Source organism: Gigantopelta aegis, chromosome 4 (assembly GCF_016097555.1).
Source record: "Gigantopelta aegis isolate Gae_Host chromosome 4, Gae_host_genome, whole genome shotgun sequence".
Lineage (NCBI taxonomy): Eukaryota > Metazoa > Mollusca > Gastropoda > Neomphalida > Peltospiridae > Gigantopelta > Gigantopelta aegis.
Window position 1 is genome coordinate 90,091,298 of NC_054702.1, and position 287,853 is coordinate 90,379,150.

A 287,853-nucleotide genomic window follows, 5' to 3' on the forward strand; every position below is an offset into this window, starting at 1 on the left:
GTACATGTAATGACCGACTGTTCATTATCAAATACGTTTAACGCGATTTTATGATGCATGTAATACATGTACATACTTATTAAACAAAATGTATGAATGGCAAAGAGTCTAATGGAATAGTTGCAATCTAATGAAATATTTATTACGTAACCCAAGAATGAGAGTTATTACTAATATGTGTAAATGTCTATATATGGTTGCAGGAAAACGTCAATCATTGGAATAGCTGTATCCCCAACGGAAATAATTAATATTATTTATTGTATTGCCAACTGATTTTATAGTTTGGTATGGAAGATGAATTACACTTTTTAATAAAATGTCATGGACTTACAAAACGCAGAAACATACTATATAAAAAAAACTACACCAACTAAACCCAACATTTATTCAATTAACAGACACTGAGAAACTATTCTTTCTACTTCTCTGCCCAGCACATATTGACAGTATTGCTATGAGATGTTCGAACAAAGACGTCTTCTACTTTCAGTTGCTAGACCTTCTATCTAATGACATTGTCACTTGTTAAATATTGTTACTAGTATATAACTTATAATTGTGCTAGGATATTGTAACCATTATAACATGTATTGTTTTTTCTTTTCTTGATGTTGATGTACAGAAATAAATGAATTGAACTGAATTGTGTCATGTAAGAAGTTTAAAGTTTAAGTTTCTAAACTATTTACACTATGGGTAATAAATACAATAAACCACTCGATACTCGGAATTACGGATTATCTGTCCCTCGTGAAATGAATGTTGTCAGTCAACATTAATAAAATTATTTTACTCCGGACAGATAATCCGTAATTCCTCGTAACTCGTAAGTTATTGTCTATATAACTTCCTAATTCATCAATTCCCATTTGTTGAAAATGGATTTATAGGTCTACTATTTTTAAGTTTGGTCAGTTATTTCTATTGGACACCCATGACTGTCAAGACTATATAATAAGTAACATACGGTACTGATTGAGCGAACAATTTGTCTGGTACCATCGTCATCTATCGTATCACATTCATCTAACGTTGGGCGCAAAAAAAAACGGTCTAAGAAGCGACTACGTTCGCTCGCCCTCATGAACATGCACCCGATGCAAATAAGCCATAGTTAAAGTTTGTTTTGTTTAACGACACCACTGGAGCATTTTGCGTTATTGTTAACCATTGGTTATTGGATGTCAAACAGTTGATAATTGTGACATATAATCTTAGAGAGGAAACCCGCTACATTTTTCCATTAGTAGCAAGGGAGCTTTTATATGCACCATCCCACAGACTGGCACATGCTACGGTTTTTGATATACCAGTCATGGTGCACTAGCTAGAACGAGAAATAAGCGATAGAGCGCTCGCATAATACGGTACTTGTATTGTATGTTATAAAGGTCGATTGACGGGGTCGACTGGTGGGGGGGGGGGGGGGGGGGGGGGAATCCAGCACGTGTACTAGACCTTTTTTAACCTTTTTGTTTTTACCTTCTTAACCTATTTTCTAGGTCAGCTTTAAAGATAAGAAGGGAAAGGCATGTATTTTAAGGTGGTTGATTATACAAGTGGCTGGTACATTAATTTTGTATTTTAAAAAAACTGAACTTGTTTGTTGGTCTGTTTTCCTCTCCTCGTTATATTCTTGTTTCGAGCCTGTACTGCTATATTGTTTATTCGAGACCGTCAGTTCAACAGTATGTTCTAAACAACTGGTGCTTGAGAAATAGTGATAATAGACTGTCTGAAGCTCGGATATATTCCACAATTGTATTGGTTAGCACGTCTTTCGATATAATTGCTCCTCCCAAATCTGAAGTGTTATGTAGTGTTGATGAAACATTTTCTCTTTCTTCTCGTGCATAATGAAACTGTAAAGAGTTACTAAGCAGTAATACTGATAGTTTCAACTGTTTAATGGAGCATACAGAATGTGAAGTGTCAGGCTTACAATAAGGGTGTTGTTAATGTCAAATAATCTACTATCCACCCGCCCCCCCCCCCCCCCCCCATTAATCATTTAATGTATTTTTTTTATAAATGCAGGTGTAAGACCATTATTCCCTCTTTTCTCTCACTAACCACTAACAACTAACCCGCTGTCCTGGACAGACAGCGCAGATAGCTGAGGTGTGTGCCCAGGACAGCGTGCTTGGATATAAGCACGAAAATAAGTTGAAATGAATCAATGAATGAAAATGATGACTGGGGTAGACAATTTAATATTATATTATTTTAATTGTTATTATTACTATTATATTAGGTTAGGGGAAAAACCCGGAACACGGATGCTATATAAACATGTATAGTTTGGACTCTGCTTTGTGCACAGATATGGGTTTGAATCAGAATGTGTTACTGATTTAATAATTTAGTATTGAAAGGGATTCGGTAAATCCCGGTGTTATTTTGGTTTGAAATAGTTATAGGCCTACCTCATAATGATGATAAACTGTTATTATTTAACAGTTCCTGTTGGATATTCTGTTAACTGTTATTCTTGTACTGACGGTAGACCCCTTCATTTCCAGCCAGTGCTCCACAACTGGTATAACAAAAACTGTACTGTCTGTGGGATGGTGCATACAAAAGATCCCCTGCTGCTATTCGTAAAAAGAGTAACCCGTGGAGTGACGGCAGCGGTTTCCCTTTTTAATTATCTTTGTGATCCTCAACCATAATTGTTGTATTGTATTATACTTTCTCCTCAGCTCCTTACACTGTGGTTTTATATAATTATATAAATACTATTTTCATATACTTACCTTTTGTGACACCCAATAGCCGATGTGTATGTATTCATTCCTTAACCATAATTATGTCTGACGCCATATAACCGTAATAAGACTCAACACCTTTTTATTACCATTATATGGCATCAGTGAGTGTGTTGTTAAATAAAACATGTTTCCTTCTTCCTTCAGTAACACGCACCTGTCACATGATTTCTGGTTGAGACTAATGCCCGGCGCAGATGAGCGTTTTCGCGTCTCGTGTGCGCCTACCTGCGATGCGTTCCTGCGATCCACTGACGATTTCTTTTATTAATTAATATATTTATACTTTACTCTAGGAAAAATAACAAAGATTAAATGTAATTTATTAATACATTTTAAAACATAATAAACTTTATTTAAAACATTATGTACAATATACTATTACGATATAAATCTTTCTTATTTCACAATAATTGTTTGTTTTAATTATTATTATTATTAGGCATAGTACAATGAATGCAATAATTTATATTTTTTAATTTCATTTATTTAGAAATGTCGTTAATTACACATGCCTAGTCTTTGTTTCAAGAGACCGGCCTCGGTGGCGTCGTGGCAGGCCATCGGTCTACAGGCTGGTAGGTACTGGGTTCGGATCCCAGTCGAGGCATGGGATTTTTAATCGAGATACCGACTCCAAACCCTGAGTGAGTGCTCCGCAAGGCTCAATGGGTAGGTGTAAACCACTTGCACCGACCAGTGATCCATAACTGGTTCAACAAAGGCCATGGTTTGTGCTATCCTGCCTGTGGGAAGCGCAAATAAAAGATCCCTTGCTGCCTGTCGTAAAAAGAGTAGCCTATGTGGCGACAGCGGGTTTCCTCTAAAAACAGTGTCAGAATGACCATATGTTTGACGTCCAATAGCCGATGATAAGATAAAAAATCAATGTGCTCTAGCGGCGTCGTTAAATAAAACAAACAAACTTTTTGTTTCAAGATGAGCAGTTGGAAATTATTTGTGTTGAAACATTTACATGTTAGTCATTTTTAAAGGTCGGGTCTGTTTTCACAGTTCTATTCATCACTGAAACCAATAATTGTTAATTGTTAAACTGTCAGTTAGAGAGGCCATTTCGAAAGGCATGTTACTGAATAGACAGATGATTGATCAATATAAAAATATGAACGCAACGCAGACGCAAGTAGGCGCACACGTGCGTTTTTAGACGGATGCGGCAGGAGACGGATGCGTTTGTGCGTCTCAAACATGTTTGATATTTGAAAAATCGACGCAGCGCTAAAAAAACGCAACGCAGAGGGGGTCGCACACGATGCGTTTTTACTGCGTTCGTACGGATGCGTTTTTTAACGCAAGACGCATGCGTTAAAAAATCGCTCGTCTGCGCCGGGCATAAGAACCTACTACTTATACCAAAGTAAACTCGTTTTTTTTTTCTCTCGGTTGTTTACCGCCGGTTAACTTGCAGCTCTGTCTCTAAATATACGAGAGTACGCTAGGGAATAGAGAGAAGAAAATTATATTAGTAGATTTATTATTCTGAGTAGTAAATTATCTCATCACAGTTGTTGACATTTAGATAGAGATTATTTCATTCAAAGTTCAATTAATTATATTTCCATAAGACTTTCGGTAAATTTTCTTTTACTCTTGAGAAACAGTTAATTTAAGCAATATTACAGAGATCCTGGTCACGCACATAGGCTGACTATTAAACGCGTGGATAACGACATTTGGAGCTCGGAGAACACCATCTGTAAAGAACCATTGTAGTGTAATTGTTTTTCTACTTTCTATTACAGTGTGAAACTTCGTGTCAAACGGTATTAACTATTCATTCCATCTAACAATGGTAAGTCTTAAAACTTTGGATGTTTTTGTGTTGGTGGCGGAAGACATTCACACCTTGAAACTGTTTCACACTGTTTTTATTCATAAACACCATTAGTTCCACTTTTCTGACAGCGGCTAAATTACTGCACACCAAAGCAGGGTCGGGGTCCTGGGAATAGCACAACTCTGTGATGTATGGGTTTCTTTGCAGTGTGTGAAGTGAATGACGGTGATAATTTCCAGTTTGGTTTTCTCCAAATGTATTTCGCCTCCCTCATGATGATGTCTATGAATGACGAAACGTTGAGTAGGTGGCTTTAAACAGATTCTTCTTTTTTTTTCTTTTTTTTTTGGATAATGAAAAAGGTAATTTCGCTGTAATATGCTATATTATTTTGGAATCCATGATTTATATAGAATTCCATAACATTCTTACACACACACACATACACACACAGGGCGATCTATTATTCTGTAATTATTCCCTTTATCCTCGACAGCCAAGACCTCCCGAGACAGGCGCGCTTCGCTTGATTGGCATGATTGACAATACATTCGTGTTTAAAATACTATCGGCAACGAAAGTTTGATCAATCCACACGCGTCGAGTGTTAGAAGTGCATTCTCTATTAAAAAATTAGATCGAGAGATCGAATTTATCGAGTTTTCGAAGTTTGAGTTTTCGAAGGTCGTTATAACTAGTTTGTATAGCAACTCGGCTGTGACCGTCGTTTCAGATCGAGAGATCGAAGTTTTCGAGAGACTGAAGGTGGAGTGATCGAAGTTTGTCTGTGTATATATATATATATATATATATATATATATATATATATATATATATATATATATATATATTAGTTTTTTTGTGTGTGGGGCTTGGTTTCTGGCCTTTCCCCCTGATTTATCGGTCGTTGGGAGGTTGTTCAATCCCCTCTCAGATAATCAATCAAGGAGCGTTAACTGGCCACTTGATTGTGAGGTGTTGTTTTCGTGACACTGATCGCATATGCGTATTTTATATGTTTGTTCTTCCGAATGTACAATACATATAGCCTACTTTTACAGTTTTAATACAATAAACCAAATATCTAATTATTCCATTCAATGTTTCTCAAGTTGTCAATTTCACCAAAACCTTGTCTTGATTTCACATACATGTATATACAAACTCAAGTTGTCAATTTCACCAAACCCTTGTCTTGATTTCACATACATGTATATACAAATCAAAGAATGACGGTTATTTTTTAAAAATACAAATTTACTGATCCATTCTAAACGCTTAAATATTAAAAATGTATTCAAGATTGCATGTTACGGTCATAATAAAATTAATGCTAAATTTTCATCCCCCCAAAAATAAATGCTGGAGGAGGTGAAATTGTATTTTATATTTTCAGGACATTGTAAATACCGCATGTATCAAGCATCATATACATATAGATTTGAAGGACAAATTTTGTTTGGCCAGTATCAAACTTGTTGATGGTTCTTTATCTTCGGGGCGGGCGTGGTTGAAAATCTGGGATTTATTTTATTATGGCCTAAGAAAACAACCAATACACCGGCCTCGGTGGCGTCGTGATTAGGCCATCGGTCTACAGGCTGGTAGGTACTGGGTTCGGATCCCAGTCGAGGCATGGGATTTTTAATCCAGATACCGACTCCAAACCCTGAGTGAGTGCTCCGCAAGGCTCAATGGGTAGGTGTAAACCACTTGCACCGACCAGTGATCCATAACTGGTTCAGCAAAGGCCATGGTTTGTGCTATCCTGCCTGTGGGAAGCGCAAATAAAAGATCCCTTGCTGCTAATCGGAAAGAGTAGCCCATGTAGTGGCGACAGCGGGTTTCCTCTCAAAATCTGTGTGGTCCTTAACCATATGTCTGACGACATATAACCGTAAATAAAATGTGTTGAGTGCGTCGTTAAATAAAACATGTCTTTCTTTCTTTCCAACCAATACATATTTAATAATAAACCAAAAAAAAAAAAAAAAACACTCTTTTAATGGCATATTTTCGCAGAACACAGAAATAGAATAGAGGAGGTTTTTACGTTAAGTTTTTATTCGAGCAGTTACATGTGAGCAATGTCATTTAGAGAGCTCTTGTGTCAAACAGATCTATGCGTCTTCTCAAGGTGACACTAATCACTTGGCGTTTGGAATAACGACCTGTTGGAAACGCAGGTTCTGTCGCACAATAGCCAAACGAAGCATGCACAACAACTCTCACTTGGGTAAATTGATAATGCATGCGCAACTGATAGATAGATGGAGATTGGGGGAATTAAAAACAACCAAACACAGACCTCTCTGGCAAAATCAGAGGGTGTGTTCATGACAGGCGAGCTTGAATAGTTCACAAATCTTGGAAGCGTGATAAGACTTTCAATTATCAACACCCACACTTCGGGCAATTTTTAAATTATTTCTTTTTTTAATTTTAAATTTTCTTCTGGGTTGTTTTTGTCGGGGGGGGGGGGGGGCGGGGGTTGGGAGGTTGGGGGGTTGACAAGTAGGCTATCTGGGTTAGGTCCGTCTGACAGTTTGAAATTAATTTCTTAAAGTGGTAGTTTTCAAATCTGGTAGACAGATTTTGTGTTCCCTTGATGATTATAAAAAAAAAGAAGAAGAAAGAAATGTTTTATTTAACGACGCACTCAACACATTTTATTTACGGTTATTTGGCGTCAGACATATGGTTAAGGACCACACAGATTCTAAGAGGAAACCCGCTGTCGCCACTACATGGGCTACTCTTCCGATTGGCAGCAAGGGATCTTTTATTTGCGCTTCCCACAGGCAGGATAGCACAAGCCATGGCCTTTGTTGAACCAGTTATGGATCACTGGTCGGTGCAAGTGGTTTTCACCTACCCATTGAGCCTGCACTCACTCAGGGTTTGGAGTAGGTATCTGGATTACAAATCCCATGCCTCGACTGGGATCCGAACCCAGTACCTACCAGCCTGTAGACCATTGGCCTGCCACGACGCCACCGAGGCCGGTATAAAAAAAAAACAAAAAAAAAAAAAAAAACAATTATGTCGGTTAAAATATAATTTTAGTTTTATTATTATTAAAAAAAAATTAACCCCCCCAAAATCCCCCCCCCCCAACAACAACATATATTACTATAACTGTAACCCTTTGCTCGCCCTGCCCTTACCTGCCCTGTCCTGCCCTGACCTGTTCTGCCCCACACAACCGTATCCACGGTAGGCGAGTCCAATCCGATTCAACGCAACTCGACCCTATCCTATCCTCTTATATCTAATCGGCTCGTAACACCAATATACGAGACTCCAGATTTTAAAAAAGAAAATAGGACAGGAACGTGTATAAATACACAGTATTAACTGCATCCTATATACAAGACAAAAATAAAGTCTAATAAAGCTTTAAATACCAAATAACCACATGCAACTTATTAATAAAACAACATTCAGTGAATTAGATAACAGGATTATTATATCTATATTTAATAACATCTAAGGGCTGAATTTACAAAGCCTGTTTATGACTTAGACGCGTGTAACCACGTACATTTACAATGCTTAAACACCTGCGTTTAAGAATAACAGGCTTCTTAAATTCGGTCCTAAATGTCTAAATATCCCTACGACGTATATAGCCTACCGAAATAACCGTTGTTGCCCGATTTTGGCAAATAATAATTATACTCTAAAGTATCTTTGAACACTGAAGCAGAAGGAATATTGACCGCGGCGTACAAGTAAAACATTTAATTAGACGACTCAGTCATGATATTATGTCTTTTAATTCTAGACTTTATGTAGAGGTCTATTTTACCCGATTTGAGTTACTGTTAATTTCAGTTTAGTCACAGCCAGGCAATGATGGGGGGCGCGAGTATTAACTCCTCTAAAACGGCGAGGTTTGTTTTAAACTTATTTTATTACCAAATTATAATGGACATGGATCGGTCAACAGGCCATGCCTATATTAAGACCTCTCCATAACGTCATAAAGAATATACAGGTGCAACAATCTAGTGATATGATAAAAATAAAGGACCTTATTATTTAATAAGTCAAAAAAGATAAGAGAAACAAAGAGAGAGAGAGAGAGAGAGAGAGAGAGCGAGCGAGGGGGGGGGGGGGGTATTTTTTTTTACATGAGTAGCCTTAATCATAACTTCATTCTCATGTGTTGAGTAATTTGGATTTCCAGAAAGAATTGTAGTGGATCAAGATTTATATATTGAAACATGATCTTGTTCTGAAGTTCAGTGTATACGCTCAGAATCTTCAATATAATGCTCACAGCCACAGGTAGGTTCGTCTGATATAAACGTGAAAACTTATGACCATTTAAATTACTAATACCAAGACGAAGTTGACAATGTAATATTTGCTCTATTCTAGTACCCAGGTAGAGATATTTGGGAACATGTTTGTCCTCATTTTTAATTGTTGTTGTTTTTTAAATTGATAATGACTTGGATTGTTTAGCACTGGTGTCTACAGAATTCCATAATTTAATTCCTTAAGGGGAAAATGAATCAGAGTATAATCTGGTACGTGAATTTTTTTTTTGACTTTGTTCAGTATGCCTCAAATTATAAGGAATTGTTTCAATCAGTTGACGTAGCATTTGGAGGGACAAATACCTGAGTGTTAGGTTGTTTAGGATTTTATACATCATAATAAGTTTGTGGCGTTTACGTTTCCCAGACAGTGGGATAAAACCGGATTCAAGATAGATAGAAGAGGTTTTGGTGGGAAGTGCCTTTCACTGCTCCACATATAGTACGTAAAGCATCTAATTGAGCATTTTCAAGTTGTGATAGCTCCAATGTACAGTTATCCCAAATAACATCTGCATAATCAAATACTTGTATTATAAACGATATATATATCTTTTTCAGGGCAGACCTTGACAGCCTATACTTGAAGGATCGAAGACAATTTATCATTTTGTTACTTTTTTTCAATAATGGCATTAATATTGGTTTTTCACTGTGCAGTGGAGAGATTCGATTCAGATGTATTTATAACGGCTGATACTGAAACCTTATCACCCATTCCAGTGACATAAAGATGGAAATATACGACTGTACCGTATCTAAATTTCGAGAGGGTAAGGGTGGGAACAGTAAAAAAAGGGGGATACATTAAAGAAACCTGGTCATTAGCCACGGCAATCGGCAGTTTTCAATTTCCCGCGGCATTTTTTTTTTTTTTTTTATTTGCCGTGGAACTTTAAATTTTCTATATCACACAGAGAGAGAGAGAGAGAGTGAGAGTGAGTGAGTTATATATACTCTTCAAAAGAAGAAACGCAAAACCACATTGTCGTAACATTTGGAGAATTGATTTAATTATTGAATGGTGAGTCCGATAATTACCAAATGTTGCAGGATTGTTCACAATTCACTCTAGTCCATTGTGAGTAAGTGATAGGACACACCACCAAGGTCAAGGTCATCTGGAGTCAATACCGGGTGTGGCCTCCGCGTGTGTTGACAACTGCCTGGCACCGCCTGCCCATTGAAGCAACCAGAGTACGGATGACGTCCCGGGGGATGGTGGCCCACTCGGCCTGCAAGGCTGCTGCCAGCTCGGGCAGGGTCTGGGGCTGTGGTTGTCGCTGTCGGTCCAACTCGTCCCATAGATGCTCAATTGGGTTCAAATCCGGTGATATCGATGGCCAAGGAAGGACATTAATGTTGTTGTTCTGTAGGAAAGCCGTTGTGAGACGTGCTGTGTGAGGCCTGGCGTTGTCATGTTGGAACACTGCGTTGGCGTTGGCCATAACTGGAACGATGTGTGGCCGGAGGATCTGGTCAATGTAGCCCTGTGCATTCAGGTTGCCCTGCACGTGGACCAGGTCAGTTCTGCCAGTGTGTGAGATGGCTGCGCACACCATGACACTACCCCCGCCGAATCTGTCCACTTCCTGCACGCAGTTTGCCGCATAACGTTCACCACGACGCCTATACACGCGACATCTTCCATCATGACGTCGGAGCAGAAATCGGGACTCGTCACTGAACCACACCTGTCTCCATCGCAGTTGAGGCCATTGTCGATGAATCTGGCACCACTGCAGTCGGAGTCGACGGTGTTGTGGTGTTAAGATGACACCTCGAACTGGACGTCTGGCACGAATTCCTACCTCACGTAGGCGGTTCCGTACGGTCTGGTCGGATATCCTGCGCAAACCTGGTATTGCTGCGGCTGTGGAGGTGGCAGTAGTCAATCGTTCCCGAAGGTGGCGTACTCGGATGTAGCGGTCCTGCCCGGGGGTAGTGACCCGTGGTCGATCGGATCTAGGGAGGTCACGTGTTGATCCATGTTGCTGGTAACGGTCCCACAGTCTGGAGATGGTGCTTGGGGACACATGGAATGCCCTGGCAACGGCCGTTCTGGATTCGCCTGCGTCTAGTCGGCCGATGGCATTGTTTCTCTGCGGTTCACTGAGACGTGGCATGTCCTGGATTGTCAACTGTCGGCCAGATACAGAGGCCAGGCAAGCGAACACCCTGCACTTTTATACTGTCGGTGTTCATGTTGCACGTGCAGACAACGCACGTGCAGTGGTGACATGGTTTGCACGTGGCTGCGTTTTTGCGAATATTCACATTTTGGAACTTTATTGTACAGTAGCTGCGTTTTATCGAATGTAACCGTGGGAATATGTTTGGGACATGCAATGACCTTATATTCACAAAGCATGAACCGGTAGGAAACATAAAATCGGAGTTATAACCCATTTGTACCCTTTTGCGTTTCTTTTTTTGAAGAGTATATAACTGCAAAACTGCTGTGCAAAATGTCATGAATATTATTTTCCACGGCATATTCTTTGCAGTGGCAATTTTCTATTTTTCTTATGGTGGGAAGAGTGGGGGGCAGTCGCCTCCTCCGATTAGATGCGGGCCTTGATGAAACACTAGCAAGGAGCGTGATGACTTGGTATAGACACCAGACTGTTATCTCGACGACCACATCTGTCACTTGCAGAGCGAACGTCTCCCACCGTCTGTCTGTAAATGATAAACCGATATTGGGCGTGAGGAACGTGATCTATCGACGTGATGCCTCAAATTAATGACTTGCTCTCTCTGGACCCGATCGGACACGGGAGTGACATTACGACGATCTCCGTGGTCACATTACCGTGGACATTACCACCAACATCCTGCCTTGTCGCGACGCTCCTGTTGATGCTGCAACACGAGAGGTTAATGTAGTGCTATTCTATTTTAACTCCAATCGTCTTGAACAGCCTCTGTTGCATAAATACTGGTTCCCATACAATATGTAACACTTTGGCGACAGACGCAGACTGACGCAGATCGACGCGGAATGAATGAATGAATGAATGTTTAATGACACCCCAGCAGATCGACACGGAGAAAAAAATGGTGGGGAACACAGGACTGGTTTATCAAAGGTCGTGGTTTGTGCTATCCTGTCTGTTGGATGGTGCATATGAAATGTTACTTACTACTGATGGGAAAATGTAGCGGGTTTTCTCTCTAAGACTGAGGGGCGGGACGTAACCCAGTGGTAAAGTGTTCTTGATGTGCGGTCGTTCTATGATCGATCCCCGTCAGTGGTCCCATTAGGCTATTTCTCGCTCCAACCAGTGCATTACGACTGGTCTATCGAAGACCGTGACATGTGCTATCCTGTCTGTGGGATGGAGAATATAAAGATCCCTTGCTACTGATGGAACAATGAAGCGGGTTTTTTTTTATAATACTGTATTTCAAAATGACCAAATGTTTAACATCCAATAGCCGATAATTAATAAATCAATGTGCTCTAGTCGTTAAACAAAACAAATATTAAACATGCCGACGGATCTGGGAAGTTGAATACTGTTTAAGTTTAACTTTGCAGTTCCGGATGTAGAACGTGGCCGTAGACCAGAGGTTCAACCCAAGTGGCTATGGAAAATGCAAGACATAAAAATTCTACCTGGATTTGTCCTAGGATTTGCTTACTTAAAGCAATGAAGTACTACCACTATGCCTGAAACATGTATGGGCACTTGTAAAACGTATTTACTAAAACTGTTTGGAACTAGGAGTGATTGTAGCAACATTTTGTTATATCAAAAATGAGCAAAGAAGACATTTGTTTTCCATTAATAGTACGGGAGATTTTACATGCACTTTCCAGCAGACAGGACAGAACATGCCACAGCCTTTGATATCTCAGTCATGGTGAACTGGTTGGGACGGCAAGAGCAAAGAAGAATTCCATTTTGTTTTTCAATTTATACTTTGAATGAAGTGTTGTAGTATTAATGATTATGGTTCATGGTTTGGTTCATATACTAGAATTGTATGTAGTAAAATATATTATCGCTACTTGGTGCAACACAAGTTACAAAGTAGACTATTTGCGTTAACGTATGAGCCTGTGGGGGTTGCTAACTATGTTTTGCCATGGCGGATACCTCCCCTCCCCTCCCCCTTTTGTTGTCGTTGTTGTTGGAGTGGGTTTTGGGGGTTTTTCCCTGATGCGCGGTTTGTTTAGGTTCGATCCCCGTCAGTGGGTTCATTGGGCTATTTTTTGTTCCAGGCAGCAGTGCATCACGATAGGTATCAAAGGCTATCAAGTCTGTGGGATATTGCATATAATAGATTCCTTGCTAATAATGGAAAAGTGTAGCTGGTGTCCTCTTTAAGACTATATGTCAGAATATACCAACTGTTTGACATCCAATAGCCGATGATTAATAAATCAGTATGCTCTAAGGGCATCTTAAATAAAACAAACTTTAACCTTTTAACCAACCAATCAATACCTTCAGATGTTATATGTGTTCAAAGATTTAGAAAACCAGGTTGTTTCTATCGATTTGTAATATAAAATATTATTAAACAATATTTCATTTCAGATGTAATATTTGTGCGTGGTACCATTGGTAGGTTTATCTGCATGTAATCATCCAGCCACTAATATTAGTAGATAAAAAAAAGTGTCCGTAATTTTGTTCATCGCCCAAAGACAACAATTCAGTCAACACTATACAGAATTGCCAATATGCAGTTAATAATTTATATTTAACTCGAGAAGTTGGCCATGGACTTTAAAAAAACCTCCACTAATTTGACACAAAAGGAAGAACCATAAAACGATGTCCGTCACCAGACCAGGTGACTACAGAAATGCATTACACTATCGGGTCTAATGAATGCTGGCATGTCGTCGTCCCACTTTAGCTAAAGCAAAAGGTCTTGAAGCAATAACACTTCCATTAGGAAAATTGCTCAAGAGATATTTCAATAATTACTTTTTCCTGCAAAGCTTCCTGTAACGAATCCGCCTGACAAATGTTCATGCTTCCTGTCTTCATCTTCATGAACAATGGCAGCTGTTTTCGGGAAACCTTTCTTCATTATTTTCGTCTTTTTTTTTATCCGCGTCGCGCGCGGTTTGCAAAAATAACATTCAACAAGCACTCGGAGAAATTAAGAAATAAAGGTGATGTACCAATCTTCCGGATCCGGGAAAACGTGGTTACCTATTTGGGTTGGTACTAAATGTACCCAGAGGTTTGCTACACTCAGTTGTAATTACATCCGATGGAATAGTTATTAGTTTAACAATAAATGCACCTCTTCATTCACCACATATTCATTCACAAGAAAATTCAATTAAAGGGACATTCCTGAGTTTGTTGCATTGTAAGATGTTTCTGAAAAATTAAATATTTCTACGATTAAAGTTACATATTAAATATATTTTCTTGTTTAGAATATCAGTGTCTGTATATTCAAGGTGTTTCTGGTCATCATAATATTTGTAAGACGCTCAAATATATTTTAGGAAATAAAATGAAATTTAATCTCGTACAAATATTAGAGCAATCGGAAACACGTTTAATATACAGCCACTAATATTTTATGCAGAAAAATATATTTGATATGTAATTACAATCGTTGAAAAGTCTGTTAGTCGATAACATCTTTAAAATTGCAGCAAACTCAGGAATGTCCCTTTAAGGATGACCTGCATGTTCATAAAAGTAACCTAAATGTATTTGTTGTTGTACATGCCAGTGGTGTAGTGAGGGGGAGCGTGCACGGGGCCATGCCCCCCCACCCCCACCCACCCCTCACCCCACCCCCCACCCCAATCAAAGATGGTTTTAACTATTAAAGGGACACACCCTAGTTACATTTATTTTTGTTAACCATTAGGACGTTGTTTTTTGCTATTAACCCCATTTTTTCACAAATAAAATTGCACTTTACTTACCGTTTATTATTTAGAATATGCATTTCCATTCACCTGAAGTGTTTTTTGGTAATCCTGGTAATCCTGGTTTTTGTAATACCACAAAATGCATTTTTCGTATTTCTTAAGAACGGACGCACGTTTGAGAAAAAACCGTTGAGCAGACAAGGTCTAATCTATATTTAGACGGGATATTTCCATTTCAATGTCACAGACGTTGGTATACCACGTGACCGTTATCATTTTGGTTCGGTTTGTTTTCTCGTGCACGGTTCGCGCAATCAACATCCGATTTGTTGTTGTTCATTTGTGAGATTTTTCTTCACAGTTCGTGAACATTTTCAGTAACAATAAAGTTCAGACAAGTAAGTGTCTCAATACAAAACGTTACAAACCCTTAAAACCAATAATTTTGCTAAGTCTTACTATATCTGGAGAGGGAATACAACCAGGACAGAACAGTTGGAACATGTCCAGGAGAGGTGAAAAGAACGCACCCCAAGTCTGTGCGCACTCTGTGAAATTTGTCGTGACGTAGGCATTGTTGTGCTTCGAGCGACATCTACCGGTGACATCAGAATACTAACTTTCAAAATTATTTCAAGCAATTGGGACATGGGGATTCCCATGGTATTTATCGATATAAAACCTGCTTTTTCACTCCATTTGATAAAAACGTGATCTAAGTGTGTTACAGGTTTGTAGATTAACCAAATCATAATTTATTTTCGCTGGATGGAACTAGATGTGTGCGGCTTTAAATTTTATAAAATCATACATACATACATACATGGAGTACGGACAATTGCTCACCGGACAATTGCTCACCGGACAATACCTCACCGGACAATTGCTCACTGGACAATTGCTCACCAATAAAGTGAGAAATAGGACAATTGCTCACCACAATTGCTGATTTGTTTATCAATACAAATTTAATTTAGGTTATGGTATGTGTGTGTACATGGTTGGGTGGGAGTGGGAATCTCTGATATTATCAGTGGGTATGGTAAACTCAGTTTATTAAACACCTTTAAATAAAATAACAAAATTAATTCTAAATCTGCTGTATTTTAAACAAGTTCAGCACATCATTTCAGCATAGAAATGTCAATTAAACACTTCTAGGAACCTCAAAAACTTGTGTAATTAACACAGCTTTGAAGTTGTGCCTTTAGAAATTCTATGTTTTATGTTCTTTTTTATTAACAAAAGAAAAAATATCAAAGGTGACCACGATTACCTAACTCCATTGCCTTCTAAAAAAATTATTAATTAAAAAAACCTAAAGGTGAGCAATTGTCCTATTTCTCACTTTATTGGTGAGCAATTGTCCAGTGAGCAATTGTCCGCTGAGGTACTGTCCGGTGAGGTATTGTCCGGTGAGCAATTGCCCTACATTCTACGTACATACATATATACTGACACACAATGAAAACGCAAAACAGATATTTTTCAATATTTTGCGGTGGGTATCGATTACGAATACAACTCGATTACTGATGATAACTGGCCATGTTTCCATGTGAATGTATATCATGAATACCAGTCATTAATGTCATATTACATTATCCATCAATTCATTTATATTTGCAATATATATATATATATATATATATATATATATATATATATATATATATATACAGTAGAATCTCATTGGCTCGAACACTGTCGGTGCATTAAAGTCTGTTCGACCCATCGGGTAGTTCGAACCATGCATTCGGCCGTTGTCGGGTGCTTCTGTAACACAAAAATCATTCGGACAACCTCACATGTTTCCCTAAAATCGGCTGGGCGAGATGATCCGATTGACTCATACGTTGATTGGATTTTATTTGCAAGGTTCATTCATCTAACGATTACCGCATTACAATTGTCTGTACCTGAAAGATAATTACCGATAGGTGCTAAATAAACAACACGATAAGCGTGAAAGGGTCGACGAAAATATTATACGTAAATTATTTTTTATATTTCTTCGGATAGACGTAGCCGTTCGAGCTAAATATGTTTAATTCTACAGTTCGGACCAATAAACTGGTTCGAGAGAAAGCTTCTGTTCGACCCTAGGGGTATTCGACCAATCAGCACCAAAATAAAGGGGGTTTAATAGAGAGAAAAATCGGGACTTTGTTCTTGATTCGAGAATACCGGTAGGTTCGACCGTTGGGCATTCGAGCCAATGAGATTCTACTATATATATATATATATATATATATATATATATATATATATATATATATATATATATATATATATATATATATGGGTTATTATCTATTTATATTTGAAGTACTGTGCATAGAATACTGCTCGAAAGGTCTCTTGATATAATAAACATACATTAATCGACTTGAGTGGAACTGAATGGAATATTTAATGTGTTGTATACAATTAAGACTACACTCATTTCTCTCTCATTAACCACTGTCTGGGTAGATATCCCGGAAAGCAGAGGTGTGTGCCAAAGACATCGTGCTTGAATATAGGAAACAACAGGAACATTTGATGACACCTCAGCACATTTTAAATTACTTCACGGCAATTTTGGTGTCTAACATATGATTATGTCAAGACTTGGTCAAGAGATACAAGAGGTATCCGCTGCCTCAAATAGGCTACTCCTACCGAATATGGCGGAACGTAGCCCAGTGGTAGAGCGCTCGCTCCATGTGCGGTCGGTCTGGGTTCGAGCCCCGTCAGTGGGCTCACTGGGCTATTTCTTGTTCCAGCCAGTGCACCACGACTGGTATATCAAAGGATATGTGCTATGCGTAGCCCATGAAGTGGCGACCACGGGTTTCCTTTCTCAATATCTGTGTGATCCTTAACCATATGTCTGACGCCATATAACCGTAAATAAAATGTGCTGAGTGTGTTATACCGGACATACATTTACAAGTGTTTGAAAATGAAATATGTGTATTTCTAAGTTTTTCTCGCTCCAGCCAGTGCACCACGGCTGGTACATCAAAGGCCGTGGTATGTGCTCTCCTGTCTGTGGGATGGTGCATATGGGAGATTCCTTGCTGTTGATCGAAAAAGAGTAGCCTATGAGGTGGCGACAGCGAGTTTCCTCCCTTAATATCTGTGTGGTCTTTAACCATATGTCTGACGCCATATAACCGTAAATAAAATGTGTTGAGTGCGTCGTTAAATAAACCATTTCCTTCTAACTATATTTGTTGTACTATAATAGTAATAAGAATTGTGGTTTAGTCGTAGATTTACATTTACGTGCAAAACCAGGACTCTACCCATAACTAATTCAGCTTGGGTGTCCCTGTCAGCCGCCGAATCTCCTGCTGGTATAGCTTTCTGGGTCACTGACGACAATGCAAGTCCTCTGATCATGTCATGGGATGAGCTTCAAGGGGATAAAAACGAACAATAAAAACATAACTTTAGTACTGGATAGTTTATCAGATAGCACCCACCAGATGATGTGGGAGATGAGAGTCAACAGGAGGAAGACCGTCTTGAAGGAGAGTTTGATGGAGGCGAGGAACAGCTGTAGGTCTACTTCAGTCGAAACCCTTGCCTCTGTTGTTCTTCACCGAGATGCAGACGTGGAAATATTCGCATGTTTTCTTTGTATAAAAATTACCATAATTTTAGTCGGCCGTTTTTAATGTCTGCCGACTTAATATCTGACAGTATTAACGCATCGTATCATCCTAATATCTGACAGTATTAACATATCGTATCAACCTAATATCCGACAGTATTAACCACGTTTGACAGCGATTTATAATTGCAATTTATTGAAATTGTGCTTACTCTAAACAGTATTTTGCATGTTTGTTTTTTTAAATCATTAATAATATTTTATGAAGAAAATTAAATGTCGATTTAATAATTATTTTAGTATTAACGTTTAAAACCGATACAATACAAGAATTTAATAAAAGAAAGCATAATGTTAGGCGAGATACCAGCTATTGGCAGCCATCGTTTTTGTTTCTCGTCTTATCACATGAGACAGTGTCATTCTCCAGTGTCAGAACACAATTCAATGCGATTAAAACAAGCCAGTTCGGTGCATTCGATCATAGCACTGCGGATTACACTCCATTAAAGATACAATCTCACCTTACTTCTAGGGTAGTCTGGAGGCAGACAGACTCATACAAGTTAAAGATACACCATCACTCCCTTCAATTATAGACAGTTATCTTACTAAAACACATTAGAACAATTACAAGGCGCTCGGTGGGGGCGGGACGTAGCCCAGTGGTATAGCGCTCGCTTGATGCGCAGTCGATCTACGATCGGTCGATCCCCGTCGGTGGGCCATTTGGCTATTTCTCGTCCCAGCCAGTGAACCACGACTGGTGTATCAAAGGCCATGGTATGTGTTATCCTGTCTAAGGGATGGTATGTATACTACTCAAAAGAATTTAAGGGTCAAAAATTTATAACCAAATAAGTTTCAGAGTGTATTAGATTGATGATGTAAACTACACCAAATTTTTTTTTTTTGTTCCATATTTACAAAAAAACACAAATAAACGTCACTGTATACAAGAAAGTCACATGACATGCTGTCAAAGTTGAAGGTTGTCAAACATGGATTTTACACATTAGAACATTCGTTTAATAGTGTGTGAATCCACCCCTGGCGCGAATACACTCGACACATCGTTGCCTCATGCTGTTGATCAGACGCCTGAAGAACTCTTGGGGAATGGCCTGCCACTCTGCCATAAGAAGTTGACCCAGATCATGAAGGTTGGCCGGAGGGGCATGGTTATCCCGAACTCTCCTGCCTAATTCGTCCCAGGCGTGCTCTATTTGGGCCAAGTCAGGCGAATATGCTGGCCAATCCATCCTGGCGATACCTTGTTGTCTGAGAAAGTCCGTTACCACCCTGGCGCGGTGGGGTCTGGCATTGTCATCCTGCAGAACTGCCCCGCCGCCAATCTGCTGAAGGCCTGGGAGAACCAACGGCCGGATAATCTCATTCAGATAGCGGATTCCATTCAGATTGCCATCCACCACATTGAGGGGGGTCCTGTGGTGGATAGAGATGCCGCCCCACACCATGAGGCTGCCACCACCGAAACGGTGACGTTGTCTAACGTTAACGTCAGCGAAGCGTTCCCCAGGACGTCTGTAGACACGAACCCGACCGTCGTTGAACTGGAGACTAAACCTGGACTCATCAGTGAACATCACTCGACCCCACTGAACACGTTGCCACCGCAGATGAAGCGTGCACCAGTGACGTCTGGCCGTTCTGTGACGTGGTAGGAGTGGTGGTCGAACAGCCTGGCGACGGCAGCGTAGATTATTGGCTCTCAGACGATTGCGTATGGTTTGATCAGACACTCGAGTTCCAGTCGCAGTCCGCAGATTGTCACGTAATCGGCGTGCAGTGGTTGTGCGTTGACGTAGAGCCATATTGGTGATGTAGCGGTCCTCTCTATTTGTAGTGCTTCGGGGTCTTCCCGAACGTGGACGATTTCGAACAGAATTCGTTGCTTGGTACCGTTGCCACAGTCGGCCAACGACACTCTGACTGACCCCAAGTCTCAGAGCAACATTTCTTTGCGTATTGCCATCCTGAAGCCAAGCAATAGCCCTTCCTCGATCTTCGATAGTCAGTTGAAGTCGTACCATTGTCGAATTTGGAGTGTGCACCGTACACGAACGCAAGCTCCAATTATACGGAAATTCAGCATTGGGAACATGGAATACACGTGCAAAGCGTGCAAATGAAGCGCTTTGTGAAAAAGCAAGTTATGGGCACTTAGCAGACCTTTCGCTTTCGCCCTAATTTACGTGCAAATGTAAGCATGTTTTCGCCATTAGAACTAGTCGACAGTGTCAATGACAGTGGATTTTAATTCATTTATGGGTTGCTTAGACCCACTTTCGTCAAAATGGAACAATACCATGCGTCACATTATGGTCTAGCTAATATAATTGACATTCAGAAAATAATGTCGAAAATATCGTCTGACCCTTAAATTCTTTTGAGTAGTATATAAAAGATCCCATGCTACTAATGGAAAAATGTTGCGGATTTCCTCTCTAAAGTATTGTGTCAGAATTACCCAATGTTTGACATCCAATAGCTGATGATTAATAAATCAATGTGCTCGAGTGGTGTGTTAAAAAAACAAAGCGCTCGGATTCTTAAAAATAAGCAGACAGGAAAAACAAGTCCACACCCTGGACCTCTCATATCCGCGATGTCGTTGTACAAACATTCATTTCCTTTCGGTCAATGTATTGTGGCTTCCGGCGGCCATTAACAAGCAGCTATGTCGGTATCAAATAAAAACAAGAACATTATCACTATTTAACATGAAAGAGACCCCACAACCATTCCAAATCAAGTTCGTTCCATTATACAGATTCGTACGCCTTTGCTTCCTGTTTTCATGCCATGTTCATTTGATACGTTCACCCACGCGTGCATTAACATTTATGATGAGGAAATATTATCAAGTGAAATGACTAACGAGTATTGTAGTAATATTATATAGCATACTGAGTCAAATTAAAAACTTCACAACCGTTAATTAGCAAATATGACAGAAAAACGTGTTAAATAAGGTATTTTTATTGTATGACGTTCAAAGAAAGAATAGGAATAAATGTTGAGTCAAAAATCTGTTCGATGCGCCCACAGGGATACGGCGCCATTGTTCCACTAATGAGGCACCAAATTCCTGCAAACTTTGTGGATGGTTCCCGAGAGTGCGCGGGCGTCTTCCCAGCACATCCCAGACGTTCTCGATGGGATTCAGGTTGGGCGACCTTGAAGACCAATTCATGACATTGATGCCCGCGTTCCTCGGGTAATCCCTTGTCAAGATGGCCGTGTGGGGTCTGGCGTTGTTATGCTGAAAGATAAGGCCTGGACCATGAGCTGCCATGATTTCGGATCGTTTGCGCGGACACCCGACGTCTGAAAAGTTCATTACTGGTTGCTGTAGCTGTCATGAAACGGTTGCGGAGGTGACGTAACACAATATGACGGTCATCTGCCTATGACATCACACGTGGTCTACCCGGTCGGGGGCGATTAGCTGTGATGCCCGTTTGTTATACTCGTGTCCGCAAATCATAAACTGCCCATCGACTGCAACTCAACGCCCTTGCAACGTCAGCTACTGTCGACGGCACGTTCACACTGCACATTTGTAAGGCGTAGCATCGAAACAGGTCGTAACAAATATCGTTTTAATGTGTTTTTTCGTTGTCAGACTACTGTGAGCAAATAACATGAAAACACGACGTGTGCTATTGTAGTCACGTGACCAGTGGCACGTGTAAAACCACTTTTGCCTCAATGGTGCTGTGCACGTGCTATGGATCGGGTCATGTGGGCTGTGGTGGGTTTCAAATGGAGTGTAGACATTGTCATTACAATATTTAGTCCTGAAAAATACCTGCTTTCAAAACTCATTGACTTTATTCAAATTTTAGATTGTGAAGTTTTTAATTTGACTCAGTATATCACGAAGTTTACATGGATCTTTTAATCTTTTAATTTGCAAACGAAATTAAAGAGTCTAAATTAAAATTACTTTATCACGTAATAACCCAACCTGACCACCTTATTTCCATCCATATTTTAATTGTCTAGTCGACTTGACGATCGGAAAATGAACACATTTTAAAATACTTTTTATGAAATAGTTTGTTGTTTGACCTAGATGCACTCATTTATAAATAAACGCCGATGAAAAACAACTTCTAGGGGGTTACATTGGAAAGGATTTTGTTAGCCAATTTTGATATCTAGATCATTTGTTTGAACATTTTTAAAAAGGCTAATTTAAACATTGTGTTAGCCAAATACTAAATATTGTAGCCACTTTGTATAAATATTTGCGTTTGGCAATGGGCAGGGTTCAAGCCCTGTATCCCTCGCAGGTCTTCGGACGTAGATAATAGATGTACGGTATATATCGGGTGATCACCCCATCCCCCTACCCCCTCCCCCCCAAAAAAAAACCTTACCAATAACTCTTATTCAATATGGAATTGGCCAATAAGTATGGGGCTTGTAATACATGTATTAATATTTCAAACTCATTACTATATGGATATTTGCCATATTCAGTGAACATTGTTGGCCCATAGGTTAAATATTTTTAAAATAGCAACACATTGAAGATTTAAGTTAAAAAAAAATGCCACCCCAAAAGCTAAGTGAAATTGTATCTAAGTACGCATATTTTTAACTTACAATTTTGAATCTGTTGCTATTTGATCTATATGGGCCTAAATGTTTCCCTGAGGGTGGAAAATATCCATATAATAACGGGTGTGGAATATCAGTTATAGTCAACATACTTTTTAAATAATTCTATATTCATTAGGGTATCGGGGGGGGGGGGGGGGGGTGTCTTTTTTGGGGGGGTTGGGGGGGGGGGGGACCCGCTATGACGTTTATAGTGGTTTAGTTAGGCATATTCCCCAAAGCATCCCATTGTAAGGTCTCTGAACGATTATTTTTGTGTATGGTGCGTCTGTAGAGAATACAACATTACTAATACCCCCATATGTTTTCACTTTAGGCTATTTATTTTCCTGAGGATAGAAGAAGCCCTATCACCAGCCAACTGTGTAACTTGGTTGCCGCAAACGTTTATATTGATCATAATCACCACGCGCGCACGCACGCACACAGGCTAAAACGTTAAGTGCGACAATTTTGTTCTGATTCCACCATAACCCATAAAAGATAAATAATAAATCAATAATTTACAAAGAATGGTGATATAGAAATCCCAATTACCCCATTAATTCGGCGATTCGATTAACTTACATTTGTTCTCTTCCGACAATTGTCGCCACCGCAGAACAGATGCAAACGGCTTTCCTCGGGATAAATGGAACAAACAACTGTCTTGGAATAAGGCTGATTTTAAGGAAGAAGGGTTATGGTTGGGGAAATTATTGGCGGAAAATAACCACCTCGTTCAGTCGCGGATCCTAGGAATGCACACCCCCTTTTGAAAACTGAAAAGCCACACGACCTTAGATTTTAACGAGTTAATATTTGTGCATTTATGTCCTTTAGAGAGGAACATTTAATATCTTGGCTGTCCGAGTGTTACTAGGAAGAATTGTCATACAGGCGTAGGTCCAAATATAATATAGTGTACTATGGAATACTGTATTTGCCTTCTACTTAAATTGCAGCCCCCATAAGCGGACTACCCCACACGCCCCCCCCCCCCCCCCACCCCACCCCACCCCCAGTGCTGGAGCACAACTTTAAATTCAGGCAAATATGATACAGATATTCCGGCAAAATGTGCTAACCTGAGACCTTTTAACCATATATTTCCACAATCCTACCCTCAAAATTAGTTGTAATCGATGTAAAAATGCATGATTTGTTTGCAACACCATATAGCTGTTTTTAAGTAATGCTAATACGAATAAATGTTGTGATTCAGATTAAGGCATTTTCGTTTAATTCGGGCAAAAGCCAGCCTGCTCCCCGCACCCCACCCCCTACAAAAAAGGGCAGCCCATCCTTAGTAAATCCTGAAACTGTTTCTTTTATTACACTGCCATACTATGCCTATGTTACAAAACCCCAAAACATTAAAAACACAAAATCTATGGATTTCTTGTAACATCTCCTTCATAAACTACAGCATAGAAATACAAGGTAAGTATTTAGTGTTTTGATCAATTGACATGGATTATAAAAATGTGTGGCAGTGATAAAAAACAGAAAAGTAATTCAATACATTGTTTTGTATTGATATAGCAGTGACCTATAATTTGACGCTTTGCATCATATTCAGTTCAATAGTAATCAGGTTTAATGTGTAATTTTACTACCACCTATCGAGGAATCATAAAACATTAAACATCTGTATGCCATCAAGTAGATGTTGAAGAGTATTTTTTGCTCACTGGCATCAGTTATGTAGCAACTGATTTGTGCAAGGATACCCTAATGCAACATTTTAAGCACTTAAAAAAAAAAAAAAAAAAAAAAAAATTCAATTAGGTTCGTTTTTGGGGTCTATTTTTTAGGGTTTTTTTTTTTTCGTTTTTTGCATGATTTATGTATTGATTGCATCCTAACTGGTAAAATCCAAGATCTATTTCATATGAATGGCAGGCACATCACCTGAAGGTGGGTGATATGAGGGAATGAAACCACTTTTGCTGATTATTCTAGTTTTTTGCTGTTCTTCAACTTTAAAAAACCATATATTAGCCATAATATGCACTAGTGATTATGAAAACAAATCCCTTTAGAAAATTCCTGGTGATGCTCATTGGATTCTGGTGTATAGTAGTTACAAAAGTAACATAAAACATTTTGGCCAATTCTTCCACAGCACATATATATTAACTTAACAGTTCATAAAACTGAAATGCTTATTAATTTAATAAATGTTTACCGTTCTTTCAAAACCTTGCAAGTGAAACATATCAAATTTTACAAAATAGAGAAAAAAAATTAGATCTCTGGAAAAAAATCAATAGCAATATTTTGTTCTAAACAAATTCCAATGACTAAGTTACGTTTATCATTTACAGGCTTACATTTATTTGGGTTGGACATTGTGAGATAATGTCTGTACTGTTGACATTCAAGGTTTCAAATGATGAACTGGACTATAATATACACTTTTAAAATTCTGGAAATATGCTACTTGGTACTTGCTGATTGACTACATGCAACAGTGACCACACTGAACAAATTATCTGCATAATGTCCATCAGTGGCGTAGCGTGGGTTGCCAGCGCCTGGGGCAAGGCAAGTATTGCGCCCCCATACCAGTGGACCGTTAGTACTCCCCGAGTCCCTTCCACCAGTCCAGAATTTTGTGCCAGGGCAACCGCCTTGGTGGCCCCGCCCAAGCTACGCCACTGATGTCCATAAGTTCTGATCAACCATGCATGAAAGTAAACAACATAATAAATAAATATATATATACTCTTCAAAAAAAGAAACGCAAAAGGGTACAAATGGGTTATAACTCCGATTTTATGTTTCCTACCAGTTCATGCTTTGTGAATATAAGGTCATTGCATGTCCCAAACACATTCCCACGGTTACATTCGATAAAACGCAGCTACTGTACAATAAAGTTCCAAAATGTGAATATTCGCAAAAACGCAGCCACGTGCAAACCATGTCACCATTGCACGTGCGTTGTCTGCACGTGCAACATGAACACCGACAGTATAAAAGTGCAGGGTGTTCATTTGCCTGGCCTCTGTATCTGGCCGACAGTTGACAATCCAGAACATGCCACGTCTCAGTGAACCGCAGAGAAACAATGCCATCGGCTGACTAGACGCAGGCGAATCCAGAACGGCCGTTGCCAGGGCATTCCATGTGTCCCCAAGCACCATCTCCAGACTGTGGGACTGTTACCAGCAACATGGATCAACACGTGACCTCCCTAGATCCGGTCGACCACGGGTCACTACCCCCGGGCAGGACCGCTACATCCGGGTACGCCACCTTCGGGAACGATTGACTACTGCCACCTCCACAGCCGCAGCAATACCAGGTTTGCGCAGGATATCCGACCAGACCGTATGGAACCGCCTACGTGAGGTAGGAATTCGTGCCAGACGTCCAGTTCGAGGTGTCATCTTAACACCACAACACCGTCGACTCCGACTGCAGTGGTGCCAGATTCATCGACAATGGCCTCAACTGCGATGGAGACAGGTGTGGTTCAGTGACGAGTCCCGATTTCTGCTCCGACGTCATGATGGAAGATGTCGCGTGTATAGGCGTCGTGGTGAACGTTATGCGGCAAACTGCGTGCAGGAAGTGAACAGATTCGGCGGGGGTAGTGTCATGGTGTGGGCAGCCATCTCACACACTGGCAGAACTGACCTGGTCCACGTGCAGGGCAACCTGAATGCACAGGGCTACATTGACCAGATCCTCCGGCCACACATCGTTCCAGTTATGGCCAACGCCAACGCAGTGTTCCAACATGACAACGCCAGGCCTCACACAGCACGTCTCACAACGGCTTTCCTACAGAACAACAACATTAATGTCCTTCCTTGGCCATCGATATCCCCGGATTTGAACCCAATTGAGCATCTATGGGACGAGTTGGACCGACGCCTCCGACAGCGACAACCACAGCCCCAGACCCTGCCCGAGCTGGCAGCAGCCTTGCAGGCCGAGTGGGCCACCATCCCCCGGGACGTCATCCGTACTCTGGTTGCTTCAATGGGCAGGCGGGTGCCAGGCAGTTGTCAACACACGCGGAGGCCACACCCGGTATCGACTCCAGATGACCGTGACCTTGGTGGTGTGTCCTATCACTTACTCACAATGGACTAGAGTGAATTGTGAACAATCCTGCAACATTTGGTAATTATCGGACTCACCATTCAATAATTAAATCAATTCTCCAAATGTTACGACAATGTGGTTTTGCGTTTCTTCTTTTGAAGAGTATATAAATATAAATGTTTTACTGCAATTCATGTTCAGTAAAGGAAATTTTTTATGTGGGTAGACACTATCCTTTTTGTTTCAATGATCGAGGACATTAGCCTTGTGATGGCAATAAGCTTATAAACATCAGGGAACTCTGAAATGTGACTTTTATCTCCAGCTATGTATTGTCCTGATTATATAGTGTTTTCCCTAGCTTGTTTTAGCATGGTACAGCACCATGCCTCAATCTTGTCTTATTCAGCACCATGCTGCCCCGAGATTAAACAAGCCTTTTTCATTCATTAATTCTAAAATTGCCTTTATAAAACACCCAAAAAGGTATTATTAATTAATAAAATATGCCTTTTATATTTTTTGCCATTCATTTATTAAAGCAAGCACATAAATTACATTAATGTTTATTTCAATTAATTTTTGTGTATTTTTAATGAAAAACAAGTGCCCTGAAAATGGTGAAAATGCCCCAAACGTGTTTGGTCTACCATGCCTTGCCAAATTTCTAGGGAAATCACTATTATATATATTATATTATATATATCATGAACACACTAAAAAAAACCCACCCAAAACATCATGACAGCTATTGTTTTTACGAGTGAGAATATTGTTTCCAGCAGAAAACTTGTTGAATCAGTGATCTCCTAGATCATCTATCAACTATGACATAAACCTTTTATAAGTATACATCAAAAACAATTTTAATTTACTTTATTATGTGCCAACATGTTTTGACCCTCCTGGATAAATTCCTGCAAATGCCCCTGAAAACATTATAAAAGACTTTTGGACTTTTGCTTAGTACAACTTTTCTTCAAATAAATGTGATCTTCACACCATATTAACTAGCAAAGTGTTAAACAATGAACACCTCCCCCCCCCCCCCCACCAATAATTGACCCTAGTTACACAATGACATACACTTCAGCCATAACAAATGTAACGATTCAAAATGACGAAGAATGTTCCAAATTAATTTGCTTAATATATAGCAGCAAATATGTTTATTCCATACCTAAGGACTTCCCATAAGTTAAAATAAAATCATTAAGTATATGTATACTTGATGCACATATTGTTTTATTTCTTTTTCTGTTTCTGTTTTTGTTTTTGTTTTTGTGGTTTTGGTTTAAATCCTTTGTGTTTGAAATTCATCTTTCCTTTCTGTGATCTTTTCTTTGACTTCCAGTCTTGTCCCTTAATCCAGCGGTCACGATCAGCTTCCCATCTTAACTGTTTGATGCCTATAAATAAAACATTCATTAGCTAATTACTAAATAAAGCAAAAATATGTTATGCTGAAATGATTGTATTTCTTGGTAAAATACAGATACATTTCCTATCAACAATGATGCTGTTGTCTTGTTTAGTCGCACAAATAGCCTGGTCATAAAACATTAAAGACTTGTTCATACAAATTACATGTAGTTAAAGTTTGTTTTAGTAGGTATTAAGGCCAGTATTTTTCAATTTTTAGGTTTATGAACAAGAACCTTTGTGCACAAAGGTAGGAGGAAGGAAAACAAACACCCCAAAAAACCTGTTTGGGGTGTATCAGTAGGGGTGATTTTTTTTTTAATATGGCTACTTTGATAGATGTGGATTCTTTGTAACAAAATAAGATTGACAAGGCACCTCTAAGCTCCCACATTTCCTGTGGGAAAATAGACACTACTGATGCTTTTAATGTGAGAGAAGCATTGTTACCTTATGAAATGTGCCACAATAGACTAGAATGGTAACTTTTTTTTCTTTAGAGCTATTTGTGGAAGTCTGCGGCAATTTAAAAAAAATAAAAGTGTCTTTTTTTTATTTGAGCAAAATTTACATCGGTGGGTTCGTAAACCGAATAATAAAAAAATACTGGCCTAATGTGCTTACTGTATATCCCAAGTGTCAAAAATTTCTTACTGTGGGCACAGCTTCTTATTATAAGTAGCTGAGGGTTTTATAAGCAAGGGCCCTGGTTAACAAACAATGCAGGTCCCATATTTATGAAGCTATCTTAGCACAACTATCTCCTAAAACTATCGGAGGGCTACAAGATTTGTCATGATGATATATAGTGAATAATTAGTTAATGACCTCGGATATCGGCTTTATTCTGTGAAGGTAAGAATGGGAAATTCTGCGAGGCTCTGCAGAGTGGAATTTCTCATTTGGCTTGAACGTATATAGAGAATACTACATAAGTGGTCATTAGATACCATTTATCTTACACGTTGTATCTAATGAGCGAAAGTGAGTTGGATACATTTTTAAACAACAAGTTGTAACAGTAATGGTAACTAACAGACACGAATGTTGTCTTCTATTTCTTACATATCCTGAAAAAAACAGTTTTAAAATAAATTTAAATGTCTTTTCCAATGAAAACCTATTTACGGCCCTTGCATTTATAGTTAACTTGTGCGTCACAGACAAGTCAATTTCAAGTTATCTTGTATGTCTCAGAGTGATTGATTCAACTGTTGGAGTTTTTTTTATTGGATGGTATGGCATTAGTGATCTGGTCATCACCTAATAGCAGCCAGTCGTGTCTTTTTTAACGCACATATATGTGTTAACAAGTATGTGTTATCAAAAATAACAAATGATGTTCTCACCAACGGTTGTGTAAGAAATTATTTTGCTTTTACCGTCATCATAATCTGTCAATAGAAACAGTGGTTGCAGGATAAAATAGCCTAAGACAGTTTACGATATCGTAGCACTAAGATAATTTTTAAAATATGTGGCAGCCAGGGGCCTAATTCACAAAGGTCTCTTAGGTTCTACTAGACAACATAGCATCCTCTTTGTAAGTCTTTTAGCACTGCACTGCGAAGTTGTGAGAGTTTAGTGAATTAGGCCCTAGAAGTATAAGTTTGGCACTCACCAGCTTGGTCCTTGTTTGACATGGCCTGTGTCCCCAGCGTGTCGAGGCTAGATTCAGCATTATCATCAATGAGGTGAGCAAACTCTTCAGCTGCAGCAAACAAACCAGACGTCTGGTTTCTGCAAACAAATACAGATTTCAGTTTACAATTTAAACAGTAGATCCAATACAATAACAAACAACTACAGATTTCAGTTTACAATTTAAACAGTAGATCCAATACAATAACAAACAACTCCAGATTTCAGTTTACAATTTAAACAACAGATCCAATACAATAACAAACAAATACAGATTTCAGTTTAAAATTTAAAAAGTAGATCCAATACAATAATAAACCAAAATAAGGTGTAATAGTATAAAAGACAAAGCTGGAACTGCCCTAAATAAATTCCACAACAAACAAAAAAACAAGAAAAAAGGAAAAAAAGGAAAAAAAGAACAAGAAAATAATATTAAAACCAAGAACAGGAAGGTTTGGATAACAGTTGGAAGCAAAACCTATGAACAGAAAAAGGTACTACTGACAAAGTGGAAGATAACAGACATTTGATTGGCTGTTGATATGCTCAGACCATACCATTGCAATGGGGAGAAAGGTAGAGAGGAAGAATGCACTAATGCTCGGGTCAAGTTGTGAAAAGAAATCATATTTGTTCTCATACTTGTCTTTTCTTCTCTTCTTGCCATTGGTAAGTTCCAAATCACTGTCATCGGAATCTACCAGTCTTCTCTTGCCTTTCTTCGAACTTCCACCCATTTCACTGAATTCATCTGAAATATAAACAAGATAGACAATGGACAGAAGAAACCATCGGCAAATATTAAAAGGAAACTGTTAACATATTGGTCTTACATTGTGTTAAGTAAGCAAAGCCATACTGATAGCATGAACATTTTATGTTCTTTATTTCCACAATGAAAATGCAAAAATGTACACCAGACAAGTTTCAGTAAAAGTGATAAGAAAGTATAAGTGCTATAATATTATAGCAAAATGAAACAAATTTTGGGAATAGCTCATAGTGGAACTAGCTACTGTATTGGATGAATGAATAGGCTATTAGGTACTAAACAATGATATTTGTTTTTTAATCTGTTAAAAAAACAAGTCTAAATAATTATGTACCATCATCAGAAAATGCAATATTCTCTTCATCAAACTCCTTATCATCAATATCATCATCGTCATCATCGTCGTCATCTTCACCCTGCATGTTGTTCATCTCATCTTTGAAAGCCTTTGCCAGTTCTTCATCCTCGCTGAAGTCAAGCTCATCGTCAGACATTTCATCATCTTCATCTTCTTCTTCTTCTTCCGAACTACTCTCCTCCTTCTTCTTCCCCTTCTTCTTGTTAGCTTTAGCTCTTTTACCAAGTTCACTAAACAAGTCACGGTATGGGGGAAAAAACACTTTATCAGTCTATTATGTTTTTACAAAGCTTACAACAAAGACTGGCAGATATAAAAATGAAATAATATGTTTTAAATCTTAATGTTAAAAAATTAAATGTTTGTCAGTTCATTATTTTCCTACCAAAACTTACGACAAAGACCAGTAGATTTAAAAATAAAACAATAGGTTTCAAGTCTTAATTAAACCCAAAGATTGCTTACATATTTGAAATATTGCAATGGATTAAAAAAAAAAAATCAATTATTTCTGTCTTTAAAATTAAAAAGTGAAAACAAAGTGATTCAACAAATTTTGCAAGTTAAAGTGTCCTAATTACATATCTACAATTTGTCAATGACTAAATAAACATTTATAAACTTGAAAAAACCACAACTGACATTTTGTTTTATTGAGTATTGAACGCAAAAAATATTACCGAGCAAAGTCAAAATCAATATCTGTTGTTCCAACATCAACTCCTTTCTCAAAAGAATCTGAAAAACAAAAAAACACACAATTTGACAATAACAAATATACCACATGAAAATATTATATTTAGAAATACAGAGAACAGAAAGCACAATTAATTCAGAATTTTATACAGAATGAATTAATATTCTCCAAGTTATTAATGCAAAAAACATAATGTATCGAATCGAACTTATGATAAAAGAAATTATCGTTTGTCAATATACACTTTTTACAGTTAAACAAATCTAATATTATCAGCTGATTTTAGTTTTTTTCTCTGCAATGTTATTGATTAAAATATGTTATGAAATTTTTTAATGTTAATGAAATAAATATTAGATGGAATTAAAAAATGATTACTGACACAATAGTTTGGGAAATTTAGGAGCAGATTCTGTAATTTTTCAGCAACAAAAAAAGGCACCTACAGTGAAGTTCACTAATATGCACTGTATGCATTATATTCCCCCAGAAATACCCAGCCAACAATGACATTACATCTTCCCAACCAGGGCTAGCTCTGACACTCACCAAATTCGTCAATTGCGAAACATTTTAACAATTGGCAAATTTTATTTTTGGGGATTTTTTAAAATAATAATTCATATTTTATTGGAAAATAGCTATAGGTTTTGCATTTTTTAGATAATTTGGCAAAATGTTCTGACCACCCAACGCTAAGCCCTGCCCACTGAAAAAAAAGAGATAAATTCTTTGTAAATTTGTACATTTTGAGGCCATTTTGATTTTTGGGGAAGGGGGTGCACACCACCAGCACCCATCACCTGGATCCATTGGTGACATTAAAATGAAATGGTAACACACCTAGATACGCATCAAACTCCGTATCACTGACATCGCTGTCATCATCTTTGCCTTTCTTCTTGTCCCGAACAGCTTTCTGGCTAAAATATCTGAAATGCAAATTTACATCAGTCATAATATACATTATCTACATCTAAGATCTACACATGTATTTCTACATGTGGTGAAAGGCAGCATAAGCTTTTAAAACAAACAAAAATAAAATATGTGGATAACAAAATTCTTTTCAAAATCAACATTTCTGATGCATGCTTTTGGGTGTGAGATGAGTACCAAAAACAGAATGAGCTTTGTATGCTTGTGAAACAAGCAAACACAGAAACCTGTCACAGTCAAATCACATAGGGACATGCTTCACTGGTATACAGCTCACCTGGTTTTGATTATGATGATGATGATAAACTGAGATTACTGCTGCAAATACTTTTGTACTTTCTTTTAAATTTATGTTTTATTAAAGCAGCCATGTTGGACACATACACAAGCTACTCCAAATTGTAGGAGTCAGGACTCATTGCATAAACGTTGACTGCTATTTTACAACTTCATGTATTGCACAGGCCAAAAGATTTCAAACTTCATGAGAAACACTTTTTCGGTTTCGTGACTTGTGATCATGGGAACCCATCGGAAACTGTTTATATTATTTTTGTTGAATAGTCTTACTCGATATAATAATTATGGGAAACGAAATTTCAGTTCCGTAATGTTTTCGACACGCTACTGACACGGTATCGGAAGGCCTGATAGCACAATTTTCTAAGCTTTTGGACCTACTTAAAGAAGAATTTTTCATCGACTGGAATCTGAGACTCTCCTCTTTGAATATAGTTGTCACTGTTCACTGGTATTCCCTTCACTCCCTTTGACTGAAACACTTTTCTCCTAGACATGGACAACCCAGCCTTTTCAGCAACTGAAATAATAATCATAAACTGAAGTACATGAATTATTAATCGGTCATCATTCATAGTGATTGTTAACTTTATGAAAAATCATCAATTGCAAACATTTATTGATTACGAAATAGCTGTTTGAGTTTTTCTTATGCATTTTGTAATAATCTTAAATTTTGCTTGATGCCAGTAGGAGAATTAATACTGTTGAACATTATGTCTGTCTAGCCCACTGTCTGAGATTTATTGCCCAAATCAAGACTATGCTTATTTCCAATTAAGGTTCAAGCACACTGTCCTGGGCACACAACACCTCAGCTATATGGTCTATCTGTTCAAGACAGTGAGAGAGAAGTTGGTGTAGTGGACCCATTGAGTCATTAAAACCCCCACCCTGAGTGGAAGCCGGTACCAGGCCACAAACTCCATACCTACAAGCCTTATGTCTGAGGGCTTAACCACAACACCATTGAGACCGGTATCAAGACTCAAAACTATCTATATTTAAGGGATACACTGAATCACAATTACAAATCTCAAATGAGTTACAAATCCAAATATTTACCTTGATCGCTCTTCTTAGGGTTTTTGTAGACGAACCTGTCGAGAAATCGCTTGAGCGTGAAGTCTTGTAGAGGATCTCCAGTGTATTCTACATGTCTGTTCTGTAACACAAGATGTACACTGGTGTGTAAACTAATGTCTGTGCGTTTATATCAGCTTAAAATAGATACTTTATACAGAAAATGTTAAAAGGTAAAGTTAGGGGTTTGTTTTTGTAACAACACCATCAAAGCAATAATTAATCATTGGCTATTAGATGTCAAACATTTTTTTTAAATCTGACTCACCGTCTGATGAGGAAAAGCACTATACTTTTCCTATTATTAGCAATGTATCTTTTATATGCATATTTCCACAGACAGAAAAGCATGGGGTACCTGCTGGGATAGGGAAAAACCCAATTGGTTGAACAAAGTGTTCCAACCTCTAGCAGTGTCTGGGCAAACAGACATGACAGTTGGGTGGTGGTATGTGATACTCAATGTCTCCCTACCTCTAGAATAGTCTGGGCAAACAGACCGACAGTTGGGCGGTAGTATGTGATACTCAATGTCTCCCTATCTGTAGAAGTGTCTGGGCAAACAGACTGACAGTTGGGTGGTAGTATGTGATACTCAATGTCTCCCTACCTCTAGAAGCGTCTGGGCAAACAGACTGACAGTTGGGTGGTAGTATGTGATACTCAATGTCTCCCTACCTCTAACAGTGTGTGGGCAAACAGACTGACAGTTGGGTGGTGGTATGTGATACTCAATGTCTCCCTACCTCTAGAATTGTCTGGGCAAACAGACCGACAGTTGGGTGGTAGTATGTGATACTCAATGTCTCCCTATCTGTAGAAGTGTCTGGGCAAACAGACTGACAGTTGGGTGGTAGTATGTGATACTCAATGTCTCCCTACCTCTAGAAGCGTCTGGGCAAACAGACTGACAGTTGGGTGGTAGTATGTGATACTCAATGTCTCCCTACCTCTAACAGTGTCTGGGCAAACAGACTGACAGTTGGGTGGTAGTATGTGATACTCAATGTCTCTCTACCTCTAACAGTGTCTGGGCAAACAGACTGACAGTTGGGTGGTAGTATGTGATACTCAATGTCTCCCTACCTCTAACAGTGTGTGGGCAAACAGACTGACAGTTGGGTGGTAGTACCAGTATGTGATACTCAATGTCTCCCTACCTCTAACAGTGTGTGGGCAAACAGACTGACAGTTGGGTGGTAGTATGTGATACTCAATGTCTCCCTACCTCTAACAGTGTGTGGGCAAACAGACTGACAGTTGGGTGGTAGTATGTGATACTCAATGTCTCCCTACCTCTAGGAGTGTCTGGGCAAACAGACTGACAGTTGGGTGGTAGTGCTGCACTAGTTTCTTCAGTTCCCAGATACATTCTTGGTCAGCTCGACAGTACAGGGGATTGCGAAAATATGGATCATAGTCCCCAGTATCAGATTTTCCTGTAAATAATGAAATCTTGTTACTTTTAATGGACAGAAACCATCATTTTCAATTCAAACTAAGGATCATCTGTTTTAAAAGAAGCGTGAATTAGAAAGAATAAGATGAATACTTGTTTTAAAAATAAAAACTATTCACATTAATAGTCAGTATAATACATTCAGATTAAAAACAAAATTTCTTTTTGAAAAACCACTTTGAGTAAGTTTCAAGTTTGAGACATTTACTGGGACCTGCTTACAAAGACACTTGGTACAGGATAAATAAACAGTAGTAGAAACATCTTTTCTTTCAGTTTGACCACACATTAAAATGCCTGGCTAATTAGATGAAACTAAAATAGCCATTCATTATAAAATTGATGGTATTAATCAAGAAACATACTGCTGATATTTTGTCTGTGCATCCAAGATGACTGTGTTTTTGAGCCAGACCCCACCAAACTTTCACCCTGTTCTTCATCAGAATTGCTATGGTAACCAGAAGAACCACTGTTCAATTTAAACTCCTCTGATTCAGGAAAGTCTGTGAAGTGTTCTTCATCATCAGAATCCTATAAAATGATTATTAAAAATATCTTTATAGATATAGCTTTATTAACATATACAAAAACAACAGTTACCAAGTTTCATGCGATAAATACTGAAAACAGAAAAACAAAAATAAAGAGAAAAAAACGAAGGAAAGAAAATGTACAGATTTTTGATTGACACTTGCCATAGCCTATGACTGTTTTTCATAGCACTAAGATAGCTTCAAAAATATAGGCCCAGGAGCTGTACCCAAACCATGTGATACTGGTGCAGTTGCTCATCATTTATCCATCAATAACAAGTACTTTAGAAACTTTCACTTGTACTTTATAAAAACATATCATGTGGAATTAAGAAAAAGAAATAAGAAATAAAGTAGATTGACATAAATCAAGCCTTTATTTATCTTCTAGTAATAAATAATTCATTTTAATACAATACACATAATAAATTAAATAGTAGTTGCTTACCACAAAAACCTGCTTGAAGTTCATGACTCCTGGCTTTCCTTTTATGACCTGTAACAAATTTGTCACTTTTTAAAAATATTAAGAATAAACATAACAATTATTTTTTAAATACTAGTAACCATAGTTTCTTTTTTAAATAGAAAATATACTTTTTAATATTTGAACATGATGCTAAGAGCTGAAGGGAAATAACTCTATCAACAACTAAATTAAAGAAAATAAACATGATCACTGGTTGCACAAAAACAAATCTGTGTCAAATGCATTTAAAAATGTGAGATTAGTTGTTGTTACAAAATAATACCAATAAATGGAAATCAAATAAAGATTGTTTATATATCAGATGATACTACTTCAAACAAATACCGTAAAATACTATTTGAATGATATACAAATAAAAATAATCCAACTGGCACATGCTAGTACTTAATTTCCAGCATTCTATGAACTTACCTCTGATAACAGCACAAGGGCACCACATACAAATGGTGGGGACTGATAGGAACAAACTTGCAGTAGTCTTTTAGCAAAGGCCTGAAATAAAAAATGAAAACTTGTATACATTATGTCATATGTTTCCAAAACTGAAAAACCCCAACATATTTTGATTACTTTATCTTATTACCGGTATTACTTTATTTGGTATTAACAAAAATATAATAATATTAATAATAATATTCGTAGCAGTGACAAAATTACTGCAAACTATACCTCACTCCAACAAATTCTGTATTTCAGTTAGTTGACACTCAAATGCTTTTCTGATGTAAAGGGTTAGGGAGCATTCTTCTTAAAGACTTACCTGAATAAGCTGCCATTGTTAAGATGTTTATGACTAACAAAGCCGTTTTAATGACTAAAATTACGTAACAAACACATTTTCTTCATTAGAATACAAGGGTTTGGATATTCAATGAATGTTTGATTGCCCTAATGTTTGTAGGAGATAAAACCAAGTTCAAGCTATTACAAACACCAGGACAACCTGAAACATCAAATACACACACAAAAATTATAATAAAGTTATGTTTGACTGGGCAGTCAGATGTCAGTGAGAACTATTCTCAAAAGTCCACCATTTTAACATACTTGGAACAGATGCCCTGTTAGCTGATGAAAATATCAGAAATGACAAGGGATTCCAATTACTTTAATGCCTAGAATTGCTAAACAAGCGTGCCTTAATTAAAAACCAAAATTAGTTTTTAAAAAAGAACTAATTTGTGGTGTAAAATTAATCTAGTTCTTTGAAGAAAAAATAAATTAATGTAAAAAATATATACAGTGAAATGTGACTAAACCGGTCAAGTTTCATGGTCTCAAATTTTCTCAATTCCAAAATGAGACCCTGTAAACACCAGATCTTGTCTAAATGGGATAAATATTAGGTCCTCAGCATGATCTGGTTTAAGACACGTTTCACTGTATATATTAAAGCTAATCAAAATCAGTTAGATGAAAATCAACATAAACAGTTATTTCTTACCTTGATCCTTTTCTCTGAGACATCCTTAGTCAAACTCTTGAAGAGCAGGTTAAGAAAGAGTGCATGTTTTGAAGAAGTCTTCAGAGATGGGTCAGCCAGTTTCTTGTACAAAGCCATGTAGTACCTATCTGCTCCACTGTGACTGCAATCAAATTATACGACAGTCTTATATCAATCAATGATATGTCATAATACATAAATAAAACAAATTGTAGTCATTTATTTAAATAACGTTCATTATTAGTAGAAAATATTTCAAGATTAATTAACCAATCCACACTTTTTCCTTTTTTAACCATATGGAGTTTTTAGATTTGCGGGTGTTATTGTCTACTTGATCCCGCAAATGTCATTTCTGACTGAAGGTGTTAGCGTGAGGTAAAAAATAAAACATTTGCAAGCATAAAATAGACAATAACACCTGCGAATCTAAAAACTCAATATAATTATGTCCATTGTAAACTGAATTGTTTTTACACAGAACTAACTGTATATTTTATAGTTTTAACGACTCAATGGGTAGGTTAAGACCACTACTCTCTTCTCTCTGTCCTGAACAGACAGCCCAGATAGCTGAGGTGTGTGCCTAGGACAGCGTGCTTTAATCTTAATCAGATATAAGCAAGAAAATAATTTGAAATGAAATGAACAAGAAAAGTCAGCAGCTATATCTAGTGAATTCAGTGTATTATTGCAAGCATAAAAAGTAGGCAGTGTTGGAAGCTACAGCTGCAGTCAAAATTGCTGTCTTCTGCCTACTAACACGGACTATGAACACTGAATCTGTCATAAAGACATAACACTGATGTAAGCATGTACTAATTTGCACTGATCTTGGTCTCGGTGTTCTAGAGAAGTAAATATTAGCTGTCTCAGGTTCCACAAATCTACTAACCCTTGGTCCTGGCTAGTGAATGTTTAGTCTGGGCTAGTGGAAATTATCAACTGTATTACTGTAATACAAGGGGCACTAGCCAAAGCTTCTGGAATGGCAAGTGACCATATCAAACATTTGTCAAACACTGCCAGTCTAACTTCCTGTCCTGGACAGAGAAGCTGGCATGGTCCGAAACCTGTGACCATGACAGGCATGTGCTACAACAGCTTGCTCTGAATGTGTATATGCATGTTAAGCCCTATGACCTGACTTGTATAAATTTAAAAAATCAAAATATATTTGATTTCATTTGAAGCAATTTAGGTGTTTTTTAACCTTCCATTCAGACAATTGTAAGTATTGTCCAGCTGAAAACTACCTTGCATCCATGACTTGCTGTAACAACATGAGAGCCTGAAGACTGGTGTTGAAGTTGACGATGTGTACAATCTTGAACAACATGTTCATCTGCTCTATGAAGTAGTCGCTGTCCACTACAGTACAAAAAAACCCATGTCAGATCAGAGGAATCAGATGTAACTACTATCCATGCAATACATGAACGAACAAATGTTTAACACCACCTCAAAACAAACCACAGACTACTAAATGTCAAAGGTAAATCAATCAATGGAAGACATATTAACATATTGAAAATGATACAGACAATCTCAAATGAATTTTAAGCAAAATTGGAGAAAACTTTTCTCTTTAAAGAATACTTCACTTGACCTCACACAAAAGCATATTCCCCTAGGGATATTAGTCTGATCCGAACAACCCAACAGCAAATTGGATGGCTAAAATCTTTCAATGAGTACTCTGCTTCCTGTTCCTGTCACATGACTGTAATTTCCTTCTTTCTCTTGGGGAATATGCATTTGTTTGAGGTCTGGTGAAATAGAAAAAATATATAGGCATATGCATTTGTTTGAGGTCTGGTGAAATAGAAAAAATATATATAATTGTTATTCATTAGTAAGTGTTCTTAAAAAAACAACAAAAAAAAACATTTCTGTCCCTTTTCACCCTGGATTGGGACAGTGATTTGTAGCACAGTATCTTTCAAAATAAATAAATGAAGAAAACTTGGATCATTTTTCTCTTTCACTGAATACTTAGCCTGACCTCTGACCTATTGCATTTCCCCCATATCTCAGTTTAAAATACATTTACAATATCAGTGCAGTACAGAACAGTAGTACATGAGTTACTATTAGGTTACTCATGGATTATGCAAATATAATTAATTTAACAAAAAAAATCAGTTACCTAGCCAACTTCCAGTTACCTAAGATTTTGAACACTGTCCCCTATAATCTGTGTTGACTTTATAAACTGACCTTTGGCGAAGGGATATGCTCGATTAACTCCACTGAGAAGAGCCGCCATCATCTTGCTGTCCACTTCACCTTTCTTCACAAACGACTGCAACAAAATTATACTTTTCAGCATAGGATATACCAGAATATAAAACAATAGCATGTACCTCGTGTATAAAGTAAGTCAGAGTCCACCTTATACGGTAGTAAAACTGATGACATTATAACTGCTGAACCTGGTATTCAAAGTGCTTACCTATTTTTTCTTCAATAAATTCATTTCTTTGATTAGAAACCTCTAAAATGTTAAAACTGGCTGACATTTAAGAAAAAGACATTTGAAAAATAAAAGTTAAAATTTGTTTTGTTTAACAACACCACTAGAGCATATTGATTTATTAATCATTAGCTAATGGATGTCAAACATTTGGTCATTTGACTCAGTGTTCAGAGGAAACACACTATATTTTTCCATTAGCAGCAAGAGATCTTGTATATGCACTTCCCAAATAGGACAGCACATATCACAGTTTTAGATACACCAGTTTGTGGGCACTGGTTGAAAAATAATAATAATAAAAGTTGCAAATCAAATGTAACTGTAGTAAAACCTGCTCTAGTGGTCACCTTTAGTAAGCAGCCCCCTGTATTAAGCAACTAGCTGTGTTATGAAATCACAGATATCCCAAATCGACCAATAGTATAAACTGACATGTATTAAGCAGTCACCCATTTTAAAAGGCCATTTTTTGATAATCCCTTTAATGGCTGCTTAACACAGGTTGGACTGTATGTCCAAACAGTTCTCAGAGTAATAGAATCTATTAAAACAAACTGTAACATAAAACGTATGCATATGAGAGAGAACAAAATAAATTTAGTTTGCTTACCTTGAAGAATGAGAAGTAGACGTCAATGAGTCTAAGAGCCAGAGACTGGTCTGACTGATTTAGCACCAGCTGGTTTAGAAAACACATGGCATAGTATCTGAAACAAAACAAACGAGAACACAGGTGCTGGATAATGATGCTAATATCTGGTAAAATGACATAAAATATGTGACATAGGGTTAGAAATAGTTTGGTTCATATCAAAGTGTTAAATCCCACTAGAACATCAAGTGGGACGTAACACTTTGAGAATAATCAGTGACCTCATCGATTGGCGCACTAAAACCTTCCCGGAACGTCAACCAAACAAGATCGGTGATATAAATTAAGATTGATTATGGGTAATAAATAGGATATTAAACGTATCACCATTTTGCTAAAGCTGGTGACAATTAAACTTATTTCACTCAAGGGACATAAACATGATATAAAATGGAAGCTTGTTCAACATCTTATAAATAATAACGTGCTGAAGTTATTGGTCACCATAATAGTTTGAATTGTGCATAAAGTACTTGTAATAAAAGTTATTATTTTTAATATAAATGCAAATTTTCCACTAACACTCATTTGTAACCACTGCTTTTGACAAAAATTATCTAAAATGTTGACTAAATTTTAAACTGAATATTTTTAAACCTTCATTGCATTATAAAACTTTTATTTCAAACTTCTTGCTTTTTATAAATAAAAACTACTAGAAAGTGCTGCCTTGATGCTGTTGTATTCCATTATAACTCACTGTGCCTTCTGTGATATGTTTGGTCTGTAAACAAGATTTTCCACAGCTTCCAAAACGATGCCCTTCATATTGGGGTGTATAATCACTGAAACATAAAAAACCTCTGTAAAAATTGGTGTTTCTTTAGGAATTTCAATTCATTCAGTACCCATGTTTGACATGGATGATGATGAACACAAGTGAATTGCTTAACTATACAATCAAAACATTCGACACACTACTAAAAATTATAGTGAACATTTAATATATAACAAAATTGAAGTTTAAATGTGATCAAATATTTATAGTCCGATTAAAAATTACAGTGTACATTTAATTTAAAACAACTGAATATTGAATATTTCTAGTTTTATTTAACGTACCGAGTTTTGTCAGAAAATGACATGCTTTAGACGCTAGCTTGTAATCTGGATCACCAAGCTTGTTCACTATGAATGGTAATAACACCTACAACAAAAACAATTTGTATTATTATAAATCACATATCACTGAATAATTTTCATTTTTCAATATATAAAACATTAATACATATTGTAAACAACAGTCATCATCTGAAGTTGGTTCAATAGATCATTGTGAACGAAAATCAAACTGGTGCTCTCCATCAGATTCAAGATTCACAATGAAAATAACACAAATGTTTTTTATGTTGACTTGGCTGTCAAGTCCCTTTGCTACCACAGGCTTTTGTCTAATAGATTGTCTAGAAAATTAATTCATAAAAAGAAGAATTTTGTAGAATTAAATGTCTTGTTTTTGGTGTACTGTGATGAACATCCATAGATGCAAATATAAACTAAGGGTAACTGACCTAAGACTTGTAGTTTGTGAGAAACTGATTTAAATGTGAAACTTTAATGCACAACTTTGACACAAGAGGGCAATAAAATTCTAATACTATAATAATAATTACAGTATATTACTACAGTATAATTGTATACTAACAATATGATGAACTGTATTAACATAATATATTCACAGTGCCAAGAATATCAAAAGGTGATATTCATTACAGGCCTTTATATTAAAGCCGCACACCCTAGTTCCATCCAGCGAAAATAAATTATAATTTGGTTAATCTACAAACCTGTAACACACTTAGATCACGTTTTTATCAAATGGAGTGAAAAAGCAGGTTTTATATCGATAAATACCATGGGAATCCCCATGTCCCAATTGCTTGAAATAATTTTGAAAGTTAGTATTCTGATGTCACCGGTAGAAGCACAACAATGACTACGTCACGACAAATTTCACAGACTTGGGGTGCGTTCGTTTCACCTCTCCTGGACATGTTCCAACTGTTCTGTCCTGGTTGTATCCCCTCTCCAGATATAGTAAGACTTAGCAAAATTATTGGTTTTAAGGGTTTGTAACGTTTTGTATTGAGACACTTACTTGTCTGAACTTTATTGTTACTGAAAATGTTCACGAACTGTGAAGAAAAATCTCACAAATGAACAACAACAAATCGGATGTTGATTGCGCGAACCGTGCACGAGAAAACAAACCGAACCAAAATGATAACAGTCACGTGATATACCAACGTCTGTGACATTAAAAATAGATTGGACCTTGCTTGCGTAACGGTTTTTTCTCAACAACACGTTTTGTGAAAAAATGCAAAAAATGCATTTCGTGGTTTTACAAACATCAGGATTACCAAAAAGCACTTCAGGTGAATGGAAATGTGTATTCTAAATAATAAAATGTAAGTAAAGTGCAATTTTATTTGTGAAAAATGGGGTTTAATAGCGAAAAACAACGCCGTAATGGTTAACAAATAAACGTAACTAGGGTGTGTCCCTTTAAATAAAAAAGGTTAAAATGGAAAATTAAATTAAATATACAAGTAAAAACTTACATTTTCCTGCTCTGGTTTATTTGAAAGAAGTCTGAACATAGAGCCTAAAACAAATATGCAACATTAGATAAAATCTTGCCACAAAACACGAGGAAACTGTTGATTTTATTAATCAGAAGGGACAAGTCATATTGCTATCAAACCAGCATGTACAGGATTTACCAAAGAAAACTGTCATTTGGCAAATCTCACTGTAGTGTAAAAATCAAACTAATTTTTATATACCTGTCCCAAAGTTCTTTCAACTAGAAAAATATACTAAACACATAAAATGTGTTTGTTTGTTTTGGAGCACATTAATTAATTAATCATTGGCTATTGAATGTCAAAAACATATTGAATCTCTAATAAAGCTAATACAATAATATTTCACAAATACATGTATATATAGACATTCTCATTTTAACAGTTTAGATATTCCAAATCACAGCTTAAACAATATATAATATTCTATTATTCCATAATAATAAATGTTTATTTGTTATCCTTCAAAATGCATCATAAATATGTTTTAATTGTACTTACTTAAGGCTTTCTCTTTTGTTGAAAGTATCATGTCATGGGACAATTTCTAAAAGGAAATTTTTCAAAATTTAACACTTTTTAATGAAAAAAACCCATAATCTCAGAACTACTTCATATAAAAATACTATATAAAAATAATATACAATATACCCAGAAACAATTAACACTCGATGATTATGCATCTTAATTTTGATTATTATTGTTAGAAATGTATTCAATATTACATTTTCTAATTTTTTCATTTCACTGCAGGTTTTACAACCAGTTAGACATCTTCCGAAATCAAGAGCACTGAATTCCATTATTCCCCAGGTTCATATCGTAAGGTTTCAAAACTCCTATTTCTTGTAAATCTACTTTATAGCATTATAATAATGGGTACAATTAGACCATGTCAATAGTTTCTCTTGTCCTGTTTATAGAAAGTGCACTGAAAAATCCTTTGCTGCTATTCATTAGGTTTCCACCACACCACTTTCCTCTCCCCCTTTCCTCTTTCTCTCAACAAAATTATGAAATCACAAAATAGATAGAGTTAAACAGGTTTTCCTTTTCTGTCCTTTCAAAACAGAGCTCAAAAATAACATCACTGACAAATAATAAATATACAAGTACATGATTAACCGTACATCGAGAGTCTTGACAAATTCAGAATATATCTCTTTGAGTTTGGACTCAAAGTGCCAAAGGATCAGCTTCTTGTCCACCACATCCCTGTTTCCACTTGACAATTCATCTACAGACAGAAGTGGGTGCTGAAAAAATAAAACAGAGTCAAATATCATAACAACATAAATGTTCATCACCTGTAAATCTTCATTCTCTGAAACTTTATTCAGAGCTCACGCTATCCATTGCCTAATTAGCCAATTACTAATTTTATCCTAAGTGGCTACAATGTTTAGTACTTGGCTTATAAAATTTGGTTTAAATTAGGTACATTTTACTAATTTAAAGGAAATAGTCTACAGATATGAAGACTGGCTAAAACAAAATTATTTCCAGTGTGAGCCCTATTTATAAAAATGTTTGGCTTTGGTCTGTGTTTATTGTTTTATAAAAGGATCTTTCATCTGAATAAAAATTAAAACTTTGTATCTCTTTGTTCGGATTAGTTGTTTGTTCTGAAATATATTGTACACACAAAATGAAAACACATTACACCACTTTATTGTTCATATTTAATTTTCTGGGATATATATATTCTATTATATTAATATATTAGCATTTCATCCTTTTTTCAATTTCTTAAATGAAATTAATAGTTACCTGGCTAAATGTTTTCAGTTTTCTGTTGTCTGGTAACAGGTCAGACAAAAACAAATCTCTCAATGTATCTGAAAAGCAAATTGGAAGAAGCCAGTTACAATAATAACCAATACATTTTCTGAAATTTTATTTATATTTAACACATTTTTTAATTCTTTTTGGTTTCATCATTTTATATTAACATAACACACACTCAGCAAAACTCCATGCAAACATCAACAAGTAATATTTTTAAAGTGGGATGGGATTTAGTCCAGTCAGTTGAGTGCTCGGTTGAGATGTTAGGGTCATAGGATCAAACCTCCCCAGTTAATCCACTGGGTTTTTCTTTGTCCCAACAATGAACAAAATCTTTTATTTAACAATGCACTCAACACATTTTAATTACGGTTATATGGTGTCGGACATATGGTTAAGGACCACACAGATATTAACAGAGAAAACCCGCTGTTGCCACTTCATGGACTACTCTTTTCGATTAGCAGCAAGGGATCTTTTATATACACCATCCCACAGACAGGATAGTACATACCACGGCATTTGTTACACCAGTTGTGGAGCACAGCCCACCGACAGAAATCGATCCTAGATTGATCATGCATCAGGCAAGCGCTGTACCACTAAGCTACATCCCACCCCCTTGTCCCAACAAATGCCCATGGCTGGTATATCAAAGGTCATGGTATGTATTGTCATGTCTGGAAAAATTTAACGTTTCCTCTGAAGACTATGGGTCAGAATTACAAAGAAGTGACATCCATTAATTATTTAATATGTTCTAATAGGTGTCATTAAACAAAACAAACTTTTTTTAAATACAGATGACAAAACAGTTCTCGATTATATGCTTGTTTCTGATTCATAAATTTAAAAAAATCACAGAACTTCTTAAACTGCATTAGTTAACAAAATTAGTCTAATTTTAAAACAGTGCAACTATATAGAACATTAAGTAGCACATACCAACGCCCATTGTGCTTTCTCTCCTTCCTTTCTTTTTACACATATTCAGCAAACTCTCTATACTGGAAAGACTGTGAACGGGAGATTCCTGAGCAAGAAGAGTCAGAGCAGCTACTTTGTCACTCAGCGTACCAGAGCCCAGAACAGTTTTCAGCCATTTGGCTTCTGAACGCCGACTGTTCTCACGTTCTGAAAATAAAAAACAAATAACAAAGATCTGCAGGACTAACCTCACCACTTGCCAAATATACCAAATGTGATTTTTTAAAAACAACTGGTGATTTTTATTCTAATTTGGCAAAATATTTCATGGGTTTCTGCATATTTGAAGTTTCATTGATATTTTGGTGAAATTTTCTGCTCACACAGATTTCAATTTTTTAATTCAGTGTGAAGTTATGTACTAACACTTAATACAAAGTTAACTGCAGTATAGTTGAATGAAGTTATATATATTTTTTTTTTTAATTCAGAACATAGACTGCAAAAACAGTTTTTATGGTTTATAACTGTTGGTTTTACCAAACAACAAAACAAACACACACACACACACACAGCAAACAAAAAGCCTACAATATTCATTCCCATATAAACAATATCGCACATCACTATTAAATAATTAACGTATAAATAACAAATAACCTGAATAAATAATAAAGTTCATTTTACACTACTATTAATCATAACATATCCAAAAGGTATGGTTGAATAACAGTGAAAGGGTTGTTTTTAGAAGCTTATTATAGTCAGCAGAAATGACAACCACTGAATATCACTATGTACGGCTTGAAACTTTTAATGGCTTACGTTTGTTATAAAGAGCCACTTCATCTTGAAGGAGTTTTGATGCAAATTCTTCCATTTTCTGAACAATGTTTTCTGGTGCTTCTTTTGTACTGGGTTCTGTAGATGTCTAAAAGAGTATTAAATTGTTTTGCTAAATGTTAGGTTAAACATGCATATTACCTCTTTAATGTAGTTATATTTTAATTTGCTACAAAGCTATCACTAGGGGATTTTCCAGCACTTGTGTCCTACAAAATAATCCAATAATTAAATATAATGGTTTGGGTTAAGTCACAAAGTAAGTTATTGGAGTGTAGTCAAAATTCATAAACATGTTATGAAAGCAATCAAAGAAAGGTTTTAACAGTTCCATGCAACTGGAGAAACATTACAATCTTGCCCTGACCATAACCAAATTAATTATAAATAATGTATTAATTCACCATTTTACAGTAAACAGTTTTTGTGTGTGTTTTTTGCAATATTAAAACTTTTACATAAACTTCTGTGGGACAAAATAATGTAAATGTTTCTCATTTATATGTACCGGTATTTCAAGGACCACAGAGAACTAGAATGCAATAACTCTGTATTATACTTGGCTGTACTCGATCATGAAAAATGTACTCAATTAATAGGTTAAGTCATTCTCGATTAACTTGATGCATGAGAGCATCTCTCTTTTTGTTAGTTTTTAAAACTTATGTTTTGTGGTACTTGATGATCATTGTTTAGCAGATTTAGGCACAACATACACCATTGATTGGTTTGTATATTATTGATTTCATCCAAGTTCCAACACCTACTACTGAATATAAAGAAATCAAGTAAATAACCCATATTTTACAAACAACACATAACAGGACACTGGTGGTCACCTGGTAACTGATATCAGTTTCAACCTACCTCCTCCAGCCAGCTACTTCCTGCTTTAACAAGAAGATATTTCCTTGGTTTGTAAAACCGGATATGCTGCATTGGATTCCAAGAACTTGCAGCATGTGATGACGAACTTGAGACCTCGTCATCCTGAATTTTATATTTATTCTTTTTCTTCTTCTTCTTTGAACTTTCCTTTAATTCAGATGCATCAGACTCTTGTACTTCTTTTTCTTCTTCAACACTAAAAAAACAAGATGAAAGTTTTGTTTTGTTTAACGACACCGCTAGAGCACATCATCGGCTATTGGATGTCAAACTTTTAGTAATTCTGACATATAGTCTGCTGAGGAAACTTACATTTTTCCTTTAGTAGCAAGAGATATTTTAAATGCACCATCCCACAGACAGGATAGTACATGTATACCAGCCGAGGTGCACTGGGTGGAGTGAGAAATAGCCCAATAAGCCCACCAATGAGGATAAATCCTAAACCGACTGCACACGAGGGAAGTGCTTTACCACTGGGCTATGTCCTACCCCACAACCAAGAAGAACATAGGTTATGTTTTGTAAATGTTTAATATTTTGAGAAATTATAATAACTGAGATTTTATTGAATTTGTAAGCAGTTTTATAATAAAAAATAATATGCTAATTTTATAAGAATATTCTTAAATGAAAAAGAGCAAATGCATAACTTACACATTTTCCTCAGGTAAATCCTTAGGTCTGTGTTCAAAGATGCCAAGTTTCGTAATAAAATCTTTTACCTGCAAATAGAAGCAAAATCAAAGTAACAAAAAAAAAGTTAATTAATTTTTAAATACAGTATAAATAAAAAATTTGATGCACAATAAATTTAAACATGTATTATGATACAGTCACAATGGAATGGGGGGTTTTCCGCATAAATTAAAGCAATATAGAAAATAAGAGTGTAAAATGTATCACATCTGAATTGATCACCTTTAGGGATTCCTATTCATCAAGGTTCTAATTAAATTTAAGTCAAAGTACAGGGCTTCTAGAATATTTATAAAATCCACTAGCCATGGGATCAGTGATTTTTAATATTTACTAGCCACGATTAGCCATGGGAGTGGGGCTACTATAATCTAGAAGCCCTGAAGTATCAACAGTAACTTCTGTGTGCATATTAAGTAAAAGTATTAATTTTAATTCTTCAGGAACAGTAACCAGGTAGTATTTCACAGGAAAGTGTACCAAATAATTTAACCCATAAATTATGTTTAATAATATTCCACCTCATTGATTTTCACCGCTTCCACCTCAAGGTCATCTCCAAACTCGGCTGTGTCCTCATTGTCACTCTCATCAATGCCAGCTAGTAACTCAAGGTCAGCCTGCAAAGTGCAATGTTTATATCAATTTTCTACTGTTATCACTGCTTGTGACGGAACATGCTCTTAATTTGTTTTTGCCTGTGGCGATATTAATTGTTTTAGAGGGCCGTGTGCAGTTCCAATATGCACTTAAGCCCAGATGGGCAACTTGTTACGTGATACCTTTGCGCGACAGTCGTCAAGCTTTTCTAATACACACCCAGCGCAGGTGCAGAGGCCATGTGGCCAGTAGTTACGTAATACCTCCGCGAGTGCGGTTTTTACAACCGTGATTTTGGTGACTAGGTGTCATTGAGTCTGACCATCTGAGAGAAAAAAATACCGCTTGGTCGCTGTGGAAATTCACATGATAAGATTCAGTACCGCCTTGTACCCCCAGGCGATATTCGGATTTTAAAAATAAATAGCTATGGTTTTAGAGATATCGGGGAGAAAAATAAGGAAGGCTCCAGGGGATCGCTGTCCGTCCGGACTGGTAATTATATATTTTCTGTTCTGTGTATAACCTTGATGTGATTGATGTGACTTTAAATATTTTAATACTGTATTATACCAATATTATTTAGACGGTGCTGCCGGTCATCTGACACAGTATACTGTAGGCTCACCATTCTGATATATATATATAAAGCTTATCCAGTCATCCTAGAGGACCTAGGTAAACTGTAGGTTATTGTCTTTATTGTGATAGGTACCAGTATTAATTCTGTGTTACAAGGTTACTGAACGAGTAGTAAGGGTTAATTAAAAATTAACCAGTTAGGAATAGAGTTGTAATTCCTTTATTAATTAAGTTCCCCTGGAAGCGTTTCTCAATTATCACACGTTACTGAACGAGTAGTAAGGGTTAATTAAAAATTAACCAGTTAGGAATAGAGTTGCAATTCCTTTATTAATTAAGTTCTCCTGGAAGCGTTTCTCAATTATCACACGTGTGGGTGTTGTGTCACGGTGAAGTGATTAGCATATTGTGTAAACTAGACACCTAGAGATTAACTAATTAAGTGATCAGTTCTGGGTTGTTATTATTTGTTGTTGTTAATTAACTACTGTGGCAGTACTTTTGTCAGCGTAGGTTAATACAGATTCCAAAGTGTATTGTGTTTTTGTTGTGTTTTCTAGTGAACTAAACGTGCTATAATAATATATACTTTATATAAGATCTTATCTCTGATCATACCTAGACGAGCCAGCGGGTATAACTGCCTGTTACAGAGAGATCTATAGATATACAGTTAGGAGAGATATTTGGACAATCGTGTTTCATTCAGTTACGGGTATTATAGGATCCCTGTGAAACTGCTTAACAGTTTGACTTAACTATATATTTCAATATTTGTTAGAAGCACACATCTGATGACGGGTCATTCTAGGATAGATCCTGTCAGTGGGCCCCAGGGAACATTTTGTCCAGTATCGCGTCGTTATTCGCTACGCAAGTTTCAGAGATCATTACACAATTTTAAAACATTAAACAGTAGTTGCCCATTGGGCTATTTCTCGTTCCAGCCAGTGAGCACTGCACAACTGGTATAACAAAGGCTGTGATATGTACTATTCTGTCTGTAGGATATTATACTCAGGACTGGCCAAAAGTACTCATCCCAGACGTGTAAACATTTGCTCGGATGAGTAAAATTTACAATTCAGTTGTCCACCAGGCAACCACAATTCCCAAACACAAACTGCCTCTTTATCCTTTTTGTAATTTTGGTAATTCTGTAGTCTGCAGCAAACGTCAAGGCCATTCATCGACTTCGACCTGCACTTCCACCCCTCCCCTTTATCTCTCCATCCATCCTTTCGTTTCCCAAGATAATTATATTGAGTACCGTATTTGACCGAAAGTAGGCTCACATCTTTGAATAAGCCTCCCATCCTTTTTGAAGGCATTTAAGAAATTAGGCCGTATCATGGTATTTCATATTGGTGTAAATTGCCAAAAATGTTGAAGGATCGAGAAAAAGCTGTTGAGAACGTTACTAAAATGGGTAAGTAAACTCTTTGTAAAATTAGTTTTCACTTTATCTATGTGAGCTCACACAACACACGTGTGACATAAAACAAGGTCAAGCAATTCCCACCACACTATTGTTTTTTTCACTAACGTAGTAACATTTCGCATTTGAAAATTAAGTTGTCCATCTGCAAATTTTCCTATTTTCCCCCCAATTAAATTGATGCATTGATGTACATGCAATTAACATTTAATTGACTAAATGTTAAAGAACAGTGAGTAGGTGCATGTGCAAGAAACTTTGTAATGGGATTGTGTGTCAGACTCACAAAGAGTCATATCAAGAGTGCCAGACACCCAAATTTTTAAGGGAAACAGGGCATACTCCCCCAAAACATTTTAAAAATTAAATGTCCTGAAATACAATGTCCTACATTCTTCAAGTAAAATTCATCCTGAGGGGTATACTTTTTTTAATATTTAAAAACAAAAAATCTCTTTGGTACACAAAAAACAAATCAAAATTAATGTTATTCACTGTGAAATCATTAAAACTACATTCCCTGGAATATTTTTATTATTTAAGCATATAGAACAGAAAATCCAATTATGTTTGGTGCATATATGACGCCGCACTCCGCATTGGTTTCACTACGCTGGCTTATTCAGGTCAAAAACAAAGCCATGATTTTGAAAGTGGAACACTTTTGACGGGCTCGTACCGATCTCGGTTTTCATTGGCTTATCACAAGTATAGAATTCCCCAACAAGAGATCATGTGAGATTTCACAATTTTTGAACAAATTTAACTGTCTTGATTGAGGGGTCGTCTCATATCTCCAAAACATATTTATATCCATAGAGGTATGGTACAATGCCTTTCCAGGGGTCGGTGAGTGGGGGATTTGCCTTGAAATTTTGACAGTGGCCAGCTGTTGGCATACGCGTTACATGTAAGGGGGTGTTATTAATTACATAACACTCTAGATGAAGAGGGAACTGTTCGATTTACGTAACATTTTTCAAGACTATATGTTATTTTTATTCATTACTTAGACCTAAAAAGGTGGGGGTTTTAAATGCGCAGTCAGTCTTGGATCAATCCCCATCGGCGGGTATACAAAAAGACCATGGTATGTGATATCCTGTCTGTGGGATGGTACATATAAACAATCCCTTGCTAAAGGCACGTGTGCAGGGATTTCAGCTGGATTGGGGTTATAGACTGTGTTAAGCGAAGTTTATATGGGGCCATGCTCCTAAAATACATTTCAAATTTTGTTTAAGCTTGGGCAAGTAAGGGTTTCGACCTCCAATATCCTCCCCCTGCACATGCACCGGATTCCTCTCTAAGATTATATGTCAAAATTACCAAATGTTAGACACCCAACAGCAGATGGAAGGAAGGATAGGATATGTTTTATTTAACGACGTACTCAACACATTTTATTTACGGTTGTATGGGGTTGGATGATTATTAAATCAATATGCTTTATCTTTGATGTCGTTAAACAACCCCCCACCCCCAACTTTACCCTTTCCAAACGAAATAATATTTAATTGAATTTGTCGATTTTAACACGTAAAAATTAAGAAGTGAAAACGTTCATTGTCTACTTTAGTATATTTTATTTTAAAAATATATACATGATTAATGTGTTATTAGTATACAAACTAAACTTTGAAAGTTCTACTAACACTTTATAAAATATCAATTCTGAAATAGGAAGGTACGACTGTCGATAATACGTTGTCAAGATCAAACCGGTTTTAACTACAGCGCAAGATTTCTCTTTTAATTTTTTGAGACGAACCTTACAATTTGAAATCGGCAAACGCACGTGTTAACTGAAACTGACAACAGGCTGTTGTTTGTGCTTTGCCGAGCTATGGCGACACAGTCGACGAATCAAGTGTATACGTTTGACGATATCCGTTCATAGCGAACACACATGACTTTTTTAAAAGTGCATTTGAGCTTGTATTTCACATTTGTACACGATGTTATAATATGGTAACCAGAGAATGTAACTTTAACTCAAAGTAGCATATTTTTTATGATCATTCTAAAGTAAACAGTTAAAGGTTTTTTTAAAGTTCATAAACTCATTTCCAATTTTCCTTCATTCCGATAGGATTTTTTTTTTTACATTCACAAATTAAGGGAAATAAACATTTACTAATACTAGGCTTACAAGTGCTTTGTATGATGTGAAATTGTTTGACATGTACAGTTAAATTTTTATTTAAACTGCTTATGTTTTGGGACAAGTTTTTGTTTGTGGGGAAGTGAAATTTGAGTTATTTGCCCGGTGGGCAACTGAAAATTTTAGGATATGGGCAGCCCTGTATATTAATTCACCATAACCTTTAATTTTGTGAATGGATTGTGGAAATAAAGAGCCACTCCATAAGGGTAATAAAGCTTCCTTTATTATTGTTGTAATAATGGCATATGGGCAAGATCAAGCAAAATGCCATATTTGAGAAAATTATTTGTGAATTCAGTAACTTGTTACCCCTGCGCATGCTGTAACCTCACTGCGGTGCAGGGGTGTAACATTCTCTTTGAGAATGGCCAATACAGCACAAATTGAAGTTTTGAGTAAAAGTCAGTATCTATCTGTGATATTTGTATGTTTGCACAGTTCTTTACACTGTTTTTGTTTAAATCTTGAATTTTTACATTGATGTTGATCATCACCTTATTTGTTTGCATTACCATAGTTTGACACGGGTTATAACGAAAACGGAACTGTGCCAAAACGGCCCCAGGCGAAAACGGAACCAAATTGGACAAAACGGAACCTGTGTTGGCTAAAACGGTACCAAAATCTGTGGACAAAACTGAACCTGCGTTGGCTAAAACGGCACCAAAATCGATGGCTAAAACGGCACTGAAATCAAAACCTATTTATCTCGCATTCCCAATGAGAAAACAATATATGCTATTATAACATGATTGCTCATACAGAGTTCGACAAATCCGCTAGATCGACGCCCGTGGCTAGTGGTTTTTAAGTTCGGGCTAGTGAGAAACGCAAAACCACTAGCCCCTGCAGGCTAGTGGTTTCCCCCCTCCTCTCGTCATCGCTCGATCATGGTTTTTTTCTTTCTTTCTTTTTCTCTCGGCTGAAATTTCGTTTATTAAATTTGATTGTGACGTTTGTCATCGAATAATATCAACAACGCAATCAGTATATAATAATAATCCACTTGAGATAGGTCTGCAAACTGCAGTAACATGCTATCTCTACATCGTCACAGTTACAGCATGCATTGTTTACCTTTCCCTTTCAAGTTTCTGGCACAGGAAATAAAGTCTAATGACATGCGTGTTTTGATTGGTTAATCTCGCACATATGTTAGGCTAAGAACTTGGAAATCACCAATCACGACGACAGGTTAATCTCAATCAAGTAAACCCCAGCCATGCTTTGAATTTCAGTGTTTGTTTTATTTACCTATTGTTTTCTAATTTAACACTTCGCTAACATGTGGTTATCGGCAATCAGGAAAACAATTTACTTTAATGGTAACCGCATATGCAATGACTCGGCTTGGCCTATTACGTGTAGCGGTTTGGATAATATGTCACAGCTGCCGATACAAGATAATACCTTTTTTGTTCATCAATTAACAACGGATTAGATGTCGCCGTTATATTCTTTTGATATCGGTCTGACACGGGATAATGCCCTGTATTTGGCATCACCGTTCCTGGCGACATAAATAGTAGGCCCTAAATATATAACCAATTACCAAATACACTGAACCATCTATTACCGTGTGTCACACCGTCGTACTCTCATTTAAATTTAATTATTTTGATAGTGTGTTTAGATACCAACCAAGAGTTTGCTCAATTATTTTTCCCCGGGGGGGGGGGGGGGGGGGGGGGGGGGGTGGGGGGGGGGGGGGGGGGGGGGGGGGGGGGGGGGGGGGGGGGGGGGGGGGGGGGGGGGGGGGGGGGCAAAAACGAAAACGGGACAATGACGATGGATCACACTTGACAAAAGATAAAACGTACGACACGACAAAAAACTGAAAGTTACAACATGATTTAAGTGTTTGTTTTATTTTACTGTTGTACTCGTAAATGTGTAATGTTACAAAAATTATATAAAAATCCAGTTATAATTGATCAGGAATTTGGGCTAGTGCTTTATCTTGGTGGGCTAGTGCTTTTCACAAACCCACTAGCCCTGTGGCTAGTGACTTTTCAAAATATTTGTCATACTCTGGCTCATAGTTCATTTTTATGTGAATTAAATAAATGAAATTGTTTATATACATGAGTGTTGTTATTTTTGGGCTACATAGTAAGGGCCTCGATTAGTGACGTCAAGCATCATCTTAGCACGTGCTCAAGCTAAAAATAACAGTTGTACTGAAGGCACTAATTTACTCTATTACCTTTTTAAATAGCAACAACTAACAGATCTCATGAAGGAAGTCAGACGTAATAAAGTAAAATGATGTCTATTTATTTACAAAACAAGCAATCGATTGTTGTGTACTTAACCAAGCAAGCCCGGCAAGGCTGTGCAGTGAACATCGTGAGCTTTGATGTTTTGTCTGCGACACACCGGTTAGACGGAATCGGTGATGGGGATTAACAATTAGCAATACAGGTGTAATTCTAGTAACTTAAATGCTTGATAATCAACAGTCTACAGTAATAACAACTCAAAAGATTTGATAAGTGTTAATTCCTATCGTAGCACAATCCACGGTTTCACATGTTGAATAATACAATTTTGACCGGCTTTATTCAGCAATAAACCTAAGTCACGATTTTTCATTTTTCTCTCTCTCTCTATTATGTGTGGTTCCGTTTTAGCCAATACAGTGAGGTGCCGTTATAGCCACAATCGGATCCGTTTTCGCCAACAAAAATGGTTCCTTTTGGTAGTGGTTCCGTTTTAGCCTGATCCCGTTTGACACCCAATAGCTGATGTATTTTTAATGCTGGGGTGTCATTAAACATTCATTCATTCATCTCTTGCTACTAATGAAAGAATGTAATGGGTTTCTTCTCTAAGACTACTAGCTCGAATACTCTGACTGTAAGAGAGCTAGAAGGACATTTTGACAGTTATACGCTCTCATTACAGTCAGAGACCAAGCTATGTAATTTTTTTCAAAGAGTAGTCAAAGATTCCCAATCTAATACCACAACAATCCTATGTTTGACATCAAATACATCTACACTGATTATTTTCTAATTCCTTGATTAAAAAAAATCCAGATATTAATTATTAATACACACTACAGAAAGAAATCCGACAGCACCCACATTCAGCTAAGTTTTGGTAAACTTTGGACAGCAGAATTCGGAAAGTGTACCGCCCGTTCCCCCCATTAGTTATCGATCTAAAGGGGGATTTTTTGATGGGGTATATATATCCCTAACCCTAACCCTAACTAATATCATCATGCTACAAAACGACAAAAAAAAAAAAAAGGAAACATTAATAAACTATTATAAATGATGGGGGGAACGGGTGGAGCTCTTGCCCTGTCTCATATGACAAGTGCCCGACAATCACCAAAAAAGGTTTGTTTTGTTTAACGACACCACCAGAGCACATTGATTCATTAATCATCGGCTACTGGATGTCAAATATTTGGTAATTTTATCATAGTGTGAGATAAGATAGGAAACCAAACTTTAAACTTTTTTCTTCTTTTTTTATTTCCTCGGCGGGTAGAACCTAACACACACACTAGCCCGAGTACTCTGACTGTAAGAGAGCTAGACGGACATTTGGACATAAACACGCTCTCATTACAGTCAGAGACCAACCTATGTCTTTTTTTGGCAATTCCTGACTACCAAACGGTAGGCAACGAGTCACGCTCTAATACCACAACAATCCTATGTTTGACGTCAAATACCTTTACATCAATCATTTTCGAGTTAAGTGATACAAAAAAATCCACATATTAATCACTAATACACTTACTACAGAAAGAAACCCGACAGCACCCACATTCAGCTACGCTTCGTGACACTCCGTCGCAACAATTGCAAAGCTCGGCGATCTATTTCGAGACGTAGACCACGTGATCGCGCACTGGGCGATTCCGCCTTGTGCAGCAGTTACAGGGGCCGTCTCATATCAAGCGAAGTTACAACATGGAAGAGTTGGCTAATGCCGTTTTGGATGAATTTGGATTTCATTACGTCATTAAACCAAAACAATTACACATTATTGATTCCATTTTGAATTTGAAGGATACATTTTGGGTGTTATCGACAGGATACGGCAAAAGTATGTGCTACGTACTGCCTCCTCTTATGAAAGATAAAGTAAGTAGTAATTTAATTTGATTATTTTATGTTTTATGAATTAGTCATTAGTACAGTAGTAGAGTGTGTGTGTGGGGTTTTTTTTTTTCAACAATTACGTAACGCTCTTGAGGGGATGGGGTATCATAAGATGTATTCCGAGGCGTTAAGGGGAAGGATGGTAATGCTTGTTACTGCAAAATCAAAATTGAATCGGTGCATAGCTCATTCGATCTTTAAAACTTATCTTATAGTTGTTTTGCTATTCAGATCAAACTAAAAAATATTGAAATTTGTTTTGTTCAACGACACCACTAGAGCACATTGATTAATTAATCACTAGCTATTGGATGTCAAACATTTGGTAACTCTGATATGAGTATTGGAGAAGAAACCCGCTACATTAGCAATGGATCTTTTATATGTACTTTCCCACAGGCCACTGACCAGTTCTGGTGCATTAGTTGGAACGACAAAGAAATCAATTGGTTGAATGGATCCATCGAGGTTGTTCGATCCTGCGACGCGAACACTCAAACGACTGAGCTGAAACCCACTCCCTAAGAAATATGCGGAAATGACTCAAATGTGAAACTGTGGTGTAATATCTCATTAAAAAGCAAAAAGAAAAATAAAGAAGAAAAAGGCGGTAGGATACTAGTAAATTAAGTAATAAAAATAGTTCAAATTTTGTTTTGGGTTGGTTGTAAGTATTCTGTTTGCTTAATAACTAATTTCATATGAACGATCGTTTTATCCAAGCAAATGTAAATCACATATATATGTATGGTAGTTAATAATTATTGACAATGAATTAACCTACGTAGAACACAGCCCAATTGTTTTCAACAACTGAACAAAGACCGATTCTGTAACACAATACTCAATGATCAGTTGTAGACAGGAGTTCCGTCATAGTAGACAAGCTGACGCCTAGGGACCGATGGTGATGAGTTTCGCCGTATGCATGTATGGCCACAAATGACTGCCAGGTCCGATGTCGGGAATTAACCTGCTTATATCAGTTTGATGTTCAAGTACGCTACCACGATTTCTGATCAGGGCCACAAACTGTACTCAGAACGAGAGGGTGTGTGGGAGTTTTAAAAAAAGGTTTAGAACTTTTTTCAGCGTAGAATGTAGCCACAATTAATGAGATTACCCATCGATACGCATTGGCAGTTAACAGTACGACAATGATATTTGTCGCTGATTTACAAGTTCTTTTTTGACTGACGATTTGTTTATGAAAATAATAACCGCTTGATATGAGACGGCCCCTGTAACTGCTGCACAAGGCGGAATCGCCCAGTGCGCGATCACGTGGTCTACGTCTCGAAATAGATCGCCGAGCTTTGCAATTGTTGCGACGGAGTGTCACGAAGCGTAGCTGAATGTGGGTGCTGTCGGGTTTCTTTCTGTAGTAAGTGTATTAGTGATTAATATGTGGATTTTTTTGTATCACTTAACTCGAAAATGATTGATGTAAAGGTATTTGACGTCAAACATAGGATTGTTGTGGTATTAGAGCGTGACTCGTTGCCTACCGTCTGGTAGTCAGGAATTGCCAAAAAAAGACATAGGTTGGTCTCTGACTGTAATGAGAGCGTGTTTATGTCCAAATGTCCGTCTAGCTCTCTTACAGTCAGAGTACTCGGGCTAACACACACACATACACACACCCCGTCCCGGCCTGATAAGGTTGGTAGCCTAGGGAAACGAGTGAGGACTCTTGCCGACCCTATTGCCTACCTTTGTCCCGCCCAACTCAAGAATGTCATCCAAACACAGCGATTCAGTCTTAGATAACGTTTCTTTCGAATGTGATGCGATCTTTTTCTTTTCACCGCCTGCCATGCTGGAAAAAAAGTAAACCGGATGTTTATAAATGAGAGGGGTCTATTGAATAACCATAAAGAACCAAAATGTAAACAAAAGCACTAAACATTATGTGCTGAAAGATCAACCATCAATTATACTAAACAGCATTGAAAACGCACCACCAGTTGGTGATAACAAATGTGAATGGGCGTATATCAGCATTAAAAATATCAATGAATAAGTACTGTACTACTTTATAGACCATGCATGACGACGAATAACTTGCAAAAACGAATGCCTGAACACTCCATGAAACACAACACCAAAACACAACATATTGCATGCATAGCATGAAAAACGTAAATTGAATGTGCAAATCATGCTGATTCGGGCTATAAAAGACGGTGTCTGAAAAGCCACTTTCATTTATGAAGTAGTTTTTGATGGAACGTTAAACAAGTGATGGCAAGGTTGATAGCTGAGGAACGTGAACGTGCCTTGGGCATGCTTCAAGTCGGCATTTCGAGTAGATCATCACACAGCGGTTTGGATGCCACTTGATGTCACTTGACTCCACAGGAGATACCAGCACACAGGACTCATCAAGAACCGTCCACGACGTGTTACGACACCACAAACAAGATCGCCACATTGTTCGCTTCCATATTCGTGATCGAACGCTGCCAGGACCAGCACCAATTTGATTAAAATTAGCTCTACTGGGTCTACCAGTAGATCTAAAAGCATTGCGTGGACTCCCATGTCCAGGTGACATTTCATCTATAAATAACAATTTAAATATCGACCAGGTCAGGTCAGGTCATAGGGTTTTACGTGCACATTCAGAACAAGCTGTTGTAGCGCACGCCTGTCGTGGGCACAGGAGCCGGCCTTGGCCGGCTCCTCCGTCCATGACAGGAAAGGTGGTGGTGGGGGGGGAGGGACCGCCTGCACTGGCAGGTGCAAGGGAGCACCAGCAGCCCGATTGAATCGGTGGCAGGCGGGTGGGGTGGTGGTGGTGCTATGGAACTTTGAATGGAGCCGTTAATGCCAAAAAAAAAAAGGTGCGCAGTTTTGTTGAGTAATTTTGGCGCAATTTTGAACGGTCAGTCGAAAGTTAAATGATCGAGCTAGTATAGGTTTTGAATCGAGAGTAACTCGTTAGTGAATCGAGAGTAGCTCGTTACTTATAGACCTTAACGATGCTGGTTGTCTCCCTAGGTTGTCCGTAGGGTCCTTATAAGGACCTGACCTCTTCTGGTCGTGGCGTGACAACCCAGAAGAGACTCGTGCAATTGTGTAGACACTGGCAGGCAAGGCGGTTTGTTCCGGGGTGATCGACGTGCTGATGTTGGCATGGTCCTCCGTTTCCTCCTTAGTGACACCAAGTACATTTTCCAGCAGCAAGTATTTGGGGATTGGGTGGGGGAGGCTGATATTCATTTGTTCGGCCTCCCCCGGGTGTATTGCAATTGTGACTCGGAACCGGTATTCTTTTGTCCGGTTCCTTATTGGAGCACGTGCTGGGCCATTAAATAGGGGGCGGATGCATTGTTATCATTAGTCAATGCATCCTGTGTACTGTTGAGGTGAGCGTGTAGTCTGTGTGTAAATCCTAGTTTGGTGTTTAGGTTGTACTTATTGTCTTACGTCCCTATTCTAATGGTTCCAACGGTCATCATGACCACCACTCCCTCTCCCGCCTTTGTGTAGCGTTGCGACCTAAGATATAAATCCAGTTGTTGACGGTTGTGTCTGCTGTAATGAGCAGATAACCGTTAGTCCAAATGTTAACCTCTTCTATTATGAGTTGGGGGTTTCCAGCCTGTAGCGCAGATTTGGTCGTTTCTTGGGGGGGGGGGGGGAGGTTTTACCAGCCATTTGTTGGCGGTTTTGGCAGTTTGGCTACTTGGTGGGTTGGTTTGGGTCATAGGTGGTGGGTTATTGGGTGATGTCAGGGTAGGGTTGGGGTAGGATCATGGTTCTGGGTTAGGGTAGAAACTAGGGAGGGTAGGGTATCGGTGAGGGTGGGTTATGTTGGAGGTAGGGGTGGGGGTAGGTGGATGGTGGTGGAGTTTGGGATGGTGTTAGAGGTGGGGTTTTGGGTTAGAATGAGTGTTGGGGTGAGGGAGGGGGGGGGGGGTTGGTGTTTGAGAAGGAGATTGAGAGTAGGGGGGCATAGTTTTGGAGGTAGAGGTAGTCGTTTTGTTAACGATTTTGCTGGCTGCAATTTTTTCCTGTTTGGTAGCCCTGACTCTAGTTTGGGTGGGTTTTTGCGTTTTGGTTTTTAGAAAGTTTACATTTTTCGCTGGGGTTCGTTTGAAGTAGGTTGTTCTTTTAGCGTTTATTGGTTTAGTTGGTAGTTTTTGTACGGCTTATTGGTCTGATTACCTACTCTTGATTGGGGCCGTAGGCTACCTGCGTTGTTTTTAGTGGCCATTTTGTTTTTTGCGAGTGTGGCGGACGCGGTTGCTTCTATGGGGTACGCTACTGTTGTTGGCGCTACGTTTGGGTTTGCCGATGGTTTATCTGTGAAGTCTTTTTTTTTTTTGGCAGGTTTTAGTTACGCTTCCTACTTCTAGGTTTTATTTAAGCAGTATGTGCAGGCTTTTGCTGTTCGTGTTGGTTTGGCTGATCTTATAGCCGATTGTTTCCACTTCAGTTTCGTTTTTTCCCTTTTCTACTGTTTTAAGTTCTACTTTACCCCTAACTTCCGAGTTTGAATTCATTGCTAGCTGGATTGTTGGACCTAGCGCTTCTAATTTTGTTTCCTCACCTTTGATGTAGGTGGCTCCATTGGCTAGCTGGGTGTGGTAGAGGGCTTTGAGGGGGTTGGTGGTTGTTTCGCTTAGAAACTTTTGCCAGTAAACGTATTGGTATGGGCTGGGGTTTTCTCCATTTATGATTACCCGTCTTATCCCTTTTATTCTATTGTCCTGGTCAGCTTTTTTTTTTGCTTTTTTGTGGCTCCTGCCCGGAGTGGCGAGGAGGTCAAACTTATTTTTAATGGGGATTTCTGGATGGATATCACCGATATCCATCTCGTCTTCTGGTTCACTGTCCGAAAACAGGTTGTATTCTTGGCTCAGATTTAGTAATCCGGGCCGCTTTATCGAACTCCTAGGAGTCGTGGGGTGGGGCGGCAGGTGGATTTACGCGCTAGGTTTAACGCCAGCTCTTTTGTTTTTAGGTGGGGGTTAAGGCTAATGAATTCGATTTCAGGGTTTAATTCCTTGTCTATTTTGTTTTTTCTACCTTTTTTGTTGGTGGTGGGCTTACTAGGTTGGGGAGGTGGGGTAGGGGATTTTGGGGTGGGAGTGGTTCTTTATCGTCCTGAGTTTGAACATGAATTTCTTCCTCAACCATGTTGAGCGTGGTTTCTTTGGTTTGGTTTTGGTCAGCCATTTTTTTTTTTCGGTTTTAGCGGATTTTTATTTTCTATTTCTTTATCGACCAATTACGTTTCGCCTTTTATAGCGGGATAAGTTATCATCACCGAACAGCACTCCATGTTTGCCGTGGCAGAATGAATGTCATTTACTACCGGAATAACGTCTTGCAAAATCACGTCATTCCCTTCTTTCATGAGCATCGGGATATGCACACATTTCAGCAAGACAACGCCCAAGCGCATACAGCATGTGTTACAACACAGTATCTAGCGAACAATAATGTCCCTTTGCATGAATGGCCAGCACTGTCCCTTTATTTATCGTCAATAGAGGATATTTGGGATTACCTTAGTCAACGTATCTCACGTCGTACACAAATGAATAACCTTAGAGAACTGGAAAACGCACTACAGCAGGAATGGAATGCTATCTCCCAGAACACTATTCGCAGACTTATCGGGTCGATGAAAAGACGTTGCGTGGTTTGTGTTGCTGCAGATGGTGGTCATACGCGCTATTGACTTTTCATTGTGACCCCACGTGTCTTTCATACGTAGATGAATTAAAACTAATCAATGATTGTGCATCCTTTTTTGTTTGTTGTCATTATCAATCATTCATCTATTGCTGTTCACAACAAAAATATTTATTGCTCAGGTATTCTTTTCGAAATCCAAACATTTCTTGGTGGTGCGTTTTCAATGCTGTTCAGTATATGATCTTTGGTAATCCAAAACGATAATTAGGGTCTATTAGTTCTAAGTTTAAGTAAAAAAATAAAGGTATTTTAATTTGTAATAATAATCAATATTGTTAAAGAGTTACTTCAGACTCGTAATATATGTGGGATAATACATATGCGTGATTTTTCATCGATTGTACCATTGCTCACCCCCCTCCCCCCACCAAAAAAAAGAGAAATAAATAAATAAAAAAAAGAAACAGAAGCAGAAAAAAAAAAAACCTTTTACATTAGGTTTTTGTAAGTCTGAAAACCACTAACAAAATAAAGTCATATTTTTGCATGCGGGAAATTTTGAAAAGTCCTGTATCATTCTTCACCATGACACACATTGCTTTTCCTGTTTCGTCGACTCTTGACCATGACTAGATGTTTCCTCAATATATTAGGAAGTTGTCATAATTGCATACTGTATTGTATGTCATCTCTGACATATATACTACTCAAAAGAATTTAAGGGTCAGACGATATTTTCGACATTATTTTCTGAATGTCAATTATATTAGCTAGACCATAATGTCACGCATGGTATTGTTCCATTTTGACGAAAGTGGGTCTAAGCAACCCATAAATGAATTAAAATCCACTGTCGACTAGTTCTAATGGCGAAAACATGCTTACATTTGCACGTAAATTAGGGCGAAAGCGAAAGGTCTGCTAAGTGCCCATAACTTGCTTTTTTCACAAAGCGCTTCATTTGCACGCTTTGCACTTGTATTCCATGTTCCCAATGCTGAATTTCCGTATAATTGGAGCTTGTGTTCGTGTACGGTGCACACTCCAAATTCGACAATGGTACGACTTCAACTGACTATCGAAGATCGAGGAAGGGCTATTGCTTGGCTTCGGGATGGAAATACGCAAAGAAATGTTGCTCTGAGACTTGGTGTCAGTCAGAGTGTCGTTGACCGACTGTGGCAACGGTACCAAGCAACGAATTCTGTTCGAAATCGTCCACGATCAGGAAGACCCCGAAGCACTACAAATAGAGAGGACCGCTACATCACCAATATGGCTCTACGTCAACGCACAACCACTGCACGCCGATTACGTGACAATCTGCGGACTGCGACTGGAACTCGAGTGTCTGATCAAACCATATGCAATCGTCTGAGAGCCAATAATCTACGCTGCCATCGCCAGGCTGTTCGACCACCACTCCTACCACGTCACAGAACGGCCAGACGTCACTGGTGCACGCTACATCTGCGGTTGCAACGTGTTCAGTGGGGTCGAGTGATGTTCACTGATGAGTCCAGATTTAGACTCCAGTTCAACGACGGTCGGGTTTGTGTCTACAGACGTCCTAGGGAGCGCTTCGCTGACGTTAACGTTAGACAACGTCACCGGTTCGGTGGTGGCAGCGTCATGGTGTGGGGCGGCATCTCTATCCACCACAGGACCCCCCTCTATGTGGTGGATGGCAATCTGAATGGAATCCGCTGTCTGAATGAGATTATCCGGCCGTTGGTTCTCCCAGGCCTTCAGCAGATTGGCGGCGGGGTAGTTCTGCAGGATGACAATGCCAGACCCCACCGCGCCAGGGTGGTAACGGACTTTCTCAGACAACAAGGTATCGCCAGGATGGATTGGCCAGCATATTCGCCTGACTTGGCCCCAATAGAGCACGCCTGGGACGAATTAGGCAGGAGAGTTCGGGATAACCATGCCCCTCCGGCCAACCTTCCTGATCTGGGTCAACTTCTTATGGCAGAGTGGCAGGCCATTCCCCAAGAGTTCTTCAGACGTCTGATCAACAGCATGAGGCAACGATGTGTCGAGTGTATTCGCGCCAGGGGTGGATTCACACACTATTAAACGAATGTTCTAATGTGTAAAATCCATGTTTGACAACCTTCAACTTTGACAGCATGTCATGTGACTTTCTTGTATACAGTGACGTTTATTTGTGGTTTTTTGTAAATATGGAACAATAAATAAAAAATTTGGTGTAGTTTACATCATCAATCTAATACACTCTGAAACTTATTTGGTTATAAAAATTTAACAGGACTGCACGATTCATAAAATGATAATTAATGTAGACCAACAATCTGAATTTTTTGAGTGAATGCTCACTTTCTCATTTCATTTCAACTTATTTTCGTGCTTATATCCAATTAAGGTTCAAGCACGCTGTCCTGGGCACACAGTTCAGCTATTTGTCTGACCAGTTGTTAGTGGGAGAGAATAGGGTGTAGTGGTCTTACAAACCCCCACTGACTAACCTCCGGTTCCTACGAACCTGATATAGATCTTTATAATCAAGTGCTAGTTGTAACACTTATCTTGTGTCTAGTGCTTCTAGCAAGTGGTGTCAAGTGTGTGTTGTGAGTTGGTTAATAATTGTTTTGTTTAACGACCTTGAGCACATTGAGAAATTAAGCATCGGTTATAATATTGAATGTCAAACATTCAGAGGAAACTTGTTTCCATGCCAGTGTTCGACAAATGTTTGAGAAATGTACTAGTCCAAGCCCTCACGGAAGCGTTGATAATGTTCACTAGCCCAGTCCAAAATTCCATCAGCCGGAACCGAGGGCTAGTGTATTTGATATTTCACACCCATATTGCTATATGGATATTTGCAACTTTCATTGAAAATGTTCGGCCCATAGGTCAAATATTGTTAAAATAACAACAGATTCAAAATTGTAAGTAAAACTAATGCGACGCTCATTGCATACATTGGGGGAGGGGTGGGGGGGGCGGACAGGAGAACCCTCCATGTACCCTCCTCAGCATTCACCAGGAACACTATTTTCTTATTGTGATACTTTATTCTTTGGGTACATGTTTTAAACTTTCACCAGGTGCATAATAAATAAGAAAATAGTGGTCCCGGTGAATGTTGAGGGGTGTGCATGATGGTTCCTCCTTGCCCCAGAACTAGCACTTAATGCCCTCCTGTCTGGCGTCGGTTGTTTTACTTAAAATTTTGAATCTCTTGCTATTTTAACAATATTTGACTGATGGGCCTATGAATTTCTCTAAAGCAAATATCTATATGTAGTAATGAATGTAAAATATAAAAATTACAGTCCCCATACTTAAAAAAGAAATACAATTCCATATTATATATATTCATTGGGGTATTGTTTTGGGGGGCCACCCGATATATAATTACAGAAGCAAACAATGTCCATTTAATAAACTTGCAGGACTTCGCTTAATTGGAGGCCGTTCACAAATTTACTAAAGTCAAGTAAAATGCATGTGTGTGTGTGTTATAGGCAAGTCGTTTTAATGGTTATTCCGATCGTTATGATCTCTTTTGATTTGTACTGCCGACAACCTTGTTTGTACTTATGTGTAAACTTGCGTTCTAGGGTCCAATCGACCGAGGGTTGGCGGTCATATTTGTGGGAGAAACCCAATGTAAAGCCACCACCACCCATCTAAACTTCCTCGTGATACGCACGGGTTACATCACTAAAGGATAGTGGGTTCATAATTAGTTGTTGAAGAAAGATCGGTGTAGTGGCCTTACACCCTCTGTTGGGCTGTTAAAACTTTGTGTGAGAGCCGTTATTGGGGTGCGAACTCTGCACCGACCAGCCTTTAGACCAATGACTCAACCACTACATCATTGAAGTAAGTAAGGCACATTGCACGTGAAATAATAGAGAATGAAATGGCAATCACAGCAGGTAGCAGGCAGAGTATACGACATATTTTTGCTAACACTGCAAAACTGTTTAAAATAACATATAAGCTAGTTTCATTGAATTGAATTTCACATTGTATTAATGTTCGAAAAATGTTTAAGTATTTGATATCATATCTATTAAAGTTATTCTCATACTGTTTCATTAAGTTACCAGATGAATAGAGAAGTATAAAATTAAAATGTTAGTGTTACCTAACTTATTTTAACTAGCATATTTTCAACTTTGAATTTAAAATTGTTCCACTAATTATATTGTTCTACATTTTTTATATGTTATTTTGTATACAGTTGAATTTAAAACTTTTGCAATTTGTGATGGGTCTTTAACTACTAGTATATTCCCTGGGTTAAGACAGCCCAGATAGTTGAGGTGTGTGTCCTGGACAGCGTGCTTGATTCTTAATTGGATATAAGCACGAAAATAAGTTGAAATGAAATGAAATAATACAAATAATATTTATTTTATTTGTAGTAGTAGTAGTAGTAGTAGTAGTAGTAGTAGTAGTAGTAGTAGTAGTAGTAGTAGTAGTAGTAGTAGTAGTAGTAGTAGTAGTAGTAGTAGTAGTAGTAGTAGCAGCAGCAGCAGCAGAAGCAGTAGTAGTAGTAGTAGTAGTAGTAGTAGTAGTAGTAGTAGTTATATCATTTTGCAGCACTTTGTCCTATCTACTAAGTCCCGAGAATATCGCCCCCTTTAGTGGAAAATAAAGACTAAAGAGACATAACTATCCAACTCGTCCTTCACAGCAAGGTCAAGAATTCGTTAAAAGCAGCCGAAGAATTGGAGAATGCTCGCTTGACTGCATCGCAACTATATACTTATAGAATGGCTGCTAAAGTACCACAGTCAGATCATGACAAGCGAAAACAGATTAGTATTCGGGGTATTGCACCTGTTGAAAATGTAGCAAATGTGAAACAAACTTTCAACCGGCATCTGCATTATACGCTTGTCAAAGATAGAAATGTTGCTACTCCTCGAGATTACTTTTTTGCACTAGCTTACACAGTGAAAGATCATTTGGTTAGCCGATGGATCAGAACACAGCAGTATTACTATGAAAAGGATCCAAAGGTAATTCCTTTTTTTTAAATATATAACAATAATAAAGAGTATGCCATTGCGTTAAATCAAGGAACTAAAATACTGAGCTTGCACTCTGCGTTATATGACGTCATGTTGGCCTTGAGAGTTCAGTCTTGAATGGGTTTTCTATTCAAGGCCATTATTCTAGCTAGGCCTGTCTTAGATCAAAATATTCGCACAGTATTGTTGGCTAATAGCCAATATTTTCCAATTGTGTTATAGACAGAATAAACCAGAATAATTTGGTTTCATTTGAATGTTTAAAAATGCCAAAGTTTGAAATGCATGTTATCAATTATGCTGACATGGTATTATGTATATATATATCAAGGTAATAATAATAAAAATAAATAAAAATAAAAATATTTTTTAAGGTGTGTGGTATTTCATTGACATGTCACAAGCATTAATTAAGTGAATATATATTTTTCTTTAATTTTCGTATGATGAAGTGGGGTCCATGCAGACCCGAAGGTAATACAAATGTCTTCAAAATTGTTTCTGGAAAGAAAAACTTTTAAGAATTAGTATTCCTATAATATCTATTTCCTGATACAGGGATTTATCCAGGCAGTCTATAGTACCAAATATGAGCCGGGTATTGAATTAGCATTATCAACTGACATTAAGCAGGTTACAAACAACAAACAAAAAACAGCAAAAGTGATAAAAAAAAATATCAAACAAGAACTGAGGGAACAAACAAACAACCCTACCATGGCAAATGGCTTCTCAATTCATGAACTGACAGATTCAATCAGTTGACTAAAGAATAAAAAATCTCCAGTTAAGGATGGAATATCAAATGAAATGATCAGGCATCTTGGCAGATATGCCAAACAGATCATCTTTAAACCAATCCTGGAAAGTAGGCAATTTTTCGCACTTCTGGAAAGAAGCCATGTAGTAATCCTAATCTTAAAGAAAGAAAAGAACAGATACTCTCAAACCAGCTACAGACCAATCAGGCTCCTTAGTTGCCTCAGAAAGACCATGTAATGGATGGTAAATAAATAACTTCAGTTCCAGCTTGAAACAAATGGCTTTATCTACCAGACATAATCACGTTTTAGAAAAGAATTGTAGCAATAGCCCACTTAAACCAAGGAGATTGAGAATGGTTTTCAGCAAAAGAAGAAGACTGTAGGTCTTTGTTTACCATTCCAGGCCTTTAACAAGGTATGGAAGGAGGGCCTATTTTTAAAGCTTCTCCAAAAAAGATTTGTGAAAGAATGTATGGATGGATTCAAAGCTACATATCAGAAGACAGCCAGAGTAAAACTTGAAAGACACATAAGCAAATTTTTGACGCTCAGAGAGTGATTCCCACAGGGAGGGGTCATCTCAACAATTCTCTAAGAGAGTCTTCATTATCTTAATAGATAACATTGTAGACCACTTCTCAATATACATGTACATCTCAATGTCCATCCATGCAGATGCAATATGGACATCTGCTGAACATATCAACATAGCAAACATCAGGATACAAGATGCCATGAATACCATTTGAGACTGGGCAGAGAGTGGATGGTCACCATCAGCGAAAACAAAACATGCCACCTGTTTTTCCCGGCCACCAAAAAAATAACAATATAACGTCTGTCTCCATTTGTAAATATCCCCCAACAGTGTGACACTAGATGGAAGGCTTTCACAAGTTAAACCTCTGGAAAACAATGCAACAAAAAAGGCCATAATGAAGTCTAAGCCAGCTGGCACAAAGTGGGGGAAAATTGCAAGATCCTCACTCAAGTCTACACAGGTGCAATTCGACAATATCTAGAGTATGCTTTAACATCATACTTCATAGCAACAAAAACCAACACAGCAAGATTGGTAAAAATAAAAAATGCCATCCTCAGCAGAGGTTGAAATTTAAATTTTTTACCACTATCCCAAAGGAATAGTGAAATAGTGAATTTCAAAAAACACTATTCCGTCAAAAAAAAAGTACTATCCCTTCAATTATTAATGTACCACTAGTTTTCCTGACTCTGCTATGTCGCCCTGTACAACATTGCGCAACGAACAATTGTTTATATACCAGTCTATGCATTACTGCATACTAGCTGGAATTACAAACAAACTCACTCCAAACATTAGTCTCGATCAAAAAGACGTTTATTTTGTACCGGTAAGTGCATGAGAAAGTTCTTAGTAGCGTATGGATTTGTTCTGTAAAAAAATGTAGCTGAAGAAAAAGCGTAAGCGAAATAGTCGCAGCCGATTTTCGATATTCCATGCTTTATTTTCACTTTTATGACGGATTATTGGAAGAATTGGTTTACTATTCCGTTTCGAAATTTACTATTTGTGGAATAACGTAAAATTCGATCCCTGCTCAGACTGATAAAAGGTGGATGAAAGACAACTCCAATCTGTGCAATGGAAAAAATTATGAGATTACACTCACTTGAAGAAAGGCAGGAAGAAAATACAACAAAGTGAAAAGCTCAAGAGAATGAAATCACACCCACTGCATATAAGCCAAAGAATAGACTTACGAGGCGGAGCATATAGGTGTCACATCTCCAGAATACTTCAGAGACAATATGCAGACTCCTTGTCACCACCAGATCAACATGAAGAAGCACTCAAGGACCAACGAAGACATGAAACTGAAGTTTACCACCATCATGGACCTTCTCGCTCCAGCCAGTGCACCACGACTGTTACATCAAAGGCCGTGGTATGTGCTATTCTGTCTATGGGATGGTGCATATAAAAGATCCCTTGCTGCCAATCGAAAAGAGTAGCGACAGCGGGTTTCCTCCTTCAATATATGTGTGGTCCTTAAACATATATCTGACGCCATATAACCATGAATACAAAATGTGTTAGTGCGTCGTTAAAACATTTCCTTCCTTCGTTACCATCGTGGACCTGCTTGTAGCTGGTAACAAGGAGGAGCTCACAGAGGCCTAACTTAAAACACTTATTCTTGAGGTATTGGACAGGGACACCGGCCTCAGTGGCGGTGTGGTTAGGCCATCAGTCTACAGGCTGGTAGGTACTGGGTTCGGATCCCAGTCGAGGCATGGGATTTTTAATCCATATACCGACTCCAAACCCTGAGTGAGTGCTCCGCAAGGCTCAATGGGTAGGTATAAACCACTTGCACCAACCAGTGATCCATGACTGGTTCAGCAAATGTCATGGTTTGTGCTATCCTGCCTGTGGGAAGCGCAAATAAAAAATCCTTTGCTGACTGTCAATCTGTTTGATGTCCAATAGCCGATGATAAGATAAAAAAGTCAATGTGCTTATATAAAACAAACTTTACTTTACTTTGGACAGGGACTACCACACAAAATTCTGTACCCTGAAAATGCTGTCAAAAATGGAGGTGAGGGTGTCTGTATCAAGATAAGTCGATGGCTGTTTGTCATCTAAATACATCACAACTGGATATCTCTCTACCAACCTGAGAGCTGATGCATGTATGACCAAAATACTAAATCTCTCACCCAACACCTTTCCTGACGGACTGCAGATCTCTGCTTCAGAGCCTTCCGGCCTATGAAGGTGAACATATTCTGTTGGCTATTAGGAGTAAATTGCAAGACCCTAGCACAAGAACAAACTTGATCTTTCAATGTTTCCCATCCCACTGTGGCATGCCAAGTAATGAAGAAGCTCTTAAAAGTGGGAAGCAGACTCCAGAAGATATCCAATCACACATTATACTCAGTGGTAAAAAACACCATAAAGAATAATTTTAACACCATCTGGTAAGCAAGAATAGAAGTGGAAAATGAGAAACCCTTTAAATTGAGAACTGGGCATTGTCGTCTAGTCTCAGTCCCATCTCTATAGACTCGAACATGCCCACTCTGATGAATGCTGGGACACATTCAGTCCTGTCCATCATACAATACACTGAGACGAGAAACCTGGTGGTATCCTGTGGACCTCAAAGAGAACCTTTGTGGACTGCCAGTGTCCCATCGATGAACAGCAGACTTCCTGGTGAGGACATGACTGGAAGTCTGAGCATGGTTATGGGATCGCATCAGAAGAAGGAGGAAGGAAATGTTTTAGTTAATGATGCACTCAACACATTCAGAAGCAGAAGAAAAACAAATGTCTTAAAAATTGTTAATTCGGGAAAGAAAAAAATGAGTATTCCTAAAAAAAAATCTATTTCCTAATACAGACAGTGTTTCTGCCAGAGTATGGTGCTATTGGTGCAACCGCAGTCAACAGTGAGTGGGGGGTACCTCCCTCAGAAAGAAAATTGTTTAAGTTTAGGGTTAGGGTTAAGAAAATCATACAGTCATGATAAGTTTAATTAATGTTGTCAAAAGGCTAACTTAAAATAAAAAGTGCAAACATTTTTTGGTATGGCGCCATACCCATTTTACCCTCTGGCAGAAACCCTGACTTTCAAGGATTTAATTTATTCAATGGTACCAAACATAGGCCCTTTCCCAATAGCAGAAAGACTTCTTCTGCAGGTGACAAGTCACATGATTAAATTGGCTGCTGCGATCAGTCAATGGCCCAACCTTACTCAGGATTGGTGGGCAAGGTTTCTGCCAGAGCATACAAAAGGTAAAATTACGTGCCCTAAATCTTGGGAATTAAAGGGACACACCCTAGTTGCGGCTAATTGTTAACCATTACGGCGTTGTTTTTCGCTATTAAACCCATTTTTTCACAAATAAAATTGCACTTTACTTACCGTTTATTATTTACAATATACATTTCCATTCACCTAAAGTGTTTTTTGGTAATCCTGGTGTTTGTAATACCACAAAATGCATTTTTCGTATTTCTGAAAAACGGACGCACGTTTGAGAAAAAAAACGTTGAGCAGACAAGGTCTAATCTATTTTTAGACAGGATATTTCCATTTCAATGTCACAGACGTTGGTATACCACGTGACCGTTATCATTTTGGTTCGGTTTGTTTTCTCGTGCACGGTTCGCGCAATCAACATCCGATTTGTTGTTGTTCATTTGTGAGATTTTTCTTCACAGTTCATGAACATTTTCAGTAACAATAAAGTTCAGACAAGTAAGTATCTCAATACAAAACGTTACAAACCCTTAAAACCAATAATTTTGCTAAGTCTTACGATATCTGGAGAGGGGATACAACCAGGACAGAACAGTTGGAACATGTCCAGGAGAGGTGAAAAGAACGCACCCTAAGTCTGTAAAATTTGTCGTGACGTAGGCATTGTTGTGCTTCGAGCGACATCTACCGGTGACATCAGAATACAAACTTTCAAAATTATTTCAAGCAATTGGGACATGGGGATTCCCATGGTATTTATCGATATAAAACCTGCTTTTTCACTCCATTTGATAAAAACATGATCTAAGTGTGTTACAGGTTTGTAGATTAACCAAATTATAATTTATTTTCGCTGGATGGAACTAGGGTGTGCGGCTTTAAAGGATATATTTTTATAATTTTTGAAATATTATATTAAGAGAGAACTGCTGTTTAAAATTGTCAAAGTACATGAAATGTAGTATCAAATTTCAAAACATTTCATACCTTCAACCACCTAGTAGGGGCACTTATGATCTGTTTTGTTTTTATTACGTACCCTCAAATTATTTTCTGGAAGAAAGCATGGTAGATATTCAGTGCTGCTAATGAAGTGTTAAAAATTACAGTAGCATGCAATAATAATAATAAAATAATAACTGTATTATCATTTTCAAATATTTTTGCTAAGTAGCAGCATATCAGACGAGTGCTCAGAATTTTGTTGTGTTAAATTTTGGTTGCTCATGACAGTGTACATAAATCGTCTGATTTAACATCAAAATTGACAATGACCAATGGAAAATAAGCTTATAATACATGTATATGCTAGTTGTATTATAATATAAATTTGATGTTGTGAATGAATAACAAAGTATCAGCATATTTATGAAGGGATGACAATGGGAATTGTAAACTACATAAATTTATGTGTTGTAACTTAGATAATTTATGGTGATCTGTAGATGAGGCACTACGCTCATTACGGTGCCTAAGTGACATGAACATTTGTAGATTCATCTATACACAAAGTATCCTTAATAGATCTACTACTGTGAGAAATGGACCTCAACATGTTTCAATTAAAATTTTAAATTTTTAAAGAAATGTTTAACATGCACTGAGATAAACATGTACATAGATGCAATTTGAAACTATAAACCAAGTTTCATTAATTTAGGATTTACATTTTGTGAAAATGGAGCTAAACACAGCAAAAAAATATTGGAGCTTAATGACAGTTGACCGTTTGCCTTAGTCTTGCAAGGCAAAAACAAATAAATATATTTTTATATTGTTAAATAAATGGGAAAAGGTATAACATAGTAAAAATATTGGTTAATTATAAATGTAAAGTATTATATATACAAAACAAAATTACAGAACACCACATTCAATAAAACTGGATTCAGACATTATATCGAAGATAAGCTATTAGAAAAATTTGAAAAATATATGTATTACAAGAATTGTTTATATAAAGAATTCAACGAAACTGGGAACGTTGGTTAAGATTTTTGGAAAATATTTAAACGACCAGCCTTTTTTATATAAACAAGACTTATGTTTGTTTGTTTTACAATGTTGCTGGTTTGGAGGAAATAGTTATTTCAGCTTTCTTCCTTCCCTTTTTCTCCTTGCTCCATGGCATATTCTGTGTATAATTGCTATGTAAGGTAATGATTTGTGGTCCCAACCCTGACATTATTGTGTTTCTGGGGCAATAAACATTTGGAAAAAAATGTATATATGATAATAATAAATTTTTTATATATTGTTAAATAAATGGGAAAAGGTATATCATGGTAAAAGTATATTTTTAAATGTACATGTACATTTTTTTTTTAAAAAGGACGAAAAAATGGTAAAAGAAATGTATAGAATTATTCCAGAACTTGTTTAACAGGTGTCAATGAATGACACTCCCCATCAGCTGTCTTCACATTTAACATGGTCAACTGATCTGTGAGCATGTTTAAAACAAACATTATAAGTTGAATAAAACATAGAATAGGAATGCACAACATTGAGATTAGAGATTCAGAATGTAACATCACAGGTTGGTCACAGTCATTATCGGTGAAAAATTGCATTCCTACAGGAATGGAAAAATAATTTTGATCAATCTTTAATTAAAGTCTTGAAAATACCTCCTATACATAAACCATTTCATTTTGTGGATAATTCAAGTGTGTGTAATCAGCATGTGCATATATATGTTTTTAAACAATTTCTGTGACATCTTTGTCTTCTGTTTTACAGCGTATATACTACCTGTCCATGGAGTTTTATATGGGACGAACATTGTCCAACACCATGATAAACCTAGGTATTCAAAGCTCCTGTGATGAGGCTATGTATCAGGTAAGAAGCTGGACAGTTACTAGTGGAGTTGATACACATTCTGAAATGTTTTTAAAATATTTATTTAATTGTTTTAAATTCCAAATAAAAATTAAATAAATCTTAGTGTACATTATCTGAATATACAGTGGTCTTCTAGGATATGACATATCGACCACATCATTTGTGAAAGGTGGAAATATAAGGTATCATAGCACATTCTTGGGAAACATTTTAAGTTTAGAGCCTAGACTCAAATCTTAAATGACACCTCATTCATGCAATTTCTTTGGCAATACCATAACATTAAAGTCTCAGACTGTATTAGAATCTAGAGTTTAAAATGACAGGATATAAGTTATGTTTTAGATTCCAAAGAATGTGTTATTTATGACATCATGTCATATCAGTTGGTCCGAACATATAAAATGTGGTTTAGGTCAATTTTATATCCAATTTTTAGTTTATTTGGCAATTTGCTTATTTTTATGTTAAAGAAGTTTTAACCATTTTTAAAAATAATTTTATAGGTTATTTACAAACTAGTAACAATTGTATGCAATACAATATGATATTACAGAAAAGGTGATTAGTAAATAGATTTAATAACTGATATTACGATAAAGATGTTTAGTAAATACATGTAGATAGCAAAATTGATTTGATATCTAAAGTCGTAACCAATGCTTTCTACAGCCACATAAAAGCATTTACAAATGTTAGTTATAACTAGTCTTTGGATTACATAATACATATGTAATTGGATTAGTTTAAAGATCAGTGGATTATAATAACTATTTTTACAAAATATATTAGCCATATATTGATGCTTGATCATTTTAAAGTCTTTTCCAAGATCATCAATAAAACCATGAGACTGTAGGCTGTATTTGTAATAACGATATATATCTAAATTATTCCTGATGGTCACTGGGTTTCACTGTTTAATAAAGCAGGTTAAATGTGTTTTAGTTGGGTCTTGACATTGAAGAACTGGAAGAGATTGAGGAGGATGCTGGTCTTGGAAATGGTGGTCTTGGTCGACTAGCAGCTTGCTTTCTTGATTCCATGGCAACACTGGGTTTGGCTGCATATGGTTATGGATTGCGTTATGACTATGGCATTTTCACGCAGAAGATTTCCAATGGCTGGCAGGTAAATAAATAGATGTAATTTAATATTTTTGTGATTGAAAATGGAAAAATCACTGATCAGTCAAGAAGTAATTTTTATAGTTTGAATATTGTTTCATTGATACATGTGTATTGATAAATTTAATATTGCACTATTTTATATTTATTTGTAATAATAACTACAAATGAATTGATCCCATACATAATCTTTGCATAAATAACTCAGGAATATCGAAATTGTAAATATTGTGTAATATTGTGAACAGATGTGTTCAGTATGACTAGATTCCTGTCTTATTATATCATGTAACATATCTTATGAAATTGGCAAAGTTAAATAATTTTGGTGGGAAGCTACCATTATGCAACTTTGAGATAGCAATGTTACGGCAGCTGCTGCAGCCTTGCATTTCCATCTAATACCAGTGTTTCTAATATAATACAGCTAGCTTGTTGCCATTTTTAAAATACATTATTACACTAAAAAGTTGAAAAGATATCACTATTTTATCAGTGAATGGCAACTTGATACATTTTACATGACCTAGGATATTACCGTAATGAATGATGATCTATTCAAAATGGTTAAATGTAATATAAGCTTATTTACCACGTGAGGATTAAGTTAGTTATTGGTAGGCATTACATAGTACTTTTTGATGATACAGTTGCCACAATTACATATTTGTGTGTTGATGACATTAACTATCTAAACCAGCATCTGATATCATATACATATATAAAAAGAGAGAGAGGATAATAAACAAGTTTACCAGTTTATTATTGTATTTATTACCCCAGCTATTTGGGTGTTTTAAAAGCCTTTATTTTCTATATATACTACTCAAAAGAATTTAAGGGTCAGACGATATTTTCGACATTATTTTCTGAATGTCAGTTATATTATCTAGACCATAATGTCACGCATGGTATTGTTCCATTTTGACGAAAGTGGGTCTAAGCAACCCATAAATGAATTAAAATCCACTGTCATTGACACTGTCGACTAGTTCTAATGGCGAAAACATGCTTACATTTGCACGTAAATTAGGGCGAAAGCGAAAGGTCTGCTAAGTGCCCATAACTAGCTTTTTTCACAAATCGCTTCATTTGCACGCTTTGCACGTGTATTCCATGTTCCCAATGCTGAATTTCCGTATAATTGGAGCTTGTGTTCGTGTACGGTGCACACTCCAAATTCGACAATGGTACGACTTCAACTGACTATCGAAGATCGAGGAAGGGCTATTGCTTGGCTTCAGGATGGCAATACGCAAAGAAATGTTGCTCTGAGACTTGGGGTCAGTCAGAGTGTCGTTGGCCGACTGTGGCAACGGTACCAAGCAACGAATTCTGTTCGAAATCGTCCACGTTCGGGAAGACCCCGAAGCACTACAAATAGAGAGGACCGCTACATCACCAATATGGCTCTACGTCAACGCACAACCACTGCACGCCGATTACGTGACAATCTGCGGACTGCGACTGGAACTCGAGTGTCTGATCAAACCATACGCAATCGTCTGAGAGCCAATAATCTACGCTGCCGTCGCCAGGCTGTTCGACCACCACTCCTACCACGTCACAGAACGGCCAGACGTCACTGGTGCACGCTTCATCTGCGGTGGCAACGTATTCAGTGGGGTCGAGTGATGTTCACTGATGAGTCCAGGTTTAGTCGCCAGTTCAACAACGGTCGGGTTCGTGTCTACAGACGTCCTGGGGAGCGCTTCGCTGACGTTAACGTTAGACAACGTCACCGGTTCGGTGGTGGCAGCGTCATGGTGTGGGGTGGCATCTCTATCCACCACAGGACCCCCCTCTATGTGGTGGATGGCAATCTGAATGGAATCCGCTATCTGAATGAGATTATCCGGCCGTTGGTTCTCCCAGGCCTTCAGCAGATTGGCGGCGGGGCAGTTCTGCAGGATGACAATGCCAGACCCCACCGCGCCAGGGTGGTAACGGACTTTCTCAGACAACAAGGTATTTGCCAGGATGGATTGGCCAGCATATTCGCCTGACTTGGCCCCAATAGAGCACGCCTGGGACGAATTAGGCAGGAGAGTTCGGGATAACCATGCCCCTCCGGCCAACCTTCCTGATCTGGGTCAACTTCTTATGGCAGAGTGGCAGGCCATTCCCCAAGAGTTCTTCAGACGTCTGATCAACAGCATGAGGCAACGATGTGTCGAGTGTATTCGCGCCAGGGGTGGATTCACACACTATTAAACGAATGTTCTAATGTGTAAAATCCATGTTTGACAACCTTCAACTTTGACAGCATGTCATGTGACTTTCTTGTATACAGTGACGTTTATTTGTGGTTTTTTGTAAATATGGAACAATAAATAAAAAAATTGGTGTAGTTTACATCATCAATCTAATACACTCTGAAACTTATTTGGTTATAAATTTTTGACCCTTAAATTCTTTTTAGTAGTATATATATCGGCTACATGTTCATGTATATAGAAACAATGAAGACTACTTTACACTGTTCTGGGTTTTGATTTAATTTTGTCTATTAATCACGGTTCACAGATAATTTTCAAAATCCAAATTTCTATATATTCTGTAATAAAAAATTTGCTACACGTTTATTACAAGTTTAATACTGAAACCAGAAAGACACAAATGCTTTAAACTATGTGACGTCATTTTGTGTGTTTGCCAAATCGTGATGACATCATATTTAGCACCGACAAGGTAATTGATTTATAAGCATCAGATTGTCCAGTGATAGTGTATGTTAAACCAATGCAGAATATTTCCCACTTGTAAAATATGAAAAATATTTTCCCTGTTATGAGTGACCACTGGGGTAATAAATATATATTATTGCATGAACATGAGTACCATACAGAATTTATGAATTGAGTTTGGGAATTTTTTATATCACATGAGAGAGCATGGAGTATAAAACAGTTTCTAAACAAGTTTCATAAATTCTGTATGGTATGACCATCATAAGCTTGCAGCTGCTATAGCAACTATAGTTAAGTCATAAGTGTGCAAAACAGTTTTCCATGTATTATTATAGTCCATGCCAGAAACAGAGTTGGGAAAATATGATATTTATGTAACTGTTTATTGTAGACCATATGGGTAATAAATAAATATAGATAGATATATATATATCAATTAATCAATTACAATCAATAAATCAATTACATTTTTGAGATAGTTTGTAAATATCACAGCATATATTTATTGTATTATTAGTAACAATTATATCACTGTAATGGACAAATGAAACAGATTGTCAACAGATGGAGCTTACAGTGGAAGACTTAGTGATTAAATCATGATTTAAGACTTTTATTGAAAAACATATGCAACTTTGCAGATGGAGGAACCAGACGATTGGCTGCGTTATGGTAATCCGTGGGAAAAAGCACGCCCAGAATATATGATACCAATTAACTTTTTTGGACGAGTGGAGCAAACTGACAAAGGAATGTCTTGGGTTGACACACAGGTAGTATTCACATTATTAACTAGTCCCAACCGGTCTAACTGGAGGGGACTATAAATTTCGTCTGTCTGTTCCACATGTAAATTTGCAGACTTCTTTATAGTCCTTTACCGGTCCAGCTAGAGGGGACTATAGGTTTCATCTTCTTTTGTCTGTCTGTCAGTCTGTCTCATATATAGTTTTCCAGACTTTTTTTGCGACAATGCCTCGAGATATTGAGCTGAAATTTTGTGTTATAGGTCAAGTTGACTTTCATGGGGATATCCCATTTTTGACGAGTTGACCGTAGGAGATACAAACATTTCTTTTCCAAACTTTTGTTTTTCTCAATGCCTTGAGCTGGAATTTTGTTTATAGCTTTATCATTTTGAGTTACAGATCAACTTTAACTTTCATTAGGATTTATCTATTTTTTTACAGTTATGGCCCTTGAATTTAAGAGATAGGAAAATTTGTTGTGCCCTGTAGGGGACAAGTATTGCTTTAGCAGAACTCTCAGAAGTTTATTAATTAGATTTTGTTTTGTAATCTGTAGCATTTTGTACATCAAGTAATATACAAAAGCACTACTGCTTGTTCAGCTAACTCACTTTGATCTTTGTCGTTTGTTTAACACCAACACTAGCCATTGTAACAGTGATTTTCAAAATCTACTAGCCATGGGTACAAGCTCTACTTTTGTATTAACCATAAATTTGTACCAAAAATACTAGAAAGTAAAAACCCCAACCCAAACAACTGAAGAGTTCAAATGCAAAAACCAGTAAAAAGTTTTGTTTTGTTTTATTTAATGACGCCACTAGAGCACATTGATTTTTTTTTATCTTATCATCGGCTATTGGACGTCAAACATATGATCATTCTGACACTGTTTTTTTAGAGGAAATCCGCTGTCGCCACATAGGCTACTCTTTTACGACAGGCAGCAAGGGATCTTTTATTTGCGCTTTCCACAGGCAGGATAGCACAAACCATGGCCTTTGTTGAACCAGTTATGGATCACTGGTCGGTGCAAGTGGTTTACACCTACCCATTGAGCCTTGCGGAGCACTCACTTAGGGTTTGGAGTCGGTATTTGGATTAAAAATCCCATGCCTCGACTGGGATCCGAACCCAGTACCTACCAGCCTGTAGACCGATGGCCTAACCATGATGCCACCGAGGCCGATCAAAAACCAATAAATACATTTTAATAATTTTCGGTAAAAGAGGTTTTTTTTGGTTTTGCTTTCTATGTACAGTCAAGCCGTGTCATTACCGCTGTCCAAAATACTGCTTATCACCTAAAAATTGTTGAAGTACAAATTGTCTTTATTTAAATTTACATACATTTACCCTGTTTTACCACCACCCCGCCAACAATTTGAGTGACACTTTCCTGTATGAAAGCATAGTAAAATAACGTGCTATACCGCCATTGGACAGTCTCATGTACCATCTACTAGTTTGTGACATATAGCTCTCCACATGTATGTACATGTGCACGAAAACACGCAGGTCATGTTCAGTCAACTGCTTTTCGCTAACGCTTGCTAAACTGGTTTTTAATGCTACACAGTAAACTGAAGTATCACTTAGGGAACCAGTTAAAATAATTTGCAAACTAGCTTTAGCGAAACGTTAGCTAGCTGAATTTGTAGTCTGTCAATCACTCATTGATGTACATGCCAGATTTGTCTCAGGTGATGGTCATTCGATAATTCTATAATTCAAAATCGAGATTGCTACCTTTTTATTATTATTATTCTTATTTCAATCCTTTAAAATACTAGTACTATGTAATGTTAAGCCCCTAGCCCATTCTCCAAAATAACTTCATTAGCTTTTACAAATAAAAATAAGAAATCGTTATGAAAATGTTACATAATTCTAAACAAATACCCCTTCCTCAAGTTTTATAACATACCCTATTTGAGCCTCTCTTTGGGCATTTGTTCAACAGTACTTGCAGGCATATCAGTCAGAATAAAGAGGGATTTAATATAGCTTTTTAAAGTTTTATTCTGTAACACAACTTGGGTACTTTGTGGCTGGTACTGAGATTTGGTGTACTTACCTTAGTGGAAATAATAATCACGCCAAACACATTATAATGCCAATATCAGTTGGGTCCCAATGTGGGCAGTATAATGTGGTTTGACTGTCAAACATATCAAGTCCACAATGGGTGATCTCAAGTTGAAATAAGTAACTGTATTCTAGAATCCCTGCACCAACAGAAACCAAGTATGTTTGTTGCTACTGATTAACAATTCGGCTGTTTTGTAACAGATGTTTGGGTTTTTTTTCTTCATAGCTAAGCACCTGCATTCACTAGTATTAATAAACAAATAGTGTTTTGTTTTTTGTATTTTAGGTGGTGTATGCCATGCCTTTCGATAATCCTGTGCCAGGATATGGAAACAACACAGTGAACACCTTGCGACTGTGGTCAGCAAAAGCTCCAATCAGCTTCAATCTGCAGTTCTGTATGTAACTAGTTACATAAATACAGCATCTGTTTAAACCTTTTACAGTGAAAGAAAGAAGTGTAATTTTTCACTTGTTCACCGGATAAGTACATCTAGAAATCTACTTGTCCACCAATATTTTCACTTGTCCAAATAAGTTGTTAATTTTATTCAAGTGCCTGGACAATGTTTTTCATTGCTCAAAAGAAAACAGCATTATAATTTTTTACTTGTCTACTGGACAACCACTGAGGCACAGTTTGCTTGTTAGAGCAGATTTTCATTTGTCAGGACAAACAGAGAAGTGATTATTTCAGACACTGTTTTAAAAACAGAGTTCGACAAATCTGCTAGTGCTTTTTAACACAGGGCTAGTGACAAATGCAAAACCAGTAGCTCGATGAGCTAGTGGCTTTAAAAACAAACAAACCCTGCTAGCTCACGATGTTTTTCCTCTACTGACATACATTTGATAATGTTATTCTGACATTGGTCATCGCATAATGTTAACAAATCAGTAAGTATATATTAATATTCAACAAACTAAATTTCGATAAAATGTAGTACAAGAAGTTTCTACATCGTCAATTACAACAATACACATGATACAGACTTCGTTTCCTTTTCACTTTAAAGATTCATGGATGGGAAACAACCTTAATAAAATGCGTGTTTTGATTGGTTGTTCAAGTTATGTTGTAGTAAAATCTTGCATCTGTCAACAAGGTAACAAAGCTGTGAATAGCCAGTCCCAATTAATTAAGAGGCTAGTATAACAGAAGTACAACCCCAATCCTGTTTAGAATTACTGTGTTTGTCTTATTTATCTGTTGTCTTCTAATTTAATGCCACACATACTTGCGATAGGGATGTTGGCAATCGGGGAACGCAATAACAGAGCCGGCTTGACCTGTTTTAATTTGTGTAGCAGTTTGGATAATGTTTGACATCTGTACAAGATAATATTTTTTTGTTTTTGTCTATGACTTAACAAGTTAAATCTTGCCAATATATTTGTTGATATCTGTCTGACAATGGATATAGTGCCCCGTAGGCTACTTGAACAACTGACATCACCATTCCTGGTGACAATTCACTACCAAATACATTGAACAAGACAATGCATTATCATGCTACATTGTATTGTGCATTAAATTCTTTTGTTTTGGGTTGTTAGAGAGAGGAGTTTGTTACATTACTTAGCCACTCCGGGTGTGGGGTGTGTGCAAAAGCGAAAACGGGACAGTGGTTTAGGTAGGATCAAACATGACAAAATAGGGTAGCTAATAAAAACAAAAACTAAATTATTATTTTATTTTTGAAACTTCATTCACCTCTACAGGTTGAGATATATTTTCACTAAATAATACTAATACTATTACTAATGAAAAAATTAAAAATTGAAAAATATATACTTCTGGTGAAAGGTTTAAAGTGTGTATGATTATACAATATTTATGGCTATTCTTTAAACCATATTTAATAATAAATAATAACTGCATGCTAAATATTAATAATCAAAGCTACAGGATGTTAATCTGTATTATTAATAGAGAATGGTGAGAAGTAAATAATTTCTTCAGACATGTAAATGGTTAATGCAGGTCTGTGTGTTCATCATTATCTTTTTACCAGTAAGCTGAGGAAGTCAACTTGTTGAGTAGATTTGACTATTTGTAACCTGCTTTGTACTGCATTTCAACTACTTTGTTTTCTTGCAGTCAACAGTGGTGATTACATTCAGGCTGTATGTGACCGTAATCTGGCTGAGAACATCTCACGGGTCTTGTATCCGAATGATAATGTAAGTCATTGATGTTGGAAAAGAACTGTCAATTTCTCAATATATTGTAATTGGTTTTGAATGTTAGACACATAGGTTACTCCTTATAAGTTGCATCTTTAGTTTTTTACCTGCTAAAACGACATATGTTAACATCGGGATCAGGTTATCATCAATTATTTATGAATTGAACCTAGATGTTGCTGACAGGTTAAGCAAAGAGCATATTATATTATTGTTTATGAGAATCCGAGGAAGACCGTTTGGGCATGGAAAGCGGAACATATATATATTAATTTCAATTTGGTTATATTCTTGACCAAATAAGAGTTTACACTGTGCTAAAGAAATAAAACCCATATGACACTCGCCAAATTCTCCAAATGCAAATTTGAAAAACAGTCGACAAATTTTAATTTAATTTGGCAAAATAATTCCATGTAATTGATATTCTGTGAAAAAATAAGTGGGTTTATGCAATTTTTAACAAATTTGGTACATTTTTCTGCTGACCATGTTAAATTTGTTTTTATTATTTTATGTTCTTTTTAATTCTTTTACAGATATTTGAGGGAAAGGAATTGCGTTTAAAACAGGAATATTTCCTTGTGGCAGCCACTCTACAAGACATCATCCGTAGATACAAGTCATCCAAGTTTGGATGTCGTGAAGCCGTTAGAAAATCATTTGATAGCTTTCCAGACAAGGTGTGTAAACATTTACATGGTAGAGACAGTTTGGTAATACTTTTTGACTAATGGTGATCTTAGGCAGAATAATTATGCTGTGAATCTATAATTTTTGCTAACATGATATGATACATTGTTTTGCAGGTTGCGATCCAACTGAATGACACCCATCCATCACTTGCTATCCCTGAACTCATGAGAATATTTGTGGACATTGAGGGAATTCCTTGGAAGAAGGTCAGTAAATGATACTTGTTTAGTTCTTTCATTGGAATCTGCTTCTTGAGCATGTACTGCTTTTAATAGTACACAGACCTATTTTAGAAACAAATGCATTTTATTTTATGTAAATGAACTGTGAAAAACAGTTATCAGAAGAGTGAGAAATAATAAAATTAATTTAAAAAAACAACATTAATCAAAACAATGTTTGAATTAATGTTTCATTCAAAATGAAATTCAGTAATGGAGCATGTAATTTACTTCCATTTTTCAATATTATGATATTGCATATTCAGAGTTGAAAATTAGCAGTTACCCGTGGCGACCTTTATTGGTTAAGGGTAACTAAGAATTTTACAAATGTAGTCCATTGGGCGACCATCGATTTTCGTGTCTGGCCAAGCATGGTGCCAATTAAAAAAGAAATGCACTGAAACTGAATCGACTGTGACAGCAAAAGACATGGAACATGAAATAAGATACCAAGACTTACATGATGACATAACCATCCTAAGATTACTGTAATAAACAATACATATGCTTTTATGCTTTGTAATATGATTTTAAAAAAAACATCCTATCTTTTGGTAAAAAAAAAATTTTTGACTTTTTTTTTCACCGATTTTTTTTCTTTTCGATATTTATTTTATTAGTAGCCTACTACTGTAGCATTTACAATATCCAAATTAAATGCACACGAGGAAATCCTTTACTGGAAATTTCATCCCTCTTGCATCGCCACAAAGATGACTGCCACTCCCAGACTAATTTATTAAAGTACACGCAATTCTACCTTTAGTCTCTTTGTACTGCATTATATTTTACTTCAGAGACAATGCAAGTCAAGCTGCATACCTTGGATGTTCTAGCATTTTGTCTTCACCCCTGTATTAAAAATTAGATTTAATCTGCATATAATTAAATGGAAATTTGTAAAGAATTTTTTTTATCTAGACTGGATTTCTTTTTCAAAAACTGTTATTTGAGTTGGTATAGGTTTAAAACTTAACATGTTTTTATATCAATTTTAACTTTATTCATTTATTTATTATCGGTTTCCTTATGAAGCAAACAAACTATATATGATGAGCACAGGGTTATTATTTAACAAAGAACATTCTAATTTTGAATTTGCCTGCGCAGTTATATTTCAATGTGATAATTGGAGGGCTAGTTGAATTTGAGAAGGGCTAGTAAGATTTCTCTTTAACTGGCCCTGTTGAAGACCCACGGTTTTTATGTTAATTTTCAACTCTGCATATTTATTTCATGTGTTATTTGTATCTCTTTTGTTTTATAGGCATTTGATATTACAGTTAGGACATGTGCATACACTAACCACACTGTTCTGCCAGAAGCCCTTGAGAGGTGGCCATGTTCTTTGTTAGAGAGAGTGTTGCCAAGACATTTGCAGATCATCTATGAAATAAATTACCTGTTTTTGGAGGTAAAAGTAGCATAGTTACTAGTACAGTAAAAACTCTGATGTTACAGCCATACATGGGTCTTATTAATCCACTACCGGTCCAACTGGAGGGGACTATAGGTTACATCTCTGTCCGTCTCTCTGTCTGTCCATCCATCTGTTCCACTTATAGGTTTCCAGATGGGGTTTTTCACAATGCCATAAGATATTGAGCTCAAATATTTTGTGCAGTTTTATAATATATTATTACATAGCAAATTTTGCTTTCGTGACAATTTACCTATTTTTGATAGCGTTATAGCCCTTGCACTTAGGAGATATGGAAATTTGTTTTCCAGATATTTTCCCCAAATGCCTCAGGATATTGATCTGAAATTTTGTGTATGGCTTTACAATGCACTTTTACAGATCAAGTTTGACTTTCCTGATGATTTACCCATTTTTGACCGAGTTATGGCCCGTGAATTTGTTTTCTGATCTTTTCAGGGGGACAGTTGTGTGTATTGCTTTGTTATGTTCTGTTACGAACCCATTTACCCATTTTTCACAGAGTTATGGCCCTTGAACTTGTGAGATAAAAAAAATAAGTTGCACCCAGCAGGGGACTGATATTGCTTTAGCAGTACTCTCAGACTGCTTGCTTTCATCAATGTGTACTTGAGATTGGAAGTACGAGAATGCAATAACAAAATTTTAATACGATGTCACTTACATTTTCTACTTAATGCATATTGGACACTATTAGTGTTTGAACACACTATAGGCTACTGACTACATGGTGACTATCACAACAGTTATACACAATCTCGTTGTGATTGTGATGAGTTGAGTTTGCAAGAAGTGTGGCTCAGTATTCATTAGTAATAATTCTTCATTGCAGTAGCAAAATAAAATCGTGAAATTCCAGAACTTACTGGGTTCTATTTAGTCATGGATATTTTTGTATTAGTCACAAAACACTGACCATGAACATGATTATGAATATATGTTAAGTTAAAAAACACATACGTTTTTCATATGATGACTTTATATATGAGCACAATCGATGAAATACCTACATTACTTTTTCTGGCATATTTATTTTTGACAAAAATCTTGGAAATAAAGAAACAATAAGTACAATTGTTAATTTTTATTAGTCCCCTACCGATTCAACCAGAGGGGACTAGGTTTCATTTCCATCCTTCTGTGTGACTGTCCATCCGTCTGTTCCACAAATAATTTTCCAGATATTGAGTTCACATTTTGTGTACAGCTTTATCATTTACTGTTACAGATCAAGTTTGACTTTCATGGCAATTTATCAATTTTTGAGAGAGTTATGGTCCTTGAACTTAGGCGATACAAAAATATTTTTTGCCTGGTGACGTCGTAGTTAAGCCATCAGATATAAGGCTGGTAGGTACTGCATTCAGTACCGGCTCCTACCCAGAGTGAGTTTTAACGACTCCGTGTAAGACTACTACACCCTCTTTTTCTCTCACTAACCCACTGTTCTGGACAGACAGCTCAGATAGCTGAGGTGTGTGCCCAGGACAGCGTGCTTGAAACTTAATTGGATATAAGCACAACAATAAAGTTGAACTGTGTCTGGTTGGGAGCATGTATTCCTTTATCAGTACTCTCAGAATGCTTGTTTTATTTCAGTCACATGTAGACTTATAAACCATTGTCTTTAAAGATCTATGACCATACAATTAAACTTATGTTTAGTAATGAGTTGAATTTTATTATTATGTACAACAAACATGATAGGATAGTTGGAATGGGAAAAACCAGTCACATGGTCTGTGACATTCTAACAAGCGTATTGAAACAAACAAAAATTAAATAGTCGGCTATGATCATTGATTACTGTTACTTTATTTTGTACATATATACATACATAAATAATAGATGTACATTCATTAACCTCTGGCTGAAATACAAATATTTAAATGAAGTTTTAATTCAATTTTTTTTAAAGATAAAAAAAGATAAAGAATAGACGTTAAAAAAATAGCTTTTTTTATAAATGAGACTATTCCTACATACATGTACCTATTACAATTTATTTTCCTTCTTTTTATTATTCCCTCTACTTCTGAATTGTCTTCATCTAAATTTCATTTCTTTTTTAAAGAAAGTCGAACTTTACACGCATGCCATTTTCGGGACCTCACGTAAGCTTTGTAGGCTAACAGTTATGAACTAATCAAGACAATTTTACCGACTTCACTGATTTCCGTAACGAGTTCATTTGTGTAGGCTACAGATGCTACTATTTAATTCAGTTCCTTTTTTTTCATAACATATTATGAACATTATAAATGAGTTAGCCTTACCAGGCATTGTGATCTATTACCTTACAAAAGTGAACTGTTTCTAATTAATAATAAATTAAATAGGCAAAGGAGTTTTGATCGGATTGGAACATCTTCGAAGATGTCTATTAAACCAGTGTGTTCCAATTTGTATAGCAAAAATAAGTACCAGTCATATATTAAAAGCTTGCATACCGTTCATGTCACTTTTTTTTTCTTCTGGTCTTTCACAAGGTAAATAGTGGCAATACGGTAAATAGTGGCAATCAGTATACACAATTATTTTACGTGCGCTGTTTGTTAAGTGTATGGTGCGTTATTTTTCACACTCGCCAGATTGAAATTACATGCGCTGTATGAGCGCGATCGCACTCGCGCACCTTAAAAGACAAGGTCTGAAAATGGTTTCTTATTTCAGTTATTATCCTTGAAGAGGTTTCACAATTATATGTTCCTTTTAATTACACCTGTTGTTATAAGCCCATATTAGGGCTATGGTACAATTCTCAAACCATACACAATATTTTGTGGCATATTTGCTAAACAGAAATCTTTATTTCATTTTAACAGGAAGTTAAGAAAAAGTGGCCAAATGACATGGCCCGACTTGGCCGAATGTCTATGGTAGAAGAGATGGGAGAGAAAAGAATCAACATGGCACATTTAGCTATAGTTGGCTCTCATGCTGTCAATGGTGTGGCTGCAATCCATTCAGAGATTATTAGAACTGAGACGTAAGTATTTCAACATTTGTTTACCAACTTGAATGATAGTTCTCCTGTTATTTCTGTTAATTGTCTGCAAATTTCATGTTTGTGACACGTTTTTTGAAACATTTTCTTCACTTTACATTCTTATGAGAAATTTTACATTAATTATTTAATAAAAGTAATGCACTGTAATGTAATAAATATAGTTTTGGTTTGATTAAATGTTATGTTTAAATGTGATTTTTATTATTTCTTCATTCTGGTCAGGTCAGGTCATAGGGTTTAACATGCACAATCAGAACAAGCTGATGTGGTGCATGCTGGTCAGGGGTGCAGGTGTCGTCCTGGGCCAGCTCCTTCATCGAGGACAGGAAAAAGATTTGGGGTGGGTGGGAGGAGGAGACCACCCTCGCTGGCAAGTTCAAGAGAATACCAGCAGCCCAACAGGGTCGGTAGTGGGTGGGGGCATTTGTTGTGCTATTAAATTTTTAATATACCGTAAGATTGTCAAAAAGGTAATGGTTGCGCAAATTTTCTTGAAGATATTTTGGCGTGTTTTGGGACGGTTCATCGAAAGAGAGAGGGGAGCTAATGCTTAATTTTTTATTTTAGTTTGTTGAATAGTAGCTTATTTTGGAACCTAGTCTATTGGTAGCCGTCGTTGTTGGTCCCCCATGGTTGTCCCCTAGTTTTAGCCCTTAAAAGGGCTTGATCCGTTGGGTGATCATGCTTTTTAAAAAAAATCCCGGTTCTGTCTTAAACGAACATGGCTGGCTGTTCTTCATTCTTAGTCCTGTTAACTTTTGTAGCTTCAAGGACTTTCATGAAATGTTTCCTGGCAAATTTCAAAACAAGACCAATGGAATCACTCCACGGCGGTGGCTTCTGATGTGTAATCCTGGTTTAGCTGATGTCATTGCTGAGGTAATCTAAGTGCTTTGAATTTCATTTTCAGTTGTTTTCTAAGTCATTATGTCAATAGGTTGCTCTATTATTTTATCACTTGTGTTCTATGTCCATAGAAATAAAAGTTGTTTTTTTCTTCTGATGATTGCACAGTGTACATATTACTTCTACAGCTACCGTTTGTCTGGCTTAAAAATTACAACGTTTGGTTTGTTGTTCGCTAAGACTGGAAGTTCACTTTCATTGTCCATTCATGAGTCAGATTACACATACGTAATACAATCTACAAAAATTTACAAAAACAGTTTGACTAATTTCTTTTCATAAACATGAAATGGAATATTTCATAAGCACAGGCACAAAGAATATTGAAAAATATTTATTTTCTAATAAAATGTGTATGGTTATGTAATGTATGATGGAATTGCTTTAGTAAGAAGAGGGATTTTTATGTAAAAACCCCCAGTTAAAACTGACAATGGGTAATAAAGAGAATAACCAACCCACTACGAGGAGTTACAAATTACCTGTCCCTCGTGAATGAATGTTGTATCTGAGTTTTATTTATACACTGATTCATATAGTTTGAAGATTACACTGAATATAATAATACAAATATGTAATGTCAAATCATTATGATTTTGGTTTGTAGTTGCGAGCATGGGATAGGCATTGGCGGAAACAACGTCTTAAAATTCTGAATATAGTTTATATGCAAATAGTTCTTTTGTTAATTCTAATATGATCACATGAACAATTTTGGTTACAACAGTTTTTGTTTTGTTAGAAAATTGGAGAAGATTGGGTGATCAATCTCAGCGAAATGCAAAAACTTAAGAAATTTGCCACTGAAAAAGCATTCTTGGATCAGCTTGGTCGTGTTAAGGATGAGAACAAACAGAAACTGTGTGCTTACATCGAAAAGCATTACCACATAAAAGTGAATGCCTCGTCCATCTTTGACATGCAAGTAAAGAGGATCCATGAGTACAAACGTCAGCTTCTCAATGTGATGCATGTGATCACCATTTACAACCGACTGAAGAAAAATCCAAACATGAAATTTGTACCAAGGACTGTTTTGATTGGAGGCAAGGTAAGATTAGATTTTTTTTAAATTCTTCAAAAACCATTTCAAATTTAAGTTGAGTTGAGTAATTTTAACATGGTTCAGGTATGTTCAAATTAAAGTATTTATGTTATTCATTTTATAGTTGTTTTAGTACTGTTTATATTAATCTTGCATTTTGTGAGATACAGAATATTGTTGCAAGATAAAATTCTTTATAAATATTATGTATAATATTTTTGTAGCCATTTCTTTTCTGTTAAAGATGTTTGTATTAGTTTAGTGACATTTATGAAGTTAAACTTGAGAACAGGTATTAATTTTATAGTTGGTAAATGTAATATTTTTTAATAGAGAGAGGGAAAAAAAGATAATGTAACTCAGGAAAATAATGCATCATATTATTGCTTTGGGACATGCATACAATGTGTCTGTTAACTGCAACTTTAAAAGATAACACATCGTAAACACAAAATGATGAGTTCCTTTAGTTTTATTACAAATTTATTAAATAAAAAAAGTTGACATTTGTTTTGTATGTAAAACCAGTGGAAACTAGGCTAGTTTTATTTGATAGTTGTGTCCTCAACCTCTTACTCAGAGCAACACAAAAATAATTAGGTGTGGTGTTAGGCGAGGTGGGTTTGTTTGGGTTTGTTTACATTTAATTCTTGGTGGTGTTAATTGTCAAAAATATTTCCAATATTTAATAGTGGTAATTTGCATAACTGCATCATGTGCTGGGGTTGTTGGTTCTCAGGGTTCGTACGCGCCTGGTAAACCCTTGAAAACCCTTAAAAATAAACTAAAGTATTCCAGTGCTTGAATACCCTTGAAAATCATCTTGCGGTCTGGAAAACCCTTGAAAATGATAATTTGATGTCAAATAAAATATAAACGCCTAAAACGGAGGCTTTATTTACTTTATTTAACATGTAATTAAATTATTTGTTTCATTTTCGCGGCACAATTCAAATGCCAATCGTCCAGCCAATCGATGTTTACCGGCTCAGTTGACGTGTGAATGTTTGTTGTTGTTGTTTTCTATCTTGCGATGTGAGGATCACGCGGCCACGAGATCCAAGCGACAGCGTCGCCATATTGGAAAAGAAAGTTTGTCACTTTTTGCCGCTGGGTATTTAGCAAGTTCAGGGAGCGTGTCAAGTTAATGAATCTATTGTAAACCCACAAAGATGGTTGGCACTTGCGTGTTTAACGACCTGTGGAAACTTGGTAAGGTCCTGGAATTTTGGTAAAGTTGACCTGGAAAGTGCTTGAAAAACCCTGGAATTTTGACTTCCTTTAAGTGTATGAACCCTGGGTTCATTTTGCATTGGGGGAAGGATGTTAAATTAGTGTCAAGTTGTAATATGTTAATCAATTATTGTATATTTATTTCTACTCATATAGTTGTTAGTGGATATTCATTAAATTATGAAAGTTGCCGTTATTAATGTTTTACTATTTATATATATATATATTCATTTGTATTTTAGGCTGCTCCAGGCTACCACATGGCTAAGCTGATAATCAAGCTGATCAACAGTGTTGGCGATGTGATCAACAATGATCCAATAGTGGGCGACCGCCTCAAGCTCATCTTTCTGGAGAACTACCGAGTCTCGATGGCTGAGAAGATCATCCCAGCAGCAGACCTCAGTGAGCAGATCTCTTTGGCTGGAACTGAAGCATCGGGCACTGGAAACATGAAGTTCATGGTAGGCTGTTTGTGTTTGTCTGTTAAACGTCGCCAGAATGTGCTTTAAAAAGTTTGTTTTGTTTAAGGACACCACTAGAGCACATTGATTTATGAATCATCGGCTGTTGGATGTCAAACATTTGGTAATTTTGACATATGGTCTTAGAGAGGAAACCTGCTACATTTTTTCCATTAGTAGCAAGTGATCTTTTATATGCACCATTCCACAGACAGGATAGCACATACCAGGGCCTTTGATATACCAGTTGTCTTGCAGAGATTGTGCTTTGGACCACCTTTTAGTTTGTCTCTTGTCATGACATTAAACGTATATGTTGTTGACTAAAGTAGTGTCAGAAATAGAATAAAAATTATTTTCATCACTTATTTCTTTCATATTAAATTGATAAGTAAATATTTTGTAAATATCTATTCAGTGATACTCTACCTCATTTAGCATTCACTTGTTTGGGCTGTCATTGATGTACAAGGTGGTGTTTACTCTTGAAATTAAAATAAAGATGTCAGTAAACAGGAGATTTGTGACCTATATTGGAACAGACTATAACACATTTTGGTGGATATGTGTCAGTTTCATTTACCTTTAAACAAACTTTTAATTTAAAACTGCAAGTTAACTGATTATTTTGAATTGCAGCATAAATTATTAATTATGACCAGCATATTTAGTGAATATAAATTCAATATTAGTACATTAGAAATTTACACAATCTTGCAACCACTTGTGATAAAGATTCTCCAATAAAAATATATTTTCTACTAGTGGATAAAATTATTTCCTATATTCATTTATGGGCATATAGTTAAAGGTGTAATCTTTAAATGTTAAAGCAAAATTTAATAAAAACATGATTTGCAATAGCTGTTATTATGCAACTTTGAGATGGCACCTTTAATACCGGTATAATAAATAACTAACTCAAAATGGTTCTTGACAGTTTTGCTCAAAAGTTACTTATAAATGTCTACAAATATTTAGTTTTGAAGAGGAATAGGGGTAAACCATCATCAGTGGTCCCTCACATATTGAAACAGCAATGAAACTGACACAAGTTGACCAAAATTTATTATAGTCTGTTCCAATAAAGTGCACAAATCACATGTTTACTGACATATTTCTTTTAACTTCAAGAGTAAACACTACCTTGTGCATCAATGAGAGCCGAAACAAATAAATACTAAATTAGGTAGACTATATTTAAATAGATATTTACAAAATATTTACTTGTCTGTTTAATATGTAAGACATAATCGACGAAAATCATTTTTATTCTATTTCTGACAGTACTATAGTCTTTTTTAGCCTCTCGAGAGGTTTTAATCTATTTAGCAACATCAGTTTGGTTCAGGAGGAAAAACAAATTGGTGTTGAATTTTAAAAAAAAGTTTTCGTTTCTGTACCTAAAATAGGGAGGGGTGGGGGGGGGGTGTTGCACCTAAATTAACAAAAAATATAATACATTTTTCTTACTTTCAAAATCTTTTTTTGTTTTTCTAAATGTAAAGTTACTGAAAGATATTTTACGGTAGTCTAAGATGATATGAACTATAGATATATTATCATGAAATGGCCTCTATGTATTAAGGAATATTAGGCCATTATGCTTGAAGAATAATCTGTATTCAAGATGGTCATTAATGATTTTTGTTTTTGAATACTTTTTCAGCAAACTTTTTTAAAATGCTCTGACACTTACCATGTATTTATATGTGTGTCCTGAATGTTTGTTTATATGCTATTCATATAGGCCAATGGTGCACTGACAATTGGCACTCTGGATGGTGCCAATGTTGAGATGATGGAAGAAATGGGACGTGAAAACATCTTCATTTTTGGAATGACTGTTGATGATGTAAATGCACTCAACAAAAGAGGGTCAGTAGCTGGTTTTGTTTTGTTTTAATGCTTATGGGTTGTTTTTTGTATGACATATACACTGCCAAATATATTTTGAATATTAATTCCAGATATCAGGATTTATTGAGCTAAAACAAGTATAACAAAATGTATGTAGTTTATAAAAATAAGAAGAGTAAGCCATATTTTTACCTCTGTCAATTTTTGCCATTAAATGAAAATGGTTAAGATTTCAAATTTGTGGCAGTTCCAATGTGAAGGCATATAATTCAAACAGTTAAACATTGAACTGTGAATATAGTTAATATATAGTTTAATGTTATTGATGGGATCATTTGACCCTATTTTAAGGTTATTTATGGGGCTACAGATTAAAATGGTCCTCCCAAATGTGCAGGATTAATAAAAAGCATGTCTCAGCAATAAATAAAATCCTATTTGTATATTCAGTTTCAGTAAATCGTAGTGTCATAGCTTTCAAATGGTACCAATTATTGTAGGTTAAAATGATTATCACAAATTTAATGAGAGGTTGCCTTTTTTATGGAAATGTACATATACTAGTACTACATCTTAAGTAACAAAAGACTTTTTGGCTTGTATATTTTGGTATATTTATTTTTATGTAGCTACAATCCCAGAGAGTACTATGAGAAGAATGCTGAACTGAAGCAGGTTCTCGACCAGATCAACACTGGATACTTCTCTCCAGGGGAACCACACCTTTTCCACGACATCTTTAACAGCCTAGTTAATGATGACAGGTTTGTAAACTGCACAGAATATATTCTTTTTTTTCTTCAAGTTTATTTCCATTTATTTTCCTGCATACCTTCTCAGATGTTCAGATATTTGAGATGCTTATTTATAATAGGTGGTTGCAAAATTAACGAATCTGGTGATATCAATATCATTTTCTTTTATTGGCCAGTTTTCATAAGGTTTTAGTCTGTTCAGTCATTTACTAGTAATCTCAAATCTAAATCTAGTCTTGCATATATTCACCTATTAGTCATTCTTAGCTATAAGTCGAATCCTAAATTTTAAGCTCTGAATGCATTAAAAAGATGATTGACACATTTATGAGTCTACCCATGAAAGACTTGGTCAGATTTGTTCTTACAAAAATGTTGAATTAGAATAAGCAGTGTATTGCTATTCACAATAACTGAACATATGTAAAATGTCATTGTGCTTAATCTGAAGGGGATTGTGTTCACACTGAAACACTTGTTTTATTCTTAGCAGTTAAAACATTTGTGTTATTTTGTTGATGAAAGACTACGTTTACTTTTTTTTTTTAAGGTTCCGTCTTCTAGCAGACTACAGTACCTACATGAAATGTCAAGAGCAAGTTAATGCAGTGTACATGGTAAACACTATCATTATACTAGTCTTATTATTTAGTTATTTAATTTTTAAAAACGTGTTGGGGAGGGGTGAAGGGTCCATGGGGAAAACTTGTGATGTTCCTTTATACATATTTTTCAGTTATCTGCTCCAACCTCCCTCCCCTTTAATTTTCACCCAGCGAGAAGAGAGTAATACTTTGATAAACTAACTACTATGTATAGCTGTAAATAGGTGACATCCATCAAACTACGATTATAATATTTATGATAAACTAAGTAATATTAGTAGTTATTAAAATGAACTACTACTGCAGCTGAATATTTTATACTTATGCAAAACAAATTCTCTTCTCTCTTTTTTTTTTTTCAAAACAGAACCGAATGGAATGGCTGAAGAAATGTGCATTCAATATTGCCACCTGTGGAAAATTTTCCAGTGATCGAACCATCTGCGACTATGCTAAAGATATCTGGAACGTAAAGCCAAATGAAAACAAACTGCCAGCTCCACATGAACAACTCTAACCACGACGTAGTGAACTAGCCTGGACTAAAGAAACATTTTCCTGTATGACTGTTGATAATAATTACCCTGCTTTTGTGTATTTATATATATGGCTGATGAGGAATCTGCAGTAAGATTTGTAGAAGCATTACGAAGGTTCAGTGACGCTATACTTGAATATTGCTACCATTTAGCAACTAGTTGAATATTGCTACCAATTGACAATTGTAGTTGAACATTGCTACCTAATGACAATTGTAGTTGAATATCACTACCATTTCACAGTTGTAGTTGATTATTACTACCAGTTAGACAGTTGTAGGTGAATATTATTGACAGTTGTAGTTGAATATTACTACCATTTAACAGTTGTAGTTGAAAATGGCTACCATTTGAAAATTGTAGTTGAATATTACTACCATTTACCAGTTGTAGTTGAATATTGATGCCATTCAACAGTTGTAGATGAATATTACTAGCATTCAACAATAGTAGTTGAATAGTACTGCCATTCGACAAGTGTAGTTTAATATTACTAGCATTCAATAATAGTAGTGGAATATTACTGCCATTTAACAATTACTAGCATTTGAGAATTGTGGCTGACTATGACTACTTTTCAACATCAATAGTTGATTATTGATAACTAGTCTGCTAAATGAGGGTGAATAAAAATAATGTTTTCCGATATCCTCTCAGACTAAACAGAAAACAGCTTTAGTAAATATGAATTTATTCTTTTGTAATGAGTAGTGGCATAAAATATTTGAAAAATCTTCATCAGTTGTAAGCAATTCTCAAGCGAATGTTCCAAATTAGAACTGCACAAATATATGGTAAATTGTTATTTATCAGATTTCAGAGGCACATAAAAACTTAAAACAGTGTTTTTTGTACTCCGCTGAAAACTTTCAGATCTGTCAAATATATATACGTTTGTTAATTTTCCCATTAAGAGAACATCATCTTTAGTGAGAATAATATAGCAGAGCTTTAGATAAAGGATTATAGCACACATGATGTACAATATAATGCATCAGTTTAAATACAATCTATGTCAGTGGATGTTATAGATCTTACCAACCACAGTAATTCGTTTGTAATATTTACACTAAATATCCACGTCTTCTTCAGGGAATTAATATATGAACTGCTTAAAAAAAGGAACGAGTTGCCTTTTCAGAATAATTATCAATTTTGTCATTTATATCCAGAAGATACGATAGCTTTAAACATGTGCTGACTTTTTTAAAGGGTGGAAGACTGTCAAATACAGTGATTGCCAAAGTTAACAATCTAACCATGGCTAGCTTTAACATGCCGAACCATATCTGTTGCATTATGTGATGTTCATTTGTTAGTTATTTTAACTCTTTAGAGTTGAAGGTTTTTGTTTATAGTTGATTTGAGATGCAGAGTATGCATAATTTAAACTGGATAAAATAAACTGTTAGGACTTAGTTTATTTTTAGCTAAATAGAATGAAACTAAATAACAGGTCTGTAGTTGGCAGATTTCATTATGAAATGTTTGCTAAATTGAGTAACAGCTTAAACCTTGCCCAGAGAATTATATGTAGTATTTTTTGTAACAAAACTTACATTAGACTGTACATTATGTTATGTTAGAGTAGTTTATTAGCTAAATCTAAGTGAATTAAATTAACGGTAGGGTCACATAAATTAATTTTTAAGTGACAGGTAGCTTTAACAGTTGGAAGCCTGGACTAAGTTAAGCCAGACTGAGCAGAAAAAAAAGTCTGTTAGACTGATTAACTTCACGTTAAACTAAATTACCACTTTGGGAACCAGTCAAAATTGTTCACAAATGTTAGAGAAAAACAGCTAGCTGAACTTAGGGTTGTGTTGCTTTTTTTATGTAAACTATATTTTGTGCTAGTAGTCTGAAGAAAACCACCTAATTGTTAGTTTTATTGATTTCAGTGTGCATTGACTTTTCCAGGGACAGCATTATGTAAAAAAAATAGTGGTTCGGCTCGAGATTGCCAGACTCTCCTTTCAAATTCACGTGTGAAGGAAATTTTCACAGATACAACAAATATAACGCACAAAAAAAAAAGTGGCCGTACCTCTTTAAAGTGGTACGGCCATGGCCGTACTGTCTGTGCCGCCCCTGCTTTTGCAGTGCTTGTATAACATAGTGGTGACAACACTGGAATCCAGCGAAATGATCACATGTATTTATTCCCAGCTGTTCACTTGCACATAATAATGGTTCATGTACAATCAGACCTTGTTTCAACAATCAAAGTTGTCATTATTTTTAGTTTTCTGCTTTAACAAAATACACAGTTATCTCCCTTGCAATTATCGAGAATGCAGATACTTATTTGGGTATGAAGCTATCAAATGGTTATATCATCAGCTGCTAGATTGATTAATAAATGGTAATTGCAGTTGATTGAATAATGTGTTATAGCATATTTGATTCCAGTTACTGTGTTGGGAGGTATCGGTTCCAACTTAAACAGCTGATTAATTGATATGTTTGTTCTCAACAGTTTTGGAGTGTTAAATAGATCTGCTTGAATTTTTCGTACTGTAATCAATTTTATTTCATTGTTTTGTTTCTCATTTGTAGATGTCATTACTTGTTCTTAAAAGCTTTAATTCAATAAAGCATCTTGCTAAGTGATTTTTTTTCTCAATTTATTTGAAATAAAATAGGTTTTCCAAACTGATATTAAGGGTAAATTATTTTTGGTGTTTCTTTTAGTTAGACCAACATTGCAATAGTAAATTATTATTTTTATTTTTTTTAAACATTTACGCTTTATGTTGGTCCACATAATTTTTATTTGAAAAAAAGATGACATCTGTATTTGTACAGCTGTGCTGCTAATGACGGCATTCTGTATTTAAATGTCTGTCATTATTATATGTGAAAATTATCTTTAACTGCATATTTATACATTTAATTTAGCATATTAATTTGTTTTAATTGTAACAATTCAAATTGTCATAATGATAAGTTTTGACTAAAAATAACTCCTTTTATTAATAGCAGGACAATATAATTTTGTTGAGTCTTCATCTGCAATCAGTATTTATTATTAGCAGTAATTCCTCTTCAACATTTTTTCATCTTTTTTAGGTAAAATAGTGCTTTTGGTGATTTTCAGTGATCTGTTGCTCATATATAGTGCTAGACAACTCTCGGGCTTTGCTCATCATTTTCAATAAACTGAACAAACGTACTTGCTACATTATCACTTTCTATTCTTGTTTGTTTTAAATATTTGTTTTTGGATTGTTTGGATCTTTTGGTTTTACTTTGAGATATAGAACTACATGTATTTGTAATTGCACTATTCTGTATCTTTGCCTCCAGTGATCAATATTTGTAATGCGAGGTCATGTTCTTTCATAGTTTGACCTAAAAAACACTACCAAACACTTAAAATAACAAACTAGTGTTTATATACGGTTCCTTATCTTTAAAAAAACAAAACATGCAACCAGTTAGATTATGGCCTTTGTACTTACAGAAAATTCTAAGTTGACTACTATTTAGGTATTTATTGTAAGTTGGTAGTATACATGCTTAGAATACTAGTATATTAAGTAGAACAGTTATTTTCTCCAGCATAATATAAGCAAATGTTTTTTTTTTTTTTTTTTAATTTTGATCAACTTGTTGTTAACCCATTTTGTTATATTCAGCACCTGAATGTGAACATGTACCATACCGTAGATGAAATTTCCCAAATTCTTATATTGATTTAACACGAGCTGCAGTGTTGCAAGGCAGAGTTTGCAATGTTTTGTTGTTGAAGAATTTGGGCCTTTATTTTACTTCTCTTTTTTAAATGTTAAATAAATGTTAAAAGCTTGAATGTGTTCATTGTATTGATATTGATATTATTTTTTATTATATTGTGAGCCAAAGAATTTCTAAAATGTTTTTATCCCCTCTGGCCTGTACATATGAGACACAACGTCACTACTCTAGTAGCTCATCTGATTTTCATTAAACTTCATTTTTAGGAATAGGATCACTACATCTTAACCAAATTTGCATTTTGCCTCTCTGTGTTGAAGGTCAAGGTCACTGTTATAAAAATAGAAATAAGACTCAGTAATTTTATTTCTCATCTGATTTTCATGAAGTTTCATATATAGGAATAGGATCAATCATATCTTAAATAAGTTTGTGCTTAACACCTCTCCATTGAAGGTCAAGGTCACTTACTAATAATAGCATCTAATTTTCATGAAACTTCATATTTAAATAAATTGAATTATTAAACAAGTTCAATGTTTGCCTCTGCATCAAAGGTAAGGTCACTATTATTAAAAATAGAACTTTAACTTCACCACCCTAGCAACATTATTTCTCACATTTTCCTAGGAATATGATCAGAACTCCTAAAACGGTTCATATTTCACCTGTCTATCAAAGGTCAAGGTCACATTACTTGAAACTTAATTTTTATCCTATTTCCATGAAACTACACATACAGGAATAGGATCGGGACATCTTGAATGAGTTAATGTTTTACCTCAGCTTCAAAGGTCAAGGCCATTTTTATCACTTCTCTACCAACTTCATTTCTCATCCAATTTTCATGAAAGTTAACATACAGGGAAACAATCAAGGGTATTTAGAGCATTTCCTATGCCTTGTGCCACAAAAGGTGATACAAAGTCATTACAAGTCGCACAAACTAAGGCATGATTGGGAGGACTGGTTTTTGTGTCTAATGTTGAGTCAGTCTGATATAACCCTCCTAAATCTCGCCCTCCTAAATGTGCCACTGGTCTAGTTTTATCCATAACCAATTTAACACATGCAGTCTTAGATTGAAAACATTGCACACTAACGATTATTTTTTAAAGATTGTTTTATATTTAAATTGGTTAAGTTTAAACTATTACTATTTAAGAGTCAATTAATTAATCAATCAAGGTTTAACGACTCCCCAGCATGAAAAAATACATTGGCTGTTGTGTGTGAAACTAACATAATTGTGAAAATGAAGTGATTATCAACATCAATATAAAAATTCAAAGTTAAATTAAAACTGTAAAGAGCTGTACAAAAATATAAATATTACAGGGGAATACATTTCAACAAAAGTTCAGGATGGAACTGAAATAATTCCATCACATTTCTTCTACAAAATATATCTTTTCTAATCCTCAGTGATTGCAATCCACCAAAATGTCTAGCCCAAGTACTCTGACTGTAGAGGGCTAGACGGACTTTTGGACAGATATTTATCCCTTGAACATGTAAGGGCTAAATATCTGTTGGGAAATATCCGTCTAGCCCTCTATAGTCGGAGTACTTTGGCTACAAAATGTCATGCACCGTTATGGAACATTGAGCTGAAGGATCCTTTTTCAGAATGAATGAGTTGAATATCTATGACTGATGCGAACATGATACAAGACCATTTCATCCTTCCTACATTGCTTATATGACTGCCACTCCCAGGACTGGCTTGACAGAATGAATCTTGTTTGCAACTGCGCCATTCCAAGCATGGGTCGGGACGTAGCCTATTGGTAAAGAAGATGCCTGATGCACCTTTTGTCTATGATAGACCCCTATTGAGCTAGTGCACCACGACTGATATATCAAAGGCTGTGGTATGTGCTATCCTGTCTGTGGGATGGTGCATATAAAAGATCCCTTGCTATCAATGGAAAAATGTAGTAGGTTTCCTCTCTATGACTATGTCAAAATGACCATACCTTTGATATCCAATAGCCGATGATTAATAAATCAGTGTGCTCCAGTGGTGTCGTTAAACAAATCAAACTTCTTCATTCTAATCATCTAGCCAAGTTCCTAAGATATATTAGTTAAAACTATGTTTAAAATCGCTGTAAGGAACACCAACCCTGGTATGAGGCAAATTCAAAGCAGACTTGGCAGCTGAATCCCTTTTCACTACACCTGATGTCACATCGTACGTACTCAACCAAATACAATGAATAAAAAGATGCACTTTCATTTTATCACCATCTCACTTACTATTTAAGAGATGCCTCTTTGACATTGTCACATTGATCTGGGGCAATAAAAACAACACCTATAAACTGTTAGAGGGCAGTCACCATTTTATATATATATATATATATATATATAAGAAAAGCTAATTTATGGTCTATTCTAAATGGTTAAATTATAAAAATATACTCCAGTTTGACTTAAAAAAAAAAGAGTTGCCATACTCCAAATACATGACAGATTTAATGTAAGCATCCAAACCATTCTCTTCGGGGTGGGACGTAGCCCGGTGGTAAAGCGTTCGCTTGATGTGTGGTCGGTTTGGGATCGATCCCGGTCAGTGGGCCCATTGGGCTATTTCTCGCTCCAGCCAGTGCACCATGACGTATATCAAAGGCCATGGTATGTGTTATCCTGTCTGTGGGATGGTGCATATAAAAGATCCCTTGCTGCTAATTGAAAAAGAGTAGTTCATGAAGTGGCGACAGCGGGTTTCCTCTCTATATCTGTGTGGTCTTTAACTTAATGTCCGACACCATATAACCGTAATTAAAATGTGTGGAGTGCATCGTTAAATAAAACATTTCCTTTCCTTTCCTTTCCAAACCGTTCCCCAGAGAAGCATGGTAAATTGAAAGGAACAGTTAACAGGTATTGCCAGGGATTGCTTCATTGGTTTTCATTAAACTGACAGAAAGTTAGTTTGTTTTGTTTGACGACACCACTGGAAGACATTGAATTATTAATCATCAGCTATTGGATGTTAAACATTTGGTAAATTTAGAGGCTTAACTCGCTACATTTTTGCATTAGCAGAAAGGGATCTTTTATCGTAGACAGGATAGCACATACCACGACCTTTGGTATACAAGTCATGGTGCACTGGATGGAATGACATAAAACTGCTAAATGTGGTGAGGTTTACTGTCGAAATGTCATTACTGGGGAGGGGGAATGACATTCAAAAGAATATAAAACAGTTTTGTGTGTATAGATATATATATATATATATACTCTTCAAAAGAAGAAACGCAAAACCACATTGTCATAACATTTGGAGAATTGATTTAATTATTGAATGGTGAGTCCGATAATTACCAAATGTTGCAGGATTGTTCACAATTCACTCTAGTCCATTGTGAGTAAGTAATAGGACACACCACCAAGGTCAAGGTCATCTGGAGTCAATACCGGGTGTGGCCTCCGCGTGTGTTGACAACTGCTTGGCACCGCCTGCCCATTGAAGCAACCAGAGTACGGATGACGTCCCGGGGGATGGTGGCCCACTCGGCCTGCAAGGCTGCTGCCAGCTCGGGCAGGGTCTGGGGCTGTGGTTGTCGCTGTCGGAGGCGTCGGTCCAACTCGTCCCATAGATGCTCAATTGGGTTCAAATCCGGTGATATCGATGGCCAAGGAAGGACATTAATGTTGTTGTTCTGTAGGAAAGCCGTTGTGAGACGTGCTGTGTGAGGCCTGGCGTTGTCATGTTGGAACACTGCGTTGGCGTTGGCCATAACTGGAACGATGTGTGGCCGGAGGATCTGGTCAATGTAGCCCTGTGCATTCAGGTTGCCCTGCACGTGGACCAGGTCAGTTCTGCCAGTGTGTGAGATGGCTGCCCACACCATGACACTACCCCCGCCGAATCTGTCCACTTCCTGCACGCAGTTTGCCGCATAACGTTCACCACGACGCCTATACACGCGACATCTTCCATCATGACGTCGGAGCAGAAATCGGGACTCGTCACTGAACCACACCTGTCTCCATCGCAGTTGAGGCCATTGTCGATGAATCTGGCACCACTGCAGTCGGAGTCGACGGTGTTGTGGTGTTAAGATGACACCTCGAACTGGACGTCTGGCACGAATTCCTACCTCACGTAGGCGGTTCCGTACGGTCTGGTCGGATATCCTGCGCAAACCTGGCATTGTTTCTCTGCGGTTCACTGAGACGTGGCATGTCCTGGATTGTCAACTGTCGGCCAGATACAGAGGCCAGGCAAGCGAACACCCTGCACTTTTATACTGTCGGTGTTCATGTTGCACGTGCAGACAACGCACGTGCAGTGGTGACATGGTTTGCACGTGGCTGCGTTTTTACGAATATTCACATTTTGGAACTTTATTGTACAGTAGCTGCGTTTTATCGAATGTAACCGTGGGAATGTGTTTGGGACATGCAATGACCTTATATTCACAAAGCATGAACCGGTAGGAAACATAAAATCGGAGTTATAACCCATTTGTACCTTTTTGCGTTTCTTTTTTTGAAGAGTATATATATATATATATATACACACATGTATATATTATTTTTTAACGTTCCACTACTAATTATTGGACTAATTATTAAAGGTGACATCTTGTAATTATATATTTAACCTAAATTTATCCCTTGAATTCGTTATATATATCAATAATACGAAAACAGATAAATATTTTTGATTTATTATTATTGTTAGCCAAGTATTTTATATGTAAATACAAATGCAAAATATATTGTCAACATTACTCATTTCCAAAACGAAATTAAACAAAAATACCTGATTGAAAGAAAGAAGTATTTTATTTAATGACGCACTCAACACATTTCATTTACGGTTATATGGTTAAGGACCACACAGGTTTTGAGAGGAAACCCGCTGTCGCCACTATATGGGCTACTCTTCCGATTGGCAGCAAGAGATCTTTTATTTGCGCTTCCCACAGGCAGGATAGCACAAACCATGGCCTTTGTTGAACCAGTTATGGATCACTGGTCGGTGCAAGTGGTTTACACCTACCCATTGAGCCTTGCGGAACACTCACTCAGGGTTTGGAGTCGGTATCTGGATTAAAAATCCCATGCCTCGACTGGGATCCGAACCCAGTACCTACCAGCCTGTAGACCGATGGCCTGCCACGACGCCACCGAGGCCGGTTACCTGATCGAGAAACATTCACTACAGTAAAAACTGCTTTAATAAATTTGTTATCAAGTGATGTACAATAATTCTCTATTTGATATCTAATCTTAATATTACTTTTGTTTATTAATCTTTTTCGTCAGGTTACGTGGAATTGATGTAAAGTAAAACCACTGAAATGTTATAAATAATGATAAATATGTACATAATAAAAACGTGCATGTGTGTATGTTAATATTTCTTCCAACCTCCTCTTTCTAGGGCGGGATGTAACCCATTGGTAAAGCATTTGCTTGATGCACGGTCGGTCTAGGATCAATCCCCGTCAGTGGACCCATTGGGCTATTTCTCATTCTAGCCAGTGCTCCACAACTGGTGTAACAAAGGCCGTGGTATATACTATCCTGTCATTGGGATGGTGCATATAAAAGATCCATATAATCGTAAATAAAATGTGTTGAGTGTGTTGATAAATAAAACATTTCCTTCCTTCTCTTTCTCATTCTCATATAGCATTATGTACTTTCATCTACTCTAGATACTTGTTAAAATCCAGGTCCTTGTGAATATATTATTTTAATTAATTCTGCCTATAAAGTAGTAACATTATGTGTGTATATAATTACTGTAACAATCCAGGTCTTCTCCCTTTGCATGGGTTGACTTTTGTTAACAAGGGCATGGTCAAGAAAAAAAAAAAAAAGTCCCTAAAAAAAGAAACTAAAAAGACATCTGTGTATATTCCAAAAAGATAAAACAAATAAAACATCCAGTATGTAACAATTTATTAACAAAGAAGCATTACTGTATTTTTGTTACACAGCATTGACCCCATCAAGGTAAAGGTCATATTAGTTAAATACTAGTTTTTATTAGACATTTGGTTTAATATGAAGCACATAAACCAGTTTAGCGAACGTTTTTTTGCTCAGTCTGGCTGATGTGTTAATTTCAGAATTCAATACTATGCACTGCACATCTATGCTGTAGCAACAAATGTTAACAGCCATTTCACCCACTGGTACACACAATGAGCATGCTAATCTAAAGCATCATGCTACACATAGAAAATACAAATAGTTACATTATTAATTACAGGACATCAATACCTGAATTTATGTACATATGCATGATTTTAATAAACACTATAAAAAGATATAGTTTGTAACTTCAAACTTCATTGTTTTCATAAAAACTGAAATATGCACAAATAAATTGAAAACTGATAACTGATTTGGTTTATAAATTAAACGTGATATATTTTTTATTTAATGCAACTTTGTTAAATGTCACGACAGAATTGGCCAACTTTCTGCTCTCACAACTTCTATGACTGTCCAGTTGCTAGTCTGAGTGTTCTTACAACTCTTATTTTCATCGTATTTTCTACAACCAATTAGTTATTAATCTGAGTGCACCCATCATAAGTCGGAAGTTACAATACAACTGTCGAGCTGGCCAATTGTGTCATGACAGTAGACAGCCTGACATTAGCATTAAGTTACTCTGATGCACAATTGTAACTACTGATACTCAACTGCAAATGCATATTGAATTGTTAAAAGAACTAAAATTGATATTGGAAGAAATAATACTTTTCCTCAGTTTTACATGCCAGTATTAAAACAACAACAACAATTTTTTTTTTTTTTTAAACAAGCCTGAAATAGACTTCTGGCAACTATAATGAATGAAAAGATTATAAATTCTGTTGCTGGAAGACATACAACACACCGGCCTCGGTAGCGCAGTGGTTAAGCCATCGGACTACAGGCTGTTAGGTACAGGGTTCGCAGCCCGGTACCGGCTCCAACCCACAGCAAGTTCTTAAGGGTTCAATGGGTAGGTGTAAGGCCACTACACCCTCTTCTCTATCACTAACCAACTAACCCACTGTCCTGGACAGACAGCCTACATGACTGAGGTGTGTGTCCAGAACAGAGTGCTTGAACCTTAATTGGATATAATCTCGAAAATCAGTTGACATGAAATGAAACATACAACACAAAACCAAAGTGAAATTGGAAGTCAGTGTGTCAAATTTAAGTCCATGATTGTCCAAATGAATTCATCATCAGTGTAGTGTTATCCTGCAGCAACTATTGCTACTAGTGTAGAATTTCAACAAGAAATAGTTTTACACAAGGTTAAAGCAGAAAACTGCAGAGTTTTGTTTCCTTCTTTTCCCTATTAAACAATTTACTAAATGTTACTTGAAAACTGTAAATTTACTACCAGTACTTTTTGTTTTTATCACAAAATCTCTTCAAAACAGGTTATGTATAAAACAGTTATTTTCACAAACATCTGAACACAAATGTTTCAACAATTTAATAATTAACAATAACGACATTGTCATAATCATGAAACAGTTTTTATTATTTTAATGCTAGTGCCCGATTTACAAAAATATATAAACTACATGTATGCAGTCAATAATTACTTAGCAGACGCTAATATGTACACAGGAAAGTGAAGAGTCTAATATACACTATAATTATTAGAAAGCTGTCATATCCAAATTTGGAAAATAAATCACATTTTTTCAGAAAAATATACATTTCCAGCATATTATTTATTGGTAATTTATGTCGGAATGTAAAAGATGAATCATATATATATATATATATGAAACATGCAAACCATAGTTGTAACAAAGAACAATATTATCAGGGGCTGGTAGTTAAACATTTATTCCCTATTTCTATGTATTTTCTATGTAAATTACATCTCCCTAATTGTGTTAACAGTTAACTCAAGATGCTAAAAAAAAAACCCCACCCACACGAGATAGTTCATATTTAACTCAAGAGTTCTACCTCAACATTGTACATTCAACAGTTAATGCTTCCAAGTAATATATATGCATATATAAGCAAATAAAAAAACAAACACCACAAAATCACAAAAAAAATTAATTATGGGAAAGAAAAAAGAAAATATATAAAAAAAAATTAACGACGCACTCAACACATTTTATTTAGTTATATGGCGTCAGACATATGGTTAAGGACCACACAGATTTTGAGAGGAAACCTGCTGTTGCCATTACATGGGCTACTCTTTCTGATTAGCAGCAAGGGATCTTTTATTTGCGCTTCCCACAGGCAGGATAGCACAAACCATGGCCTTTGTTGAACCAGTTATGGATCACTGGTTGGTGCAAGTGGTTTACACCTACCCATTGAGTCTTGCGGAGCACTCACTCAGGGTTTGGAGTTGGTATCTGGATTAAAAATCCCATGCCTCGACTGGGATCCGAACCCATTACCTACCAGCCTGTAGACCGATGGCCTAACCACAACGCCACCGAGGGACGGTTTAAGGGAAAGATGACTTTTTGTTAATTAAGGGAAAGATGACTTTTTGTTAATTAAGGGGAAGATGACTTTTTGTTAATTTATTGCTAGTGTTATATTAGCACGTTCTAATCACAGATGATTTCTAAATGTTGGTTCAGGGTACTTGGCCTTTGTATGCTTTCTGAAACCAAATTTAAAATGTACCATACATAAATAAAAATACCATAGCACAAAATCTTTTAAATCCAACAGTCGGTATATTCATGTTCAATGCAGTTAACAGTATGTTGCCTTCTTATATAGACCCAATGGATTGAGCAAATAGTTTATAGCAGGCTTGTAGGAACTGGAGGTGGGGGGGCTGGGGGGCATGTGCCCCCAATACTTGTGAGCCTTTTTTTTTTTACCACATTTAACCAAAATCTGATATAGAGTTTGTACCTGACCCCCCCCCCCCCCCCCCCATCTCCCAAAGTCGTTCCTACAGGCCTGTATAGTTATTTTGAATATATCTAATTACATATAATTATTGCAACTCTGCAAGTCTGACTCACTCTCAGCTGTAACATATGCATTAATGAACTGTACAATCAGACATTATATCAAACATTCTAGCTGGATAATCAGGACAGAACTTAACAGTACAATATATCACTGTAATAAAATATGAGAAATGGTTAATTAAACATCTTAAAAATTAATGTGAAAATTATTCAGGGAGTATAGACATCTAGAAATATTAGAAGAAAAAAAAAGGTGCAATGCTTGATTAAGAAATAATGAATCCAAAACATGTAAAATTATTAAGAAGTGTATATAAAATTGTGATTAGTGTAATATTCATGTTATTAATGTGTAGTTGTGTGATGTTTGCTACAGACTGGCCATTGGTACGTCATGTCATAGATTCCACCCAAAAAACATATCAACGGTGAGACACCAACATCACACATAGAGATCATTCAACTCATAAGCGTACGAAACGGGGGCATCCTAATGCTGGAGCAAAACCTCAAATTCGGGCAAAAAATATGAAGATATTCAGACAAAAGGTGCTAACCTGAGATCTTTTTACCATGTATTTCCATAATTCTACCCACAAACTAACTTGTAATCCATGTCAAAATGTGTAGTGATTTGCTTGCAACCCTATGTAGCTGTTTGGTAGTAATGCTAATATGAATAAATGTTGTTATCCAGATTTGGGAATTTCCGTTTCATTCGGGCAAAAGTCAGCCTGACCCCCTGTACACCTATAATTTAACTTACATCAAGGCAAGATGGAATGTAGTTACAGAAACTGAATTTGAAATACCAAAATTCATATACAACATTGACAAAAGTTTAACCAGACTGAAACAAACGAAGATAACATTTTATACTTTTACAATAAAGCAGCACGGAACTAAGCCACTTACAAAGCTTCAATAGATGAGGATGTAATGTGGATGAAATCTGTAAAGACCAGCTGACAAATAGTGAGGCACCATCGCATATATTATGAACTAATATTCAAGTCTTCTTATAAATACCAATGACATACAAAATCTGCATATATGAGAATATGTACATATGTATCACAGGACGATATATGTATACGGATATAGAATGCACCAATTAAATGAACATAAAAACATTATGTATACACATTTTTTAAGGTTTTTGTGGTAAAATTATACTAGCATGAAATAACTAATTATACAGAATCAGCTAATCATGAAGTAAAGTGAAATAAACAAAAATGGACGAAAATAATACTTTACATTTTATCCAATTGCTAGTCAGGAACAGTTCTAAAACTGCAAATGTTATAACAGTGGGGAGTGAACATACGATAAAGGGAATCTTCTATATATATTAACTAGTTACATGGATGCGATACCAATTTAAAAATAAAAGCTGAAAATTAATGATCTTTTAAAAGTTAAAATTTTTATACAATTCTTAATGGTCATGTTTCAACAACAAAAAATATTTTATGTAAAAAAAACTCCTAAATTAGAAAAAAAGCTGGAAAATCAAATCACTGAAGCAATCATAGCTAATAAATAAATGTTCATAACTTTCTTAAAAAGGAGGATGAAAACAAATCAGTTATTTCACTCCTTTAATGAGATAATTAACATTAAAATATACAAAGATAAATATTTATAATAAATACAAATATTGCTGACATTGTCTAACTTGGGTAAGTCAAAAACGAAAATCTGTGAATGATTAATTAGAAAAAACTGTTATAGCTATAATCCAGAAAACTAATTTGGAAGACCTTGGCTGATTAGAATCAGAGGTAACTAACAAATTGGGTGTAATGATTGAGCATGCCGGTACTTGGAACTCATTGGCCAGTTACTACTTGGAAATATGACAGACTATGACTAGCTTGAGTCTTGGTATATCCAAATGCTTGTTTCGACTTCACTGGGTATACCAAAGTTTAAGTTTTGTTTTGTTTAACAATATGAATAGATAACATCAATTTATTAGTCATCGTCTATTGAATGTCAAACATTTGGTAATTTTTACATAATAGTCATAGAAAGAAAACCTGCCACATTTTCTTTTATATGCACCATCCCAAAGACCCGATAGCACGTACAGGAATAGATCCTAGACGGACTGTGCATCAGGAGAGTGCTTTACCACTGGGTTACATCACACTCGATTAGTTTTATCTTTAAATTATTAATTTAATGTCTGTATTTGTTAGTCTTGTAAAATAAATGTACATTCATATGGACTCATGGCATATAATTGAAACACAGCACCTCATATTGCTCTGCTTCAAACATTTCACATTAGGTACTACAGATACCAAGATTCAGACAGACTATACACAATTTTATTATTACCTCCTCACATCTCACACACACCCCAAAAAAAGAAAATTTAAGAAAAACATACTGCACCAATATTCGGACATGTGGAACATCAATGTTTTCATACTGTAGTTTTGATCCAGTTTATTATAAACAACAACATAAAAAGATAGAATTCCATATACACAAAATGGCACAAGAAGAAATATAGGGTGAACTCATTTGAAAAATCCAGAAGTGCAAAAAAAACAGAATAAAATTTGAATGGTTCCCAAATTAGAAGTGATGCAGGAAGAATAAAAACAAATGTCAAAAACAAATTGTCAAAATAAAGTAAAATGATCGGAGGCATTTGTGTGGGTTTCTTTAACAGTTAAAAATATGACGATTCAAGAGCCTTTTTTTGAAAAACTGAATACAAAAGATGAGGGTAGATTTTATTAAACTACTGGTTAATTGCAATATTTTATGGTGGAATAAAATCAATACGAGACAGTAAAATCATCCAGTATGTTTACTGCCATCTTGGTTGTTGCTAAATATATGTTACATACACACCGACACAAGTTAAATGAATACCCTTTATTCTGATACACTTCAACAGGGTGAGACTTCGCCAGGTGCATATTATTATTATTATATTAAATAAATAAACCATCTGTTAGTTGCATTACAGGAGAAACACATAATGTGTTTTTCCTTCAGGAATTATAGAATTATTAGTGTTGGTATATTCCAAATAAATTCCAATTAGCTCAAATGAGCCCACCCATATTTATCAAACATCACAGGTTACAGCAACAGCAACAGTCTACTGTTTCAATTGATGGTCTACTGCTTCAGTTGACAGTCTACTATTTCAACTGATGGTCTACTGATTCATTGACGGTCTACTGATTCAGTCGACGGTCTACTGCTTCAGTTGACTGTCTACTGTTACAACTGACAGTCTACTGATTCAGTTGACAGTCTACTGTTACAACTGACAGTCTACTGCTTCAGTTAACAGTCTACTGTTACAATTGACGGTCTACGGCTGACAGTCTACTGACGGTCTACTGCTTCAGTTGACAGTCTGCCGTTACAATTGGCGGTCTACTGCTTCAGTTGACAGTCTGCCGTTACAATTGGCGGTCTACTGCTTCAGATGACAGTCTGCCGTTACAATTGGCGGTCTACTGCTTCAGATGACAGTCTGCCGTTACAACTGGCGGTCTACTGCTTCAGTTGACAGTCTGCCGTTACAACTGACGGTCTACTGCTTCAGTTGACAGTCTGCCGTTACAACTGACGGTCTACTGCTTCAGTTGACAGTCTGCCGTTACAACTGACGGTCTACTGCTTCAGTTGACAGTCTGCCGTTACAATTGGCTGTCTACTGCTTCAGATGACAGTCTGCCGTTACAATTGGCGGTCTACTCACAGTCTACTGCTTCATTTGACAGTCTGCTGTTACAACTGACGGTCTACTGCTTCATTTGACAGTCTGCTGTTACAATTGGCGGTCTACTGCTTCAGTTGACAGTCTGCTGTTACAACTGACGGTCTATTGCTTCATCTGCCCTTACAATTGACAGTATACTACTTCATTTGCCCGGCAGTATGAACATCTTGAGGAAGTCGGACAGCTTCTGTATGGCCTGCTGGTTCATGTCACACTGGTGCAGGCCTTTCTCCTTCCAGAAGGCCATGTCCACAATGGTTCCAAGATTCTGGAACTCCTGGCCGGTCAAACTCTTCACGCTGGACAGCTTGGGTAACACATGGATATCCTTGTGATGCAGAACAACCACAGCTACATTGTAATCAGCTAAAACACACAAGGATTGCTTATTACTGTTAACATTGTGATAATGCTAACACACACATCTACATTGTAATCATCTAAAACACACAAGGATTGTTTATTACTGTTAACATTGTGGTAATGCTAACACACACAGCTACATTGTAATCAGCTAAAACACACAAGGATTTCTTATTACTGTTAACATTGTGGTAATGCTAACACACCCTGCTACACTGTAATCAGCTAAAACACACAAGAATTGCTTATTACTGTTAATATTGTGGTAATGCTAATAACCACAGCTACATTGTAATCAACTAAAACAGAAGGATTGCTTATTACTGTTAACACTGTGGCATCTGCAGCAAGGGTATTTAATTATTTTAATCCTTTAAAGGGACCCGCCCTAGTTGCGGCTAGTTGTTAACCATTACGGCGTTGTTTTTCGCTATTAAACCCATTTTTTCACAAATAAAATTGCACTTTACTTACCGTTTATTATTTAGAATATACATTTTCATTCACCTGAAGTGTTTTTTGGTAATCCTGGTTTTTGTAATACCACAAAATGCATTTTTCGTATTTCATAAAATCGCGCGCACGTCAGAGAAAAAACCGTTGAGCAGACAAGGTCTAATCTATTTTTAGAGGGGATATTTCCATTTCAATGTCACAGACATTGGTATATAACGTGACCGTTATCATTTTGGTTCGGTTTGTTTTCTTGTGCACGGTTCGCGCAATCAACATCCGATTTGTTGTTGTTCATTTGTGAGATTTTTTTTCACAATTCGTGAACATTTTCAGTAATAATAAAGTTCAGACAAGTAAGTGTCTCAATACAAAACGTTACAAACCCTTAAAACCAATAATTTTGCTAAGTCTTACGATATCTGGAGAGGGGATACCAGGACAGAACAGTTGGAACATGTCCAGAAGAGGTGAAAGAAACGCACCCCAAATCTGTGAAATTTGTCGTGACGTAGGCATTGTTGTGCTTCGAGCGACATCTACCGGTGACATCAGAATACTAACTTTCAAAATTATTTCAAGCAATTGGGACATGGGGATTCCCATGGTATTTATCGATATAAAACCTGCTTTTTCACTCCATTTGATAAAAACGTGATCTAAGTGTGTTACAGGTTTGTAGATTAACCAAATTATAATTTATTTTCGCTGGATGGAACTAGGGTGTGCGGCTTTAACATTTTATTTTTCACTTATTTTTAATTTAGTTAAAATTTACAAGAATTATATCTCAAGTTTCAATCAATGTAATGTGGATACATCTTGTAAATATACAAAGATTTTGATTTCTCCCTTCAAATCCTCCCTACCTACAACAAATTAATACATACAGCAAAATACTTCTTAAACTAGATACTGTTTGAAATGTTATTATCATAGAATAAATTGACAAATACTGTTATTTCAAGAGGTTTAATTTATGTAAACTTATAAACTTAAGTGGCCATGATGAGCGTGCTGCGCGGAAGCTAAGTCATGGGAACCTGTCATAATAACTACCGTAATGTCTCTAGTAAGCTAACGCTACAGAAACTATGATGGTTTATAGCTTATAATGAATATCTCTGAATCGGAAAATGATATTTATAACTCATTTGTTTTGTTAAAAGCCATTTAATAGTCATGTTACCTTTCATATCTTTCAGTGCATTTGCGACGTCTGTTCCCACCCGCGACACGTTAATACACAGAAGGATGGCTGGCCGGGCGTCGTCCGACACAGGAGTTTCGCTAATAATGTCGGTCACTAACTCGATATCCTGCTGGGACAGAGACTCTGCCAGACGACTCGTAATGTCAGAAATAGGTGGAATCTGGTCTCTCTGTGGACTGAAGAAATACACATGGACTGAAAAAAAAAAAACATTTTTTTTTTTTTAAATATTACAAGACAAGTCATGATGTTATTGTCTTTTAGGTTTTAATGTTTTCAAAAAAAGGTGAAACCATCCATGTATTCAAAACACTGTTCAAGTTCAAGGAATGTGTTCCTAAACATTTTGAAGAGGGGAGAATGTGTACGTGAATGTGTTCCCGTTCTCAAATCCCTCACTACCTCACATAGTGTGTGACAAGAGCAGGTCACCAGCCATTTGCAAATGCAGATTGAATACACTGCATAATTACAATTTTAAAAAAATATATAAATAGTACTAATAAAGAAAAAAATTAATTGCAGTTACAATACTATATTAGTGTCAATAAGGTGTTGACTTACATACATGAATAAATCTAGCAGAAGCCACCCAAAATTGCTAAAACTAAATCTCAAGTATTTATACAAACTACTGGAATTCAGAATGTTATATATTTAAGTTCACTATATATCCATACAACTTATTACACAAAATGTAACAAATTTATGGTACAAATAATAACATGCATTACCCTGTGGTCTTTTCTTTGGGACTTCCACATATTTTTGTTTCCTTGGAGAGGTAGGATACCTGATAAAGCTTTGTGTATTTAATGATCGTTTCAAATTTAGAACTTCATTTTTCAGTCCACCAATTTCTTTAGACTGGGTCTCAATTTTTCCAATAAACCGTATCTTATCTTCCGACAGTCTCTTATTCTGAATAACCAATTCTCTACGTTCCTGTACAAGTTTATTAATAAGTTCCATCTGTAACTCATTGTTATCAGTTAGTCTCTCAATCATCAACGGCAAATTCCGATAACTTACTCTCTGACCCTACAAAAATAAGAATCAATAATAAAATAACCATAAAAGTAAGAGCTAAACAACAAAAAACAATTAAACTTTATCTGCAACAGTCTACTTTCAATTGAGATAAATACAATTCTAAAGGAAAACTTAAATGGCAAGCTCATGATGGTTTGTTTTATGTAATGGAGAGTGAAAATACAAATACCTAATTGCTGGACAGTTTTTTTTAAAGTATTAGCCTAACTAACACCACACTCGAATTCTTCCATAACATTTGTACTTCATAAAACTTCCTCTAGAGCATATTAAATAAATAGTGAGCACCAATATTTTCCACAGTTGATTAAAAATGTTTCAATCAACATGGTTTCTTTTAGTTTATTAAGAGATTTAGACACGGGTCTGTGCAATTTAAAGACTATGACTTGGTGAAATTATAATCTAAATATGAAATCCTCCCATGAAAGGCAACTTACAAAAATACAAAATTTTAACACAAAAAAAGAACCATGACCGTATATTAGGGTCAGATACATGGGCTGAAAGGAATAAAAAGGTTCAAGAGTTAAAGGTAATCAGAAGAAGATGAACTGAATGACACAATTGTGTTGTGGAGTCATATTTATGGGGTAGGTGTGTATTATCACTTCATAATTATCCATACCAAATATGTAAGTCACAAATAGTGTTAAAGGCAATTAAAATAAATAGTCAAATGTTAACTAAATGTTAACAAAGTTCTAAAAGACAGTGAGACCTTGCCATGGAGTTATATTCTGTTACCCATTGAAAACTCAAACCAAATATGAAATCTAGGATTCAAGATCTAAAGGCAATTAAAAAAACAGAGACTTTAACCCCACCTTCAAAAAACAATATATATATATATATATATATATATATATATATATATATATATATATATATATATATATATATATATATATATATATATATATATACAGTGAGACCTTAATAATCCGGACTCTAGTAGTCTGGAAATCCCACCTTACCCGACCATACAAAACAAATTCTCCACAATATAAATGTGTTCGTTAATCTGGATATTCAGCTTCCGGAATCGGACGACCATTATCCAAAACAATTTGTAAAAAGGACGTAATTTCTTCCAACTGACCATTTAACTAAAAAAAAAAAAATACTTGCTACGAGTTGCTTATTTCTTTTATTGGTTTGCTATTCAAAGTAACTTTTAGGAAAAACCATAGTCCAGATTATCGAGGTCTCACTGTGGTATATTTTCTGGTTAAAGTATATGTTCTTCTAATTGCCTTTAGAACTATATTCATTCATACATGTATGAATATTTACTTTGTAAAATGGACCCATTGCTAGATCCTGGGAGGGGGTCAGAGGTGTCATGACCACCTACCCAACCTTTTTTAAGAGTCGCTTTTAAACTTCATAAAACATTTTATCTCACAAAATGTTCCAAATAAAGTAGTAACTGAAGTCCAAACCACATTGTTGACATTACACTCCATCCTTTAATTACTGTTAAATTTTCCTCACATTTGGCCAGACAAAAATCATGAAAAAAAACATTACTTCGACATTGATTAAACTTCTAGAATATAACCATGTAACACACATCACTTTCGCTGAGATCTTCTAGGACAAAAAACATGTTTTTGGTTTTTTTGCTGTCTGCCATTTTACTTTTTTATGGAATACTCTTCAAGAGGGGTGGAAGCCTCCAAAGAATGTGACATAATTAATATGACATCATAATGACTGCCTATACCATAACACATGTCATGACATTGTTAGATTGCATCACACCCTTTCACCCCTCTTGGACAGTCTTCCATAAAAAAGCAAAATGGTAGTTTACATTTTTTTTTGTCCTACAAGATTTCAGCAAAGTTTGTGGAAATCTAAAGGTAATTAAAGGGAGGAGAGTTATTTATTGTAGTTGTTAACAATGTGGTTCGGACTTTAAACAACACTAAACTGCCACGCAAATGCTTCTCTGAGCATCTTAATTTCAACTTTCCAGGGGAGCATGCTCCCACCACTCTCGTATCAGGAGCTTGGCTCATTTGCCATCAGCAAACTCAAATGTGCCCTTTTTACAACTTTGGGACACCCCACACCCCCGCTTTACAATATACTGGATCTGCCCCTGGAAACAGCTAAAAAAAACATCCTTCTATTGACTTGTATTTTGCCTTGCATCTAAGACAAAATGTGCAGCTTACTGAAATCACCAATATAAACAATTTAAACAAATATTGTCTGATGTAAGTCACCTACCTCATAAAATTTTCATTGACTCACTATTTTTCCGAAATAAAATTTATTATTTATTTTCCTTTTTTTTTGTGGTCAAAATTAATCTAAATGCTAAAACTGTACCCTGTGTTAGACCTAGGTACATAATCATACTAACATGTTTAAAATAATTTATGTTTTAAAACACATGAACCTAATCTTTAGAGCAGTGTTAGTTATACAGTACCTGAAACTGTTTTAATAGGTCATCTATCGACTTGTTGTGGTTGGAAGGAATGTTCGCCCCTGAATGATAATCCACTTCACATCCATTGTAATTTACTGTATTCTCTGCACTACCTTCTTTATCATTCATACCCCAAATTTTTTTAAAAAATGACATCTGTTTTGTGGCTCCCTTGAGGTAACTAAAAGAAAAGTATATAATATAAATATACACTGAACACTGTATATTTTAGACATTTAAATATCTAGGTATAAAATGGACTTGATAAAACCTATAAATTGTTACGAAACTGGACAATGAATCCATTAAAAACATAAATAGTCACTAAATAACATACCCTTTTTGATATGTACATGTAACTTTGTAATCAGTAAACATAGTATTTAAAGATCCATTTACCATCAGAAAGTAGTATTCAGCAAACTTAAATAAACATTCATCAAACATTACATTACCATAATGATTTACACGTTTTTCAAACCTTAAAGAAATTGTCCTGAGTTTGCAGCGATTGTAAGATGTTTGCAACAACAGAGCCTTGTTGGCGACTACTATTTCATACTAAATAAATTTTCTTGTTTAGAATACCAGTGTCTGTGAATGTGTTTGCTGTGTATACTAATGTTTGTAGCACTCAGTTTAAAATTACTTTAATACATGATATAAATTTTTTCATATGTACAAAATTATCGAGAGGCAAAATCCAGTTTGCGCTGCTACTAGTATTAGGACAACAACAAACACCTTGTAAATACAGACACTGATATTTTAAATAAGAAAATGTATTTAATTTGTATGTTACATCATCAAAAAGGCTCTATCGGTGGGAAACATTTTACAATGGTTGTAAACTCAGAACTGTCTCTTTAACATAAAAACTATAAATTGAAGGAAGTGTTCCCTCGACTTAAAAGAGTATGGTGAGCCATTTAAGAGATTACCATGTTGATACCATATAAATCTGTCCCAGGACAAGCCCCTGGCTATCCAGAAACAGGCCCCGGGACGGACATGCTCGAAACTCTAGCGGTATATGAGCATGTAAAAATTATTCACTCGCACCATATAAATTCACATGCTAAGGGGAGCTAAATATTACTCTCCTTCAACTAGTCTCAGGAGTGTGTTAAAGTTAAAGTTTGTTTTGTTTAATCACATTGATTTAATAATTATCGGCTATTGGATGTCAAACATTGGTATTTTTTACATATAGTCTAAGAGAGGAAACCTGCAACATTTTTTTCATTAGTAGCAAGGGATCTTTTATATCTTTTATCCCATACAAGACAGCACATACCACGGCCTTTGATAGATCAGTCATGGTACACTGGCTGGAGAAATAGCCGAATAGGATTGACTTTGCATCAAGCGGACACTTTACCACTGGGCTACTTCCAGCCAGAAGGTTTGCAGATAATCAAAAATGCATTTCAAGTTATTTTAAACTAATTCAAGCATAACATTTCAGTGGTTTTGAGTTAAAATGCTTTCAGGACAGTTGTCAGTACTTAATTTTGACATGTTTATTTTGGGTATACTTATTTTGTGCACAGTATTTATTGCCTTAGCTTTAGTGCAATGTAAAGCCCTGAGCACTTGTATGGCATTTTTTTTTTTTTGGGGGGGGGGGGGGGTTTCTTGTTTAACACCACTAGAGCACATTGATTTTGGTAATAACATTTGACAATTTTGACACATAGTAGAGGATACCTGCTACATTTTTACATTAATAGCACGGGATCTTTTATATGCATATACCATGGCCTTTGAGGTACCAGTCATGGTGCACTGGTTGGAGTGAGAAATAGCACGTGTATGGTGTGCAGTAGATTACAGGATTTACTCTCATGGCCTGGTACATCAAAGACTGTGATATGTACGGTCTAGGGAGGGTGCCACCCCCCCTCTCTCTCTCTCCCTCCCTCCCCCTCTCTCTCCCTCCCTCCCCCTCTCTCTCCCTCCCTCCCCCCTCCCTCCCTCTCTCTCTCTCTCTCTCTCTCTCTCTCTCTCTCTCTCTCTCTCTCTCTCTCTCTCTCTCTCTCTCTCTCTCTCTCTCTCTCTCGCTGAAAGAATCAAGTTTTATTACATAACATTTACTGAAATATCTTAACATATCAGTAAAATAAAAGTGTTATCAGTGAAACTTTCACTCTAAAATGTGTTATCGTCACTGTAGAAAGTGTTATCTCACTGTATTAAGTGTTATCTTCATTGTAAGAAAGCCGGAACTATTTTGTTGCTGGCATTTTAAAAATAAAGGTAAATTGCCAAGTTATATAATAAATTACAAGTTATTTTGTCAAATATGATTTATATCTCATCTCGTGAAGTTTCAAACCTCATAGTGTACTCTGATGGAATATAATGAAATCTGATTGCTTAATATCATTTCAAAGCAAAATGTTTGTTGGGTTTTCAAATGTAAATAGCAACATTTAAAACAGTTACAATGTTTTATTAATCACAGAAATTGAGGTTTTATACAAATAAAGATCAAATAAAGCACCAAACAATGACTTGTGATGGGTTCGATTTCCAGAAATAGTGTCGTCTGCAAAATTGGTCTTCTATTCTAAAGAATATCAGTGAAGAGATCTTGTTGACTGCTGATTTTCAGCTTTTTCATAGTTTATACATTTTTTAAATTTTGATCTTTCATTGTTCACTGTTTTACTATCTTTAATATTACCTTTTTAATTTTCATTCTGTGGCACAAATATCCTCAAAAGCCAGGGGTTTTTTTATACAATAAAACTATACTTAAAATGCAGTGAATTTTTTTTCAAAACTTTAAATGACATCTTTTTGGATATGATGTAATGTGAAGTAATATAATGTTGATAACGTACTGTTTGGGTGTCATGTTTTAAGGAGCACTGTGGTTGAAACATGTCTTTTATATTCATGAGCAGTGTCCCAATGGACTTAATTTGCATTTGAAATTAATATAGACATATTTACATGCAGGTGGCATTTGTATTCTTGTTAATTTTAATATCTGGTCCTTCCCATGCAGGTTGAAAATTAACATGAAAACCATGGTCGCCAGCAGGGCCAGTTGAAGAAATATCTTACTGGTCCTTCTCAAATTCAACTAGCCCTCCAATTATCACATTGATAATTAATTGTGCAGTCAAATTCAAAACTAGAAAGAGCTTAGTTCTTTGTTAAATAATAACCGATAATAAATAAATGAATAAAGTTAAAATTCATATAAAAACATGTTATCATGTTTTAAACCCATACCAACTGAAACATATCAATATAAATAAACATGTTTCTTTACAAATAACCATTAAATTATATATAGAATAAATCTCATTTTTAATATAGGAAGACAAAATGCTAGAACAGCCATGGTAAGCAGCTTGACTTGCATTGTCTCATAAGTAAAATATAATGCAGTACAAAGAGCCTAAAGGTAGAACTAGTCTGGAGATATGAAGTTTTCAGTAAAGGATATCCTTAGGAGTGGCTGTCCTCCTATAGACGAGGCACAAGATAGAGATCCATGGAATCATCCACTATTTTGCCAGTCTCAATCAACTCTGCATTGTGTAGAGATATGGCCCTGATTATGTATTACGGATTTTTTGTTCAGATTACCTTGGATTTTCCATAATTTGCTTTAAAACATGTACCAGAAAAGAAGATCTGACCTATGCAGTTTGATGGTAATTTATAAATAATTTTATTTTTATTTTACACTGAACATTTTGCCCCAAAAATGTTATTTGAGGTGGTGCACTCACGCATGTGCATTTAATTTGGATATTGTAAATGCTACAGTACTAGGCTAATAAAATAAATATAGAAAGAAAAATAAAGATGTTAAAAAATATCTAAACACATATTTTTAAAAATATACAATGTACATTTTTTAAAATCATATTACAAAGCATAAAAGCGTATTTATTGTTTATTATAGTAATCTTTGTACGGTTATGTCATCATGTAAGTCTTGATGTAAAGACTTTAGATCTGATCTGTTCTTAGTCTTCTGCTGCCAGATCTATAGTTCGCGCCAGCATAGACGTGGTGTGTTTTGTCAAATTCGATTCAGTTTCAGTTTTGGTGCGTTTCTTTTTTAACTGGCACCATACTCGTCAGACGCTAAAATCGATAGTCATCCAACGGACTATCTTTCTAAAATTCTTAGCCAATAAAGGTCACCATGGGCGATCGGATGACTGCTAAATTTCAACTACTAACTTATTTAAGTCAGTGTCATTGGTGTTACCTAAATCCCTGATATATTTGTCTGTCAAAAAGCATGGATACCTTCTAAAGTCTGAAACAAATTGTTAACAAATATAAAAAAATTCTCTACCACTTTTTCTAAAAACATTTTCCTTGAACACAAATTGTGAAATAAACATTATAGTGACACAGATTCCACATACGAGATTGCATAGGGCAAAATAAAGTTTTCTGCTGTCTGCCGGTTTGCTTGTTTATTGAATATGACATAATCTAACAATGTCATGACATGTGCTAAGGTATAATGCACTCATCATTAACAGATTAATTATGCCACATACTTAGGAAACTTCCACCCCACTTGAAGAGTATTCCACAAAAAGCAAAATGGCAGTTTGTGAAAAAATGCATGTGTTTTGTCCTGAGAGATCTTAACAAAGTCGATATATAGTCCTTCCCACAGGGAACGCTTTTTTCTACTATGAAATTTACTACTAGTTATTTATTTCAGAGCTGATTATTTTCTGAACTGCACATAAAAATAGTATATTTTTGTTATTTCCAAAACACTTTTACTTTTCTTCTTACATCAAACCAATCTACAATTATTTACAAAAAAACATTTTCGTGAAAGATGGGATAGACTATAGGTGATATTGTTTCGGTCTATGTCAACGACAGTCACTTTTCGCACCTTTGTTTCGGCTTCGTACACAATAAATATAACATCCAAAGGTAATTTTCTGCTATGATATATTTGACAAAATGTACTTTTTATACCTTTTAAAACGTAAACTTCATATTTCGTCCTGAATTATGTACAAAAAAATACTGACCTGTAAACAGCGTCGTCTGCTTGTTATAGAATTTTAACAGTGGCCCAGGTTAGTAAACCAGTTTTTATTTTAATGTGGCGAAGCATTGTAATAATACAGTATTCCAATGACATCACTTTACAACTCCTTACGATAACAATAAACTGGGTACACGACGTTTCCATTTTAAAAACCTTTGAAAAATTCCAATGCAAAATTGCTATTAAAATTTGTTTGAACATTACTAATGCACCTTTTATGAAATATGAATTTCAAGTGAAATTACAGTAAGATTTGTTATGATTGTGTACGAAGCTAAAACAAGGGTGCGAAGAGTGACTCATGGACCTTAATATGTGGAATCCATGTAAATATAATTGGTTTTTTCTAGTTTATGAAGATAAATGTCTCTGGCACATATTATTGTGATGTTTATTGCTGTGTCGGAGGGGGTACCTGACGTTTTGCCCCCAAGCCAGTTCGCTTCCAGTCAGTTTGCCCCCAAATAGGATATATATATATATATATATATATATATATAAACATACACTTTTTAACGATATATATATATATATATATATATATATATATATATATATATATATATATATATATATATATATATATATATTTTAATTAAACTGGTGATTATATCATCAGTGCCCGGACTGACCCATGATCCATCCACAGGGGTGCACAAATGTGAAATTGTGATGGTTGCCCAGTGGGTAACCAGTAGCTGAAGTTTGGTTGCCCAACATCATCTCTTGGTTGCCCACATATTTCATAAAAGTTTTATAAATATAATTTTGAACTGTCATTAAAATGAAACTGAAATTTAAAATATCTTCATTATCATCACAGTCATAATACTTTGATGAACTGGATGGTTGTTAGTGTAGTTTGTGTCCTTTCACATGCCTTGTGCCCTTTGCTGATAGCCACCATTCAGAAACGTATCTGTCTACATTGAACTCATGAAGTGGAGGGCAAATCGGGCTTTTATATTCCCTCCCTATCACAACATTGTGTAATGCTGGGGAAAACATGCACACACGTACAAACATGTGCGCGCACATACACTTCACCCTCTCCAAAAAAGGGAGCGAACAAACTCTAAAATTATGTAATACTCGTTTCAATGGCTGCATCATCCATTCCCAAAGATTGCGACGTACTTTAGCCAACATTATTCAGCACAAAATTTTAATGACTGCTTAACCTCTATGTAGGAGAATGAACAAATTAAACACAAGTCATATTACAAGATATTGTTTGACAAAGAATGGTTGCCCGCAACCTATTTTGTTTGCCCAGGGCATGCAGACAACCGATTTGTGCACCCCTGCATCCAAATCATGGAAAGACAACAATGCCTCCACTCTAAGAAAAGAAACACACACACACTTTAACATGCCTCTAAAGAAACAATACAATACAATTGTAATTGTTTAAAAGTAACAAATAATTGGGAGTTGGGGCAAACTGACTAAAAGTTTGGGGTGGACTGACAAACAGTTGGGGCAAATAGGCAAACAGTTGGGGGCAAACTGGTACATGGGGTGAACAGGTCAAAAGACAGTGGCAAGTGCTATCTTGTCACTGTGCCACTTTTCTGCCAATCACCTCTTACCATCTCTTTGAGTGATTTTATTGGTGTTCTAATAGGTATTGAAATTAACAATTTTGATAAACCATTTAATGACCTTTACATAAATGAAAAATATTTATTTATGAAAGAAAGATAAAAGTTTGTTTTGTTCAATGAAACCACTAGAGCACAATGATTTATTAATCATCGGCTATTGGATGTCAAACATTTGGTAATTTTGACATGTAGTCTTAGAGAGGAAACCTGCTACATTTTTCCATTAGTAGAAAGGGATCTTTTATATGCACCATCCCAGACAGGATAGCACATACCACAGCCTTTGATATACCAGTTGTGGAGCACTGGCTGGAACGAGAAATAGCTCAATGGGCCAACTGACGGGGATCAATCCCATACCGACCGTAAATCAAGTGAGATCTTTACCACTGGGCAACGTCCTGCCTTTATGGAAGAAAAGAAGATTTGTTATCAAATTGGCTTAATTTTCTCCTACTAGGCACCACCCTTTAGGCTCCTGAAGGATAAGAATGACCAATTGGTCAAGTAGTTTTGGAGAAAAAGCTGAAAATATGAAAGGTTTACGCACGGCTGAGATGCACAAAAACATTCAGCACAAAGTTTTAACAATTACTTAACCTCTGTGTAGGAGAATGAACAAATTAAACACAAGTCATATTACAAGATATTGTTTTTAAAAGGATACATAATTCTTAACAAACAACCCCCACCATTCAATAACGTGTACAATTCCAATGACGCAAAACATTACAGGAAATGCTTAGTACTACTAGTTTGTACTTATTCGGATTATTTCACCACCAAATACATATTTTATATTGACAATATTACTAAACCATTTAGCAAAAATACAATTTAATTCATGAAAATATGAAGAACTTAAAACATGAAAAACATGTTTTACAAAATGCAGAACTCATTTTGAAGTAAAGTTAATAATGACAACATTTAAGAAATACACGTATTTCATTAATAATTAAACACTCGGTAAGCACAAGTCGTCAGTATTGGGATGCATCAACAAGGTTTTAGGGTGAATAGAAAATATTTTGTAGCGAGAATTGGTAGGAACCAGCTAGTTTGGGGATGAAATATCTGGCAGATGGCTTTTCCAAACGCCTCCTGCCAAAATCATGCACGGTGGACGCTGAATGTATGGCAGCATTAGGGTGGATATTTATACTGCCTGTCAGTCAAGTTGTCAGTGCCGATACTTTTGATTGCCTGTGACTGTCAAAGTGTTGCGAAGTTTTGTTTTTCATTTGATTTGTTTTATGATTTTCTTGGTTGCCCATCAGGCCACTGTTTGACAAAGAATGGTTGCCCGTAACCTATTTTGTTTGCCCAGGGCGTGCAGACAACCAATTTGTGCATCCGTGTGTCCAAATCGTGGAAAGACAACAATGCCTCCCCTCTAAGAAAAGAAACACACACACACTTTAACATGCCTCTAAAGAAACAATACAATTGTAATTGTTTAAAAGTAACAAATAATTGGGAGTTGGGGGCAAACTGACAGTTGGGGGCAAATAGGCAAACAGTTGGGGGAAAACTGGTACATGGGGCGAACAGGTCAAAATGGGGGCGAAAAGTCATGGATTCGTTGGAGGACCAATAGATGTCAAAATGTTAATGTTAAACGGACCATAGTCATAGATGTTTGCTTTGGTGAACTGTTTTTTCACGATTTGTTTGAACAAAAAGTGTAGAACGTCTAAAGGAAATTATAGATAGGAGAGTAATTTATCGTAGTTGTCAAAAATATGAATCGGACTTTAATTTAGTCAATCAATGCATCGGTCGTGACTCATCGAACTGGCAGTGTGGCACGGTCATCCACTCATCATCAAACACTGTCAAAAACCAAAATATCTGGTTTACTTACGATAAAATAAGATGTTTCAGAAAAGAGACCCTTTAAAAGTTGATTCGTAACTAGCTTTGTATATTAGTACGTGTATAAAATCAGATAGCTTAATGCCTCACCATTTACACAACAGAAACGGGAAGTAGAGAAGAAAATTGTTAGTTTCACACCATTCTCCCGAGTGTCAGATTTATCAGAATATGGGAGACAACTCTAAAGTTATACTTGTTGGTTCCCTGGGAGCAGGTCAACTCGCCCCACACTGTTTAGTCAACTCATATCATTACCATTTTCTTAATTAATATACCAATATTTTAAGAAATAATGTGCATTAAATATTGTTGAATATGCACACCTGTCGGAGTCCAAGGGCCTTGTCTGGTCATTCCTAAGGGACAAACCCACAAACGACTTGAAACGTCGTTAAAATAGGCTTGACCGTTCTTTATATAATGAATATTAGGATCTCCCCAATATAAAACCATTTAATAAGTGCTCGTAATAGCAGGGTTCACTGTAATATTAATAATAAAATGACACCAAAGTTGTAGACGTCTATTTTTAATTTTGTCACAATTATTTACGGTCAGTAAAGTTTGGGGCGAGTTGTCCAAACACTGGGGCGAGTTGACCAGCATTCGGTTCCCTCTCACTAAATCAGTTCTCATTACAAACTGATCAACGCACATGCATTATACTGTCCATATATAAATTAGGATATTTTACGTTTTAATCACCTGTGAGAAAATGGGGTGTCATATGAAAATAAAATAAAAAATCGTATAAATTTAATAATAATGTCTGCAAAAATATTGCAGATCCATTTTTTTTTGGTATCCTATAGGCCTACGGTAGGCCTACTGCGTCTAATATTTAGTGTACTTTGTATAACTTTACACTGAATACAGTATATTTAATATTTGCACAAATAAACACTAACACATTAGGCCTACTGCCAAACAGAGCTGCAGTTGCTATTGCTTGGTAAATATTTGACAGTGCACTTCAAACACTTAAATATACAAAGACTGCCTCCACCACCCCTTTTTGTAAACTTAATGCACCATTTCTAGCACAATTTAAACACATACATTTAAAAAAAAAAAATAATAATAAAACACTCAAGAAAAACTTTATTTGACAAATCTTGTTTACCCCTGATATACGGTATGTAATGAGATGATAGCCAAAACCTAAGTAATTAGTAATTGCTTTTGTTGATTCTACTTTCAAAACATGCAGAAAATATTACAGATATCTCATTCAAGAATGTGCTTATTGGGAACTTGGGAAGCGATTCAGTCGAAGAGCATTCACTTGAGGTACCATCACATATTATGAACTAATATTCAAGTCTTCTTACAAATACCAATGACATACAAAATCTGCATATATGAGAATATGTACATATGTATCACAGGACAATATATGTATACGGATATAGAATGCACCAATTAAATGAACATAAAAACATTATGTATACACATTTTTAAAGGTTTTTGTGGTAAAATTATAATAGCATGAAATAACTAATTATACAGAATCGGCTAATCATGAAGTAAAGTGAAATAAACACAAATGGACGAAAATAATACTTTACATTTTATCCAATTGCTAGTCAGGAACAGTTCTAAAACTGCAAATGTTATAACAATGGGGAATAGACATATGATAAAGGGAATCTTCTGTATACATTAACTAGTTAAAATTACATGGATGTGATACCCATTTAAAAATAAAAGCTGAAATGATCTTTTAAAAGTTAAAAACTTTATACAATTCTTAATGGTCATGTTTCAACAACAAAAAATATTTTATGTAAAAAAAACTCCTAAATTAGATAAAAAGCTGGAAAATCAAATCACTGAAGCAATCAGCTAATAAATAGATGTTCATAACCTTCTTAAAAAGGGGGATGAAAATAAATCAATTATTTCACTCCTTTAATGAGATAATTAACATTAAAATATACAAAGATAAATATTTATAATAAATACAAATATTGCTGACATTGTCTAACTTGGGTAAGTAAAAAAAAAAAATCTGTGTATGATTAATTAGAAAAAACTGTTATAGCTATAATCCAGCAAACTAATTTGGAAGACCTTGGCTGATTAGAATCTGAGGTAACTAACAAATTGGGCGTAATGACTGAGCATGCCGGTACTTGGAACTCATTGGCCAGTTACTCCTTGGAAATATGACAGACTGTGACAAGCTTGAGTCTAGGTATATCCAAATGCTTGTTTCGACTTCACTGGGTATACCAAAGTTAAAGTTTTGGTTTGTTTAACAATATGAATAGATAACATCAATTTATTAGTCATCGTCTATTGAATGTCAAACATTTGGTAATTTTTACATAATAGTCATAGAAAGAAAACCTGCCACATTTTCTTTTATATGCACCATCCCAAAGACCCGATAGCACGTACAGGAATAGATCCTAGACGGACTGTGCATCAGGAGAGTGCTTTACCACTGGGTTACATCACACTCGATTAGTTTTATCTTTAAATTATTAATTTAATGTCTGTATTTGTTAGTCTTGTATAATAAATGTACATTCATATGGACTCATGGCATATAATTGAAACACAGCACCTCATATTGCTCTGCTTCAAACATTTCACATTAGGTACTACAGATACCAAGATTCAGACAGACTATACACAATTTTATTATTACCTCCCCACATTTCACACACACCCCAAAGGATAATTTAAGAAAAACATACTGTACCAATATTTGGACATGTAGAACATGTTTCATACTATAGTTTTGATCCAGTTTATTATAAACAACAACATAAAACGATAGAATTCCAAATACACAAAATGGCACAAGAAGAAATATAGGGTGAACTCATTTGAATAATCCAGAAGTGCCAAAAAACAATACAATTCAAAGGCTATGGAATCCAAATTAGAAGTGATGCAAGAAGAATGAAAACAAATTGTCAAAATAAAGTAAAAGGGTCGGAGGTATTTGTGTGAGTTTCTTTAACAGTTAAAAATATAACAATTCCAAAACCTTTTTTTTTTTTAAAAACAGATGAGGGTAGAGTTTATTAAACTACTGGTCAATTGCAATATTTTATGGTGGAATAAAAGCAATATGAGACAGTAAAATCATCCAGTATGATTACTGCTTTCTTGGTTGTTGCTAAACATATGTTACATACACACCAACACAAGTTGAATGAATACCATTTATTCCGATACACTTCAACAGGATATTATTATATTAAATAAATGCACCATCTGTTAGTCGTGTCACAGGAAAAACACATAATGTGTTTTTGCTGCAAGAGTTATAGAATTATTAGTGTTGGTATATTCAAAATAAATTCCAATTAGCCCAAATGAGCCCACCCATATTCATCAAACATCACAGGTTACAGTGACAGTCTACTGTTTCAACTGACGGTCTACTGTTTCAGTTGACAGTCTACTGTTTCAATTGATGGTTTACTGCTTCAGTTGAGTCTACTGTTTCAGTTGCCCGGCAGTATGAACATCTTGAGGAAGTCGGACAGTTTCTGTATGGCCAGCTGGTTCATGTCACACTGGTGCAGGCCTTTCTCCTTCCAGAAGGCCATGTCCACGATGGTTCCAAGATTCTGGAACTCCCGGCCGGTCAAACTCTTCACGCTGGACAGCTTGGGTAACACATGGATATCCTTGTGATGCAGAACAACCACAGCTACATTGTAATCAGCTAAAACACACAAGATTGCTTATTACTGTTAACAGTGTGTTAATGCTAACAAACACAGTTTCATTGTAATCAGCTAAAACACACATGGATTTATTATTACTGTTAACATTGTGGTAATGCTAACACACACATCTACATTGTAATCAGCTAAAACACACAATGATTGCTTATTACTGTTAACAGTGTGGTAATGATAACACACACTGAGCACTACATTGTAATCAGCTAAAACACACAAGGATTGCTTATTACTGTTAACATTGTGGTAATGATAACACACACTGAGCACTACATTGTAATCAACTAAAACACACAAGGATTGCCTTTTACTGTTAACATTGTGGTAATGCTAACAAACACAGCTACATTGTAATCAGCTAAGACACACAAGGATTGCTTATAATATTACTGTTAACACTGTGGTAATGCTAACAAACACAGCTACATTGTAATCAGCTAAAACACACAAGGATTGCTTATAATATTACTGTTAACACTGTGGTAATGCTAACAAACACAGCTACATTGTAATCAGCTAAGACACACAAGGATTGCTTATAGTATTACTGTTAACACTGGTAATGCTAACAAACACAGCTACATTGTAATCAACTAAGACACACAATGATTGCTTATAATATTACTGTTAACACTGTGGTAATGCTAACAAACACAGCTACATTGTAATCAACTAAAACACACAAGGATTGCTTATAATATTACTGTTAATAATTGTGGTAATGCTAACAAACACAGCTACATTGTAATCAGCTAAAACACAAGGATTGCTTATAATATTACTGTTAACACTGGTAATGCTAACAAACACAGCTACATTGTAATCAACTAAAACACACAAGGATTGCCTTTTACTGTTAACATTGTTATAATGCTAACACACACTGAGCACTACACTGTAATCAGCTAAAACACACAAGGATTGCCTATTACTGTTAACATTGTGGTAATGCTAACAAACACAGCTACACTGTAATCAACTAAAACACACAAGGATTGCTTATAATATTACTGTTAACATTGTGGTAATGCTAACACATAGCTACACTGTAATCAGCTAAAACACAACAAAGATTGCTTATTACAGTTAACATTGTGGTAATTTTAACAAACACAGCTACAAGGCATCTGCAGGCAAGGCCATTATTATTATTTTTAGCCTTCAATATTTAGCTTTTTCACGTATTTTTAATTTAGTTAAAATGTACAAGATTTTTATCTCAATTTTCAATAAATGCAATAGTTTTTTTTATGAGACCAGAAGTTATCATTCACAATGGCCAATTTAATTTTAGTAAATTTTATATATTATAGATCAATGTGTCCAAAAATGTAAAATTGCAAAATTATCCATACAAACATTTACCAATGGATATATCTTCCCTATACTTACAACAAAATAATACAAACAGCAAAACACTTCTTAAACTAGCAACTGTTTGATATGTTATTATCATAGAATAAACTGACAAACACTGTTATTTCCAAAGATTCAATTTATGTGCACTTATACACTTAAGTGGCCATCATGATAGTACTTGGCGGAAGCCATGTCACGGAAACCTATCATAATAACTACCGTAATGTCTCTAGTAAGCTAACACTACAAAAACTATGATGGTTTATAGCTTATAATGAATATCTCTGAATCTCTGAATCAAAGAATGATATCTATAACTCATTTGTTTTGGTAAAAGCCATTTAATAGTCATGTTACCTTTCATATCTTTCAGTGCATTTGCGACGTCTGTTCCCACCCGCGACACGTTAATACACAGAAGGATGGCTGGCCGGGCATCGTCCGACACAGGAGTTTCGCTAATAATGTCGGTCACTAACTCGATATCCTGCTGGGACAGAGACTCTGCCAGACGATTCGTAATGTCAGAAATAGGTGGAATCTGGTCTCTCTGTGGACTGAAGAAATACACATGGACTGAAAAAAAACCCATTAATTTTTTTTTTATTATTATAAGACAAGTCGTGATGTTATTGTCTTTTATGTTTTCATGTTTTCAAAAAAAGGTGCAAGCATCCATGTATTCAAAACACTGTTCTGGTGCAGGGTATGTATTCCTAAACATTTTGAATGTGTTCCCGTTCCCAAATCCCACACTACCTCACATTGTGTGTGATGAGAACAGGTCCTCAGCCAAATGCAGATTGAATACACTGCATAATTACAATTTTAAAAAATTAATAAATAGTACATGTACTAATAAAGAACAAAATGAATTGCAGTTATAATATCCTCGCGGTATGGGTTTTGGCGCGGATAAGTAACGATATCGCGAAATGTAAAAATAACAATGTTTTTCTTGTTATTATTGACATTAAAATATAAACATTAAATTCAATATATAGTGAGATTTTTAGTTTTAGTTTACTTGTGTATACTGTAATATTTTGAAGCGGAACATCTAGATAACTTCTGTATGACCAATATTCAAGAAAAATAACTCCAAAAAACTGGAAGCGATGTGGGGTTCCATATTAATAATACACGTAAAACATAACACCATTAAAATGCATTTTAACTCTATCGTCACATGTAAACCATATAGCCCAGTGCAAACATAGTCACTATTTGTATATTAATAGGGTGGAGTAAATTTGGCAGCCCTGCATGTGTTTTGTTTGTTTGTTTATTATTACTTTTATTCATGTGAAATAGATATTATTTTATGATGTAATCTGCACTTGAACATCATTTAATCCTGACCCAATATAAATGTATGCAGTACATAAAAAATAAGGACAGGGGACTCACTCGGACATCCATAGAAATAGATTGACGTAGGGGTGTTCTAATTGCCTTATGTTTATTTCACTAGTAGCAGATGACAATGTTTTGTGCAGCAGATGAGTAAAATTCATTGTGAAAATTTGAAAATAGAGGGATGTTTATGCTAAAAAAGTGCTTTACGGAAACTAGTACTTTTAGTTATATGGTATTTTTAACTGTTTATACTTACTGCAAATTGGCAAATTGTAAACATTACTTTATTCTTATCAATAAAAAACACTTCCGTCAAAAAAACCCGTCTGCCTTTGACATCATAGCTTTTTTTTTGATGACGCACAATTGCTATTTAAAGATAGCGTGCTAAAGTATATACTGTGTCATAATACCTACCGAAACAATACTATATCAGTGTTGACTTACATATATGTATAAATCTAGGAGAAGCCACCCGAAATTGCTAAAACTAAATCTCAAGTATTTATACAACCTACTGGGATTCAGAATGTTATAAATTTAAGTTCATTATGCATCCATACAATTTATTACACAAAAAGTAACAAATTTATTACGCAAAAAGTAACAAATTTATTACACAAATAATAACATGCATTACCCTGTGGTCTTTTCTTTGGAACCTCCACATATTTTTGTTTCCTTGGAGAGGTACGATAGCTGAAAATACTTTCTGCAAGTTTCCATTCAGAATGAGGTGGTGGTACATTACTCTGCTGTGTGGTTAGTGACCTTTTCAAATCCATAACTTCATTTTTTAGGTCACCGATCTCTTTAGACTGAGTCTCTATCTTTCTCGTAAACCTAATCTTTTCTTCCGACAGTCTTTTATTCTCAATAACCAATTGTCTACGTTCCTGTACAAGTCTATTAATAAGTTCCATCTGAAACTCATTGTTTTCAGTTAGTTGCTGAACATGAAACTGTAAATTTGGATAACTTGCTCTCTGACCCTAAAAAATAAGAATCAATGACAAAATAAACATAATAAACAATTCAACTTTATCTGCAACAGCCTACTAAGATAAATACAATTCTAAAGTAAAATTTAATGGCACGCTCATGGTGGTTTGTGTTATAAAATAGAATTGATAATACAAATCTGTCCACATAATTGCTGGACAGGTTTTTTTTAAATTTGGTAGAGAGTCTGAGCCTAACTAAAATTACACTCGGACTCTTCCATAATATTTTATACTTTGAAACAACCCTTCCTCTAGTGCATAGTAAGAAAATGGTGAACACCAATCTTTTCCACAATAAATTAAAATTCTTTCACAAATAAGATTTCTTTTGGTTTATTAAGAGAGTTAGATACAAATGTGTGCAACTTAAAGACTATTAATTGGTGAAAATGTAAAATAAATATAAAATCCACCCATGGACTGAGTTTAAAGCCAACTGAAAGAAAAAAAAAAATAAAAAAAAAATAAATAAAAAAAATGGCCTTATATTAGGGGCGGATTCATGGGCTGAAAGGAATAGAAAGTCCATTCATTAAAGGGTTCATGATCACCCACACCAAATATGAAAGTCACCAATATTTTAAAGGTGATTAAAATAAATAATCAAACTTCAACCAAAGGTTAGCAAAGTTAAAAAAGTTAATGAGACCTTGCCATGGAGTTATATTCTATTATCCAATGAAAACTCATATCAAATATAAAATATAGGATTCAAGATCTAAAGGCAATTGAAAAGAACATAGTTATACTTTAACCAGTATATACATTTAGTATACTTGCAAATTCATCACCAAATATAACCACATGTAGCAAACTAATATCTATAAACAAAGCCAAGAAACAAGTGGAAATGTGATCATACATGTATGAATGTTGACTGTCAAATGGACCCATTGACAGATCCAAGGAGGAGGGCCCTGCCCTTTTCAAATTCTTTTTTAACTTCATAAATGTAACTAAACAACACTATTTGCCATGAAAATGCATTTATGAGCATCTTTATTTCAACATTTTCCAGGGGAGCATGCTTCCACCACTCTCCTGTCCGGTTTGGGTCTCACTTCTTTCGGGAGCTCTGCTCAGCTGCCTTCAAGAAACTCCAATGTGCCCTTTTAGAATTTTGGGACTCCCCTTTACAAAAACCTGGATCTGCTAAAACAGCTAAAAAAAAATCCCTTCTACTAACTTGCATTTTGCGTTCCATTTGAGCCAAAAGGTTTGGCTTACTAAAACTACCATTTAAACTTACAATTTAAACAAATACCATCTGATGTAAGCCAACCAACTCATAAACTTTTTCTTGACTCACTACTTTTCCAAAACAAAACTGATTCTTTATTTCCTCTTTTTTTTTTTATTTAAATCAAAGTGAATGGTAAAATTGTAGTGTTAGACAAAACCAAATGCTTAAAAATGGCCTACATACATAATCATACATTTTTATGCATCCGACTTCGTGCTAACATGTTTAAAATAATTTATGTTTTTAAACACCTGAACTAAGCTCTAGAGCAATGTTAGTTATACAGTACCTGATACTGTTTTAATAGGTCATCTATCGACTTGTTGCGGTTGGAAGAAAAATTCGCCCCTGTCTGATAATCCACTTCATACCCATTGTAATTTGTCGCATTCTCTGCACTTCCTTCTTTATCATTCATACCCAAAATATTTCTAAAAAATGATGTCATCTGGTTTGTGGCTCCTTTGAGATAACTAAAAGAAAAGTATATAACATAAATATACATTGACCAATGTACATTTTAGACAACATCCAGGTATAAAACGGGCTTGACAAAACCTATAAAGTGTCATGAAACTGGATCAGTGATAGATCTAAGGACTTTGGATACTTTGATTTTTTTTTACGAATTTGACTTTTGCATGGGGAAAGTAAACAAATGTCTGTCATGATGACAGAAATGTTCATAAAAATAAAGTTAAAACAAGCAAAGAAAGCAAGATTGAACCCACTCATAAACACGGCACATTTCTTAATACCTTTTTTCTATGATTTTCAAAGACTGTAATTTGAAAGAAAACTTAATTTGAAAAACTATTTCTGTCTGTTCTCAGCTGTACTGGTATCTGGTTATAAATTTAAGTCACATGATTGTCATGGCGTCTGCTGGTAAAACATTCTTTACAGATACTTGTCAAAAATATATGATCCTTATATGTTTTAACATAAATATCTTTCTGGATATCTGTTTGTATATTTATTAAAACTCAGAATGCAGCTTATATTTTTTAACCAAACAATTTTACCATTATAACGATTCATTTGCTCAACTTATAATATGATTGCAAGACATCATAACTGTTATATTTGTTTTCCTAAAATGTTGTCTGTTAACTCGAGGACTCTATTTTGTAATTTGCCTTAAAATATTTTGTATACATTATTATAAGTGCATGTTTTGTTGAACAACATACATGTTTTGATAAAACACTAAAAAAAAAAAAAAAAAAATTGTGTTGGAAAGTTTTTGCTGTAAGCTATACCACTAAACGTATCACTCACCAAAACAGGTTATATAGTTAACAATATTTACTGCTGATGCATGCTACCATTTACGTGCAACTAGTTTAATGCTCATGTGAAGCGTAGAAATACTAATAAAAAGTAGGTATTTGAATAACAAATATCTGTTTATAACTATTTATATTCTTTAGAACCAAATGCTTATTCTCACCGAAACTGGTTCACCCATGATACATGCTTTTCAGACCGTAAAGGAATGCTCGCACAAGGCCTTTGGACTGGTATGTATATTCAACGATATATAATGCACATTATTGCTTAATATCAACAAGTATATTATTATATTTAATTAATAAAACTGTTAAATGTGATGGCTATTATATATAACAGGCGCAGCCATTTTGTTCCATTCCAGTGAATACGTAATACTTAATGCATACCGTACGGAATGAGTCTTAGAACTAGAGAAACAAATGTACCTATTTTTTGCGGGATGATGAAATAGGCATGCATTGCAATGTCCTGTAATAATATCCATCCTACTAAGCCAGCAATAAGTATAATATATTATTTTTCAATACAAAATAAACCACCATTGTCAAAATGGCTACACAACAAGTTGAAATAATTGTACCAAGTTTTGTCCATGCATTAACCCATGTACTGATATGATACACAGAGTGTTTTCTTAGTTAATTGGTCTATTCTGTTAGTTGCCTCTACCTGTGATTCCTGATTGGCAGGTGTATATTTGATAGGTAACCAGACCAGCCTATTAATTACCGCTGTCTAGACATAAAAATACATACCAGTATTGTGTAATAACCTAATAACTGGTCATGGACATGGTTAATTACTGTAAATAGTTCTGTAAAACTATTGATTAAGTAGACTTCCCCATCTAAAATCATAAAACTGACCAATTACGTAGTCCCAAAGAAAAGAAAATTATCACTTGGGTATCATGGGTTGTTGTTTTTGCTCCAACGTAGCATACCAATAGTGTACATTTTTCCTTTGCATTATTTAACAGACAAAAATACCACAACCCCATTTTGTTTCGTTAATGCAACTTGAAATATATTTAGTTAAATAGTTTATTATATTATCACGTCATTTATGTTGTTTTACAAGTCAGGTTGATCAAAGACAAGCGCTTTGTCGTAAATTACTGCTTTTGTTAAAACTGTGCATACAGGAGTTGGTCGGAGCTGACGTCACTTAGCCCCAAGCTAGAGTACTGGATGCCTCGAAAACAAGAGAAAATGGCTGCCTCTGTTAGCAGGAATAATCACCCTTTTTTATTAACTCTAAAATTACGCGTTTTTATTAAAGTGTCAGCATGTGTTGGTGGTCCTGGTATACATCTTTCCAATGGTAACAGGTCATTTCGCCCCTTATTACTAGTTCACCCAAGTCGTTTTGAGCAGGGTCGATTTGTACCTCCAACCGAGTCGTTTCGCCCCATGTTTCGATTCGCCCAAATTTTTATTTAAGTACATTTATCATTTATTTGTCCTATATCCATTAATTTTTAGATGTCACACATTGTGAATTTATCAACAGTCACACTGCATACTACTGATGTGCTGTGGTTTCTTATTAAATATACTACATACCCAGCTGAGGTTTAAAAATGTTGATTTCGCCTAGTTTCAGCTGACATAAAGTAAACAGCTGATAAGGCATTAATATCCAAAGAAAGAAAATTACCTAATATTTGGTAATGAATAATGAATAAACAGAAGAAAAAAAATAATTCAAAACTATCATAAATATATTTATTTTAGGGGGGCGAAACACCTCGGTACAAATAAGATTTAGGGCAAACCAACCCTGGGTGAATAGGACTACGGGCAAAACAACACAGAGTTCGAAATGGTTTTAGGGTGAAACGACCCAATTCCTTTCCAACACATAAGGCTTATGTTTGAGTTTCCTCTCCCTTAAAAAAAAAAAAAAAAAGGTTAATTCTGACATGTAGTCATCATAGGAAACCCACTACATTGTTCCTAATGCAGCAAGGGACCTTTTATATGCACCATTCTACAGAGAGGATAGCACATACCACAGTTTTTGATATACCAATCATGGTGCACTAGCTGGAATGAGAAATAGCCTAAACAGACAACGATCGATCCTAGTTCATCAAGATAAACGTCTCCGGCACGATATTTATTATTGTGACGTTTTATTGCTGTGCCGTAATGTTTATCCATTGGATCGAATTTTCCATTTGCAATCACGATTTAATAAAATCAGGCATATGTGCTTTATTTAAGAGCCTCAACACATACAACAACATATTTTAATAAATTTTAGACTAAAATATTAATTACAATACCTTTGGTAACCTTTCCAGGATTAGATGTTTGAAGATGACACATTTTCAAATTTAAGTTATTTTTATCCTGGCACATCGAAAATGCGGAATGAAAATATGGCGGAACGGTTCAACGACAATTATTCGTATCAAACATTTTACGTACAGCCAATAAAAAGAAATATTTCGGAACTGAATGGAACTGATTATTCATTTTGTTTCTATATATGTGCTTTGTGTGGGTTGCATTATATGCATTATTAATATTTATGCCATTAAAGTGTTTTGTTGGGGGGATTTTGGGGGGAGGGGGGATTATTCTTTTTTATTATTATTAAAAAAATAATTATTGTCAGTACAGGTCATTACTTATTTTAAAAGTAAAGATTGTTTTATTTAACGACGCCGCTAGAGCACATTGATTTTTTATCTTATCATCGGCTATTGGACGTCAAACATATGGTCATTCTGACACTGTTTTTAGAGGAAACCCGCTGTCGCCACATAGGCTACTCTTTTTACGACAGGCAGCAAGGGATCTTTTATTTGCGCTTCCCACAGGCAGGATAGCACAAACCATGGCCTTTGTTGAACCAGTTATGGATCACTGGTCGGTGCAAGTGGTTTACACCTACCCATTGAGCCTTGCGGAGCACTCACTCAGGGTTTGGAGTCGGTATCTCGATTAAAAATCCCATGCCTCGACTGGGATCCGAACCCAGTACCTACCAGCCTGTAGACCGATGGCCTGCCACGACGCCACCGAGGCCGGTCTACTTATTTTAAGGCTTTCATTTATTTACTTTTTTAAAACTTATTATTTCCTTTACAATTTTTTTTAATATTATTATTACAGGCCATCGGTTACATGTGTTTCAAAGGTGTTTCTCTCTTTTTCTTTCTTTTTTATTATTATTGCAGGTCATTAGTTATTTTAAGGATTTTATTTATTTATTTATTTATTATTAATTTTTGCTCTTTTTTGTTTTAATTTTTGTTGTTATAATTACTGGTTATTAGAACTTATTTTAAGGTTTTTATTCAATTTAAAAAAAAATATTACTCTAAATATTTTTTAATTAACTTCCACAACCCCCAACCCCACAACCTAAAAAAATCTTTGATTATAATAGTTTCATTAATCTTTCATATTTCTATTAATCTTTTATAGCAAGTTCTGGGAAAAGGTGTGTGTGTGTGTGTGTGTGTGTGTGTGCGTGTGTGCGTGTGTGTGTAAAGGAAACATTTATAAATGAAAAAAGCATGTTTTTATTTAGTTAATAATTAAATTAAATTAAATTAATTATTATTATTAAATCAATAATTTATTTATGGTTATTTATTTATTTATTATAATTACTAATATTATTCTGTAATTTATTATTATATTATTATTTATCAATTAAGTATTAATTAATTTTATATTATTTAGTTTTTATTATTATATTATTATTTATCAATTAAGTATTAATTAATTTTATGATATTATTTAGTTTTTATTATTAATATTATTAATTTATTATTTATTAATTGATTTTTTAAAAATATTAATTAATTAGTTTATTTATTATTATTTATTTTATATTATTATTATTGTTATTAAACGTGATATTCCATTAAATATCGTATATTGTGGAAGAAACTCGTGAACCCGAGACGAATAATTGTAAAAGTAATCCTATTCCGCCAACAGTTTTCAATCACTTTTTTAATGAGCTTATAATGGCTGGCGGGAATATTCGAGATTTTGTTCGTAACTGAAAATTGGATTAATGCTGGATTACTATTTGGACAAACTGTCTATTTATGCGTAAAACATAACTTGGGAAGTTTTCTTTATACAGTAAGTGTTAATATCTATTGGTACATCTCATATTTCGCCACGAAATAATTAATTCCATGATTGTATCGATTCTGCCTGAAATCTGGGTGGAAAACGCACACTTGTTTTTGCTATTAAACTTGTAAACATCGAAGGTCCAATAAATGTCAAAATGTAAAAAAACTGACCTGTAGATGTTTACCTTGGTGAACTACGATCGATCCCAGACCGACCGCGCATAAGACAGTGTCATTAATGTCACATAAATCCCTAATAAATGTTTTCGTCACAAATCACGGATACTTTCTACTTTAGTCTTAGTCAATCATTGGCTGAATCAATGCATCGGTTGTGACTCATCAAATTGTCGTCCACCCATCAAAAACCAAAATATCTGGTCTACTTATGTAAGTTACAGTATAATAAAATGTTTCAGAAAAGAGACCCTCTTAAACTTGATTCATAATTAGCTTTGTACATTAGTGAGTGTATAAAATCAGATAGCCTAATGCCTCACCACCGGCCTCGGTGGCGTTGTGGCAGGCCATAGGTCTACAGGCTGGTTGATACTGGGTTCGGATCCCAGTCGAGGCATGGGATTTTTTATCCAGATACCGACTCCAAACCCTGAGTGCTCCGCAAGGCTCAATGTGTAGGTGTCAACCACTTACACCGACCAGTGATCCATAATTGGTTCAACGAAGGCCACGGTTTGTGCTATCCTGCCTGTGGGAAGCGCAAATAAAAGATCCCTTGCTGCTAATCGGAAGAGTAGCCCATGTAGTGGCGACAGCGGGTTTCCTCTCAAAATCTGTGTCGTCCTTAACCATAATTATTTGTCTGACGCCATATAACCGTAAATAAAATATGGTGAGTGCGTCGTTAAATAAAACATTTCTTTCTTTAATGCCTCACCATTTACACAACAGAAAGTGGAAGTTGAGAATTTTTTTTAGTTTCACACCATTCTACCACCGAGTGTCATATTTATCAGAATATGGGAGACAACTCTAAATAATAAATAACTAGTTGGTTCCCTCACACTAAATCAATTCCCATTACAAACAATGGTTAACCAACACGCAGTACACTGTTCATGAATATAAATTAGGGGAACATTTTACGTTTTAGCTACCTGTGAGAAAATGGGGTGTCATATAAAAAAACAATAACAATTCATATAAATTTGATAATATTTACGTCTGCAAAAATACTGCATATCCATTTGTGTGTGTGTGTGTGTGTGTGTGTGTGTAAGCGGTACTGCTTTCAATATTCAGTGTATTTTGTATAACTTTACACTGAATACAGTATATTTAGTATTTGCACAAATAAATACTTTTAACACATTTGACATTACTGCCAAAGAGAGCTGTAGTTACTTTTGCTTGATAAATATTTGACAGTGCACATTGCATTAAACACTTCAATATACAAAGACCACTCCTCTTTGTAAAGAAAACGTAATGCACCATTTGTAGCACAATTTAAATGCACATAAATTAAAAAAACAAAACAACCCTCTCATCACTTTATTTTACAAATCTTTTACTTACACCTGATATATCATATATACTGGTAATGTTTTTGTTGATTCTACTTTTAAAACATGTAACAAGTTTTAAAGGTATCTTATTCAAGAAAGTGCTTATCAGGAACGTGGGAAATGATTTAGTCGAAGAGCACTCACTTGAGGTATTATGGATCATTAATCACCCTCATCCATCACACAACTCAAGACAATGTGGTTGCCTTTTGCCCTCCCATCACCAAAGGCTGGCTATGCTAATGCTCAAAACTTCCAGATATCCACAACTGGTATTTAAGAATGTAGAATCCGTCTCAAATGTTTAAGTGCATGTATTAAAAACACTTTACTTAAAAATATTAATTACTATTTTAATACAAGACATGAAGTTGTAATATGGAATGTACTGTTTAAAACATCCACATTGAAGGATTGCATCTACACAAAGTACATCTCAAGAACTCCACCTGAAAATTACCTTGAACAGGCCTTTGGTTATGTGCTTCAACAAAAACATGTGTTTTGGGGAGTGTACAGATGTTTCGAAAGGCCAATCAATGGGTATTGCTATATTTTATCAATAACTAAGGTGGCATTAAAATTATGGAAATAATTGCTTTTTAATCTAACTTCATGGGAATGGGGACAAAACATACGAACCTTCTGTTGTATATACGAAAGGAAAATGTCACTATTAATGCCACTGTATCTACTTGTGAAGGAATGTCAAACCAACCATATAGGGTTTGGATAAAGTCTACATGGAAGGACCGTATTTCTGATATCGAATACTGCAACACCAGTAATTCCTACAATTCTATAATTTCACTAGTGAAAATGTTTCTCAGAATAAAAAATATTAATTACGTTTCAAAGAAATGTATATATACGTGCCACTTTTTTTTACATTCATTTATTTAAATACAGCATATAATTATTCTCACAAGATAACAAATAAAACAAACAAAAAGTAACACCAACAAAGTTTAATACTTACACATTGTACAAAAATATTGCTTTCCACTTTTCTACAAACATGACATCAAAATGTCCAATAACAATTTGCAAAATACTTGCTACCATTTACATCAATTTTTAAAACATAAAACATGAACAGTTTTAAACAAATTGACGGTGTCCTGTGCAATCTTATTGCCAACATTTTACTAATTTTTCACACAGCAAGGTTTAAACTGCCCTATGTCATTTTCCCAAATGCAAAGTTTGCATGTGGCAAATATATTTCATTACAGCTTACAAGTCGTTTTTTAGTTTTGTCACCATTTGTGCTGTTTGGCTAAATGAAACTTCAATTTAGTTACCGATTTTCTTGTCAAATTAACATTACTACTAATTAGTAGGGTTCAGCTTAAACCCCAAGGGGAAATAACTGCACATCCTGACCTGGTTCCAGATATTGTTTAGGAGTTTTTATTCAGCAGAACATGATAAATGAAAAATACTGGTAAAGTCGGATACATTTTAAGAGGTTTTCAATGCCTGGAACAGCTTTTTTTTCTTTCTGTTGGAATAAAATATATATGAAAAGGCCAAAAATGCATATCTGAAGTTTGCACAAGACACTGACAATATACCTGTACATAGTTCATCACAGGGTTACAGGCTCTCTCACATTATACAACGAATATTGTAAAATAGTAAAACAAGAAATGTTCCTGTTGTGAACCAGTCACAATGGACATGTTAAAAGTTAAACCTACTGGTGTGCACAAACAGCCAGTCACTGATGTAGCATTTGTTTGAAATGCAAGAGATCATCAAGCACCACCACCATCCATTTCACATCAAAGACAATGGTAAGTGCTATCTTGTCACTGTTTAACCTTTCTGCCAATCATCTCTTACCATCTCTTTGAGTGATCTTATTGGTGTTCTAATAGGTATTGAAATTCACAAATTTTGATAAACCATTTAATGACCTTTACATAAATGAAAAATATTTATTTATGAAAGAAAGATAAACTTTGTTTTGTTCAATGACACCACTAGAACACAATGATTTATTAATCATCGGCTATTGGATGTCAAACATTTGGTAATTTTGACATGTAGTCTTAGAGAGGAAACCTGCTACATTTTTCCATTAGTAGCAAGGGATCTTTTATATGCACCATCCCAGACAGGATAGCACATACTACAGCCTTTGATATACCAGTTGTGGAGCACTGGCTGGAAAAAAAAATGCTGAATGGGCCAATTGACGGGGATCAATCCCATACCGACCGCAAATCAAGTGAGATCTTTACCACTGGGCAACATCCTGCCTTTATGGAAGAAGAGAAGATTTGTTATCAAATTGGTTTAATTTTCTCCTACTAGGCACCACCCTTTAGGCTCCTGAAGGATAAGAATGACCAATTGGTCAAGTAGTTTTGGAGAAGAAGCTGAAAATGTGAAAGGTTTACGCACGGCTGAGATGCACAAAAACATTCAGCACAAAGTTTTAACAACTGCTTAACCTTAAGGATACATAATTCTTAACAAACAACGCCCACCATTCAATAACACGTACAATTCCAATGACACAAAACATTACAGGAAATGCTTAGTACTACTAATTGGCTTAATTTTCTTCTACTAGGCACCACCCTTTAGGCTCCTGAAGGATAAGAATGACCAATTGGTCAAGTAGTGAAAGGTTTACGCACGACTGAAATGCACAAAAACATTGCAATAGGTCACTTGATCTAAAAATAAAAGTTTTGTTTTGTTTTTCTTCATACACTAAAGTAAAAAAATTAAAAAAACAAACAATACCTTTGAGCTATCAATAAAACTGTTCATAAGCCCTATTGAAAGTAAATAGCATCCATGTATACGGTTACTAAATTCATCAGTAAGTAAAATCGTACTTACACACTCATTAACAAATAAAAAGACTTTCAAACCACCTGGCACAAAAACAGCTATATTTTAGGTACTTTTAAGCCCTGAATTTATATTTTAAAACTCGAGCACTTCACAAGTGCTTTCAAGGACCCGTGCAAACAGCTTTTCAAGGAATCTTGTACACTCTACTATAGTTTGAGCAACATGGTCTTAATTTCAAGTATCGTAATCGTCATCTTGTTTCAAGCCATGTTCTGACTTCCACGTATGAGAATGGTTATGAGTGTCTGACTTTGCTGATGTATCTGATGGGGATGCAAACTGAGAAGACCAAGCCATGCCTGGGATAACTGGTGGAAGAGATGGCATTCCACCCATTGCTGGTACAGGAAAATAAGGTGCAGCTTGAGACATCAATGGCAGAGGATTTGGGAATGGTGGTATACTGCAAAACAACCAGAATGGAACATCAAACAGTATTATTAAATGCAGGTGTATTTTTAATACATGTGTAACAAATCACAACAATTTCCATACTCTGTTGTCAACAAAACATCACACATTTTATCTATTCTATGCTTATAAAGGACATATACTAATAATTTAGTCACATCGGTTTGAAACTCTCTACCTGTATATAAGGGGTGGGATGTAGCCCAGTGGTACAGAGCTCGCTTGATCGGTGTGTGATCGATCCCCGTCGGTGGGCCCATGGGGCTATTTCTCGTTCCAGCCAGTGCACCACGACTGGTATATCAAAGGCTGTGGTATGTACCACCCTGTCTGTGGGATGGTGCATATAAAAGATCCTTTGCTGCTAATCGAAAAAGAGTAGCCCATGAAGTGGCGACAGTGGGTGTCCTCTCTCAATATCTGTGTGATCCGTAACCATATGTCTCACGCCATATAACCATAAATAAAATGTGTTGAGTGTGTCGTTAAATAAAACATTTCTTTCTTTTTCTACCTATATTTAATTTTTTTTTTTTTTTTTTAAATAACAAATATATATTACAAATTCCTTTTTTAATTTTTTTTAAACAATTGTAATTAGTATAAAAGTGGGTATTATTTAATATCAGTGTTTGTATTTATACTTTTAAGAGTCTGGATTTTAACACCATAAAATATAACATACAGTTTGCATCCAAACATGACTGAGTCATGACATTCTATCAATTTTACAAGCACAGACAACTTGTGAAATTACGATTGCTAGGTATGCATTTATTTCAGCTGACTTGTCTGTATTAGCTCTGTAATACTGTGCACTACAATCAGAAAATATTTTAATACCTGCCAAAAGATGCTGGGTTAGGCTGTTGCTGCAGGCCAGGTAGGTGAGAGAATGGTGATTGATGTGAACTGGATGGAATCATTGTGTGAGAATTGCATGCAGCCGGCAAGATGGTCGCTTGAACACTTGTTGAAGGAGCCAGCCTCGAGTTATCACTTTCATAATGATCTTGATCTTCATCGGTTTCTGTCTCTTCATCATCCTGCTGATAACAATGAGTAGTATTAATATAGACAATAAACAATGCGAAATTACACTTAAAAAGTATATATATATATATATACAGTCGAACCTGTCTATGGCGGCCACTTGTGGGACATGACAAAAGTGGCCGCCATAGAGAGGTGGCCGCCGTATGCAGGTCATATATAAGTCCGAATTTTTAAAAACAATTACACGTATGTTGCAATAGAACTATTAAGGAGCCATATACATGTGCAAAAACGTTAACGCGATCGGCTTACTGGGTTTAGGTGGCATTTTGAAAATAAATATCAGAAATAAACTGCAGCAGTATTTAATTCCTTCTAGAGTTGACACGTTTAACTCCAGTTGTTTTAGGCTAGATACCCTCTTATCAACTGCGTTTAATGACCACCGCCGATGACTAGTACATCGCACCGTTAATCCAGATTAAAAACACTTGTTAATTAACGAACACAGCTAAGCGACCGACGACCTTTAAAGGACCGCTGTTTATCAAGCCAATTGGTTATATCAACAAAAACATCTTATGTTTTTTTTTACGATTGCCGACATTTCTTTATAAATTGCACTAAAAACAATTGTGGCCGCGATAGCAGGTTCATTTTCGCTTTTTTATGACAAAAGTGTGGCCACTGGCCGCGTTGAGCAGGTGGTTGCCATATAGAGGTAAAATATATAGTAAAATTCATTGGGGGGACCTCAGGGTGGCCGCCATGGACAGGTGGCCGCCATATGGAGGTGGCCGCGAAGGTATGTTGATATATATATATATATATATATATATATATATATATATATATATATATATATACAGTGAAACCCCTCAATACCGGACATCCATGGGACCAAGTAAAATATCCGGTTTTCAGGGGTCTGCCTGGACGGAAATACCTTCCGTTCTCCATAAAATAGGGAAAGTGTTAAAGTGCTTTAAAACAAGAACAACAAGAATATGTTGAAAAATTGTGCATTTATGAGCATTTAGAACAATAAAAACATCCATGGGAGTAATATTGAATAAAAAATACATTAAAAAGTCCACACATTCACACAATAGGAAGGCAGCAAATTAAATTCCCTGTTATTTGTGTCAATCTTTGAAGCAAATCATGAGACATGTTTGTGAAGGATCACATTTAAGACCTTAAAACACACTCGTAACTTACTAAAGAAATCTAACCCAAACCCGAACTCCGCTAATGTTAACCATAATTACAACACAATCAATGTGTACTTAACTCCAGTAGTTAACTCCATACCAAAGCTTGCGATCAGTCCTTTTAATTGTTTATTGTCAAGTTGCTAATCTTGCCTGCTGAGCGGTACCTGTACTGTATGCAGCGGTGATTACACTGATAACAGAGATCTCGAGCATGCGCATATTGCACTAGCCATCGGTGTTCACAGACAGGTGGGCGCCATATTGATTGGTATTGGTTTGATCGTCTGGTTTTTTGGGGTACGATTTACACTAAATTGACACATTGGGACCGAATTATTTGTCCGGTGTTCAGTTTAGAGGGGTTTCCGGTTTAGAGGGGTAAAATATAGTGTTAAAAGATGTGTAAATCACGGGACCGCGGAAAACGTCCGGTTTTGAGGGGATTCCGGTTTAGAAGGGGTCCGGTGTTGAGGGGTTTCAATATATATATATATATATATATATATATATTCATGGCTACACACTAAAATATAACCAGTTTCATCTAGATATAAATTTATGAGTGGTGGAAATAACATAACAGAGGTACATCACTTTTTAAAATTAAAAGTAGGTCATGGTGACCCAGTCTATTTGCATAAAAAGTTTGATGATTCTATATGAACTAATTAGAAAGATATGCCCCAGAAATGAAAACTTTATGGACAGACATACCCCATACCAAAGACAGATGTATAATAAATCAAACCTCATTACACTGGCATAGTATTTTAAGTGGTGATCAGCAGTATGATCAGCAGCACAGTGCTGGCCGCAGTACCAACTACCGTGGCCAGAACCCTATATCATATAGGTCGCCAATCACACATTAAAGGTACAAGTTGCTAAAATGTCACATCCATTCTATAAGTAATTATTGTGGTAGGGGAGAGGCACCTTTTCCACAAACATCTTACCATTAGGCTATTTTTTGCAACTTTAGATTTGTTCTATTCATCTATTTATTTATATCAGTGCTGTATATGAGTATTAACATACATTTGATTCACAACAAATTTAGATTTGAGTTTGTTTCATCTATCTATTTATATCCGGTGTGCTGTACATACATTTGCTTCAGAGCTTTCAGTTGATTCTTTTCTATCTTTTCTTTTTCTTGAACTGCCTGGCTCACACTTCCTTGGTCTATAACAAAAATATAAAAATACATACTGTAAATCACAAAATATTAGTGATCTTAAATATTTTAATTTTATCAAAATCCAAATAAATGACATATTAATGATATAAAACTTTAGCACGGTCATCATATCAGAAACTAAATTTTTATAAATTTTGACGTTACGCAGCTTAAGAGACAATTTAAATTTGGTAGCAAAATTGACGTTATGTGCATGCTAACTATGGTTGTTGTTTGCCATCTGTTTGGTTTAATCCATAACATGTAACCATTGTTTTGTGTTCTGTTAAATCACCAATAAAATAGGAAACATGTTATAAATATAATTAATCTTCATACAGTTAAAGCAAAGATTTAACCGACTGAATAATATTAAATTGCATGCTGGGGTGTTGTTAAATTCATATTAAATTGATTTTCCAATGGACGATAATAATACTGTAATATAAAACAAAAACAAATAAAATTAAGAAAAAAAAAGAAGACTGAATCAGCTTCTTGAACAAATGTAACAAATCCTAGATTATACAAGATAAGACGGATACCTGCCACTTTTACACCTCTTAGGTTCACCAGAATTAACAGAGTCATCCTCTGGCTGGTGATCAGGAATGTTGGATACCAAGTCGTGAAGAAAGTCGAAATTCTTTTCTGTATGAATTGTTTGTTTTCTAAATCGGAAAATGAAAAGGAGATAAATAAAACGTATATGATTCAACATTAACACAAAAACTAAACTCCCATCCCAGTTATACTTAACTTGCATATTTGTGTCCTTTGCAAGTATGGATGTAAAGAGTTATATCTATTCTAGAGTAATGAGATCATTTTAATAATTAATGAAATTTTTCCAGATGACAATTTTACTCTTTTTTTTAAGCACATGTGCAAGTTCTGTTAATCATCAGCCTTAGACCAGCTTTCCATTTGTAAACACATAACCATGGAAATATGCTTTTCCATCTCTGTGTTTTTGCAAGCAGATTACTATGCAAAATTTGATGTGTCGAAGTGTACTTTTAAGCCAAAAGAAAATACTTCATCAGGGCTAGTTCTGGCAGTTGCCAAATTCGCCAACTGCGAATTTTATTTTGAGTTGGCGAAATAATTTTACTACATTTTATTACAAAATAACTGGTTTTCTGCCATTTTTGAAGTTTAATAAATTATTTGTCAAACTTTGTGTTCACCCAGAGCTAGCCCTGCTTCATGATATGACATCACTGTGTTAAAAAAAAACAAGTGCTAAAACAACGCATTCATTGGTCAACTTTTGTTCAGTGCACTGGATACCAGTGCACAAATTCATGTATATGGAAAAAAGTACTATGTACATGTGCACACTATATCAATAAACTAGTGCACGAAACTAATGGAAAGTGGGCCTAAGAAGTCTAGCAACATTTTATTTCTTAAAGCAACAAAAAACATATTCATGAACATTTAAAAAGAAAAATCAAGTATACATCCAATAAATATAAAACTTACATATGTGAAGGAGTTAATGTCTTTGCATTTCTTGCAGTTGTTGTCTCACTTGATTTTAAAATAAGTGACTGTATGAACATTTCAAGTGCTCGAGCTACAAACATGTCAAGGAGAAAATAAAAGATATCTATCATAATATATGGATACAAATCAATTTTCAGTCCAATATCTTGAGGCACTGTGAAAAAAAAGTATTGAAAATAAAATTTCATATTTCCTAAGTTCAAGGACCATAACTCTGTAACACAAATTTGTAAATTGCCATGAATAACTGACAGCACCCCCTTTCAATAATGTTCAGGTTAAATATGTAGTGTGTATTAGTAGTTACTATGCAAAATATTTGTTATCGGCAAACTCGAAAATGATCAATGTAGCATCAAACATTGGATTATTGTTGTATTAGAGCTGAAATCTTTGCATACTGTGTGGTTAAAGTTAAGTTTGTTTGTTTAACATTAGAGCACACTGATTTATTAATTATCAGCTATTGGATGTCAAACATTTGGTAACTTGACATATAGTTTTAAAGAGGAAACCTGCTACTTTTTTTCCCAATTAGTAACAAGGGATCTTTTATATGCACCATACCACAGCCTTTGATATACCAGTCGTGGTGTACTAACTGAAACGAGAAATAGCCCAATGGGCCCACCAATGGAGATCGATCCTAGACCAATCTTGCATCAAGAGATGTGTACTCAGGCTAATAGGAAATGTTTTATTTAACGACACACTCAACATATTTAATTTTTTACAGTTTTATGGCGTCAGACAGAAGATATTGACAGAAGAAACCCATTGTCATCACCTCATTGGCTACTCTTTTCCATTAGCAGCAAGAGATCTTTTGTATGCCCATCCCATAAACAGAATAGTACATACCACAGCCTTTGTAAGTTTGTTACACCAGTTGTGGAGCACTGGTTGGAGCGAGAAATAGCTCAATAGGCCCACCGACAGGGACTGATCCTACATCGTTTGCACATCAGGCGAACGCTGTATCACTGAGTTATGTCTCGCCCCAACTCGGGCTAAATGCAAGGCAATATGAATATCATGAATATGATATGAGTCACCGACACTCACACTGGGTGTGGTTTGTGGGTGTTATGGAAAACATTGACCTATTACTTTAAGTTGGGTTTTGGGACATTTGTGTTGACAACTATTTAAATCTGGCACGTGATCTAAAAGGATACAAATTATCACTGGTACAGCGGCTGCAACCTTCCCGACTTCTTCATCGGTTTGCATAATCTTCTTGATTCGCGCCTGAAACGAAACGTATAATTTAAAATCAACGACTATTCAACACTATTATGTAAGCGCAAGTTAAAAACAAACAAACGAAATTACCGGTGGAAATCGTGAATTGTATTTTTTCTTTTTGCTTGGCATTTCTTTATTTTTTTTAACACAAAAAGTTCACTTTCGGAAGTGTTCCCGGTTAGAATGGTCATGCGCATAAGTAAGCTAATTAAACTTCCGGGTGCCTTTTACATATTTAGCTCGCCTGTACATTGTCACACGCTCTCTTTTTCATTCGTTTTACCCTCTCTTTTTCATTCTAATTCATCTCATTATAGCCCACGGGTAACATCACCAGATGGTCTTTTTTATGCTCAGGAACCTCTTGTAATGGCTGATTCTGAGAGAGAAATACTGATGTTCTCTCAAAATATAGAAACGGTAGAAAAAATTGATTGAAATATTGATCTGACTTGAGCAACAAGTTGAGGTCAAAACCACATAATTAACAGATACGATAATTACTCACCTGCCTAATATTACTGTTAGATTTCCCCAACATTTGTCGAGATACCAATCGTGAAAAAAACCCATTACTGGGCAGTGACAGATTTCACATTAGGAGGAAGGTTTCAGAGGACGAAACCCTTCCCTGCTCAATCAAATTTTCTTTTTTTCTCAATCTATATTCTGGGGGAGCATGACTCAACCCCACAATAAACTTCAGTGTCGCAGTATACTGTCTAAAATTCCTGAACATTCGAACAGCTGCCATTTCATCGCTAACAGTGAATTCCAAATGTGTTACATCTTGTTTAGCCCTGTTACGACAGTGGTGTTGATTTTTCAGATTAAAGACCATTTGGACATCTCAGTGACTTAGCCTAGTGTTTAAGCCATTGTTAATGGGTTCAAACCCTGGTATGGTAACAGTTGCCACCTAAAGCAAGTTCTAATGGCTCACCACACCAACTTCTTTTTTACTAACTACTCGAATAGTTGCTGTGTGACTAGGACAGTGGCTTGAATAAATTAAAGTTAATGAAATAGCAGTTTCGCATAACAGCTGGCATACTGAATGACCCAACAAAATACTGTTTGAAAATATATACAGTTATCATGCTACCAGCTACATACATGCAAATCCCAATTGATATTTTAGTTCCGTATATAATTAAATTCTGACTAATTAGCCATATATTTCTTTTAAATATTTCATTAAGTTTTAGCTAATGCTAACTGTTTAAAATGTTTGCAAAGGGACAGTGTATGTTTCAAGTCATGTTAATCCATGTGACTTCGCCTTTTTTTTAGATCAGCTGCTATGCGACCCTGCTTCTAACATTAAGTGTGGTTGGATGTAACGATGGATAACTAATTTTAGTTATGTACACTAACAGCCAATTTTAAATAATTTATAGATAAATACAGTGAAACCCCTCTAAACTGAACACTCTATAAATAGGAATTCCCTCAAAACCAGAAATTTTTCACTATCCCCTTTTCAAATATCAATACAGAACAGAACTTCTCTAAACCCTAAAATCAGACTTTTTACTTAGTCTTGTAGATGTCTGATTTAGACTGTTAGATGGATTTCACAATATATATAATTACATACATCAGTTTTATTATTTAAAAAAACAACAACAATAAATTCTGTCTACATGCAACTAAATATGTCCAGTTTCCATGCAGGTATATTCAGTGCTTTTAGGACAAAGAATGTATGGATTTATATGCTAAACATATTAAATTTTTGTTGTCTTCTAAACATTTCTTCCTTTTTTCAGACACATATCAAATGTGTGTCACAGTACAGTTAAAAGCTTTTATGTTATACTAAATGAGAAAATTACAGTCACTATTTACTGTAATGAATAATGTTCTGTTTTTAGATGAATATGGAGATATCTCAGTTACAGCACATTAAGTATCGGCTGATGTCTAGGAAACAACAGCTTGTGGATGAAATTTCCAGATCAGACAAAAAGACAGTCATTGAGGATATGGAAAGAGATACCAAAAATATGTATGTGTTGAATTCACGAAGTCCCATTCAGAACCATGTCAAAGCATAAATTCCATTGTGAAGCTATATATAGATTACTGAATTTTATTGCCTGTTCAAAAATAAATTGAATTTGGTCATTTTTAAATTTCTTTAGTAGTGATGACAGTCATTATTTTTTGTCATACGTGTAGGTGCATCAGCATGTTTTGTTTATTGTTTTGCTAACAGTAATTCAGGTAACACAAAATTAATTTTATTTCAAATGGATAATTGTTTGTGCCATGAAGATAAACCTGTATAGTTTTTATACATGTACCAGTGTAAATATAAGTTTCTGATAATTGTCAAGTGATGTAGTAAATGTAATTTTATTCATATAGATTTATATTTTAATATATATTGATGAGTGAAGTATAATATTATGGTAAATTGTCTATGTTACAGTTATGATAAAGTATTGCCCCTTGTTTCTGAAATACATAACTTGGAGTTACGATCGTTGGAACTCAAAGAACAGATTCAACTTGCAACTATGGAGCAGGAGGCCAACACATTACTCTCCACACTAACAGGAAGTAAGAGTGAAATATTTACATTTAGTGATTATATAGCCCATTCTACCAGTTGCCATTCCGATACAGATAAAATATTATAGCAAAAAAATTAATATTTTGTTTGATCTCACCATGAACAAAACAACTATGTTACATAGTGTCATTCATTAAGTTTTACGAATCCACATGGTTCATTTGAACCTTTAGAAACAAGCATTCTGAGAGTACTGCTAAAGCAACACATGTCCCCTACCGGGCCCAACAAATTTTCATATTTCCTAAGTTCAAGGGCCATAACTTAAGGAAAATTACCATGAAAGTTAAACTTTAACAGTAAATGATAAAGCTATTTGTGCAAAATTTCATCTGAATATCTTCAGGCATTGCAAAAAAAAACACATTTTTTTTTTATATCTCCTAAGTTCAAGGGCCATAACTCTGTAAAACATGGGTAAATTGCCATGAAAGCCCAAACTTGATCTACACGATAAACAAAATTTCAGCTCCATATCTTGAGGCATTGTGAAAAAACAACATCCGAAAAACTGTATGTGGGACAGACAGATGGACAGAAAGACAGGACGAAGACAAAACCTATAGCCCCCTCTAGGAGACTAATAAGAACTTTTGTTTGTAGCTGTACTATATTTTTATGCTTGGATCCATTTTACACAAACTAGAGGTGCTAGTGACACCTAGATTAGGGTTGCATGGCGGGATTTAGCTTAGACTGTACAGCACTGACCTGAGGTGCTTGGGTCATAGGAACAAACCATGGGTTTGTTGGGGACTGTTCTATTGAACAGCTGAAACCTTTGGACCATTGAGCCTTCGGAATATAGACTTGTATCTGGGTTTATTTATGTTCCAACCAATGCCCCACAACTAATATTTCAAAGGCTATGGTATGTACTATCATGTCTGGGAAAGTGCGTGTAAGAGATTGTTTGTAATTAATGGAAAATACATGTATCAGGTGCTTGAATCGTAGGAACGAACCTTGGGTTTGTTGAGATACTGCTCTATTGAACTACTGAACCTTCAGAACATTGAACCTTCGGACTATAGATTTGTATCTGGGTTTATTTTTGTTCCAACCAATGCCCCACGACTAGTATTTCAAAGGCTATGGTATGTACTATCATGTCTGGGGAAGTGCATGTAAAGGATTCTTTGTAATTAATGGAAAATACATGTAATAGCAGGTTCCTCTGAAGACTACCTTGTCCAAATTACCAAACGTTTGACATTCAACAGCCAATTATTAATTAATCAGTTTGCTGTTAAACAAAACAAACTTTGACTGGTAAACTATACATGAATTCATTTTAAGTTTAATAGATACATTTTCTAATCACCATTGCAGTCAGATGTCAGACATTTAAATCCACGTAGTTATTGTTATATTTTACATATAAATTGTTTATCCAGAAGGTACATTGTGATTTCTTCTCTTCTAGCTAGTACAAAAAAGAAAGGAAGTTTGTCAAGATGGTTTATGGAACTTGAGCAGATGAATACTGCAGGTATGAAGAAATGTTTAGGGATTCATTTTACCAAATTGTAGGAAAATGTATTGTCAAACTGTTATATTTACGTTTCAATCTATTTTAGTGTTTATATCCAATTAAGGTTCAAGCACGCTGTCCTGGGCACACACCTCAGCTATCTGGGCTGTCTGTCCAGGACAGTGGGTTACTAACCCGCTTAGTTGTTCATGCATAGTGAGAGAAGAGGGTGTAGTCGTCGTACACTAACCCACTGAGTCTTTAACACTTGCTCTGGGTGGAAGCAAGAAAACCGGTACTGATGGTTTAACCACACCACCACCAAGGCCGGTAACCCTCTATCACACACTCACGCACCAAATATATTGCCAAACCCACTTATCACCCATAAAATACTGGGACACCGATCATTTGTATCGAAATGTTTCAGTACCATATAGGATAATACCAAACAAACAAGTTTATTAAAACTATGGAATGATGTGTTTGTATTTTGCTTTACAATGAAGCACAGCTGTAATTACTTGTAATTATGTAACCAATGTTTTCAATACACCAATAAATACCTTTTTATTTTTTAAAAGGTTCAACAGTGAATAACCCAAGGTATCAAATGTGGATGTTAAAATCAAGAGCTCAAAAGGAGAAACTTGAATTCACAGTCTTTCATTGTGGTGTATGTGTCACAGTACAGATATTCCAAACCACACAGTCACAAGAACAGTAGGTGTTAACTTATTCAACACAAACTAATCATTTGTGTTATATCTTGTTGAGTTTTTTTTGTCTCACCTAAACAAAGTCGAATGGCAAGACCATATATGTAGGTAGTATTTTACCGAATCCACATTTTACATCCAGCTCCATAGTTGTTGTTTTGGTATTTTTGGGGGGTGGTGGTTTTACATAACAATATTTTTCACAGTCCAAAATAAATTAAACTGATGTTCATCTCTGTGTAGAATTTTTTTTTTTTAAATAACGGGAGAAGGAAGAAAACAAAACGGAATTGTAGCGATCTTTACGGCACTCCAGCAAGTCTTATCTATATAAATTACATTCCATAGACTTGCTGAAGTGTCTTAAAGATTGTAATAAGTACCTGGGCCCCCGTTTTACAAAGCTATCTTAGCACTAAGATCACCTCAAGTGTATACAGTAGTTATGCACATAATGTGATCTTAGCGTTAAGATGGCTTCCTAAAATGAGGCCCTGTAGGGTAACGTGTCCGATTCTGTGTTAATTAATTGAATGAGTTGTCACTATCTTTTTAAGGAGATATCATTCCTTTTCTAATTCCTATTTCAGAGAGGACTCCAGTGTCAGTGACCTTTCTTCAGATTCCTTTGATGTCTGGTCAGATATCTTTATTCCCAATTTGTTACAGACTGTAAAGTGCAGTATTGTGGAGAAGTACTCTATCTCGGGTGTTGTTGAACATATTACTCAGTACATTACAGATGAAATTGTTCCTCATATTCATGTGGCATATGAAGTACCAGAGAAAGGAAGCAAAGAGTGCAAGTCATCTCCATCATAAACTTTTATTATTAACACTTTAACTACTGACATGAAAATTACAATTTACAACTATTGCTTCACAGCTGATACAAATGACATGATGGTCGGTAACGTCATTTATAAAAGTCGGCAAACATCTCAACACAGTTTTAAGTTTGTCAGTGATGAATATCAGGTATAGCCTGGATGACAGACTGGACATGCCTAATCATGCTAGACACCAATCCACCAATCATCAGGGCTCCTTGCAGTTCATGGTCGAGTTTCACTGATGAGGTCGGGCATTGTCAACCATGAAGACAGGGTGGCTTGCAAGTGCGTGATTGTCAAAATGAGAAACGGCAACTCTATCCCAGATGACATTCTGGTATCTGTGCCCATTGAGTGTTTCGGGTACAGTCACCAGATTCAGTTTACAGTCAAAGGAGATGCACTCCCAGAACATAACTGAATCTCCACCAAAGGGAACTTCTTCCTGAATGTTCCGCTGATCATAGACCATGCCTCTAGATCTCCATACTCGAGTTCTACTGTCTGTTGTGTGGAGTTATTAGGTTCTATTGCGCTCTTGTGGCTCACAACCTCAAGACACTCCATGGAATCATATTTTTCGTTCCAGTCATGGCACCACAACTGGTATATCAAAGGCTGTGGTATGTGTTATCCTGTCTGTGGAATGGGGTATAATCGAAAAAGAGTAGCCCATGATGTTGCGACAGTGGGTTTCCTCTCTCAATATTTGTGTGGTACTTAACCATGTCTGATACCATATAACCGTAAATAAAATGTGTTGTGTGCATCGTTAAATAAAACATTTCCTTCCTTCTTTCCATGGAATCATAGTCAAAGTTGGTGGTAACACACAACATGACGACAGTCCGAAAATGTTAACAGAACTATTGAAAAACCCCACATTAAAAGCAAACTCATTTCACTTTAAAAATAGTGTTTCATTATATTTCAAGTTTTAAATGCATCAAACGTGTTCTTTTTAACAAATGGTGAAAGTCAATAAAAGAAGACCCAAGAACAGTTAATGGGTAACTGGTTAAGTGTGAATCCTAGTTGACTGGAATATCTAAAATGGAAATGTCTCTTTTAAAGATGATGATAATGTTTTGCAGATATTTTGATTAACATGACCCCAACCATTTAAGAATATTTTTCAAGCAACAGAAAGTTGGTTTGTTTTGTTTAACAACACCACTAGAGCACATTGGTTTATGAATCATTGACTATTGGATGTCAAACACTTGATAATTTTACATGTAGTCTTACAGGCAATCTGCTACATTTTTCCAGTAGCAACAAGAGCTCTTTTTTTATGTACTTTCCCCACAGACAGGATGGTACAACCATGGCCTTTGATATACTAGTGCCCCATGACTGGTATATCAAAGGCCATTAAGATGATGAGTGCACTGATGAGGTATGATCCTACGACCAAAGCCCCTCAAGCTAGTGCTAGAACCAACCCCTCCTCAAGCAACGAAGATAACTTACAGTAGTTAGTAAGATTTATGTCCAGATTAATTAATTTCACTCCTGTATCCTCAAAGCAAACACATGGTGGACCACCTGACCATTTAGTTTGCATATTATCTGCTAATATTGGATACGAATGAATGAATCTTTGTTTAACGACACCCCAGCACAAAAATACATATCGGCTATTGGGTGTCACAAATGGTAAGTATATGAACATATTATTTATATATATTTATGTAAAACCAGTGTAAGGAGTTGTGGGGAGAAAGTATAATACAATATATCAAATCAAGTATACTGGATGCAGCAAATAATGTACATATTATAAGAAAACCTTACTAATTACTGATGTTGTCCTTCTCAGATATGCCACTTCAATCCTAGATTTTTGTCATTTGATGACTTCTGCCATAAATGTCCTTACATAGGCTCATTTGTTTGTCAAAAATCATACTACTGAAATAACTGCAGCCCTTTGTAATGGTGTCCCAAAAACAAATATCTGTGCCATTAAAATTTCATTTTCAATGGCCCAAATGTGCTTTAGGTAGCCCCCCAAAAAATAATTAATATTTCAGGTTTTAAGTCGAATAAATGTGTAATACAATTAGTGATAGTGGCTCATATGTTATAGAAAGAAGATCGCCCAAATTTTATTATTTGGGCAACAAATGCCATTATTTTTTTATATTTAAGATGCCAAAACGGGAACTTATTAGCATTTGGCGACCTGGTCACAGGCTTTCGAGCCCTGCCTTGGTGTTCTATGCAGAAGTGCTTGGGATTAGAGCTACTGTACCTATTATAATCAAGAAGCATCATCATCTTCGACATGGGATTTGCCTTGAGGGTGACATTTGTAATCATGCCTGTATTGGAGAAATCAGCCATGTTCCTCTGTAACTATCACTATTGTATAACAATAGGCTTTCATTACTTGCCAATTGTTTTGTAAAGTGTCAACACAGGATTATTGTTTATTTTGTCATCACTGATTCTTCCGACTTCATGTGCTTTCTCATAAAGGGAATTGACATCACCAACTAAAAAAATAAACAAACCTCTCCCCTCAAAAATTCACCAACCCAAACAGTCCTGACATCTACATTAGAGGATTTGTTTGTTTCTTTTGTTTAACAACACCATTGGAGCACATTGATTAATTAATCAGTGGCTACTGGATGTCAAACATTTGGTAATTCAGACTCATAGTCATCAGAGGAAACCTGCTACATTTTTGCTATTATGCGGCAAGGGATCATTTATATGCACTTTCCCACAGACAGGAAAGTACATACTACAGCCTTCTTCCAGTCCTGGTGCATTGGTTGCAATGAGCAAAACCCAATTAGCTGAATGGATCCACCGAGGTTGTTCAATTATGTGACGCAAACACCTCAAGCGAGCACTCAACGACAGCTAAATCCTGCCCCCAACAATTAGAGGAAATAAATGAGTTTATAAATCTGGATATGACAAATGAGGTTTGTCCAGGATGTCATGTGTTACTCGTAAGTTGTGCATGTTACATTGGGTATTACACATAACCATGGTTTGGAGGAAAAGGGTTAATATTTTATTTATTCATCTCATGTGTAAGAAGATGAAACAGCATAAAACTTGGCTCCACATTTTTTTTCAGTGTGTACATTTTGTATGTACTTTTATATTGTCAACATGACGTATGTGACATTTGTAACAACACCTCCCAAAAAATCAAGATACATGTATTTTCAAAGGAGTCTAAAGACTGAACATCAGGATCTGGTATATTTAGATATAAACTGAGATTGGATGTTGCTCAGTGGTAAAAACTTGCCCTCAGTGAACTTAAGGCTTTTTTTTTGCGTGTTACAACCAGTGCCCAACGACTGGCTAAGTCCACCCATTAAAACTAGCACTCATAATTTATTGGTATAAAACAGAAACCAGTCACCATTTAATATTTTCTTTAATACTAGATTTTGTCTCGTTTTCTCTTTTGAGCATGATCTTTCCTTTTTTTCTTCATCGCCATTTTTTTTTTTTTTTTTTTTTTTGAACTTAAGAGGAAGAATTTGATGTTCTGTAGTTGGCTTGGTAATGAATAAGAGATCAAATCTTGCTGTTTTATTACTCATTTTAGTAAGATGAGCGAGCATATGGCTCTTGCAACTCAAGATATTATTTAAGTAACACTTGCACACCGAGCAAATGCACCAGACAATGTCTCGAGGTCGTGGGCGCTCGTAAGACTTGTCAACTGCATCGTGTGTTTTGAGATGTCTTGTCAGTTGTTTAGATGTCGTACACTGATCACATTCAACACATTTTGCAGGCCTGCACACGTCAACTGTTTGCCGTTTTCTTACCACTCCAAGATAATAAATCCTTTCCTTTAGGTGAATGTTGCTACAATGTTTAGCACAAGCGTAAATGTCTTTAAAAATACAGTGACAAAAAGAACACATAGCAATAACACTGGAAAACAAAGCAGCTTCATTGACGAGAGATTTTTCTTGAAGAATCAACTGTGGAGTTAGCTGCCCATTGTTTAGCAGGCACTTGCATTTGCTCGCCGAATAGTGAATCTTGGAAACTAAATGGTCCTGAGCCACATTCCTATTTTTAGAGATGTAATCACAGAAATCACACTTGAAAGCATTAATTGTTTCTCTTTTCTCTGGTTTACTTTCAGAACCCAAAAAGCCATCACATGATAAATCACTATCAATTTGAATCACACCATCAACCGAGCTTTCTTCTACTCTTCTCTTCTTGACATTTAAATCATTCAAATTTACCCTCTCAGTACTGTTCTGTCTTTTAGCCAAGACAGTTCCACTGCCAGTGGCTTGTTCATTTGGTCTTGATCCAGAAATTGTCTCAGCTTTTCCATCCAAATGAAATCCTTTAACATTCAGTGTTTTGGAAACTACAGTTTTCTGTTTGCAAGTAGTAAACAAACCAACGTTTTTTTCACTTCCTTGTGATATAGGAATTTCTTCAGCTTTTCCATCTAACTGAAAGTTTTTTAAATCCACTGTTTTGGAAACTGGAGTTGTCTGTTTGCACTTTGTGAGTGTACGACTTTCTGGAAATGATTTGGACAAGAGTTCAGTCGATTGTTCGCAGTAATTTGAACTATCTATAAATATTCCATGTCTGTTTGGCAATATTCCAGTCCGTTCTCTGATCCGATACATGAGTCGTCCTCCACCAGGTGAAAAATACAATTCATCAATTAACTGGCTTCTTGCCTTCTTCAACTCTTCTGCAGGATAAGGATAGAAATTTCCACAAACTTCATTTGAAGGTGGTGGCCTCATCCTAGAAGCCTGAAAACAAAACAAAACAAAGCATTGTTAAGTATGAAATACTTAATATTTAACAGTGCTGGATCAACAGCTGCAAAGTGGTAGCATATTATATATGTCCCAACACCCCCAATACTACATTAGAATATCATCAACAATATGTGTATTACAAACAGAAGCTAGCTCTTTATGACACACAGAGTACAAAACAAGCATTCTGAGAGTACTGCTAAAGAAATACATGTCACCTACTGGGCCCAACAATTGTTTATATCTCCAAAGTTCAAAGGCAACAACTCTGTGAAAAATGGGTAAATTGCCATGAAAGTCAAACTTGATTTGTAACAGAACATGATAAAGTTGTACATAAAATTTCGGCTCAGTATTTTCGGAAAACTAATTTTTGTATCTATTTCAAGGGCCATAACTCTGTCATAAATGGGTAAATCATGAAAGTAACTAGATCTGTAATAGTACATGATAAATCTATACACAACAATTTCTGCTCCATTTCTTGAGGCAATGGGGGAAAAAAAGCCTGTAAAACAAACTTAGGTATCTCCTAAGTTCAAGGGCCATACCTTTATCAAAAATGGGTAAATCGTTATGAAAGTCAAACTTGATATGTAATAGTATATGATACAGCTCAGTAGCTCTTGAAAAGCATTGTGGAAAAACATCTGGAACACTATGTGGTACAGATGAAAGGACAGAAAGACAAGAGACAAAATCTATAGTCCCCTCTGGTGGGACCGGAAGGGGACTAATAAATCTATGGATATCAAAATATTTTGAAATTCTTATCACACACGTAACACGTGCATATGAAATGTTTGTAGAACAATGTTTGTGTACTTACCAAACCCAAGGGAAAAAAAGAAAGGAATATTTATTTAATAACATCTTGACACATTTTAAACTATGGCTGTTTGGTATTTAACAAATTATTTCGAAGATTGAGGTGGGATGTAGCTCAATGGTAGAGCACTCACCTGAGCTAGGGGTTGCATCTTTTATACCAAAAATGTTACATTTGTATCCATTAGATATCATTTATCATAAAAACCAGGTTTAAAACAAATGTAAACATCTTTTTCAACTCAAAACATATTTATGATGCTTGCGCTTGTAGTGAGTTTGCAACACAAATTGTAAATTTGTGAATATTGTGAATATGCAACACAAAGCAAATCACTTTCAGGTTAACTTATAGTTTGTTTTGTTTAACATCACCACTAGAGCACATTGATTTATTAATCATCAGATATTGGATGTCGAAAATTTTGTAATTTTGACATAGTCTAAGAGAGAGGAAACCTGCTACATTTTTCCATTAGTAGCAAGGGATCTTTTATATGCACAGACAGGACAGCACATAACACGGCCTTTGATACACCAGTCATGATGCACTAGCTGGAACGAGAAATAGCCCAATGGGCCAACCAATGAGGATCGATTCAGGTTAACTTATGCACCATACAGCTATCAATTTCCATTGTGCTTTTTTAACTGAATGGTATGGCCATAACTTTGTGAAAAGTGAGTAAATCACCATGAAAGTCAAACTTGATCTGTTACAGTACACCAAAAAGCTATACCCAAAACTTCAGTTCAATGTCCTGAGCCAATTTGAAAAAAAGTCTGAAAACTACATGAGGGACACTTGGATGGACAGACAGATGAAGATGAAAAAAAAATCAGGGCCCCCCCTGGTTGATCCGGTTAGGGACTAATGAGTAGCCTTTCACTTTTGAAATATTTTTCTGCACCTCCATGTTTGCGAATTCACAGTGTCTGCATCAACACAAAGAAGCCGTGGTAATCAATATCTCCAACACTCTCTTCTTTCCTCAATCTGGTTCGCAATACCCTTTCAGCAAATCTGTAAAATAAATTAGTTTTAACTAGTCATGATAAATTAAATTTTAAAATTTTATACTATAAGCAGTTTGCCAAATTAATGCCCTACTACAAGCCTTTTCATATTACAAGGGAGTACATACCGGGTAGTAATAGGTAAGCTTTCAGCTAATCTGCATCAACAGTCCAATCTCTCCAATGTCCAAGGTGAACAGTGGCTGGCACTTACAGGTACCCCATACTCGTCCAAAAATGGAAGTGGTGAGACTTGCCTTTCATCATTTTGTTTTATTATTTGTTGTTATGAAGGTTATTTTTTTTAGACATGTGGAACTGCTCTCATTTGAAATTTTGGACGAATTGCTCCAGCTTTCCAAATGAAGAGACTTCTGCACACAGTATACACATACAGGTAAATGAAACAAAAAATATATAGTAAGCAGGCTTTGCCAGGACATGCAATTAATCAATCACACTCACCTCCACATATACCTTAGAGTTTTGATAGGATAGCTCTGAAACTATTAAATTTTAAAAGTCAATCTTCTCCAATAGTTTTGAGTGGATAGTTCTGAAACTTAATATAAATATTCTCAGGGACAGTCTCACAAGCTAATAGATATTTTGGAAATTATGAATTTTTATTAAATTTAACAATTTTAAATTAAAAATGTAAACGCCTCGTCTTCACCGTAGTTTTGATTGGATAGTTCTGAAACGTGATGCTATAATTCTCTGGAACTAATAGAGGGATAAACTAACATAAATTTGTGAAGACTGCTTCAGAAAATCATATACTGGTACTAATCTACAGAATTATCTTATCAAAATCTAAAGATAGACTTTCACATTTTCAATTTGAATTTTTTTTTATTTAATAAAAAGTATCTCAACAGTTTGTGGAGGGTCACCTAGGGGATCATTGTACCAAGTTTCAGAAAAATTCAATGAAAACTGTAGGAGAAAATAGAGTCGTTTTTAGAAATACTATTTAACAACAAATGTCAATCCTCCACCACGTTTTGTAACACAGGTTTATTTGCCGGTAAAAGGCCTAAAATAAATTCATGGCACTCATCCATTACCTGGACAATGCACGGGTCGAAATAGCGGCTTGAAAAGAGCAGTTAAGTTTTTAGGCTTAGTAGGTGAAATAAAAAATCATGTTTTACAAAAGACAGATGTACATACGATCACTGTATCTTGTATTTAGCTACTTAAGGCTGAGCTCGTGATTCTGTTATATTTTAATTTGAATCAGTCACTTCGTACCATAGTCATTTCGTACCATACTGGTCATTTCGTACTCTAGCCATTTCATACCATTGTAAAAAGTCATTTGATATCCTAGTCATTTCGTATAAAACAAGTGAATCGACCATGTCATAAAAGAAGTTGTACTGCATTTTTGCCACAAAGATACAATGTTTGTTTAGTTTTTTTACATTTATTTTATTTATTAGTCGGAAATTCAGAACACGTTATTTCCATTTTACCGGAGTTGACCAGTTATGGCCCAGGAAGTAAACTTGTGTAAATGGTCCTAAAATTAATTCTACATTGCGGGACTTGTTGATGTGTACTAATTAGGATCTATCTACGTCCCAGTACTCGTTAATTGCTCGTTTACCTGGTTGATGGTGTGTGCAGTCAAAAGGTAACAACGAACTAATTCTGTACCACAGTGCAGTTATTAGCACTAAGAATTCGTGTTACTGGTTATGTTATAGGTATTATAAATAAATAAAATAAAATAAATTATAAAATGATACACAATAATATCGGCTCCAACCTAAGTTTTAACGGCTCTGGTGTAAATATGTCTGTCTGTCTGTCCATCGTCTGTCTGTGTGTGTCTGTCTGTCTCAGACAGTGTCTGTTTGTTAATTTTTATATGTTAATACAACAAACTATCCAATTTAAAAGTAGCATACCATTTTGATTCAAACTTCAGTAACACATTGTTTCCATAATTCAGTTCCACGTTTCATATTTTGAGAGACCGGATTCTGGCATCGATAGTGCAGTATTTTTGTTTTAGTGCCGGAGCTCGCCAGTGACCATCTACATGTAACTGCTGTTGTTTACTTCCACTGTAGACTGCTCACGTTTCAATAGACCTACCACCTCAAATATGTTCGGATGACTCTTCTGTGCGATTTGATTTATTTTATGGTGCCATCCTTTCAAATGTTTATTTGTCCAGTGGCTGTCATTGCCAAAGTGGTTCCACATTTCTGGAGTCCATCAGTAATGTTACCTTTTCATTCTGTGGACTGTCAGCCATTGTGTCAGCCCAAACGTCCTCAACTTTGTCCAGCGGAACCATCGGAAGGGCTGAAGCACACCTTACCACCTTTTGTACATCATCCTGTTCCATATATTCTGATGCTAGTCCTACTTTTTGCACGTGCAACGCCAAATACACTGAGTTTAATGGAAATTTTTTAAAATAGCCTCTCAGTCGTGTGGTGGGGAATTGGAATTGGGAACTCTATTAACGTGCCCATATCCTTAAAGATTCAGGCAAGCCAACCCTGGATCTAGTCTCTGACATCGCCAGTGGCCAGTTCCGGGGCAGGAGGGGGGATGGGAGGGGAGCAGTTGAGATGATGAGGACAATTTGGAAATTTTAATGGTATGACCGTAATCCAAAAGGTAATGGGGGGGGGGGGGGGGGGATTAAACAATTAATTAGTTTAGAATGCACAAAAAAATATATATTTCAGGATATGAAATTAACATTAACTTACCTGGTGCAATGTTCAGTCGGGCTTGTCAAAACGTAAAAAATAGTATTAAATAATATATTTATTTAGTTCATAGTGTGGTGGGGAATACAGTGCGTACAGCATTGTGAGCAGATATAAAATACTACCCAGGACAGTAATCCTTTAAAACAGTACTAGCAAAATAAAACAAAACTGAAGAGAAAAAGAAGAAATAACAATAAAAGAAAACACACACAAGCGCCTGCTCAATTGCTACCCCGAACAGTAATGCTAGACTATAAACGCTTCTCATTTCGTTGGTGAAGAAAACACGACTCACACTGCAATGCAGAACATGTAAATCAATTAGTTCCTTCTACTTCCCGGGACATTGATAATTCGGCAAACCGGTACTACACAAAATAGGATTTTCTACGTCCCGGGCCGACACCACTTGACCAGACCCTTATTTGGTATTTACTACTAACTGCCAACTTCTACAGGTTGTCCTGGCAGTGTTCTTGCTGGGTGAAAATTAAAGGAGGGTAGCCGTGCAGCACCACACCCTTTTTTTTTAAATGGGGGGGGGGGGGGGGGGGAGCTTGGTGGTTACCATGTTGCTGTGTGTTGTTAGACTTTGTAGAAAGACATACTCCTTATTTTGATTACAAAAAGTTCATACGAAATAAAAGCACTCGTTTTTTAACTGAACTGAAGATGTTATCGGTCTGATATTCACTGGCAGTTCCGGTTTTGCTGAACCCATCAAAGTTTTAATATTATTTTAATAAAGATTTCAAGATATACGAAAAACAAAAAAAGATATTTGTGTGATCCCCTAATGTCATTTTTTGTTATTCCCATCTTCATCGAATGAATCGATCACTGTGATAAAATATTATCGCCAACTGATAAAAAGTAGTTTCGTTTTTGTAGTGGCGGTGTATATATTATTTGGCACCCAAGATGAATGATTTTAATGCTAATGCTAAACACTACCACTTCCGTTGATTTTATAAGCGGTGATATCCCCTCAAAATGAAAAGTTTACAAAATGTTATAAGAACTGAATAAACAGAATGACAGAAATGACAGAAAGTAAAAATCATCAGTTACAATCAATTATATCTGTAACTGAGGACAAAATATCAGACAACAGTTAGTGGAAACAAAAGATAGAGTGACCGTTCTGATCATATGACAAATTTGGTGCCAAATAAGTGGGGGTTTTCCAGTCGGAGATTGACGAATCCCTAAAAAAAAAAAAATGTTTTCATTGCTCAAATAAAATATAACTTTTATTGTTTGTATTAAACATACAAATGGATACAGGTATAGGACAAAATAGAGGCTGTTAAAAATACTATTAAATTATGTTACGGTAACCGTCGTAAATGTTTCGTCAGTTGCTTTTTCGTACACAACGTGGCTTATCCTTTGATGTCCAGTTGTGTTTTTTTATGTGTGGGAAAAAAGTGTGCATTTGGAAATAGCAGAGATAGATGCTGGAAAATATAGTAGGATGCTGGAAAATAAAGAGGGGTGCAGAAAAATAAAGGAGGGCGGCAAAATGCAATAGCAGGGAAGGTCGCCCTGCTTAAATGGAGCAGCGAGAACACTGCCTGGTAATTAATATAACTGTCAAAAAACTAACATAATGGAACAAGAAAATATATTTTCAAAATTTTGACTTGTTTCTTTTTTGTTAACAGTTACAATTTGTTACAAAACAAACAAATAACCCCCCAAAAAACAAGGATCAAACAGCATGTTTTCAGACGTAGATTTAACATTTGTTAATTCACAAAATTAAATGGTCAAAATAAAAAAAAGAAGAGAGGAAAAAGTCAGTTGCAGCTGATGTTTGCATATTATAGGGGTTTGAAATGTATAATGTTACTTTGTAAAAGACACTACCGGGATGACATAATGTCTGAAATTTACAAATTTTTTACAATACGAAATGACTTTCAGTTTTGGTACGAAATGACTATTGTCCGAACCAAATTGTTAACAACTACAAAAAATTACTCTTCTACCTTTAATTGCCGTTAGATTTCCTCCAAAGTTTGTCCAGACACAAATCGCAAAAAAAAACCACTACAAATATACATATTCCACACACGAGACTGCAACGATGTCGCCGATATCGTCTTTGCTGAGATTGCATAGGAAAAAATACATGCAGTTTTCAGCCGTCTGCCATGTTGCTTGTTTATGGAATACTCTTCAAGAGGGGTGAAAGCCTCAAAGCATGTGACACAATTAATATGAAATCAATAATCTCTAGTGGTATCATTAAAAAAAAAAAAAAAAAAAAAAAAAAATAATAATAATAAATAATATGACGTCATCACGTTTGCTTTTATTATATTTTATATCACAACATGTTATGACATTGTTTGATCAAGTCCTATCCTTTCACCCCTCTTGAAGAATACTCCATAAATAAGTCAAAATGGCAGCTGGCACAAAATTACATGCTTTTTGCCCTATGCGCTCTCAGTGAAGTCGATATAGGTGATATAGTTATTATCTGGCATGTGGAATCTGGGTCATTGTAATGGGTTTTTTAAGATTTCTGTCTGGACAAACTTTGGAGGAAATCTAACGGCAATTAAAGGTAGGAGAATAATTTTTCGTAGTTGTTAACAATGTGGTTCGGACAATAGGGTACGAAATGACGTTTTGCTATGGTACGAAATGACCAGGGACCGGGCCTGCCACGGTACAAAAAGACGGTAGGACTTTCCTTTGGCACTGTCATGTATAAAGAACATTATAAAATTTTAATACCTATCATTAATAGTTAGTGTTAGGGTTAGTGACAGTGCCAAAGGAAAGTCCTTCCGTTCTAAAATACATTTCAGTGGTCCTAATGTTCCACATTCCATTGTCCCAAGCATTGTCCCAAGCCTTATTTCGAGCAGGCCATCTTTTACTTCCTATTTTAAGCCCTGCATTGTAATAAATGGCCCTGGGTAAACTGTTGCTACCTATTTGGTTAATAGGTATCAATATAATGGGGGTTAACAAGCGGATAAGGGTGCGAAAAGTGATTTAAACTTGTCGACCTTAGTAACAGTGCTAACACACCGTGTCACGTGGAACAATTTCAAGAATTTGCCACCATCGAAAACAGCCCAAAAGGAGATATAAATCTACTAATCTCTTCTAAACCATACCAGATTAAAAATAAAGGAGTTGTATCAGAACTGTTCAATGAGTAAGTCATAAGAAAAACACTCGTCCTGGTGTCAATGGGAGATGCTAACTATAAATCATTACACACGATTTAATCAAAAAGCTTGTTCATCGTAGACTGTTCTATAAGTTGTTATTACGAAAGCGGAATCACAGCGCTGAACAGTCTACCTTTTACTTCTTTTGTATATTCTCAATCCCGTTTTCTATACATGCGATCCGTAACGGCGTAAGCAACTAGCCACTAGCCAGATATCATAAATTGGCAAATTTGGCAGATATATCAAACAAAAAACAATTGAAAACATTTAGGTGCTGTTGTATACAGCACCTAAATGTTTTCAATTGCAAAGTGCATGGCATGTGCAATCCTGTCTAACAAAGTGCGTGTAAATATTTTATGCTTATTGCCATCCAGACGCCAGTACGCATCCCGTCAGTGGACCCATTAGGCTATGTTTCGCTTTAGCCAGTGCACCACAACTGGTATACCAAAGGCTGTGGTATATGTTGTCCTGTCTGTGGGATGGTGCATATAAAAGATCCCTTGCTACTAATGGGAAAATGTAGCGGGTTTCCTCTCTAAGACTATCAGAAATGTCAATCGTTTGAGATCCAATAATCGATGATTAATAAATCAATGTGCTCTAATGGTGTCGTTAAACAAATCAAACTTGAACTTTACCTGTGTTTAAGAAAAACAAGCTTCGTAACTTCAAGTAGCTGTAGTTTAAACATGTGCCCATGTGTTGTTAATCAGATGATATTTTCATTATTATTGGTCAAGAGGAAGGAAATGTTTTATTTAACGAATAATATAGTAACACGGTCAGTTTAGTTCTGTCTGTATACCGGTAGTTCTTAAATATAATTTTTTATTTAACGCACTCAGCAAATTTGTTTTCGGTTATATGGCGTCAGACATATGGTTAAGGACCACACAGATATTGAGAGGAAACCCGCTGTCGCCACGTCATGGGCTGCTCTTTTCGATTAGCAGCAAGGGATCTTTTATATGTACCATCCCACATGCAGGATAGTACATACCACGGCCTTTGTTACACCAGTTGTGGATCACAGACTGGAACGAGAAATTGCCCAATGGTCTACCAAAATGGGTGTTTATTGTCGTCATATTTCGCTGTGATTTTTGTCTAAAATAATTTCGTACGTACGAATTTATTATTTCTTACATTGGCCAAATGAAATTTGAAACAATTCGGCCAATTTGAAGGTCATTCCATTTATCATGGAGACTTTCAAAATCTCAGAAGACTGATGTTAATGCTTTTTCGATTATCAGAATTTCTTCAAAATATCAGAAGACATCCCCCCCCCCCCCTCCCCACACACACAAACAAATAACAGAGCCGTAAGTATTAATGCAGACAGGGCGGGACGATATTTATTATTGTGATGTGCCGTAACATCGGAGGTCCAATAAATTATTGTTGTTAATCGAAAAGAGTAGGGCCCATGAAGTGGCGACAGCTGGTTTTCTCTCTCAATATGTGTGGTCCTTAACCATATAGCCAATGACACCATGTAATCGTAAATAAAATGTGTTGAGTGCGTCGTTAAATAAAACATTTCTTTCCTTCCTTCCAACCAGGATCCGAACACCCGTGCATACTCACGACTCATAACTATAGCTGGCAATTATTAGAAAATGACATGAGACGATACTTTTTAAAATTTTATTTATCCACTATTATCCAATAGATACAAACGCTACCTCATGTACAAAGTGTTAGTTACAGTGCTGGAATAGTAGAAAATACACCCGAAATAATTATCTGCCCTAACCACCTCTCAGGCCTGGTGTATGTGCAGGAACGTTTCGTTAATAATTGTAATAACGTTATAAGTAAAATACCGTAACACGATTTTCAAAACGTTCCATCTCAATGGGTGTAAGGTTGAATAAAATACCATCGCAATTCAAACCAGAAAAACAAGTTGTATCTTTATAACCATATATTGTTTTGATCCTAACGATAGCAGACATTAAAATAATTGTTGGAAGTATCCACCATATGAGGTACATGAACGTCTGTGGCTGGAGATGGCAAAGGAACAGTTAATAGAAATGCTGCTTGCTGGTCATAGGACTTTCTACATGCATTTTCTACTTCAACAGAAAAATCTTTAAACACCCCCACTGCATCTCTAACCTTGAACAGTCTCATTCCACCCTGACTGGAATACAGTTCATCGATTAATTTGTTACGTGCTGTTTGCAACTCTTTCAGTGGATAAGGAGGAAAAGTCTCACTGATTTCGCGCGATGGTGGAAGGATCAGGATTTTGTTGGGAATCGTTCGACTCCATGCTTTCTGAAATTCAATAAACATAAATGTAAGACAAAGCGCATTGAAAGGTCCATAATGTAAACAAGTTTCCCCAGAGTACCGGGCCCAAAATGTTTTCGTATCTCCTAAATTCAAGGGTCATAACTCTGTGGAAAAAACATCCGGTAAACTATATGTGGGACAGACAGACGGACGGATGGACGGACGGAAAAACAGACAGAAGGACGAATATGAAACCTGATGAAATGTGATCCGTAGGCTCCAAGTCCCATTAAAAGATCAATTTCTCTCCAAAGAAACCAAACATATGGTGGGTTCAGACAATCTCAAAACAAAATTTGATTTTATGTACTGAATGTATATCAACTCGCCCAAACCGTTCACTAACACCCGTAAATATGCTAATTCACCACAGTGCATTGTCAACTCGATACAATCTGAATTTACTCTTTCCAGCAATGAGTATATAAAACGCAAATCAGCTACTCATGATGTTTGCTTATTCCAAATTCAGTGGATGCATAGGCTTGTATCATTCTTGTTATGCCTACGTGATCTAGGTTGTACATTTAGCAAGTTTGTCAGAAATTCGCCCCAGTGGTATGTCAACTGAATCTCGGATTCATGGCTTAATCGGTCAGGATTTTAAGACATGGGTTTGATATGCTCACCTTTCGCGAACATCTGATATCATCACTGTTTTTATAGTGATTCATGAGTGCATGTCAACACAGCTGTATATATTCCATTGAGCTCTACCCTATGCAAGTTTGGGTTTTCTAAGCTAGTATTAGCAGAGGCAGTAGGCGGTGCAGAACGTATGTAGCATCCTGTTACGGATTTCATAGGGCAGTGGCGGTCCTCCTAAGGACGAGCACCTCATAGTGGATCATAAAAGCAATCATGACTTCGACTAACATCCTTTCGACTGCTTTGTGTGGAGATACCATTTTGATCATAGGCTTTTTTGTTTAAATTTTAGATACTTCAACCCATATTGTACTAAATAATTTGTAGGCCTATTTGAAATGTTAGTATTCTTGTTTTTATTTCAAACAATTATGTGGTTCATACTTCCATGAACATCAAACATGATTAAGTTAAATGTTTAGGTGATGCGAGTTTGTCATCCTAGTATAAGTAAATCCAAAATAAAAACTATATCTCTGGAAACCTCTTTAACCACAGACACACACACACACACACACACACACACACACACACACACACACACACACACATATTTATATATATATCCCCAATACCTACATCTAGTCGTTTTACAATGTGCCTACGTCGTCCACGAGTACCAGCATGCATGTTATCACGGTACCAATGAAGTCTTCTCAAAGAAACGGGAACAGGCGTTTCTTCTATTGCTAAAAGTAAATTTGGAATTCGTTCAATTATTTTAAAACTACATTCCTGGAATATTTTTATTATTTAAGCATATAGAACAGAATTACGTTTGGTGCATATATGACGCCGCACTCCGCATTGGTTTCACTACGCTGGCTTATCCAGGTCAAAAACAAAGCCATGATTTTGAAAGTGGAACACTTTTGACCGGCTCGTACCGATCTCGGTTTTCATTGGCTTATCACAAGTATCGAATTCCCCAACAAGAGATCACGTGAGGTTTCGCAATTTTTGAACAAACTTAACTGTTTTGATTGAGGGATCGTCTCATATCTCCAAAACATATTTATATCCATAGAGATATGGTACAACGCCTTTCCAGGGGTCAGTGAGTGGAGGATTTGCCTTGAAATTTTGACAGTGGCCATGGCATACGCGTTACATGTAAGGGGGTGTTACTAATTACGTAACGCTCTAGGGGTAGAGGAAGAGGGTATACTGTGTTCGATTTACGTAACATTTTTCAAGACTATATGTTATTTTTATTCATTACTTAGACCTAAAAAGGTGTTTTTTGGAAATGCGCGGTCAGTCTAGGATCGAAGAAGAAGAAGTTTGTTTTATTTAACGACGTCACTAGAGCACATTGATTTTTTTTATCTTATCGGCTATTGGACGTCAAACATATGGTCATTCTGACACTGTTTTTTAGAGGAAATCCGCTGTCGCCACATAGGCTACTTTTTTACGACAGGCAGCAAGGGATCTTTTATTTGCGTTTCCCACAGGCAGGATAGCACAAAACCATGGCCTTTGTTGAACCAGTTATGGATCACTGGTCGGTGCAAGTGGTTTACACCTACTCATTGAGCCTTGCGGAGCACTCACTCAGGGTTTGGAGTCGGTATCTGGATTAAAAATCCCATGCCTCGACTGGGATCCGAACCCAGTACCTACTAGCCTGTAGACCGATGGCCTAACCACGACGCCACCGAGGCCGGTCTCTAGGATCGATCCCCATCGGCGGGTATACAAAAAGACTATGGTATGTGATATCCGGTCTGTGGGATGGTACATATAAACAATCCCTTGCTACAAAAAAATGTAGCGGGTTTCCAAGGCGCGTGTGCAGGGATTTCAGTGGGGTTGGGGTTATAGACTGTGTTAAGCGAAGTTTATATGGGGCCATGCTCCCCCCCCCCCCCTCCAAAAAAAAACCCCACAAAAAAAACAAAAAAACATTTCAATTCTTTTTAAGCTTGGGCAAGTAAGGGTTTCGACCTCCAATACCCTACCCCTGCACATGCACCCGATTCCTCTCTAAGATTATATGTCAAAATTACCAAATGTTAGACATCCAACAGCAGATGGAAGGAAATGTTTTATTTAACGACGCACTCAACACATTTTATTTACGGTTGTATGGGGTCGAATGATTATTAAATCAATATGCTTTATCTTTGATGTTGTTAAAGACCCCCCCCCCCCCAAGTTTACCCTTTCCAAACGAAATAATATTTATTTGAATTTTTCGATTTTAACACGTAAAATTAAGAAGTGAAAACGTTCATTGTCTACTTTAGTATATTTTATTTTAAAAATATATACATGATTAATGTGTTACTAGTATACAAACTAAACTTTGAAAGTTCTACTAACACTTTATAAAATATCAATTCTGAAATAGGAAGGTACGACTGTCGATAATACGTTGTTAAGATCAAACCGGTTTTAACAGCAGCGCAAGATTTCTCTTTTAATTTTTTGAGACGAACCCTACAATTTGAAATCGGCAAACGCACGTTTTAACTGAAACTGACAACGGGCTGTCGTTTGTGTTTTGCCGAGCTATGGCGGCACCGGCGACGAATCAAGCGTATACGTTTGACGATATCCGTTCATAGCGAACACACACGACTTTTTAAAAAGTGCATTTGAGCTTGTATTTCACATTTGTACATGATGTTATAATATGGTAACCAGAGAATGTAACTTTAAGGATGTTTTAAAATTATATCACTGTGACGGAACATGCTCTTAATTTTGTTTTCGCCTGTGGCGATATTAATTGTTTTAGAGGGCCGTGTGCAGTTCCAATATGCACTTAAGCCCAGTTGGGCACTTTGTTACGTAATACCTCCGCGCGACCGTGGTCGAGCTGTGCCTAATACACACCCGGCCCAGGGGCGGAGGCCATGTGGCCAGTAGTTACGTAATACCTCCGCGAGTGCGGCTTTTACGGCCGTGATTTTGGCGACTAGGCGTCAGCAAGTCTGGCCATCTAAGAAAAATATGCCGGCGTGGTCGCTGTGGAAATATCACTTGATAGGGGGAGTACCGCGATGTACCCCCAGGCGATACTGGGTTTTATAATAAATAGCTAGGGTTTTAGAGATATCAGGGAGAAACATATTGGAAGGCTTCCAGGGAACGCGTCCGTTTGGACTTGGTAAATATTATTTCTGCTCTGTTGTATAACGGCCATCGGTCTACAGGCTGGTAGGTACTGGGTTCGGATCCCAGTCGAGGCATGGGATTTTTAATCCAGATACCGACTCCAAACCCTGAGTGAGTGCTCCGCAAGGCTCAATGGGTAGGTGTAAACCACTTGCACCGACTAGTGATCCATAACTGGCTCAACAAAGGCCATGGTTTGTGCTATCCTGCCTGTGGGAAGCGCAAATAAAAGATCCCTTGCTGCTAATCGGAAGAGTAGCCTATGTAGTGGCGACAGCGGGTTTCCTCTCAAAATCTGTGTGGTCCTTAACCATATGTCTGACGCCATATAACTGTAAATCAAATGTGTTGAGTGCGTCGTTAAATAAAACACTTCTTTCTTTTTCTTTTTCTGTTGTATAACCTTGATGTGATTGATGTGACTAAATATTTTAATACTGTATTATACCAATATTATTTAGACGGTGCTGCCGGTCATCTGACGCAGTAAACTGTAGGCTCACTGTTCTAATATATATATATAAAGCTTAACCAGTCATCCTAGAGGACCTAGGTAAACTGTAGGTGATTGTCTTTATTGTGATAGGTACCAGTATTAATTCTGTATTACAAGGTTACTGAAAGAGTAGTTAAGGATTAATTAAAAATTAACCAGTTAGGAATAGAGTTGTAATTCCTTTACTAATTAAGTTCCCCTGGAAGCGTTTCTCAATTATCACACGTGTGGGTGTTGTGTCACGGTGAAGTCATTAGAATATTGTGTAAACTAGACACCTAGAGATTAACTAATTAAGTGATCAGTTCTGGGTTGTTATTATTTGTTGTTGTTAATTAACTACTGCGGCAGTACATTTGACAGCGTAGGTTAATACAGATTCCAAAGTGTATTGTGTTTTTGTTGTGTTTTCTAGTGAACTAAACGTGCTATATTATACATACTTTATATAAGATCGTATCTCTGATCATACCTAGAGACGAGCCACTAGGGTATAACCGCCCGTTACAGAGAGATCTAATAGATATACAGTTAGGAGAGATATTTTGATAATCGTGTTTCATTCAGTTACGGGTATTATAGGATCCCCGTGACAATCACAATATAGATTTCATTTAAAATGTTTTACTTTATTGCACCATTTTGACATTTATAACAAATAATTATACAGTGTACATAGATATACAATATGAAATGCTTTTAACAACAGGTCATACAAGACAAAATTCCCAGAGAAATAAAATTGTACGGCCACATTTTAATATATTGTGTTATTGCGTATGTACTCTTCTCTTTATCTGTTTTAAAATAGGTGTAATTTCTTTTCTAAACACTTATTAATAATTGGGTATTGTTGGCAAAATGTCATCTGGAATTAATTATTATAGATTTTAGTTGTTAGGTTATGAAAAAGTTAATTGGAGAAAATACGTACCTTTATCTTTTATGAGTAAAAACTTTGAAAAATATTTTTGGCAACAGTGATTCTAAACGTATTTTCATTAAAACACATCATTTCGTTAATGAAAACCGAAATGGTAAACTCATTGATATACAGTCGTCGGCATTGCTATATGCATTTCAAATTTCGCGAAACATTTAATAATGAATGTTTTAATATATAAAGATATATTCAATACTTACAGCTGTGTCTCTGTAGAAACCTAGGGAACATTTGTCTGTTCAGCGAAATCTTTGTTGGGTCAGGGTGATGTAGTGGAACCGGACTAGAATAATTCCAATAGTCTGATCTTGTCATTGTTGGCGAGAAGTGATAGTCTCTCGGCGGGAACCGATGACCTGTTGGCGGTAACCGATAATCTGTTGGCGGTAACCCATAATCTGGTGGTGGAGAAAATCCTTCAAATTCCAAACATGCCGTCGAAGGATGATCATAAGGAAAAACTGTACCATGTGTTGGTAACTCATACCCTCTGAATCCCAAACATGCAGGCTCTGGGTAGTGATGACTAGGATATTCATATCCAAAACTCTCAAAACTCAGATCCATTTGCTGTTCAGTGGTGAGGGTTATAGTCCTTCAGTTTAATTTGTGGTTGAATACTTGCTGAAAGCAACAAAATAACAATTGGACTCTTTATATGCATTTTAGTTGTTAAAGAATGTAATTGGAAGAACACTGTGCGAGTTTATTTAAACCTATGATTTTGATAATTTCGGGAGACGGGAGCGAGCCATTTATTTACTTTTTTTCTTGGGGGAAGGAGCTAAATGTATAAAAATGTCTTACAAACAAAAATTGAAAATGCAAAAGAAGGATGGTTTGTTTAACAATACCCATATAGCCTACATTTTAAATTAGGTGTCTAACTATGGTGAAGGCCTACTTAGTATAACAACTTAAGAGACCTGAGTAAATTGTTGCCCCCTCCAACCAAACTCACGACACCCATTTTTGTTGAGGAGAGGGGGTCAGAATGATCAAATTTATTATTTTGTTTATCCATGGGCCAAAGAAACTTCCCGCCAAATTTATTGGAAATGGTCTAGTTGATCTTTTGAAGAGATTAGTTTAAATGCATTTATCTATAGTACAGTAAGTTTGGCCACTTCCCTAGCGACAAGCGGTGGATTCAACATTAATGAGATTCACAAATTAGATAAATTATCTTTTGACTTTTATATAAATATGTATGCACGTTATTCGGTTATAGCATTTTTGGAAGTAGAGAAGAAGAGTTTTACAAATTGGTTTAATATTCCCTTGTTGGACCCCTCCCCTCAGGCTATAATGACTATAATGACTAAATCCACAAATTTGTTTGCAACAAAATTTCGTTGGAATTGGTCAAGTAGTTTGACATGATTTTTAAAAAATTGGCTTAAGTTTTCTCTTTTGCGCTCGACCCCTCAGGCCCTTCCTAAATTTGTTCCTCCATGTGCCATTGAAGCTTGCAATTACATTTACAGGCGCCAGTGCAGGGGGAGGGTTTTATGGGTCTAAATGCTTAAATATATTTTCTCCCCACCCCCAATATATATTTTCACGAGGAGCATGACTCGACGCCCTCTACAAACGCATCCCTTGCATACATTCCTGCACTTGATTTATAATATAGCGGAAGTTGCAATCTATCTCTCTCTCTCTCTCTCTCTCTCTCTCTCTCTCTCTCTCTCTCTCTCTCTCTCTCTCTCTCTCTCTCTCTCACACACACACACACACAATAATAGAGTCTGCTATTAAATACTGTTCGATTCATATTTTAATGAACATTGCTATGCTCTGAATAAATTAAAGCACCTGACATTACCTGATCGCACGAAGAAAACAGACTTAATGAAATTACTTAAGCAGCTGGTGTCATCAAAAATAAAATCAAAGGACGGTGCAAGTCAGTGTGACCTACATGACAGCCCTACTTCAAGGATGCCATTGTTAATGTTACCCCACACAACTTATCCGTGCAAAGCATGTTGCGTTAATAATTACGACATGTAAACGAGAGACCAGATACAGAATTCCATATTACCCAACCCCAACACACACAATGTATAGAATATGAAATGGGTAAAACATTCGCCGGCCCCGCACCCCGCTTTATAAGGGTTAAGTTCCCATTTTATATTGATAGACAGGGTTAGGGTTAGAAATGTTTGATCAATGTCTCCAAAACAAGAATCTTGGAATATGGAGTTTCTGCGTTGACACATAACTTGTGAAAGCGATGTGGGGATATGGTTGTACCAGTCACTAACCCCCCCCCCCCCACACACACACACACACACACATCAACTATGAAGCTGATCAGAATGTGTTGCTCCCTCCACAACTGAATTGCGAGTTACTGCCTATTCACCCACCCATCTCCAGTTGCTGACAAATTCCGTCGTCCGCCATAAGTGGATGCGACGGGGGTTAACTACCCTCGCCTCCCCCCACCCCAACCCAATCTTTGAATTCGGGCAAAAGGAGCTGGCCTGAAACCATTGGCGTACTGGCTCCCATTTTTGTAGGGGGGGGTGGGGGGGAGCAGGCTGATTTTTTTGCCCAAATTAAAAAAAAAAAAAAGCCCTTATCTGGATAACGTTTATTCATATTAGCATTACTGCCAAACAGCTATATACATTTTTTTGTGTGAGTTACAACTAATATTTTGGGTAGAATAAGAAAATTACATGGTGAAAAGTGTTCAGCCCAGCTCATTTTGTCCGAATTTCTCTATTGGTTTTGACAGAATTTAAGAATTTTCTCCAGGACTGCCCCCCGTCTCGTACGCTTATAACTAAAACCTTATATTTCCATAATTCTACTCACATTAGTTGTAATCCATGTAAAAATACCTAATGAATTGTTTGCAACTCACATTCGGTAATTCCGTCTACTTCGACACCCCTTCCTTCACACACACACCCAACACAACACATACACCTTGTATGCTTACGACGCCATTACATTACGGCATATTAGTTATCAACTTGTTACACCATATCAGTTAAAGCTGCTGGGGCTCTCTTTTTAGCATCAGCGATGGTTTTTATATATTTATACATGTATGTATATGGTGTGTGCCCTCCCCCAACCCTCCACACTTTTTGGCACCTTCCTACACCCGTGATATATAATTAGGTAGGTTTGACTGTATAAATAAATATTGTTAACTAGATTAATAATCAACAAAAATAAATCAGAATATTAATATAAAATCTAATTTGTATAAAACAGTATTTTTGTGTTCTTTTTTAATATCACAATGACTGAATGATACAAGACAAGCATTCCAAGATGGACTACTACACCAACTTTTATGACCCTGCATGGAACAACATAAATGTGGCCCAAACAAGTTCAGGTCAGATATATTTAATACAAGCGTGGTTGTAAAAAGTTATCCAGGGGGCTAATGACAATGGTCCTATGGATTGTGGTGAGCAAAGTTTCTAGGGGGGGGGGGGGGGGGGGGTTGAGATTCGTGGTAATGACAATGGTCCCAATATATCACAACCACTCTTTAACACAGGTGTCTGCTAGAGCAGGTTCAACTGTATTTTCAGACAATAGTTTAGTGGGCCATTTCATAATTTCTGTCATGTGACCCTTCCTTTACGACTGATTGACACTAGGTTCATATGCGAGTACAGTCATTAATTACAAACCATTAACCTCTGTCCCCAAACTAGCTGAGGTGTTGCATGAACCGTAACTGGATATCAATATGGAAATAAATGAAAACAGATTGTTGCTTATTTATAGAGGTTGTTGATTTAACAGGTTTTATTATAAAAACATCTGGGAAAACACAACATAGATGTTGATAATAAAGAAATATAAATTTATTACAATGTCAATGTATTCTGAAAGATAATGATATATAAAACAACATATAAATACATGCATATACACATGTACAAATGTACAAGTTTTAAGAATATAATTAACAGTTACAAGAATCTTGAAGATACAACAAAAATAACTTAACAAATGACAAACTAAAACAAAATGAAATAATTTAGTTATATACAAACACTAGTATATTGTGGGTGTTTTTTTTTATTTTTTTTTAATTTTTTTATTAGCCATCAGTGGCTATCTGTCTTAAGCAAAATAATTTAGTCCTTTATATTTGAAAATATCACTTGAGTGACAAGTGATAAATCTGTTGTGGCATGACCATGATGAAAAGGTTTGTTTTGTTTAACGACACCACTAGAGCACATCAATTAATTAATCATCAGCTATTGGATGTCAAACATTTTGTAATTCTGACTCGTAGTCATCAGAGGAATCCCGCTACATTTGTTCTAATGCAGCAAGGGATCTTTTATATGCACTATCCCACAGACAGGAAAACACATACCATGGTCTTTGTCCAGTTGTGATGCACTGGCTGGAACGAGAAAACACCTAATCAGCTGAATGGATCCACCGACGCAAGCACCTCAAGTGAGCACTCGACCGACTGAGCTAAATCCTGTCCCTGACCATGATAACTTCCAGATTATAATCATCAGTAAACCTTACAAACGCCTGGTGGTCATATAAACATAATGGAATACAGGTTACACATTTTAATACTAAATCTGGTGTGAAATTCTGGCTACACCAGTGTGTGTATTTCTGTTTAATCAATTCTTAAAATTTTTAATATTATTTCATACAACCAATTCTTAAATTTTTCTATTATTATTTCATATATTACGTCATTCAATGACATACCAATTGGTAACAGACAACAAATAAAATAATACTCAACAAATGTTATCACTAACTAAAAACCATTCTAAAATAGATGCTAAAATAGATGCTAAAATGCAAAGACTTAAAAACATACACAAAACCACAAGATAAAGTATGTAATAGTACAGCTGAAGTAAGCAAGGAGTTATAAATAATAATGGGTAATTAAAAAACACAAAAACCCCACTGTAATACTACATGTATAGCCTAACATGTTACACTGCCTAATAACACGGATCGGTGCCTTTAACATCTGTGCTTGTTACACATGTTTCAGTTTAACATTTTTAATGTTTTACGATACTATACAGTATTATTATTACATAATAACTCATACCTCAAGCTAGAATATTTTTAAATTGAACAAATGTAACAGTATTGTAAATATGATTGGTCTCGATTATAAAGATCTCCCCCAAAACATCATTCAACATTCTTCAATAGTCTGCTTGATGAAACGAACCGATGGAAATTATGATTAGAAACAAAATTAATAAAACAGTACTAGTACCAGTGCAACTGACAAAACAATGCAAGCAATATATTGGCACAATAATTACAAGACACATTATATTTTTCATCAACCACTTAGAATAAAATACAAAGAAGAAGAAAACAAAACAAATGCCAAACATGTGGTTTGGGTCTGTCAGAATTAAAATACTATTTTATGTCATTAAATAGTAATCGTGTAACAAACAAGAAAACACAAACTTAAAATGTGTTTTGGTCAAACAAAATTAACTGTCCATGAATTGTTGCTCATACTATGTATGTACATTTACCATGTTAGCTACATACAATTTAATTTCTTCAGTGCTCTGCATAAGAGATGGAGGAAACTACTACCAACTAACAAAACATGGCTGTCTTTCACTGATTTGACACTCAAAACAAACAGCCAAAAGTTGAAGTTTGTTTTGTTTAATGACACCACTAGAGCACATTGATTTATTAATCATCAGTTAGCCTTTGATATACCAGTTGTTATGCACTGGCTCAAATGAGAAACAACCCAATCTGCCCACCGACGGGGATTGATCCTAGACCAACTGCGCATCAAGTGAGCGCTTTACCATGGGGTTACATTCCGCCCCCATTCAAAACAAATGCCAATCTCTGCAGTTTAATTGATGTGAGATAAAAATAAATGCAGTGAAAATGACTCTGCGATTTTTTTGTATTGTGACTTTTTAAAGTTGCCTTTACCAGACACATTGAAAAACAGGCACTTTAGTGGGTACTTATTATTCTACAAGCATATCAAAACACATATCTGCCAAAAAATTGGGGTGTCACCAAGCTAGATTTTTTTGTACACATCTCGAACATCGTGTAATTTTCTCCTATTTTGTGAATAAACAAACACCTTAAAATCCATACTTAATAAAGAGTTTTTCAATTGAAATACATGTCAAATTTAATGTATATTTTGTGTATTATAGAAATTATTTTGGTACAATGTAATATCCATTAACGTTTGTATGTTTTTGACAAAACTGTCGAGTTATTTCAATATATGTATTTAAACTACAATTTCATATTTTATTAGCACATTTTGGCTTATATAATTTTGTTCACCACTCAAAAATTCCCACAAATCTGTATAAAAAATACTAGCATGTCTATTTACTAAAAATTAAATAAAAAAGATAGGTCACCGGGCTATTTAAAAAAACAATTCAAAACCCCCTTTTTTTTCCAACATGTAATGCAAAATGCAATAACACTGTCTTGTGTAACTATCAACATTTCTAACAATAATAAAATGTATACAACTCTACAAATAGACCAGAAAGCATCTTATAACACATGTATGTAATGCGCGGAACAAAGAGAGGATGTTTATCCCCCAATTAATGTATAGCACATGAATACATTGCATTTATTGGAATTTAGTGGGGGAACATCCAATATCTTGCTCAACTTGATATTTTCATGGAAGATTACATTAGTATACTTTTGAATACTGTAGTTGCACTTTTTAAATATTGCACCCCTCCCTAAAAAAATCATGCATTTGCTCCTGTATGTAATTGTGTATTAATTTGATTTAGGTCAGTATTACATAATACTCAAGTAGCCATCCATTACACTCGCAATTAGGACCCATGTCTACGATCCGTTGACCGTGTCAATGTCACCAGTTAGTAAGTTTAAGATAGAAGTCACTTTTTCAACCCTTGTTTTCGATATTCTGTAGTTTTTAAAAAAATATTTAATTATAAGATTTTCTTCTTACACAATCAGGTGCATTAGTAATTTTCAAACAAAATATTTTCAATAAACATTTTGTATTGGAATTTCCCCGGCATTTTGAAGATGGAAATCATGCACCCAGTTTATTGTTATTGTAAGGAGATGAAAAGTGATGTCATTGTAATATGCCCTACTGACGTTATACCAATTCAACAAGCTACCAGAGTTTTGTCTCGTATATGCCCAGCAGTTGTGCACGTAAACAACACCCGAATATGCCTTTAAATTTATTTGTATACTGAGTTTGATGTTTTGCTCATCAAATGGTAAATCTTTAAAAATTTGTTTTGAATTGTCATCTTATAAAAAAGTGGGGGTTTTCAACATTTTGTTTTGAACGGTCATTGCTCTCCATGTTGTGTCGTATGGACATTTTTAATATTTTGTACTGAATTGTTGTCACTCTCAACAGTTTGTGTTGGAATGCTTTCATTCTCAGTATTTTGTGCTGAACTGTGAACATCAATCTCCACATTTTGTGTTGAACTGTGAACATCTCCACATGTTGTGCTGAACTGTAAACATCTCCACATTTAGTGTTAACTGTGAACATCAATCTCCACATTTTGTCATGAAATGTGAACACCAATCTCCACATTTTGTGTTTAACAGTGAACATCAATCTCCACATTTTGGGTTGAATTGTGAACATCAATCTCCACAATTTGGATTGAACTGTGAAAACCAATCTCCACATTTTGTGTTCAACAGTGAACATTAATCTCCACATGTTGTGTGGAACTGTGAACATCAGACTCCACAGTTTGTGTTGAACTAACATCATTTACATCATTTTGAACTGAATCATCATCCTCTTCAACATCTTGTGTTGAGACTTGCCCAGTGTCATAAAAATTAAATGGTGGCGGAGCTGAAGGCAAGGGCAACTGATTTGACAGCTGTGATGTTGACTGTTCACAATAAGACACATGACCTTCCATTGATGCTGCAAGTGGAAACACACCATATCTGTTAGGAATGATTCCTACAAGGCCTCTTATCCGACAAAACGTATTCGTTCCTGTATTGTTCGAGAAGTACAGGTAGTTAATAAGCTCAGTTCTAGCATCTTCCAGTTCATGCAAAGGGTATGGACTCACATCTTCAGATATTTTTCTTTGGGGATGTCTTGCTACACGGGGAACAGGAGCAACCATCTCATTGTAATGTAACATCTGAATAATAAAAAAAATCCCACATTTTATTGCTACAATGTACGTGTGTACAAGCATAAATACAAGTGCATTATGTAATTGGGATTCCATCTGGTAGAATCTGAAGTGGGGTGGAGGTGGGGCACATCACACGAGGATCATAAGACTTGTTTATTTGTTGTTCTACTGTGAATATATAAAATAATTTTTAAAATTGCAGAAAACTGTAATCTAAAAGTTGCTAACTTATCAGCAAATCACACTGATACTACACAAAGAAAAATAATATTCCCACAACCCAATTTGAAACAGCTTGTGTTCACCACTTCATTTACTTTGTTTTAAACCACTAGAGAACATTGATCAGCTATAGATGTCATACATTTGATAATTTACTTTGTTTTAAACCACTAGAGAACATTGATCAGCTATAGATGTCATACATTTACTTTGTTTGAAACCACTAGAGAACATTGATCAGCTATTGATGTCATACATTTACTTTGTTTGAAACCACTAGAGAACATTGATCAGCTATAGATGTCATACATTTACTTTGTTTGAAACCACTAGAGAACATTGATCAGCTATAGATGTCATACATTTACTTTGTTTGAAACCACTAGAGAACATTGATCAGCTATAGATGTCATACATTTACTTTGTTTGAAACCACTAGAGAACATTGATCAGCTATAGATGTCAAACATTTACTTTGTTTTAAACCACTAGAGAACATTGATCAGCTATAGATGTCAAACATTTACTTTGTTTGAAACCACTAGAGAACATTGATCAGCTATAGATGTCATACATTTACTTTGTTTGAAACCACTAGAGAACATTGATCAGCTATAGATGTCAAACATTTGATAATTTACTTTGTTTTAAACCACTAGAGAACATTGATCAGCTATAGGTGTCATACATTTACTTTGTTTGAAACCACTAGAGAACATTGATCAGCTATAGATGTCAACACATTTGATAATTTACTTTGTTTTAAACCACTAGAGAACATTGATCAGCTATAGATGTCATACATTTACTTTGTTTGAAACCACTAGAGAACATTGATCAGCTATAGATGTCAAACATTTGATAATTTACTTTGTTTTAAACCACTAGAGAACATTGATCAGCTATAGATGTCATACATTTACTTTGTTTGAAACCACTAGAGAACATTGATCAGCTATAGATGTCATACATTTGATAATTTACTTTGTTTTAAACCACTAGAGAACATTGATCAGCTATAGATGTCATACATTTACTTTGTTTGAAACCACTAGAGAACATTGATCAGCTATTGATGTCATACATTTACTTTGTTTGAAACCACTAGAGAACATTGATCAGCTATAGATGTCATACATTTACTTTGTTTGAAACCACTAGAGAACATTGATCAGCTATAGATGTCATACATTTACTTTGTTTGAAACCACTAGAGAACATTGATCAGCTATAGATGTCATACATTTACTTTGTTTGAAACCACTAGAGAACATTGATCAGCTATAGATGTCAAACATTTACTTTGTTTTAAACCACTAGAGAACATTGATCAGCTATAGATGTCAAACATTTACTTTGTTTGAAACCACTAGAGAACATTGATCAGCTATAGATGTCATACATTTACTTTGTTTTAAACCACTAGAGAACATTGATCAGCTATAGATGTCATACATTTACTTTGTTTGAAACCACTAGAGAACATTGATCAGCTATAGATGTCAAACATTTGATAATTTACTTTGTTTTAAACCACTAGAGAACATTGATCAGCTATAGATGTCATACATTTACTTTGTTTGAAACCACTAGAGAACATTGATCAGCTATAGATGTCAAACATTTGATAATTTACTTTGTTTTAAACCACTAGAGAACATTGATCAGCTATAGGTGTCATACATTTACTTTGTTTGAAACCACTAGAGAACATTGATCAGCTATAGATGTCAAACATTTGATAATTTACTTTGTTTTAAACCACTAGAGAACATTGATCAGCTATAGATGTCATACATTTACTTTGTTTGAAACCACTAGAGAACATTGATCAGCTATAGATGTCAAACATTTGATAATTACTTTGTTTTAAACCACTAGAGAACATTGATCAGCTATAGATGTCAAACATTTGATAATTCTCACACGTAATCTTCAAAGGAAACCTGCCACATTTTTTCATCTGCCACGATCGATCTTTTATGTGCACTTCAGACAGGACAGCACATACCATGGCCTTTGAGTAATCAGCTGTGGTGGTTCAAGCACCTCAGACGAATGCTTTACTGATTGAATTAATTCTTGCCCTACTTCAAATAGCATTCTTACGTGCCTCCGAGCTGGTAGCATCTTGACTCTCATCAGCCATCTATATGAACATTATTATCTAAACAACTTGCTACTTACAACCTCTGCAACTGCCCACGGCAATTGGTAATGTTGTGGAGGTTTTAATTCTCCACAGCACTTTTTTTTGCCTTTGGCTATATTCACCTTTTTTTCAATGGCATGTTTTTTGGCCATGGACATTTTTTTAATTGCAGAGGTTATACTTATGCAATTTAGTTTATAATGTTACTTGTTAGATGATTTGGTAGAAAGAAAAGAGGCCTTTTAATATAAGTGGATAATGAAAAATGTGAGCAACTTAGAATTGTTACAATATTATAAACCATGTCCATAGGTCATAAATATCTGTAAGAATATGATTCTTGTGAAGATATTTTTGTAGTTTGAACATTTATTTGAAGCAATATATGTATTTTGTGCAGCATCATGTTGCAATTCAACAACAATTTAAAAAAATCATAAAATCATCAATAAAACACTGTTTAAATAGCTATGAAACAGTCACATTCATAAAAGGCACAAGGACGCACACCAAAATATCTCCAAAAGACAAAAAAATATAAAAACATCACTATGGCCAGACAATAGAACCAGAGTGCACATGGAGCCATGGTAAGCATTTGCATTGCACCAGACCAACAACATAAAATAAAAAACGTATCACAGATTCTTAAAGAACTCATTAAAATGTTTTTAAAGAAATGCAAAATATTTTTTTCTGTATTGCAAAACCCATGAGAATGCTACCCCCGCACCACAGTAAGGAACAACACATGCAAGGGAATACGGATTCATTATAGAGTGATTTTGCATCACAGACTAATGTATGTCAGGCCTAGCTCTGCCACTTGCCAAATTCGCCAATTGCGAATTTTATACACAACTGGCAAATTTAATTTTAATTTGGTGAAAGAATTTCATGTTATTATTGTTATTTTGTTGGAAATAATGTTAGGTTTCTACAATTTTTGGAGTTCATTAAATAATTTGGCGAAATGCTCTATATAGCCCTGTATGTTAAATTTCATAAAAATCAGATGAAAAACAAAGTTGGTAGAGCAGTGAAGTTGTAATCCATATCTTTGGTAACAGTGGCCTTGACCTTTGGTGCAAAGAGCTGAAACATGAACTCATTCGAGATGTCCTGATCCCATTGGTATATGTGAAGTTTCATGTAAACTGGATGGGAAATAAGTTGCTAGAGTGATGTAATTTCTATTTTTATTAATGGTGACCTTGACCTTTGATACAGACAGGTGAATGGCAAACTCTTTCAAGATATCATGATCCTATATATAGTTTACAAATAAAGCAAACTACTAACCGACTCACTGTCTTATGCAAAAATAATTAGAACAGTTCACTATTACGAAATCTCTTACCGGTACTTGGGGATACGGTGAGGCAAATCTTGGTATTCTGTTATATAACCACCCATTGTTTCTTCCAAACAGATAAATACCAGGAGGCTGTATTTCATGCCGTCTCATATTAGCAACTGAAACAAAATACATGTATAAGAGCACTGCAGTGTTATGACAAGACAAGAACAGACATGACATTTATTCAGTGTTAAGGATATCTAGTATAAATACCTTTTGAGACTTTTGAAATGACAATCACATACACCTGTTTTCACAGCATTAACATTTTAAAGACGTTTTCTTTGTTATTATTTTGGACGACTACCTAGGTTGCTGGTCAATTCATAACAGTCATTTTACTGGTTTTTACACCTAATTTTGTCATTTCGTGTACTGTACAGTTATTTCATACCATGGTCAATTTGATGTTTGTGAAAAGTTACATGTTTTAAAAGACATAATAAAATGCAGCCAATTTTGATCATAAACAGGAAAAGAAGAAAGCAGGGGGGGGGGGGGACAATCCTGTCATAACTTTAGAGTGGTGAGTAGTCCAATATTCCAAAATGTTGCAGTGATGGAGGTATAAAAAAATTAAGATTTAACATTATGTAGCCTAATTGATGAACATCTTCATAACATAACTGAACATAAACTCACTTTGTCACTTTATTTTGATCACTATATATATATTTTTTAAAAATAATAACACCAAAGAAGGAGGTTTGTGTTCTGTTCTTGGCTATATTAATTACATCTCTTTAACACATACAACTCATACAGGTTAATAAATATAAAAACATGTACATAACAATTTAGTACCAAAAAACAACATATATTATATATACTGTACATGTATGGTGTATGTCTTTGTCAAGTACATCTTTCAGGGAAGATATAATTCTGCTTAAAAATATACAATTTATCTGATGAAAAGAAAAAGTGCTCTAAAAGTAAAATTGCTTCGTTCTTGTACCACACATAAAAGGTATGCAACAAAGTTTAATTAATAAACTGAGTTTTTTGCCACCAAACACAACTTGATGTTACATTGTAGATTTAATTATTTTAAAAACAAAATTGCCAATTTACATAGTAACATAATTTATTTTGTTTTATTTTTCTCAACAAAAATATATGTATGTTTATTTATCTTGAATATAATGACAGGGCTAGTTCTGGCACTCGCCAAATTCACCAGCTGTGACATTTATTTTTATTTGGCAAAATAACTTCATGTAATAATTATTTTGTTTTTAAAAAAAAAGTTTCTTAAATGTTTTCATAATTTAGCGAAATTTTCCTGAATGATATCTCAAACAAATTGTCTCAATGAAAAGACTTCAGACCCCCATAGGGCCCATACCCTCCTCCAATCAATATATATATATATATCTATAAATTCAAAACACTAAAATAATATTTGCTTAGTGCATGGATAAAATGTACTGTACATAAATTTATTCAGTATGTGGACAAAATGTAGCTTGGGTCCCTGTTGATTCAAGGTACTTAATAATCTACAGAACTGATGCACTCAAATGAATATATATGCCTACTCTTGCTCACTGAACGAAGACAAATAACTCTACCGAGTTGTGTAATTTAATATTTTCAAGAATACATATAGAAGAACAAAACAACATTTAATGTTCCGGTTAAATGTGTAAGTGAGGACAAGTTTCTTCCTGTAGTGATTACTATGTGAAATATTTGTTATTGGTGGAACTCGAAAATTATCAATGTAATGATATTTTTGTTGTATTAGAGCAGAAATCTTTGTCTACCATGTGGCAGGCAGTAATTCCGTGTTTTTCACTATAGTTTTATCTCTGATGTCACAGAGCGATCATAACTGCCCAAATGTCCATCTAACTCTTGAATGGCAGAGTACTCGTGCCACGATTTTGGCTCAGAAGCACAAGTCGATAAAATTATTAGACAGAATCCCAAAATATTTATTTTAAATCATGTTTATGATTCCAACAAATCCTAAAACATAGTTTAGTCCTTAAAATTACGGATATCTGGTTCACTTGACTCAGAAAAATTGAGCTGAAATGGAGGAAGATATTCGGTACATCATACATGTCATATGACCTTACACGTGCCAGATCAACAATGCCAAATCATTTAATTTTGATGATTTTCAAGACCCCCGTTGTTAGAATTTGTTTTCAATTATGAAATTCGATCTACAAAAGGTATGCTATGTTTTTGTGCCTCGGCTGTAGTGAATATATTCATAATCCATTTCGTAACAATTGTAAATAATTCTGAGTGTATAAATTTGGTTAATTATGAATCAATTCATTTGAAAATTTATATTTTACTAGTGCTGCAACGATAAACCGGTATACCGCGATAATTGATCAGCTTGATACGAACCGCGGTACAATTTTGCGTATCGCGATTTTTATACGCTATTTTTTCCTCGTATCTCATTTGACTTGAAATAGGCAAACAAACAAACAAACAAAAACCACATCATTTTATTAATTGGTGATGACAGGAAATGTAACAATCACGTCAAGCGTAGTCAGCTTACTTGTTGGCATACGAAGTGATAGGTCAGTTATACTTGATTCTAACTTCTAAACAAAACGTGTTAAAAGTCCAATGAAAATAACCAGTTAACGATAATTACAAATAAATGTTTTGTTACTTACACATTATCATTCATTGTTCATTTACGTTGAAATACGGCTACGGCTATCATCTTCAAAGAAATAAACCAACAAATGAGAATCACACTTCACTCGGAATATTTCGGCCGTTCGTTCAAAATACCTCGGCTAATAACATTGGCCCTGGTTCGGTCGATCTGCCAAAACATTGCGACTCAATACGTACATTTTCGCGTCAAGCGAGCAGCAATAGAAAAGCCCGATAGTAAGGATTTCCAAATGTGACAATTTATAAATAGTTTGACACCATCACACCGGTGTTCTAGTAGACTAGTATTGTGTTAAAAAATAAAAATATGGCCTAAAACATTTAGCCTGACAGCTGAAACTAATAAAGATCATTAAAAAGTTATGCCTTCTGTTTTCATTTTAAAAAAACACCCCCATAAATATTAAATTTAAATAATATGAACTATATTGCAATACATATTGCAATACAGTTTCTTATATCGCAATACGGTTTTGACCATATCTTGCACCCCTATATTTTACAATATATCACTGCCTATCTGTATTGGCATCAATGTTTGGGAGTACGGACAATTGCTCACCGGACAATACCTCACCGGACAATTGCTCACCGGACAATTGCTCACCAATAAAGTGAGAAATAGGACAATTGCTCACCACAATGGCTGATTTGTTTATCCAAAAAAAATTTTTTTAGGTTATGGTATGTGTGTGTAAATGGTTGGGTGGGAGTGGGAATCTCTGATATTATCAGTGGGTATGGTAACGTCAGTTTATTAAACACCTTTAAATAAAATAACAAAATTAATTATAAATCAGCTATATTTTAAACAAGTTCAGCACATCAGCAAAATCCTGACACAAATTCTGCAGTCTGCTTTGCATCTGCTGAGTGGACCTCTTAACCCTTTTCCTAGGTGGTTCACCTCGCTGATGTTGGAGGATGAGGGTGGAAACCAGTGCCTGGTCTTTGTGTAGACTGTCGATAGCTGTCCACACAGAAGGGTGCTGATGGCCAACCAGCCTCTTGAATCCAATGTTCCATAACTCATATCAATTTAAAAAAAAAATTGTGATATTTCAAATCTTTTTAAAAGCTTTGATGGTCAAAGTGTTAGTCTTGCAGAGTAGTAATAAAAGGCTAAAAAGTAACTAATTACTAAAATCAACACATAATTCTAAAAGTTTGATCTACCTAAAGCTAAACCAACAATAATGTTTGAGTAGTTATCCTAAAAATATAATGTAATTAGTAATTAACACCTATACCTGAAACACGTTGTATGCCTTTGATGTTCATAATTACAGTCGGAAGTAACTGCCTCCTTAAACAATTATAGGAACCTCAAAAACTTTAATTAAGTGAATTGTGTAATTAACACAACTTTGAAGTTGTGCCTTTAGAAATTGTATGTTTTATGTTCTTTTTTATTAACAAAAGAAAATATATCAAAGGTGACCACGATTACCTAACTCCAGTGCCTTCTAAAAATTCTGTTATTTTTTATTAATAAAATAATAAATAAAATTTTATTAATAAAAAAACCCTAAAGGTGAGCAATTGTCCTATTTCTCACTTTATTGGTGAGCAATTGTCCAGTGAGCAATTGTCCGGTGAGGTACTGTCCAGTGAGGTATTGTCCAGTGAGCAATTGCCCTACATTCCAATGTATGGTGATGGGTGTTGGTAAAACGTGGACCTGACCAGATCACTTGACAAACTGAATTTATCCTTTTTAAAAAATATGAAACAAAGCTTTCGTCCACTGTACACATTTCAGAAACATATATTTTTTTCATATTGTGGCCTTAAAAATGGAAAATGTTGAACAGCACATGTGCAGTACAATATTTTTTGCAAACACATGTGCATGAACACAGTTAAAAACGTTGCACTCTTTCCTGTTTACTGAAGAGTGATTCACTTTTGTTTACTAGAATGGATTTGTTTTACGTCCACATTATAGATTTTGTACGTTAACTGATTGCAATCTATTTTGTTTCACGTATAGTAACTGAAAAATGTAGAACAGTATTTCCGTAAATGTCGTATTCGTGTTTTTTTCGTAAGGTGAACGCAGTTTGGGATGTCGATGGTATATGATGTGTCCATTTTCAGAATGCTGGAAAAATTCCAATGGCAAATTGCTCTTGAAATTTTTTTGTTTGAACATTATTAATGCACGTGAATGTGTTTGAAGAAAATCTTGTAATTAAATTTGTTTACCTTTAGTGAAATTACGGTAAGATATGCTATTATATTTATTGTGAACGAAGCCAAAACATGGGTGCAAAAAATGACTGTCTTCAACCTTAGGTATGATTATTGATATATCACTACATCAACCAGCCCGAGTACTTTGACTGTAAGAGAGCTAGACGGACATTTGGACATAAATACGCTCTCATTAGAGTCAGAGACCAAGCTATGTAATTTTTTGGCAATCGCCGACCACCAAAAAGTAGTCAAAGATTTCTACTCTAATACCACAACATTCCTATGTTTGACGTCAAATACATTTACATCGACCATTTTGAGTTCCTTGCTTAAAAAAAATTCCCATATTAATCACTAATACACACACTACAAAAAAAACCCTGACAGCACCCACATTCAGCAGAATTCTAAGTTGCCCGACCTATATCGTGACGTTGCGTCACATGATCGCCCACTCAGCCATTCCGTCTTCCAGGGGCCGTCTCATAATATGAAAAGTGCCCGACAATCACCCCCAAAAAAAGAAGTTTGTTTTGTGTAACGACACCAACAGAGCACATCGATTCATTAATTATCGGCTATTGGAAACGTGCTATATTTTATCATTAGTAGTAAGTGATCTTTTATATGCACCATCCCACAGACAGGATAGCACATACCACAGCCTTTGATCTCTGACTGTAATGAGAGCGTATTTATGTCCAAACCAAATTGTTAACAACTACAATAAATTACTTTCATACCGTTAATTACCGTTACATTTCCCAAAAAATGTGTCCAGACACAAGTTGTGAAAAAACCATTACAGTGACACCGATTCCACATATAAGACTGTAACGATGTCGCCAGTATCCACTTCGCTGAGATAGCATAGGGCAAAATACATTTTGTTTTTCTATGGAATACTCTTCAAGTGGGGTGAAAGCCTCCAAAGTATGGAACATAATTAATATAAAATCAGTGATCTCTAGTGGTATCATTAAAAAAATTAATAATTAAAAAAAATAATAATAATAATATGACGTCATCACATTTATTTTATATCATAACATGTTAGATTAAGTCACATCCTTTCACCCCTCTTGAAGAATTTTCCATAAAAAGTCAAAATGGCAAAAAAAAATAAAAAATTAATATGACATCATCACATTTATTTTATATCATAACGTTGTTAGATTAAGTCACATCCTTTCACCCCTCTTGAAGAATATTTCATAAAAAGTCAAAATGGCAGCCGGGACAAAATTACATGCTTTTTGCCCTATTTGATCTCAGCAAAGTCCATATAGGTGACAGAATCCGGGTCGTTTTGCCCTAAAACCATTTCGACCTCTGTGTTGTTTCGCCCATAGTCCTATTAACCCAGGGTTGGTTCGCCCTAAATCTCATTCGTACAGAATCGTTTTGCCCCCCAAAATAAATATATTTATTATAGTTTTTAAGTATTTTTTTCTTCTGTTAATTCATTATTCATGACCAAATATTAGGTAATTTTTTTTCTTTGGATATTAATGCCTTATCAGCTGTTTACTTTCTGTCAGCTGAAGCTAGGCAAAATCAACATACCTTACTTGGCGTTAGCACCTCAGCTGGGTATGTAGTATATTTAAAAAGAAACCACAGCACATTAGTAGTATGCAGTGTGACTGTTCATAAATTAATTATTAATTAATACATTGTCTGCATATTATCTAAGACCTGTACGTATTTCGTGTATATGGCTTGGGCAAATAATATTGGAAATAAACAAAATTATAATATTATTTTTATCTGTAAATATAAACACGCAATATAGATCGCAATGTGTGACATCTGAAAATCAATGGATATAGGACAAATCAATGAATAAATGTACTGTATTAACAAAATTAAAATTAGGGCAAATCGAAACAAGGTACGAATCGACCCTGCTCAAAACAAATCGGGTGACCTATTGTCCGAACCAAATTATTAACAACTACGAAAAATTACTCTCCTACCTTTAATTGCCGTTAGATTTCCTCCAAAGTTTGTCCAGACACAAATCGCCAAAAAAAACATTACAATGACACAGATTCGACATACCAGATGCTAACCATGTCATCTATATCGACTTCGCTGAGAGTGTGTAGGGAAAAAAGCATGTAATTTTGTATCAGCTGCCATTTTGACTTTTTATGGAATATTCTTCAACAGGGGTGAAAGGATAGGACTTAATCTAACAACGTCATAACATGTTATGATATAAAAGCAAACGTGATGTCATATTATTTGGGGGGGGGGGCTATTATTATTATTATTATTTTAATGATACCACTAGAGATCATCGATTTCATATTAATTGTGTCACATACTTTGGAGGCTTTCACCCCTCTTGAAGAGTATTCCATAAACAAACAACATGGCAGACGGCAGAAAACTGCATGTATTTTTCCCTATGCAATCTCAGCAAAGACAATATCGGCGACATCGTTGCAGTCTCGTGTGTGGAATCTGTATATTTGTAGTGGGTTTTTTGCGATTTGTGTCTGGACAAACTTTGGAGGAAATCTAACGGCAATTAAAGGTAGGAGAGTAATTTTTTGTAGTTGTTAACAATTTGGTTCGGACAATAGTAATAAGGCCCTAGGGTGAAACGACCTGTTACCTAGGTGACATGGTTATCATCTAGTATGTGGAATCTGTGTCATTGTAATGGTTTTTTCAAGATTTCTGTCTTGAGAAAATGTGGGTAAAACATAAAGAAAAATAAAGGTAGGAGAGCAATTTTTCCCAGTTGTTAACATTTTCAATGATTTTGGTTCGGACTTTAGCTCTCTTACAGTCAGAGTTCTCGGGCTATACATCAACCTTAAACAAATATGTATTACTGGAATAAAAACAGTGTTTGATCAGTAGGTACCGATGTTGCAAACAGTAACTTTTTATCGATAATACCTTTCAAAAATAATCCACAGTTTATAAATAATAATTATGAGAAATTACAAAAGTAGGCATCTTTAATTCTTGAAACGGAAATGATTCTTTCGACTCTTTGATTAAAAGAAATACACTTTTAACTTATTTCCGGTTCCTAAATCCGTATGTGATTGGTCAGTTGGCAGCCGGTGAAAATAAGAAAGTGTAGTTTAATACAATTTGTTTGCTGTTGTCTGTATCATACCGACAAAAATGGAACATAATATATGTGATACGATTATACCCACGTTAGTGGCTGCTGTTGAGACTGTAATGAATCCCGATGTTGCACACAGTAAACGTCTTGAAGCTCATAAGGTGTGCAGGTCAATGTGATGAGGCCTTATTTGGGATATTTGTTTCAGTTGGTGTTCCAAATTAAAATTACATTAGAGTTAACAATAAAATACATCAGTAAAAAGTGTGAAAGGAATTGGTAGGACTTTCCTTTGGCACTTTCCTTTGGCACTGTCATGTATAAAGAACATTATAAATACTTATTATAAATAGAGTTGCCAGTTGGGGTTAATGACATTGCAGCATGATTGCCAAGCCCAAAGGAAAGTCCTTCCAAGGAATTACTTACAGTTTGCCAGGAAGGACTTTCCTTTGGCACTGTCACTAATCCTAACTCTATTAAGTATTTATAATGTTCTTTATAGATACGTGACAGTGCCAAAGAAAAGTCCTACCGTTTGCCATTATGGTATGTCAAATCAAATATATTCTAATCAATTCCTGTGAAAAATAAGGAGGGGGGGGGGGGGGAGCAGGAAACCAGTAATACGAATGCTAGTTACATATATAATTTATTATATAACGTTACTATAATATATTTGACGTTGTTGTTTGGGGATACCTGACGGCAGCTCTGACACCAAGTCTGTCGCCAGTGGTCAGATCTCCACCAACTTCAGAGCTGAAACCTGCACCTTACTTCATGCTGCTCAGATCCTGAATGGAAGAGACGACCCATTTTCTCACACAGTCTTCCTCACTGATTGTCGAGCCCTTCTCCAGTCTTCAGTGCACACAGATAGACCAGATCCTCCAGGATACCAGAAGGAAACTCCAAACACTGGGCTCCAAAACAAAACTGGTGTAACTGTGGATCACCTCTCACTGTGATGTTATGGGAAATGAAAAAGCTGACAGACTCTCCAAGCTGGCCAGCAAACAGGAGCAAACTGCCCACCAAATGTCATATGGTAAAGTCAAGACCCTTCTAAAAAACCGCTTCAAGAACATGTGGAGGCAGCGTTTGCAGATAGGGCCTGAAGGGAATGACTTCTACCAGCTGAACAGGTCACAACAGGTCACCATCTTCAGGCTGAGAACAGGACATTGTCAGCTCCTCTTGCATCTCTTCAGGCTGAAAATCTTTCACACAGACGAGTGCCCATGTGGCACTGGTCCACAGACACCAGCCCACATTCTCCAATCCTGTCCCACCTTCGAGACACTGCGACAGCAAACGTGGCCCAGTGCAGTGGATCTAAGGAAGAAGCTGTGGGGACCGGCGACGTCGCTAAGGCTGACTGCGGACTTCGTCAACAATACCAGACTACCCATCTTACATGGCCGGGATTGCAGAAGAAGAAGAAGGACAGGCATACAACAACAAATCAGATGATGATTTCACCAACTTTGCATAAGAAAACAAGCCTAACATAGTTTGAAGCATAATGCAATTAGGGATGTTCAGGAAACAATAATAAATCGGTTGCAACTTTAATTTTGTAGTCTACTAATTATAACACTTTACAATCTTTATTGCAACATTTATATGTGTATCACGGGATAATCAAGTCGCACACATCAATTATTCAAAAAAATTTCTCAAGCTCGTTAGTACGTGCAAACCACTGACATCACATTTAATAATAGATAACAAAAAAATGCTTCTTGGTCATTTAGCAGGACTATAAGGATAAGTATTTCTTTTAAAATTTATTTTTAAAATGTACATTTTCTCAGGATATTTGCAAATTTCAGCCAATCAGTGCCTTATGATTGGCTTATTAAACTTACACTAGTGTGTGCTATCATCTTTGTATTAATGTCCACATTAAGTATTTCTTGTTATTACTTGTTAGTAGTCTACTTGGTAGGTTAATTTTAGGTTCTAGACCAAGTTACGGTATAGCAAATGTTGCAGTTACCACCTAAACATATAAAAACCCTACAGCTTAGGGTTGGGGATAAATTAACTTTTACTGAAGACATAAAAATCGGGAACTCAATATCAGCAGGGAATTTCCTACTAACTACTGGTACTGTCAGAGCATATTATATACTCTTCAAAAAAAGTAGGGGAACTCTAATAAGAATTTACAATTGCCAAAATTGTAAGGTATATTAGCTGTGGGGAATGGTTATATGATAATAGTGAATTAATTGGGCAAACATTACAACCGGTAGTTCAGTATTACAGTAGGTTTTATGACCACCAAAGATCTTGAAGGACGATTGGGGTCAAAAGTGAAATTTGAAAGTTGACCGTTTTTTATCAGTAAATCTCAAATTCAAACAATAAAAATGACTAAAAACAAAACAATAACAACTGTATGATCAACAGAATGAAAAAGATTGACAGAAATAATGTTCCACAGTGACTAATGGATCTTCCTGGAAATTGTCAAAATCGAGAATGACACCTCACGCACGTGTAAGGGGCAACTGTGTAATGCATGTGCAAACTATGGAATGTGTTTCGGTGTGTTGATAAACAGACCTGAACATTCTTTACTAGGATGTCTGTGGTCAAAACATATGTTCGGTCTAATAGTTGATATTAACATTAATATTTCAGGTTCCCCTACTTTTTTCGAAGAGTATGTATCATTAAGAACATATTTAAATATTATTTTCCGTTTTTCTATGACTTGATAGAAGGTGATTGATATATTAGTAGAAATATATTTGTTATCTCATGAATTATTAAACTGTAGAAGGTACAAAATGAAAATGTAACTCATCGCAGAATACAAAAAGTATTATAAATATGTAATAAGTAAGTATTTTAGATTTTATGTTTTAATTCATAGTTTTTCACAAAGTAATTGCCTGATTTTCTTTTATAGATTTGTGAAAATTTCAAAGAATCCTCCCCATTTTGTCTACAGTGTGGACTGGAATTGTCACAACAGCAGTATCCCCCAATTTTGCGCCATTTTGGACTCCAGCTGATTGAATATTGTGTAAAGTACGGAGTGTATTCATAATGTGATGTGATTTTGTCTCAAATATAAATTTATAACATAAATTTGTTAACAGGTTATTTACAAGTTTACTTAGCTAATACCTTGTGAAACCATTAACAAATAATAATGTGTTGGATAATAACAGATTACTTAACTAATGCCTGGGGTAATCATTAACAAGTAATAATGTGAGGTCCTACATATACAAAAGAAAAAAAAAGAAATGTTTTATTTAACAATGCACTCAACACATTTTATTTACGGTTATATGGCGTCAGACATATGGTTAAGGACCACACAGATTTTGAGAGGAAACCCTCTGTCGCCACTATATGGGCTACTCTTTCCGATTAGCAGCAAGGGATCTTTTATTTGCGCTTCCCACAGGCAGGATAGCACAAACCATGGCCTTTGCTGAACCAGTTATGGATCACTGGTCGGTGCAAGTGGTTTACACCTACCCATTGAGCCTTGCGGAGCACTCACTCAGGGTTTGGAGTCAGTATCTGGATTAAAAATCCCATGCCTCGACTGGGATCTGAACCCAGTACCTACCAGCCTGTTGACCGATGGCCTAACCACGACGCCACTGAGGCCGATCATATACAAAAGAGTGTAAATTATATGTTTCTCTGTAAAAAAAAATTCTTAATGTTATGTTTACATTTATTATTATTATATTTACACTTAAAAGAACATGGTCATGTTACATGAGAGGGAGGGAGGGAGTGGGTGATGTGGTTTGGTTTTACAAATATTTAAAAGTTCATAAAAAAAAATAGTAAGTTTGATTTCTGAAAAATAGAAGGATTGTTTTTTGAAGATAATGTGATACCATAAAAATAATGTTTTGTAATTATATTTTTTTACGCATTCTTAGTTTATAATTATTTTATTTTCCAGATTCAGATGGAATAACTTAACCCATGTAGAAAAAGATCTTGTGAAGATTAACTCTTTACAGAATATTAATAAAGTTTGTATCATTATTATCATTGTATCATTGCATGTTGCACTCTAAAATGATTTAATATTTTTCAACTGCTCTAGACAGACTTGGTAGTAATTGGATTTAAGACAAAACATGGAAATACATTATTATCTCCCTTGGGAGAGAATTAAAAAAAAAAGTAAAGTTTGTTTTATTTAACGACGCCACTAGAGCACATTGATTTTTAATCTTATCATCGGCTATTGGACGTCAAACATATGGTCATTCTGACACTTTAGAGGAAACCCGCTGTCGCCACATAGGCTACTCTTCTTTACGACAGGCAGCAAGGGATCTTTTATTTGCGCTTCCCACAGGCAGGATAGCACAAACCATGGCCTTTGTTGAACCAGTTATGGATCACTGGTCGGTGCAAGTGGTTTACACCTACCCATTGAGCCTTGCGGAGCACTCACTCAGGGTTTGGAGTCGGTATCTGGATTAAAAATCCCATGCCTCGACTGGGATCCGAACCCAGTACCTACCAGCCTGTAGACCGATGGCCTGCCACGACGCCACCGAGGCCGGTGGGAGAGAATTAAAGCTATTGTTCAGTGACGATCAGCTCTGATTAAGCAATTACTATGGTTGGCATTTACAGTTGGGGTTTTTTTAATTAAGATTCAAATTAACTGTTGAGGGGATATAACACCTTGCTCCTTTGTTCACATGCACAAGGAAGGAAATGTTTTATTTGACAATGCACTCAACACATTTTTATTTTACTGTTATATTGTATGGTTAAGGACCACAAATAGGAATAGAATCATGATATCTTGAACGAGTTTGTATATCGCTTCTCTGCATTAAAGATTAAGAGCAATGTTACTAAAAATAGCAATTACATCACCACTACCGATTTCATTTGACATTCCATTTCATAAAACTTCACTTATAGAAACAGAATCATATCTTGAATGAGTTTGCGTTTCACCTCTCTTTGATAAAGATAAAGGTTACAAACTGAGATTTGTTTCACTTTGAAGACACTGTACATACATGTAAATATTTGATTTACAAAGACTATATTGTTGAGCTGTTTTCTCATTTGCAAGTTGTAAAACTTTATGAATGTGTAGAGATTAATAATAACTTTCGGTATTGGTCATACTAGAAAAACAAATGCAATCTTTTATCCAAATTATTCATGTTAGAATCAGGACTTATTATTGTTTTACTGAATGATGTCTACATTTTGATTAGTAATGTCTGTCTTTTATAAGTGGGGTTGGGACGTAGCCCAGTGGTAAAGTGATGTACAGTTGGTCTGAGATTGATCCCCATTGGTGGGGGCCCATCAGGCTATTATTTGTTTCAGTCAGTGCACCATGATGGGATATCAAAGGCTGTGGTATGTGCTATCCTGTCTGATGGTGCATATAAAAGATCCCTTGCTACTAATGGAAAAATGTAGCATATTTTCTCTCAAAGAGACTAAGACTGTATGTCAAAATTAAAAAATTTTGACATCCAATAGTTGATGATTGATGAATCAGTGTGCTCTAGTAATGTCTATAACAAAACAAAGTTGAACTTTTCTTTTGTAAGTACTGTAAACCGTATTAATATTGCGACATGTTTTTTTCGCGAATGTATACCTTAGCGCATGTTCGCGACGTGTAAATTTCGCGAACGACCGTTGACAGCTCAAAAAAAAAAAGTGGATAAAGACAGCTCACTGTAATTGTTATAAAGTTACTGTCTGTAAATCAATATTCTGTCATCCTACATCATGCAATTGTGCCTGGTACAGAGTCTATAGAGGGGATTAGGCCCTATCCACCTCACCTGTATTAGAATCACAACTCACAGCTTCAGTTGTTAACTGTTAACACCCTTTGGTAGATAAAACTATAAACGATTAGTCGCCATCGATTGAAGTTACATAAAACAATTAACGATTAGTCGCCATCAAGGAGAGCTCGTGTATAGGCTGTGCCTGTTGAGTGAATCCTTTTGTGATTTTTATTCTCAATAAAATATTTCAAAACAAAACAAATTACTTTAAGCACACTTCAAACTGGAAAATAGTGCGTGTGTACTAATTTCACGACATAAGGTTGGACGCGAACGACGCAAAATTTATACGCACACATTTTTTTCACGGTTTACAGTATTTTTAAAATGTTAAATCAGATGATTTTGTTTTCAGGGTACCTGTGGAATATTGTATGAAGAACTACACATCAAGGATGGCATTGCCCGGATTGTAGTTGAAGTCATAAAGAGAGAATGGCCACAGTGTTGGCCAACTTTGTTGAAAGATCTGCACACACTTTCACTAAGTGGGGTTGGTGGTGGTCTTTTGTTTTTGTATATTTTAAAACAAAATTGCATTTTAAATAATTCTTTAATGTGTCAATTTTCAAGGGTTGATGTAATATGGGAATGGTCATTCAGAGTCTTCATGGGAGAGAAAAAAATAAAATTAGATCAGTCCACCTTCAAATGAAATTATTTCTTAGACATTTTTACCCCTTCTTAAAAAGAGTCTAGTAATTGAAATCCCATCAGAAATTCCAGGCTTCAAAAGCTTACATAATTTATGTATTTTGAATAAAATATCTTACCAGTGTCCTTTTGTTAATTTTATACACATAATAAAAGTTATCTGTATTTGAACAATGAATATTATAAGTTGTCAAAGCATGACGAGGGGTTTTTGGATTTTGATACCCTCTGTATGCTCTTGCATCCCAGTACTCTTGTATTTTGTGACTACTGACTTCTTGTTTAACTGTACCAGCCTCGGTGGCGTCATGGTAGGCCATCGGTCTACAGGCTGGTAGGTACTGGGTTCGGATCCCAGTCGAGGCATGGGATTTTTAATCCAGATACCGACTCCAAACCCTGAGTGAGTGCTCCGCAAGGCTCAGTGGGTAGGTGTAAACCGTAAATAAAATGTGTTGAGTGCGTCGTTAAATAAAACATTTCTTTCTTTCTTGTTTAACATTTCACAGCTAGCTCTGGGTGAGCAGAAACATTCGCCAAATCATTTATTTAAACTTAAAAATGGCAAAAATTTGGTTATTTTCTGATAAAATAACAATTAATACATGAAATTTATTTGCCAGATTGAAATAAAATTTGCCAGTTGTTTTTAAAATTCGCAAATAGCGAATTTGGCAACTGCCTGAGCTAGCTCTGCATTTTGTCTTCAGTCACAGGTATAATTAGTCATCACTTAACATTATTTGTTTATTCTGCCATTCATAAAAAACAAAAATTAGGAACTCCATTTTCTGTTATGCCATATTTTTGTTCCAATCTTTTTAGGAAACCCAGACAGAGCTGGTTTTAAAAGTATTTCATCGATTGGTGGAAGATATTGTTGTGTTTTGTCGTCTTCCAAATCATCGACGGCGGGAAGTATTGCAGGCTCTCACTGCACACATGTCAGATCTGTTTCAGTTCTTCTATGAAGTTTTAGATTTGTACACAAACAAATTCCACACACTAGTAAGTGCTTCCGTTCGTACATTTAGCTGTAAATACAACAGATGTTTTCTTTTTTAATTTTAAAAATATTACCAACCACAGTCATGTTACAGTACATTCGTATATCATCCAACACTTAAGTCAAAATAAAAAACACAAAGAAAATGATTTTGAGATTGGAGGTTTTTTAATTTATTTTTCATATCAACTTTTTAAAATATATACTAATTGAAAGAAATAAGGGAATGCATGGTATTTGAGACCAAATGTAATTCACTACTGGAGTAGTAATGTGTGTATAAAATACAGAGATGTATTGTGGCACTGCATGTTAGTACTGTGGGGTTGTCATCCAGTAACACGGTTCATTTTTCCTGATACTTGTGGACAAGTTTTCTGGACTCTTTTCACAAAGCCTCAAGATACTGAGCTGACTATTTGTGTATAACTTACTGTACTGTTACCGATTAAAGGGACATACCCTAGTTTTTAAATACTAAGGCATATTTTTCACTATTAGAGCCGTTTATGATAACTGAAATAAAAAATTACTTATATATTTTTTTATTTAGATTATCCATTTCCGTACATCCAAAGTGTATCTAGTCATCCTGGTGTTTCTAATATCACAAAATGCAGTTTTCATATTTTTAAAAACTCACGTGCGTCTGAGAAATAAGAGTTATGGAGTCGAGTTTTAGTCTCTGTTTAACGACATTTCACCATTTCAACATCACAGATTCTTGTTTCACTCTCTTGTAACATCACGCAAATGTGTTACAGGTTTGTAACTTAACCAAAATTGGTGTCCATTTTTACCTTTAAGTTTAACTTTCATGGCCATTTACCCATTTTTAACTTAGGAGATACAAAGAATATTTTTTTGCTGTGCCTCAAGATATTGATCTGAAATATTTTGTGTGTAGCTCTATCATGTACTGTTACAGATCAAGGTTGACTTTCATAGCGATTTACCCACTTCATTTTGGTGCACTGTTTTTATTATTAAATGTATTGTTATTTTATTGCATTGTTTTTTATGATAAAATGTATTGTTATTTTGTTGCAGTCATCAAGTGAGCTAAAGCAGGACAAAGAGGCTGCAATGGCCGCGTGTCGCGTGAGTGAAGCTGTTCTCACGACACTGACCGGGCTTCGTGGACTGGGTCAATATGAGTTTCATCATGGAAAGTGGTGGCTGTTTTCTTAAAATCATATGCATGCTCCTCAGTGATGATGCCTTGCAGCTGCTTGCTTCCGAATGTCTCTTGCTCATAGTCAGCAGAAAGGTAACATAAACATTTACATCATTACTAATATCTTCCAACTGAATGTCTTACATTTGTCAATAGAAAAGTGAGATATACTGGTGGAAAGAAATAAGGGCTCACCTCAATATTAACAGAATAGAGTGACTGCAACCAAAACCTCCATCCAGATTCTGTTTTAATGATTTAAACTAAAGACTGTATTGTACATTTAGGGCTATCATGTAATAAAGTGTATATTTCACAGCAGGCCTAAATGCTCATGATTTACAAAAACCCACCCTAAAACAACATGTTTAAATAGTATATGTTTTTCTCTTTTTTATTTTTTTTTTATTTTTTTATTTATTTTTTTAAGTTATTGGGCTACCAGCTTTTACTGAGGGATACTAGATTTTATAACTTGGTAGCCCGATGGGCTACCACCGAAAAAACCTTAGGTTAATGCCTGGGACTCGGGGTTCGATAAATCCACTAGCCCTTGGACCTGGTTAGTGAATATTTAGTCTGGGCTAGTGAAAATCATCAACCATGTTAATAAAATACATTGGACTCTAGTCATAGCTTCTGGGAGGACTAGTAACATTCTCAAACATTTGTCGAATACTGCATTTAGTTGAGGTATATCCAAAACAGCATGCTTGAACCTTACTTAGTATAAATGCAAAGTTAAACCAAGATGAAATTGATATTTGATGTTTATGTAATGTTATATTGTTAGAAATAATTGTTTTACCAAGGTTACAACTTGCATTTAAAAAAACATTTTGTTCATGTATTCTGCATAATGGACAGATTATGAAAATGTCTGTTGTTGGTGTAATTTTTACATTTTGATTCTTGACTGCAGGGAAAACTGGACGAAAGGAAACCTTTGCTGTTGCTATTTAGTGAAGAGGCTATGACGCCAATATTGACTGCTGCTGGGTATTTATTTAAATTATAGTTTAAACAATAGGGTAATGTTAACTGATAACCATTTGCATAATTAAATCTTTTTGTTCCAATTCTATGCAAATAAAGAAAACGATCTGGCACTAGAGATTGTGTCACCCCACTCCCCCACCCCCACCCACCTGAACCCATACACACTGCAGTTGATGTTTAAAGTTTGGAAGATAAACTGTTGATTAATTTCAATGTTATGAACTGTTTTCAGATCAGCAGACCAGTCACCACAGTCAGAGAAGTATATTTTTCTGAAGCGACTATGTCAGCTGTTAACAGAACTTGGAAAACAGCTTTGTGCATTGTGGGTAAGCTGTGTTATTGTATCTCTTAAATCCATCTCAAATAAGTATCTCAAAAAAAATATTTTTGTGGGGAGGGGTGGTTTCCTCAGAAAATTGCTTAATTTCTAGTCAAATACATTTGTTTTTAACGCATGCCTTTTAGGGGATATTGTGTGAATGCAATCTCACTAAAAAAAAGTTATTTAACAAGCTCATTAATGTCATAATAACCAAAATATTGTTTTAATGTCACTGTTAGTGCACATTGATTAATTCATCTTCATGTCAAACATTTGGTAATTCTGACATATAGTCTTAAAGGAAACCTGCTACATTTTTCTGATAGGAGCACAGAATATTTTATATGCACTTTCCCACAGACAGGACCGCACATACCACGATATACATCATACCAGTCGCGGGGCACTGCTTGGGACGGGGAAAAAAACATTAGAAAATGGGTTCACCAAGAAGGTTCAATCCTCCAAACTCGAGCACCTCAGGTGAATGGTCTACTGACTGAGCTAGATGATATAATAAAGTTAGTGGCACAGTTGGAGAGACAAGGACTGGGATGTGGAAGTGGACAGCAAAAGAGGTTAGGAGCTGCCAAATTGGGAAGAGAAATAAAATTCATTTGATAGAAAGGATAGGAGGGCAGTGTGGTGTGTGTGTGTGTGTGTATATATATATAAATTGTTTATTTTTATTTTATGTCCTTTGCAGTTTTATTAATAATATAGCCAGTTTGTTGTTCATATTTTAACTATACTCTGTCAAAAAAGAAACGCATAGGTGATAGGGAAAGAAGAAAAGTGTTTGATTTTATAAAATATAGTCTTTTTGTACAATGTTGCCGAATGACCATGTTTATTAATGTTCCTGGAATGGGACAGTATGCCCAAATGCACCCTAAAACAAATTTTACACACGTGCGACAATTGCAGGAAATCGGCATGAAATGGTCAGATTTTGGCGAATGCAAGTGAAACTCAGGGAAAAGATTGGGGTAGTGATGGGTATTTAAAGCTGCAATGCTCACAATGATGCCTTATTTCCATTTCGTCGTAGATGAGTTACAAGATGCCAAGACTAAACCTGTCGAATCGAAACATTGCAATAGGCCACCTCCAGTTAGGTGAATCGCAGTCAACAGTCGCACGCCACACGCCACATGAACGTCCATCAGAGCACCATTTCACGTCTCTGGGACAGTTTCAATCAGCTGAAGACTGGCCCAGAATTGGAAGACCTCGCATAGCAACTGCAGCACAAAATCGCTACATCTGGGTTCTGCACTTGCGTCGCCGAACTGCCGCAGCAACGAATACTGCTGGACGCATACCTGGTTTGAGAAGGGTGTCTGCACAAACCATTCGGAACCGACTTCAAGAAGCTAGGAGACCGTATGTTGGCACCGTCCTGCAATGTCAACATCGACATTTACGTGTTCGCTGGTGCATGAATGTACAGGGGTGGGCCTTTGGAAACTGGCGGCGAGTATGGTTAAGCGAAGATTCACGTTTCCTCCTACAGCGACGTGATGGACAACAATGTGTTTACAGACACCGCAATGAAAGTTTTGCCAACAACTGCGTCACCCATGTTGACAGATTCGGTAGAGGAAGTGTCATGATGTGCGGAGCCATCTCGTACACCAGCAGAAGTGAATTTGTGTTCATACAAGGTAACCTGACAGCTGTATGCTACTGGGATGAAATTCTTCACCATCACATGCTTCCCATTTTGGATCGACAGAGAGAACTCTTTCAGCAGAACAATGCCAGGCTGCATACGGCACGTGTAACAATGGATTTCCTACAGAATGAGAACATTAATGTGCTACCATGGCCATCAAGATCGCCAGATCTCAACTCCATTGAGCATCTATGGGACGAACTGGACAGATGTGTACGCCAGCGTGACCCGGAGCCTCAGACGCTTCTGCAACTGTCACATGCACTGCAGGAAGAATGGGCTAGGATTCCACGTGCCCAGATTCAGAGACTCATTCAGTCTATGCCAAGGAGATGTCACGCAGTGATTGCTGCTGCTGGTGGCCACACACGGTACTGATTTCAGCACCCTCATGCGACGCTGTTTGGTGACAAAAACGCCTCCACTGCCGTTGGTCCATAGCAAGAACATTGTCATATACTTATGTCAAATGTGACTGATACGATCATAGATAACGAAATTATGCCACTTTGTATTAAAGAGATAATTCCATGAATATTTCGCCTATGCGTTTCTTTTTCGATAGTATATTATATGTAATTGTGTTGTGCAATATGGTGTTTATAAAATATTATATTCTTGCAGGGTTCCACTGAGCATGTGGGTCAGCCAATGAATTTCGACACCTATCTCGAAGCTCTGATGGCATTCTCAAAGCATCCTAGCCAGGTTTTTAGTTTAATTGTATTCTATATTACTGTATTTTAACTTTAATTTTTAAGTAGAAGTGTTCTCACTGGATGAAAATGAAAGGAGGGCCGCTGTGCGACTCCGCCTTTCCAAAAAAAAGAAAAAAAGAAGCCCTATAAGCAAAAAAAATAAAAAGGAGGTGGGGAGAGCTTGGTTACTGTATATCATTGTGTTGGTCGACTTTGTGGAAAAACCCACCCCTAATTATCTATGGTTCAACTAACGTTTATTGTCAGTCTGACATTCATGGGCATTCCTTTGATGAACCGAGAAAGTTTTAATATTATTATTTTAATAAAGATTTCAAGATTTGTTTAACAAAGATATTTTTAAAGTGATCCTCTAATATTGGATAATATGTTTCTGTTCTTTTTATTTTCATCTTCATCGAATGAATCAGTCACATTGATATCGTCAGCTGATAAAAATTACTTTCGTTTTTTTTGTAAAAGCGATGCATTTGGCACTCAAGATAAATGTTTTTAATGGTAAACACTACCACTTCCAATATTCCCCCTAAAAACGAAAAGTTTCAAATATTTAATAAAGAATTGCTGAATAAACAAATGACCAAAAGTAAAAATCATCAGTTACGATCATTTAAGTCTGCAGTTCAAAAATATCAGATGGGAGTTAATGGGCACAAAAGACAAATGACCGTTCTGATCATGTGACAAAATTGGTGCCAAATAAGTGGTTTTTCAGTCGGAGATTGCCGAAACGACGATTATTATTTTTTTAATTCATTGCTCAAATAAAATATATGTTTCGTTGTGTATCAAACATACATGGATACTAGAATGGGACACAATACAGGCTGTTAAAAATATTGTTAAATTATGTTGCGTTACCTCGTAATCTGCTAAAGTTTTCCGTCATTTTCATACACCGTGTCTTGTTTCCTTTGATGTCCAGTGTGCAGACTGATCAACTTTTTTTTCAGTGTGTGAAAAAGTGTGCATTTTTAAATAGTGGAGCTGGGTGCTGTAAAATATAGTAGGCGCAGAAAAATAAAGTGTGGTGGCCAAACACTAAAGCAGGGCAGTAAACTGCAATAGTGGGGCGGGCCGCCACACTTAAATAGAACAGCGAGAACACTGTAGTCATAATTTAGTTCCATTTGTCATCTGTGACAGTTCTCTAATACTGCATATTAATACATGATTGAATAGAACACTGAGAAATCCTAAAGAATTTGAAGATCGAGGGGTTTAAAGGTCAGTGTTTGAATATTGTATAATCAGATCTTGCTGTTTACGAGGAGCAATCGCTCTTACTCCCCAGAGACTGGTTTAAGGAGAGTAATTTTTAGCTTCCCATAGCATGTGAATGGGTTTTTTGAAACCATACTACGAAAGGATTAAATATCAATGCTCAGTATACTCCATAATCTAAGTTAGAGGAGCAATCTCCTCAATTTTCACAGCGAGGTCTGCATGTGTTCCTATGGTAACTATAATTTTCTTTTCTACTTAACCTGACCTCAATCAATGGCATATTCCTCAAGGGATAGTAGTCTGGTTCGAACATCCCAACAACCAATGGGATGCCTTAAACAAATTTCTATTCCGGTCACGTTATAGAAGCTTCCTTCTTTTTCCTTCGCTGTTGTTATGGTTAGGAGGTATTTTTTTCGAGTTTTCTCCAAATCAACACAACTCACTTGATTTATTTCAGATGCTAGGCAGCTACACCCAGTCCCTCTGGGTGTCTTTTCTTCGGCACGAACAGATATCACAAAATGCGTTAATGAAGGAGTATCTGCCACGTATCATCCGATGTTCAATGAAAACTCTGCTCAAGGTGAGTGTTACTCTTTTTTTTCAGCTGTACAGCAAACAGTGACTTTATCTGTAGGTGCTCATTTAATGTCCAAAACATAATATTAGATCCAAAATACACCAACGTTCGTTCTGGTAGGTCTGGCACTATCAAAATATAGCACATATTCTATGTCGTTTGTTGCTAGGTCTTTAGTTTGCACCAGCACAGAGGTGGTGTGTTTTGTCAATGATTCAGTACAGTTCTTTACCAGCTGGTGCCATACTTTTCAGACTCAGACCTGGCTTGGAGTGTTTTGGGCCTAAGGGTGAAGTTATTTATAACATAAACCTTTCGTTAGTTTATTTCACTTTAATGACATTTATATTAATGGTTAAGTAATTGATCGTAAAGTACATCATTGTGCTAATTAAAAGCAGCAGTCATATGGTGACAGTAGGTTTCTCCTCTCCTGCATTACACCATCTGTTCAGGTTACTTGATTTTCAATGACTAATAGATTGATGCTCATTAATTAATTTGATGAGGTATCATTAAGCATTCATTTTAAACAGATTTACTTTGTTTTACTGCTTACAACTGATGTATTTTTATTCTTTTGTTTTTATAGATTGGGTTTCCAAGTCAGTCAAATTCCCAGAGCTGTGATTACGCACGACTGGACTTTGATAGTGATGAAGAATTCAGCATGTTCTTCTCCAGTAAGAATCTTATTTATGTTATTTGATTATTGGATCTATTTCACTGCATACATTTTTGTTAGTGAGTGTACACAAAGTTAAAGAAGGGGCGAGATGTAATGTGTTCGCTTAATGTCGGTCTAGGATCGATTCCCATTGTTTGGTCTTTTGGGCTATTCTTGTTCCAGCCAGTGTACATGACTGGTATATCAAAGGCCGTGGTATGGTGCATATAAAAGATCCCTTACTACTAATGGAAAAATGTAACGGGTTTCGTCTCTTAAGACTATATGTCAAATTACGAAATATTTGACATCCAATAGTCAATGATTAATAAATCAATGTGCTCTAGTGGCGTCATTAAACAAAACAAACTTTAGCTTGCCACATCATCTTGGATTGATATATTGGTATTAATTAAAGATTTTAAGCATCAGATGCTTAAATTTCATTTCATTTTCTTTTTTTTAGAATTACAGCTAAATTTACATTTACAAAAGGATCTATATATACTTTTTCTCTATTTGTTTTTTGACATTTTTTCATCTAACATTAAAATGTTAGTTAAAAAGTGAAAAAGTTTCATTTACTAACCACTGTAATATGAGCCATCACATGGTAAAATCTACAACTTAGCAAAAAAAAATTATATCTATATTTTGTTTGCAAATGACAAATAATAACCTTGAAAAACTAAATCTCAGGTATTAGTGGTCTAAAAATACAGCATCAATGACATTATTTTTTCTACATAAAAATAAACGATGTCAAACTATGAGCCATGTTTACTTGTTTTTGTGACATCATACGAAGTTGTAGGTTTTTGCGTCTGACAGGTCATATATTTTTCATGACTAATCATTCTATTTGCAGGGTACAGAGCTGACACTTGCGCCATTCTACGACAAGCAACACTGCTGGATCCGAAAGTTTCATTTTCTCTGGCCATGGAGTGGTTGCAGTCCCAGCTTCAAAAACCTATAGACACTGGAGGTGGTATGTAATATATATATAATTAACCATATGGGGGAAAAAAAAAAAAAAAATATTGCTTCTAAAGCTACCAGTTGGCGAGCTTAAAAGTTAAAACATTTTGTTTCCATTCATGATTAAGTTCAAACGTATTAATTGATCGACAGAGACTTTGATGTGTTTCATAAATATGAAATGGTATATCTTTATAAGCAGTAGCTATTACAGTATAGAAAAATAACTACTTCATAATGCAGTCACATTCATATATCATACAGTTGTTCAAAACCCTATAGGTACAGTAGCACGTTCATACTATTAAGTCAAATAAAACACATATAAATACTGGCGCAGGTATGTATAATATATTCAGGTGGAAACTCGTGTATATACAAGAGCTGGGACATAATTATAATATAGTCATGTTAATCAAATGTAGATACGAGAGCAGAGAACTATAATATAGTTGAGTGAAAGACATGTTGATAACTAAAGTAGGAACATATAATATAATCAGCTTTATGGATCTGTTAAGTATGCATTACCCGGTATTTGTTTTTGGTGATATGTCAAGAACTGTTTTTTAAAAATTATTTGATATTCTGTTTAATTTTTAAGCTTTTGAGTTCAGGCACTGTAATCTGAATTCTCCATCATTCCTCGAGTGGGATGCACTAACGGTATTTCTCGAGTGTGTCATGACTCGATTACCACTGTCGGATAAAAACCAGCCTGACCTCAGCCAGGGAATGGTGCTCCTACACAACGTTCTCAAGTATGAGACGCAGGTCTGTGCTACGTGGATGTTGTACTCGCAGATATTCCAAATAAACATTTCATCTTAACTCTGTTATAAGAGATTGTTGCATTATTTTAATTGAAATGAACTTCCTTTTTTCTTTTTTCTTTTTACTGTCTGTTAATGTGAATAAAGCTAACATTCTTTATTATTTATAACATTTGTTATAAAAATAAATAAAATGATATTATTGTCTAAAAGGTTTCAAATTTTAATTTATGGTTTTGCTGTTGTGGGGTGTGTGTGTGTGGAAGGGACATAAATGGGGTTATGACTAATGTTTACATTTTTGCACCTTTTTGTATTTATATCTGTTTATTTATAATCTTCCAGGATCCTCTGATTCTGTCCTGTCTGATGTCTTGCGTGTCTGCATTCTTCCCATTTGTAACTGAAAGAAGTGATATTGTGCTTGTGCTTGAAAAGGTAATTTCTTTTATACTTAGCCTGACCTCAAACAATGGTATATTCCCCTAGGGATATTAGTCTCATCCAAACATCCCAACAGCCAATGAGGTGGCTAAAATCTTTCATGTTTTCTCCAGTTTTTATATGTATGTTTATACTGCGTGTAAAGCATACATGGGTAGAAGTCGCACATACAAGTTACATACCCGTGCCATCTGTGTAATGAAAATTTACTACCTGTTAAAAAGAGACCTGTGTATTTTTATTTCATACTCTCGGCTTCTGTATTATATTCACAAGTTTGAGATTAAGTTAGCTGCAATGTACTACATATATACTGAACAAAAAAAGAAACTTCCAATTTGTACATATAGTATTTGTTGTGTTAAAGAATTCATTGTGTAATGAAATTATATATGTAGTATTAGCCTTGAGCTGTATTATCAGGATTCATGAATTTTATCGATTATTTTTGCACTGTTAATCGTCGACAACGTGAAATTCAATTTGCACGTGCATGCATGGTTCGACATGTCCCGTGTAGTATTCGGTCAATTTGTTTTACTTGTCTTACTGACATTGTTGTCAAGTGAACGAAAATGCTTCAAAATTTGTAAACAAAATAAAGTTTTTTACATTGTATAATTTTTAGTATGCCAAGAATACCCAATAATTTACGCGAACGGGCGATTGGCATGCTTGATGCTGGCATGTCGACAGAAGATGTTGCAAGGCATGTTGGGAGTTCTAGTCGAGCGATACGAAATCTAACTACAGGAAGCACCAACGACTTGCCACGCCGTGGACGTCCGCGTGTTACAACGCGTGGTCAAGACTGCTATATCATGAACACGCATTTGCGCAATCGAATCCAAACTGCCACTGCTACTGCTGCTAACACACCTGGACTTCATAATAACCGAATTAGTGGGCAAACTGTTCGTAATCGTCTGCGGGAGAACAGTTTACATGCACGTTATCCTTATGTTGGATGCGTTTTAACGCAACGTCATCGTCTAAATCGTCTTAATTGGGCACGTGTACACACTCGTTGGATATGGCGATGCTGGAATACCGTTCTTTTTTCGGATGAATCCAGATTTTCTTTACAACGTGGTGATGGCAGGGTGCGCGTCTACCGTAGTAGAAATGAACTCTATGCTGACTGTTGTGTTCTTGAACGAGATTGTTTCGGGGGTGGGGGTTGTGTCATGGTCTGGGCAGCCATTGCCCATGGTTATTGTTCACCACTAGTTGTCATTGATGGCAATTTAAATGCTCAACGTTACCGCGATGACATTCTCGCTCATCACGTCATTCCTCTGTTCCATAACAACGCCAACATCTCGATTTTTCAGCATGATAATGCCACCTCTCCTACAGCTAGAGACACTGTAAATTTTCTTAGGACAAATAACATTGATTTCATTGATGACTGCTAAAAGTCCTGATCTCAACCCCATCGAGCATGTCTGGGATAGTCTGGACAGATGATTGAGGCGGCGTCCCAACCCACCCGCTAACGTCAACGAACTTCGTCAAGCACTCATTCAGGAATGGAACAATATTCCATAGACAGAAATCAACACTTTAGTCAATTCTATGCACCTGCGATGCACTGCAGTGGTCAATTCAAGAGGTGGTCATACCCATTATTAAGTGGGTGTTTTTTTTTTTTAACCCCTACCACACTTGGTCAAAATTTCTTCCAGTTTTTTGGCACCAAACGATGCATCATGGAACACTCTTTAAATGCATATATAACAATTATTCCCCCGGTTTGTTTTCATCAAGTTATGTTCAAGCAAAGTTAGCGGAAGTTTCTTATTTTGTTCAGTATATAACATACATTTGCTGTAGGACAAATGGAATAACTAATCTTTTGTGCATATTGTGAGTCAAAATTAGCTTCCCTTTTTATTCTGAGAATCTTTAAATTTGTTATTGATATTTGCACAGGTTGAAACGTTAATATAAAGTATGAAAACTGTGTTAGCAGCATAACTGATGTATGGTGGCAACACCATTAATAGATGCAGGGAGTATTTGTTTGATTAGTGACAGTGGCTAGTTGATTTACATTGATTAGTAAGTACTAATGAACCAAGTAGAATTGTATAACGATATCTGAAACGTGCTTAGTGCATGCCAACATAATACTGAACAAATTGGTCCTGTTAGTATTGCTGTGTATGACATGCAATGATTAAAGTTTAAAGTTTGTTTTGTTTAACGACACCACTAGAGCACATTGATTTACTAATCATCGGCTATTGGATGTCAAACATTTGGTTATTCTGACAAATAGAGAGGAAACCTGCTACATTTTTTCCATTAGTAGTAAGGGATCTTTTTTATGCACCATCCCACAGACAGGATAGTACATACCACAGCCTTTGATAAACCTGTCGCGGTGCACTGGCTGGAATGGAAAATAGCCCAATGGGCCCACCAACAGGGATCAATCCTAGACCGACCACACATCAAGCAAACACTTTACCTCTGGGCTATGTCCTGCCCACGGCATGCAATGATTAACAGACTATTATGATTACTTTAGATATTTGGAGCTGTGGGGTTCAGCCTGGTAGGTCAGACGAAAGGGACACGAAGTCGAGGTGTGAAGAATGTCCGTCAGCATGCTTGCTCGATCCTTGTCAAGATCTGCCGACAAAACACAGATCTATTGTTTGTAAGTGGTTTTTGTAACCAAACTTAACTAGATACTCTGCTATGTGGACCGAATACATATATTTTGTTTTTGATATTAAATGGAAGAGGCAATGTAGATGACATAGCATGTAACATAAAATATTGAAAATTACAGATCTAATGTTTGTAAGTGTTTTTTGGGAACCAAACTTGACTGAATACATGTGAATTGAATTTTTGTTTTTTTGTTACTGTTAAACTGAGAGTCAATGTAGATGTCATATCATGTAACATAAAATATTGAAAATTACCATATTATTCAGACAAATTAAATATTGAGACCTATCTTATCATACTATCAAATAACGTATTGAGACATACACTTTCTTGTAAAAGAAAATATTATGTTTATAAAATATTGAAGCATACCACATCATCTTGTAGAAAACAACATTGCGAGATGACATGTCATACTGTTAAATAAATTATTGATTTTAAATCTTTGTGAACTTTCTAATTTTGAGCATGTTAGTAGTATTTTTCTTCAATCATGACCATCTTCAATCACTTACTTATGATAGGTCATTTGACATACTGTTGTTTTTTTATTTGCTTGTTGTTTTTTAAATCAGATGTTTTATTGTTTTTTTTTTCTAGCCGGTGTTTGACCTGTTGTACAGCAATGTGAAGAAGATGAGTGAGGACCCAGAGCAGTTGTCACAGATGGAGAAATGCATTTTGATGGAGGCTCTCATACTTGTTAGGTATGGACAATGGCTCTGTTAAAAATGTATGGGTGGGACATTGCCCAGTGGTAAAGCACTCGCCAGATGCGCAGTTGGACTAGGATTGATCCCCATCGGTGGGCCCATTGGGATATTTCTCATTCTTACCAGTGTACCACGACTGGTGTTACAAAGGCCGAGATATGTGCTATCCTGCCTGTGGGATGCTGCATGTAAAACATCTCTTACTAATGTAAAAATGTAGAGGGTTTCCTCTCTAAGACTACATGTCAAAATTACCAAATGTTTGACATCCAATAGCCGATAATTAATAAATTACTGTGCTCTAATGGTGTCGTTAACCTTTAGACTACAGGATTAATTTTTGACAAAAGCCACGTTGAGTGGCTCCAAGTTTATAATTTTAACTCACATATATTCACTTAAATATTTTATAAATACATAAAATAAAGTATTTCATTTTTTTTTTTTTCTCATTTTTATATTTTAGATCAGTTAATGTTGATTAAAATTAAGCAAACAAATTGAAAAGTTTACTTATGGGCATTTTTGACCAGCTGTCCAGTATTTATGTCCATTATTCCCAATAACAGTGGTTTTCCGACCAGAATTTTTTTTTTTTTTTTAAATGAACTACGATTCATACCCCAATATTTGGTGATTTTCATTGTTGGTAAAATGATCAAATTTATTATCAAATTAGCTGTCGCAATCAGTTATCAATCCCTGAAAATGACTCTGACGTGCCGCCATTGTTGTCAAGCAAAAATACTTGCCAAAAAATTCCAAGGTATTTTCCATTGAAACAAAAGCCGCCATCTTGTCAAGAAATCTGTTTGCTGTATTATACATCCATTTTCGGTGAGTGCTGTTTGCAAAACGGCAGGAAATATGAATTGTGGAATGCACTGTATACTGTGTACAGTATGTCAACTGGCGTGACATCAGGCAAGATATCTCGCCTGCAGTAGTCAGAAGGTTAAACAAAACAAACTTTAACTGTTAAAAACTTTATTATATAACATATAGTGGAATATCTGTAGACATCAGTGAAATAAAAGTGTTATCAGTCATTAGTTCAGATAAGACTTTTTACTCTAAAAGTAATACGCAACTATACATTGCTGATGGCTGAAAAGATAAACACATTACGATGGGAAATGGTGTAACAAAACTCAGTAGTTTACCTTTTGTGATTTGTTTTATCCACAAATGGGCTGTCTTGAAACTAATAAAGTCCTTCATTTTTTTTTCTTATCCTTCTCTGAGTTCTGAGGTTACAAATTCTAGTATCTGAGCTCTATCAATGCTATGACATTAGAATCTACCAGACAATATTTATAAGCGCAAATCCTGGTAATTCTATACTAAAAATTCGAGCTTTCATAATTTGTTATACAGTCAAATCCGCTTAATTGCATAACCCTGGTGCGTGTTAAATTTATGCCAATAACCGGTATAACCAATTATCCGATATAGCCTCACTTCCAGATTATAACCAACGGTAAACTTTACAAATGCCTTGTGGTCAGTCTATCTTACTTTTAGCTGCAGAAAATTGTTTGAATGCCGATACATGTATGTGTTTCATTTGTTTATACATGTATTTTAAAATAATAATAAATAAAATAACAGTATAAATGTTGTAAGATCAAATATTTTTAATTTTGCTTTGTTACAAATCTGTGGTTGTGTTTATTGATGCTATGTCTAGCTACTAATATTCACGTTGCAGTTTGTTGCACACGGCTTTTCCACAGTTCACACCTATTGTTCTGAGGGGTGTTAAGTAGGGAAACCGTGTTACTTGGCAAAGCGCAATTTCCATGTGCAGGCGAAATATACATAGCTTAAATTAGCAACTGTTAATTGTCAACCGATTTCAGCTACAGTGTACTAATGTTACAGTATATTTTGTTAGAGATGCTAATGTGCATTGAACAAAATATAAGAAGGGTAGTGTTTATTTTGATTATTTCATTAAGTAATTAGTAGGAACCGGGGGAGAAGCATGTGCCTGCCCCCTTCCCCCCCCCCCCGCCCCACAAATGTATGTGGGTTTTTTCCTATTCCATATATACAGATTAAAATCTGGCTTATCCCCTCTCTCCCCCCAACCCCCCAACCCCCAACCCCCCCAACCCCCAACCCCCAACCCCCAACTAGATGGTGCCTTCCCCACTCCAGATGTCATACCTATAGGCCTGTAAGCATCTTATTCTAGAAACAAAGACCCAATATGAATGTTGTAAAAATAATTTATAATGAGTTAAAAATATTTTTATCTGCAAGTCTGCTGTAAGTTCAGGAAGGGTCAAACCTCTTGACAGAAAAATACAAATGATTTAACTCAAATGTAATAACATGAAATCAAAGTCCCCCACCTCAGTGCTGTGTAACAGATTAAAACATTGTAACACTTGTCCATTTCATTCTGGCTGGCAGTTGCTTTGATGTAGCCTTCCCAAGTCAAAAACAAAAATGATGTTTATTTCTTTCATGGGGTAAGCCACTTGCTATCACATAGACTGACTGTAAACTGTTGAGTGGCTGTAACTATGAATTAATTGACAACTAGTAATACACTGAGAAGGCTGGACAAATGGATTAGTTCATAGTTCTGAACATTTTACCTCAGACATGGTAAGTGTCTCTCTGTTGAAAACAATGCCAGTGATGCGGTTAGTTGCAGTTTCTATAACTGTATAAGGTTTTTTTAATTATTGTCTTAACAAATAAATAGCAGTAATAATTAATGTTAACTTAAAATATGGTGGTTCAAATGTAACATACAAAATACAGTAAAAACTAATCATATTTAATTATCTTTATTAAATTTATTCTAGGACACAATTGCCTTGGCCAAGTCTATCTTTCAGTGTTATCAAAGGCTTTAAGCTAATGCATGCACACATAAAAGTAACAATGGACTATTCCACAGCTTCAGGGAGGTTTTTGTGTTTTGTCAACCTAGTTTCGTTGTCAGTATTGTTTTAAAGTAAGTTTGTAACAAAGGACAAATTACATCTGAAATCCTGCCATCAAGCCTTAAATGATGCAATAATGGTCCCAGGATTACTGCAATAAACACTTGAACACATTACTATAAGCACTAGATGACTTGTTGTGCGAGATGTCAGCAATGTACATCACCAGTTTTAGTAACTGCTTTTTCTTCTTTTAATATTAGTTTTTATTGTTTCTGGTAAAATATTAAAGGTTTGTGGAACATTTTATGATGGAATTTTCTAGAATTTTTTGGTTTTCGTATGCAATTAACCGATGTTTTTCTTTATAAAGCTGTTCAAATATGCGACATAATTTGCATTGATTTAATGCTATTTGGTTCTGTGCAAATAACCGATTTATGCTATAAACCGATATGCAATAAAGTGGATTCGACTACTATTTTCCTTTTATTATTATTTTTCAGTAACAAGTTCAACAATTTTGAGAAACAATCCTCATTTATTGAAGAGGTGCTGCAGCCTGTCAAAGAACTGTGGATGTCGCCTAATTTCACAAAGTTAGATATTGTTGATGTTTATCTGTAGATTTCATCTTGAAATATTTTTCAGTTACTACTACAGTGTATTAATTTTTCATCAGGTTAATTAGAATAGAATTAAAGGAATTTATTTGTTATCATTTGTACCTTTTTGTACACATAAAAACAACACACTGATTTTGACTTTGTGACCATCCAGATTTGTAAAAAGCATAAGCTCTCGTTTATTTCTTGGGATCATGATCAAAAGTTATGATTAAAGGGTAAATTTGGAAAATGGTTAATATGTATTATGTTAACCTCCTTATTGAAGTAACTACTAGTCGACAAAAACTGATTAAACCGTTTTTGTTGATTTGTTTCAAAGCATTTATTGTTCATTCAAATTTATGATGTTCATTGCACTGGATCAAGCTAGTTCTAGTGGACAAAAAACTAATTAAACAGTTTTTGTTGATTTGTTTCAAAGCATTCATTCAAATTTATGATGTTCATTGACTCATCAAGTTTATGTCGTACGTTTTTGTGGACTGGATCAAGCATTCATTGACTCAGCCAAGTTTATGTCGTACGTTGGACTGGATCAAGCCCCAGTAGAGCCAAGTTCAGCTGATACATGTGGCATTAACAGATCTCACGTACGTACAGGCAGACTTTTCCGTCTACTAAATATGTCTTCAACTTCAAATAAGGGGTGGGACTCGCCAGATGCACAGTCAGTATGAGATCAATTCCTGTAGGTTGTGGGCCAATTGGGCTCTTTCTTGTTCCAGCCAGTGCGCCACGACTGGTATATCAAAGGCCGTGGTTTGTGCTATCCTGTCTGTGAGATGGTGCATATATAAGATCCTTTGCTACTAATGGAAAAATGTAGTGGGTTTTTACTCTAAATGTCAGGGGCGGGACGTAGCCCAGTGGTAAAGCACTCGCTTGATGCGCGGTTGGTCTAGGATCGATCCCGTCGGTGGGCCCATTGGGCTATTTCTCGTTCCAGCCAGTGCACCATGACTGGTATATGAAAGGCCGTGGTATATACTACCCTGTCTATGGGGTGGTGCATATAAAAGATCCCTTGCTGCTAATCGAAAAGAGTAGCCCATGAAGTGGCGATAGCGGGTTTCCTCTCTCAATATCTGTGTGGTCCTTAACCATATGTCTGATGCCATATAACCGTAAATAAAATGTGTTGAGTGCGTCGTTAAATAAAACATTTCTTTCTTTCTTTCTCTAAATATCAAAATTGCTAAATGTTTGACATTCAGTGAGCTCTAGTGCTGTCATTAAATAGGGCAAGGGGCGGGATTTAGCTCAGTCAGTTAAGTGCTCACCTAAGGTGCTTGCATCGCAGGATTTAATCACCTCGGTGGATCCATTTAACTGATTGGGTTTTTTTTCTCTCCTCATTCCAACCATGACTATGGTATGTGCTTTCCTGTCTGTGGGAAAGTGAATATAAAAGATTCCTAGCTACTAATGGAAAAATGTGTCAGGTTTCCTCTGATGACTATGTGTCAGAATTAACATATGTTTAACTTCCTATAGCCGATAATTAATTAATCAATGTGCTCTAGTGGTGGTGTTAAACAAAACAAAACAAACTTTTTTCAGCTTAAAACAGTTATTTTTGTTTCGTAACAGAAAGGTGTTAGGGGTTGATAACCAGTTTTTAATAGGATCCTTCATAGCTATAATCAATGGTTAATGAACTTTTTGTGCACCTATAGGTCCAGATGGCCAAATGCCAACTACTGTTTATAGTTGAGACTTAAGTTCAGTAAGACCAAAGATTTGGATGTTATCTCTCTTCTTCTTTTTTTCTGTATATTTTACTGATAATTTTGAATACCCACTTTAACTGAATCAGTTAAAAAACCTTCCAATCTTGCCAAGTAGATGTCGGTGATACCTACTACAGATCAGTAGATTAATGTTTTGCCAAAAATGGAAATTTCTTTTAATAATAGTTAAAAGATTGTCACTTTTTGCATATGTGGTGGTATATATTTTTAAAAACCTTGTTTATTTTTATTTTTACAGATATCCTACTGTATTAGCATGATTTTAGCTGTCATGAAGCGTTCTAAGTGGCCAGATAACGAAACCGTGAGAAACATAAATATTTTGTTTAACATTTAGAATGTGTCATAAAATATAATATTTAATTGACCAAATATCAGAAACAAAATGTTTTGTTTGATCTATAGAATATGACCGTATTAATTATGTCTGAGAATACAGTTACGTTTTACTATTCAGTTCCTATACTTGTCACTGTGTGGTTTTGTATCTAATTGTAAAAGAATATGTTATGGAGAATGAAACAAAGCCCAGGCCAACAGAAGAATGGCTTGGTATTGATAAACGTCTCCTATAGAAAACTGCAGTCCTGATCGTCTCAAATACAAAACAATTTTGAAGGCTACAAGACTGAACATATTGGTCAAAGCTGTTTATCTGTTAGTTAAATGTAACTTACTTAAACAGCCATTGATGTTTTTTGCAATTTATTCCTTGGTCACATGTAACTTCCCTAAACAGCTGTGTTTATTTAATAGTTTATTTCATGGTCAGCTGTGTTTAATTAATAGTTTATTCCATGGTCAGCTGTGTTTATTTAATAGTTTATTCCATGGTCAGCTGTCTTTAGTAAATAGTTTATTTCTTGGTCACATGTAACTTTTCAAAACAGTTGTGTATAATTTAATATTTTAACCGTTGGTCACATGTAACTTCCCAAAACAGCTGTGTTTATTTAATAGTTTATTCCATGGTCAGCTATGTATAATTTAATATTTTAACCATTGGTCACATGTAACTTCCCGAAACAGCTGTGTTTATTTAATAGTTTATTCCATGGTCAGCTATGTATAATTTAATATTTTAACTATTAACTTTCCTAAATAGCCATATATATTTAATCATTTATAATGAACAGAGGTGTTTAGCCATATGCACATGTTATTGTTTGCTCACGTTGGACACATCTACAATAAACTGACAGTGGTTACTTTTTGTAAATTCAGCTCACAAAGTTCTTGTTTGCATGTTGCTTACTGACAGAAATATTTGTTATGGAGAATAAGAAGGTGGCCCATCTCTAGAATAGTGTGGCTACTGATACACTTCTCCTATAGAAAACTACAGTCAGAACACTCTCTCAAATAACAGTGCATTGAAGAGGCTACTTGACTGTATACAATAAATATTGGAATGTATAAGATTATATACTAATGGAAAGAAATAAAGGAACACATTGAATTGTAGACAAAATTTAATTCACTACTAGTGTAGTATTGTCTGTATTTCATACCCAGTTGTAATGTTGGATTGAATGTCTGTAGTGTTGAATGTGCTACCTGTATGTTCCCAGTCAATTTCTGACAATATGAATTGATTTTTGATCCAGTCATTATTTGTTGTTGCTATCTGTGTGATCCTTTATTTCTTACCATCAGTATAGTTAGTTAGGTAGGGAAGAATGTATCTTGGAGAAAAAGAAGGTGGCTCATCTCTAGAATAGTCTGACTACTGATACACTTCTCCTATAGAAAACTACAGTCAGAACACTCTCTCAATATAAGTACATTGAAGAGGCTACTTGACTGTAAACAATACTTACTAGAAAGTATTTGTTAGTTATTAGGTAGGGAAGAATGTGTCTTGGAGAACAAGAAGGTGACCCATCTCTAGAATAGTGTGGCTACTGATACACTTCTCCTATAGAAAAATACAGTCAGAACACTCTCTCAAATAACAGTACATTGTAGAGGCTACTTGACTGTAAACATATCAAAGACAGGCATCGAAATAAGCACAGTGGCTGGTAACCTATGGTTACCACAAAATACAGGTCTGGTAACCAATGGGTTACCATGTTTTGACACATTTATTAAGTTTACAGTTCCTATTTCACTGATTAAATATGTTTTAAAACAACTCGTAAGGTAAATCATGGAGCATTTTGTTTTCAATATCTTGATTAGCAATATTTCTAGACAATTGAGAATTGATTAGCGACTACTGTTTTATGTTTAAAATTGTGTAGCGATCTCTGAAACTTGTGTAGCAAATCGCGACGCGATACTGAGCAAAATGTTTCCTGTAGTGTAAATGATATCTAACGGCCACTCATGTAGTATGCTCTATATATAACAAACACATATTTGGTTTTACAGGTTGCAGCTGCAGGTGGATTTGTGAGTGGAACTCTGTCTGATGGTAGCTTTATTTTGAAGAATCCAGCAACATCGCACATCCGTGAACTGCTGAACAACCTGTTGGCTCTTCTCAAGTAAGATGGCATCGTAGAGAAATTATTCTGTTAAATAAAACACTGGAATATTTAGACTCAGTCTGATTAACCTGTGGGTGACTGGTTTAAAATAAAGTGAATAGTTAGTGACACTCCATCACATTTATTTTATTGCACTTTAACACAGAAACTCCACTGAATTGATAAAACATATGTGTGATTAACATTTTTGTATGAAACGTTTTATATTACACTCATAAAACTAGCCAAGGGGTTGATATCCTCCTGTCTTATAGAGTGGCAGGACGTAGCCCAGTGGTAAAGCACTTGCTTGATGCACGGTCGGTCTTTGATCGATCCCTGTCAGTGGGCCCATTGGGCTATTTCTCATTCCAGCCAGTGCACCACGACTGGTATATGCAATCCTGTCAGTGGGATGGTGCATATAAAACATGTCTTGCTACTAATGGAAAAAAGTAGCGTGTTTCCTCTCTAAGACTATGGCAAAATTACCTAATGTTTGGCATCCAGTGTGCTCTAGTGGTGTCATTAATCAAAAAAAAAATTTTTTTCCCACCTTGTAACATACCTTGGTGGCATAGTGGTTAACCTGTCAGTTGTAATGCTGGTAGATACTGGTTTTGTATCTTACTACCTGCTTCCATCCAGCTCCATGGAAACATGGCACACTCAGCATTAATTATGGTTATATGGCATCGGACGTGGTTAAAGACCACACAGATACTGAGAGAGAAAACCCACTGCCACCATGCATTGGATTAATTTTTTCTATTGGCACAAAGGGATCGTTTATATGCAGGATCCCACAGACGGAATAGTACACACCAGTTACACCAGTTGTGGAACGAGAAATAGCCCAAAGGCCCATCGACTGGGTTCGATGCTAGACTGCCTGTGCATCTGCCGAACACTACCACTGGGCTAAGTGGAAAGGTTCCACTACACCGACTATCCTGTAACCAGTAACCATTAACCTCTGTCTTGGTTAGCAGAGATATGTGCATAGGACCACATGCTTTAACAGTAGCTGGATAAAAGAAGAAGAAATATTTCCAATATTTCGGCAATGTGAACAATTTTTAGCTGAATTTGGGTAATATGTTAGAAAATCCAATAATAGTTTGCTAATGGCAGTTATTACAAAACTTGGGTTTTAATCACTGACATTTTGTTGATATATTTTTTTTTTGTCTTCAGAGCGTCATGTCAACTGTGGCTCCCGCAGTTTTTGAGCCTACGCCATCCTGATTATGCCTTGGCATATGACTTGCAAGAAAATGATAAATTTGCCATCCTTGGTAAGATATGTTTTTGTTTAATGTACTTAAATAGTAGAATGTGCAATAACATTTGTCTTTGACCATTGTATGGAAATGCCATGAGATATTGCAGTGATTAGACAAAAATTACAAAATGTTTGACATCCAGTAGCCGATAATTAATAAATGACTACTCCAATGGCATATTCAGGAGGCCGGGCATTTGCAAACAGTTTGACTGGTATTATCGTATTTTATCCTGCAGCCATCGTTTCTATTGGCAGAATATGATGACGGATAAAGCAAAGTGAAATCCTGCTACTCGCAGGATATGACTTGATGTCACTCATTTGACCTCGCACACATAGCTACATTACAAAATCGCTCATTTGACCTCTAGATCATCATACAATGTGGCTGAAATAACAAAAATAATAGCTATTTTCTTATTTTGTATGATCTGCAGGATAAAGATAAAAATTAGTTAATGACGTCGGATATCTGCTTTATCCTGTCTAGGCCGAATGAGAAATGTATTATTGTCGTCTTTTATTGAATTTCACATTCTTACCATCACAGGATAAAGCAGATATTGAATGTCATTAACTAGTTATTATCTATCTATCACATCACATTAAGCACAAAAATTAGTTTAGCAAAGCAACCGCGATAGCTCACCCTCCTGAAAATTCAGTAGATCGCATCTTTAAAAGCGCTTGACAATTATAAACCAAAGTTCTTCCAAGTTACTCTTTTTTTGTTGTTGATCTGACTAAAATTTAATTGTTTACCTTTGACATCTGCATGTTGATATTAGTGCTGGAGTACCACCGAATATGTTTCTTGGTTGAAATGAGCTATTGCAGAATCATTGTTTTATTGCTGTTATCTTCACATTTGATACTTGACCAGTCACGGATACCTTACTGTTTTCAGGAATCCCACCACCTTGCACTGACAACACCAGTTCAACCAAATCCAAACATCCACTGGAACGAATGCAGAATTTCCTCACCACAGTCTTTGAAAATGGGTAGGTGTACTCAGTTTATTTCTGGTGTACATTGGCTCCAGAGATGGGGACCAGCCACTGATGATTTACTAGTGAATCTGAATAATTGACTGTTTTGCTTTTCCGTTGTTACAAAAAGTAAAACCTATTTTGGACACATAACAGAAATAAATTTAAGTTTAATATCCTGTACTAACATACCACTAATTCTTCTCCTCTTTATTATTTTTTTTTCAGTTTTCACATTTTAGGAAATGCTGGTCTGTGCTTGGGCTACGAATTCTACACAGCGCCAAATCTGGCACAATATCTTCTGGAGTCCATCTTCAATTGTGTCCAAAACATGCCTGACTACAGATTTAAACCTATCATTCATATCCTTTGTCTAATAAATATCTTGTACTTTCAAACCATAGGAATATATTTCTAGATTTTTGATTTTTTAAAACATGGACTCTTATTAATATTTTGGGCTGAATCAGAAACTCTAACATTTTGGTTAAATATTGGCCAAAGACTTGTTTTAAATTATTTATTTATGGCTCATCTGTTGAATTGATATTTGTAATTAACTGAATGTCTTTTTTTTCCCCCGTTGAGAGTGGTATACAAGCCACTACAAAATAAATTCAAACATCTTTGTGACCAAACTATATGTAGCAAGCAGATCTAAAACCACATGGAACAAACGCTATTTTGTCTCTTGCTGATAAATATTTACAGGTTTTTGTTTTGCTGTCAATGAATTATTTTATGTGTTGGTGGAAGTTAAAACCTATACTCCTTGACTGAACTTAAGGGTGTTCATGAAACCATTTGTGCAGAATTGTCCAAAGGAGTGTCTCACTACTGCGGTCATCCCCGTGTTGTCCAAACTGTGTCCGTACATGCTGGATGTGAGTTCACTGATAATCACTGTTCCTCAAGTGATTACATGGGGTCACGGAGATGAAAGACAAAATATTGTTTTTGTTTTAAATTGTGCCTGGTGTAATATTTTTCTATATACAAATTTGGTTTAATTGCATTATTATTTTGTGTGTGGCTGTTTAATAATAATAATAATAATAATAATAAAATAAAAACATACATCTTTCTCTCCCCCCCCCCCCCCCCCCCCCCAACCATGTGATAATATTGGAACCACCACATGTAGTATGCTGCACATTATGAATGTTTTGTGTTTATATTTAAAAAAAACAAGCAAATACACCCACATGAAAAAACTACTATGTTGCTTATATTTTATTTCTCATTCTGTGATTTGCTTTCACCATCATACTCTTTAAACAGTAATATGATGACTGATCCAAAAGGCATGTACTAATGTTGTGCTGAATTGGTACATGTGAATAATTTCAGAAAAGTTTATTCAGGGCTTCTATATTATGGTAGCCCCACTCCCATGGCTAGTGATATTCAATGTTGGGCTAGTAAATAACTACTATTGCCATGCCCGATGGCTAGTGAAAAACATTTGTCAAATGTTGCAGTTAAGTCTATTTTGTAAATATGAATATCATGACCCCACCCAACCCCCACAATGTTAGTGTTTTAAAGCATCCATCTCCCTGTTTAGCTGACATATCTGATTATTATTATTATTTAAAGTAAAGTAGGGCTAGTGAAGTTATAATCGTAGCTAGTAAATTTAAAAAATCATTGATCCCATGGCTAGTGGATTTAAAAACAATTCTAGAAGCCTTGGTTTATTAGTTACCATCACAAGTAACTAGTTGAATCTTATTTCAGAGGCTGGGTTCACGATGGCAGGAGATAAACCAGATGTATGATACAGCACAAAATGGGTGAGTTAATCACAGGCACGGCGGAAACCAGTCGACATTGGGGGGGGGGGGCTGACTAAGATCAAGGGCACAAATTAGGGGGTCCCTCCTAAACATTTTATAACTAGATGTCCTGAAATACAATTTCCTGCATTTTACAAGTAAAATTAATTTTTGCCTTAAGATTTACTACCAAAAATATTTTTTATTTCCCCTGCTATGCCGTATCTGAATCATAGAGGGATTTATCCAGAATGTTTTGCTAGGGTTCCATGTCTGATGCTGATTTAAAACTGTTTGTTCTTTATAGCTTTGGGGGCTGGGAAATGTTCGCCTGACATGCAGTCGGTCTGGGATTGATCTCCATCGGTAGCCCTTGGGCTGTTTCTAGCAGGGTTTGCATGGGCCTGGAAAAGTCCTTGAATTTTGACGTAGTACTTGAAAAGTACTGGAATTTTGCAAATTCAGAAAAGGTCCTGGAAAAGTACTGGAATTTCATTAAAAACTACTTGAAAATTGCCGAAATGTACTTCAGTTTTTTTACAAGCAGAATGTCCCTCTTACTGATTAAAATCTGGAAAAATAATAAGTATTTGCTGACGTATTTCTCGGGTATTTGTCGTAATCAAAACCCGGAAGTGATATGTGTTGCTGCCGATATAGATAGACTGGCATACAAGTCCTTGTTGCGCTTGCTATATGCACCACAGTGTGAAGATTAAAGTAGACTGGGCTGCTGTCTACTGGAAACAGCGCATTACTAATAGTTGAACCGGTTTATGAGCGAGACAGGTAGCTTGAATGAGCATCTGGAACACCTGAAGAATGTGTAAATGTGTGCTGAGAAACGGTCAGCTGTAGTTAACTAGTGATGTGTGTGTGTGTTAAACTGCTTGTAACATTGTGCTAAAGACTACTTGAAAAACTGAAAAATATACTTGAAAAGTACTGGAATTTCTGTTCACCAGGTCTGTATGAACCATGTTCTAGTTCCAGCTAGTGCATCACGACTGGTATATCAAAGGCTGAACTTTCCTGTCTGTGGGATGGTGCATATAAAAGATCCCTTGCTACTAATGGAAAAATGTATATGTCAGAATGACGAAATGTTTGACATCCAATAGCCGATGATTAATAAATTAATGTGTTCTATTGGTGTTGTTAAACAAAACAAAGAAACTTTATAGCTTTGGCTCTGAAACAAAAATGCTTTGGGTATTTATTTCAAAATACTTCAATTCTATAGTCCGTCCCACAGGGAACACCTTTTTTCATACTATAGAACTTATTACAAGTTATTTATTTCTAAGCCGATTGTTTTCTAAATTGCACCAAATAATTGTATTTTTTTGTTATTTCTAAAACACTTACTTTTTTCTTACGTCAAACCAAACTGAAATTATTTACCCCAAAAACCCCATTTTTGTAGGAGGATGGGACAGATAATAGACTCTTTTTTTCTTTTCTTTTTTCCTTTTTTCCCCCTGTATCTTTGCTTTAAATTGGCAGTATGTAGTCTTATTTGTAAAACATTTTTTATGCTATGTATAATAGGAATGAGAAAGAACAAGAGGAAACTGAAGTGATTGAAGACCAGCTCACAAGACAGCTAACGAGAGAATATATAGAGCTTCTGGGTGAGTTGCTAGTATATTAGGCAGTGATAAAATGTCAGTTTGCAGAGATACCAGAGCCATGAAGACCATAACCCTTTCTTATTTGTTCCCTACTCCACTTTTGTCAAAAAGCTGAATTAAATGTTTTCAATTGAATCAAAGATCATTAAATTCTATACTGCATGTATCCTCCAAGGATGCATGCTCCCTTTGTAGCTTGTGACCGCCTGTTGCCAGTGGTGTCTCAATCTACCTTTGATCCCTGCAGCCATGGGCCTGTAATAGAGTATATGGATGGGTGGGTATGAATTATATGTATATATTAAACAAATAGTGTACTCTTGATCAATAATAATCTATTCAAAAATTCTAAAATGCATTTCTTTTTTATATAGCATTAACTATCTTGAAAAACACCTTTGATTTGGAGACTTGACTGCAGTGTTACTAAATAATTTTCCTTCTCAGTATCTAAATCAGTGTCAAAACACCCAAGGTATAAAATATGCAGAGGGGTTAATATTCTTTTTCATGAACCTTGCATTTCAGTATGCATGCATCAGTTTTTCATGTTATTACTGTTTTGGATCATGTTGCTATGAAATCAGTATATGACGAGTTGATGTGGTGGTTTTAATTACAGGTATCATGTGTTTCACTCGGCGAGGTCACGTGGAGTCGGTTGTGTCAGATGAGATGGATATGGAGGATGACAGCGCGGTGGCAGCAAGCAACTCCAACCGCCACAGCGACAACCTCAGTGAGCTCGGACAGCTGTGTATGAGAACTGACGTAAGCTCAGTCCTTAATTGTTTCGTATTTTTATCTCGGGCAGCTGTGTATGAGAACCGACATAAGCTGACTTCTTAATTTTTGTGTGGTTTTATCTAGACAGCTGTGTTATGACAACCGATATAAGCTCAATTCTTTTCTACTTCACCTGGCCTCAAACAAATGCATATTCCCCTAAGGATAGCCTGAATATCCCAACAGCCAATGGGATGGCCTAAATATCTTCCAATGAGTCTGTTCTGGTCACGTGACTGTAACTTCCTTCTTTTCCCTGAGCAAACCTCAAGTTTTCTACAATTCTTGTTTTTATCTTAGTGGAAAAAACCTCAGTGGTTGAGTGCTAAAAAAATTTTTTTAAAGAGATTTTGTGTTAAAATAGTTAATATGACTCTGTTTTTAACTAAATATTGTATTTATTTTCTTATTAAAGTGTCAGACCCTAGTTTTTAAACATTTGTGACATGTGTTTTTTAACTTTAAGAGCCGGTTTTGATAATTAAAATCAGAAATTACTTGGATTTTATTGTTTAGATTATCCATTTTCATATATCCAAAAAAGTTTCAGGTCACCCTTGTGTTTCTAATACCACAAAATGCATTTTTTATATTTATGAAAACACACATACCTCTGAGAGAACAGTTATGGAGACGAGCTCTAGTCTATTTTTAAAGAACTTTCCCCCATTCCAGCATCAGACTTGTTTCACTCTATTCTAAATTTATCCAGATGTGTTACAGGTCTGTAATTTAACCAAACTTAGTGTCGGGTTGAAACTAAGGCCTGGGAGTTTAACTTTTGATGAAACAATATTTATCAGAAAAAGTCAATAAATGTTAGTCAATAAATAAGTTTTTTTGTTTTTTGTTTACAGGGTCCATTTCCTGCCGTATTCTTATGTGTGTTTGTCAGTCTGTCGTGGAATGACACCGCCACTTGTAACAAATGTTCAACTCTTTGTTTGCCAATGCTTAAACAGGTAAATTGGAATCAAAATATTTTAACTCCTAAAGTTATAGTGCATAATATTCTTTAATACAAAACATACCTGTTGACTAATCCTACTGTAATAAAAGGCACAATACATATTTAAATCAAAACAAATTTATCTTTTTATGTGTTTTTCTGCTTTGTTTTATGGTTATGATAATTGTAAATAATATATTAAAATTAAGTTTTATTTTTTTAAAGAACCAAGCATTTAATGTTTATACTAATTATTTCTAAATCTGACACTAGAGAACTTTTATCAGATTTTTTTCATATTTACTCATAACATTAAACTAACATTTTAGTGACTAGCACAAACACGGTAAGAAAAAACATGACCCCCCTATCGAAAATCTGGATTTTGGATAGGGATGACAGGTTTCTTCTTGTAGCGTTTGTACTAGACAAAACTTATGTTTAATGTTGAGTAAACTCCAAAATAATCCAAACTAAATGTCTGTGATATCATATTTAAGACACTTTGTATTATAAAATTTCAAAATTGACAATTTTTATGACTGAATGAACTCTAGCCGTATTCACATATATAAACAGAATAGAGCTAGAGGACACTCAGGCTACGCTATTGGTGTGTGACACTGTCAATTAATGTCTGACAATTGATGCCTCATTGTGCTACAGGTTGTGGCCAACAATATGATGACAGCGGAGGCAGCTGCAAATGTGTTCTCGTGTGTTCTGGCGGGATTGCAAGTCCACGGCCAGCATGAATCATGTCAGGCTCAGCTGCTCTTTCTTGGACTACAAGTCTATGAAGTACTGGTAAGTTACACTGGCTTCACTTTATTCTCTGTGGTGTGGGTTAGATTATTTTAGATGGACGTCAACAACAAAAACTTAGGAGAAAGTGACAATTTGCCATTCAAATATTATTTCTAGATGGACATTTTAGCATCGACAGTTTTAATTTAATTTTTATTTTACTATTTCTACCTACTGGTTGTTTTCATTATTTTTTTTATCAAATTCCAAAACTAAAAGATTACTTGTAAAAAGTAGATAAAGAGATTTGTATTAATCACAGTTCTTGGTGAATTTTAGATGGTGCAGATATATCTTTATATTTATTCAGTCTCATTGTTAATCTTGTCTTCTTTTTTCAACAGAGACCCTTGTTTCCAGAAATTAGTACGGTGCTTCTACAAATTCCACATGTAACTGAACATGTTGTTAAGGTAAGTTGTTTAATTAGGCACTGCAGAGCTGGGGAGCTCTCAGTCAAAATATTATTGGTAGTAAATCTTAAGGCAGAGATTTACTTGTAGAATGCAGGAAATTGCATTTCAGGACATCTAGTTTTCAAACTTTTACAGGAGAGAATACCCCCAAATCCTCTAGAAGCTTTGCTTTGCTCCCTCGATCTCAGTCATCCCCCAATGTCTACTTGCTTCCGCTGTCCATGTTAATAGTAATGGTTTTGGTTCCTTCATTTTTCCATTTCCTGTTGAAGACTAATTTATGGTACATTCTTATTGTATTGACCGGCGTCGTGGCAGGCCATCGGTCTACAGGCTGGTAGGTTCTGGGTTAGGATCCCAGTCGAGGCATGGAATTTTTAATCCAGATACCGACTCCAAACCCTGAGTGAGTGCTCCGCAAGGCTCAATGGGTAGGTGTAAACCACTTGCACCGACCAGTGATCCATAACTGGTTCAACAAAGGCCATGGTTTGTGCTAACCTGCCTGTGGGAAGCGCAAATAAAAGATCCCTTGCTGCCTGTCATAAAAGAGTAGCCTATGTGGCGACAGCGGGTTTCCTCTAAGAAAATCTGTGTGGTCCTTAACCATATGTCTGACGCCATATAACCGTAAAAATGTGTTGAGTGCGTCGTTAAATAAAACACTTCTTTCTTTCTTTCTTATTGTATTGTTGCTAGGCATGGTGTAATATTGTCTGAGATCCCATCTTTTTCTTCTTGTTCAGACACCAACTATCTTTGGATGTGTTTGCTATTGCAGTCCTCATCTCTCCAACAGTAACACATGCTCATCTCTTGTCACCATTTCCATCATTTTGAAATACATTTTTTTTGGTGGTAGAGGGAATATTAACCAACTAAGTTACTGCAACAAATAAATTTACAGTCAAACCTGTCCTAGCAGCCACCTGTAATCAGCAGCCACCTGTCTTAAGCGGCTACTTTTATCTACTCATTTGTGTGACCACTTAACACAGGGTTGACTGTACATCCACTGCATAGAATTTAAACCATCTAGGTTGAAGTCCAGGATTTAACTGAACAAACTAAAGGCCAGTAGTTAAAAGCTTCTACCAGTAAAAAACAAATATTTGAAAAACTGAGTGAGCACAGATATTTGTTACACTGATACACAGATGTTTAACAGAAGGCAAGCAAATCCTGTATTTTGGAATTGGAATAATAGTTTCAAGAAACAAATGCTTTTTTTTGTATTTCAGTCTTTTGATGAGAAAATTCTGCCATGTAATCCACAGAAACAGATATCAGAGAAGAAGAAGAAAGAGGCTTTTAAGTGCCTGGTTTATGAAATAATCGGGGTAAGTGATTCAAGTGTTTCCAGCCACATGTATAACCCCAACACATCAACTTTGCCAGTGCTATGACATTCACCAGTTTTGTAGATAGTGGTGGTCGATTGTGTAAATGTTGTTGTCCATCTTGTCACTTTTGTGGTTTAACCTAATTCTAAGACTTTTTTTTTTTACTCTGATGGTATTCAGTGGATGTGGTATGTTATTCTGAATGTGAGATAATATTTATGAAGGATTGTTGCTATTTAGAAGAAGTAACAATATGTGAGGACATTTTTAGTGTCATATTTGAATATTATTATCTATATATATATATATATATATATATATATATATATTTAAAATGAGAGTAATAACTGGTTCTAAATTTTTAAATTTTTAAATAAATAGTTTCCAAGGCTGTGATAAGGTCTGTCCTGACTGTAGAAAATATCTCTTTCTCCTAATGGAACAATGTAGCAGGTTTCCTTTGAAAGTTATTATGTGTGTATTGCCAAATGTTTGACACAATAGCTGATGATTAATTAATCAGTGTGCTCTAGTGGTGTTGTTAAAAAAAAATTTTTTTTACTTTGTTGCCCAAAACATCTGGCTGAAGAAGTGACAGTTGGAGAGAAGACATAGTGTAATATTTTTATTTTTTAAACCAACTCTTTAACTGTATAGTGTTTAGACAAAAAGTTTATATTTATTTAGGCCTATACCTAAATTGTATTAATTTTTATATGTTTTTACATTTGATAGGTTCTTTTCAGTTATTAATTTATTAACTCTTTTTTTTTTCTTCTCATATTTACAGAAAAATGTGGGACAGAAATTCCAGAGGGAGATTCACTACAAAACACTGCCACCAATGTTCAGGAAGAAGCAGAAACAGCCAAGCTTGGACGATGTCGAGAAGAAGGACATGGGTCTGTGTGAACTCTTCAAGTCTGAACCGTCAGAAGTGTGTTGAACAGAATCACAGATACTGCTAGGGAAGAGAATTCTGAAGCATTTGTCTCATGAACTGTATACACAGTGTTGTTAATCAGTGACTGCAATGTGGAGACAACACAATTAGAAGAGTTGGGCAAACGATGTGAATGACTTCTAGAAAACAAACTACATGTTTTTGTATTGGGTTTTTTTTAAAGATATTTTATGTTGAATGATTAATTATGTATGTATTGCAACATACTAATAACATTATTTTATAAATATTATACGAAAAGTACAACTTTTTCTTTTAAATTTTAAATGTTTTAAAATTCATAGTAACAAAGATTTGTGCCAAATATTTTATTGCATTTAGTGGAATCTTTCTTGTATATTTTTGGCATTTTTATTTTAATTTCTGAAGTCTGGTATTTCACAAATTAATAGACTTAAATACCAAATGCTTTAAAATTACTCTCTTTTTTTTCTAATATTAAATAAGTAGCTAATAGATTTAAACATTCCAATATGAAATAACAATGACTAGCCAATTTAATTTCTTTTTTAATTAAATTATGAACAGCTCATAGATTTAAATTTTAAAATACCAAAGCTTTTTATATTGTTTTTCCATTATGAATTAACACGCAGGTAATGTTTTAGGATTAAGAATGCAGATGGGTTAACAATTTAGTATGATAAAAATATTTTTCTGTTGATCATTATTTAAAACCAACTACTAATATTGTGCCTTTGTTTTTATACATGAGGGGAAGTGGCTGTTTGTGAATGTGGTGGTGTTTTTGTTTGTCCGAACCACATAGTTCACAACTACAATAAATTATTTTCCTGCCTTTAATTACAATTAGATTTTATCTCATTTTGTCTAGACATAAATTGTGGAAAAAAAATCCCCCCAAATTACTGTAACATTGACACAGATTCCGCATACCAGATTGTGACCATGTCACCAATACTGACTTCACCGAGATCTTCTAGGACAGAAAGCAAGAAGGGTGGAATGATGTGATGTAACTTAACGTCATAGCATGCACTAAGGTATGTAAACATTACGTCAGAGTTATATATATCAAAATCAGCTTCCACAATCTTCTACCCACCCCACTTGAAGAATATTCCATTAAAAAAAGGCACAATGGGAGCTGGCAGATGTTTATGCATGCTTTTTGTTCTAAGAGATCTCTGTAAAGTTGAATCTGGAATGTGGGGTCTGTGTCATTGTAATTATTTTTTAATGATTTAGGTCTGGACAAAATGTGGATAAAATGTAATGGTCATTAAAGAGTAATTTATTGTGGCTTGTGAACTATGTGGTTCATACTTTAAAAGGAAGAACACTCCCCAAACACACAGACACTTTTTAGTGGATAAAAATTAAAAACATGTTGGTGTAAATTATTACATGTATATTGTTTGATGGAATTAACATAATTAATTGCTTATTATAGGGTTTTTTCTATTTTAGATTTATTGTCACTTCACTGCACTGAGATAATGAATTTACCATATTTATCATCAGTTGCAAAAACTGGAAAAGTAATTATTCATTATTGCTTGATTTTTCAACCAAATATATGTACTAAATATTTTATTTCAATAAAGATGTTGTATATGTGTGGATGTTTTGTCTTTGTCAGAGCTGAGCCAATGGAAAGAATTTTAATATTCTATAACAACTTAATTGTTTAGTAAGGTCATTTTTCCATAACAATTTTAATATTCTATAACAACTTAATTGTTTAGTAAGGTCATTTTTCCATAACAATTTTAATATTCTATAACAACTTAATTGTTTAGTAAGGTCATTTTTCCATAACAATTTTAATATTCTATAACAACTTAATTGTTTAGTAAGGTCATTTTTCCATAACAATTTTTTAAAATCGCATTTTAATAAATGGTCAAAATACTGACATTGTTATTTAGATGACAGCCATTATTGTAGTCTTTACAGGGATATACCCTAGTTTTTAAACACTAACGCATATTTTTTACTGTTAGAGCCGTTTTTGATAACTGAAATCATACTTTACTTAGATTTTATTGTTTAGGTTATCCATTTCCGTACATTCGAAGTGTTTTTGGTTATCCTGGTGCCTTTAATATCACAAAATGCATTTATCATATTTTTAAAAACGCACGTGCGTCCAAGAGAACAATTATGGAGTCAAGTTTTAGTCTATTTTTAGAGGGTATTTCACCATTTCAAAGTCACAGACTCATGTTTCACTCAATTGTAACTTTATCCAAATGTGTTACAGATTTGTATATTAACTAAACTTGGTGTTAATTTTTCATGGGCTGAAACTAGGGTATGTCCTTTTAACAATGAACACCATCTAGTTAGTGGTCAGCGCATTAGTTCTGTGACGTCAGACCCGGTCACAGCTGGTTAATGACTGATCAGTATAGTTTGATACCATGTTTTTCTAACAAACCCATTTGATTTCAGACCGTATAAAGACACGGTGGCCACATAAACACAACTTGGACTGCCCGGTTGTCTCGCTACACTACCATTATCAAATTGTTGGGTTTTCTTCAGACAAACTGGGATTTATTATCTTCTCCTTATTCGCTAGTTTGCTGTTTTCTAGCTGTAAAGACAGGCTAAAACTGAAACGTAAATGGTGTTTTTATTAAAAAGTCACTACAATCACTATTGCTTGAGAAATTGGTCTTGGAATCTTTTGGGGTTTTTTTTGTAAGGGTTTTATTGTCGTGCTATGTATAATGCAGGTCAAATAAACATTCCAACAGTCGCATCACATCTGCTTATAGGGGAAACCATTCCTTTCGTAAAGATGGCCATCTCCATAAAATACAAATGATCAGGGTTGGTTTTTTTAATGAATTCTGGTATAGCTCTTTTTCTTTTTTAAATGTGTATATTAATATAGCACTTTGGATGGGTTTCTTTCAAAAAAAGACCACCTATTTTTCATAACACTCCTTTAATGGCCAGTATACATAAAACAAGAAGATAAATGTTTCATATATTTTTATTTCTAAAATTATATTTATGTGACTGTTCAGGTATATAATTCATTGCACCAAGCATAAAAAATATATTATGTAAATCTAAATTTTGATTTCAAGTCATCGGCAGAGTATTAACTAATGCAAAGAAAACAATACACATTTGGCAGAAAAACAAAACAATTTATGATGACTTACTCTTTCTGTTCTTGATTATTGGTATGTGTACATGTTTCATAAAATGATATGCAATTTGCAACAAATATAAGATTTCAGAATTGTGCTGCAAGCTAATATGTGGATAATAATGATAATTATATTGCATAACTCGTGTAATAATAAATACTTTTACTTCCAGGGGGAAAAAATCAAATATGTGGTAAGCGTAACAGATAAAAATCAACAATCTCAATATATTGCACACATTTCACAATGCATAGCCTTCCGATTTACTGGCTATATAAAAGGAAACATTCTTAACTACAGTGGGACCGGCCGCATTGATGTAGTGGTTAAGCCATCAGGCTGGTAAGTACTGGGTTTGTATCCCGATAACGGCTCTTATGTTTTACACAGCCAGTAGGAGTTCATTCATTTTATTTTACATTACACAGGCAAATTTTGTGTCGTAACTCCATGTGCAGTTTGATAACTTCATAGCATGTTTGTACTGTATTTAATCTGCATAACAAACCATGGTTATTTGTCAATCATGAACTTAATGGACTATGTTATATGCAAGAACGTAAGGTACTCCAGAATTATTATTCTACATTTCTAACCTTAATGTTTGAACTGAACAAATAATCGGGGCCCAGATTTTTAAAGCTATCTTGGTACTATGATATCCTAAACCCATCGTAGGCTATGACCTTACTAAGGTGTGTGTTGTAGTGACATAGCTTGACAGTTTTATGATGTAATATGAATGACTCCATGCATTTTAATAGTAATAGTATAAAATTAAACTTTTTACATACAGGCTTTTATTTAGTCTTAATGTATTCTGTTATGTTCATCACTAGAAGAACAAAACTATAATTTTCAGATTATCAACACTATACTGAACTTGAGTAAGTTTGGGTCTTAAAACAGTAGAAACTGAGCTAATTCAAGTACACTGATCATCTTGGTACGTAAATACCTTCATTTATGGAAACAATTCTTTTCCTACTTAAGCATGCAAACAAATAAACATCATAAATAAATAAAAAGTACAAATGTCATCTGTTATGTACAAATTGGCTGCACTGAGATCAAATAATCAAGAAATTAAAATTACGAAAACAGTTGACTAAGTTCTATACAAGTATATTGTATCATTTTATAACATACATTTACACAGACTTTATTAACGTGGGTTGGCCTTTGAGCCAAGGAAAGATTGCCAGCACTTGATATTTCGGTGTGGCGGGCTGGATGGGGGTGAGGGGAATGCTAGTTAACCCTAGCTGAAACTGCCTATGCCTAACACCAGCCAATTTACAGATACTGAAAAAGCATAGTGTTTGATAACTTGTACCCATGTGGTAATGTAACTTTTTTTAATATCAACACTATATCAAGATATTTAGTGTTTGCTTTTTCTCTGAACCTATAATGAAGTTGTTAATGCTCTTTTAACACTTTAAAAACAAATTAACAGAAAACATGAGGGTGAGGAATAACAATTGCAATATACAATAGAACACAATCCTAAATTTTTACTAATATATGCACCGGGAGTATTATGGTCTAGGTAAATCCAAATATCTTGATTAACGTAATAATGAAATCATTTACTTGACATAATAGTTGGCAATCCAACAACGAATCTTTTGGTCTGATTAGGCCACTGAACAAACTTTACATGACATTTTGGGCACTTGGGTAAAGTTTTATTAGAGACTTCATAGGTGTAAAATATTGTATCATGTCTATGTTTCCTCCGCTAACCCTAACTTTCAGGGAACATAGAGCTGACGAACCCAAACCCTGAGGGAACATGGAACTGTCATGCCACTGTAATGTGTTGCCATCTTGTCTCTGATCATATAAAGCATTAAAGTTACTTCTTGCAAAAAACATTGTTTTGCATAATTGTAGGTGTTTGCCATAAGCATGTTTATGACAGCATATTTTAATATTTTCAGTTTTAATTTGGTATTCAGGATATATGCAATGAAATATTTGTTGGAATATTAATAATAATAATTGTACCAATTACAATGCAGGTTTGATCCTTAATAATACATTTATCATAAGATAAATAACAAAATTAAAAAAAACCCTATTATTATTATTATTATCAGTGTATTTAAGTAAAACCCTTTAAAGATTTTCCTAATGAAAAAACAAGTGCCCTGACAAAGGTGAAAACCCTGAAATGTTTAATGCACCATACCTTGCCACACTTCTAGGGAAGACAACAAAATGACTACAATCAACATGCTCATAACAATATTAATTTTGCCGATACAACTCGTGTTAGATCTACAGTAGCACAGTAAGCAATTTAGCAATATGAGATGCAAACAAGTGAGCAAGTCTTGTGATAAATCACAAATACTCAAATCATGGATGTAACTATTGGGAGAAGGGATGGTGGTGCTGGAAATACATAAAAATGTGCCATTTTTATTTAGCTCGAATGGACTCTGTATTACTGTGTCATGATGGGTTTTTTTTACTGCCCCCCCCCCCCTTTCCTCTAGTTATTTTAGACTAGCTATGACCCTATAAACTGAGAAGTCAATGGGTGTGTCATTAAATTGGAACTTATTAACTGATAAATGAAATTATTTACTTCATTAATACATTCATACAAGTTGTATCTTAAACAGAATGATGAAAAAAATTCACAACATAATGGATAAAATAAGTATATGTTGCTATAATATTACTAAATGAGTTCATATTTATATCATTATAATAACTGCTTTATCATGATAATTCCAAGTGGAAAAAAAACATGCTGAAAAACACATTTCTGCTTGGTAATAATTTGTGTAATTGAACAAAAATGCCAGTCATCTTTATTAAACAATATTTTAGGCTGTATAGAACCAGCTGTAAGTACTTCTATATTATCAAATTATATTGTCAGAAATAAAAATGTTTAAAGTTATGCAAAGTAAAAATAAATCTACACTGACCAGCACAGACTTTGAACCAGGCTATAAGTACATTATTAACAAGTTGAAAGATGTTAATGATAAAGGTTGAACCGACTTATTGTCAAAGTCAAAACAATTGTACTCTTAACAAAATCTGTGGTCATAAAAATGCTCCAGGAATTATAAAACAAAGCAGTTTTAAGACGAACGTTTCTGGAAGATGGTTCATGGGGAAAATATTTTGCAAGAGTTCTTTAGAAATCACATTTATTAACTATTATACAGATTCATCAAAAATAATACAAGATTTATGACATCTTGTACAAAACAGTTGTTAGAATTATTTAAATATAATCACTCCAATATTAAGTAATTACAATAAATATTTACCAGATTTAATCAGAATTTATTACAAGTCTAGCATATTAATATACTGCACTTTTTGATAAACAATATTTATAATTATTAACATTTTGAACATTAGACATGTCAACATGTGTGTTCTGCCGAAACAAAACCAGCACTACAATTTCCTGCTTAGCAACTACCGTAAATGTAGCCCATGGATTATCTCACATTGAAAGCTATGTGACCATTTTTTGTTTTTCATAGATAAAAAATGAGGGTATTGCGAGAAATGTTTTATTTCAGACTGACAGTATAACAAAACAAAATTAAGTAAATAATGGTATATCAATATTTATTTTAAAAACACCAGTATTTCAACAATATTTTAGGGGGATTACAATAATAAAAAACCTTCATTAGCAAATGAACCTATGCACTCCAGGTACACAATCATTTACGGTGGTCACCTGATCAATTGTCTTTAATACAGACTATCCACCGGAGCAGGCCGACTATATTGTTTTTTATTATATAACATTTAGAGAAATATCTTAAAATATTAGTGAAATAAAAGTGTTATCAGTCGCTCAGAAAGAAAGAAGTGTTTTATTTAACAACGCACTCAACACATTTTATTTATGGTTATATGGCGTCAGACATATGGTTTAGGACCACACAGGTTTTGAGAGAAAACCCGCTGTCACCACTACATGGGCTACTCTTCCGATAGGCAGCAAGGGATCTTTTATTTGCGCTTCCCACAGGCAGGATAGCACAAACCAGGGCCTTTGTTGAACTAGTTATGGATCACTGGTCGGTGCAAGTGGTTTACACCTACCCATTGAGCCTTGCGGAGCACTCACTCGGGGTTTGGAGTCGGTATCTGGATTAAAAATCCCATGCCTCGACTGGGATCCTAACCCAGTACCTACCAGCCTGTAGACCGATGGCCTGCCACGACGCCACCGAGGCCGGTCAGTCGCTCAGTGACGATAACAGATTTTAGAGTAAAAAATTTACTATTTCACTCTGAAATGTGTTATCATCACTGTAGAAAGTATTATCTTCACTGTAAGAAAGCCGGAACTATTTTGCTGCTGGCATTTTAAAAATAAAGGTAAATTGCCAAAAGTTACATAATAAATAGAAAATTTCATGTTTTTTTGTCAAATCTGATTTATATCTCATGGAGTGAAGTTTGCAATATATCACACTCGTCATGTAAGCGTGACTCGTGAGATATGATTGCAAACTTCACTCATGAGATATAAATCAGATTTAACAAAAAACACGAAATATCCTCTATTTCTAAAACCTAATTTTAGCTATGTGTTATTGTAGGCAATATGCAGGAAATTACAGTATTTATACTCTTATGATGGCTTATCATCTTTTACCTAGAACAACTCCTGCAATTAAGAAAATGTCCACAGCCAAAAAACATGTTGTTGAAAAAAAACACCTGAATAAACTTATGTTAAGAATTAAAAACTCCATGGCATTGCCGACTGCAGTGGGCAATTGCAGCGGTTGTAGAACATCTTTATTCCACTGTAAAAATTATTGTAATGTATCAATACAGGAAAGGAATTTACTAATCCATTGTTAACAACAATGTGACATGTTCTAGGTAAAAAAAAAAAAAAAATCACCACATAATCTAAACACTACTGAATATCAAAAACATTTCTCATTAAACAGCACATATCACAGTTCTACATAAACCAGTCATGGATAAACAGCTTTTGGAGAACTAGGAAAAAAATAACACTGTTAGGATCGAATGAGATCAATTATAAAACAATTTATAGATGAGACACTTAGACTACTGATCTACATTAGTATTGTTATTTCTGTTTGTTTACACATACTCACACAACCACACTATAATGGAATGTAAAAACGGGATAAAAAAAAAACTATAAATAGCCTTATGGAGCAAAGCAAAAAACAATCATATTCTAGTTGATTAGTCTGTTATACTTCTCACTCAATCATGATCACAAAATGTAAGGGAATCCGGTTTGATTATAGCTGTAAAATATAATGCATTTTTAGCCAATACTAATACATGTACTGACCTACTTAATCATAAAATTGCATTGTAGGCCATTTTCTTTTACTATAGACTAGTTGTAGAAAAATCGTCACTGATGGTCCTGTTTTAGAGAACATCCTGAATGTATTTTGGCATACTTTAACCTAACTACAACCACAGTAGCTGTTTATGTGATGCAGAAAATCATTAAATACTGCCCCAACTTTGCATATAGCCACAATTAGCAGTAACAAAAATACCCATTTTGAGGTAGAGAAGTGGTACTGATTAGCTGCAGATCCAGACGGGCCCCAAGACAATGCTTTTTCAGAAAGATGTTCTAAGCATGAACCACTAGATATTTGGTAAAATTCAGTTTTTTAATTCTCAAATGTCTCGAAATCCACAAATATTTCTATGAATAAATCCCAGCCATATACTTTTGTTCTGGTGCAGATAACGTGTTCCTAAATGTTTCAAAGAAGCAAGAAAGTGTTCCTGTTCTCAAATCCCACACTATCTCGCATGGTTCTCGTCCTTTTGAGAACAGGTTCTCAGTCATTTGCGAACTGGTTCTCATCCATTTGCAAATGGGTTCTCAGTCATTTGCAAACTGGTTCTCATCCATTTGCAAAGGGGTTCTCAGCCATTTGCGAATGAAGTTTTGAATAAATACTTAAGGAATCTAAATAATACTCATGTAAATCATATACTAATTCATACAATATTCTGTCACTGCTGTCGACTTTAAGCATTGTCCCTCACGTGAAACATTTCTGGATCTGCTACTGTTGCTATTGCTTATATGGTCCATACAAATTTTTGTAAGCAAATGCTCAACAATACATTATTATAGGAGTTACTTAGAATTATGAAGTTAGGAATTTGTCAACAAAAGATATGACATATTTGATTGATGTATGTACTATATTTCTTTACTTGGTGGGTTTTTAAATATTATTGGTGGGAAAATGTGGATTTTGTTTAATGAAAACAATAACACACATGGTATATCATTTTTTTTTACCTTGACAGACCACAAATAATCTCCATGTAGTGTTCTGTTGGCAATGGAATAAAACAATCTCTAAGTAGTGTTCTGCTGGCGGTAAAATAAAACTATCTCTAAGTAGTGTTCTGTTGGCTACAAAATAAAACATATAATCACCATGTAGTGTTCTGTTGGCAACAAAATAAAATAAACCAAAGGGAATATCAATTTCTTACCCTTAAAAGAAGAGAAATGTAACTGTCTGTAGGTTATTAAAGCTGCCATTATTTAAACACTGATTAAACACATGGGATCTACATTGTAATTCTAATACTGTGACTGTGTGAGTTTAACACAGAAGTCGAATGCTGCCATTGTCTGCACCAAGTAGTAGCGATCTGTTGAGAGGCAGGAGAACCATGGATGTTAGGACACCTTTGAAAGTGTCTGTTCGCAGCTTCGTACTCGAAAACGATGCCTGAAAAATTAATACTGCTTGATTAATCGAATTTGCATTTATTTAGCATTTAGATTCATCCATTCATATATAAAAAAAAATTAAAAAAATAATCTTTTTGTCACACAAGTAACAATAATTCTGTAAAATTAAATGTGTCGCCAACAATAAACTAATTTGGTGTTGCACATAAACGTGCGGCCATGACAGTTGAATCTCGAACATGTATATGTATATACTAGTACATGTATATTCTTGAACCAAAGTCAATCTTATTATTATTATATTAATAATATTATTATTAACCATTACTGTATATACATTTCTTAATGCAAATATTATTGTTAAATCAATAAGGTGAGATAAGCAAGTTTCACAACAACATATATTATTTATAATCTGTATCTAAAGAAGAACTATAGAGCATATACACAAACCATTTCATCAACAGATGTATGAAGTCCTATCTTGTTGCCAGTCGTGGCACTGAGAACCTGGTTCCTATAGAAACATACACAGTGAACTGGCTCAGTAGGCCCTGCAATAATAATGTTATAATTATAATAAGTCAAAAACAAGGTATGCAATATATATATTTTTTTTTTTATTAATACACATTTAGGAATATAATAGCATATCTTCAATATATCATCAAATGTTTTTGTTTTTTTTAAGTAATTCAAACTTGAAATATGTTACATAGTAAAATAAAATCATTTCTCATACAAAAAAACAAAGATAAATATTCATAACAAATTTTATGTATTTTGAAACAGACTTCAACTGATTTTATTTAAAGATTTTATTTAAAAACATTATTTGCACAAATGAAAACCAAATGACTCACCTTTAAGAACACATATCAAACTGGCATCTTCAGCATTCCACAGTTTCATTGTTTGATCAAACGATGAGGAAACCAGCTTGGTTTTATTGTAGGCTTTGATCTGCAAGAAAACATTGACTAGTCAAGAGTCGGCTGGATGTATGTCCAGTATTACAAAACTATGTTATTTATTTTGCATGTTTTTACTACATGTATTAACCCTTATCCTGCCGCATTCTTTTTGCCAAATTTAAAGAATTTTCACCTGTTCTACATTTCTACTAATATTATTAAAATCTGTTGACATTTTAACATGAAATTTCACCCATATATACCATAATGATCCACCTACATAATGATAGCATTTTATTTATGTTACCATGGCAACAGCTGCAAATTTCAATATACAATTTTTTCATTAATAATTAAGAAAATATGAATTAAAAACTACTATTTTTTTTTTAATTTAAGTGTATGCTGTGGTTTATTAACCATAGTGATTGATTTAAAGAACAAATGAAGTAGACGGCCACTGTTTTCCTGAAAAACAGGGTCAAATGCACATTCGCCCATCAACACTTTTTTGTAAATTATGAACATAATGTCTTAACATTAACTATTATACATTTTTAGTAATATTATTAAAATTAGTTGACATTTTAACATGGAATTAAACACATATACTAAGAATATCCACCTACATAATGCTAACATTTTGTAGTCAGTTATATTATTTTTGTTACCATGGCAACAGCTGCAAATTTCAATATACCATTTTTTTTATAATGTTCAAAACTGTTACAATGGTAACTAATGCAAACTCTTGGTTGCCATGGTAAGTTATATAAAACTGGAAACTATTTGCTGTGTGCATGCAACTTTTGGGTCACTAGGTCAAAAGTAAAGGACACCAGTAATCAATAATTTGAGGGTACTTAAAACCCCCAAACAGATAATAATTGCCACTACAAGGTGGTTATGGGTTTGAAATCTTGAAATTGGACACTGCATTTCATGCACAAATTTTAAACAGCAGCTCTCTTACTATAATCATTCTAAAAATATTTTTTAATGTATCCATTAACTCCCAATATTTTAGGGTACTAAATTTTACCCTTCATACCCTCTGGCAGAAATCCTCGACAGTGATATTAGAATACTAGAAATAGTAAAACGGATTTTATGCATTTCAGTAATTTATTGTGACACAAGATACTTTCAATAGTATTTTAAGGTGAAAATTACTTCACACGGCCACAACTGTAAAGAAAAAGAAAAGAAAAAAAGAGTAAAATATCCATTCACGTAAAAAAAATTCCTGGTATTCCTGGACAAGACAATTGGCTTAATTTTCCCCTATTTGTGCCCCACCCTTAGGATCCTGGGAAATGGGTAGAATGACCAAATTCATAAGGAAATAGGTCACGGATATGTTCTAGTAGATCTGAACAAATTAGTTTAAATGCAATTTCTATATACTAACTATTGTGAACTCCATCCCTACCCCGGGGACATTCACAAGTTATATACACTGGTCATCTATTTGCCTTTACATATATTTGAATACTATCCAGGTATAGCATTTAGAACAAATGAGCTGGCCTAAAACCGTTTCACCATGTATTTCCATCATTTGATTCTGACACAATATTAGTTGTAATCCATGTAAAAAATATGTAGTGATTCATTTGCATCCCTATATAGCTGTTCATGGCTGTAGCTAAGATTTAAAAAATGAACCAATGAGCATGGAAGATGCAAGACGCTATGGGATCTAGGGGCGTGACCCCATCCCCAGGACATTTTCAGGGAGGTTACATACTTAAAACATCAGTATCGATAAAAAGTAATTTTCTATTATTTCACACACACACACACACACCCTTTGACTTTTTCCCACACCAGGGGCGGGACGTAGCCCAGTGGTAAAGCGCGGTCGGTTTGGGATCGATCCCTGTCAGCGGGCCCATTGGCCTATTTCTCGTTCCAGCCAGTGCACCACGGCTGGAATGGTGCATATAAAAGATGCCTTGCTACTAATGGAAAAATGTAGCAGAGTATATGTCAAAATTACCAAATGTCTGACATCCAATAGCCGATGATTAATACATCAATGTGCTCTAGTGGTGTCGTTAAATTAAAAAAAAAAATTCCCCCCCCCCCCCCCCCCCCACAACACCACTGCCTCTCCACCATAGCTATGGCCCTGGGCCCCATTCCACAAAGCGATCTTAGCCCTAAGATCAGCTTAAGTGCATAGGGTAGCTATGCGCTTAAGGTAATCTTAGGGCAAAGATCGTTTCGTGGAACGGGGCCCTGCTGTTTGGCAGTAAAGCTAATATGAATAATTGTTATACAGATTTGGTGATTTTCTTTTAACTCTGGCAAAAATCTGCCTGCATCCCCAACCAAAATTGGAGCCGGTCCTCTTATTCCGCTTCATTTTTAAAAAAATTATTTTGGGCTCTGTCGCTTAGGCCCTTAGAGAGGGGGGGGGGGGGGGGTCAGAATTTGTTTATGTGTGGCACAAAATGTAGTTGGAACTGATGACGAAGTTTTTGAGAAGTCCAAAAGTTGAAACGTTTATGCATGATGCACGGTAGTCCGAGCGGACGTAGAAAATGTGCGCCCTACCACAATAGGTCACTGGAGATGTCACACAAGTAATTGTTAAAAACATTATTATCGGAATTATGAATTTATATGTGTGCAGCTTCTTCTGACATGTTCATAGAGGAAGTGAAAGAAGAATAAATAACTGGCTGTTGGTCCCGCGAAGTATTGTATCTGGGTCAAAAGGCAATAATATAGCTCAACTACACTTTGAAGTTTTTGCGATTTTTTTTGGATATTTTTATCAACAATGTAGAGATCCTTTTATGGTTTGTGATTATTACATCCTGAATACATTTTATTTGCATGAAATAATTTGTTTAACGATTTTTGAGACAAAAACAATGTTTCGGGTCGTTGCCTACAAAACGGAGCATCCGCCCTGCTAAAGCATGTGTCTTTCTTTCTTTCTTTTTTTATTGTTATTTAAAAAAAATATATTTATCACCATATTTTTAAAATAAAAAACACGATTACTTACTCTGAATCTATTGCAAACCATCATCCTGCGGTAATTTTCACATATTTTATAAGTCCATACCTACTGCACAATTTTTGGGGGGTGTTGCGCAACACGAAAAAGGACCGTGTCAATGTTCTAAAAAAACTGACAATAACTGTTGCTTGGGAAAAAATTGGACCTCACGGTGAGGGTGTGTACATCCCCCACGCACCCACACCCATTGGTACAGGCCTGATGTACTAATCATCAGCGTACGAGACCCCCGCTTTGTTTTGTAGGGGTGGGAAGGGAAGAGAGGCAGGCTAATTTGTGCCCGAATTAAACGAAAATACCCGAAACTGAAAAACGAACATTTATTAATTTTATAGCGTTACTGCCAACCAGCTATATATAACATAGGGTTTCAAACGAAGCACTACACAATTTTACATGGATTACAACTAAAATTGTGGGAGAAATGGTGGAAATATTAGTACATGATGAAAAGGTTTCAGGCCAGCTCATTTCGCCCGAATATCTGTTGTTTTCGCCCGAATTTTAGTCTTTGGTACTAATATATTTATCAAAACACAATATATCCAACACAACTGCGGTTTACCTCGTGATGATTATTTTATCTTTATAACATTTGTACATGCGTGTACAGAGAGTAGTTCAGCAGATATTCGTAACCCATAGTTTGTAAGTCATTTAAAAAAGGAGACAAATAATACCGGTGTGAATGTAATATGTAATGTTGAAAAGGAAAAAGGGAAAACTGGTAGAAAAACTACACAACAAAACGACAACGAATACAGAGCACATGTATGTATTTGATCACATAGACGACGTAACTGTTCAAGCAAACATAGCTAATTAGAATATCGTCTGCTGTAGTCTAAGTAATCACAACGTAATTATTAATGAAAACAGCAGCACATGCAAGCAATGTGTACGACTGCTGTCAAATTGTATGGCGGGAAATGTGCTGTCACATGACCTGTTTATAAATAGAAATGGGGGAAATTGTGCTTTTCGATGACTGTTTATGCCATCTGTTTACAACTATTATATTGTATTTGTACCTTCTTTAGACAAGAAAAGTGATACTTATTCTATTTTAATGCAACTGTCATAATGTAGTTCATATATAATAGTATATTATGACAAATATGTACAGATAAAAGAAACCGCTACCAAAAAACAAGACACAATAACAAACAATAGCATGCGCTATTTGACAGGTCATTTCTATTTTTTTTAAAACATAAGATATACAACAACAATTTAGCAAATATTTGGATATGTCATTCTAAGACTATTCATTGACATTTTTTTACTTTGTTTTTGGCAAAAATGTCAAAAGTTATTTTAGAAAACGATTTTTAAATCAAAACAATACTAAGTGACGTCATCACAATGACGTCACTTAGTATTGTTTTGATTTAAAAATTGTATACACGTCAACGGCAGGAAACGGGTTAACAAAAAAAAATTATTACTGGGGGGGTGGGAGTGTTAGTTGATTCACATTACAGTTTACTTGGACTTAAAAAGCTTTTTAAGAGGCATTTTTCAAAAATGAACAATAAAAATCACAAGAAGATTAGCAGGACTGCAAAGCTATCAAGAAAATTAGATTGGAAATCCTAGTTTATAAACACAAAGATCGACACCAACTACAATAGCTAATTTTTAACCTGCAGTATTTCTCCCTCATGGGCCTTCCAAGTGCTCATCAGAAGTCCACTGTTTACTTCAAGTATTGATATGACCCCAGTGGCGAATCCCACAGCCACCCAGCCTCCATCTGGACTGACAGTCACACAGCGGATCAAACCTATACAACAAGTACAGTATGAAATACACGTTCTTAATGTATTAAATATACAGTACAAAATACAAGTACAGCATGAAATAAAAAACACTTCCTTCTTAATGTATTAAATATACAGTACAAAATACAAGTAGGCCCTTCAGCATGAAATAAAAAACACTTTCTTCTTAATGTTTTAAATATACAGTACAAAATACAAGTACAGCATGAAATAAAAAACACTTTCTTCTTAATGTTTTAAATATACAGTACAAAATACAAGTACAGCATGAAATAAAAAAAACACTTTCTTCTTAATGTTTAAATATGCAGTACAAAATATAAGTACAACATGAAATAAAAAAAACACTTTCTTCTTAAAGGCATACTGTCACGGATTTAAGGACCTTATTTCTCTAAAAATGGATAATAAATGACTCTCTCGATGAGACTAGACGTGTGTCAGTGCGCTCTCGACTTGCCCCCCCACCTGGGGTGACTGATAGCCAGCTTTGGATCCTTATTGGAGTTTCGGGTCACCTATACCGGGTCACGGGCGACCGTGTCCTTGGTATATGGAGACCCGCTCCAAAGAAGAGGACCGGAGGAACGGGAAGAGGAAGGAGAAGGAAGAAACCTGTGCTGGGGACGGCTCAGGAGGGGACAAAGCTGGCGGCTCAACCGCCAGTGGCGGTCCCTTCTGCGTCGCCGCCCCCACCGAGTTCTCCGGAGAGGACGCGACAGCCATCGGCACCCGCATCCCCGGATCCGCCCTACTCGGAAATGGACATTGCGATGTGCCAGCCGGCCAGTAGGACACCACCAAAATGGACCTCCACTCCAAAACCGACGACTTCGGTGCAGCGGTCAACTCTAACGACCGCTCCCGTTGAGTCGTCACCAGGATTTGTTGCGGTGGCGGCACCAAAAAGGAAGGCGTCATCACCGACCACCTAACCAGCAAAGACTAAGCCGCCGCCTGAAGCCGTCCCCCTACAAGAGGAAGAGAATGAGGACGAGGACGAGGACGAGGACGAGGACGAGGACGAGGACGAATGGAGCCTGGCCCTGGGTGGACTTCGACATCAGCTCCACCCATACATGCAAGGGGACACCACTCAACCAACCAAAATCCGGGGAGGATACGCCAACATTGACTGGAAGCCAATGGAGGACGGCAGCAGCTACGAAATCCACCACAAGACCTTTGGAAGTACGCCGGGAGTGATCGTGACCCATCAGAGGGAGCAGATCTACAGACAGTGTGTCTTGTTTTGGAAGATAGACAACAGGTCTCTTCACAATTATTTTCACAAACTATCATTAATAAGTGAAGTATGGTGGTTACGTAGATGTTTAAATAAAGTACATTTAGGGGGAAATCAAATATATTTTTGATCAGGTAATACTTTGTTAGGCCATTTAATAGGTCTGTGACAATATGCCTTTAATGTATTAAATATGCAGTACAAAATACACTAGGATTAAACTCACAGAACAATTAAAACATAAAATACATTTTAAAAAACAAAATTAATAGTTTACATAATATTATATAATACACTAGATTAAATTTACAAATTAAATAAAACAAAATCAATTTTTATTAATGTATTATGTAAACAAACACATCAAAGACATGAAAATTATATTTGTAATGTATTAGATATACAATACAAAATAAAAAACAAAGCTACAGAACAAGCATAATATAGAATGCAGTCTTCTTAATGCATCAGATATAAAACACCATAATTTTCCTTACCATAACAACAGAATCTGTGAATTCAATAAAGCCCAACTCTACATATTATTAATGCCATAGATTCACATAAAGTAAAGACATTTGATAATAAATGTATTAGGAATTATACAGAGAAACATAAAATGTACACACCTGCTGGTGCCACTGTGCATTTGAACTCGTGAGCGTATTTCGATATTCTTGTGTCAAGAAACCTAGTTGATGATGAAAAAATAACATCAGAAATATAAATAGATGTTAGTATTGTCATGTCTAAATGTAAACAATTTTAGATCAAATAAATGTGGCTTATATATAGAAAGAATGCAAAGCAGATGTTACATTTTAGTATAGTCAAACTGTATATTATTATGTACATATCAAGCAATCAAAATATAATCAATGTATTCACAATTTAAGAATCTGGGCCCATATTTTCGAAGCTATTTTTGCACCATGCCATTGCAAAACCTTCACAGGCTATGGTCTTGGTCCTTTACTTTATTAACATGCCTAAGTCCTATTTAAGGTTCAGGCATGTTCACCACAAGCCCGGTCTCTGGCACGGCCAGTGGCTCGACTTGGGACAGACGTTGGCAATGGCATGACACACTCAAACACTATTTTCCAAGAAATAATTTTTATAGTGCATCAATCATGAAATAAGAACTTATAACTCACCTTAAAGTTGCTTCCGTTGTTGCTGTGACGACCAGAGTACTAGGAGCAGGTAAGGCAGTTAAAGCCACAACAGGAGCATACTTGATCGATTCAAGCTGGTTCACAGGTTCACCAGTAAACGGGTCCCATATCTAACAAGCAAACCATATTACAAAATATCATATTCTGTAAAAATGGCAGCAATAATTAATATATGTTATCAACAGAGTGATTTATCAGAATGTGGATTTTACTGTAAGTCATAAATAATGGTCCAATGCTATATAACCATAATTAAAAAGTGTTGAGTCAGGCTGCAAAATTACCGGGTTCGCATCGCAAAAAGCGATGCAAAATCTTGCGATCGCGATGCAATATTGTAACAATGACTAGCAGTTTGCGATGCATGCTTTTTGTAACCAAATTGATCTTTGAATTGAGATCGCGGGAGAAGAACGCACTTAGGGGTGTCGATTTTCCGTGATCGCAGCCAAGGTAACTGATTCGCCAATGATAAACATTTTAAAAATTTATCTCAGTGTACAACCTTCTCGCGTGTGTTAGTATTTCAAATAGAAAATACTGTCGGAATACGCAGAGGATGTTTGACGTTTTAACAAGAACAGTGACATAACGTACTAGTTGCTACGTCATCGTGGTAACCTAATTTGCAAGCAGCTATGACCTTGTACACTGAACTTGTAGCCTACCGTGCACGCAAATATATTATGTTCACGAATAAAATATACCGCGAAAATTGCGAACATGCTGACAGCTCCGCGAATTTAATTACGCGTTAACTTATTTCCGATTTAGCTTTGAATAATGCCTATAGATACAAAACACATAGCGCATCGCATGCACTTTATTTTTATCGTCAAATTACCTGCCACGTGGTTTTATACTACAAGTGACACTCGGTGCTATGCATGATCTGCGTTCAGCGATAGCCAGTAGTCAAAATGTCTGATAATTATTTTGACCGGTTGTCAAAGTGATCGTTCGGTTTAACTTGTTACGTAAAAAAACAGTCTGGCAAACATTAGCAACAAACGGCTGGCTGAACTCACGTCTGGTATCTCATAACTATGAGATTTCAGTTTGTTGTTTTTACACTGATTATTCTTATATTCGATACATACTTGTGGCTTTCGTTATTTGTAAACCTGAATGCAACCTATGAATACTACTAATAAATAGTATTTGGTCTAGTTTGTGATTTTTCAAGTTTTCTGCATCATGTATTATCAGACATACATGCGGACAAGACTAACGGCACACGGACCGCATGGCGAGAATGTTTCGAGTATAGGCATAATTATATTGTACGTGAAACTGTCATTGAAAGGAGTTCAGTTGATATTGGTTGTTTTTATTTTGTTATTGGCAAAAACTATCGTGAAAATGTAAAATGAAAGCTTGATCGCGAATTATTTGAGCCGCGAAAATGTTTGCGTATACATACAGTATTATCGACTAATTAACAGCTTGGCGTTTTTAATTTTGAATTGCCTCGGCAAATAATGTTCCGGTAAAATACGTATACCGTATATCTTTGCCTATAAGTCGAATTTTTTTCACCCAAAAATTATTTTATAACTTGGGGGGTCGACTTATAAGAGGGTAAAAAAATTTCACCAAAAAATATTACTGTTTTGGGGATTATTTTACAAGTTTTATTGTTGAAGTATGCCATGTAGTTATACTCAAATATGTTAATTTGACACATTTATTTTTTATAACCTATTTTTTTTGGCATTAGAACGGTTTTGGTTATGCGAAAAGGCGTGCGATCTCACTCACATGCCAAAGACAACAGTCCACTTAGTTAAATTAACAGTCATCACTAATAGTAAAAATGTAAACAATACTAACTACCTGTTGCCTGAGTTTATTTTGAAATCTGGTCACTGGCATTAATGGTTGTTCAAACAATGTTTTGTCGGTGATTAACTTCATGAATATTACTGAGCGTTCCCGTAAAATAGACTGATCTCTGCAGTTCACTAGAGCAATAGGGACACACATCATTTGGTACAAAAACCAGTGTACTTTCCAGAGTTATCCTCCTTACATGTATTAATATGGCGGCAAAATGTGATACTTTCAGTTTTATCGTAGTGATCTGTTGTCAGTGTTTATAAATAAAGTTGTTGTCTGTGCACAAAACCATCTGTACAGTACCATACAGTAACAGTCAAACAGCTTCCACTCTCTACTAAGGGAATATTTCGTTTTGATGCTATGTAATAATGTTAGTTTGATTGGAATAGTCTGATTATATTGCGATGTACAAAACGTGAAAACCGAAGTTTGTAAAATAATTTTCTTTTGTTCAAATATTGTACATTATTGTTCTCATGTGCTGAAAATAAGAAATATTTCAATATTTATAAGTTGTTTTTCATGGGTCGACTTATAAACAGGTCAATAAAAAAAATAAGTTTTCAGGGCTTGAAATTAGGGACTCGACTTATAGCCGAGATCGACTTACAGGCGAAGATATACGGTATATATCGTTTAAGAATTATCAATTTTCACAACAAAAATGAACACCGAATACGTTGGAATGATCAGCCAAATGAGGAATTTTTCTCGGGCTTCAATCGCACTTTGGATCAGACATACAAATCAACTCAGGAAAGACTAAAAAATCAGTTTGAACAAGTTAGATGACCAAGCTGCTTAGCATAACCATTGATAAATATTATTCAGAAATATGTTGTACTATAAAAATTAAACCCTGACATTTCTATGCTATTTTCTATATAGCCAAAAAAAAACAAAGTGAGATTCTATGGGTGTGTGTGTGGAGGGGGAGGGGGGAGGCAACTGCCCCCCTTGACCTCCGGAGGATACGGCCTTGTAAGCAAGTGGCAGTGATGACCCTTCACATGTACTGTTCTGTACTTGTTTTATTTTGGGGTAAGCAGCCCACAATACAGATACATGTATAAGAAATATGCAATTTTATTGAAAAGAATGTGTTTTATTCATGTTTACTCATTTTATTAAAGTGCTAATCAAATTCCAATAGTTGCTAATCAATTCTCCATCCAGTAGGAAAAACTGCTAATCAAAATTTTAAAAACAAATTGCACCCTGTGAGTGCATTTTTAAATAAAACATTCCGTCCATAAATAATGGGTAATATTTTTATTATGCATCACAAATGTAAACTAAAGTTTAAACATTGATATGTTATATAGCTTGAAAAAATAATAAATGTCACGGTGATAATAGTTTACTTTTTGTTACATAGTATAAATAAATGGTATTGAAATTACAGCTGTAACTTACATGCACAGTGCTGTCACAGGAAGCCACCAGTCTCAAACTGTCAACAAAGGCTACAGAGAAGACAGATTTCTTATGCTGGGTATAATTCCACTGGAACGATACTCTATCAAATAGAAAAAATATATTCAGTTATCTTGACATTAAAACTTGAAAATAACCTCTTGTTCTTGTGACATCTAATAACAATAATTTTATATTACCATATATTGCCGTGTATTAGCCGACTCCTTGTATAAGCCGACCTCTTAGTTTGACCCTAAATATCAAGTACAAAATCCTCGGCTTCGTGTATAAGCCGAAGTCATCTTTTGTCCAGTTGTATATTGTATTGGTTTCAATAGTATATTGTATTGGTTTCAATAATACTGTCAACAAATAGAGTTGTGCTTTTCTTTTTCACTGTATTTTTTCCCCTTTAATTATTACAGACACGGTAATAGTCATCGCAATGCTAACGTCTTCCATGCCGTGTAAAAATAATTTAGCACCGATAAATCATAACAGGAAAATAAACAATTCAAGCTGTAACAACATATCATTGCACATAAGTAATTAAATTATTCACTGGACAGCAAATAATAAACTCATTAAGGCATGTTTAATCCGTTTTCCCCTCCACACAGAAACAATTCTGTGGTCCATGGCTGTTGTTTACACAAAATTGTGTAATCCAATCAAATAAGAGCTTACAAAATGATATAGACAGAGGTGTCAAACAAAGATGGCGGAACACGTTTATACCATTGAAATGACAATAAAACAAGTAATTTTTATTATTATTCATCAAACTATTAATGCATTCAAGAACAAAAAACTACATAATATTGCATGACGGAGTGTATTATTTATATTGTGCACAAATTATTGTTACATAATCTGTGAAAGGCTCTAAGGGTCTGATCAAAATTTGTAAGTCGGGGTTGGGAGTGTTTTCGATCGGAATTTTATGAACCAATTTGTTGCCCCCGTGTATAAGCCGACTCTCTTCTTTTGGAAAGTATTTCTAGACTTCAAAAGTCGGCTAATACACGGCAATATATGGTAAGTAAACATTTATTTCAAAACTGTAAAACTGTAAGTTTTGAAGTGTCATGACAATATCTTGCTAAAATTCATCAACAAAATTAAAATCTTGGCTAAAATTAGTCGGTTACTGTGGCATAGCTTGTTTGGGTTATGAGAACATCAAACCTACCTGCTTGATCCATCTCCTGAACTGGTCACTGACCATAACTTGACTGTCTTGTCCTTGCTCGCACTGATGAACGAACTTTCATTGTCCATCACACACAGTGAGCGAATGCTGCTGTTGTGACCTTCACATAATAAAAAAAGATACCATTTTAAAAATACTCTAGTATATACAATAATGTTCAAAACATTTTGATATAGACAAAAATTAATGATCTTCTATATATGTGACTTGTGACCTTCAAGTTATAAGAAACGTTTACAGTTTAAAAATACTTTAGTATATACAGTAATGTTAAAAACATTTTGATGTAGACAAAAATTAATGACCTATTACATTCAGAGGCATTGGGCACTAAACATAAAAAAAATTGTGCAAAGACCCATTGGTAAAATAAATTAAGAATACATATACACTTACCCACAAAGGTTTGCAGTTTGATTTGCTTGAAATTGAATAAAGTGTCTCGTTCATGCAAACCTAAAAGAAATTGAATAAATGTTATATGGTATAGTCATAAATTAATTAGTAAATAATTGAACACACAATGCAGCAATAGCAGGTATGGAAAACTTCAGCTTAGATTAGTTCTGTAATATATATATATATGTCATGTTAAAAATAAACATAAATTGTAAACATTTACAATAAAAACTAAAAGTGTACACATGGCTATGCATCAAACTAATATGACTAACACATAGTAAAACATGACTCTTCAATCTTAGCCACAGAAACAAACATGATTTAAACAGTAGATATTTTAGAAAATAATCACTGACCTAGCTCATGCTCCCAATAGGCAAGCCAATTTCCTTTTAAATGTCTGTGTTTAGTATACTCCTTATCACAGCTGAAAAACATAACATAACATGTAAGACGTAACAAAACATATATTTGTCCCGTAGCACTTACTTATTATATCTGTACAATATTCAAGGTCTCAAAAAATAATGTAATCCAAATGCAAATGAAAATGTCTTTAAATGCATTAAAATATGTTTCAATCAATCTGGGTTATTGCCATATATTCCTTTCTTCTCTCAAATTCTTTACAAACAAGATGCATAAACTTTAATCACTTTCTAAGTATCCAGGCAATATCCCTTTCCTTTTTCTAATTTCTTGATATGTTTTTCCCCCAAAGATATTATAGCATATATCACATCCTTTGATATACCAGTCATTGAGCACTGGTTGGTTTTTATACACAAGACTGGTATGAGTTACTCACCATTTGAGATCATCTGGGTTGATTGACAATATGCCTGAATGTCTGTACCCACATCCAAACCGATGCATCTCAGGACTGTTAATTCTACTTTCTGGTGTCAGCTGAATTCGGTTGCCAATCACCTCAACGTTCCTCCCAATAGCACCGGTCACTTTCTCTTCAGTCGGGCTTCTTGGGGATTCCAATGATGTAACAGCTACAAGGAAAAAGGTTTATCTAAAAAATAACCTTGGCAAAGAAAAGCAATGTTAGTTTAATTAAAGCCTGCACACTTTAAAACTGTGAATACTGAAGAAGAAAAAACAGCAGGTAAAGTTACAAAGATTGCTTTATTAAATTAGCTATACAGAAAGTGCATTTGTGTCCAAAGTTACAGCTAAATGCAGACCACATTCATGCATAATTTGCGATTTGAGAAATTAAAAAAAAAATTAATGTTGAAACCAAAACTACTGAATGCTAGATGTTTTCTCCTTACACCCAAACAGTTTAAGAAACCGATAAAGGTTCTCACTAAAAAAAATGTCACTCTTAAGAGATATAGGGCCAAATTTACAAACCCTGTTTATGTCTTACACTCGTGCAATTACAATGTGTTTACATGTGTTTACGAAAAACAGGCTTCATAAATTCGGCCCATAATTTCCATGTGTTAACAAGCATTCTGAGAGTACTGCTAAAGCAATACATGTCCCCTACCGGGCCCAACAATTTTTCGTATTTTCTAAATTCAAGGGCTATAACTCTGAAAAGTGGGTAAATCACCACAAAACTTCAACTTGATCTGTAAAGCTATATATACAAATGATAAAGCTATATACAAAAGTTCGTCTTGATATTGCAAAAATAAGTAAAACAAATTTTCACATCTCCTAAGTTCAAGGGCCATAACTGTTAAAACTGGGTAAATTGTCATGAAAGTGAAACTTGATCTGTAACAGTACATGATTAAACTATACATACAATTTCAGCTCAATATCTCAAAGCCTTCCCCAATTTTTTTTCCAGAAAACATATGTGGGACAGACGGACAGACAAATGGACAGACATATGGATGGACGGACAGGCGGATGGAGATGAAACCTATAGTTCCCTCTGGTTGGACCGGGTAGGGACTAATAAAAGTCTGGACTCCACCATTATACACATATAAAGTCAAGACTCTTGGCCAGATTAATATTATTTAAAGCCTTGAGAATCTATAAATGGACGAGTACTTGTACTGTCGGACTCTCTCTTCTTCTCCATCTGCTGGTCCACAGACTGATCCTGCTGTGCACACAGTTGTCTGATGAGGTCATCATTCCTCAGATTATGCTCCATATGGATGCTAAAAACATATTAAATTTTTGCAATGGAAAACAGAGGTTAACTTTTTGAATTACATTTTTGAGCACCATAAGCCAACTGTATATAAAACAAAAAATAATATGTTACTGAGCATTTTAGGATGGTAAAAATTACCAAGCTGAATTAATATGGTATGGTCTTTGGAATAATTATATGCACCAAATAAAATATCATCTAGACATGTACACCCAAGCATTTATCATATAAAATTACAGACAAAATCCCCTTCTCAGTGGAACACATAAAGGAATTTGGATTTTTTTTAAAGCAAACATATTGTGTTTCTCTCAAAAACACAATTTTATTGACCTGTTTCAAAAGTAGAAAATAACAGGTTTTTAATATTAATTTACATATAAATTTGCATAATGGTAGGTTTTCAAAAAATAATTAAACAGAGAAATCTGCACATACCTTCCAAATATTCTGCAAAGAGGTATATATATGGCCTGAGCAAGTTCTGCAGTGAAGACAGATGAAACTTCTTGCATACCATTTTCCTTTGGTCCCACTTTCAACTCTTGACTATCTTCTATTTAACAAATTAAAACAAACAAATGAACTTCAGAAAAAGTTTAAAACCCCCCTCCCCCCAAAAATGGAGAAAACTAACGTGACCGGAACAGGAAGGACTCATTGGAAGAATTTTAGGCCATCTCATTGGCTGTTGGGATTTTCGGACCAGACTACTATCTTTAGGGGAATATGCATTTGTTTGAGGTCAGGTGAAGTAGAAACGAAAAAACAAAAACAACTTGACTGTTTTGTAACATTCTATACCTTTCACTACCAATCAAATAAAAAATAAAAATTCTGGTCTGACCGTAATACATTGTCAAATGATTAAACTGATAATTAGGTATTTCTTGCATATAAAATTAAAATACAAAAACATTAAAAGCAACATACTTGCCACAAAATGATACGTTATTAAAATAGGATCATATTTGGACAGCAATATCCACCATACCAAATATCAAATAGATCCAATAAAAAAAACAAATGCAATATTAATATGTAACATTAATAAATGTAACATGGACATCATAGAATAAAAATATATTTCTGATTCCAGCAGGAGATCTTACAATTTATGTTAATTGATAGCTATAAGTAAAACCCAATGATTAACAAGCTTCACATACCTCTGTCATCAACAGCTCCTAGAGAAGTGAGGCTGTGAAACTTGGAACTACTCTGTGACTTCCTCAGTGGAGAGCAAGCCTCAAGGCTGAGTCCACTCACGTAGATAGGGGTTCCAATCTTGTACTCCTGAGAATTGGGATCCATTTTTATTGTCAAGTACGATTCTTCAGAACTACCCACTCCATCAGCACCTAGAGTATAAAGTCAAAGAATTAGTTACCGTTGAAACAGTTTTAATTAAAAATAACACATTTTCTTTGAGGTTTATGTTAATACTATATTAACAAATAAACATGTCTTGACAAAAATTGCAAGATCACCTACTATAAATAAAAGCAATCAGTTGTAAGATTATCCACTACATTTTCATTAAAACACACAACGTGTTTCTCTGCAAACAAGTTAAATTCCAATTTCAAACTCTAAAATCAATATATTTAAAAAGTGTGTACACCTATAAAATGTACAATGCATAGATTTAAAGCCATCTTAAAACTGTGACCAATTACTATAAGAAGTGACTTGGTGTCCAGTTTTCAAAATTAGATATATTACATTTCACTTTAAAGTCATATGCAGCATATTCATACTCATGGGCACTCCCAACTGATTCAGCATACAACAAACTGAGTCAACAATGAGTACTTAAAACATGGCTTGTGTCAGATGATAACAGGCTACTCAGAAACATCAATATGTTCACAAGTGAACACATTTAACTACTTTTTGATACCGACAACACACACAAACATACACCCAAAAGTGGACATAAAAAATACTGACTTTGTAAGGAATATTTTTAGAAACATTTTTTGTTAATTTTAAAACTGTTTGCTGACATTAACCCCCTCCCCTCTTGCAAACAGTTTGTTTGTTTGTGAACATGTTGATAGCTGTAAATGGCCCCTAATGTACCTGGAGAAGCACTGGTCCCCATCTCTGGACACTGGTCAGCATCAGTGAGGTGACCATGCACATAGCTGAACACTTCCAAGAGTTTTTGCATGCACTGGTTTAGATGTATACGTGTCATTTCGAAGCCCAGCCGCAGTCCGATGACATAGAGGGCATCTACCACCTTGTGGCACACAACAGATCGCACATAGCTCCCACCAGGGAACGAAACGGAAGTATTTGTCACAAGTTTGATCACTGCCATCAAACAGTTTTCAACAATTGTATCCTAAAATGATAAAAGGACATAAGAAAACTGAAACCACAAGACAAAAAAGCCCAGATATTACCTTTTTCCAAAGTCATCTAACTTTTTTATTAACTGTCAAAACGTAGATTTACCATAATGAATATAATACACAATAGAGTTTGTCCAGCTTAATTTTGATATTATGCAATGTTATTCATCATCTTAATCTCTAAGACTATTGAATTACCAAATATTTGACATTCAATGTGTCTAGAGGTGTCATTAAACAAAACAAAACATTAACTTTTCATCATTTTAACTGTAATGTTAATTTGTAAAATATTTTATCACTGATATCAGGCAAATAAAATATACATTACCTCAATGCAGTCCAGTAACGCCTTGTCGGATATGTATGGAATGATATATTTCAGCAGTATTAGAGCTCCAAATAACCCACTCTCTGATCGTTGTGTAAGTCGTCTTTGGGACACAGAAACCTGAAACATTAAGCCAGAAATATCCATAACACAAAGAATTCCACGAAATATTAAAATAAATTAATGAAAAATTATCTCAGATTTACTGAATATCTGAAAATAAGAAGTATATAATTTTCGAAACACAAGTTATTATATGGCATTAAAAATAAATGTATTGAACTATAGTACAAAATTCTGTATAGGAGAGATCATTGTAATGTGCAAACCTTTTGTTCTCTATGCTGTAAAATATATTTCTAATAAAGCAGATTTATGTTTCAGGTACTGTAAAAAGGATATTATTCACGGGAGTAAATTTGTGTGATTTCGGTTTTTAATTTTCACAGAGGGCAAATTTTTATTTTTTAATAGTTACACTTAGCCTAATAGTATCTCATTCTGAGAGACTCGGTTGATGAGTGTTGCAGTGACACGTCTTTTAGGCCTATCCACGAGTGACCGCATGGTGCATATAATTAATGAACTTAATCCTGAATGTGGTTCAATCAACTCTTCAGAAAGTGTGAAGAACTAAAGACAAATACTTGTGCTATTTGTTAAAAATGTCTCAGCTGTTTTGTTCCTGTACACCAATACTGAAAAACAGCTTTCGTCTTGTAATTGACATTTATCGCAACTTTACAAAACAGTTAGTAAGTCTCTTATTTTGGTTGACCAGTTAAAAATAGAAAGCAGTACTGAGTGAGAAACATGTTGTCCAAATTCTATTTTGGAAAAATAATAAAACAAAATAAGTTATTTGTTTCGTTACAGTTGGTTGTGTTTTGTATTTGGTTTTACCGTATTAGTGATACAAGTATTGTGAGTAAATGTATCATGTTACATTTGTCTTATTCTTGTTTGTTTTTTCTTTTTCTTAATGGAATGGACAAGTAATTATTCACATTAGTGTAATTTTTGTGGTTAAATTAATAACGTGAAAAACACGAAAATTACAAACACGCGAATAATACCCGCTTTACAGTATTCATGGCAAAAACAGACATTTGTTAAGAGTATGGCTGTATATTTTAGCTCTTATAATATAACACAATAAACTGATGATACGTACTATTGATATCATAACAAGCATTCTGAGAATACATCTAAAGCAATACATGTCCCCATCAGGGATCAACAAATTTTTGTATCTCATAAATTTAAGGGCCATAACTCTGAATAATGAGTAAATCACCATGAAAGTTAAACTTAATATGTAACACAAAATTACATCTCAATGTCTTCAGGCATTGCAAAAAAAAAAATCTAGGGAAAACAAATTTTCATTTCTCCTAAGTTCAAGATCCCTAACCCTGACACTGCTATATGATCTGGGACAATGAATTTTTTGTTTTGTTTTATTTTGTTTAGTTTTTTTCATTCAAGGGCCATAATTCTAAAACATAAAATAGGTAAATTGCCATTAAAATCAAACTTGTTCAGTAACAGATTATAATACAGCAGCTATACACAAAATGTCAGCTCAATATCTTGAGGCGTTGAAAAAAAACATCTGGAAAATTATATGTGGGACAGATGGACAGACAGACAGACAGCAGGCCGATGATGAAACCTATAGTCCTCTCTAGCTGGACCAGTAAGGGACTAATAACTCCAATATCCTCACCATGTCTATAATACACTGTATATATTGTAGTAAGATGACTTGTTCTCCATAAAGTAAAGCAACATGCCCTAGACACTCTAAAATCTTCTGAGCATTCCTGTCTCCGACAACAAGTTTTGAAGATTTCAAGCAATCATCATCTAAAACAATGTAAACATTTAAATTGAATCAAGATACAATTAATCATCTAGTCCCTGCTAAAAATCGAAAATTAGATTTTCGTTAACCTTTATAAATGGATAAATTGTCAAGCGACATAGCCCAAGTAATATAAACAGAAATCAGATATCAACAAACTTATAATATAAATAGTAAACAAATGAATTATTATTAAATGTTATTAAAAATTAAGCAATTTTCCTTCCAAGAAAATATATTTGGATAGTTATCTTGTATGGACAATCTGGCAACAATTAACAAATAGGCTTCTATACTAATACACAGAAGTATCCTTTTTTGCAGGGGGCGGGACGTAGCCCAGTGGTAAAGGGCTCGCTTGATCCTCGTCATTGGGCCCCATTGAGCTATTTCTTGTTCCAGCCAGTGCACCACGACTGGTATCTCAAAGGCTGTGGTATGTGCTATCCTGTCTGTGAGAAAGTGCATATAAAAGATCCCTTGCTGTATTAGAAAAAATGTAGCGGGTTTCCTCTGATGACTACGTGTTAGAATTACCAAATGTTTGACATCCAGTAGCAAATGATTAATCAATGTGTCATTAAACAAAACAAACTTTCACTTTAACTTTTTTTGTAAATCACGGGGCTGTAGATTGCTATAAATGCTGTGCCCATAATAAGCATGTCACCAAAAATAAGTGTGAACATGTCAACTACTCAACTAATTCACCACAAAACCACCGAAATATTAAACCTTAATTAAATTATGCAGGGCTTTAGATTTCACTAATTTGGTTTCTGTCTGTTCTGTTCACAACAAGGTGTTTTTAGTCAGATACAACTGTTGAAGATTTGTGAATATTAAAAAATACATTTCAGTATTTATAGTATTTCTTTCTTTTACATTATTTTCGTGCTTATATCCAATTAAGGTTCAAACACGCTGTCCTGGACAGACACCTCAGCTATCCGGGCTGTCTGTCGAAGTTGTTAGTTATTAATAGTTAGTTAGAGAGACAAGAGGGTGTAGTGGTCTTACACCTACTCATTGAGTCGTTAAAACTCACTCTGGGTGGAGCTGATACCGGGCTGCGAATCCTGTACCTGCCAGCCTAATGTCCGATGGCTTAACCATGAAACCACAAAGGCCAGTTGTTTAATGTAATCAAAGCTTACCATTCCAGTGGATTTGAGGTAAAATGTTTTGAGGTCAGCATGTTTGTACTTAATTTGGGTGTGATTATTTTGGGCATACATATTTTGTACACAACATTTATTAGTTTGACTTTGATGCAAACTAAAGCCCTGTTAAGATAATTCAAAATGAATTTCTGAATATCTATAACCCTTCAGTATATGGCAACCTAGTCAGCCAGCCATATCCCCAACTATTATTCACATTATTGTCAAATGTTAAAAAGTCAAATGTTAAAAAGTCCTGTATATCAACATGCTCTTTTCTTGATCAATATTATTATGATCTCATATTACATATTACTTAGCAGGGAATATAATTAGGATTCATTAACCTAATAAAGTTTTTAATAATACCTGTATTTTGAATGATTTGTAGCTGCTCATGACCGAAATAACACAAAGCCAACATTCTGATTAGGTTCTTTGAAAAATACTTGGCAGTCAATACAGGACCGAGCTTGCAGCACAACCACTTAACACTTTCGGAAGCAATGTCGTGGATATTGATCACATCAGCAGGACTTGAAGAAGACAGGTTCAACATGATGAGATCATCAGTCTCACTGCGAACCATGTGGTTCGATGACACATCAACGGTGAGGTCGGTCTTGTCACTTAGGTCGGGACACTTAGAAGAGACTGGAGACGAGTTTGAAAGAGACATGTGATTTGATCCAGTCTCATTCACACTGTCTGGCCTGAACAGTTTAAAACCGTCTTGATCAAAGTTGCCAGACAATGTAGCAGTGTCAGGATTCGGACTAGAGTCATCAAAAACAGAATATTCAGCAGAAATATCTCCAAGAGATGCAGTGTCACTTTCTCCAGCAGACACTGATCGTAGTCTGGTGTTCCCGATAATATTGGATATGCTGTGGATGGAAACTCGGTCAGACGCTGTGACCATGGGTTCGGTGTCTGAATCATCTTGAAATGACTGCCTATCACCACTCTCTTCACTGGAGACCTGTCCAATACTGTGTGCATCACCAGACGCTAGCAGATTGTCCTGGGTGTTGTCACGGTCATCACTCAAGAGGATGTTATCTGGAAACTCTTCCTCAATGTCATCCACATCAGCAGCAGTATTGTCTGTGTTGTCTTCTTGAGCAGTATCCCAAGAATTGTTCTCCGTTAACTCTTCGTCTGGATTGCCTGGTTCATCAGTGGTGACCTGTTCTTGTGATAAATCGTCTTGGGCAGGCTTCGTCCAAATCTCAGGATGATCTGTATAGCCATTGGCATCTTTGGACCAGAATGCCGTCTGCTCGGTTAATTCTGTCTCTCCCTGAATCTCTTCTAGCAGTTCTTCCTGATAATACTTGCTAGGTAATGAAAAATCCTTATAACCAGACACTGCTTCCACCAGTAGTGTGGAAAAGTTCAAGAGAAATGTTTCAAGTCCAAGCCGTATTATGAGCTGCAAGAGAAACGACCGACTGTACAATCTAGCATGTTTGGCAGTGGAATTCTCTCCAGCAAACAACTTGATTAAATATGGCATGAACTTTGAACTGGTTTCCTTGAAGCCCAACTCACGACTGATAATACCAAAGAGCGACCAGGCAGCTTGTACAGTGGTGTTTTCTTTGCTGTACAGATCTTCAATGTATGGTAACAGAAGATGCAGTCCCTCTGAACCAAGCTTTCCTTGGTACCGAACAAGAAAACGTTCAATCAGGGGCACTTTCTGACGCTCGGTCTGTTTGATCAAATTTGTTTTTTCAGTTAAGGACTTGTTACTGTGCTGAATGTGTTCAAGTTCAGAGTCTTTGCCCTTCAGCTGGCAGATGCATGTATACAGGTCACTGAAGTATCCTGGGAAGGGTAGTATCCCCGAGTACGACTGAAGGAGCTGAGTGGGAGATGGTGGAGGCAATCCTAACTGTGTTACAGGCTCATAAGAAAAGATAGTTTTCCCTCTGCCACTAACTTGCTTATCTACTTCATGGATCAGGAAACTTGCTACCTTTTGAAGTGGTCTGAAAAGAAAAAAGAGAAAAAAAGAGAGTAAAAACCCCACAAAATAACATTGTCCAATGCTGAAATAACAGGTCATACGATAAAATATGCTATAAAGAGATGATGTATAACAATATCTTAAACAATAAAGCACCAAGAATGAAATTCACTAATTTGTTACAAAAAGGCACAAATGAATGAGTATTTTCATTAAATAATATTCAGAGAAATATATGGAAATATCAATAAAATAATACCAACATCATTTAGCAGTGCTGATAGCAGCAAAAATATTAGATCACCTTTTCAAGACATATATATTAGCATGTGACATCATCAAAGTAAGCCAGTATGAAGTAAAAAAAGTAAATATTTCAAATCATGACTATGAAATGTAAACATGTAAATCAGTTCAATGGTGCTTAATATTAACGTTTTTAAACACGGACGTTAACACAAATGATATATTACTGATAAAAAGAATCAACTTTTCCCAAGCAATTTGCACAGGGGACATAAAAGATTTTTATCACCTATAATAATATTTGATAGTGAAAATGTAAACAGCACCATGGAAGTTAAATAGCAATTGTTAACTATGTCCTACCAGGGTAGGTAGCTCCATGAAGTCATTTTATATTGCTATATATCTTCATGTGAGAGTTGGGGGAGCGGAATGTTTTAAAAAAAAAATTCAACTACAATATTTCATAATAAAAAGTTAAAAAGCACTATGTTAAATCCCAATTTTTAACTCTGCCCTACCTTGGTATCTCCATGAAGTCTGTGGATAACAGTTTTGTGATGATGTCGTATCTGGATGTGAGAGTTCGTGGTGGGGGAGGAAACATAAAACATTTTTATTCAACTATAATAATATTTGATAGTAAAAAGTTAAATCACAATTTTTATTTCTGTCCTACCGTGGTAGCTCCATGAAGTCTGTGGATGACAGTTTCTTGATTTTGTCATATCTGGATGCGAGACACGGTGTAGTGTCTTGCATCATTAGTTTTGGTGCAAGGAACATTTCACACATGAGACACGCGAATTGAAGCACATCTTCTGTGACAGTACACGTGTGTTCTGGAACAGACGTCTTCGGCTATAACAATTAAAATAAAGAGTTCTATTTAGTAAAATGCTACCATATTTTAAAAAAAAGAAATAAGATAAATACTTGTAGTCCAGTCAATCTACTAGTTAATGTAATATATGATAGACATAAAGCATGTGAACAGATAACTTATTCAAATACAGGTTGTTTGTCATCAGATTATTCAACTTGCTTACTGATCAATTCATAAAAACAAAAAGAATACACTCTCATCTTTGTAATAAAAAAATACATTTGACACTTGAAATTACCTTTCCCACCAAAACAAAATCCAAATGTTTTCTGAAATTAATTACATGTTTCTGTTTTAGCTGTGTTATTACCATATTAATTTCCACAGATACATACACTCACTTGTTTTGACTGTTCCTGTATGGGCACTAGCATGCTCCTGGTTAGGAAGTTGTACTCGGCTTCATAGTGTTCTAGTTCTGCTATTGGATGGAAGTTCTTTGGAAGATGAATTACTGCAGTCTCTGGCCTTGTCTGGTCCAGTGGTTCAAAACTACCCAAAAAGCTAAAAGAAACCCAACAAATCACATTAATTTTTGCTTGCTGCTACAAAAACAAGTTCTTTAATCCTCGTCATTGCCAAAATTATTTGTATGATTTTAATTTAAGTATGAAAGTGAGGAAACATTGAAATTTGTATTTATATAAAGGGCCTCCTCTATGAAGCAAATTCTGCCAGTAGTGATTCAGAAAGATGTAAATAACATTGAGATGCATTTCTGGCTGGCAGAAAGCAGAATTAAAATAACTTGTACAAGATATCCCAACTGACAAGTACCTGTGGCTGAGCACCATCACAAGATGTGCTAATCTGGGCCCAAACTTGAGAGCAGCGTTTGGTCCAAAATATCATTCGAACATCTTGGGCTAAGATAGGTCCATTTAAAACATAGTTCTGAATACCATATCAAATGACATTACTCTAACCTTGGATAATCTTTCCTTAAATCTTTCAAACTGAATATACTCACGTGCCACTATGACCCAAGGACAAATAGTTTAAAAACAAATAGAAACTAAATGCAATTTAGAAAATTTGTTTCTAATTTTCATTATTATTCATACTTACCTAGTACTAGCACAACAACAATGCTGAGTTATAACCTCCACTGCAGAATTATCTCCCCTTGCCGGATGTATAACCTACACCTGCGCATGGGTAGACCGTATATCCTCGTTATCCGGAATGACTGAATAAAAAAAGACCTCCCTCAGTGCGGGTGGGAGGTAACGGTTCTTGTGCTAGTACTAGGTAAGTATGAATAATAATGAAAATTAGAAAAGAAAATTCTAATAGTCTTATTCAACTTGCCGTACTAGCACAACAACAACAGACGTGATATAACACCGTTAAAGCACAAGAATTTAACATTAAAGGGAGCAGGTAAGAAAACAAGGAGGACTTACCCATTCAACCAGTAGTGTTTGTCTCAAGTAATGATACAGTGAAAAAGCAACCCACATCATACGAGGTATAAAATGTCAAAGTGACTTTTAAATTGAAGAACTACAACCCCAATTAAAAGTAAACCAAGTTAACAAGGTGAGGAAACCCTCATACCAAGTAATGGTAAAAGACACTCGACTACCCCAGATAGTCAACAATCCACACCCCACCCTCCAAACAGGAGGTGGAGAACTATCTCCCAGAAAGACTTCCGCTAGTGACCGGACGAAATAAGGGTCGCCCCCTACTCATGGCCCTGCGCACCGAAATGACTTGCTGCCCTGCAATGACTGATTGAATCCGCCGAGTTCCGTCCGGACCAACAGCCATATCACGGAAATAAAACCGGTCAAACATGTGTCAACCTTTCCAAAACCCCGCACTCATGACCGTGAAAATGTCCAAAGAATCATGGAAATTAAGGGAAGCCGAAATCACCCGAATCTCATGAGGTCGAACAGAGAAATTCCGCAGAACATGATCACCCGCCTTCTCATATGCCAGTTTGATGGTTGCAACAATCCATCTCGACAAAGCATTCTTCGTAATGTCTCCTGGTTGGTGTGTGAAAGGGATAAACAGTCTCTTAGTGTTTTGCCGGAGATTTCTAGTATGCTCCAAATAGAATTTCAAAGCCCGCACCGGACAAAGAAGTCTATCAGAATTATCCGCAGAATGCGTACGAAATAAACACTGAATGATGGCCAGAGGAAACTCTTCCCCTGGCACCTGGTTCTTAACCATGAAAACAGGATCAGTACGTAACGTAACTGACCCGTCCGTATTGTAATCCACCAAATCATGCAAAAAAGCATGAATCTCACTAATACGACGGCAAGCCGCTAGTGAGACCAGAAACAAAGTTTTCCACGTCAAATGACGAAGACTGGCAAATTAGGGCTTGCCTTTGAGTGCATGCAGAACCAGAAAAACATTCTGTTTTGCAACGACTTAAGTAAGTCATGTAACACGAGATTCGTTGAGAAATCTTGACGTCCACACTGCCTCAGAGTAGTGAAAATGGATGACCAGTGACTTCTCACTGTTTGAACCTTCAGCTGTCTTTCTTGGACAAGAGCCAGAAAGTATTCAGCTAAGTCATTAACAGTAGGCGACAAAGGATCCACGTCCCTCTCAGTCGCCCAACAAACCCAAGCGTTTCGGAGGGAAACCCCGACAACCGCCACGCGTGAAGTCGGAAAACCTCCGGCTTCGGATGCCACTCTGTCCGACACAGTCTCTGACTGAGCAGATCGGGTATCAACAGCAACCGCAGCGGCTCCTGCACTAAAAGTGACAGGAGCGGAGGAAACCAGGCTTTAGCTACCCAACTCGGGGCTGCGAGCGTGACACGACAAGGTTGCTGTCTGATCTTTGCCAGAACCTTGCCAAGCAGAACCGGAGGAGGAAAGGCGTAAAAATCCAATCCCGTCCAGTCCATGCTCAACGCATCGTACTCCAGTGCCAGTGGGTCTGGTACCGGCGATACAAACAATGGCAACTGACTGTTCAGGCGAGTGGCAAACATATCGAGTTGAGGACTCCCCCACAACTGAAGAACTCGATAAGCCACCGTGCGGTGCAACATCCACTCCGTCTGAACCGGGGAACGACGACTCAAAGCGTCCGCCAAGACGTTCACGGACGAAGGAATGTGTTTGGCCGATAACACCACTCCCCAATCGTCGCACCATTCCAGAATCTCCAAAGCCGCAAGACTCAATGACAGGGATTTGGTGCCTCCCCACCGATTGAGGTACGCAACAACCGATGTGTTGTCCGACCTCAACAAAATTCGACTATGTTGAATAACAGTCCTGAAATGGAGACAAGTGCGACGCACCGCTTCCATCTCCAACAAGTTGATGTGACGACTCCTCTCTGAAGGAGTCCACCAAAAGGGGTGCACCGAACCCTTCGAGGGAAGCATCGGTAAACAGGACCAACTCTGGAGAAAGTGGGTGTAAAGGAACGGCCTGGGACATACACTTGTCCACTAGACACTCTTGGATCGGAAGAATGAACCAAGGCCCCAATGGTATCACCAAATTACAGTTGAGACCATCCCACACTTGGGACAAATGCCATTAAAGCGGTCTTTTGAACCGTCTGAACCGCACATTCAGCGCTGCCAATGATTCGAGATGGCCTATTAACACATGGAGCGTGCACACCGACGCACTTTGCTCCACCAGAAGACGTTGCACCAACGTCATGAAATTGTGAAGTCGCGAATCCATCGGAAGAACGGACGCTTCCACAAGGTTGCGTTGGCACTAATTCCGACTTGACCCAATTGGGAATAAACCCCAATCGGAGAATCATGTCGATCACGAATGCCCACGAGACATGCCGTCTGTGACGACACCGGAATTAACCAATCGTCCGTATACCCAACAGATGTACACGCCCCACCATTGCCTTTACTACCCAAGTAAAGACATAAGGGCTTGTGGCCAATCCGTACGGCAGAACTTGAAACTCGTAAGCTTTGCCGTCATAGAGGAACCGCAAGTACTTCCAAAAATCCCGATGGATTGGAACATGCAGGTAAGCGTCCATCAAATCGATGGACGCCGCCCATTCCCCCACCTGAAGCAAAGCGCGAACAGACTGAACCGTCTCCATCTTCATACATGAAATAACGATGTAAGAATTCAGCGGCTTCAGGTTTAGAATTGGTTGCCACTCGCCATTCTTCTTCTGGGCAAAGAACAGATGGGAATAAAATCCCGGAGTGCCCAAATCTACCTCCTGGATGGCTTTCTTGTCGAGAAACTCGACAACCATCTGTCGACAGACGGTACCGCAGGTAACCGGGGGGAGGACGTCAGTGGAGGGGGTGATGAAAACGGAATTTTGTATCCATTGCGGACAACCGACAAAACCCATGGGTCCAGATCTGGCAGTTCGCGCCAACCTTGAACAAAATGGCGCAATCTGCCCCCCCCCCCCCCCCCCCCCCCCCCCCCCCCCCCCCCCCCCCCCCCCCACACACACACGGAAGATCTGCTAACAGAACCTCCGTAAGCAGATGTCGATTGTCCACGCACCCTCATCCTGGCTGCTTCCCACCACTGGGCGCCTTGCCCTGAGCGGAACCACGAACACGTGCTGGCTTCCCCCGAAAACGTCCCTGTTTCGATGAACCACGGGCATTACCTGACTGCACGCCCAAATCAGACACCACGGGGATCTGATAACTGTCAAGAAAAGTCGATTTCTTAACAGGTGGAGGCTTAAAAGTAGACGCCGCCTGGCGCTTATGAGCAGTTCGGGACTGAGCAGCAGTCCATGACCAAGTTAAAATTGGTCCCAAAAAGTAAGGTTTCCCTTACCGAGCGACTACGAAAGTAGGTTTTAACCACATCCGTCGCTCTCAGTCCCGCCAGGTAGTGATCCCGACGCAAAAGTAGACTGTTGGCAAAAACACGCCCAGCCAGCAAGCTGAGCGATGTGATAAGAGGCTTTACAAGCCGCCAACAAACAACTCTTAGCCATCGGCAGAAGACCCATGACTGCTTTATCTAACCCAAATAGAAACGTACCTAAATGGCTATTGACTTGAAAAAGAAGTTTAGATAACCTCTCCAAAGTCTCTAAATCCGTGAGTGGCACACTGACATTAGGAGATGGGTGGCAGTCTGCCTTCACCTTAGCGGAAACGACCGCTGGATGTGAAAGGAAGGAAGCTCCCTTATACGAAGACGTGGACAAAACCTGCTAACACTGCCGGAAACTCTTCCACCACCTCCCCCAAAATACGATCGTTACCCGCAATCAAAACATCAATCTCTGCAAGAGATTCATGCGCCTCGTGCGCTAATGGCAAGCCGAAATCCTGCCGCAGAGCGTCCATCGCTAAAGGCCGGTTTCCAAATGAAACACCCTTGTAAGACTGAACAGCCTCCTCCAAAGGGAATTGCATCCGCGCACACCAGTCGGACCTGTTCCCGTACAAAACCAAGAACCGCCTGGTAATCATAATCGCCGTCTGGCGTACCATCGGCCAAAATGGGAATCTCATATAGCACTGAACCTGGTGCCGACTCTTCCCTCGAACCACACACTGATTCCGGCGGAAAATCCTCTTCCGAAGAAGACATTTTCTCAAACGACATGCCATGCGCTGACCGCAACGGAAACAAAACTGCATGGGCAGGACGATGCAGAACGACCGAATCCGCAAACTGGTCCAAACCAGGTCTCGCTGGAAACCCCGGCAGTGGAGGGACTGGTGGAGGCGATTCCCCTAGCCAGGCCATGAAATTCTCAAAAAGAGAAACATAGTCCCCACCGAGTCCGCCCCTGAGGGCGACCCACAACCATAGGACCCGGAATGAAAGGTTCCGCCCACGCAGTCGAGGGATAATGCCTGGAACCTCTACCCCGATCTGACAGGTCCGGATTGACCATCGGTGTAAGACACAGGTGCATCCAAGAAAGCTGCAGTTTCCCTGATCCCTGCCGAAACAGACAACGGGACTAGTGGTGTCGGTTGAACCGGACCATCAGGAAATTCGTACACGTATGAATCCTGCACCGAATTCTGAACCAAACGTACCACGTGTGGATTAGCCAACCCAGTTGACGTAGCCACATTCCAACAACAGAAGAGACGCCCACTGGCGTCACACCCGAAACAACACCACCCGGCTCTGTGACCGAGACAACGTTGTGAGACTCGATCACCGAAGTAGCGCCGCAAGACGCGTTGGCCGAAACAGCACCCTCAGACGCCACGACCAACCCTCCACCAGAAGTCTGGTGAGACGAACGGCGCCGCGAAGCAGACTTCATTCTAGAGCTAATCGACCCCTCCACAGAAGGACCGATAACCCTGTCCCCATCAGCAAGATGGGAGTCGGAACTGAGAGACACAGTCGTTCCTGCCACGACTGCACTCCCTCCGACTGATGCCCCTGTTACAACCGTAACAGGTGCCGCCTCCACCGACAGGGGCAAAAGCAAATCCCCAGGTGGAATGGAGCCCGACCTGGAAGAAACCTTCCCTACGGCTGAAGCAGGGAGCAACAGCGCCCCCTCCACGCCAAGCAGCGCTTCGGGTTTACTGGTATCACCATGAAGATGGCAAACAGACGAGGAGGTGCCCTTGCACTTATCACTTGTCCGCGAGCTCTTTGAACTGGACACCGACTTGCCGACCGACAGCAAATCGGTATGGAGCACGACCCCGGAGGTTGCCACTGTGCTCCGCCCGTCCCATTCACGTCTAATCATCCTCTTACACTCGGCGTCTTTTGACAGCTTCTTAGCCTTCCCCCACGTGGAGGGGGACCAATTTACACAGATATGACACTGGCGTTCAAAACAACAAGAACGACATAACAAATGCTGATCAAACTGGGGCAGTCGTTTAAGACAACTCTCCTCGGCACACACAACCAACTGGTTGGAGCCCGAGGAAGCCGTGTCAGACATTAAACTCCTGTGTAAATCACCCAAAAGACCTCGTGTGACAGAGTAAAACAAAATTACAAATTAATAAACAATTTGACAAAAATTTTATTACAGAACTCGAACACGACTGCATTGGAGGACTGTAGAATCAAAAACGAGGATATACGGTCTACCCATGCGCGGGTGTAGGTTATAAATCCAGCAAGGGGAGATAATTCTGCAGTGGAGGTTATAACTCAGGGTCGTAGAGCATTGTTGTTGTGCTAGTACGGTAAGTTGAATAAGACTATTATGTAGGCCATTTTAAATGATATTGCAAAGCTAGTGTGCTACAGGTAGGTCACTGAAAAACAAATGCATTGTTTCACTTCAAACAATAACTTAAAAAGTTATCAACCTTAACTCTGCTGATTTAGCTTCTGACTCTTCCATAGATATTCCAATTCCAAGCAACTGAAGTAGAAAGGTAAATATTTCATTTATGAAAAAAAGAGCATACATTAATTCATTCATTGAAATGATATTTACATTATTTATTTTTTAGTTATAATTTTAATTTTTTTATAATGATGTTGATTGTTATATACATATAAAATTATATATACACATTGTTTGACACCCAATAGCTAATGTGTTTTTTTGTTCTGGGGTGTCGTTAAATATCCATTTATTCACAAAAAGAAAACAAGATAATATAATATACAGTGAAACCTGTCTAAACCAGACACTGACCAAATCAGTCAAGTTTCATGGTCCCGAATTTTCAACATTCTAAAACGCGACCCTCTAAACAGCGGATCCTGTCTAAATCAGATAAATATTAGGTTCCCAACATCATCTGGTTTAGACAGTTTTCGCTGTAATTACCTTTTTTTCGCAGTCCAATAATAAAAAGCTAACTACATTACTTAAAAGCAAGTAAAATGGATACAAACCTGTGAGTTTAAAATCTCTCTTGTAACCTTTGGTGGGTGTGGATGAGAGAAAGAAGTCAGTGGCAGTCTGTGGGGGTGTGGCTGGGAGAAGAGCTGAACCACCCCATGTCCTGTCACGGTCTTGTGCTGGTCTACGAGCTGCAAGTACACATTCTTCGATTTCACTGCAGCTGCTCCTGTTAACTGAAAGAGAAAAACAACCACAAATATAACATTTAAGACACATACCCACTGTCACCACTATCAAGGTCCTGCTCTTGGTGGTCGGCAATAGGGAAATATTATTGTCTTATTATTTAATAACTTTTCTGTTGCCAAGGTATGCAATAGCCGCTGCAAAAAGCTGGTGCAAAATTGATTAAATGTGATGTCATTTTCATCATTAATAAGTATTTACTTTGTTATTATTTACATTAAATTGCCATTACAATATGATCTGAATTTTGAGGACTGCAGGACAAACAATTATTAGTGGAATGCCGGCCTGCTTCATGTTTCCTTCTAGGCACACTTGTTTTACATAAAATGTTATTTTGTGGCTGGTGGGTCTAAAACAAATGGCCTTCCATATGTTCAATTCTGGAACAGGCCTTGGGACAGTGGGTATATAAAAACACACATATGAGTATGAACTTCATACCTTGTATCCAAAAGTGAGATCTATCCAGTGATGCAGTGACTCGGAGATCTTCTCACTCTCAAGCACAGAGAGATGTCTGATGATGAACTCCTGTGACGAGCTGCACCATCCTGGAAGCTCCAGATCTGGCAGGTCATCATGGATAGACACAAAGATGTTAGGGTCGATGTAAAACTCGGGAATACACTCGTCGGGCGTCCACTCCTGCAGCCGGACAATGCTGCTGGGATACTCATGCGGAACCCAGTTTGTGCGCACGTGTGAACACAGAACTAACTTGGGTGTCCTCCTGGCTTTGTAGACATAGTAAGTGATGTCCGACAGAACATCGGAGACGTGGTGAGGAACATCAGTGCCATCATCACTGAGCAGTGACATTGTGCTGTAAGTTAGGTCCAGCTGCCCATCTCCTTTGTTCAGTCGGAATTTAGACATGGTGAGATCGCGGTAGTTCCCATCAGACAATGTGAAATCCATTATCCATGGCAACACTGGGTGGTTGTTTGGGTCGCCCATCTTTCGTCCGGCGAGATGGTTTAATATCATTAAATACTTGAAATTGCTGATCTTTCGATCAATCCAGTTTTTCACAATGGAAGGAAGATCGTAAACTTCGAACTGCTGATACTGACATTTGCTGATAAACTCTTGTGCATTACGTAAGCACTGTTCACCTTCACTGAAGGAATCATGAGCCCTTGAGTCACTTCTCAAAACTCGAGATAAAAACAAATGGTTCTTCTTTGCAAACTCTTTCTTTGAATCGTAATCTAAACCCTGAGTTGTGGAATGTTGAGACGTATGTGGTTCTATCAATGACGTAGTCAGCGATATATTATTTTTTGGCTTTTCACTTTTAGCTTTTTGTTTAGTTTCTTTGTTCTGCGTGGGATCTGGATTCTGTATATGCTTTTGTTCTGAGCTAGCACTGCTGCATTCATCCATCAGTGCTGTTTGTAACACAGGAACACTAACATATACCCACAAGTTTTTGTCCAAAAGTATGTTATGCATAGTAATATTTCCAATAGATAATCCATTCTCGTGAAATATTTTCATTGCCTGAAGAATCTGATACAGAAGAAACATTGTGTGAGCATTTGACGAGTTCAGTATTGCTGGGCTAAATGACACGAGGTCACTGAGAGCGTATGAAAGACATGGTTGTATTATGAAGTAATGACTAGAAGACTCGACAAACGCCTTTACAGGGACAATGTTATGCCACCCATTGCTATCTCCCTTTTTGCTTTCACTCAACACTGATGATGACGCTACATCATCTAAGTTGATGTAGACATCAGGTAACATTCTCCACATGTATTTTTTAAAGACCACAGAAAACTGAAAATAGAGGAAACACTATCAAAAATATTTACATTAAAAAGTTAAAAACTAGTCCAAAATATATCAGTTATCTTACCCTATTTTTTAAAGACTACTAAAAAACTGAAAATAAGAGGAATTACCGTCAAAAATAATTTATATTAACAAGTTAACAACTGTGCATCTTCCAAAATATATCAGAGTTATCTTACCTGCGATATTGTACTTGCAGTGTTATTTACATGCAACATTTTACTAAAGAGCATAACACATGCTTAAAGTTCAACATGCCCTGATTTTTAAACAGTAATATTACCATGCCTGTCATTGGTAAGATATGTAACAGGACTTGTTATGTGTCATTTAATTTGGTCAGCAAATTCCTGAAATTTGATCTGAGCTAGTATTAGTGTAAAATGTTAATGTGCTTGATTCATGTGGCAGGTGCCACTAAACCTAGCCCAATAAATAAATACCAGCAACCTTGTCATGGCAGAAACTCTAAACAGCCAAAGAGAAAAAGAAAATAAAAAGATGAAATACGGTTGTACAGTTACCTCCTCTCCAGGCAGTAAATCGGTTGAGGTGTGATCTTTTTTATATTTTCTATAAGCGGCATGCCATACATTGCGGAAGTTTTCTTGTGATGTTGTAGCCATGAATTCAACAAGGCTTCCAGCACAGTCTGTTGGGTACAGTGGTCCATCCCGTAAACTAAACAAACAATAATCACATACAAGCATGATGTACAGTGGATTTTCTTCTGACTTATTTCCCATTTCAATCAATGCTGGAATAGGGAGGAGTATGAGAATGTTTGCATCACAATATATTGTGATATGCGAGTACCTTCAATTACAATATTGATCATAATATATTATTTACACATTGAAAATGAAACAAAATACATATTACAAGTTGAAGGAAGGAAGGAAATGTTTTATTTAACAATGCACGTAACACATTTTATTTACAGTTATATCGTGTCAGACATATGGTTAGGGACCACACAGATATTGAGAGAGGAAACCCACTGTCACCACTTCATGGGCTACTCTTTTTGATAAGCAGCAAGAGATCTTTTATATGCACCATCCCACAGACAGGATAGTACATACCACAACCTTTGTTACACCAGTTGTGGAGCACTGACTGGAACGATATTACAAGTTGAAGTTTATTTATGATCGTAATTTCCTGCGAACTATCCACCGGCCATACATTTTAAAACACCTAAAAAAAACCTGCATAGTATTTAATGGTGTAGGCTATAAGATGATTTCTGTTTCTTAGGGTAAACAACATGTAAGTAAAACGAAATGCTCATTCCAGACCGACTGTATGGTAAAACAAAATTAAGTAAATAAGGGTATGTCAATATTTATTTTAAAGTACCAGTATTTTACAATATTTTAGGTGGAAATTACAATAATAACAACTCAAATGAAACCAAGAAATCAAGGTTTCTGATATCAAGAATGGACTTCAGGTCATACAATTTTAAACTTCATGAGAAACACTTTTTCAGTTCCATGCCTTGTGATCATGGGAACCCATCGGAAACTGTTTATATTATTTTTGTTGAATAGTCGTACTCGATATAATAATCATGGGAAAAGAAAATTTTGGTTCCGTAATTTTACCGACACACTCACGGAAACTATCATTACCGTGAAATCTGAAGGCCTGGACTTTGTAAATTACCAATGGGATCAGTATAGACTTAGGGTATCGTAATATATATATATAATTTGTTTTTCTTTTGAATCATAATATATTGATATAATGTTAATACCACACATCAATAATCAACAGCTATGGTACCATGCACCATGTTAATTTTCTTAGTAAAAAACTCTACAATTGCCCACAGCAATTGGCAATAATGCTGTGTAGATTGCAGAGGAGTTTTTAAGTCACCATGGCATTTTTTTTTTTGCTGTAGACCATATTCAATTCCCCCCCCCCCCCCCCCCCCCCCCCATCATTTTGTTTACCGTGGATATCTCTTTAATTGCAAGTTGGTAAAAATTATCTAACTAAATACAGCTATTCTTACCATTGCACTTTTTGAGTAGTCTTCTGAACAATTTTAACTGTTATCTTTTTCCACTGTTCTGGTATTGTGAGGCAGGTACCAGCCAGCCACTGCTCAGCCTGGGTCTGTGGTACAACATCTAAAGCTTGGGGTAGCTTCACCTTTCCCAGGCAGCATTGTTTCCACCAGTCTTGGGAAACCTAGACAAAAAATCAAAATCATGATCAAGTATTAGAATTTTTATTAAATATCTCCTTTTCTATAAATTTAAAAATATCTTTTATCTTTTTAAATATCATGAAATCTTTATTAAAATATAATATTAGAACTCTGATTTGTTCACCATAATGAATGCCTGCGAACTAACATTATTTCCAGTACAACTACATAAAATTGAGTCAGCTTTTTGTACCAGATATTGAGTGGTAAAATAAGAGGTGGTAAGCAAGCTTCGCTCTTTTTTTTATTAATTTTTTATTTAAATTGGGTTTTTTGCTTCTCTGTTGTTGTATTTTTTGGATGAGCAGCGGGTTGTCAAGGCTTCTAGATTATGGTAGCCCCACTCCCATGGCTAGTGATATTCAATGTTGGGCTAGAAAATAACTAATATTGCCATGCCCGACAGCTAGTGAAAACAATGTCAAATGTTACAGTTAAAGTCTATTTTGTAAATATTAATATCCTGCCCCCACCCCAACCCCCAATGTTAGTGTTTTTAAGCTGTATCTCCCTCTTTAGATGACATATCTGATTATTACTATTATTTAGTAAAATTGTATTAACTTAAAGTAAAGTAGGGCCAGTGAATTTTTAACTGTGGCTAGTAAATGTTTTAAATCACTGATCCCATGGCTAGTGGATTTTATCAAAATTCTAGAATCCCTGCGGGTTGCACTACCCTTTAATTGTTACCCAGTGAAAATACAGTAATGGTTTTGTTAAAAAGAAAGAAGTCAGTGTTGTGGCCTTACATCTGCACCAATGATGAACAAGTCATTAAAACTTACAATGTCTTGGAATCAGACCTGAGAAGCAAAAGGTTAACCCTGCCTACTAGCATTAAAGTTAACCGTAAACACTTAACCACCACAGCAATAACGCTAGTGAAATAAGTTCCATTTTTTTTCTCTATGTATACAAATTATCTTAAGATGATGTCCCTTTGATTGCCATCTAAATATGTCCTTAACCATATTATTATGGCATATACATGTATAAAAATATTTAAAATTTTAATTAGGATATTTCCAAATATGCAAGTTCATTTTTATGTGTCAAAGTTAAATTTTAATAATTGCACTCATATTTTATCATTTATTTTATTTCTTTCAGCATGTAACTGCTCTTGTTAATGACATTTATCATATAGAATTATTATTAAAAAACTCATGGTTTGCTCTCCTGCCATTTTCAAATGAAGAGGTCTCAGTATGCAGTGTTCGAGATTAAAAATTTTGGCAGTATCCCATCTGAGAATTTAATATCCCACGTAAATGAAATTCATAAATAACATCGTAACAAACTTGGACAACACTGTTTTCGTTCCCAGTCTATTGTTACGCTGCAATCAAAATCGCAGAATTTGTGAAAATCACAACCAAATGGAATCAGCAAAAAGATTTGCTGCATCTATTTTTGAGTAATACTGACATAAATTAATATTTAGCAGTAATCAATAAATGTTTCTGACATTACTAACGATAGCGACTTAGCGGTTCCTAGTTTACTGCTACGCCGCTATTGCTTCAGTGCAGCATTAAACTGGGTACAAGTTGGGGGAGATATTGTTTGGGTATAGCATTAGACTGGGTACGAGCTCGAAAATACTGTTACTTAACTTCACCATTAAATGGCGACTTTTATTTTTTAGTAAAAATAAAAACGCAGGATTAAAAAAAACAATGTAAACTTTATATGGTATACTGGGTTATTGAAGTCTGGTATCCAAAATTAAATTCTGGTATCCCCGGGATATTGGGATACCGTTAATCTCGAACACTGGTATGGCCACCTACAAAATGAAGAATTACTAAGGATAAATAAAGATGGATTTGTTTGATTCATGACATTTATATAATTGTGTACATATATGTATGTATGGCAAACTTACACACAAGTTCAGATATGTATATGTACATGTACATGTATATTTTTATTTCTGTAGATTTATTCCGGCAAAATATAATGTAAGTTTTGCAAGGAAAAATGAGATTGTGATTCATAATGGGCCTTGCTCCATGCATGTACATGTATATTATAGTTTATCGTAAACCTTACCAACACTACTGAATTTTATATATAGGTCTACATTTTAACATATTGTTATATTTTATTTGTTTGTGTATTTACAGACCACAATATGTGGCACAACTCATGCATACTATTCATGTAAAAATACAATATATAATAAAGTTATGAATAAACTGATTTGATTTAATTTGATACATTTGTTTGATTTGATTTGATACATTTGTGTCTTTCCAGACACCTGCAATATGGATGGACATTTTTGGTTTATCCTATAAAAAAAATTACTAAAAATATTGCTTGCAAAATTTTTATTCAACTAAAATGTTCACTACATATTTCACACTGGAGATAAAATCATTAATTGCATATATGAGGAAATATTTTGGTATTATTTGTTTTAATCACTAGTCAAATATAATTTAACTGATGCAGGAAAACAGGAAACTAAGTCTACATAATTCTGAACAAAAATGAAAATGAATATCAATGAAATAGTGATAAAATACATCATTAGATAACAAACAGACATGTCACATGTGGTGTGTTGCCAGTTCAAGTGAAGTGTCACATATCTTCAATGATCTTGTCTTATTTCACTTACAATGCAAGCGACTCGATCTTGTGATAACAAATTGCACTGATGTCGTGGAATATACAAATTTTCTGAAACTAAAGACAATAAATCCATTATCCTAAAAATGACAATAAAAGACAAAATTTACAAAATTAAAATTAATTACACCCCAACAATACATGTGTTTATAGTGGGTGAAAAATACTCTACAAGATTTCTAACAAGGGTAGACTACTCTGTGTCATAAAAAGTATACCCCGCACTAAAATTTATAGCATCTGAGCACTCATTGTAAATTATCAGAAAATCTTTGCCGTGCCTGTTTTAGATCGTTTTCTAAAGACTGAAGAAATTAGAATGTTCATGAAATTTATTTTGAATTTATGCAAAATTGTATTAAATAAATATTAATTTTGTTAGCCAATAGGTATTAAAATGATGGTTCATTTCTAAAGTTGACTATAGACTACAGGATGAGCTAGCTGGTTAAAGTTTGCTTTGTTTAACGATACCACTAGAACTCATTAATCCTCGACTCTTGGGTGTCAAACATTTGGTAATTATGACGCATAGTCTTAAAATGGAAACTCGCTATATTTTTCCCAAAGGATTTTCCAACAGCTAGACAGGATAGCAAATAGGCCTACTATCAACTAAGTTGATTTTAAACAAACAAAAAACGGTGATTGTATTCATTAACGTTCGAAGAGCGTGTTATTTTCCATATTAGGCCTAATTAATGAGTTGTTGTTTTTTTGTGGGGGTTTTTTTTAATTAATGATTGTTGTTGGGGGGGGGGGGTAAATTTTTACATCAGTCTCTGGTAGAGAAATGCCCTTTTTATGAAACCGAAAGCACCTGTCACAAAAATAATCTTAAAGATATTTTTACATTTACAATCTCTGCGCATATGTGTACATTGTCGTGCTAATGTTAATTTAAGTAGTTTAACAATCGACCTCAGCCGTTATCTGCAACCTGCATGTGGACGGGTTACGTTATAGATTAGTAGTTATTCGTTAGGCAGAGAAATATCAATGCTATGAAGTAGTCTTACACTTTTTCACTGAACCATTTCAAAGTTAGGAGGGACAATAATATGTACGCCTACAGTGGCGGATTTAAATGGGGATTTTGTGGGTGTTCATCATAGGTTCCCATTTTTATAGAGGCACGGGCTGAGTTTTGCCTGAATTAAAAAAAAAATGCCCGAATCTGGATAACACTATTTATTCATATTAGCATTACTGCCAAACGGCAATATAGAGTTGCTAACAAATCACTACTTATGTTTATATGGATTAATATCACCGATGGGTAAAATAAAAATGATTGGAATACATGGTGAAAAGGTTTCAGGCAAGCTCACTTTGTCCGAATATCTCTATCTTTTTAACCCGAATTTGAGTATTAGCTCCAGCCCTGGGGCCAATTAATCCCGGTTCCCCT

At 35.9% G+C, this 287,853-nt stretch overlaps 10 protein-coding genes across 22 annotated transcripts; 3 read left to right on the plus strand and 7 right to left on the minus strand.

Annotated features, from left to right (window-relative positions):
* Positions 1 to 27,916: 27,916 nt before the first annotated feature.
* Positions 27,917 to 59,819, minus strand: LOC121371381 (CCAAT/enhancer-binding protein zeta-like). Its single transcript, XM_041497228.1, has 28 exons — positions 59,688 to 59,819; positions 49,585 to 49,683; positions 49,022 to 49,089; positions 48,344 to 48,560; positions 47,459 to 47,564; positions 46,652 to 46,840; positions 45,689 to 45,756; positions 45,049 to 45,174; positions 44,420 to 44,465; positions 43,895 to 43,938; positions 42,393 to 42,477; positions 42,031 to 42,115; positions 41,289 to 41,385; positions 40,420 to 40,504; positions 39,456 to 39,570; positions 38,200 to 38,341; positions 37,167 to 37,247; positions 36,714 to 36,761; positions 36,095 to 36,263; positions 35,567 to 35,709; positions 34,253 to 34,352; positions 33,569 to 33,707; positions 32,792 to 32,880; positions 31,932 to 31,989; positions 31,228 to 31,481; positions 30,764 to 30,872; positions 30,099 to 30,217; positions 27,917 to 28,464 (listed from the first exon to the last, which is right to left on the minus strand). Exons 1-28 carry the CDS (start codon positions 59,790 to 59,792, stop codon positions 28,301 to 28,303), a joined length of 3,150 nt encoding a protein of 1,049 aa, XP_041353162.1. The 5' UTR covers positions 59,793 to 59,819; the 3' UTR covers positions 27,917 to 28,300.
* An 8,464-nt stretch (positions 59,820 to 68,283) lies between these two features.
* Positions 68,284 to 101,449, plus strand: LOC121371383 (glycogen phosphorylase, muscle form-like). The gene is made up of 17 exons (XM_041497229.1): positions 68,284 to 68,632; positions 75,912 to 76,013; positions 76,965 to 77,147; positions 80,475 to 80,606; positions 82,960 to 83,071; positions 84,775 to 84,857; positions 85,400 to 85,543; positions 85,670 to 85,762; positions 87,048 to 87,194; positions 90,047 to 90,210; positions 90,996 to 91,110; positions 91,880 to 92,188; positions 93,658 to 93,879; positions 95,630 to 95,757; positions 96,369 to 96,503; positions 97,045 to 97,111; positions 97,467 to 101,449. Exons 1-17 carry the CDS (start codon positions 68,384 to 68,386, stop codon positions 97,614 to 97,616), a joined length of 2,535 nt encoding a protein of 844 aa, XP_041353163.1. The 5' UTR covers positions 68,284 to 68,383; the 3' UTR covers positions 97,617 to 101,449.
* Positions 101,450 to 109,676: 8,227 nt separating this feature from the next.
* Positions 109,677 to 128,281, minus strand: LOC121371385. The gene is made up of 5 exons (XM_041497235.1): positions 128,208 to 128,281; positions 119,577 to 119,757; positions 116,812 to 117,118; positions 116,054 to 116,272; positions 109,677 to 114,414 (listed from the first exon to the last, which is right to left on the minus strand). The coding sequence occupies exons 2-5, from the start codon at positions 119,730 to 119,732 to the stop codon at positions 114,191 to 114,193; spliced, it is 906 nt and encodes a 301-aa protein (XP_041353169.1). The 5' UTR covers positions 119,733 to 119,757; positions 128,208 to 128,281; the 3' UTR covers positions 109,677 to 114,190.
* LOC121371384 lies at positions 126,879 to 143,168 on the minus strand. Of its 4 annotated transcripts, none has more exons than XM_041497231.1 (5): positions 143,095 to 143,168; positions 137,082 to 137,265; positions 135,186 to 135,537; positions 133,544 to 133,762; positions 126,879 to 131,808 (listed from the first exon to the last, which is right to left on the minus strand). In XM_041497231.1, the coding sequence occupies exons 2-5, from the start codon at positions 137,238 to 137,240 to the stop codon at positions 131,585 to 131,587; spliced, it is 954 nt and encodes a 317-aa protein (XP_041353165.1). In that variant the 5' UTR covers positions 137,241 to 137,265; positions 143,095 to 143,168; the 3' UTR covers positions 126,879 to 131,584. The 4 variants fall into 4 exon arrangements, with proteins under 4 accessions (XP_041353165.1, XP_041353164.1, XP_041353166.1 ...); XM_041497230.1 differs by lacking the exon at positions 143,095 to 143,168 and adding an exon at positions 142,382 to 142,703; XM_041497232.1 differs by lacking the exon at positions 143,095 to 143,168 and adding an exon at positions 142,368 to 142,697.
* A 2,742-nt stretch (positions 143,169 to 145,910) lies between these two features.
* On the minus strand, positions 145,911 to 153,342 carry LOC121371389 (dr1-associated corepressor-like). 2 transcript variants are annotated; one of them, XM_041497249.1, is made up of 7 exons: positions 153,251 to 153,342; positions 153,094 to 153,166; positions 151,892 to 151,985; positions 150,949 to 151,074; positions 150,333 to 150,408; positions 147,854 to 148,056; positions 145,911 to 147,002 (listed from the first exon to the last, which is right to left on the minus strand). In XM_041497249.1, exons 1-7 carry the CDS (start codon positions 153,290 to 153,292, stop codon positions 146,774 to 146,776), a joined length of 843 nt encoding a protein of 280 aa, XP_041353183.1. In that variant the 5' UTR covers positions 153,293 to 153,342; the 3' UTR covers positions 145,911 to 146,773. The 2 variants fall into 2 exon arrangements, with proteins under 2 accessions (XP_041353183.1, XP_041353181.1); XM_041497247.1 differs by having other exon boundaries at positions 147,854 to 148,059.
* On the plus strand, positions 153,101 to 159,915 carry LOC121371388. 2 transcript variants are annotated; one of them, XM_041497246.1, is made up of 6 exons: positions 153,101 to 153,215; positions 155,041 to 155,174; positions 155,601 to 155,731; positions 157,171 to 157,236; positions 157,803 to 157,941; positions 158,528 to 159,915. In XM_041497246.1, the coding sequence occupies exons 2-6, from the start codon at positions 155,041 to 155,043 to the stop codon at positions 158,757 to 158,759; spliced, it is 702 nt and encodes a 233-aa protein (XP_041353180.1). In that variant the 5' UTR covers positions 153,101 to 153,215; the 3' UTR covers positions 158,760 to 159,915. The 2 variants fall into 2 exon arrangements, with proteins under 2 accessions (XP_041353180.1, XP_041353179.1); XM_041497245.1 differs by lacking the exon at positions 153,101 to 153,215 and adding an exon at positions 153,392 to 153,583.
* Positions 159,916 to 161,781: 1,866 nt separating this feature from the next.
* LOC121371386 lies at positions 161,782 to 181,299 on the minus strand. Of its 8 annotated transcripts, none has more exons than XM_041497238.1 (6): positions 181,245 to 181,262; positions 179,067 to 179,490; positions 174,881 to 174,990; positions 173,474 to 173,635; positions 165,294 to 165,406; positions 161,782 to 163,545 (listed from the first exon to the last, which is right to left on the minus strand). In XM_041497238.1, exons 5-6 carry the CDS (start codon positions 165,297 to 165,299, stop codon positions 162,130 to 162,132), a joined length of 1,422 nt encoding a protein of 473 aa, XP_041353172.1. In that variant the 5' UTR covers positions 165,300 to 165,406; positions 173,474 to 173,635; positions 174,881 to 174,990; positions 179,067 to 179,490; positions 181,245 to 181,262; the 3' UTR covers positions 161,782 to 162,129. The 8 variants fall into 8 exon arrangements, with proteins under 8 accessions (XP_041353172.1, XP_041353178.1, XP_041353170.1 ...); XM_041497244.1 differs by lacking the exon at positions 181,245 to 181,262 and adding an exon at positions 180,695 to 181,004; XM_041497236.1 differs by lacking the exon at positions 181,245 to 181,262 and adding an exon at positions 180,695 to 180,970.
* A 1,932-nt stretch (positions 181,300 to 183,231) lies between these two features.
* Positions 183,232 to 198,635, minus strand: LOC121371390. The gene is made up of 3 exons (XM_041497250.1): positions 198,557 to 198,635; positions 190,784 to 190,899; positions 183,232 to 187,052 (listed from the first exon to the last, which is right to left on the minus strand). The coding sequence occupies exons 2-3, from the start codon at positions 190,889 to 190,891 to the stop codon at positions 186,582 to 186,584; spliced, it is 579 nt and encodes a 192-aa protein (XP_041353184.1). The 5' UTR covers positions 190,892 to 190,899; positions 198,557 to 198,635; the 3' UTR covers positions 183,232 to 186,581.
* An 85-nt stretch (positions 198,636 to 198,720) lies between these two features.
* Positions 198,721 to 239,496, plus strand: LOC121370057 (exportin-5-like). Its single transcript, XM_041495157.1, is given in 33 exon segments — positions 198,721 to 198,895; positions 201,661 to 201,782; positions 202,684 to 202,756; positions 204,924 to 205,061; positions 206,048 to 206,230; positions 207,279 to 207,359; positions 207,361 to 207,498; positions 208,328 to 208,404; positions 208,637 to 208,733; positions 211,032 to 211,115; positions 212,814 to 212,939; positions 213,529 to 213,619; positions 214,472 to 214,594; positions 215,189 to 215,358; positions 215,703 to 215,795; positions 218,338 to 218,469; positions 219,087 to 219,193; positions 222,609 to 222,700; positions 223,221 to 223,321; positions 224,721 to 224,786; positions 226,859 to 226,974; positions 228,154 to 228,254; positions 229,152 to 229,248; positions 229,465 to 229,601; positions 230,026 to 230,123; positions 230,980 to 231,035; positions 232,569 to 232,651; positions 233,274 to 233,422; positions 234,295 to 234,399; positions 235,053 to 235,193; positions 235,538 to 235,606; positions 236,851 to 236,949; positions 237,743 to 239,496. Coding segments are annotated over 33 exon segments (3,606 nt in total). The 5' UTR covers positions 198,721 to 198,790; the 3' UTR covers positions 237,899 to 239,496.
* Positions 239,497 to 245,196: 5,700 nt separating this feature from the next.
* Positions 245,197 to 286,562, minus strand: LOC121371391 (WD repeat-containing protein 81-like). The gene is made up of 26 exons (XM_041497251.1): positions 286,432 to 286,562; positions 283,602 to 283,780; positions 282,100 to 282,256; positions 280,217 to 281,560; positions 279,577 to 279,759; positions 279,039 to 279,094; positions 272,116 to 272,278; positions 271,568 to 271,749; positions 269,037 to 270,664; positions 267,367 to 267,506; positions 265,638 to 265,757; positions 265,029 to 265,296; positions 264,113 to 264,304; positions 263,382 to 263,499; positions 262,835 to 262,947; positions 261,618 to 261,813; positions 261,166 to 261,236; positions 260,804 to 260,863; positions 260,387 to 260,507; positions 259,192 to 259,294; positions 255,913 to 256,043; positions 255,385 to 255,446; positions 253,372 to 253,511; positions 248,638 to 248,737; positions 248,228 to 248,328; positions 245,197 to 247,811 (listed from the first exon to the last, which is right to left on the minus strand). The coding sequence occupies exons 1-26, from the start codon at positions 286,516 to 286,518 to the stop codon at positions 247,683 to 247,685; spliced, it is 6,144 nt and encodes a 2,047-aa protein (XP_041353185.1). The 5' UTR covers positions 286,519 to 286,562; the 3' UTR covers positions 245,197 to 247,682.
* Between the last annotated feature and the right edge of the window lie 1,291 nt (positions 286,563 to 287,853).

Coding starts and splice junctions, on each gene's coding strand:
- LOC121371390 (XM_041497250.1), bottom strand. CDS start 190,891: ATGAGACGGCATGAAATACAGCCTCCTGGTATTTATCTGTTTGGAAGA. Junction 187,053..190,783: donor CACCGTATCCCCAAGTACCG/GTAAGAGATTTC, acceptor TTTATTATTCAG/ATGTTACATTACAATGAGAT.
- LOC121371389 (XM_041497247.1), bottom strand. CDS start 153,292: ATGCCAAGCAAAAAGAAAAAATACAATTCACGATTTCCACCG. Junction 151,075..151,891: donor ACATTAACTCCTTCACATAT/GTAAGTTTTATA, acceptor TTTCCGATTTAG/AAAACAAACAATTCATACAG. Junction 148,060..150,332: donor CTGAAAGCTCTGAAGCAAAT/GTATGTACAGCA, acceptor CATTGTTATCAG/CAGGATGATGAAGAGACAGA.
- LOC121371391 (XM_041497251.1), bottom strand. CDS start 286,518: ATGGATTTATTGTCTTTAGTTTCAGAAAATTTGTATATTCCACGACAT. Junction 270,665..271,567: donor GACTTCATGGAGCTACCACG/GTAGGACAGAAA, acceptor TTTTCTTTTCAG/ACCACTTCAAAAGGTAGCAA. Junction 265,758..267,366: donor TACAGTGTATTATAGACATG/GTGAGGATATTG, acceptor TTAATGTTTCAG/GTTTCTGTGTCCCAAAGACG.
- LOC121371383 (XM_041497229.1), top strand. CDS start 68,384: ATGGCTGCTAAAGTACCACAGTCAGATCATGACAAGCGAAAACAGATT. Junction 83,072..84,774: donor CAGCTTCAATCTGCAGTTCT/GTATGTAACTAG, acceptor GTTTTCTTGCAG/TCAACAGTGGTGATTACATT. Junction 97,112..97,466: donor AAGTTAATGCAGTGTACATG/GTAAACACTATC, acceptor TTTTCAAAACAG/AACCGAATGGAATGGCTGAA.
- LOC121371385 (XM_041497235.1), bottom strand. CDS start 119,732: ATGTCATTTTTTAAAAAAATTTGGGGTATGAATGATAAAGAAGGTAGT. Junction 116,273..116,811: donor CCCAAAGAAAAGACCACAGG/GTAATGCATGTT, acceptor TTTTTTTTTCAG/TCCATGTGTATTTCTTCAGT. Junction 114,415..116,053: donor TGCACTGAAAGATATGAAAG/GTAACATGACTA, acceptor TGTGTGTTTTAG/CTGATTACAATGTAGCTGTG.
- LOC121371384 (XM_041497230.1), bottom strand. CDS start 142,419: ATGCGCGGTCGGTCTGGGATCGATCGTAGTTCACCAAG. Junction 137,266..142,381: donor ATCGATCGTAGTTCACCAAG/GTAAACATCTAC, acceptor CTTTTCTTTTAG/TTATCTCAAAGGAGCCACAA. Junction 133,763..135,185: donor TCCAAAGAAAAGACCACAGG/GTAATGCATGTT, acceptor GTTTTTTTTCAG/TCCATGTGTATTTCTTCAGT.
- LOC121371381 (XM_041497228.1), bottom strand. CDS start 59,792: ATGGCAGGCGGTGAAAAGAAAAAGATCGCATCACATTCGAAAGAAACG. Junction 49,090..49,584: donor AAGCGGTGAAAATCAATGAG/GTGGAATATTAT, acceptor TTCTATTTGCAG/GTAAAAGATTTTATTACGAA. Junction 37,248..38,199: donor TCTCAGAGAAAAGGATCAAG/GTAAGAAATAAC, acceptor TTTTTATTTCAG/GCCTTTGCTAAAAGACTACT.
- LOC121371388 (XM_041497245.1), top strand. CDS start 153,533: ATGGCTGATTCTGAGAGAGAAATACTGATGTTCTCTCAAAATATAGAA. Junction 155,175..155,600: donor GAAAGAGATACCAAAAATAT/GTATGTGTTGAA, acceptor TCTATGTTACAG/TTATGATAAAGTATTGCCCC. Junction 157,237..157,802: donor TGAGCAGATGAATACTGCAG/GTATGAAGAAAT, acceptor ATTTTTTAAAAG/GTTCAACAGTGAATAACCCA.